At 53.0% G+C, this 272,223-nt stretch overlaps 16 protein-coding genes across 35 annotated transcripts; 8 read left to right on the forward strand and 8 right to left on the reverse strand.

Moving 5' to 3' along the window:
* Positions 1-1,850: 1,850 nt before the first annotated feature.
* On the reverse strand, positions 1,851-5,530 carry CPLX3 (complexin 3). The gene is made up of 3 exons (XM_074917534.1): positions 4,821-5,530; positions 4,389-4,476; positions 1,851-3,037 (listed from the first exon to the last, which is right to left on the reverse strand). Exons 1-3 carry the CDS (start codon positions 4,979-4,981, stop codon positions 2,813-2,815), a joined length of 474 nt encoding a protein of 157 aa, XP_074773635.1. The 5' UTR covers positions 4,982-5,530; the 3' UTR covers positions 1,851-2,812.
* Positions 5,531-13,751: 8,221 nt separating this feature from the next.
* CSK (C-terminal Src kinase) lies at positions 13,752-25,217 on the reverse strand. 5 transcript variants are annotated; one of them, XM_074917482.1, is made up of 14 exons: positions 24,919-25,217; positions 19,033-19,110; positions 18,535-18,648; positions 17,790-17,902; positions 16,913-17,132; positions 16,353-16,446; positions 16,210-16,275; positions 15,971-16,070; positions 15,731-15,821; positions 15,403-15,476; positions 15,189-15,288; positions 15,093-15,146; positions 14,783-14,869; positions 13,752-14,669 (listed from the first exon to the last, which is right to left on the reverse strand). In XM_074917482.1, the coding sequence occupies exons 2-14, from the start codon at positions 19,045-19,047 to the stop codon at positions 14,487-14,489; spliced, it is 1,311 nt and encodes a 436-aa protein (XP_074773583.1). In that variant the 5' UTR covers positions 19,048-19,110; positions 24,919-25,217; the 3' UTR covers positions 13,752-14,486. The 5 variants fall into 5 exon arrangements, with proteins under 5 accessions (XP_074773583.1, XP_074773580.1, XP_074773582.1 ...); XM_074917479.1 differs by adding an exon at positions 20,768-20,974 and having other exon boundaries at positions 15,093-15,288; positions 24,919-25,208; XM_074917481.1 differs by having other exon boundaries at positions 15,093-15,288; positions 16,356-16,446; positions 24,919-25,214.
* Positions 25,218-33,647: 8,430 nt separating this feature from the next.
* On the reverse strand, positions 33,648-37,747 carry LOC141965421 (cytochrome P450 1A5-like). Its single transcript, XM_074916990.1, has 7 exons — positions 37,654-37,747; positions 36,159-37,025; positions 35,613-35,739; positions 34,974-35,063; positions 34,762-34,885; positions 34,292-34,378; positions 33,648-34,063 (listed from the first exon to the last, which is right to left on the reverse strand). The coding sequence occupies exons 2-7, from the start codon at positions 37,014-37,016 to the stop codon at positions 33,757-33,759; spliced, it is 1,593 nt and encodes a 530-aa protein (XP_074773091.1). The 5' UTR covers positions 37,017-37,025; positions 37,654-37,747; the 3' UTR covers positions 33,648-33,756.
* A 4,163-nt stretch (positions 37,748-41,910) lies between these two features.
* On the forward strand, positions 41,911-47,189 carry LOC141965387 (cytochrome P450 1A4-like). The gene is made up of 7 exons (XM_074916907.1): positions 41,911-42,040; positions 42,947-43,812; positions 44,027-44,153; positions 44,424-44,513; positions 44,606-44,729; positions 45,266-45,352; positions 46,568-47,189. Exons 2-7 carry the CDS (start codon positions 42,955-42,957, stop codon positions 46,872-46,874), a joined length of 1,593 nt encoding a protein of 530 aa, XP_074773008.1. The 5' UTR covers positions 41,911-42,040; positions 42,947-42,954; the 3' UTR covers positions 46,875-47,189.
* A 3,041-nt stretch (positions 47,190-50,230) lies between these two features.
* EDC3 (enhancer of mRNA decapping 3) lies at positions 50,231-77,774 on the forward strand. Of its 4 annotated transcripts, none has more exons than XM_074917724.1 (7): positions 50,231-50,272; positions 52,664-52,845; positions 54,313-54,626; positions 61,127-61,462; positions 70,446-70,599; positions 72,778-72,995; positions 74,107-77,774. In XM_074917724.1, exons 2-7 carry the CDS (start codon positions 52,682-52,684, stop codon positions 74,439-74,441), a joined length of 1,521 nt encoding a protein of 506 aa, XP_074773825.1. In that variant the 5' UTR covers positions 50,231-50,272; positions 52,664-52,681; the 3' UTR covers positions 74,442-77,774. The 4 variants fall into 4 exon arrangements, with proteins under 4 accessions (XP_074773825.1, XP_074773823.1, XP_074773824.1 ...); XM_074917722.1 differs by having other exon boundaries at positions 50,232-50,301; positions 74,107-77,773; XM_074917723.1 differs by having other exon boundaries at positions 50,241-50,301; positions 52,646-52,845.
* Positions 77,775-77,871: 97 nt separating this feature from the next.
* Positions 77,872-87,682, reverse strand: CLK3 (CDC like kinase 3). 2 transcript variants are annotated; one of them, XM_074917726.1, is made up of 13 exons: positions 87,574-87,682; positions 87,044-87,192; positions 84,738-84,945; positions 82,487-82,580; positions 82,147-82,213; positions 81,220-81,336; positions 80,572-80,738; positions 80,371-80,465; positions 79,876-80,005; positions 79,458-79,540; positions 79,028-79,107; positions 78,782-78,872; positions 77,872-78,448 (listed from the first exon to the last, which is right to left on the reverse strand). In XM_074917726.1, the coding sequence occupies exons 2-13, from the start codon at positions 87,190-87,192 to the stop codon at positions 78,263-78,265; spliced, it is 1,467 nt and encodes a 488-aa protein (XP_074773827.1). In that variant the 5' UTR covers positions 87,574-87,682; the 3' UTR covers positions 77,872-78,262. The 2 variants fall into 2 exon arrangements, with proteins under 2 accessions (XP_074773827.1, XP_074773828.1); XM_074917727.1 differs by lacking the exons at positions 82,487-82,580; positions 87,044-87,192; positions 87,574-87,682 and having other exon boundaries at positions 84,738-84,852.
* Positions 87,683-94,680: 6,998 nt separating this feature from the next.
* ARID3B (AT-rich interaction domain 3B) lies at positions 94,681-131,351 on the reverse strand. Of its 2 annotated transcripts, none has more exons than XM_074917247.1 (9): positions 131,233-131,351; positions 127,736-128,403; positions 118,350-118,421; positions 116,707-116,779; positions 104,682-104,865; positions 103,243-103,502; positions 102,772-103,029; positions 100,007-100,105; positions 94,681-99,280 (listed from the first exon to the last, which is right to left on the reverse strand). In XM_074917247.1, the coding sequence occupies exons 2-9, from the start codon at positions 128,312-128,314 to the stop codon at positions 99,126-99,128; spliced, it is 1,680 nt and encodes a 559-aa protein (XP_074773348.1). In that variant the 5' UTR covers positions 128,315-128,403; positions 131,233-131,351; the 3' UTR covers positions 94,681-99,125. The 2 variants fall into 2 exon arrangements, with proteins under 2 accessions (XP_074773348.1, XP_074773347.1); XM_074917246.1 differs by having other exon boundaries at positions 100,007-100,108.
* A 174-nt stretch (positions 131,352-131,525) lies between these two features.
* LOC141965508 (actin, cytoplasmic type 5) lies at positions 131,526-133,596 on the forward strand. The gene is made up of 2 exons (XM_074917222.1): positions 131,526-131,613; positions 132,109-133,596. Exon 2 carries the CDS (start codon positions 132,120-132,122, stop codon positions 133,248-133,250), a length of 1,131 nt encoding a protein of 376 aa, XP_074773323.1. The 5' UTR covers positions 131,526-131,613; positions 132,109-132,119; the 3' UTR covers positions 133,251-133,596.
* A 714-nt stretch (positions 133,597-134,310) lies between these two features.
* UBL7 (ubiquitin like 7) lies at positions 134,311-142,700 on the forward strand. Of its 3 annotated transcripts, XM_074916746.1 has the most exons (12): positions 134,356-134,626; positions 134,771-135,004; positions 137,453-137,572; positions 138,238-138,320; positions 138,443-138,527; positions 139,203-139,260; positions 139,785-139,918; positions 140,376-140,425; positions 141,220-141,387; positions 141,606-141,728; positions 142,109-142,272; positions 142,394-142,700. In XM_074916746.1, the coding sequence occupies exons 2-11, from the start codon at positions 134,821-134,823 to the stop codon at positions 142,244-142,246; spliced, it is 1,143 nt and encodes a 380-aa protein (XP_074772847.1). In that variant the 5' UTR covers positions 134,356-134,626; positions 134,771-134,820; the 3' UTR covers positions 142,247-142,272; positions 142,394-142,700. The 3 variants fall into 3 exon arrangements, with proteins under 3 accessions (XP_074772846.1, XP_074772847.1, XP_074772845.1); XM_074916745.1 differs by lacking the exon at positions 134,356-134,626 and adding an exon at positions 134,311-134,342 and having other exon boundaries at positions 142,109-142,700; XM_074916744.1 differs by having other exon boundaries at positions 142,109-142,700.
* A 2,017-nt stretch (positions 142,701-144,717) lies between these two features.
* On the forward strand, positions 144,718-180,847 carry SEMA7A (semaphorin 7A (JohnMiltonHagen blood group)). Of its 3 annotated transcripts, XM_074916743.1 has the most exons (18): positions 144,718-145,875; positions 146,747-146,808; positions 147,872-148,006; positions 148,530-148,606; positions 149,456-149,565; positions 168,967-169,100; positions 170,019-170,069; positions 170,347-170,442; positions 170,818-170,902; positions 171,448-171,558; positions 172,871-173,010; positions 173,379-173,557; positions 173,750-173,858; positions 174,491-174,689; positions 176,364-176,479; positions 177,114-177,265; positions 178,368-178,435; positions 178,830-180,847. In XM_074916743.1, exons 7-18 carry the CDS (start codon positions 170,052-170,054, stop codon positions 179,177-179,179), a joined length of 1,623 nt encoding a protein of 540 aa, XP_074772844.1. In that variant the 5' UTR covers positions 144,718-145,875; positions 146,747-146,808; positions 147,872-148,006; positions 148,530-148,606; positions 149,456-149,565; positions 168,967-169,100; positions 170,019-170,051; the 3' UTR covers positions 179,180-180,847. The 3 variants fall into 3 exon arrangements, with proteins under 3 accessions (XP_074772844.1, XP_074772842.1, XP_074772843.1); XM_074916741.1 differs by lacking the exons at positions 144,718-145,875; positions 146,747-146,808; positions 147,872-148,006; positions 148,530-148,606; positions 149,456-149,565 and adding an exon at positions 154,490-154,653; XM_074916742.1 differs by lacking the exons at positions 144,718-145,875; positions 146,747-146,808; positions 147,872-148,006; positions 148,530-148,606; positions 149,456-149,565 and adding an exon at positions 154,490-154,653 and having other exon boundaries at positions 178,833-180,847.
* Positions 180,848-187,637: 6,790 nt separating this feature from the next.
* On the forward strand, positions 187,638-190,928 carry LOC141965464 (cholesterol side-chain cleavage enzyme, mitochondrial-like). The gene is made up of 7 exons (XM_074917128.1): positions 187,638-188,004; positions 188,540-188,695; positions 188,897-189,096; positions 189,507-189,710; positions 190,232-190,392; positions 190,470-190,636; positions 190,781-190,928. Exons 1-7 carry the CDS (start codon positions 187,760-187,762, stop codon positions 190,917-190,919), a joined length of 1,272 nt encoding a protein of 423 aa, XP_074773229.1. The 5' UTR covers positions 187,638-187,759; the 3' UTR covers positions 190,920-190,928.
* A 20-nt stretch (positions 190,929-190,948) lies between these two features.
* Positions 190,949-191,496, forward strand: LOC141965655 (cholesterol side-chain cleavage enzyme, mitochondrial-like). The gene is made up of 2 exons (XM_074917507.1): positions 190,949-191,266; positions 191,374-191,496. The coding sequence occupies exons 1-2, from the start codon at positions 190,949-190,951 to the stop codon at positions 191,494-191,496; spliced, it is 441 nt and encodes a 146-aa protein (XP_074773608.1).
* Positions 191,497-191,880: 384 nt separating this feature from the next.
* Positions 191,881-235,470, reverse strand: CCDC33 (coiled-coil domain containing 33). The gene is made up of 23 exons (XM_074917508.1): positions 235,161-235,470; positions 234,328-234,788; positions 233,212-233,397; positions 222,607-222,770; positions 217,680-217,804; positions 215,869-215,978; positions 214,998-215,099; positions 214,717-214,808; positions 214,454-214,574; positions 210,324-210,453; positions 210,094-210,215; positions 209,758-209,829; positions 204,744-204,869; positions 195,696-195,802; positions 195,356-195,389; positions 194,130-194,325; positions 193,928-194,016; positions 193,577-193,708; positions 193,317-193,389; positions 192,943-193,064; positions 192,634-192,717; positions 192,417-192,537; positions 191,881-192,059 (listed from the first exon to the last, which is right to left on the reverse strand). The coding sequence occupies exons 1-23, from the start codon at positions 235,468-235,470 to the stop codon at positions 191,881-191,883; spliced, it is 3,258 nt and encodes a 1,085-aa protein (XP_074773609.1).
* Positions 235,471-240,399: 4,929 nt separating this feature from the next.
* Positions 240,400-259,272, forward strand: STRA6 (signaling receptor and transporter of retinol STRA6). Of its 6 annotated transcripts, XM_074917565.1 has the most exons (19): positions 240,400-240,620; positions 243,293-243,375; positions 245,111-245,260; positions 247,678-247,756; positions 248,176-248,261; positions 248,428-248,567; positions 248,735-248,901; positions 249,066-249,191; positions 250,039-250,106; positions 250,250-250,326; positions 251,018-251,079; positions 251,354-251,534; positions 252,432-252,507; positions 252,578-252,711; positions 253,925-254,042; positions 254,245-254,346; positions 255,186-255,349; positions 255,880-256,017; positions 256,356-259,272. In XM_074917565.1, exons 3-19 carry the CDS (start codon positions 245,136-245,138, stop codon positions 256,532-256,534), a joined length of 2,022 nt encoding a protein of 673 aa, XP_074773666.1. In that variant the 5' UTR covers positions 240,400-240,620; positions 243,293-243,375; positions 245,111-245,135; the 3' UTR covers positions 256,535-259,272. The 6 variants fall into 6 exon arrangements, with proteins under 6 accessions (XP_074773666.1, XP_074773664.1, XP_074773662.1 ...); XM_074917563.1 differs by lacking the exon at positions 243,293-243,375 and having other exon boundaries at positions 244,916-245,260; XM_074917561.1 differs by lacking the exon at positions 243,293-243,375 and having other exon boundaries at positions 256,356-259,271.
* An 820-nt stretch (positions 259,273-260,092) lies between these two features.
* LOC141965677 (immunoglobulin superfamily containing leucine-rich repeat protein-like) lies at positions 260,093-264,258 on the reverse strand. 2 transcript variants are annotated; one of them, XM_074917543.1, is made up of 2 exons: positions 264,150-264,258; positions 260,093-262,691 (listed from the first exon to the last, which is right to left on the reverse strand). In XM_074917543.1, the coding sequence occupies exon 2, from the start codon at positions 262,681-262,683 to the stop codon at positions 261,433-261,435; it is 1,251 nt and encodes a 416-aa protein (XP_074773644.1). In that variant the 5' UTR covers positions 262,684-262,691; positions 264,150-264,258; the 3' UTR covers positions 260,093-261,432. The 2 variants fall into 2 exon arrangements, with proteins under 2 accessions (XP_074773644.1, XP_074773643.1); XM_074917542.1 differs by lacking the exon at positions 264,150-264,258 and adding an exon at positions 263,938-264,024.
* Positions 264,259-267,785: 3,527 nt separating this feature from the next.
* ISLR2 (immunoglobulin superfamily containing leucine rich repeat 2) lies at positions 267,786-271,997 on the reverse strand. The gene is made up of 3 exons (XM_074917535.1): positions 271,983-271,997; positions 271,660-271,877; positions 267,786-271,166 (listed from the first exon to the last, which is right to left on the reverse strand). Exon 3 carries the CDS (start codon positions 271,158-271,160, stop codon positions 269,061-269,063), a length of 2,100 nt encoding a protein of 699 aa, XP_074773636.1. The 5' UTR covers positions 271,161-271,166; positions 271,660-271,877; positions 271,983-271,997; the 3' UTR covers positions 267,786-269,060.
* Between the last annotated feature and the right edge of the window lie 226 nt (positions 271,998-272,223).

Raw genomic sequence — 272,223 nt, forward strand, 5'->3', positions numbered from 1 at the left:
CGTGCAGGCAGCCGGGGTGCTCAGCAGCAGGGATGCCCGGGGACCTGGCAGTGGGGAATGCTGGCGAACGGGATGCATGCCTCGATGGGCAGGGGACAGGCAGGAGGAGGGCTGCCTGCCCCTGCTCCCCCCACCCCAAACCCTCCTCCCTGATACGGGCACCAGGCCAGCGACGGGAGCAGGGCTGCAGGCTCGGAGCATCCTCGGAGCTCACGACGCTTTTCCGGGAACGTTTTGCTGAGGCTTAACACATCGTGGATCCAAGCGGGGAGAGCGCGTGCTGCTTGCTTTTCACATGCCTGGGGGTCATGGTGCCTCCTAAAATAAACCCGCCGAGCTTCACGCGGCCTTTGCGTGGTGGCACGTGGGCCGGGAGCGAGCTCGGAGCCGAGCTGAGGGTCCGTGGCTGAGGGAGCGGGTAAAGGGAGCAAAATAAAAGGTGGGGGAGAGGGTCCAGGCTGTGTCCTGGCGGGGTTACACCGGTTATGGGTGGGATGAACCAAAGGGCTGCATCCTCCAGCCCCATCTCCCTCCCTCTGCTGCGGTCAGGGTCCCGCTCTCCCACAGGATGTTTTATTGATCAGGCCTTGCCATCAGCCGGGGATTTAAAAGCCAAGGCATGGTGGAGGGCTTGGCTTGGTCAGCATCTGCTCTCTGCTATCCCTTTCCTGGTGGGGGATTAGATGAGCTTGGCCTGAGCCTCAGGTATGATCTCCTTTCAGAGCTAAAGCCGCTTCTGCCAACGTTCCCTCTCCTTTCTTGCCAGCCTCCAGTGCTGGGGGGGGGCTGGGGCAGGGCTCTGCCTGGGGCAGATCTCCCCGGAGCTGCTGGTGTGTCTCTGCAGGGCTGGAGAGCAGCCTGGTCCCTGGGGCTGGAGGGCTGTGGTGATGGGTGTCCCCGTGGGATGACGTGATGTGTGTCCCCGTGGGCAGAGCATCACACCTGAGCTGCGGCCAGGAGCCGGAGCTGCCTCTGTCTGTCTGTCCTGCAGCCAAAGCAGCAGCTGATTTCCTCTGAGAGGTGAGACAGCCTCTGACTTGGGAGGTTAGGAGGAGTTCCTCAGGACTACCTGGCCCCAGCATGGTATGACTGAGGGCAGGCAGCAATCTCCTGGCTGTACCAGGGAGCATTCGCTCAGCCCAACAGCCTCAGGCATGGCCTGGTCCAGCATCCTTGCTGTAATTAATAATAATAATAATAATAATAATAATAATAATAATAATAATAATAATAATAATAATAATAGTGTCCCAGCACCTTCCCCTGCTTTTTTCTGAATGACCCAACTACCCTGCAAATGCAAATAGTAGTTAATCTGCTCCACTAGGATCTGGAGCAGTAAATTCCCAGCCTGTGCCAAGTTTTTCCAGGAAGCCTCGCTGCAGGAGCCCATCACCCACGGGGATGCCGGCAGGCCGGAGCTGCTCTGGCTTGAAGTCACACCTGTATTTATCACGGTCTCATCCCCACAGAGACATGTCCTTGCTCGGAGCAGTGCCATGGACACCCTGCAGTACCCATGAGACTGAGGCAAGGAGCTGGTGAGTGCTGGTGGTGACTAAAATAGTCAAAAATCTGTGAAATCTGGGGGTTTTATTTGCTTTTAAAGCTGGCTGCCGACAAAGAGCTGCTCATAGCATCCCTTTGGTTCGGAACATGGCAAAACATCCGACCACAACCAGGCATGATGTGTTCTTCCGGATGATGCTGCAAGAGATTCTTCCCTTGAGCTCCTGTCACTGCTCCCCCCTGCCCTGTAGAGGGGATGCGCTTGATCTCTCTACACCCCTTGTACCTTGGGGTACCCCAAAACCTTTATCAGGAAAGTACTGCTCGAGGAGAAAAATAGATGCATAGACATCTCCTGGTATTTATTCCATCAGTTAAACAGTACCATGGCACGGGGACAGCATAGGAGGTGGAGAGACACTCAACTGAGCACAGCACACAACTACAGCACGGCAGAAAAGGAGGAGATTTTCCCTTATTATCACTTTGTTCTCCTGGGAGGAACAAGGACACGAGTGGATCCCACCCCGGGAGAGGGAGGGTGTGCCACTGCGACTCCGGGGAAGGGCTGGCGTGGGTTCAGATGAACACTGAGGAGGGGGTTTATTCCTCTCTGGCATTAATTCAGGTTTTATCCCTCTTGTCCTCAACACCCCCCTTCCTGCTGGGCAAAATGGGATCCTTCCCAGCTGGCTCCTTTGGGGGGGTCCTCAAGGAAAAAGCAGTTGATATTTCTGGCATGGACGAGATGTCATTTTTTGTGTGACGGGTAAGGGATACAGGCTGGGGTGGGGGGTGGGGGGGGGAGGTATTTCACATTGTGCCTCATGCTTGCAAAGCAATTTGGAGCCTCCCTGTCATTTCTAGGAGGCTTGGATGAAGTGTGTAGGCAGAAACACGGTGTATGGCCACAGCGCTGCTGGAAAGCCTTTGCCTTCCCGCACTGATGTGGTTCAGTAACACTCCGAGGTCACTCAGGGCTTTCCTTCCCTACAACCCTCCCAGCTCTCGCTAAAGACACACTGCCACGGGCACAGGAGGAGGCGTTGGGGTATGGAGGGGACATGCTGGCTCTTTGCTCTAACCTCAGACCAGAGAACAAAACAAAAACCACACATCAGGGACATTTGGGTCAGGGACTTGAGGCTCACACGGCTCAGAAGGAGGACCCGACTCACACAAGGCAAGGGTGACAACATCAGTGGGGTCCCCGCTGCAGGCAACAGCCACCGCCAGACCCTTCACTGCAAGCCCTCCCTTCTGCCCCACCGTCATGTTGATGGGGAGGGGGCATTCAGCCGCCTCACATCACGGCGCATTTCTCAGCCGATTGCTTCAGGTCCTCTAGTGTGGCCGAAGCTTTGTCTTTCAAGGAGTCAAGGTCCAGGTTCTGGATGTTGCTGAGCTGGCCAATAACCGAGTTCTTCTCTTCCTCCTCCTCGTTGTCCTGCTCGATCATCTTGGCCAGCTCTTTGGGCAGCTCCACGTCGCCTCCCACCAGCTGGATCTGGTTGTCATCTGTTTCATTCTGAAATGGGCCAGGAGAAAGTCAGGCGGGGGATGTTGCAGTGGGAAGAGAGGCTTCTGGAGGCACTAAAGGCACATGCAAAGATCACAGCAGGGGCTTTGGGCTGTCTTCCCATTTTAAGGTCCACGTGGGTTGGTCCCCGGGGCTCACAGCCATGCTCGTGCTGCGGGTCGGACACTGACCCAGAGGGGACACGGCTCAGTAGAGCCTGGGCACACACCAACAGACACAGCGAGAGCGGAGATGGAACCCCGAGTGTGCTAGCATCAGTATAAATTGCTTTCAGCTCGCATTAGAGTGGTTGGGGAGGTTTAGGCACCCAATTAAGGTATACGTATGCTTAATGACTGCGCCCACCGGAGATCGGGGTCAGCTCTGCGCTGGAGAGCCACGGGGAGACTGCAAGAGGCAGGCAGCTGCCAGGCAGGATCAGTGATGAGCAGAAGGAACTTGTCGAAAAATTAGAAGGGACATCTCAAGCATGAAAGCAACAAAAGGATCGGGGGGCCAGATCTGAACAAATCCCTGTTTCCCCTGGAGAAAAAAAAAAAATCTCCATCTTTTCTTTTTTTGCCTTTTCTAGCTTTTGGCAAGAGAAAAATTAATTCTCCAGCTGTTTATTTCCTGGCAATAAAAGGCGGTGTGAGAAGCAGTGGGGTGTGCATCCAGGCTGGCTGAACAATATCAAACAATCTGAACAATATCACTTGGCTTAGCTGACCTTCCTGAACTAATATTAGCCCAGCTCCAATTTAGAGTATTCACCACTGAGAGACTCTTGCTGAATAAAGGGTGGGCTGGGGGGAGAAGAGCTTGTGGCAGTTCCAAGAATGGCTGAATTATCCCTTGATTAAATTGTTTCTAGTGAATAATTCATCAGGCGGAAATTCCAAAATAGGAGTTTAGGTAGGAAATGTCTGCCAAATAATCTGGGGAAAGGAGCTGGCTAATCCAGCTGGGAAGGTGTAACTCCAGCTCCGCTCCCAGCTACGGCGCTGAGAGTCTGGGGCAAAGGCGGCTTTCCCTCATCCAGCTGGATTTAAGGCCACGAAAGAGAGGAAGAGTGGGATCAAGCAAGGCAGAGGGGGTGTGTCGGGGGTCCTACTGTTTAGGGCTGGTGGCTTGTGGTGCTCAAGGGTGATGGGAAGGGGCCAAGATTTGCGTGGAAGGATGCTTTTTAGGGCAACTGATTTGCACATGGGCTTTGTAACCCAAAACCCTGCCCGGGCAAGAGGGTCCGGTGCCCCTTCCCCTCCCTGCAGAGCAGGGGTGTTGTCTGGCCCCCCGCGACCCCATCGCCAAGCCCCCGCTGAGGGCTCCCTGTGTGCCCCCCTGCCCGGCACGGCCGTACCTTGGGGAGCCTGTACTTGTCTCGGAAGTGGGACCTGAACGTGGCCCTCTCCGCCTTGCGCTGGGCAAACTGGGCGTCTCTCTCCATCCTGTGAACCATGTGGGGCAGTTACCGGCAGCTGGGGCCCCCAGTCCCCGCGTTTGAGCACCTCTCCCCCCACCGCCCCCAGCCTGGGTACCCCCCATCTGCTCTGCAAAGTCCCAGTTCCCTAGATTCCGCCTCCCCCCCAGTGCAGCCCGAAAGAAGAAAACAATCCCATCTCCCGGGCGAGGAAGCGGATTAAGGGATTAGGGGGTTCATTAAACTCCCTCAGGGCCCTGCGGCCCCCAGCGCTGTCTCCCCCCAGCCTCCCGTGTGTGGGACCGGGGGCTGCAGACGGAGCACCCCGTTACCCACCGGGATCCCCCGGTACCCGATGCCGGTTTCACTTACTTCTCCTCCACCAGCTGCCGCTGATATTCCTCGTACTCCTCGCGGGTCATGCCCTGCGCCTCGGCCGGGGACTTCTCGCTCTCGCTCTTCTCCTCGCCCCCCAGACCACCCGTCAGGTTCTTCAGCTGCCCCCCCACCATGCTCTTCACCATGAACGCCATGGCCGCGGTCCCGGGGGAGCCCGGCGGTCGGGGGAGCGGTGGGAACCGGGGCTAACGGGGAGATGGAATTCTGGGGTACGGAGGAGCGGGGGAGCTGGGGGTGCTGAGCTATGGGGGAGCCCGCGGGACCGGGCTGAGTGAACCGGAGCACTTGGTGCCGGGAAGCTGCGGTGCTGCGGGTGCGAGTTCCCGGGGCACCGGAGCACCGGGCTGTCGAGGAGTCGTGGTCAGCGGAGCCGAGTTCGCGGGCTGCCGGGGGTGTCCGGGCTGCCGGGGGTGTCCGGGCTGCGGGGTGCCGTGGAACCGAGCTGCGGGGCTGCCCGAGTACCGGGTTATTGGAGGAGCCGGGGTGCAGCGGAGCCGAGTTCCCGGGGGAACGGGGGTGTCCGGGGCTCAGCGGGGCCGCGCCGCCCCTCCGCCCATGGCGGGGCCGGGCTGGCCGCGGAGAGGGAGGGAGCGGAGCGGCGGGAGCTGCAGCACCGGGACACGGACAGCTCCGGTGTGCGAGCGGCGGCGGCGGCACCGCCTCCCGCCCGGCCCCGCCGCCTCCCGCCCGGCCCCCGCCCGGTCCCGCCCGGTCCCGCCCGGTCCCGGTCCCCGCCCGGCCGAGAGGCGGAGCCGCCGCCCCCCCCCAGCCTCCAACCCACTCCGGGGCCACGGAGAGTCCCGCGACCCCCCGGGGGTAACTTCATCGGGGACGGAGCCCCCGGAGCCGCCAGGACCGCAGGCAGCGGCTCCCGGCGCAGCCCGCACGACCGACCCCGGGGGTGGGTGACGGGACGGTGGGGGCCGCCGTGAGCCCTGCCCGACCCCCCCCACCCCCCCCCGGACACCGTGCCCCCGTCTCCTGCTGTCGGGGACGGCTGGCGATGCTCCAACAGCCTGACTGTTCATCCCATCGAGGGGCTGCGCTGGAGCAAACCCACAGCAACAGCTTTTTTCCTCACTCCGTTCCCCATCCTTTGGGTCTGGCTGGAAGAAAAACCGGATTTCGCACTCTGTAAAAGCCATATGTACCCTACACGAGTCACAACTGTTGTTTGCCGGTAGATCTAAGGGTTGGCGTGCCCAGAAGCTTGTTCCTCTCTTTCCTAGTGGTATTAACGATATTAATTGACATAAAAGCTGCACAAACACTGCCTTGCTGATGTACCAGAGCCACCCCTGGGACCCATGCGTTCATCGGTCACCTAAATCAGAAGGCCGAGGACAGAGCAGGCATTGATTTCGTTGCATAATTCCCTCGGCCCCTCCAGCCCTCCTGCCTCCCCACTCCCACTCCCACTCCCACTCTTGCTATTTCCTTTGACTGCAGCCGTATCGCAGGCCTTGGGGAGGGAGCAATTAATGGCATCAGAAACGTACCTCCCTTCCAGATGGCCAGCCTGGCTTTAACACACATTTCTCCCTTTTTCCTTCTCCGCTCACAGAAAACGAGTGCGGATCCAAACCCCAATCCCAGCTTGCGGGAAATCATTTCATTTCCGAAATTTAAAGACAATCTCCGCAGATTAAAATGATGGAACAGCCATCAGGAAATAAAGTGAAAAAGGGAGGGGGAACTGGCCCATCTTATCTGTTTCACCCTCGCCCAAGGTTGCACCGGGGAAAAATTTGTCTTAAAAAGAAAACTTAAAAAAAAGAATACATTTTCTTGGATAATAATTCAGTCATCAGTTAGGCAGTGGCTGCTGCTCTTAGGGATTGGAGGTCACTTTTGGAAGTGACAAAAGGGGATTTGCCCCAGTGGAGGCTCTCTGGGGCCATGGCCAAATCCTGGCGGAGCAGAGCCCCCTGAATGATGCCAGCAGTTGCCCTGAGTTCATGTGAACGTGCAAATCATCTCTCTACATGGCCACTGGGCTGAGGGAGAACCATCCGAGGCACCGCTGGGCACAAGTCCAGTGTCACCCACATAACCCCCACCCTCCGACTCAGATGGCCCTGTGGCTGCTGCTCCCCCTGAGTCAACACGGAGCTGTCTGCTCATGAGTCCTACCAACTGTTTGTAGCAATGATTATCACTTTTCACACCGAACTGCAGACCCCCTAAGAATTTTCCCACTGAGAGCCCATGGAAAATACATTTTAATCCACAGTAAGCTTTCACAACCTGCTTAGAAATGGGCTGAGAGCCCCAGGCAGACATCCCATTGCCAACAGTGTGATCAAGTTCTGGCTGTCAGTTAGACAAGGACTGGATGAAAAGAGGGACAGAGAGAAGGAAAAACGTCCCTGCTTGTGTCCCAGAGCTGCTTTGCCCTTGGATGCCGGGCAGGTTTGAGCCTTGGGTCAGTTCAGAGCAGACTTATGACGTGACTGGTCCTAGGAGCTTTTCTCAGGCCAGATTTCTATCTAAACATTCACTAACAGTAAGAGACTTGAAGTCAGGACCGATTTTTTCCAGCTGGGTTAGATGGGTCAGCTACCATGTAGCCTCCCTGTCTGAGAAACTAAGAGGATACAGCTCCTGATGCACAGAAATGCTTGGCCAAAGCAGCTGGGTGAAAATTAGCGCATGACTACTGGCAGCGGCTGGGACCCGGTCACTCGTGGCAGGGATGCTCACTCACCATGGACGTGCCCCACGGAGAGGGACCATGAGGTTGACCTTTGCAGCCTCTTGCAGCTCAGAGTGGTTGGGAAACTGGTTTTGTAGGGGTGGAGCTAAAGGCAAAGGAGGTCTCCAGCAAGGTCTTGCAGCTGCTGGCAGCTCTCCTATCCCCTTAGCTCTTTGGCCCCCTCTCTTTCCAGAAAGGCCAGTGTCCCGTCTGGAGATAGAGGAGAGAGGGAAATCAAGGGGTGCAGAGGGCTGGCGATCGAGCCCATGGCGATGCTTCAAGGTGGTTGATTTCCCATTTGCTTTTCTTCGGGCAGCTGAACTGTTCCTTATCCCTGAAATATATTCAAGTAAGAATGACTCATCCTTCCTCCCAGGACTCTAACCTGCAGTAATGAGATGTAAATCCTTGCTTGACCTATTATATTAGCTTATGCTATATCACACATCTCCGTGGATTAGACGGGAGGGAGATGAAACGTCCCCCAGTAGCAGCCAGCCTCAGACAAGCCAGCGGAAGTTAAGAGGATCCTCTCTCAGCATTGACACCTGATTTGAATAGGATGCAAGTAGTTCAGTTTCCTCTGCCCTGGTGAGAAGGATCATTCTAGCTCTTCTTTCCAGGTAACAGGAGAACTGGCTTCAAAGCCACACCTGGAAGTGCTTCCCTCAACCAGAGGGATGCTTCAGAGACCCCCGAAGGGGACCAGAAACGGTGAGGTTTTCCTGGAGTGTCTGATTCTTAGAGTTGTCCTGTAGATTGTACATAGGAGGGGAAGGGTCTGTGACTTTGAGTTGCAATGCAGTAGCCATAAGGACATCAAAGAGCGTGACCTGATCCTTGTCAGCCTGAAATCCAGGGGAACACAAAGGTTTAAACCTTTGAAGGCCCTGAGTAGGTGAGTTAATCCTGGAAAGACGTGTGTGTGTGTGCTGGAGACGTGACAAGGGAGGAAATGAGAGGCGTTTCTAAACAAAGCAGGCAGCGTCTCTGCTGGGATAAGTCAGGCTTACACTTGGCAGTTGATTGTCACTTCTTGTGATGGGGACAGGCACTGCAAACACAGGGACCTCCACACTCAGCCCTGACTCAGAGGAGCAGAGTTACCATTGCTATTCCCACCTGTGGATGGGGATGTCCCAGCGGGATGGGGACAGGGGTACCCTGCTGTGCCTATCGCTGCCACCCAGCCAGGGCAGCCACCTGACCCAGACATGGGGACAAGGCACAGTGACATCCACCCCGTGATGGTGGCTTCTGGAACGGACCCAGATGCTGGGCAGAGCTACGGCCAGTGGTGGCGTGGCTCTTGCCTTGGGGACAGTGGGGGACACCTGCCCTCTTTCTCCGAGGTCTGTGACAGCAAAAAAGCAATAGAGCGACCACCGATTAAACCTCAATACTAATTAATCTCTGCTGAAGCATATTTTTTTTTCCATAGAGCAGCCGCTGAAAGTATGTTGTGCATCCTCACCGGCACAATCAGCTTCTCTGTGTAAACTACTTAGCTGTAAGAAGGTAACTATGGCTCTGTGACAGCTTCTAAGAAGTTATTAAGAAAATGCTGAGGCACTGAAGCACTGGGATCTGTGGGGAGGGAATGCAGAGGGACCTCAGGGGAACAGCCCGGCCAGGGTCCTGACGCTGTTATGGACCACTGCAAGCTTCAGCTGTCAAAAGTTCAGGAGAAAATATCCCAAGGTCTTGAGCATGACGTCCCCTCAAAGGGCAGTGGGTTCTCTTCTGCCCAGCACTCACTGGGGTAAAAGTGCCACCGTGCCATTAACATAGGGAATAAAAAAATTTAGGTTAAGGCTGTGGTAAATTATCAAATAAAATTACTTCCTTTCATGTTACTTGAATGTAATTAAATAAAGCTAAATGTGTCTGGAGTTTGTCTTGGCCAAAGAAGATGAAATGCAACGCAGCAGCCAGCTCTGTATGGAAATGAAATCAAAGCTGCCTTTTCATGACCCGGGGAGGCCATTTCAATGTACTTCCTACTCCTATAGAACCAAGCCTTTAAGTTCTGAAAATCTGTCATCATCACCTAAGGATGAAGAAATCCCAAAGGGGGTGTGTGTTTGTGTCATTACTGTTCTTATTTGATATTAAGCCTTAATTATACTCAGAGCGAGCTATATATCACATAGGCTGTATGTCACTATATATCACATAGGCTGTATGTCACGTGTTGGGTCATGTAATGAATTTTTATTATTTGGAAAAATCTTGTGTTTAATGGCATTCCAAGCTCTCGTGCATCCCTGTGCCTGCAGAGCAGTCCTCAGCGGGGATGTCACTGCCTCTGCTTGTGGCAGGGCAGGCTGAGTGTGAGAGGGGGCACGAAGGAAGAAGTTGCAAGGTCCTTTACAAGGTTGTGCCCATCTATTCTCTTTCCCAGTGTTAACTAAAAAGTTTTATAATGCTAGTATTATTTTGATAGTGAATGCCCTATACTGTTCTGTGCGATATAGTTCCCTTAAATCCCTGTTGTGGGTATGCACACATGTATATACAGACGTGTATGTGCAATACAAATTATTCTGTTCAGATCTCCGCAAGTTGAAGACCATGAGAGCCCTCGCTGCCCAGGGAAGTTTAGTGCCAGCCCACAGAAAGGATCAGGCCCTCCCCATTTATTTCTAGGCAGGAGGAGATGTGGCAGCCAGGTACCCTGACAAACCCAACACCTCTGGCTGGGCGCCCCCTCCTCACCTTGGGGTCACCTGGCAGAGCATCGCCTGAGAGACCCCAGGTGGAACCTGGGAAGGGAAACCAGGAGGGGGATGCTGGTGAGATGTTCCCTCAATTCCCTCTGGACCCCCTCATCTCATCACAGTGGCTGTCTGAGCACGGGGCTGCCCAGATTCAGAATTTCTGAGCAGAGGATTTCGGGGGGGTTGGGATGGGATTGGTCCTGTCAGAGCTGTGTGCAGGGGACATACAACCTCTGCCCCAAGGGATGGGGGGGTCTGGGGGTGTTATCAGAAGAGGAGGGTAACCAGACAGGGGAGCAGGTCACAGCACAGATGGGAGCAGTTGTAATCCCTGCCGGCACATGTACTGGGAGGAGAGATGCTGTTGGGGGGTGAGGAAGAAGAAGGAGGTGGTTGGGGGTGCGGGGGGACTCCCACGGCAGAGTCTGCACCCAAGCGGTGACACAAATATACACGGACAGACACACAGAGCATGTAAACAGGCACATGGGGAGACCATGTGCTGCTTCACTGCCGGTGGTGGAAGGCAAGCCCGGAGCAAAGGCACACGCCAGCCCAAACGCACACACGGTCACACACACGCACAGTTTTCCCACGGGGGATCTTTCCAGCCTTGCCTTCATTTCCTGGAGTGCTCAGAAGGAAAAGCCAGAGAGCGGAGCTGGAGAGGTGAACGACACCCGAACGGTGACGGGAATGGCTTTGTACATCACGCTAAAAATAGTCCTCGTGATAAAGTCAGTCGCGGAGGGGGAGGAGGTGCAGGCAGTGCACAGATGCTGGCGAGGTCTGCCAGGGGTTTGGAAACCTGCACAGCAAGGACGGAGCAGAAGGAGCCTTGTCGGGCCGTAATTAGCACTGGTAACTTGCTCCAAGCAGCACTGAGGGAATTAAGCAGTGAGCAGCTTGGGAGGGGACCTGCCCGGGCACATTACACCCCCTTCTCTTGGGATGGATGCTTTGCAACCCTGAGAAATGGGAAGCAGCGAGCGACTGCTGCAGCTGGAATTGCGCTGAGAACAGATGGGCGCTCTGGTTTCTTTTGAAGTGAGTCTGGGTTTTTTGTTTGTTTAGGGAAGAGGAAGGCTCGCTGCATCTCTGGGGCTCTCAGGATAAGGGGGAGAAGGCAGGCAAGGGCTGGGACAAGGGGAAGGTGCTCAGGAAGAGCCAAAGCCAAAGAGCCGTGATGAAGAAGGGAGAGGTATCTGCAGGGAGCAGAGGGCAGCGGGACAGGGACAGGCTGCACCCAGAGGCAGCAAGCGGCGGCGCTGGAAGAGATGCTCTGGCCCGGGTGACCCCAGGGAGTCCAGCGCGGGGGGAGGGCACATGGAGAAGCCAGCAAGGTGATGGATGGGGAAGGAAAAGCAAAGCCCGTGTGACTTCAGAGATTGTCCTTTCACCTCCTGCAGCTTCTGAGCACAGGTCAGTGCTGGTCTGGCTGGTGCCCGCCAGCAGGTACCCTGAGCCGGCTGGATGCTGAGCTCCCGGCCAAGCTGGGCTCCTGAGCAGAGAGGCATGAGGGCTGCCAGAAGCAGAGGCTGAATTTTCAGGAGCTTTTTAAACCCTGCATCTCTGTTCTCCTTCCACGCCATGTGGCAAAGGTCTAGGGGGACAGGCAAGGTCGGTTTGTGCCGTTGCATGGCCTCTCCAGCGTTCGGCGGCTTTGGCCTCGCAGGCAGCAGGATAACTCCCTGCCTGCTCTTGCCGCTGATGATTCACGCTGCGAACTTGAGGCAGGATGGGAGCTGACACAACTGGGCCCAGTGCCGATCTCCTCATCGCCAATGGGAGGAGGAGGAGGAGGAGGAGAAGGAGGAGGGGGACATGTGAGCCAGCCCCCGAGAGCCACGGTAGCCCCTGGGTGTCACACAGGAGCCAGTAGCCTGTCCCCTCTGCCCACGCTGGCGCAGTGGCTGCTGATGTGTTTGCCAGTGATGAAAACAGCCCCCAAATCCCTGGGGAGAAATCCCCTGGTGGGATACAGGCTGTCCTTGGCTGTGCATCACGGGGCAGCAGCCCAAAGCAGGGAGGGGGAACCCCGAGACAGGAGTCAGGAGCAAACAGCTGTATGGGGGAAACTGAGGCAGGGACACTGGCAGCAGGAGGGGCTTGGCAGTGTTAAGCTCTGCTCTTTGCAGTAAAGAATGGGATTTCTTACAGCTGTCCTCCCTCAGCATCCTTCAGCTACATCCCAGAGGATGCTGAGGATGTCGGTGTGGCATCAAACACCCCCAAAGCCCCACTCCTGCCCATGGGACTGGTCACAGTCCCAGAGATCGGCACCACGGTGCCATTTAGAGGAAAACCAAAGGTCTAAATGAGTTTCAAGTTAGGTTTTCTCCCCTTTTTTTGATGGCTGGCAGGGGTCTGTCAGCCAGCGGTAGCCCAGGGAGAGGGAACCAGTTGGGATGCGAAACCTCCTCCCTGCTCACCGATGTCTACCATCATACGAAGGCGCTGGGTATTTTTTGCCATTTCAAAAGCTATGTTTCTTGCAGGCTTTGCCTGTAAATGACTTTAATCTTCATAAGCCCAAAAAGTAAAGCTGCTTATACGGCTGGGGCATGCCGGAGCACTAGAAGGAATGGGGAGGGGGATGTGGACAAGAGAATGAGGGGTTAGTCCAGGGGAAATGAAATCCTATGGTGGATCAAGCTCCATCACATCCCTGTCCTGGCCCCTCCAGCCACTGGACACCCTGAGGTCTCAGGAGAAGGGGGTTGGAGCATTCAGCTTCTGTAGCTACTGCCACCTCCCCTCCGCGCCGAAGGGCTCTTGAAGGCTGTGTCACTCCATCCTCCATCCCACCTAGAGCTGAGTTGTGCCTGCTCTGTCCCAGAGCCCACCCATTTTTTCCTTCAACCCCCAAGATGAGTCTCGGTCCCAATCCTGGCCTAAAATAGACCCCAAGCTCCCGACTCCAGCTTGCGAACCAGGCAGCTGGTAAAGCCGATGCCCTGCTCATCATTTAACGCTGAATAATTCTCCATGGATGAAGGGAACTATTTTAAACCTGCCAAGCCCTGTGTGCTAGACATCATCTCCACTCAACACTCTTCAACGCAGCGGGAACCCTGTGGGGACACTTGCTTTGGGGTTGGGGGTCCAGGACATGGGGGGGGTCCTGTCTTTAGCCCCTTGGTTGAGTCAAGCAGTGCAAGGAACAAGGTCCACAGCTCAGCCTCTAGCCTTTCCCCTGCCTGGTCCAAGCATCTTCAAGGGTGGAAGATAAAGCCTGACTTAAAGGGAAGCTTTGCCATCACTTGGCAGCTTCATCACTGTCACAACTTCACCAGTTCTTATGGGCAGGATGGAGACAAGTGATGCCCAAGTGATGCTCATCCCAGCCACATGTGGACCACAAGCAGAATTGGGGGCACCGTCCCTACCTTGTACTCCTCCAGGGGATCCCAGGACCCCCAGGGTGCTGTGTTCCCCCCAGGGCTGCATCCCATGGGAGCAGAGACAGAGGGGCGGTGAGGCGGGATGTGCCGCGTCCGTATGGAATGGTTTTTTTATTACAGTTTTAATCTCACAGTCGGTAGCATTACATGAGAATAAAGCACTGGACAGGACTGGAAAAAAAGGCCTCTGGAGACAGCATGCAAACATTGCAACGAGTTTAAAGCAAAACAACCCAAAAAAAAGCGTCTTGCGGGGACGCGGCCGCACTCTCCCGACCAGGCAGCGAGTCCAGCGTCTCCCCTTTAACCATCACTTCTGTCGTTGGGGTTTCCTTTTCGTGTGTCCGTTTCATTGGCTTATTTATTTTATTATTATTCTTCTTTTATTAACCTTCTTCTCTCTCTCTTTTTTTTTTTTTTCTTCTTTTACTTACATTAAAAAATAAGATTCGTACTTTAGTAAAATGCCCAGCGCTTAGCTGGGTCCTGCTTGAAATAATAAAAAACAACAAAAAAACAACAAAATAAACCCCAAAACTGAGAAAACAAAAAAAGAACACCACCCAAAAATCAAAAAAACCCCAAAATAACCTGGGAGACAAAAAAAAAACAAACAACCAAAACCTGAAAAAAAAAAAAAAAAAAAAGACTGATTTGGAAGTTTGGAAGCAACCGGGAGAATTGGGGGGTGGGGGAGAAACACCCCCAGGGCTCCCTCCCAGCCGCTCCCGGTGCGGGGGCCGGGCAGGGGGGCTGCCCACATCCCAGTTCCCCCCCCAGCGTGGGTCCCCTCCGGCTGCCGGGGTGGGCGAGCCCCCCCTCACAGGTAGAGCTCCTTCTCTTTGATATGCACTAGCTGTTCGCGGAGCTGGTGGAAGGACGGCCGGTGCCCGGGGTCCAGGGTCCAGCACTTCTTCATCACCTCGTAGACGACGGCGGGGCAGCCGTCGGGAGCATCCATCTTATAGCCCTTCTCCACGCGGGGTACCACGTCCTTCAGGGGCTGGGGGTACAGGGGAGGGGTTTCAGGATGGGGGTGCGTGGGTTTCCCCCAACAAACAGGGGTTCAGCCCCCCCCAAAGCAGCCCTGAGGGGAGGGGGGTGGTCCTCGCTTACGATTCTCGGATAAGGCACTCGCCCGAAGGAGTAGATTTCCCAGAGGAGGATCCCGAAGCTCCACACATCCGACTTGGTGGAGAATTTCTGGAGAGAGGGGACAGAAGCCCTGTGAGGGGGCTCAGGCAGGGATGGGGGTGGTCAGCAGATATTCCCCACCCTCAGGGCAGACTTTTGGGGGTCAGACAGCAGGAACGAGGACTCAAGCACCAGCTCTGCATGAAAAATTTAGGGCAGCCCAGGATGTGCCCCCTTTTTCCAGCCTCCACCACATCCCCACAGCCCAGGGCCCTCCTCTTTTCTCACCCACCTTTTCTCTAAGTGCTTCTGGTGCCGTCCACTTCACCGGCAGCTTCCCCGTGTCCTGCGTGGAGGAGGCTTCCTTGGTCAGGCCGAAATCGCTGACCTTGGCGATGTTGTCCTCTGAGACCAGGACGTTCCTCGCCGCCAGGTCCCGGTGGACAAAGTTGTTGGCTTCCAGGTACTCCATGGCTTCACAGACATCTCTGGTTGGAGTGGGAGGGAGAAGGGGGTTAGTGATGTGGCCCCAAAACGCAGCTGGGGACAGGTCAGGGTGGTGGGCATGGCCAACCCTGGGTGCCTCTCGCTGCCGTACTTACAAGGAGAATTTCAGCAGGCAGTCTGCACCGAGGACCGACCGCCCGCGTGACCGCAGGTAGTCTACTAAGCTGCCCTGGAGGGATGGAGAGAGATGGTGCCACCGGGGTCAGCACCCCACCTGCTGCCCCCTCCCACGTGGGGCACGACCCAGGGATGACGTCGCTTCCTCAGAGCCAGCGATGCCACCCCCAAACACCATAGTGGCCCCAGGGAGATGTCACCCAAGCTGGGACAACCCAGCTGGGTCTGCTAGGGTGAAGCCCTGGGACCCTGGGGGGTGCTGGGGAGGAGGGCGAAGGGGGAAGGTGCCTGGGGTGAGGGTCTCACCTTGGCCATGTACTCAGTGACGATGTAAAGGCCACTCTTCTCCTCCACGATCACCCCCAGGAGCTGCACCAAGTTGCTGTGTCGGAGCTGCCTGCGCAGTGGGGGAGGGCTCAGGGCAGGGTTTTGGGGAGAAGTGGGGGCTCCTACGGTCCCTGCAGGGCATCAGGGACCACCCGCCTCTGCATCTACGGACAGAGGTGCCCCCTCCCTTGCATCGTCCCCGCCTCTGGTAACACTCACGTCATCACGGACGCCTCTGCCAGAAAGGCTTGCGCTGTGGCATCGTTTTTAATGCACTTCACGGCGACTTTGTTCCCCCGGTAATCCCCCAGCATCACATCTGCGAGCCAGGAGAAATGGGCATGGGAGGCACGGGGAAGCATCCCAGCCTCCTGCGGTCCCACCATCACCGTGGGGGGGTGGCAGAAGAGCCCCCCCAACCGTTAGGGCCACCACAGCGTTGGGGACGCAGGGCTCACCTCCGAATTCCCCTTTGCCAATGATCTGCAGCAACTTGAGGTCCTTCATGTTGAGGGCCCAGCCGCCTGTGTGGGGGAAAAGGGAGAGTGAGGGGGTGCTGGGGGGCGTTCCCAGGAGCCGGGGAAGGGCCATGGTCACTCACTGCGGGAGAACTCGTCCTGTGCTGCCACCGTCCCCTCCATCACCTTGGGTTTGATGAGGCGGGTGCAGAGCCCGTCCGCGTCCGTGGTGTAATGCTGGGGGAAGACGGGGGTGAGAGGCAGACCTGCTGCCGGGCCACCACAGCCACGGGGAACAGGCAGCAGTGTGCGTGACACCCTGGGGTGGGGGGTCCCTGCCAAGGCGATGCCGGGCTCGGGGATCCCACCAGGTGGCAGCACGAGGCCACGGATGGGCCCAGTGGGGGCTCGGGTGGGGGGGGGCGTGTCCCTGTCCCCCCGCCTGATCCCTCTGTCCCCTGTGCATCCTGCCCTGTCCATCTAGCCTCCCCGCATTCCCCCCTCATTGCCCCAGGGGTCTGTTCCCAGCAGCTCTGACCCCTGGGCTCAGCAGAGAAGGTCCCACCATCTCCTGGGCTCCACACCTGCAGCCCCACAAGCTCTGACCCTTACGCGTGTGTCCCAAAGCTCACACCTACAGTCCCCAGGGCTGGCTGAGGGGGACAGGAGCGGTGGCAGCTCCCATCACCAGGTGAGATCTCACCTCCACCAGCTGCATAAGGTTTTCGAAGTAGACCTCCTCGTCGATGCTCAGCTTGCTGGAGGAGTAGATGATGCGGTAGTGCTCCACCTTCCCCTCGCAGCTGACGCACAGGGTGTAGTCCCCGGGGTAGTTGGTGCTCTCCCGCACCAGGAAAAGCCCTGTCTCGGGTGGGTACAGCAGCCGCTCCGCCTGCTCCCGCGTGATCTTCCCGTGAAACCACCTGCAACGGGGCACACAGGGCAGGTCAAGGACCGAGGAGGTGCTGGCCGGACCCCCATGAGGCTGCGTTTGGGGGGGATGGCGATGGGGAGCAGCCTTGAGCCCTGCCTGCACGGGGCCAGCTTGTCCGTGCTCCTCGCTGCCCCCATCCACCCCACAACACAGCTCCTTCCTGCTCCCCAGCCCAGGAATTAGCCCCTCCACACACCCCTGGGGGCTTCCTCCCCATGGCAGCCCCAGCTCCTCCAGACTGGGGGTCACTGGTGGCTCTGGGATGCAGCAGGGACATTAAAACCATCTATCCATCTGTCTGTCTGCCTATCTCCTACACAGACCCCATAGCAACCCCCCTCCTTTCTCCCAGCAGCCTTTACAACCACAACTTTGGGTAAAAGACCCATTTTGAAATGAGATCCAACCACTCATCATCTTCCCAGCATCGCAGGCAGCTCTAAAGGTGCTCAGAGCCTTCCCCAGAGGCAACGGGTCCCAAATCAGCACTGCTGGGAAAGCCCCTGTCCCTTCTGCCCTTCAATGTCGCTAAGCCCCGCAGGTGATGTTGCTTCTGTTGGGACACGGAATCAACAGGGTCCTTGGTCCGACACAGTTGCCAGCTGCCCCCAGATTTGCCTCGGCAGAGTCCCCGGTGGATACTCACGGCATGAGGCTGAGCTTGATCCCAGCTTTCACTCCTTCCCGCTTCTGCACGTAGTTAGCAGGGATGATGCCCTCCCGGCCCACCTTGTTCTTCGCCTTGTACCAATTGGGATCCTGCGGGGACAGCAGAGATGTCACGATGAGCCCGTGGCCCCTGGGGGTGGCAGTGACCCACCAAAGGAGCCCACGTGGGTGTCAGCGCTGCCCCTCCTTCCCCAGGCAGCTGCCTGTGCGTCCCCAAGCACCCCGACACCCCCTGCCTGGCTGCAGGCAGGATGGGGTGGGCAGGAGACAGCCGCAGAGGGCAGGGTTGGTGCTGGGGCCAGCAGACCCCGATGCTGGTGGCCCTGTGGGGGTCACTGTTATCCACCCCCCAGGCTGCCGGGCATCCCGGAGCCCCCTGACCCACGGACCCCTCTTTTTTCCTCCCCCAGCATTAAGCACAGCATCGCTCCCGGACTGTGAGCCTCTCCCCTCCCTCCTCCACCTCCCAGGAGGCACTCGAGAGGCTTACATTTTGGAGAAACCTTAACTAACGAGGCCAGGAATTAATTAACCAAACATGTGGCCCGATTCCTGCCCTGCTGGCTCTGCGGGACTTCCAGTGGGACCAGGGGATCCCACCGGCACGGCAAACCCCACATCCGTGTCACGGGATGCAGGGATGCTCCCGGCATCTCCTGGAAATCCTGGCACGGGGGTGTGTCAGCAGCCGCCGGGGGGCCGTGGGGAGGCGATGGCCTTACCTTGGTGACAGCAACAATGGTAAGGACGTCTCCTTTGCTGAAGGGCAGGTCCTGCTCGGCGGTACCGTGGAAGTTGTACTTGGCGATACATTCTGTACCGGACGGCCAAACGGCCTGGCCGGGGAGAGGGGGAGGGCGTCAGAGCCCAGCTGGGCCCGTCTCCCACCCCCGGCCCCCCTTGACCCACAGGGACCCCCACTACAGGCATGTGGGGCTCCTGTCCCTCTGATGTAAATCCAAACAGGATTCACTTAAACCAGAAGCAGTTCGGGGGATTTTGGGCAGCCAGGGGAGCTCAGATGGTGCTTTTCTGTTGTGATAGGGACGGAGAGGGACACACACACAGAGAAAACCGCAGGTCCCTGCAGTGCTGAGCTTCTGCAGGAGCACCGGGGGACAGAGACAAGTGTCCCCATGTCCCTCCTGAGCCCTGGGGCCGCCTCCGAATGGCTGCAGAGCCTGCTCCATCCCTGCCTCTCCTCCCTGCCCGGCGCTTACCTGCATCCCTGACATCTTCTCAGGAGGTTGGGGGGCGCAAATCTCACAGGGGGGACACGTCACTTGGTACCATGAGACCTGGAAGGGGAAAGGACAACTGAGAAGCAGGCACGGCGGGGAGGGCTGTGTAAGGACAATGCACAGGGAGCAGCTCCCCCACAAAGGAGGCTCCTGGGCCACGCGAGCATCGCTTCTACCACCAAGAAGGGAAGGGGTCCTGTCTGAGGTGCTGCTTCCAAAACGGCCCCAAATCGATGTGAAAGTGGGAGCTCTGGGTTCGCTCAGCCCCCCCTGCAGTCAGGGACCAGGCTGGCACGGAGCTCCTCACCCAGATTATAAGGTATTTGCAAGGATACAGCTTCTTAAGCGCTGAGGTTTTACCTTCTGCACGGCCACCGCAGCATCTGCATCAACAATCCAAGGAAAAAACCAGTACGGTACAGAGGGATGGAGATGCCTGGGGGCGGGAAGGGAGCAGAGAGGACTTCCAGCACCAGCTGAAGCCCATTCCCCAGCCCAGGGCAGTTACTGCACCGTGGTGGCCAGCTGGGAACCAGCAGGGAGAAGCTTCAAACCCCTCTGGCTTTGCAAAATCGCCCCGGCCTCATCCTGCAAAGCCTCTTCCTCCCACCTCTGGGGGCCGCCAGCAAAGCTGATCATGGTCCCTGCAGCACCAAGAAGGGAAACTGAGGCACGGGGCAGCGAGGGGGTCCAGCCAGCGAGGAGCAGTTCCCCCGAGTCCCACGCTCACACCTCGGCAAGCATCCCAGTCCCCTCCCCAGCAGCACTGGGGGCCACGCAGCCGCAGCCCCACTCTCCCACGGTGCCCGGTGACCCACGTGTGGAAACATCCAGCCCTGGGAGCTTCCCAGGCCCGGCCTCCAAAAGAAATAAAATAAATCTATTCCCTGCAGGATAAAACCCATCGGCACTCTGGAACACAGGCGCTCCCACCCGCTCCTAAATCCCAGGGGGACACACTGACACGGGGTGCTGTGCTCCCCCCCGGCAGCGCCCCGAGGCCCCGTGCTGGGTCGCATCCTGCTCTGGTGCGTGGGAGGGGAACAAACCCGGCTTTATTCTCGCCGCTTCGACCCCCGGGAAGAGATGAAGTCACCAGCCCCAGCATCAAACCAGGCTTTCTTGGGCCGGGGCGCTGGGGTCACAGCGGGCTGGGGGCACGGAGTGGGGCGCACAGGATGCAGGCAGGGCACCCCCGCCCGTGCACCCCAAAACCCACCCAGGTATTTGTTAATTCAGTGTAACGATTCAGGGCCATCAGCGGCCACCGCTCCCAGCCCTGCTGTCAGCAGCTTGAAATATTTTGGGAAGGAGGAACTGAAACGAGGGGCAAGGCCAGCAGAGACGGGAGGAGGAAGAAGATAAGGGGCAGAACCATGGGGAGGAAGAGAGTGGGTGCGAACGTGGCCCCGTTTCCACCACAGCCATGTCTGGACCCCTCCGGAAAAGGCGTCACACTGCCACCACCTCCTTCACCTTCCCCCGGAGCAAGGACACATCACAAGTCAATTTATTTTTGGTATCAGAGAGGAGAAATAGAGGCTCAGATGCTCAGCCTAAGGACAGAGTTTGGGGACCCAAAGCTGAGTGCTGGGGTTTCCAACGAAGCCCCTCACCGCAGAGTCTGGGCCTCACGCGTCAGGTTGGTTTTCTTCCCAGCCAGCACTGGGGCTGTTGATGAAGAAAAGCCTCTCGAGATGGCACCCAAACCCACCTTGATGACACTGCCACGGAGGTGGCCAGGACCCAAGGGAGGGCAGTGCTGGGTGACGCTGCACCGGAAGGCATCAGCTGGGAATGCAGCCACCCAAAACGGCCCCAGCTCAAACTCTCTCCGTTTGCAAGCTGATTTTTGGACAAATTCTGAATTTACACCTGGTGTGGAGCAAAAATTTCAGCAAAAGGTCCAGATACCACCAGCCTGAAACACAGACCAAGAAAACAGGGAATAAACTATATCCTTCCATCAATCCATAGAGGGATTTGGCTAAAATCTGGAGGAAGCTGTTTTAAGAAGAAGGTGCCCCTGCTTCCCTGTGGAGGGAATTTCCCATCGCCAGTGTTTTCGGCCCTGTCCCCCATCCGGCACCCTGTGGGGATGACGAGAAAGAGCTGTCCCTGGGTGTTGCTCAAGGAGCAGCTCATCCTCAAAGCGCTGAGTCAGCACTTCCCACCAGCCAGGCACTCCAACGTCACTATTTTAAAATAACGAAAGGACAAAAAGCAGCAGGACGGAGGTTTCATCCTAGATGTGACTCCAGCTGGAAAATTCTGGCTGACGTTTTCCCACTGGAGCCGGGCTGGGATGCCGGGGAGCATCACCTGGATGCCCAAGGGTCCATCCCAGCACCACGGCCCATTTGGAGGCTGGAAAAACCACCTCCCACTCCGTGTAAGAGCTGGATCTTTCCCATCCTGAAGGCCGGTTGTTTGGGCTTTCAGCTCACGAGTGTCACCAGCATTTATATTTTATAAATGCAGAGAGGATACAAAATTTATAGCCTGCCTTCGGGCTTTCAAGCCTTTATAAAGAGTATTTTTTTTCTCTTTTAAAGAGGAAACTGTCCCAGCAAATCCCACCAAGAGGAACATGCTCCAGCTGGTCCCTGCTTTTTTACCTTCCTGGACTGTGGACATTCATGACATCAGACAGTGGCATTGTTATAAATATAGGACAAAAAATTTGCTTATCAGTTTTACAGGGGGAGGCAGTTAACAGCACCGGGAATTGACCTTTGCAGAGCCCCTAATGCCCCCTTCTACATTTTGGTGCAGACCTTCTTCCTTCCGAGTGTGGCTTTTAAGCAGCAGCCTGATTATTTTTTTTTTTTTTTTTAAATCGTTACCTAATTTCTACCTCAAAGCTGAGGCTTTCCGAAGAGGAGGAAACCACACACCCCCAAGAGCACCGAGTGCCAGGGCCGCTGCCAAACGGCCCCCCGAAGGCACCGCTGCCTGCGGTGGCCTCATGTGACAGCCAGCGGTTCCTGCCGAGCGCGTCACCCGCCGTCACCCAGGCCGGCCTCAACCTCGTGCCCGCGTTTGCTTCCGCCATCCTGGCTTATCCCTATGGGATGCTGGGTTGGGAGAAGGATGCAGTGATTCCGGCATGGATCCAGAGCCCAAAGGCAGCATCCCCTGCCCTCCCCGCTGGCAAGCTCCGGGAAAACACCGCTACCAACGCTTCTCTCTTAAAGCAGAGGTGATTCCCCAAGGAGGATGCGTAGCAACACAAGTCAGCTTGAAAAAAATAAATAATAATTTAGAAAAACAGCCAAGGAGCAGCCTGAGCAACTCAGCAGAGCCGAGTGCTAGGTTTGGGTATTTTCAGCCCTGCCAGGCGAGGGTTTCATTCCCCTGGAACCTCCCCATCCCCAAAGAGGGGCTCAGGGAAGCAGCCGGGGTGCACAGGGGAACCCAGCAGCCTTTTCTCCCCGGAAAACCACCTCTCCTTCTTCCCCACTCTCCACCCCAGCATCCTTTGAGCCGCTCTGCACAGGCACCCCAGTGAGGCACCTCAGCCTGACACTGCATCACAAGAAGGGCCGAGGATCGTGCTCATCCCCACTGCCTCCCTCCCAGCCCTGCTCCTGGATTTCCCTCCGGGAAGCCCAGCTTGGCAGGCAAGAGCCCTGGAAGGCAGGCAGGGCAGGTACAGTGAATACCTTTGCCACCCTGATAATCCAAAGAGCACAAGGGAAGCGAGCTGTGGAAATCTTTCCTCTTGTTAATCACCAGTCAAAATTGTGCTGTGCCAAACCTGTAGGCAGGCTGGGACCGGCACCTGGGGGTAACTTGGGACCCCTGGACCAAACACCACCCGAAGAGCACCAGCACCATGAGACGGGTTGGGGGAAAGATGCTACATTTCCATTTCAAACCAAATTAGCCAGAGGGAAACAGGGAGCAGACCCTGTCCAGGACCAGCTAAGGACAACTCTATTTTAAATAAAGTTTAGTTGTAGATGGTAGGAAAGCTTCATTCCCGTCAGAAATAGGCACGTGGGCGCCATCCGCATCCACCCCGCTCCGCTCATCCATCTCACCCTCACCGAAACATCTCCCAACGCTCAGCAACTCGAGTTTCTTTAAACTTCAAAAAAAAAAAACCAACCCAAAACCAGACAACATCCTCACTCTCTCCAAAAGATCTTATCTCCTGTTATTACAAGTAACACCTACGATTACTATAATCGAAAGAAAAATGTTCCTCCTTTATCTCATCAGCGAGCTGGCTGCGTCTGCAGGGAGGGTTTCGCTGCTGCTCCCCCAACCCAGCCTCGAGTGGGTGCCCCACCGGGGGAAAGGGGGGAGTCTTCCTTTTTTTGGGGGGAGTGCTTTTCTTCTTTTGAAAAGAAAAAGAGAAGGTGCTGCTGTTCAGATTACAGAAGGTGCCTGGGGGATAGATGGAGGCAGGTGGAGGCCCAGAGAGATGCTGCTCCTGGCAACCCCATCGTAGAGGGGTTTTCATGGTCCTCCTCTTTCCTACAAAAAATCTCACCAGGGCGATTTTCCGTCCCTTGTTACCCCACAAATTGTCCTGGCATCTCCCTCCTAGGTCCCAGAGGGTTTCAGGGTGTCCCCAGGGACAAGCACATGGTGCAGAGAGGAGCAGCTGCCCGTGACGCTGCCCCGGCGCGGGCTTGGGGCACGCCAGGATGCGGCTGAAAGGTTTTTTTGCAAACACCCACCCAAAACCGAAAAGACAGCGGGGAGAGGCAGTGGTCGCACGGCAGAGCGCACCCCAAAACTCCCTGGGTTCACACGGACAGCATCCCGGGGGGCTTATCCCAGTGTCGCTCCCCATCGTGAGGCTTTGCTTCATCACTATCATCCCACCAGCGCTCAAAGAGGAACGGGAGGATGGGGACCCCCAGGGATGCTCCCGAAACCTCCTGCATCCCTCCGACACATTTCCACGGACCTCTCTGGCCACGCTCCGCCTTGCCAGGGTGGGCTCCTGCGGGGGTCTGGTGGGAACAAACCCTGTGGCAGTGTGGGGGGCGAGATCCCCTCTGTCCTGAGGCGGTGGCAGCCGTCCCCCTCCTCCTGCTCCCTGGCCCTCGCACCTTTGGTTTTAATTATTTTTACTTCTTTTTCCGCACGATGGCACAGCCCCTTTCGCTCTCGATAAACCTACAAGCAACAGCCGCAGCTATAAATAACCCGTCACTGCCTTATTGACCAAAGAAAAAAAAAATAAAAAAATTTGCTGCCAGCCCCTTTTGACGCCCAGACCGCGCTCCCTCCTTCCGCCCCAACCGCTCTCAAAAACCCCGCCAGCAGCTTGGGGCTCGGCCTCACGGTACCAAACCGGCCCCAGCCTTTGTATCGGAAGGGGATGGGGCGGGAGGAAGAGGTGGCAGCCCCCCGGCCGGGCAGTGGGTTTGGGTGCGAGGCGACAGCCCCTCCCGGAGAAGGGGATGCTGCCGGGGTCCCCGGCGCTCTCCATCGCCGGGGCTGGAAGGATGCGGCCCCCGGCTGGGGGGTGATGGGGTCCCTGGGGACAGTGGCCGAGCGGGAGCAGAAGCGGCCTGTGACGGGGTCACCCACCAGGTCAAGCGGCACGGAGGCGGCTGTACCCCGCGCATCCCCTCCGCCCCCCCCGCCTCCCCCGGCCCGCCCCGCAGGCCCCATTGTCTGGGCTCCGCGGCCGCCGCGCTCCCGGCCCCCGGCCCCGCTCCGCCCCCCCCCCCCCCCGCGCCCCGCGGCGGGGGCGCTGCCCCCAAACACGGGGGGATGCGGCGTGGGGGTGGGCGAGCACCCCCCGCGATGCCTCCCCGCCAACACCCCCCCCCACACACACTCCGGTCCGCGGGCTGCTGGGGTCCCCGGTGCGGCGCGGGGCCGGGGAGCGGCACTCACCTCCCTCCGGGCAGGGGGCTCAGCCCGCCGCCGGCTGCTCCATGCGGCGCTGCCGGGGGCCTCCGGGCTCGGCTGGGCCGGCGGGGGGGCGCGGGGGGGCGGAAGGGGCGGAGGAAGCCGGAGCCGCCGGAGCAGCCGCCGCCGCCGCCCGGCGGGGCCGATCCCGGCGCGGCGGGGCCGGGAGGGCGGTGGGGAGGGGGGGTGCGAGGCGGGGGAGCGGCGCGTCCGCCGCCCACCTGGGCCGGGCGAGGGGCGCGGGGTCCGCCCGGGGCGGCGGGGCCTGCTGGAAGGAAGCGGCGCCCGGAATCGGAGCGCCCCGAGCAGCGCGCCTGCGCCGGCACGGCCCGGCCCGGCACCGCACCGCACGGCGCGGCACGGCGGGGCACGGCGCGGGGCCGCCACCTGCCGGGCACCGCCGCCGCCACCCGCGCCGGGACCCCACCGGGACCGGCACCCACAGCGGGACTCGCACCGGGACACGCACCGGCACCCGCACCGGGACCCGCACCCGCACCGGGACCCGCACTGGGTCCGGGGCCCCACCGGGACCCCCACCAGCCCCACTCCGAGCCATGCTGCCCCCCCGCAGCCCCGGCCCCACACCGTCCCCCAGGGCTCCTTCATGGGCCGGGGGTGCCTGTGGGTGGGTGCTCGCATGGGGGCAAAAAAGTACCGAACTAATGTAAAATAATACTAAAATACAACCACTACTAAAGCAACAATAAATAATCATAAAATGCTCAAATAACAAGATATTAAAATAACAATATAATATGTAACATAATACACTAGAACATAATATAACATAACGTAATACAACATAACATAATAAAACACAGCATTATGTAATATAACATACTATAACCTAACCAAACCTAACATCCTGATGGCTTTTAAGGTCCCTTCCAATCCAAACCATTGTATGCTCCTATAATACAATATCAAGAACGATAATTAGACACCTAATGATGGTGATGGTGGTGATGGGCTGGGGGCGGTGGGGTCTGGCCGCAGCGAGGTGGCCCGGGGTTGGGCAACTCCCCGCTGCCTCTCGCTCCCCTGGCCGGTGTCTCGCTGTCTGCGGGAGGCAGCGGGGTGGTGTTGGGGTGGGGGGCCAGCCAGGCCCCTGGACCACCTGCAAGCGTGCCTTCGGTGTTGGGGTCTGTTCCGGCAGGCGAACGGGGTGGAAAGAGGGGTGGGAGAGAGGGAACAGCCTTTGGGCAGCCCAACGCATTTCCCCACCCGCCACCATGCTGGTCCCTTGGGGTGAGCAGGTACCAGCTCCATCCTCGGCGCATCCATCCCCTGGGGAAGGGTGCGTGCTCACGGGTGCTGGGGCAGGGCAGCGTTGCCCAGGCAGCGGGTCTGGCAGGGACAGAGAACCTCCCGCTTTCTGCCAAACTGGCCACGGGCCATGCTAGCCACGGGCCGCCAGAACGAGCAATGGTGCCTCACCGACGCCGAGGTGATTGTCACTTCCTGCCCCGGCGCTGCCACGGCCGTGTACAGCGAAGCAGGAAGCCCGGGCACCGGCCTCCCTACACCTTCTGGTTAGCCCTCGCTTCTCCCCCTGCTTCCGAATCCCCCTGCCGAGGCACAGGTGACCAAAAATCAGCCCAGACATGGGGGACAATGCCCGCGGCTCTGCTGGCCTGGGGAGGCTCTGAAGAATGTCACTGCGTGGGCAGAGATTGCAGCCAACTTCCCTGCTTTGAGCGTGATACCCCCAAATGTGTTGGGGGGTGAGGGGGCAGGAAACTTCCCACCCACCCCCAGCTCTCTCCTGATAGATAAGGGACTCAAAAAACCAAGCCCTGAGACCTGGCCCTGCATGGCTGGGAGGGGAGGATGCTCTCCCTGGGATGAGGGGACCAGGAAGATGTCTGTGAAGGGGACAAAGGGACCACAGGAGGTGGGGAACGTCAGGGGACAGAGCCAGGGAGATCCCAGTGGCCCAGGGAGGAGGTTGCAAAGCCCAGCTTGGTTTTAGGGAGCATATACTTCCTCCTACAGCGTGTGGGAAAGAGCCTGGGACTTGCTGCTGGATTCAGGCACCCTGGGGCCTTCACAGCCCCAAGGGCTGGGTGGAGAGTGGGGAACGGGCTCATCCTCACACAGCCCCCGAGCAGAGCAATCTAAGGAGGAAATGAAACCAACTCGTGCATCTTTTTGCACCAGAAATGCACCCACAGATGCAAGCCCGAAGCCAGCCACGCTCACATCAGTGCACACACCCGGGCTTGCACACGCACCAACACCCCAGTGCGCGCTCACAAGCACAGGTGGGTGTGCAAGCACGTGCGCATGGTGGGGGCGTGCACGTGCCAATGCCCGGCTGCACACCTGGCACGCACAAACCCAGCATCACCGCTCTCTTCTCGGGGTAAAAGACGCAGCCCACTAGGCTGCCTGCAGCCCAGGGCCTGCCTGAGCTCCTGCCTGCCTTCTCTCTCCCTGCTTGCTGTGATACAGCCCCCCTGGCTGTCCCCCCCACTGCTGTCCCCCCACTGCTGCACAGACCCCCACCCGGGTGGGCTGCACCCAGGGGTGACACAGCCACGAGGACCAGAGACCCAGGAGAAAGGAGATGAGTCTCAGGTTTTTCCCTCCAGCTGTTTCCATCAATGGGTGGGAATTTCAAGCGATTTTCTGTCTGACAGTAACTAGAACTCCAGAAATATCCTTCCTCACAGTGCCCCTGGATCTGGGAGTCCCCCCTCCCTGGGGCTGGGTAGCAGCACAGAGCTGGTGGGTCTCAGCTCTTGGATAACGAGACCAGGCATGAACCCAGCCTGGTGGGGAATTGTGCCCGGTCACAGTTTTTCTCAGTCCATCAGACCTAGGAAGAGGGAAATACCCCAATGACTGCATGGTCACGAATGCTCAGAGCTGCTATCAAGGTATTTTTACCCCCCTCCAAAGGTCCATCCCTAAGGCAGCCCATCTTGGGGACAATCAGGGATGGCTGGAAGGGTGACACAGGTGACGGTGGGCAAGGCTGGGCCATGCAGGAGGCCCGGAGGGCATTCCTCACAGCAGTGTCCCATCTGGGATTTCTCCTGGGAAGGGTCTGGCTGGATGGCTGGGAAGGATGGATTTGGCCGGCCGGGATGATGCGTGGGCATCTCCTTGCCTCGCACCAGGAGAGGGGGCCCTTCAGCTGGTGGGGATCGACAGGAAAAGGGAAAATAAATGGAAAAAAAAAACCCAAACCAAACCAACAAAGGAGGAGCTGAGAATAAAATCCCGAGTGGGTGATATTCCTTTGCTTAAGGGAGCAAAGTGTGGACAACCACCCGCCCTGTCGATCTGCCTCTTCTCTACATCCTCTGGCTGGTTTAGTCCCTGTTGGGCAGCAGGTTTGGTGCCTCCGAGGGACTCGGGCAGCACAGGCTGGATGAGAAGTGGTGGGCAGGGAAAGGGGAGGGTTGCTGCCTTGGACATACGAGACAGCAGAGAATCTGCAGTCTGGAAACACTGGAGGAAAGCTGGCATGAAAGCTCCCAGCTCGGTTGACTCTGGAGAATTCACCTTCCAGCTGCAAAAACCCCGAAGGGAACCAGGTTTGGCTGGTTTGGCGGCTCCCAGAGCTGCAGGATGATGGGGGATGTGGGATGTTCTGCAAGGGGGGTCAGTACCCTAAAGATTCCCCTTCCCGAATGTGTCTTCCCTAGAAAACTCCGAGCAGGGGTAGAACCCTTCGTCCGTCCGTGCTGAGCAGCAAAAGGCACTCGTGGAGCTGATGTGACAGATGCCACGTGAGGGCGTTCATGTCCCAAACCCCAGCGAGAAGGAACGAAACCGCTTCGGAAGCACCAAAGTGAATTAGGATCCTGTCCCCACCCCCCAGCACCGGCAGTCGGCCCTGGCTCTCGGGGGGCATCTCCCTCCTGTGCTGGCCCCAAAATCCCTGGGTTGCAGAGAGCAGCCTCATTTCAAAGGCTCTCCTGGGGAACCCTCCTTTCCAGGGTGGTTTTAATTAAAGCAGAAGGGGGGCAGGCTGGGGACACTGCCTCTCGGTGGGTGGCTTTTCACCTCCAGTGTGGGATCAGGCTGGACCCCCCAACCTGCCTGTGTCCCCCCCTGGGGAGGGGACCCCCCTGGGGAGGGGACCGGCACGGCTTTACCCACCCTGATGGGGTTCAGGGAGTTGATTTTAGAGGCGTGAGAGCGGAGTGATCAGCTGTGACCCCTTATTACAGGACCAATTAGTGGCAGAGGCTTTTGGCTCACCCCGACAGTGTGGTGGCAGGACCTGGTGGCTCCTGGGTCCATGGGGATGTGTCTCTGGGGCTGCTCCCCATCTCTCCTGTCTTTTGCTTCCCCCCAGTGGAAAATCATGCCCGTGCCCATGCCAGGCTGGGGGACAGCCACGTTTAAGGCCATCCCCAGGAACCTGGACTTCTTCAGCAGCGCTTTGCATGCAGGGAGCGGTTATCTCTGCATCTCTGTTTTTCCCTTCTTAACCCGGGGACAAATTCCATCCTTACCCTCTTTCATGTTCTTTGATTAACAGGTACCTTGTACTTCTAATGACACGGGGCAATCAATCAGAGGGAAGAGAGGAGGGAGGGATGGGAGAAGGAAGAAGGATTCATACTGATCTGGGAGCCCTCAACATAGGGTCAGAGCCATGAACCAGGTTCAATGTGTCTAGCCCCATTGGTTCAAGCTCTCCTCCATCCACAGGTCCAGCCTAGGTTGAGCAGAGGGCTAGCATCTTCTCCAACCCACTGAAGAAGGAAACTTCACCCAGGGAAGGTCCCAGAAGCTCCAGCACCCCAGAAGCTACTCAGTCTTGGAGGTTGAGCAGAGATTTTCTCCTCCAAAAGGCAGCAACTAGTCATTATACCTGCTGCAAAATGGCTGCTCCTGGGGTTGGAGGCATGACAAAGCATGATTCTGGCCCAGGAGTGGAGATACAAAGAGAAAGATGATGTTTGGGCGTTTCCTTCTCCATGGAAAGGAGTTCCCAAGGCCTGCTGTGCAGCGGGGCAAGCTGGACGCTGTGGTAAAGCCTACCAAGCTTAGAGGATCGGCTGCCACCAGCTCAGAGGGAGGTGTCCCCAAAACCACTGGCAGAAAGATAGCATGCATGGCTCAGAAATAGAGTTTAAGGTGCAATTCAGAGCTTTGTTGTAAGCTCTAGGCCATCAAGGGATTATATTTTTGATGTCAAGGGACTGACACCAGTATTGGGGACAAGCAGTAAAAGAGAGACATCCAAGAGTCAATCCCCATGGGGAGATGATTCCTCACAACAGATCTCACTGGAGAGTAAATAAACAGGCAAAGGAAAGAAGTTGGAAATACAAGAGGTGTTTTTAATGAGGAGGGTCATTAAGCATTGGAGCAACTGCCTTCTTCCTTCTGTCTGGGAGGAAGAGCCACAAGTGGTTCCTCTATCCTGTTTCAGGGCTAGGTATGGGTTTTCCTGGTGAGGAAATGCCACCACCCTGAATGCTGGCACCAGGCAGGTGTCAGCTCCAGAGAGAAGGTGTGTGGCTACCTGGGCCTTTCCCTGTGGGAATGAGGGAGCTGAGAGTGTTCCTGACTTTGGAAGAGGAGCTGGAGCCCAGCTGCCATGGCTGGTCTGCTGACTCATTTTAAAACCGACAATAAAAGCAATTGGCCATGGAGTGATAAAAGCTCCCCTGACTTATCACCGCCCGGTTCCAGTAAGAAAATCACAGCACTTGCAGGCTACCTGGGGAGTAATTGGAGGGCTTAATTGAGGAAGATCATTAGGGGGAAGCAAAGATAGGGGAGCTGGAGTCCCTTACCTACTGTGAGCAATTGGGCCTTTCATGACAAGGGTCAATGGATTTGTTTATCAAGAGGAAACGGGGAAGAGGAGGCGGTAAAGAGCTGAGATCCTGCACCCCCGAAGGGAGCAGGGTGCCCCTGTCCCTTCCTCACAGAGGGCCTGTGGATGGGAGGATTTAGGGGTGCAGTTCTGCTTCAGAGCAAAGAGCAGTGCCCAGCTGGGGTACCTTGTTTGCTGCTCAGCCCATGCTCACTGCTCTCCTCCCTGCATGCTGGGGGCTGCCAAGACACCCGGCAGGGAAAACATCTGGTGAAGGAGCCTGCTCAGCTTTGATCTTCCAACCATGTTGTCCAGGAGTGGGGGCAGGATGCCTGGCCTGGGGTTTGGGGTGGCCTGGACTGAAGGGACACTGACTGCAACATCCCCAGCAAGAAAACTGGGACCTCACCTCGGGTCACCAGCCTGTTGGGCAGGCCAGCATGTCCAAGCAGATGTATGAGTGCAGGGACATCAGAGCAAGCTCTCAGGGGGTCCTCCTGCCTGCAAGCTGCTCAGAAATGCATCCTGCAGCTGCATGGGATGTCTCTGTTGGCATCAAGGGGAGGGAGAGATGCCACAGGAAGATGAGGCTCTATAAGTGGAGCATTTTGCTTCCAACACCATGAAGAGAAGGGCTGCGTAGGGAAGGAAAACAGCCTGGCCACTTCTCTCCCCCTGAGCCTTCTCCCTTCTCCTTCTCCATCCTGACACTGGGATGACTTTTTCTCCCAGGTCTCCGGTCTCCAGGCTGTAACCGATGCAGACTGGCAGCAGTGTCCCCAGGGGAGGCAATCAGCCCTTGATAAATGTTTCTCGGGGAGACCTTCCACGAGCAAGCGGCTGTTTCACCTCAGTAATGTTAATATTAATCTGCTTATCTGCCCTGGGGCAATAAAACACTCATCTCCAAAGGGGAAAAAAAAAATTCCCACTGTTCTTTCTTTATATCTGCGCTTGCTTATTGCGGGCCTTATCAGCAAACACAGCCAGCCTTCAGGGCACGAGAGTCACGCAATGGCTCCAGCAAACGGGGCCTCTGGTCCTATACCAGCATCAGCATCGCGTGTTCCCACTGCAGCTGAAGTCACTGGGCCAAGTCCACGAGAGCCTCCACCCCATGGGGATGGCGTGACACGCTGCTGCTGAGTCCCTGATGGTCCCAGTGCTCTCTTGAATCACCACGTTAGGCACTGAGAGACCCAGATCCACGTCCAGGATGATCCCACCTTCCCTCGCAGTAGATGAATGCCAGCTTTGGGATGTCCCTTGTGGACAGGTGCTTCTTGACTCTATTGCCTTGACCTATGGCCCTTGTCATAGGTAGCAGACATGTTATTTGGCTGATGGACCTCATACGTTGCCCCAAACCATGAACTTTTCCTCCAAGGTCTCTGATAGCCTGCAGCTCAAACCATGGTTTGGAGCTCCCGGTCCTCACCCTTTCTCTTCCTGAAATATCAGGATTATGACGTTAAGCAGTGAAGGCAAGGCCAGTAGGACACAGAGTGAAGCTGCTCAGGCTGGTTCAATGAATTCACATGGGTCTGAGGCTGTACTGTGTCAGTGTTTCACCACAAATTGGTGACCAGGCAAGACCTGGACACAGAGAGACAGAGATACTCCTTTTCATTCAGGCTTGTTTAGCGGGTCTGAACACCTCCCTGCTCTAGCTGGAATCTCCCTGAAGTCTTGGGCAATCAGCTTCCCCATTTTCTTCCCCAACACACTCTTTCGTTTCTCTCTCTTCTTGGAAGTTTTTGTGCAATGTATTATGAGTGATTGGTATTTGGACCTGAAAGGAGCTCTCATTGGTCAGGGTCTGGGGCTCTGGCTGAGCAGATTGCACCCATGGGAACTGATTCAAGAGCAGTGCGTGTTGCACCGGATGGTTTTATTTGTTCCTGTATCATTGCTTGCCAGGTGCTGGGTTGGCTAAGATGGCTTTGCGTGCAAGTTGAAGAAAAGGAGGCATCTGGCTCTACTGGCATGGGTTGACTGGCAGCCAATGTAAACTCTTGGGTTTGAGTTGGAGGAAGTCCTGTTCTCTTTCTCTGCCCTGTTGTGAAAACAACCTTGCTCCAGTCCAGAATACCAGAAGCTTGACTTTCTCAATAGTAAGAGGTAAAGGTGTCCTTCTTCATGTCCTTCAGGGCCAGCAGTTACTGTGGTAAATGAGGCTTAAGTCCTCCAACACACTGGTCCCTCCAGAGAGGCTTTGCTCATTTGAAGGATCCCTCCCATTTTTCTGAAGAAAGTAATCTGAGCAGCAGGAGAACCCCTGGTGCAAGGTTATCTGATAGATTCCTAAAGAGGCACTGAAGTGCTTTGAGCTCCTCTATGGACAAAGACAAGCTCCTTCTGAATGGGATTTTAGAGTGACATGACACATCAGCTAGGCAATTAAAAACATAGTGTAGAAACAAGGGAACAGGCTGTCCTTAGAGGACTTGGAGAAGTATTAGCATTTTCCCAAGATTTCCAATGGGGTTTTGCTGCAGATGCATCTACAGCAAATTTCAACCAGTGAAAATTTGTCCCAATTAGTCCAGAAATAGTGATACTGGCTAGACCTCAATAACACCATCCTCCTCGCCACCCAAGCTTTGGGCAGCAGTTCAGTCAAGATCTTAAACATCGATGGAGGCTGTGGGATTATGGCATGGGTTGGCTGTCCTTCAGCCTTCTAAGAGCAATTCTAAAAGAATACAGCCCAAAGGTATTCAGATAGACTGGTTTGGGGTACATTCCCTTCCCCTCTAGCAAAGGACAGTTGACACACCCTGTAAATGTGCTTTGTGATACTAAGACTAGATGTGATGGGATAGCCAACATTTGATGGAATATCCACCATTAGAAATGCTGGGAAATGAAAAAGGCAAGAAATGCTACAAAACGAACAAGATAAGACAGGAGTTTCAGAGGCTTCAGTTTACTATATCATTCTGTAAAGCTGTACCAGACCCAGCTTTGCTACGAGGACACCCAGGTCTTCACCCCCCCAGCGATGTCTGGGCAACGGATAAGCCCACTGCTCAGTTCATGCTCTTCATGGGGAAGCGCTGCTTGACCTGGAAGTGCTCACATCTTTTGTGCTTCAGGGACAGTCCATAGAGCGGCGTCATGTCCACCTTCTTGCCATCACAGACACTGAACTCCAGCTGCTGTAGCAAGGTGGACAGGAAAAGGAAGACCTGCCACCTGGCAATGGGTTCCCCAATGCACTTCCTTTTCCCCAGGCCAAAAATCAGCACCTTCTCCCCAGCCACTTTGTTCACTTCGGTCCCTTCAGCACTGAGGAAACGCTCTGGGTTGAAGGTTAGAGGATCCTTCCAAAGTTTCCTGGAAGGGAAAACATCAAGTGCTGAGATGGTGTCTCCTGGCCACGAGTGCAGGGGAGATGCTGGAGGGTGGGAGCTGTCAGTAAGAATATCCCTGAATTTAGTAGATACCTCACCTGCTCCCTTTTCTCTTAAAGCGGGTTGCCCCCACTTTTGCCCAGGAAGATAATTCTGCAGGAAGGGTCCTGTATGTCACTGCAGGAGGCTTTCTGCCTCAGAAGGTACTTACTCATCATGATTCACTTGCCACTGATTGACAAACACGCAGCGGTCCTTGGGGATGTAGTAGCCATTCAGCACTGTGTCCCTGGTCGTGCTGAAGAGAGAAAAGACTCTAAGAGGTTGGGAAGAAAAATGTTCTTCTGCATCCTTGCGGACTGTTTGCTCCTGATGCTGATGAAGTAAGGATGCAGCACAAAGAGATGGCTTTATGAGGAGCAGTCGCATTGTCCGTGAGCTGGATTGGGCAACCCCTACCTGAGCTGGGTGGAGTATTTCAGTGAATTGCTCTTTGGGAGCTCCTACAATGCCCTGCACAAGCACTGTGAGCTCCCCATGTCCACAGTTTGCAACCTGTGAAGCATTCTACAAGTCGATAATAATCTCCCTGCCTCTCATCACACTGCTGTCAGCGTGGCTGCAACAAGATGCCTCAAGTCCACCTTGTCCCTCCACCTCCTTTGCAACCTTAGCCCATACCTGTGCGGGATGGTGAAGGGCAGGAAGGAAGAGTGCCTGAACATCTCCAGGATAAAGGCTTCCATGTAGGGCAGTGTGCCCCGGTCCGACAGCCTCGGTCTCCTCTCCCGGCCGATGGTCTGGTCTGTGGGAGGTCAAGAGGAGGGAGCAGGTTGGGGTCAGCCCTGGCCAGGGAGGTTTTGGCTCCAGAGAAAGCAGGTTCATACACTCACCTAGTTCCTCCTGGATCTTCTTCTGGATGTTGGGGTATGTCACAAGATACATGAGGCTCCAGGACAGACCAGTTGTCACAGTGTCAAAGCCTATTCAAGGAGGAAAGCACATAGGTGAGGTCTGTACAACACACGGAGCACGGGCCTTGGCTTGCTGCCTAACCATCACATGGAGCAGTCCTGCATGGCCAAGAAGGCAGAGGACATCCTCAGCACACAGTAAGACTTGGGTTTCTATCCTGTCAGATAAAACTTTGCTAAAATATTCTGCTCTCAATCATCCTGATTTACCCTTGGGTCATGTCAGGTTTGTATAACTTCTCTGGAATCGGGGGGTTTCCACAGAGTGAATCAGTCAGTAGACATCTCCCTCAACCAGGAAAAGGCACCCTGGCTTGTGAAGCTTGGCTGAGCTGTAAGCTGTGCTCTTCGCTTTTCCCTGAAGCCTCTTTCCAGAGCTAATGTCCCATGCTAGTCTCTAGGGCTGTCCCTGAAAGGTCCAGGAAGACCAGTGAACAAGAGAACAAATGCTTAGACCCAAATGGGCTGCCTGGTGTTGGACAAAGATAGGTCAGAGATCTATAACACAAGGAGCCTGAGAAAATCTGCACTAGCTGAGGGACTGGTGGGAAAAGATACCTGCTCCAAAGAGATCATTCACAAGGTTGACGACCTTCTCCTTAGGGATCTGCATGGCAGTATTTGCTTCCACTTTTTTATCCAGGCACTGCTCAATGAGGGAGTCAGTGATGTCTCGGATGTTGTTCTGAGAGGAAGAGAAGACAAGTCATGGCAGCACAACCAGCAGAGGAATGGGTGTCACTGAGCAACAGCCTGATGTGGGCGGAGCCTAGGGTCATACGAGCTCTGAAGAACATCATCTTTCAGCCCCCATGGTCCCTACTGCTTTTGCAACCTATGCAAACAAGGAGATGATTCTGCAGGGAACAACAAGCTGGCCCTATCAAACAAGACCATGGAGGAAAAGGACTGCAGTACTGGACTGCACATGGAGAGACTACAGGTGAGGGAGACTCCAGCTGGACTCGCTACATGCAGCAATACCTGCAAGAACATAGGTGTCCACTGATGCTTGGCTGCAAGAAGAAAAACAACTCGCTACTAGAGAGGGGCAGAGAACAGGGACATACCTCTGGTGCAGGTGAGGGTCCTGCAAGCTCTTACCTCATCAAAGGTTTCGTAGTGCTCTTTGACAATCTTCTGCAGGAAACAGATGAATCGCTTGTTGAACTCTTTAAATAAAGTCATGGCGCGGCTGGGAAGGTACTGGAGCACGGGGATGAAGTCAGCAGGGTTGCCAGAAGCAGCCACGTCACCAAACTGTTCACTTACATTCACTACGTTGAGCAGCTCTTGGTCATTGTGGTCGTAACGCTTGCCAAAGCACATGGCACAGATGACGTTGGCCACAGAGACCACCAGGTACCGGTAAGGGTCGAAGCTCTTCTCCTCATCCATCAGCTGCAGGAACTTGGTGACCAGGTAGCCAGCTTCCTTGGAGACGTGCTCCTCCAGGAGGCAGGTGGAAGAGGAGGTGGGGCTGGGGGCGATGGAGAAGGTCTTCAGGGCGTTCTGGGCCAGCTTTCTGCGGGCTTTCCACACCTCCCCTGAGTCGGGGCTGAAGGTCAGGCTCTGGCCATCTGCAACATGACGGAAGCTGTGGAGGTCTGGGCGCCCCATGAAGTCATCTCCTTGCTTCACCAGGGCTTGCTTGATGGTGTCCAACCCGCTCAGCACCAGCACGGGCCGGGTGCCGATCCTGACCTCCATCACGTCCCCATACTTCTGGCTCAGCCTGGTCAGGGCCAGGTGCGTGTCCTTCCTCAGCTCCAGCACGTTGCCGAGGATGGGGTAGCCTTTGGGTCCTGGGGGGCTCTTCAGCCCCGGGGGCACGTGCTGCCGGAGGGACTGGATGAGCAGGAAGACCAGGCAGAAGACAGCAGCCACGAGGAGGACCTCGGTGGCTGAGACAATGCCTTGGCTTCCCACCAGCGACATCGCAGCCTTCATCGCTGATGGCATGTAGGAACCCTAAAGGAATTAACCACAAGTGTGGTGAAGAGCCAGGATTAGAAAGAGGCTGAGTCCTGCAGGTGTTCCTGATGCTGAGGAAGGGCACCAAGTGCCCTTAAATGGTTCAGGGTGATGGAGCTGCCTGTGCAGCACTTTGGGGTTTTCAAGAGGGAAAAGCTGGAGAACTGTAAAGACCCCAAACCCAGGCATCATTTAAGGGGGACCTCAGCCTTCCAGGCCTGTAATGGCCCCCCTTCCCCTGCAGAAGACCCCAGCACGCACTGGCACAGCCTTGGCTCCTGCCCAGGGGAAACGGTCGGTTTGCAACAAGGCACAGAAAACTGCAGCCAAAAAAAAGTGCAGGGAGGCAGGAGGAGAGGAACAGCAACTCCTCTGTGAAGCTAGCCCCATGTCCACCAGTTCTGTGAGGATCTATAGCCAGGAGGCTGGATCTGCTGGGTGGCCACCAGTGTGTGGGGGCATGGGGACTGGGGATGCCACGGGGCTGCTCTGCAGGAATGCATGGCTCGCTGGGTGGGCAGGGGAGGGAGGGGAGAGCCTAGTGCATGAATTTCTCCTTCAGACCCAAACTGCTTCTATATCCTTGTTCAAAACCACACACACACACACACACACGATCTCCTACCTGCAGGTCCTTGCTCTATACAGGGCTGGTTTTACTGCTTGTGGGTCCCAGCAATGATAGGCAGAGGGTATCTGGCAGCTGCCTGCCCTGTGGAGCAGAGGGGATCCTCTTCTGCCTCCCAGACCTTCTTCTTCTGCCTCCTGGACCTTCTTCTGCCTCCCGGACCTTCTTCTTCTGCCTCCCGGACCTTCTTCTCTGCTACCTGGAAGGCCACAGCTTTATGTGTGCTCCCCTTGCCACATGGTCATGTGCTTATCTCTGGGGGGTCATGGCACGAGAGCCCTGGGGAATAGCTATCCATTAACAAATGGGGCCGAGTCTGGCTGGAGCCAGCCCAAGAAGCCAGGGAAGATATTTCCTCAGCACCAAAGGGGCTCTGGGGGACAAATGGTGATCTGTCCTCCTGCCCAGGGCACATGGCTGCCCTAGAGCTAAGGACAGGCAGGCAGAAGGGGGTCCCTAAGCCCTGCCCTGCAGAGGATGGAGAACACGCTCTCAGAATTGCTGTCCCGTGGGATGTGGGTGCCAGCATTTCCCCCAAAGACCTTTCCTGGGCTGACCACACTGCTGCCAGCACACAGAGAAGGCTGTCACCTCCATGGCCACTCTGGACGTGCTTCCAACAGTAAGGGGATGTGTTTGCAGCGAAGCACCCATGGCCACAGCCCTCTCTGTCCCCGGGGAATCATCTGGCAGGTCCCCGCACCCCAGGACTGGTGGTGGCAGGACCTTCTGGCCCAGCATCAGAGCCAAACTCAGGTTAACGATTGCCCAGGTTCGCGTGAGAAGGCGGCTGGCTCGCTTCCCCTGGCTCCTCCGTGGCAAACAGGCAGCGAGGGAGAGGAGTGGCGGGGCAGAGGGGAGGAGGTGAGCTGGAGAGATAGGAGAGGTGAAAGGGGCAGTGCAGGGCAAGGCTGGGGCAGTTCATCCCTCCGAAAACACAGCGTGGCACCTGGCAGGAGATGTGGGGCTGCTGCTCAAGCTGGAGGAAAACGCCGGACTTTGGGAATTGCAGCTGGGATGAGCTGGAGAAGCAGGAATGAGCCAGAGCTTTGGGGTTTGGCCCTAAGTTTCATTTAGTCTTTGAAAACTACAGTGGGAATTTGGCCCAGGTAAAAGCTGAGCTAATATTTAATAAAGGCTTTCAACATCTGGTCTAATCGGGCTCATTAATAGCTATGACGCCGTTCATTAACGTTTGGCAAGAACAGTTACAAAACCCTGGCTGCTAATACTCATTCTGATAATTGCCAGGCACCTCGCAGACCTACCAGTCCCAGCTTCACCAGACAATGCCTCCCAGCGAGGAAGACATTGGGAATGCTTTTGGGGAGGCAGGCTGGGGTTTAGTAGGAGCAGGGCACTGCCTTGCAGACTGGATTCAGCCAGCCTCTCCCATCCCCATGGACCTACTCGGCTCCACTGCATGGGGTTTGGGGTGGGGGGGCAGACTGACATCCCCCACCCCAGGCAGTGTTTCAGACCTTGGTGGTCTTGCACTGATGGGGAACCTGCGCCAGCCTCTCCTGATCCATCATAACCCAAAGCGCTGGAGAAGCTGGGAAGGGTCCTGGCATCACATGAGGAATTCCAGAGGGGTTCCCCGGGACCCACCTGCCCTTCTTCCACCCTCCACATCCCCTTCCTCCTTGCCGCCCCCCCCCCCCCCCCCCCCCCCCCCCCGGTCCGTGCTCGCTGCCAAGCCCTGCGAGGGCAGGGTGCCTCCTGATGAGAACAGCGTTAAGAGATGCCGCCTTGCGTGCCAGGCAGCCTCACGCCCCAAATACATTGTCACCCAACGCCGGGCACCCACCCCAGCCACCGCCCCTCGCTGAGCCCTCGGCTGCCCAGAGCTGGCCGGGGGGGCAGGCGGCGGGGCGCTGCCGGACCTCTGCCCTTGGCAGGACTCGCACGCTCCTGCCACCGCTCGCGGATGCATCTTGCTTCCCGCCGCGGGTCAGCGCTGCGGGGAAGGATCCCGGCTGCGTGCCCGTGGGTTTGTCAGCGTATCCAGCCGTGCCAGCGTGTGTGTGCAAGGAAATACATAAGCGAGCAAGAGGACGAGGTGCCTGCAGGCGTGTGCACGTGTGGCAGCGCATGTGGCTGTGTGAACGCGTGCAAAGAGCACAATTCTGTTGCGCATTTGTGGGCGAGTTATTTGCGCACAGAGCGTGTCTGTGCACACGAGAGTGTTAAACTACGCACGTGTGTGCGCTACAGCAGAGCGCGGATGCGCATCGGGTCTGTATGGGCAATGGGTGTGTGGAGCCTGTGCGTGCAGCAACACGCCTGCATAGGGGAACCTACGGATGGGGTGATGCCCACCTGCCCCTCCGCCTGCGCGAGCGCAGCGGGACAGGAGGGACGGGGGTCCGCGGGGAGCTGGGGGCGCGGGTGCCCGCACGAGGTGCCATGGTGCGTGCTTGCGTGGAGACACCTTCGCCTGGGCTTGCTGGACACATCGATGTGTCCTGCGTGGTCCGTGTGTCCCGAGCAGTCCCTGTCCCCAGCCGTGGAGAAAGACAAGCGTGGGGGACATTTGCAGAGCGAGTGCCCTGGGGACGGACAGCCCTGCCTGGGACCGTCGGAGCTGCCTGGGGCACCGTTCAGCGTCCTCTGGACCCCAAAGGGGACAATTGCAGTGGCACGACTGACAGTTCCCCCCCCCCGCCCGCCTTTGCACGGTGGGAAACCGCCCTCTCCGCGACTCCCCGTGGCTGGAGAGGGCTGGGATGTCTGTCCTGTCGAGGGGGACACAAGTGGCAGTGGGGGCTGCTGTCGCCTTGCAGGTGGTGGCAGCATCCCGGGGCAGAGGGGATGCAGCCCCGTTACCCCCGATGGTTTACCCGCTGCCGGGGAGCCCCCCCGCCCCCAGCCAGCCGAGGGGGGTTGATGCTGAGCGGCTCCGGCGCCGCCCTGACCCCGGGCCAGGCTCCTGGACGTGGGGCCACCGCCCTGGTCCTTTAAAAGCCATTTCCCCCCCCACCCACCCATAGCGTGACTGCGAGTGACCGGGACAGCCCTCCCGGGTCTGTCCGGAGCCCCTTCGCACGCGATGTCCCCAGTGCCACCTCTGGGACCCCCCGGCGGGGCAGGACCTCCGGCCCCTCTCCCCTCCCGCTGTGGCCTGGCTGGGGACTGGGATGCGAGTGGAGGGGCTGAGATTTAGGGTGCGGGCTGGTCCCCCTTGTCCTCGCTGAAGAGTAGGTCCTGGCTTGTCACCCCACGGGGACCGGGGATGGGGGCCTGGAGCTGTGAACTCTGCCTGAGACCCCCTTTGGTCCCCCGAGCATCCCCCCCCCCCCCCCGTGCCCTCCACCTCGGGCTGCACTCTCTGCCCCATCCCCGCGCCGTCTTGACCCCCGGGTCGCTCTGTGCCCAGGGGACAGGAGGTGACAGAGGGCACGGCCGCTTCTCACGCAAACCTGGACAATCTTTAACCGGGCCGGGGCAGCGAGGGCTGTGACCCCCGGGGCTGCCCCGCCGCCCCCTTCCCCACGGGAAGGCGATCCGGGCTGTGGGCCAGCAGAGCTGCCCCGCAGCGTGGGGCGGGGGGGACACGGGTCCGCTGAACACCCCGGCTCTCCTCCCGCTGCTTTACCGGGGAGCACCGGCGGCGGGACCGGCAAGCCCCCGCCGAGGGAGCGGATCGCTACAGCACCGCGGTGGGGAGGGTGGTCCACGCTCATCCCTGCGTGTTCGGGGAGCCCCGTGGGGGACTGAATCCCCCCTCCTACCCGGCACCGCGCACACCAGGGCTATTTTCCCACGCTTCCGCTCGCCCCGCGACTTCGGACACCGGGGACGTCCCGGGGCTGCGGGCACGGGCGACCGGGGGGCTGGATGGAGCCAGGTGCCCGCAGCGAGAGCTGCGGGGTGTGTGGGGGCCGCAGCGGAGCCGGGGCGCCGCCCGGGGGGGTCGGGGAGGCACCCGGGGCGCGGGACCGGCGCCTTTAAGATCCTGCCGGTAGCGTGACTGGAGTGACCGGGGCGGCCGCGGGTTGCCCAAACATCCCGCCCGCTTCGCACGCGATGCCCCCCCCCGGTCTGGAACCCACGGGCGGCACCGGCACCCCCCGCCCGACCCGTCGGGCCCCCCGCCTCCGCCCGCCGCCTGGCAGCTTCCCCAGCGGGGACACGCAGGGAAGCGGGGCCACGCGCGGGGTGGGGCTGAGCGACCCCTCTCCTGCCACCGCGGGGGGGTGGGGGGGGGGTCCGGGTTAGTTATTGAGGAGTTTGGACTCACGTCAGCTTTGATTAGGCTTCGGTCACGTGACGGGAGGTTGCCCGGCCAATCAGGGCGAGCGGCGATGCATATAAAGCAGGAGCGAAGGGCGAGCGGGGTACCTGCCGCGAGGATCGGGCCCCCAGCCGCCCCGCTCCGGAGGTGAGTACCCGCGGGGTGCCCGCTCCGCGCACGGCTCTGCCCGGAGGATGGAGCGGCACCTCCAGCTCCCCCCGAGGGATGGAAAGCCGGGGGGTGCCCTGCTGCAGGGTGTTCCCCCCTCTCTGGCTCCCCAGATCCCCCGTAGCATCCTTCCTGGAGCTGTCAGAAGGTGATTTCTGGCGTGTCCTGGAGGTAACTCTTGCTCCACGGCCCCTGTCGCCCTGGGGTGGCCACGATCCACAGCCCTGGGCTAGAAGGGGGTCCCAGCTGGGCTGCACCCACGGGTGTGCACGAGTCTCAGTAGCCCCCCAGGCTGCTCACCCCGTGGGACCTGCGTGTCCCGTGGGTGGCTGTAGCACCCTGCCAAACCCAAGGGGAGGTGGCATTTCAGATCCAGCCTCTCCCTACCCCTGACTCGGAGTTTTCTGAGGGATTTCCCATGGAGCTGGGAGCAGGGTGCCCACAGCCTCCCACTTGCATGCTACAGCCACAGTTACCTTTCGTGGCCATTGGTCTTTACGAAGATTCGTGGCAACGCTGTATTTAGTTTGCTGGCAAGTGGAGGCTTGGTGTGGGCAACCAGATGACTCAAATCAGGAGGATTCAGCTCTCCTATAGTCGAAAACTCTGCAGTAGAAAAGAGAGGTCCTGTAGTTAAGAGAGTACATCTTCCCTGGCACACTGAGAAAAAGCTGTGGGACCAATTCCTTTCACTCCTGGTGAGCAAAAAACTGCTTTTAAGTGCAAGCAGTTTCCTAAAGTGCAGAAAACCAATGCAGCGCTGCATCCCAAGTTAAGCCCAGCTTTCCTGCACGCAGTCCTGTGTGGTTGCTACTAAGAACATCTCAAACTAGAGATGTCATGCAGATCTTCCCCTCTTCATAAAGCCTCTTTATTATTATTAAGGTTTCTGCATGCCAGCAGCGATGAAGGCTGCGATGTCGCTGGTGGGAAGCCAAGGCATTGTCTCAGCCACCGAGGTCCTCCTCGTGGCTGCTGTCTTCTGCCTGGTCTTCCTGCTCATCCAGTCCCTCCGGCAGCACGTGCCCCCGGGGCTGAAGAGCCCCCCAGGACCCAAAGGCTACCCCATCCTCGGCAACGTGCTGGAGCTGAGGAAGGACACGCACCTGGCCCTGACCAGGCTGAGCCAGAAGTATGGGGACGTGATGGAGGTCAGGATCGGCACCCGGCCCGTGCTGGTGCTGAGCGGGTTGGACACCATCAAGCAAGCCCTGGTGAAGCAAGGAGATGACTTCATGGGGCGCCCAGATCTCCACAGCTTCCAATACATTTCGAATGGCCAGAGCCTGGCCTTCAGCCCCGACTCAGGGGAGGTGTGGAAAGCCCGCAGAAAGCTGGCCCAGAACGCCCTGAAGACCTTCTCCATCGCCCCCAGCCCCACCTCCTCTTCCACCTGCCTCCTGGAGGAGCACGTCTCCAAGGAAGCTGGCTACCTGGTCACCAAGTTCCTGCAGCTGATGGATGAGGAGAAGAGCTTTGACCTTAACCGGTACCTGGTGGTCTCTGTGGCCAACGTCATCTGTGCCATGTGCTTTGGCAAGCGTTACGACCACAATGACCAAGAGTTGCTCAGGATAGTGAACCTCAGCAATGAATTTGGCGACGTGGCTGCTTCTGGCAACCCCGCTGACTTCATTCCCGTGCTCCAGTATCTTCCCAGCCGCACCATGCAGCTCTTTAAGGACATCAACAGGCGCTTCAGCTTCTTTGTGCAAAAAATTGTCCAGGAGCATTATACCAGCTTTGATAAGGTAAGAGCTTGGATGTGGGTAGAGGTGCCTACAACTGCAGAGGTGCTGCCTGTCTGACCATGGGGGGAAGAAGGTACTCCTTTGTCCCCCCACCTCTGCTCAGGAAAGCTCCTTGAAGCTCTCCAATCTGCAGTTAATTCCCCCCAGGAGCCAGCAGTAGCTGGGGGAGGTTTCCCCTGTCCTGGGTGTCCCTGACCCACTGTCTCTTCCCCAGGAACACATCCGGGACATCACAGACTCGCTGATTGAGCACTGCCAGGAGAAGGGTGTGGGGGCGGATGCCCGTGTCCCGCTCTCCAATGAGAAGATCATCAGCATTGTCAATGACCTCTTTGGGGCAGGTGAGAAAACTTGTGAGGATAAAGCCTTGCTGCTGGGAGGCTGGGTGGGGGAGCTGGAGCTGTTGGGGTGAGATCCTGGCTACTCTTGGGTCTTTGGAGCTGGTGCTGGGCTCTTGAGAGCCCTCCTGAGCAGTGACAAGAGCAGATGGCTTTTCAGTGACAGCTGATGGGGGAACTGCTCCAAGGCAAACAGCTAGAGTGATGGCATCTGTAAATACCCACTTGCCTGTCCTCTTTTGGTAATTAGATGCCTTTTGCATGTCCATCCAGGCTTTGACACTGTGGCAACTGCTTTATCCTGGAGCCTCATGTATGTTGCCTTGTACCCCCATGTCCAGAAGAAGATCCAGGAAGAAATAGGTGGGTGAGTCCATGAACCTACTTCATCCGGGGTCAAAACCTCTCTGGCCAGGGCTGATCCCAACCTGCTCCCTCCTCTTGACCTCCCACAGACCAGACCATCGGCCGGGAGAGGAGACCGAGGCTGTCGGACCGGGGCACGCTGCCCTACATGGAAGCCTTTATCCTGGAGATGTTCAGGCACTCTTCCTTCCTGCCCTTCACCATCCCGCACAGGTATGGGCTGGAGCGGCTGACACATATTTGGGTTTTTTTTGGAGTGGTTTTCTGGGAGGTGCCGTTTAGGCAGATAATTGCCTGGGAATCGATCCCTGCTATGGGGAAATATTCCAGTGCACAGCCTGAATTACTGGTGTTAAAGCTCCCCATGATTTTCATACTCACTGATAGTCTGGTGCCTGTGGCTGCATCTGCTGCCCTCAGTGCCAGCAGCTTACTGACTTGCTGACATCTTGGGATCGAATCCTTTGCTTTGCGGGTAGTTTTAGTCCAAAGCCTTTACTAGTGGGGGGATGGCAAACACCCCTGGGCTTATATTTCACTCTGTCTTTGGAGAAAACGCATCACAACTCATCCAGCTTCTTGAAACTGGAACCTTTCTGCTTGAGGAAGTCTATTTAGTCTCCCAAATACAAACCGGGGTATTTTATAGCCAGTGAAAATAAAACACCCTTAGGAGTTGCCAAGCTTTGTTTTGCCATGAAGCTGCATCTCTCTTAACTTCTCCTTCCCTCCACCTGTATTTCTTTCAGTACGACAAAAGCGACGGCATTGAATGGCTATTACATCCCCAAGGATACCTGCGTGTTTATCAACCAGTGGCAAGTGAATCACGATGAGTGAGTATACCAAATCCCCTGTGCTTATCCGGGATGTGATGGCTTTGCCTGGCATTAAGATCACTCTGATCCTTCAGAGTAACATCCCAAAAGCTGAGTCGGGTGTGAAGGCGGGAGAAGGCAGATTGCAGCAAAGACTGTGTGGGTTTGATGCTGAGTCCAGCCTTGGTTTGCCGGGGCATGGAGGTGCTCTGTGTTGACTTGGTCACTGGTTCAGCAATTTCCCAACACCAAGGCTTACCCAATTTATGTGCAATAACATGGTGATATTCTCAGCGTTCTGGACTTTCCATGTATGTGTGAGGGTTGACAGACTGGGCTGCTGAATAATCAGGAATCGGTAGATCCTCCTGCCAAGCAGCTCTTGTGACTGGGGTTGATGGCTCTGGATGTGCTCAACAGGAATTGCCTGATTCCCTCTTTCAGGGAGAAAAATGTCCTGACGTGACTCTCATTAAACTCAATAGGCTCATGTCGTTATTGATGATAATCAGCTTTGGTGAATGAAAGGGGATCTGGAAACCAAAGCCTCATCTTACCCCTCCACTGCTCTCCAGTAGAGACCTTTCGGGAGGGGGGGAGTAGGTTGACTAAGGCGTGATACAGAGTGTGGTTCCCATATCAGGTATTTTGGATCAAAAACTCAAGATGTTTGTATCCTAATAGCCCAGCAGCACAGAAACATTACAGTATTCCTGCTGCTCCTGCATATGCTGGTGAGCATTGCAGTGGGAACGCTGCCTTTAGGGCCAGAGAAGATTCCCCATATCCAAGCAGAAATTTGCAGCTAAGACACTGGAAAACCCCATCTGACATCTCCCAGCAGCTGAGCTGGGACAGTCTGGGAAGTTTTGCTGGGAGGATTCTAGGTGGGAAAACCCTCAGGTCCCCATCCTTCCTTTTCTGAGAGCTGCTGACTGATTTCTGTGCTCTCTTTTTGGCTGAAACTGCAGGATCTCTAGCTATTGCATGCTGAATTAAATCTGTCTCTGGTATCTGCACAGGCAAACACCATCTGAATTTGAAAGCGGTTTCAACAGACTGAGCTGATGGGGTCTGACATGTAGTTGGCATCAGGGATAGAGGTTGCCAAAGTGTTTGGATGGTGACATGAGAAAGCATTGCAATGCTTCTCTGCAAGGAGTTTTTTTGATTGCTGTCCCTATCACAGTGGGTGAAAATGCTTTCCTCAGGTGTGTCTCCTTTCTGCTCCAGGAAGCTTTGGAAGGACCCCTCAACGTTCAACCCTGAGCGGTTCCTTAATGCCACGGGGACCGAAATAAGCAGGACAGAGAGTGACAAAGTGCTGGCTTTTGGCTTGGGGAAGAGGCGATGCATTGGGGAGTCCATTGGCCGGTGGGAGATCTTTCTCTTCTTGGCCACTATGCTGCAGCAGCTGGAGTTCAGCCTCCGCCCTGGAGAGGAGGTGGACATCACTCCTCAGTACGGACTGACAATGAAATACAAGAAATGCGAGTGCTTCCAGATTAAGAAGCGTTTCCCCATGAAGAGCTCTCCATAAGCTGCAGGAGGAAGCATGGCTTTGCAGAAGAAAGCCAGCCCTCAGAGCCGGACACTCAGCCTGCTTTTTCCTGACGCTTTCTAGAAGCTAGCACAGCCCCTTGCTGTGTTGTTTCACTGGAGGCTTGTTCATCTCATGTAAACGCGAGTGGGGAGGAACAAAGCCAGCTTTGTCAGGCTCCTCGCAGCCCCCCTAGCCAGCTTCATTGCCCTTGCCTGCAGAAAAGCTCATCCCTCTTGGGGAGGTCCAGGGGACCCGCAGCCCTGCAGTGGGGAGGAGGGTGCTTTGGGCTGGGAGAAGTGGTGTGGGATGACAGTAGGGGTGTCCTCGCCCTGCCCAGTGCCACAGGTAGAGCTGGAGCTGCCATGGGCAACTCCCTTCATCCACCAATTAGGAATAAACCTCCAGGTTCCTCCCTGAGAAACCTGGCCAGTGTTTTCCCACAGGATGAAAAACTTTCAAGCTTGTTTGGCAGAGCTGTTTGCAAAGCCTTCATCTCCTTATGCTGATGGGAACAGGCTCTCCCTGATGCTCCAGGTGCCTTCTGAAGGGCTCTCGAGGTGATGCGAAGGCCAGATCTACCCCTGTGCCAGCACCTATCTCGAGTGGACCCGTTCTGGGTGCTCCCTCGCACAGCTAAACTCCCTGAATGTAAATTCATGAAAGGAATCCCCGAGTGTTTCTATCAATCCTTGGTGACAGCCTACTAGGGAAAAAAACAAAAAAATACCTGTAAGTAGTGCTGCTCACAGACTGAGATATTAGCTAAACTCCTAAAAAGAAGCCTCCTGGAAAATATCAAAGGACTGAAAATAAGGGATAAGAAGCAGTAAGAGGCACAGTAGAACACTTCTGGCTTTCAGACTATGTATTTGCTGCTTTTTAACTTTTTTTTTTTTTATTATTATTAAAAAAAACAACCAAGCAATAGATTTCTATATTCGAAATAGTAAAAGAGCAAGGGTTTGAGGACTGCAGGAAATGCACCGCCTTATGTTGCAGTCTGCTTTTAGCCAGCGTGAAGGTGAATTCTCTTGGCAAATGGAGCAGTGATTGCTGCTTGTTTGTACCTCTGTGGAACAGATCCGTATGCTGGGATATAAATTGCACACTATTTCTAACCCAATAAATACTTACATGAAAGTTTCTTGCTGGTCTTATTCCACTGGGAAAAGATTTTTTTTTTTTTTGAAGGGACACACCCCACACCTCTCTATTAACCTTTAAAAGTCTGACTTGGATATGTTGGATCAGGGTTTTTCCTATGGGGACATGAATGGGCTGTTCCTTTACTGTCAGGGCTGTGACACCAGTGGCATTAGGGGGAGTTTTTAGTCCTCGATGGTGATGGTTCTGGTCCTCCCTGTGTGTATAGAGAAGCTAAAGCATCAGCTGGCATTTGCTGAGAGATGATGCCAAGCTCCAGCTCAGTTCAGGATTTCACTAAAGATCAGGACTAACCCTTCTGTCCCTGAAGAAAATTTAAAAAAATCAATGGCTTCAAACTCGCCTTTCACAACTCTCAGGGAGGTGATCCACAGAGTGATGCTTCAGGCCATCGCCTGATCTGTGCTTCCCCGTCTCAGAACATGATTATTTCTGAGGCTTGCATAACTTCTCTTAAAAAAAAAAAGGGCAATAAACATTAAATTGTCATGCAAACAATAAGGGAGTATATGGAAAATTGGGCTCTGTGCATACCTGAATGAGCATCCCTGAAGTGGCATCCCTGCAGGGACCAGCACTCCAGGGTTTCCAGTTTTGTGGGGTAGGAAACTGCTCTTGTCTTACAGACACATTTTCATGAGGCATAAATGTTTAGCCAAGACCTTGAATAGGGATATAATATCAGGAATCTTGGCAAAAGTCACTTTTCTGCTGAAAAGTGTGCTCCTCCCCGATCCCTGCCCTGGGATGCTCTGTGGTGTGAGCTACTCACCCTTCACAGGAATACAATAAAAATAAGTGCAGAAAGGTTAATATTTTACTCCATCCTCCACCGGGACATAATTCAGTGGCTTTTTAAATGGTGCCACCCATTGTACCACAGAGTTATTTTTAATTTTGTGGCTGTGCCACAGAAAGGCTGCTCTTGAGAAGAGGAGCCTTCCTCCCACAGTGACCTTGTTCACATTCACGTTATTGTTACCAACTGCTATCATAATGATTTTGTTTTTAATTAGCGTCCCCGGCACAGCCTGTCGTTTAGCTCGGGAAGGTCAGCTGGCACACGGATCCAGCACCCCACCCACTCCTTCCTCCAAGTAATGAGCAAAACAGCCTCTGGCTTTGGAGGGGAGAAAAGCTGATTTTGATGGTGCTGAGGAGAAAGCAGGAGTTGAATGTGTTCATGTCTCTGCTGGTGAGTTGGAGGGAGGTGATGGACAAGAGGGAATGGCCTCAAGCTGTGCCAGGGCAGGGTCAGGCTGGCTCTTAGGAAGCATTTTTTTGCAGAAGGGGCTGTTGGGCGTTGGAATGGGCTGCCCAGGGCAGGGGGGGAGTCCCCGGGATCCCTGGAGGGGTTGAAGAGTCGGGCTGAGCCAGCGCTGAGGGATCTGGTGGAGTTGGGAACGGTCAGGGGGAGGGTCATGGTTGGACTGGAGGAGCTGCAAGGGCTTTTCCAACCGAGATGATTCTGTGAAGTGATGAAGGTGTGACAGAGGTGATGAAGGTGGTGGAGATGCGGTAGGTATGGTGGAGGTGTGACAGTGATGACAGAGGTGAGATGGAGATCACGGAGGGGATGGATGCAGGTGTGACAGAGGTGATGGAGTATATTTGGCAGCAGTGATGGGAGCGATGGAGACATGACAGAGGACGCGTGGCAGCGGCGATACAGATTTGATGGAGGTGATGATGGTGGGATGGAGGTGACGGATTTGCGATGGAGGACGTGTGACGGCGGTGATGAGGGGGTGAGAGAGGTCACAGAGGTGGTGGAGGTGTGATGGTGGTGGAGGAGACACGATGGAGGCCACGGAGGCGAGGGAGGATGTGTGCCAGCGGTGACGGAGGGGAGATGGAGGTGACGGTGCTGGGGCGGACATAGAACAGTAGTCACGGCGGAGGGGTGGAGATGGCGGACGGGTGGGGGCGATGGCGGAGGTGACGGGGGGTGACAGATACCGCAGGGGACGGCGCTGCCGCGGAGCCACCCGGCCGCCCCTCCCGCGCATGCGCCGGCGACGCGCCGTGGCGGGTTTCCTTCGCGCATGCGTAGAGCGCAGCCGGGGGCTCCCGCCGCGCCGGAGCGCTGCGTGACTGCGCATGCGCCAGGGCCTCAGCTCCGCCGCGCCTCTCTATGGTCGCCCGCCGGTGGCTGGAGCGCCGCTCCTAGGCGGGGCGCGCGGCCGGAAGTGAGCGAAGCGTTGAGCGTCGCTGCGGTGGAGAGGCCGCGGGTGAGGCGGGGATCGAGCGGTGGGTGCAGGTGAGGCGGCCCCCCGCTCCCTTCCCCCCAGGCCCCTCACCCCGAGGGGTCCGGCGGGAGCGGGCCGGGAAGGGACGGGGCTCTCGGTAGGGGCCTGGGCCTCGCCCGGGCCTCCCGTGAAGCGCGGCCGTGGCGCCAGGCCCTCCCTGGCCTGGCCGTCGTGGGGAGGCTGGGGCCGGCGGACGGCTGGGGAGAGGAAGGCCCGTGGAGGAGAAGGCTTGTGGAGGCTGGGCTGAGCGCCTCCCCTCCCCGTGCTCCAAGCCCCAGCAGGCCGCCTCTTGGCGGGGTCCCCGCAGGGGCGGGCTGTGGGGAGCCTGTGTTTATTTGTGGGGCTGCAGGCAGCCCGCCCTGACCCAGTCCGGGGAGGCGAGCCTCGCTGGGAGCAGACACCCCATGCCAGCTTGTCTCTCAGGTGCAGAGTGGGTAGGCTCGGTGGCTGCTTTCCTCATAAATGAGGCCAGCTCAGTGCTAACTCACCTTTCAGCTAGGGAGAATATGCACAGTGGCATCTTCTCAAGCAGCAGTGCCCGGTGTGCAAAGCTATTGACTCATCATGTGCGAAGTTACTGCTTATAAATTGTTTATTCAGGTGTTGCACGTGTGTTTGAGTAAGCGCTGTGGCTTGACTTTCTCTTAAAACTTGCAAGGATCTCAGGCATACCAGTAATACACACTTGAAATAAGTGATGTGGGGGAATATAAGATATGTGAGTTGTATGACAAAAGCCCAGAATATTAGACAGGAGGCTTGACTTCCCAGGTGTATGTAAACAAACAAGTGTGCTCATGTTTCTCATTATGTGATGAAGTAAATCATTCACTGCACATGTAGTTCATTCTCTCTTCTAAATGATTTGCACACAAAGTAGTAGAATGAGATCCTTTGAGCTGAGGAGCTTTCCTTTTTATGTTTGCATGCAAACAAAGATTTAATTTTTTTTCTTGATAAAAGGAGGCTCTTATTTTTGGAAGAATCTCTGTAAGATGGTGATGTGTACTGAACTCTTTCCCTTGTTTTCAAAGAGAGATACAAAAAGCAGGAAAGGGAATGAAATTTTAGTTTTAACGCAGATACTTGAGAATGTGTTACCTGTCTTTTGAAAGTGCTTTTTATCAGCCGTTATCTTGGAATCCAGATGTTGTCATCATGGGTTAATATAAATACACAGAAACAGGAAAGAGAGGAGGCTGGTCCTGACAAATTTATGGCTTAGTGAAAATTTAGTGTTTGCTTCCCTTTGAAGCATCCCCTGTTTTCAATCCCCTGAAAGTTGGGGGAAGTGGTTTTTTTTCTGCTAACATGCATGCCTCCTAGTTATTGCCAGGGTTTTTTTTCCTTGCATCTTTTCCCAAGAAGCTCAGGACAGGAAGGGCTTGAAGAGAAATAAAATGACTCTCACAGAAATGTGGTTTATATATTGATGTTAATCTTCCTGGGTTATCTGCTGTGCTTTCTGTCTTTGTGTTCCTTGCAGTAAATATCAAGTGTTCTCCCTCTTACTGTTGATTACAGCATGACAGGCAAATATATACGGTAGTCATTTTCATTTATGAGCTTGTCAGCTCTTTTGCGCTACCGTGATGCTAGTGAGCCTGTCATCTTCCTGTGTTCTTTGTCTGGAGGAAGAAATCTCTGATCAAAAGATGTGCTTAGCTGCTTCAAAGTGTGTTGATACAAGTTCAGTCAAGCATCAGAATTGAGGGAATTACGTGGGACTGTATAACTAAACCAAGTGATTTTTCCCCCCGTGATCTGGTAGAACTTGAGGCTAGAAAGGAGTGCAACTTTCTTTTTTTCATTTATCTAATTATGGCAGTAATAACATGGCTCTGGAGAGCATGAACATTTTTGTCCTGAACATTAGGTTTTTTCCCCCCTCTGTATCCATCTGTTCCCTTAAAGGTGCTGGTTTTCATTTGAATGTGCAGAGATCAATCTTCTCACTGCTGAGTATTCACGAAAGATGTTCTGCCCCAGTGTTTGTATGCCAAAATTTTAAAAAGGGAAGGGAAAATGTATTCAGTGTTTGAAATTACAGGGAGAATGTCTGCAGACAGGACTAAATATTGCTGCTGGAAGCTGTTAGTCTTGAATTCAGTTAGAAAATTACTCCTTTAATGATGCAAATGGCGATGTGCGTTACAAACAATAGTATAGGCCAAGCCCTATCCAGGGATTTACACGCTCGCTGGGATCGTTGGTGTCTGTAGGGATGTGATTTCCACCCCACAAAGAAGAGAGAAGCTGACAAAGCTGGAGCCTGGGTAGGAGCCAGGGTTCTGGGCTGGGGGATGCAGTTGATGCTGATTCAGGTTGTCACTTTCTGCATCTTGTTACGGCCAGGCCTGTGTCTCTTTACAGCAACTGTGTGCCAGAAATATGGCTACGGACTGGCTCGGGAGCATCGTGTCAATTAATTGTGGAGAAAGCCTGGGAGTCTATCAAGGACGAGTGTCTGCTGTGGATCAGGTCAGCCAGACCATTTCCCTGACGCGGCCTTTCCATAATGGGGTCAAGTGCCTCGTGCCAGAAGTCACCTTCAGGTTAGTGTCTTTTTTCCTCCTGCCTTTCTCCAGGCAAGGTCTGGATCTAGTTTGGGTGTTTTGTTTTGGTTTTCCCCAGAAGTGAGCTCTTTGCCTTAAATCTCCCTACTGCTGCTGAGCATCTTTGGATGAGAAGTACCTCTTGTGTTTCTGTTAGTTTGTGTGCAGGAGATTATTTTCTGGCTCTGTGATTCCTGTGTTAGAAGCGGTGTAGCTCACACTTAGAGGTTATTTGTGGGTGAGGCTGTATGTGTGTGTATACATTGTGTTGTTAGGTTTTTGGGTAGCTGGGAGGGGCTGGCATACTCTCTGAAAGCTTTGCCTTCAGCCTGTGTACTATATGTAATTAAAGTGTGCCAGAAGAGAAAGCAGAGGGGTAGATCAATTAAAATTATTGCCCCAATACAGTTAAATCAAGTGCAGTTATTAAATTCAGCTCCATCCCCTCTGTTTCTTGCCATGTTCTTTCCTCTATGTAGACAGGAGAGAGTTTTGAACCAGAAAGCTGAATTGATGCAGCAGTGTTTTAGCTCTCAGGAGTTCTTTCCCACCAGCTCCTGGTAGCACTGTGCTTAAAAAGAATAAGTAAGAGTCACTCATCACTGGACATTTTGCCCTTACCTGGCATAATAGGATAGTTAAGAGTCTGAGTCACTGATTTTTAAATAAAATGGATTCCCTGAAGTCAATACTCTTTTTTTTTTTTTTTTTTTTTTTTTTTTTTTTTTCCCCCCTTGGATTTTGAAGAGAGTGAGTGGTGAAAGACGACAACCATATTCTTCCAGAAGCGTGGAAGTCTGTAGCAAGCTCTTGCTACTTTTATATCCCATTTGGACAAAAACCTATTAAGTGTAAAGTAGGGGACATTAATTTCTGATTCATTTCTTGCAGTCAGTGCAAATGGAGGTCTTTGTAACCAGCTCTTTCTTTGGTTTTGGCTCATGCCCAGTGCTACATTGGTTTTCTTTATCCCTTTTCTGAGGAAATGGGAAGCACCATCCTTGTCTGAGCGTGAATTGCAGTAATCTAAGGGTAGCTTTCTGCAGAAATGGATTAAAGTAATAGCCTCAAGGCTGAGATTAATTATATTATCTAGAAACTGTTAAATTAATGCAGGTTTCTACAAAGGTCTGTGCTTGTTGCTTCCATTTTCTGTTTGATTCCTGTTTCAGCTAGGAACAGATCCTTTCAAGCAAAATCCAGGTGCGGTATAGTATTTCTATACTATACTCTTGAGTTGTTATTTTGAAGATTCATGTAATTTCAGTTTAATATTTTGATGTCTGTGGAAACATCTGGTGTGTTTGAACATTAAAATCCCTTTTTTTTTTTTCTTGTTTCTACTGATAGTGACGTCAGAAAAAACCCACTGTACAACGTTGCACATTTTTCTTCAGGGGTTATTTTTTGCAAAGGTGCCTCAAATGAGACATTCCTGAATGTCTGTTTTTCTTTTGCTGTTTTTAGGGCAGGTGACATTACTGAGCTGAAAATTCTTGAGATCCCAGGGCCAGGGGACAGCAGACAATGTGGGGATCTGCAACAGACAGAAATGAGCATCCCTGGTGTTGGGTGCCAAGTGGGTCCCAGTCAGAATGGCACTGGGAAAGTGTTAAAGAAGCCTGTTTCCAGCAGTGCCCCGCAGAATATCCCAAGGAGAATGGACATGAAGAATCAGGATATTATCATCTCTCCACAGCAGCAGTGCTCCAAGAGCTACATGGATCGACACATGGAAACACTGACTCAGTCCAAAGGCTTCCGTCGTAGACACAATTCCTGTGAGTAGATACGTTACCCTGCAACTTTCCTTTCTGCCTGCCTGAGTTACCGCTGCAACATCTTCCCTCCTTCAGCAAGAACACTTCAAACGGTGCTGGAAACTTTTTTTTGCTTTTATACTTGTATTGTCACCTGAAGTTCTGGAGAAGAGGAAGTTAAATAATGAGGAGAGTCTTCACAAGCTGTGCCTCAAAGTATTACGAGTATAGGTCTTGCAAATGTCGGGCACTTCCCTTTAAATGGTGATGCAGTCTCACCCATAACCTTGAGTATGCAAAGACCAACATACTGGTGTTTTCTTTACTGCAGCATTTCTGAAAGAAGTGTGGTTGACGCTGATTTACATAAAATCCAAATACTTCTTCAACAATTTATTGGTTAAAGTGAATATTCAAGTTTAATTAGTGGAAATATTCCCTGTTCCACCTTATGTATTATTCTGCTTCACCAGCATCAAATGTTAGAAAACATAGAGCCAAATAATGCTGGTTACAGTGATTTCCTCATTCCTACTATCTTTTCTATTTGAAAATTACCCAATTACCAGCATCCATTTTTCCTCTAAAAGGAACTGGAAACAAATTGCAATATTGTAAAGCTTTTCTATTTAAAGCCTGTATAACCATAACCTATTACAACATCACCCCACAAGTAATTACAAATGTTATGTGCTGTGTTGTTAAAAATACAAATTAACTGGCTCTAATGAGGATGATGTAAAGATACAATCAGCGCATCTCAAAGTCAAGCATCCGTTATTTTTATTTCTGTTCATAAAATCTTCAGCCATCTCTCATGCTGTGCCAAAATTGGGTATGTTCTTTTTTTTTTTTTTCTCAAAGCCCTCTGGGTTGTGCTGCTTTCCAGATCTTCATCATGCAATTATGTAAATGTCAGTGTGTATGCAGCATATTTCCATGACTTAATTGTTGAAACATCAGTATGTATCCTGCGTATTTCTATGACTTCATTTTTTCCCCTTGCTTTTGTGTTTAGAAAAGCAACAAAACCAAGGTGGGTAAGGCCAGTTAAACAGGGAGATGAAAGGCTATATTTTTGTGGAGAAATTTCTGGACCTCCAGAAGACTTTCTCCCCCACCAACAGCTGTGTTATTTTCTGAAAGGGTTGTAACGCTTTTCATTTTCACTTTATTTAAATGATTGCCACATGGCATCCACGGGAGGAGGAAGGCCAGAATAATATGGAGGGGGAGGCGCACACTCCTTGGTGACCTAACCGTCTTCAGGCTGGTCTGGTTTTGAGTGTTGTACCTCTACCTAGGCCTAAACACTCTGTGGTGCTTGTTATAGGAAGAGAATTGTCGTTCCTTTGAGATTTTTTTTTTTTTAATTCAGTAACCCTTTGTAAATTCCAGTTGTTTGAGTATGTTACTTTAACTTTAGTTGTTTTTAGAAAAACTTTTTAAAACTTCAGGGTCAGCTACCTAAATGTCTAAAATAACTTCTGCTTTGCTTTATTCTGGCTGGCTGGAGCGTGTAGGAGGATTACTGGACTTAACACTGTTTTGCCAGTGTCTGGTAGGTCTGGGGTGAGCAGCAACTACTTCAAACCACTTCAGCCCACAAACAGCTTGTGTCAGTTTTGCATAAGCACAACAGCAGGTCAGATTTTCATTTACAGACTTTGAAACAAGTTGAGGAAGGTGCTAGATGTAGATTATTGTTAGCTTGGATTAATTTTAGAATAAATGAGGTAGGGAAGTGAACTCTTACACACATTTTGGAGGGTATTTGGAGAGCAGGGCGAATGATGTGTGAATTTGGGGAGGGGGACAGAAGAGGTTCTGGCCCTGTGGAGATGATGGGTATGGGTGTCTGGGGGAGAATGGGCTGAGATGTCATCTAGAACTTCAGTCATACAGGGTTTAGTACAGCTGAAAGTTGACCTCTTGATGCCCTTTAGCGTGCTAAGTCAGGGACAAAGTTCCCCTTTTGGAGTACTTGTGTGACAGGAATCAATAAACAACAAATACCAACGCAGGTTTCACAACAATGGCTTCTGTGCTGTGCTGGCACCAGGCTCGTTCATGCCAGGGCTGGCAGCAAAAGCTCCCACAGGGATCTCACAGGAAGGCAGCCAGCTCTCTAGAGACTTTACGTTTGCTTGTGTGCTAGACATGAAAGGTTTTTTTCCTCAGAAACAAAAAAAGCCTGGGAAGTATTGTTTATCTTTTGAGGGAGGCGCTTTTCTGTGTAGCGTCAAGCTGCCAACTTGACGTGGAGCCATGTGCTGTTCTCCTTAATAAGCTTCACGCATACACACACAGGGCAGAGGCTCTGGAAGTTGCCATCCAGAAGGAGCTGAACTAGAAGGTCTGGCTTGCTGTAGCCACTTGGATCAGGCCATGGAAGCAAGTGTAGCTGTGAATAGCGGCTTTCAGGCAATGGCTTGGTCTGGTGTGTCACACTAGTGCCCTGGAAGGCAGCGGACACTTCTCCTGTTGGTTTTAAGTCTGTCTGAGTTTTCCCTCCCATCCCCTTGCCCTCTTTTTAGGCTCTTTTCCTCTTTTCCCTGAATGGAATCAGCTGCGGGTCTCCTTGCCTGTCTAGATGGCGATGCTTTAAGAGGAGCACTGCGTAACTTTGCTCAGAGCTCACTGGAGGCTCTGCCCTGTTCTGTGCAACTTCTGTGACAAGGTTGTAACGCGGTCTGTGAAAAGACAGCCAGTTGTGTGGGTCAGCAGTATTTCAGAGTTGGCATCCATCGGTATGGATTAGAGAGCTGCCCACCACAATGCCGGCACGTCTCGTTTTGATGAGGTACGGTCTTGGCTCCCATTCATTGTGTCTGCAGGGGAGCCTGGGGAGCTTTCCAGCCATTGTTCTCACAGCTTTTCTAGTGCAGCTTTTTATTCCCGTCAGCGTTTGTACACTGCTCACATCAGCTGCTTCTGTCCCCTGGATCCACTGCGTGGTGGTGCATCAATCCCCACGTTTTGCTTTTCAGGTCAGCCGAGGGTCGCATGGAGTTGTTTGCAGAAGTACCTGGCAATGAGCATACAAACTCTTGTTGGGTAACGGGAACGGACTGAGTTGCCATAACACTTGATGTTGTCACAAGAAGCAGGCTTGCTTGCCACTGTGTTCAGGGTAGGCTCTAGCTTATTTATCTGAACTCACAGGGTCCCTTGACTATTGCTTCGACCTGGAGTTTAAGAACTTTTGGAGGACTCGGCCTGTTGTGTTGGTCTGGGTTTTCATTTCTTGTGTGGCGGATGGCAGCAGCGTTGGATGTGATCCCCTTGTCAGCAGTGGCAGTTGCTAGCTCCATACCAAGTTGTGTACAACTTTGGAGTGGTTTATATGTCAAATTTGGTTTGGGAATCCTTTACCCAGGGCAGAGAGTGAAAGCTGTGTGTTAGTAAACAGCTCTCCTTTTCTCTCAAAGCTATACATGTAAATGAGTGGTCACAGCTTGCATACTGGAATTCTCTTTGCCAGAAAGCCTTACCCTTTCCTCTTTCCTAAATTGTGTTTTGTCACCAGCAATTCTTGAATTCTGCTATCTGTCCTTCAATGGCTTCTTGGCAAAAGGTGTGTTACACTGTATTTCAGTTCTCACCCGGTTGTTTATAAAAACTCGATGACATCTCCAGTAGCTTGAAAATCACTGTGTCTGAAAATGAATGACCTGCTGTAGTTAGTAGTAATTTCAAATTATTATAAATAGAGACTCTGTAAATAGAGTGTATTGTCAAATTGTGGTAACGCTGACCACTCAAAGCTGTACTGCTAGTTTCAGTTGCTCCAGGATGTGCAGAATAGGTATTTCATACTGGCTGTTGCACTGATACTGCTGTTTTGATGAGGTAAGTGGCTTTGTGCTGTGGTCAGTGATTTTCATGATGCAGTGAGGTTATGGTAAACGCAGTAGTCAGGGTAGCTTTGTTGATGTGAGAGGTTGTGCTACCAGCTGTTGTAATTTTGTAGGTGCCCTTTAAGATACTTTTTAAACATAGTGCTGTAACTGTAATGATACAATGGTGTTGGAGATGAAAAGGGAAAAGCTGACATCTTTCATTAGGCCAGGTGATAAAGCTGAGGAAAATTGATTCTTCCAGTCTCTTCAGTGCTTGCTAGGCATGCTTGAGCAAAACTGTTTTTAAACTGGTATAAGTTGAGCACTCAGACTGTTGCCGTAATCAAAACAAACAAAAAGACCAGAACAACAAACTACTTTCACTACCACTATTATTATTGTGGTTTGGTTTTTTGTTTTTTTAATGTCAAACAATCATGCTTCAAAACCCTGGAGGTTTGGGGTCTTATCTCCTGCTTTTCAAGGTGTGAAATATTGGACTCTGACTTCTTGTGTGCTTTTTTGTTGTTGCTGGACCATAGCATAACTGGAGACTGAAGCTGCAGCAGCTTTTTGAGAGGGAGTATTTTAGGGTGTTCAGGTCTGTTTTGTTTTGCTCAGGTACTTGAGACATGCTCCAGAGAAGGAGCTGCCAAGCATTTCAAAGAACTTCCTTGCTGTGGGGGCTGGGAAAGCTTTCAGGTTAGTCACTGGAACAGTTCTCTAGAAAAACGAAAGTGACGTGCTGCCTAAAATATAGGGAAGAAATAAATGGAGGAAAATCCTTGCTGAAACAATGCATTCCTAATTGAGAATAAACCCAAGTACGTATCCTTAGCAAGTCATTATTCAGCGTGGTGTAAGTCAGACGTGATATTAGGTGAACAAATTTTCCAGAGCTTAAAAAGTCCTTGATAACAGGCAAGCCTGCCTTTAGATATTCTAGGAAAGCATGCTCTGCTCCCGTGTGGTTTTATAGCGTTTTCTATAAAGGCTTCAGGTAGTCATGTGAGTGTTCTGGAGTTAGCAGCAGCATTTTAAGTTACATAATTGAGCTACTGAATAACTTTACTGTAGAGAGATGAGTTCTATTTGTTAACTTGGCTAAAATTGGCCCATTGGTCTTGACTATGCTGGTTTCCATCCTGATCCTGAAATGAATGAAGACTCCTGTAGAAACGTTTGACAAGAGGGGGAGGCCCTTCACTTTCTGGGGGAAGTGCTGCTCCTGTCCATGGAGTGGAGGATTTCACACTTTGGAAATGGGGGAATTCAGAGCTCGAGTTTGTTAGGCAGCTTTCGGCTGTTCCGCCAGTCTGACCCGAGGTTACACATAGGCCTTTCCAGGCAGGGAGAACAAGGGATTTGTCAAGACTAAGCTAGACTTGTCTGCACTTACAAAGCTGACAGGTAACTTTGTGGGAAGCCATGAAGATTGTGCCTGTTGCAAATCCTTTTGAGATGTTTTTTAAGTATCCTTAGATAATTTGAAATTCTCCCTATCTTCTCACTGATTGACAATAATGTGTAACGACAAAAAAATGCTGCTTTTTAATTTATGGAGGAGGTATATAAAGAGCGCACATCATCATGGTAACTTGGTGGCAATTTGTTGCTGTGTTATCAAATGGATTTTGCCAATAAATTAATTTATATGAATTACTCACAAAGGTAATTATCATTATGAGAAATATTTTAGTAGAACAAGCAGTTTTGGTGTGATAACTCTGACTCCATCTGTTGGATGCTGTAGGCAGTATCTGTAATTGCTGGAATTGGCCTGAAATATTTTCCAGTAATTGGAAATTTAACAATGGGTATAACAAACATTAATATTGTCTAGACCTGAGTTTATAGGGGTGACTTGAATACTAATGTAAGAAATAAGCGAGTAAAGGGCTATGTTGACCTGGTAATTGCATATGGTTTTGTAACAGTCCTTGATCTCCAACTATAAACTGGCAATGAAGAGACTTTAATCAGTCTCACTCCAGAGAAATCAGGCTTTCACAATTACCTGTGATTGGAAAGAAGTATACTTAAACGTGCAAGATGATGAATAAGTAGACTAATGAAATAGGAATAAGGAAATGAACTTCATATTGGTACAGAAATGTGTACCTATTGATAGCAAGTGTAAGGAAAAAGAAATGCTTTATATTCAGAGCTTTTAAGTTCTCCCTTAAAGATCATTAACAGGTGGCCAGCCTGAAAAGAAAGAAAACAGCTAGATTAGTTTCTGAAATTTAGGGAAACTCCAAAGAAGGTCTTGGGCCACATGCCTGCATGAACATGAGCTCAGAATAGAAGGAAAACTGTCGCAGAGCACGGCTAGCTTATTACCTTATCACTAATGTGATAATATCTTGTGATAATATCTTGAGTTAGATAAGTGTGGAGAAGCATTTACTTTGCTACTGTGGTCAAGCTTGTTTTTCTAACCTTGCCAGTGGAAAGTCCCTGAAAGTCTCCTGATGCCCTTGTTCTGTTTTCCGTTAGCTTATCTTGGCGTGAGTAATGCCAAAGATGAGGTCCACAGCTTCTTTGGGAAGCGAGTATCCCTTGAGTCTGTGGACTGCAAGCATGAGCTCCCCTCTCCCAAAAGTTTGCAAAGGGTATGAGCAAATGTGGCTTTTTCTATTTATGACACACTTTCAACTTGCTTTTATTTTTGTTTAGGGTCATCCAGTAGCCGTCATCCAAACCAAGTGACTCCAAAGAAGAGTGGCCTGAAAAACGGGCAGATGAAGAGCAAAGATGATGAGTGCTTCGGGGATGACATTGATGAAATCCCAGACACAGATTTTGATTTCGAAGGGAACCTGGCCCTTTTTGACAAGGCAGCTGTGTTTGAAGAGATTGAAACTTATGAGAGGAGGAGTGGCACTCGTTCCCGTGGGACCCCAAATGAGAAACCAGCTCGCTATCGGCACGACGAGAACATCTTGGAATCGGAGCCCATAGTCTATAGAAGGATTGTCGTACCCCAGAACGCTAACAAAGAATTCTGCACGGGTATGCCACGTCCCTTACTGATAAGGATGCAAACTCTGCAGCTTTTCTGGGGCACATGTGGTGGATTGTTTCCCCAAGGGGTGTCTGTCAGCTTAAGTGGTACGAGCAAGGGCATTCATTTACCTAAGATTGGATCAGTGCCTTGTATCAGCATACAGCCTTTATTTGCAATATTTCTGAGATAAAAACTGCTCAGATAGGGCAACGAGGTAAGTGTTTTTGCAGTAGGGAACAAACTGATGGTTGGATAACAAGAATGGGACCTGAATAAGAGCCATTTGAATCCTTGTGTTGATTTCAGTAGCATGATGAACCTGCGTGGACTTGATTGCTGGCTCTTGAGAGGGAGGGATGGTCTCAGGATTCTGGTACACGGTTGCACATCGTCATTCGTACTTTCTTGGTAAAAGGCAGGAGATTTCATGTGCTTCTGATACTCTTTGGGTGATTGTTCTATATTTCTGCATGGTTTTGTGGAACTTTAAATGTCGTTGGTGTAAAAAGAAACAGTTCTGGCTCTTCCATCCGTAATTCCAAACATTCGTTGTACAAAAGGCTTTTTATGTGGGGTCCCCCCCACCTTACTATGCATTGCTGCTGTGTGAAAGATCAAGCCCCAGAAATCTGATGAACGTAGCATTAACATGCATGTAAAGTATGCGTTCTGAGAGCCGGCTGTGTCTTTCTTCCTTTGCTTCACCTTAGTCTTAATTGTAAAAGGAAAGAAAAACTTCCAGGCAGATGCTTGAGTTGAAGTATTCATCAAGTGTATCATTGGGGGAAACTAGTTGAGCTCCCTGGTGCCAGCTGCTGCCCAGATGTTATCCTGCAAGTCTGATTTCTGGTCGTTGCTGCCACTAGGTAGGTGCTTGGATAGAGGTGGAGGCAGCAGGGTGGATCAGCGAGCTGCCTGCCTGCAGGGAGGCTGCGCTCCTAAAATCGAAATGCGGAGAGCAGTTGTTCACGTCCTAATCCATGGCTCTGGGGAAGGCTAGAACTGTTCTCATTTCATGTTCAGTAGTAGTTTTGTGACCAAGCACCAGAGCTGCTTATGTACGTGAATGGATTTTACTATAAGCAGTCTTTTTATTTCTCTACATACACTTGCTATCAAGTATGGCATATGTGCTTTATGCTACATTTAGGGGCAGATTCCCTGTAACTTCAGTTGTGGTGTCCTGCCTTTGGTTTGCATGCTTTCTAACACTTGCAAAATGTAGGAGTGAAGGAACTTTTGCATTCCAGGAACGTTTCTTTTCCACATCAAAATAAAATCAAACTTCAGATCTTTTTATAGAGAGACACTAAATAGGTGATATCCTGGTGGTCTGGCCGCTGAGCAGAAGTGTGATCAGATCCTTGATCTGTCTTTCTGTCCAGAAACCCCATCTGGGGTGTGAAACACTTCAGAGAAGGAAGCTGATTCATTTGTACTGATTTGCTGCTTTTCAGTTTTTAAAGACCATCTTTTTTTTTAATGGTTCTGCTATACAATTATATCATAGTTTTCCATTTGTGTCATCTATCTTCCTATAGATCTGTTCTGGCCTCGAATGAGAGAAAAACATACTGAGTCGTATTAGAACTTGTCCAACTCAGTGTTGTGTTTCCAAGGGTACTTAAGGAAAAGTGAAAGAAAAGAGTAAACATGCAGTGAGACTTTCCTCTGAGTGCTTTGTCTTTCACAATTTTAAGACTTCCTGAAGCAGAAGTGATAGTTCAGTATTAATAGCTTTTGATGGGGCTTTTTTTCTTCTGCTTAATTTAACCTATTGCTTTTTAAATCTGTGCAAGCTTTCAATATCCCTACAGTGTCCTATGGCAAGAAGCTCCACCAATGGCCTGTGTGCTGTGTGAATAAGCACTTCTTCATTTTCGTATGTGATTTACTTTTTTTAAATTTACTACTTGTCAATTCATCTTCCAGCTGGCTTGTCTGAGAGGAGACAGGGCCTCTATGTATGTCTAGTCTGAAACAAAAGCTAACCTACTGTTAGCTGCCAATTTGAGAAGTATGGCTAATATGGTGTTCTAGCAGTACAGGTCCTGGGAGGAAAACTCTGACATGCAATAAACAGCAAGCATCAGTAAGTAAATTCAGGGGATTAAAATGAAATCGTGTTTGCTAAACACCATCGTCCTTTACTATGGAAACTCTTGGCTCCCTGTTTGCAGTGTGCTGAAGGGAGCAGCCCAGTGAAAGCACTGCTGTTTTCTTGTTTTGTTCTTGGCAAGCCTGCACAGGGAGGGTGGTAAATGACTCCCCTCTGTACTTGGAGGGTCTCGCTAGCCTCATTAGCTACTGTTGGGTGATTAGTCTCCCCTATGGAATTCTGGATTTGTTTGAAAGAAAAGCTGTCGTGTCACACAATGGGCAGGGTATTGACAACTACAGTTCCCTGTTGCCTGTGCTGAGCTGGGCACGTTCACAGTCCTGTGAATGATGATAAAAGTGTCCCAGCGCTGTGTCTCTAGATGTTTTTCCCACAGAGGATGACTTCCTTTGTTTCCGCTGAGGAAGTTTACTTTTGCTTAGGAAATGCGAATGGCTATCTAGCAAAAGCTCTTGTAAACAGCTGTAACTTGCCTGCTGTTTCTGGCATTCAATTTAGTGCTTTTTGAGGCGAGTCAGCTCTCCAAGGGACAGAAAGATAATCAGTATGCTTGGAGTAATGATGGACTGTCACTTGAAAAAAAACAATCCTGATTTCTTTGTTTAGCAACTGGAAGGAGGATGCTAAGCTGTAGGCAGCCTGCCTCATAGTGGCTCAAAAAGCAGCAGCTGCTGAAACTAAATGAGTGTGCCAGTAGCCCCGAAAGCCATGATTTTGGATATATCTATGCAGGAATTCTCCTGCTTTTGAATTCTCCCGACAGAGGTTTTTTTTTCTGGACTCCTCAGGGAAGCTCTACTTGCAAAAAGCACTTGCTTGTTAGAGAAAAGAAGTACTTTGTTATTTTTTACCCTAGGCTAATCTTGAAGATGATTGTCTTAAGAGCTCTGGTTGATACAGTGATTATTCTGTCTGCTATAATCGCACAAACAAAGTGGTGCTGGTGATTGACAGTGAGCTAATAACCAGCTCTTGTCACTGTGGGAGAGGAAGAAGTCTGTGAATCCTTGCATGCTCTTTTATGCCATGTTTCCATGGAGCTAGGAAATAACCGGGATTGTGCAGTGGTAAAACCAGCACACTGCTGATGCCAGTTCTCCAAAAGACTAATCTGCAGGGCTTCCAGTCTGTGTTTTTATGACTGACTAAAATAAGTTGTTTTATGTAGGATGTAAGCAAAGCTTGATAAACACTTCAATCCACCAGGATGCTTTCCTGAGATCTAATTTTACAGAGCCAGGCTGCCAAATAGGTGTACTAGCAAGTGAACAGGGAATGAAGATGGGGATCTGTTGCAAACAAATGAAAACCTGAAGCTAATAGAACTTACCAGGTCTTCGATCATGACTGAGCTGAGTCCGTCCCTGGGACTCCACATATGCACTGCTCCCAAATATGTAATTAGCCTTTACTCTTTTGGGGGGGCTGCTATTGATCTATTTACTAGTACATGAGGCTTGAAAGGAGAAGGGCAACTGTTTAACAAAAATGTGCCTCCCTGGAAAGGCTGTATGAGGTGTGAGCTATCTTTTTTTTCTAATTCCAGAGCTGTCCAGCTAGAGAATTTAAGTGTGTGTTAGCATAGGTCTGTCTCTGTTCCTTCTGTTGGCTGTCAGCACTGGAACGATCTATGTTTGAACAGCACTGTTGTTTTGGGATCAGGTCTTTTAGCAGTAACTTCAAAGCCAGCACTCTGCAGGTATGTTGGATCTCAGAGGAGTTTGCATTAGGATGGAGTATCTCGGTTCATCATCTGTGATTATACAATATAAATCTCAAGCATACTAGTTTGTCCAAATGGTTCCTTTTTGCAGTTCATCTCTCCTCTTCACTTGTTCAATCACTGCTAGCACATACCACGTACATACTGTGGGTTGCAGTTCATGATGATTATACTGGATTAAAATCTCCCTCGCCTGGACTGTGGGCATGAAATGGGACTGAAATTCTCATGTGCCACAGCACCTCAACTTTCTGTTTTCCCACACAGTGTAGGGGGTGCAGATGCATGCAGATGCATGCAGCGGGCTTGTACCCAAAGCCTGGCTTTTTGAGCAGTGGTGTCTGCCAGGACGGTGTCTTTATGAGCACACAGATGAGTAAAGAGGAGAGCTGTATGCCACATAGGTCAGGTATGTATTTATTTCCGTGGTGTACTTGTAAGGCTTTGTCCAAAGCAGGTCTCTTCTAGTTAATGCTGTTAGTGTAGAAAATGTGCTGTTTACATCTCTGGTTCATCTGAAAGTAAGTGGGATTTTTCAAACTTGACTGCTGTAGAAATTGTCAAGTGAAAACAGGACTGTGCTCAAAAAATCAGGCAAAGTGTCAATATTTCTCTGTGCTCCCCCTAATCAGAATTCAGGCCCGTCGTTCAAGAAACTTTTTCCCCACAGTAAGCAGATAGTGGAAGAAAACGTGCAGTATATATTTATAAGTAAATCAGTTCAGCAAGGCAGAGCTTATGTGCTGGGGTCAGACTACAAAACTAAGGCTGAGTCTGTTCTATGAGGATGATGCTGACAGTATGGAGCTTTTTTTTGTGTGCCATGTCCTTGACTGACTTTTCTACTCTCTGTAGCTTTTAGCTCTTCAGTCTATGGATGACTGCCTTATAGCAATTGTGTATATTGAATGTGTGAAGTGTTTCTGGGATCTTTGAGTAGAGTGCAAATTAAGTTCATTTTATCCAACCACAGGAGAAAACAAAGTGGTCATGGGGCAAAGTCTCTTTGTCCCTCAGACAGATTTTTGCTCAGCTGGAGTGAATTGTGCACTAATGCTGGGAGAGGCTGACACTGGAAGGTCAGCCAGAACTCTCGCAGAATTTGTCTTAATTAAAAATAATGATGATTTAAAAAAAAAATCTAGCCCTTAAGGTTATGGAGAAAATCATTCATGTTTGTGGGGCAAGTAACTGTTTTGCTGAGTCTGCAGTCAGGTGGCTTCAGCTTTACAACCAGCAAAAGACAGCAAATAATGTCCCTCCTACCTCAACTGGACAAGAGTTAAACCCACTCCATGTAACTGCATCTTACTGAGCTGTGTGACTCTGGAACCTGGAGTTATTTATTGCTAAAGGAAAGAGTTAATGATGCTATACAGCTTTCAGGAGATCCGAAGTCTAGTTCCATTTCATCCGTTCCTGTAGCTTGCCTGTATCTATTTTAGCAGCTAGAGAGCTGCTGAAATAGTCAAGAGAAAAGGTGGGGCTTACACACTGAGCTACTCCAGCAGCAACCCTCTCTTTTTTTTCTTTTCCTGCCACTGTAAGCGTGGGTGGTGCTTGGACTTCTGTCGTCAATGTTGCACTGGGCTTGTTTGGGGAAAAACTTGTATTTTTGTTAACTTCTGGAGAGTTAGCTCAGTACTTCTGCTGGTGTAGGGTGTTTTAATCCAACCAGTGTGTGTGTAAGATTGCATAGTGAAGCTCGAGGAGAGAACTTGTTCACAGTTTAGTGCCCAGGACAGTGTGTCTCATAAACAGAGAATGCTTCATGTTTAATCAGGCTTCAGCAATACTCTGCGTGTCACAAAACTGTTTAGTCTATATCTGCCTTTTTTTTTTCCAGGCAGCTGTAAAATACATTTATTTAATATTAAAAGGCCTGAGCTAATTTATTTTATTACCTTCATTACCAAACAATAAAGATGCACTGTCCAACCCAAACATAATTAAAGTTGGCAGGCGTTCAGTTTTGTTGCAGTAGCGTTCTTGTTTGTGGGTTTACACGTCGCCTCCTTGATTGCTTTCTGCCAGAGTTTGTTTAACTCCATCGGCCTGGTTTTGATAAGCCTGTCTGACTGGTTGGACCTTGCGTGAGTGCGAAGAAGGGAAGTTCTCTTGGCATTTAAGCCTGTTCCTGAGAGGGAGCAATTAGGACAACGTGTAGCACTGGCATGCTAAATACAAGTTCATCTCATGCCTCTGCTGCCTCCCAGTAACCCCCTTTGCGTTAACCCACTGGGCACTGAGTTGCATCTAGTTGATGGTAAATGTGAGTTTACTGAGGCTCGTGGTCTGGGGGAAGCGATTGAGGGAAAGATGTAAATGGCTACAGAGAAGACGTTGGCAACACCCATATTAAATTGGGTAGATACAGATTATAGATCAACTGTTTCACCCAAAAGTTTGGGGAGCTTGTGTAGAATTTAAGCAGGGAATTTGTGCTCCCGCAGTTCAGAAGGAGCAGAAGTGCAGTTTGGGAGCCCCCTGTTTCAGGTTAGCAGAGGATGTGTCCTGTCAAGCTGTTTGAAGATATCCTGACCTCAGGTCACTCATTCCAAGTCCTCCCTCAAGCTTGAAAAACAAGACCTGATGAAGTAGCAAAAATATGAATGGGAAGGAGGCAGAGCTGAGCCTTGCGTGACTCTGGAGGCTAAGAGGGTGTGTGAACGCAGGGCAGGTGCGTGACTGCTGTGATGGGTTTAGGATTATTAGTGGCTTATGACTCCAAATGTTCCATGGCTGCTATCAGGAGTCTGAAATGACTTTGATAATGTGCATGCTTGCATGTGCTGCATGTAATGAAAGACTATTAGCAGAGGTAGCTTAATTAGCGGTTAGCATGCAAGGTCAAGTGTTTGAACACGTTTGGGCCTCTATCTGCAAAGCAGTAGTCGGTGAGTGTGGAAATGAAGGCCAGAAGGATTCAGCAGGATCTGCTCTGCAACACTTTACTGTTACCTTGCAGGAATACCTCCAGTTTAACTCTGGAAACCTCAAGATGTACAAAACCTGCCATTTCCGCCATAGCTTGACTTAGTGGTTTGTGACTGGGGCGCCCTGGGGAAATACGGTGGCACAAATAATTCCTCAGAATTAAGATACATGCTGCTTTTCTCATTTGAATATGGCACTTGCTTGTTACAACCGGTTCTTGCTATGTTTTTTTGGTCTGCAGAAGAGCTGGAGCCCACAAGTAACTGTTAAGTTTCCTCTCTGAGCGGATGTGTACGCTGTGGCTGTTCCCCTTTGAGCCCGTATCACTGCAGACACCGTTTTCACTGGGCCGTGTCATGTTCCCATGACTCTTTCCCATTAGTGCAGGCGGTCTGAACCCCACCGTGCTGGTGCTGCTTGGCCCTGGGCTGTGATGAGCACCCGCCTGACTGCCGTTGCCCCATGTTCGGAGGCAAAGCAGCTGATGGGAGCGCAGGGGTGCTGGCTGCTGAACGCCGCAGAAGCAGAGTGTGCTGATGGAAGGACCGAGTTCACACTTTGGCTTGACATTTGACATTGTGCCTGAGCTGTAGCAGGCATCAGTCTGAGTCCTGGACCTTTTTGACCTGCATGCCTGACTTCTGTGCACCTCATCTGCCTGTCCCAGAGTAGGAACAAACAGTGAATTCACAGAGCTCTTGCTCTGCTGGGCTCTGCTGGGATTGCTTGTTTAGCTCAGAGCAGTGCTTATGAATGATGTGAACAGAAGGAGCTGAGAGCTTTTCTTGCTGGCAGCTGTGCTCCAGCTATGTGGCTGTCCCATATGGGGAGGGAATTAAGCTGGGAGACAGTTAAGGACATTGGGGCCTTGCAGGAGGATGTTTCAAGGGAAGAATAGCGTGTGTTGCTGATTCTGCATAAGTGCAAATCCTCAAACAGAGCGAAGGGGCTTGGGTATCAGAATTATTTCGGAGAAAAGTTAGAATAAAGAAGCAGCTTTCTGTGGCTGAAGGTATTCAGGGATATCTGGCTGGCTGTTGCAGCAGTTTCCTCACCTGTCACGTACATTTTGCACTTCTCTCTCCATATACCATAAGTAATTATTTTCAGTTTCCTTGTACTCCACTATTCAACACACCACTGAAAAATTGCTGTGGCTCCCCTCAGAGCAAGCTGCCTTTTGGTGGCAAGGAATCCTCTATATTTAGTTCCAGGAGATTTTACAGATGTTACTGCAGGGTTTATTTCTGTGAAGTCAGCGCCAGCTTGGCCTGCTTGCAGAAGGAGAGTATGAAGAATCGGCTAGAACAGTTATTCAGGTTTGTGTTTCTCTTACCTGCTGATTCCAGGAAGGCTTTTTGTAGAAGCAAGCGGGGATTGTATTGCTGCCTACTGCAGGCGCTGTTCTCAGCACTTAACAAAACCTCTCTTGTTTGTTTTTCCCTTGATCCACATGCTGGAGCATTTCCTGGCTTGCAGACCAGGCTGTCAAAAACATCTGGGAAGAATTTTTCTACAGGCTTTATTCTTTCAGCTGCCTCGTTCCCCTGCTGCTCCAGTGTGTCACGATTCAGCTGTTGTGTCTGAAGCTGGCCCTTCTGGCATGGCCCAGCTCAGGTGCTGAGGACACCTACCTAGTAAATATGGGATGTCTTGTTTTGCTGTGGTATGTGGATTAGGGGCTGGAAGTTTGGAGCTGGTCGCTACTCATGTCAGGAGGCAGAATGCATCCAGGCTTTTTTGGTGGGAAGTCCAGTTCACAGCTTCTCTTCTGACATTCACCAGGATTGGCAACACTTGTTTGTGTTTGGGCATGGGTTAAAGTGCTGGTGGCCTGAAGACCATTAAGAAAAACTTAATATTCAGTCTGAAAGTCAAAAAGGCCTTTTCGGTCCATGTGTTGCTAAAATTGCCAGCTGCCTGCTGAAATTCCGTGGAAAGCTATTATTTCAAGCCCAGCGGTTGTGTTTAGTTGTCTCTGCTTCACTCAGAGTAAGCTGACTGATGCACTAGTTTGAATTCATTTGCTGGTCTTGGAGGGAACCTGAATTACTGGCTTAAGCAGACCCTTGGTAACAGCTAATAAGCCTTTTCACTGTCATTATTTCTAAGTGCTGTTATATAAAACCTTGCCAGTCTGGAGCATTCTGGAAGAGTTTCTGATTGTACCCATTTCTGATTTCCTCCCTCCCCTCTCTTTGAACCCTAGACTCTGGGCTGGTCGTTCCAAGCGTGTCTTACGAGCTTCACAAAAAGCTGCTCTCGGTTGCTGAGAAACACGGGCTGACTCTGGAGCGGAGGCTGGAGATGACGGGAGTGTGTGCAAGTCAGATGGCCCTGAGCCTCCTGGGGGGACCCAACAGGTAAAGCTGCTCCCTTTCGCACTGCTGTGGGTTTGCCCCCTCTAAGCAGAGCTCAGCTTGTCTTGTTACGCTAAGCGGGGTGAGGTAGAAGAGGCTGAGAGGTTGCCCTTGAGGTCAGTGTGATGTGGACGCCTGCTGCTGCTCATGCTAGTCCCTCAGTGGTCTGCAGCTGGAGGCAGCCATCATCTCTCTGCCTTCCTTGCCTCAGAAAGAAACAACTCATCCCACTGCCCTGCAGACCTGTGGTGTAATTCGTGTATTGGCCTCTTCCTCCATAATGATAAGAACAAGTGCGAGGCTCAGGCTGCTGAGGTAGGAGGAAGGTTTACAGTAGGATTCCATGTTCACGCTGCTTTTTCCCCATCTCTAGTCTCTCTGGGAAAGGGCTGGCTGAACATACCATTTCAGATGAATGACTTACTAAGGGCTTCTTTTTGGCTCCTGTGTCCCAGAAGCAGAACTATTGAATCAAAGGCAAACCAGAGCTTTTTCTCTCCACTTACTGGGAATTTTTTCAGGGAACGTGAGCTTTGCACAGGTGTAGCCCAAGGCAGATTAAACCATTGCAGAGTATCTAGCGAGCCTGTCCTTTTTGTAAGTAAGTAAACCTTTCGCTTCTTTTTACATGTTACAATTTAACAATATCAGTAAAACCAAAAGTCATTTCATGAAAACAAAGTGCTGCTTAGCTTTTTGCAGTGCTAAATTAGCTTTCAGGCATCTATAACCAAACTGAGAATATCCTGCTTTTTTGGAGGGCCCAATTTGCTAGCAGGTTTAGAGTGCACTTACTGCTCTTTGCATAAATATGTGATGACTCTTTTGAAGAGGTCTGCTCTGTGCCTGCACTTAGCATAGTTGTTGATGTGAGCAGACAATTCACAGAATCACAGAATCATCTCAGTTGGAAAAGCCCTTGCAGCTCCTCCAGTCCAACCATGAACCTCCCCCTGACCGTTCCCAACTCCCCCAGATCCCTCAGCGCTGGCTCAGCCCGACTCTTCAACCCCTCCAGGGATCCCGGGGACTCCCCCCTGCCCTGGGCAGCCCATTCCAACGCCCAACAGCCCCTTCTGCACAGAAATCCTTCCTCAGAGCCAGCCTGACCCTGCCCTGGGCAGCTTGAGGCCATTCCCTCGGGGCCTGGCGCTGGGGCCTTGGCTCCAGAGACTCATCCCCCCTCTCTGCCCCCTCCTGGCAGGGAGTTGCAGAGGGCCAGGAGGTCTCCCCTCAGCCTCCTCTTCTCCAGACTAAACCCCCCCAGTTCCCCCAGCCGCTCCCCAGCAGACCTGTGCTCCAGACCCTGCCCCAGCTCCGTTGCCCTTCTCTGGCCACGCTCGAGTCATTCAATGGCCTTTTTGGGGTGAGGGGCCCAAAACTGAACACAGTCATCGAGGGGCGGCCTCACCAGTGCTGAACACAGGGGTAAGATCCCTTCCCTGTCCCTGCTGGCCATGCTATTGCTGATACAAAAAATACAAAATTGCATGTGTATTTTCATGTTGTTGATAGCTGCTCCGAATTACTTGCTCTTGAAATGGAAGGTAAGCCTTGAGTCTCCATCTGTTTATTCTCTAGTACTTTGCCAGGACCTGATCATTTGATTGAGAGCAGTAAGTGATGACATACCAGGCAGCACTGACCCTATCAGCTGAAAATCCTACTATAAGCCACCCTTGATGTCTTGCAGGCCATTTAAAGAAATCAACTTTATTTTGCAGTTGATGAGGTTTAGGGAGTAGAAATGTCTTTTTTTTAACTATGGCTCTGCTGACAGGGTAACTCACCCCGTATTTTTAAGGTTGTTTAGTTACCTTTCTTCAAGAATCAGAGGGACAGAGAAAAAAAGCCTCCTAAAACTGAAATAGCATTGAGCTCAGGCTTACTACATGAGCAGTGAAAATGGCCTGTGCTTTGGAAGTACAAGTTGGCTTCATGATGAACCCCCATAGACTGGGACCTTGTGCTCTCTGCTGCGGGTGCAGAGAAGTCTTGAAGGGAACCTGCAAGCAGATCAGGGCTCTAGCATCAGTGCTATGAAAGGATGTGGGTTCCTTCTTCTGAGGCAACGGAAGATTTGCAAAACACCTGTCAATTTGCATTTTACTATTTTTCTCTTGCAGGAAGAAGGTAAGAGATTCTTGGGTTTATTAACAGTCTTTTCTTGTCTGCGTTTAGGCTGAACCCGAAGAACGTGCACCAGCGGCCCACAGTAGCCCTGCTGTGCGGCCCCCACGTGAAGGGGGCCCAGGGGATCAGCTGCGGACGGCACCTCTCCAACCACGATGTCCACGTCATCCTTTTCTTACCCAACTTTGTCAAGATGCTCGAATCCATCACCAACGAGCTGAACCTTTTCAGCAAGACGCAAGGCCAGCAGGTGTCCAGCGTCAAAGGTGAGGGAGTGGGGAGCAGAGTCGTTCTCCCCGGTGCCTGCCCGGTCCGGTGGCACCATCTAGTGGCACTGTCACAGGCAGGCGGTGGCTGCCGGGAGGCTGGCGGGACAGCGGAGACTCGAGAGGTTCAACAGTGGAGCAGTTGTGCTGATACAGATGTTTCCTGTATGAGCAAATACGGAAGAGCTGCCGTATGGATCTGAGTCAGACCAGCCATTCTCTTAGGAAAAAGGCCTTCCTTGTTCAGCATATTGAAACTGCAAGTCAATGAGCAATCCAACTGCTGCTTCAATCCAAGCAGACAGCTTTGCTGAACTAGTCCTGGCAGCTGTCAAAATTCACATCTCTTAGTATGCCCTAGAATAAACTGCTGCTCTGTCTTCTGTGTGAGAGCTGCCTTCTGTTTGTCTTTTCACCGGCGGTATTTTCAAACCTGGTTCATTTAAACTTCTTGGGAGAAACTAAACCTGGGAATTAGGGCACTGCACAACGTTTTGAGCTTTGGCAGAGTGGGGGGCTGTGCTGGCTGAGCTACTTGCCCGTTGCAAAAGATTACAGAAGATTTTGCACCAAGGACTTTGTGGTCTGTCAGGTAAGGGGAACGCAGCAAATGTGGTACAGAGCAGGTGAGTGCAGTGAGGCCAGTGGAGCTCAGCGAGACAGGCAGCAGTGCAGCACACAAACTGCCTTTCCAGAGAAGCGTTAGTTGATGTGTGCCAGAAAAACAGCCTTTTTCTTAGCTTGTGGAATATAAAATGGTCCTTTTATAATGGAGAGAGCACACCATTGCTTTTCTGTGTGGCCTGGACTGGTGATCCAGCTCAGCAGTGGCATCTGGGGCTGCTCAAGTCCTGACCACTTCATGAGGTTTTGTACCTGAGTCTGTGAACATTCTCCAGAGGGCTGAAGAGCTTTTAAATATTGGTGTTGATGTCTTTTGCAGAAGGACAGTAGTAGCCACAGGTAAAGCCAGACCGTATGCAGTGAGACTATGGGTGCTGGAGGCAAGAATGAAAAAATCTGCTGGCAGTGCAAGGAGGGAAGGCACTGAGCCTTAGTTCATGGTTTGGGGTTGGTCCTCAGCGCTCAACGGTGTTTGTGTTTCTTTCAGATCTTCCAGATACCCCTGTTGACCTAGTGATCAACTGCCTAGATTGTCATGAAAATGCCTTTTTGAGAGATCAGCCTTGGTACAAAGCAGTTGTGGACTGGGCCAACCAGAACCGGGCACCCGTCCTCAGCATAGACCCTCCAATAAACGAGATGGAGCAGGGCATCGATGCCAAGTGGTCGCTGGCCTTGGGCCTGCCCCTGCCCCTGGGCGAGAGGGCAGGGCGCGTGTATCTCTGTGACATTGGCATTCCCCAGAAGGTCTTTCAAGAAGTGGGAATAAACTACCACTCACCCTTCGGCTGCAAATTCGTCATCCCCCTGCATTCCACTTAGAGCCCAGTCAGCCACACGGCTCTGAAGTGAGAGAAGAGAGGAGGAGGAGGTCTGTCAAATAAGCTGTCCAGTGGATCCTGACTAGTAAACTCGTGACGCCTTAAGGATGTGAAGTTCTGGAGAGTTTTCCTTCCAGAAGAAACATTGTGTATTTAAAAAAAAAAAAGGAATAATCATAAAATGAAACAAAAAAAGAAGGAAGCGGATGTTCCTGCAAAGATGTTTTCATTCTCTTGTGCCATTGTATGAAGGAACACGCAGGAAGATGGTGTCTGTCCCCGGCGAAGGTGGCCGCTGCTGCCCAGGCCCAGCCGGGAGGCTGTTTAATGAGGGGGTGTATGTGGAGGTGGTACAGATGACGGGTGGTGTGGAGATTTGAGATGTGTTTCTGTCCTGCTGGGCCGATGGACCAAGCAAGGGCGTCCTGGTGGGAACAGCACCCCTTGATCGTGTAGAAATACCTTCTGTTGCAGTTGTACCGGGAGGGAGGATTTGGTTTTGTTCTTTTTGACTCCCCCTCCCCTTTTTTATGTTCCTGAAGGCAGGTGTAGCTCGCTCTCCCTCTTGGACCCTCCAGCCCCTCAAGGAGAGCATTCCCTCTTTGGAAAGCTTGTGTCAGGAGCCAGAAGCTCTCAGGTCGCACATGCTCTGGGAACACTGATGTCCTCAGCTAGGCCTTACTTGCTTATATACTCTCTTGGCTTTTTGTTTGTTCACTTAGTGGGTGAAGCCCAGGTCTATGGGAGTGAGGCATGTTTTGGAAAAGAACTTTTCCAGCATAGTTGTGCGTTTGTTTTGTTTGTTTTTTTTTTTCTTTTCTGGCACAGTTTGTGGCTGAATCAGGGAAAGCATAGTGAAGCAGGGCAGTGTCACTCAGTTTGTTGCGTGCTGTGTGGTGCAGGTGATATTTGGGTAAGTTCCCCCAGTGCTTCCAGTATCCCTCCCACACTCAGTGTGGTTTGGGAAGTAGGTCATGGATCCATTCGTTCCCTTTGGGCTCAGAGCCTGTGTGTAGGGTGGGCTCGTGTGCGTGCACCCACGTGCTGGGAACCAGCTTGAGGAAGGACTTGGGTCCTCAGCTCCCATGGTCCCATTTGCCTGCAGGAGATGGCGTGGTGAGAGCTGCTGCCCTCCTGGAGGGGTACGGCAGGATGTTCTCCTCTGCATTACCATAGGGGATCTGCCCCGGGTTGCTCTGCTAACTGCTCCTGTGCCGCACGTGCTCCCCATTTTCCTGCTTTCATTTTGTTGGCCCGATGGAGCCTTGGTGCAGTGCCTAGAGCAGGGGCAAGCTGAGAAGCCGTCAGCTGGCTGGCTTTGGGAAGCCATCGTGCTGGCTCTGTGCATGCTTTCTGAAAGCTCAGTGCCCTGTAGCTGAGCTGGGGAAGTGCTGAGCCTGGAGCAGTGCTGGAGGTGCTCTTCTTGCAGAGGGGCTCAGCTCCTTGCTTGCTCCCGATGCTGTGAGTGTGGGCAGTGCTTGAAGCTCTGCTGCTCTTCTGGTACCTTGCCTGTCCCCAGAGCTCCTGCAGGTACCTACACCTTGCACAGACCCTGTTCTGGCATCTGGGAGAGCCTCAGACGGTGCCTTTTCTCCAGGGAAGCTGGATCCCTTCTGAGGCTGAAGCGTAGGGACATGAGCACCTACTTCCGTAGCTGCTCTGTGGCTGGGCTCTGCTAAGCAAGTAGAGTCCTGCTTAGCAAACCTGTTGACCCACTTGTGCTCCGAGGGGTGAGGATTTACAGATCAGGCTCTTGTCCTTCCCTTTCATCTGCTTAGAACAAAGGCCGAGAACAAAGTTTGAGGGAAGAGACTGCCCTGGTTGAAAACCAGTTGAGTAATTAATATTGCCTGAAAGTGTGGAGTGATGGGGGAAGACCCAGCCTAGGCCAGGAGGCTGGTGAGCTCTGGGCTTGCCCCTGCCCGAGTTCTCTTCCCCTGCCAGGCCGCCTGCCCCTTGCTGTATCTACCTCAGCAGGACGAAGGGCTCTGCCCCTCACGGTGTCCGGAACCCCGTTCCCCTGAGCTGCTTTCCCCGCTGAGGTTGGACCACTGAACTGCGTCTGCTGGCTCACGCTGAGCAGCTGGATGACTTGTCAGTGCTGTGATGGGGTGTAGCTCTGCCCTTGAGTGGTTCCTCTCCCGTGGAAAGGGCAAAGCTGAAGCACCTGTTCCTCAGGTGAGCTGTGTTTCAGCTAGAACTGTAGTGGCGTTTCACAAGCTGTGGTTCTGACTTGGCTGCACGGGGAAGGGATGGCAGTGGTGCTAGTTATTTCAAATACAAATGTGAGGCTTCCCTCTGCCTTGTTTCTTCAGCTGTTTCAGCTTCGTCTAATCTTGAGCCAGGCAGAGGAGCAGTGGCTGGCTTAAAAAGGTGGATGGCTGTCCCTTGGTTGTTGCTGTACAGTGTTAGCTTTAGTCCCCTTATTTTCACTTTCTTTGCTCAAGACTCTTTAAGAGAACTTGCTGTTTCAATCTCTGCTTTCCTTGAACCAGGCTGTAGGCTTTTCTTGCTGCCTCTTCTGGGTTTGGCTGTTAAAACTGTAGATTGTATGCACTAAGCAGTAACAGTGTAGAAATACTCAAGGTTTCAGCACAGGGTCCTTTTCTGCCTCTACGCTGCTGTGCCAGTGGCTGGTTATTTGCCCAGAAGGGCACTGAACCCTGTAAAGATGTTTTTACTGAGATCAGATCTGTACTTGCTGCTGCCCAGCCCCAAAACACTGAGGCCCCAGGCATCGCCACCTGTGCAGCACGGGGTTCCCCATATTTAAACAACAAAAAAAATGGAGCCATGTTGCCCAACAGGAGGGTACAAACCCTCACATAAGGAAAGGGATTTCCAATCCCTGCCCATGCAGAGCGTTTAGGCCACAGCAGGCAGCTTTGGGCTGTGTTTGACACAGTTAAACTTTATGGTGTGCTCAATTTTTCTGGAGATGAGAGTAGATTTGAGTATTCGGCTGTGCTTTCCCTCAGATACAAAGGCTTACTTGCGAAAGTACTGGCCTCACCCACAAAATGCATCTTTTGTGCAGGTGTGAGCTCTTCTGGAGAACTCAGAGACCCAGAAAGGGTCTGGGTCACTTCTGCCCCTTCCCCCACATTGCCCAACTTAATTCAAAGAATGGAACACTTTTTTTTAGCTGTGTTTTGAGATTAGATAGTTTCTACCCACAACCTTAACCACCATCGTAGGAACTGCCCACGAGTGCTGCTCTGGTCACTAACATGTGAAGATCACTGCACTGTGTCACTGCTTGATATTCCATTTGTGACCTAATGTTTGTAACAACTAATTCCTGCCGCTACTGGGGGATGCCCTGAAATAAAGTGCAACTATTCATGTGTGCTGTTTGTGTGCAGCTATTTATTTGTCTGCTATCATTCTAGAGCCTGACACCACAGCTGGAACAAGCCTTCCTGCTGCTCTGTGCTGTTTGGAGGAGCAAGGACCAAGGCCAGGGAGAGTTCAGTCCACTCACCCTCACTTTTTGTCCTCCAGTGAAGCAAAGGTTCCTGCTAATTTCTCAGTATCTCCATCTTACTTTGCAGACAAAGCAAACTGGGGAGCAAGAGAACCCTGCACCTGCCTACAAGGGAAGTATCAAACAATAAGAAACACTTTATTTTAACTTTACAACATATAAATAGACAAATCTGTGCTTTCCAATGTAGCTTTTCTTCCCCTCCCCTCCCCAGGGTCCTTGTCACAGTGCCCTAGCCCCTCTGAACTCGGAGAAGAGCGCGAGCGGGGCCGGAGCGCCGCGGCCGGACCGCCGGTGGATGCAGAGAGCCGGCCGCGTCACCCCCTCCCCAGGCGTCATCTGCTCAGGTCCCGGCTGGTGCCTCGCCCGCACAGCAGCCGCTCCTCTGCGGAGAGCCCGGCAAAGAAGGGATGCAGGAGGGCTTCTGAGAACGTGATCCTCCGGGAAGGGTCGAATTCTAACATCCTCCTCATCAAGTCAAAGAGCTGTGCGTGCTCCAGTGAGTCGTGCAACATGTACGTCTGCAAGAGAAGGGTGGGGGGTCAGAGAGAGGGGTGTAGCGCTCTGCTGGGACAGGGACCCAGCCCCAGGCCCCAGTTTTGTGACACAGCGAGGCAACAGCCATTTCCCATCCTGAAGTACAGTCTCCCTCCCCTTCCCTAGCACCTGTCCTGCTTCAGCCAGACCAATAAACTTCTGTTTCTGCAGATGAGATTTTGGGGCTCTCTAGAAGCCAGTTGCCAAGGGCAATTCCCACCCTTAAGCCCCCCACTGCTGATCCAGGGAAGGGAACAGCACAGCGGTTTGGCCTGGCCACGCAGCCCGCCCTGCCCCAGCCACAGCACAGCACCTACCCGCAGTGGCTTGCAGTTCTCCTGGACATATCTCCCGTCGGACGTGTTCTCATCCCAGACCAGGTTCCCATTGTGGAAATATTTCTGCTTCCTGCAAAGGAAAGGTGGTGTTGGGTAAGGCTGCTGGTGGGATGTACCTCGAGCATGTCTCCCCTCGTTCTAGCCGTACAGGTGAGAGCCTGTATCCTGAGCAACCAGCCACAAACAGCGGGCTGGGCTGTCTTGAGTTTAAGAGGAGGTTCTTACCGAGTTTTCTGGATCATGTGAGATGGAATTGGCCCGAGGATTTTTTCCATCATGACAAGATGCTCACGATTCTCATGGGTCTGCACAGGAAAAGAGCAATGGTGCATTCATTCAGAACTTGGGAGCTCTGATGACAAAAATTTGCTATACGAGTACAGGGGAAGAACAAACAAGCCTCCACCTGTCCACCTATGCTTCCTCTCTTGATTTTTCTATTCTTCACAGGCACAGTGAGAAAACCAGAAGCGATCTGAACCTTATCCTTCCAGCAAGGCACAAGTCCTCAAACCGTGAGTTACCCCAGGCTTGTTTTCAAACTCAGCTTCTGATTTTTAGTGCCTGATCTATAATTCCCTTCTCACTTCACCTGTTTGAGCCCTTTTAGACATCACCGATTCTTAGGGTACAACACCTCTTGCAAGAATCGTACCTGGAAGAGCGTGAAGCCACGGTAATACTCAAACAGAATGCAGCCGGTACTCCAGACATCACATGGCTGTGCCCAGCCCAGCTCTGCAAAGAGAATCAATTTAACTTCGTGCTCTCAACAAGTCCCACCAGCTTTCTACTAGTTCTGTGTTAAAACTGCAGGAATTACATGAAGACAGACCTAGAAGTTATCTGTGCACTTTTCTGGTGCTGCACACTGGCAGGAGGACTGTTGGGTCTCCCCCAGTAAGCTGTTTCAGCTTACACTGACTCTATACTCCCCTGGAGCCAGTTTGCTTCCCCGAGAGCTGGAGCGCTCTCAAGCTGGTTTTCCTCTAGACAGCATCATCCTACAGCATCCCTGGGACAACTGTTTTCCTCCCCCTGTCCAAGAGTCCTGAAACCCCCGCAGTACTCACCCAGAATCACTTCTGGGGGACGGTAGTGCCGGGTAGCCACGATAGTGGTGTGATGCTCATGATCGAAGGTGGCGCTTCCAAAGTCTGCCACACGAATGCTCGTGTTCCGAATGGATTTCTCCTCACAGCTCTGCAAGCAAACAAGAAATCCTCGTGCTTCTAATAACTGGTTTGGGATTAACCTAGGCTTTGAGAGGAGCCCTCTGACCCCAGAACTGCTGCGTCTGCACTACTGATCAGAAGGATTATAACTGGATTTCTGAGCTCTTTACACCTCAGATCAGTGTTAAGGAAAGCCGCTGTACACTCTACTTCATGGACTGGAGCCCTTGAAGCAGTCTTAAGGCTTTTAGAAAACATGGGAGAAAGAAGAGGCCTAGCTTCCAGTTTGTTCCCACTAAACAGAGTTTACAGAACAGAGAAGATCTGATTTCTGCAGGGGGGGAAAGGCAGGCTATTCCCGATCTATTCGCTCCTCTTTCACACATAACCCACCTTTTTCTCGTTGTACAGAGTGTCAAAGTCTGAGTTGACAAACAAGATGTTTTCTGGCTTGAGGTCAGTGTGAGTCAGCTGGTTGTCATGTAAAACTGCACAGGTGGTGGTGAAGAAAAAATATATATGTAAGAAGCACACACTGAAGCACCCACACAACTCTGCCTATCAGAGCACCAAGGCTGGCCCCGGGTGACTTACATCGCAAGGCATGGCAGAGCTGGTAGGCCATGTGCCGGATCTGAGGGAGAGGGTATGGCTGGAAGTTATTCTCCTTCAGGAACTCAAAAGTGTTCTTGCCCAGAAGCTCAAAGGCAATGCACATGTGGCCGTGGAAGTTGAACCAGTCTGACATCAGGACACACAGGCTGTGCAGAGACAAAGACGTGAGGATTAACCATCATGCGGGGACTTGACAGAACAGTCATCCTCCCTGGTTTTGGCTACTTTGGAAGTGGCTGGTGAGCAAAAGCTCCAAGCCAGATGACTCAGAAGCACAGTAATCCCCCTGTATACACCAGACACCCTCTCCCCACTTCACTCAACCACCTTTAGACAGAGATCCCCGATTCACATGGGACAGGGCAGCAGGGGGTTGTTAGAAAAGTGTTGTTTAATTTTTCCTCACTATGACCTGGTGTGTCAGTTGTTAAAGTTTTAAATAAGTGTTCAGCAGAACTAGAGACAGACTCTCCCAGAACACAGAAGAATGAGAAAGATTTTCTTCCTGACACAGGAGGCAAGTAGCAGGTATTCCAGTCCTCAGCCCTATGTTTCTTTGGCTATTGCCCAAGCACACTGTCTGTAAGGATGTGGTACTGACTACCCAGGAGTCTTGTAGGAACTTACAATTTGTTCTCCTTGTCCTTCTCTTTGATTTTTTTCAGGACGTTAATTTCCAGCCTGGCAGCTTCTCGGTACTTTCCAACATTTTTTATGATTTTCAGTGCCACTTGAGATTTGCCTCTGTAAGGGAAGAGACAAAAGGATGGAGTCAGAAAAAGCCTACATACTCCTGTCCTCCATCCACAGCGAGAGGGCACACCCCAGTTACTCCAGTCATGTTTTCATCTGTCATTTCTGGGTCCCAACAAAGCTCTTGAGGTCTGCCCAAGATTTACACTGCTTGACTAGTAGTTAATTCGAAGCATAAGGCTACTGCGGGGTAACACTCCAGAGACAGCTGCAGCCAGCTCTGCGAGCATGGCCTTTCCTGACAGGCAGGCTGTAAGGTCACTGGGCCTCCAGCAGCCACCTCCCCTCTCCTACCGTGCCAGAGAGATTTCTGAGGAGGCAGGACAGCCCAGCAGCTCCTAGACAGAGCTGACCCCACAGTTCTAAGCCAGACAAAAGGTCAGGAGGAGACAGGGGTCAAGTGTAATGACAGGAGATGTTGTAAAAAAAAAAAAAAAAGAAAAAAAAAGTACGCTGGCAGCTTAAGAGGTCACTTTTCCCCCAGCTGCCTGGCCCGTAACTCAGCTGGAGCTCACTGCAGTAGAACAACCTGTGCCAAAGCCCTCAGACACTGGAACACTCCCCTGCTTCCCTTAACATACTGGCCTGCAAGCTCAGGGGGCTGAGCTACAAATCCATTTCCTTTCCACTGGCTATTAGAAATAACTTTTACCATAATGACAAGTGGAAGGTGACAGAAGTTTGGTCCAGTGGAGTCCCAGGCCCAGGCAAAACTGACAGCATTAATCCTGCCGTGCTTGTGAGCACCTGGACTTGATGCTCAAGGGACAGGCGCATTATCTGGAAGGGAAAGGTGCCCACCTGGCATGGTCCACACACTCCACCACTTTGCCAAAAGTGCCTTCGCCAAGGCTGCCGACAATTTCATCTAGGAGAGAAAACAGGAGTGGATGTGAACTTCAGAGCCTTGGCGTGAGCTGAGGTCCTGCAATTTCACAGCAATAAAATGACAAAGCAAAAAATGTCTCTCACTGCTACACTCTTTAAAACTCAAGTGTCTATTGTCTGCCTCAGGCAATTTACTGGTCAGTCCATTTATAAGCAATAAAACACTAGAGACCCCTCCAGTACAATACAAGAGATCTCGTCTAACATGGGGATAGAAAGTAGAGAGGTAAAGTTTTACGAAAGGTGGCTGTACATCGCTCTTGAAGCCAATCGCCGATCCTGCACACCAGGTGGCCTTCCTTGTCATCTTCCACGCTCCTGCTGCGCTTACTGCTCTGTTGGCTTCTCTGTACACACCGCCCCCCGAAACGGCATACGACCCAGCGCGCACAGCGGGCAGTTCCGAGCGGCAGGATTGTGGTGTCATTCAAAGGTGGAGGTGATGGTGCGTCGGTGGTTGGATTTTCCAGATCCCAGCATTTCATAAGGCACACAGCATATATAACGATAGGGATATTGCAAGGGACACGTCAAGACACAAACTAACTTCAAAACAGAAAAGTAATCAACAGCTACAGGTATGTAAAGAAAACTCTCATTAGCTACGGCCTCTGGTGCCGCCGCCTGTTAGGCAGGAAAGTGCCCCCCTCTTCTCTGAAGGGAGGCAGCAGCTGGGAAGCTCCAGTGTGAAGGTGGCTTGGCTTGGCACCACCATTCCCCACAGAGGAGCAGCTTCCTCCGCAGCGCCAGGGGACGCTGCCAGAGGCACAAGAAGAAGGAGGGCTATGCCAGAAGAACGTCATTTTCTCCGCTGGCAAACGTGATGAAGGGTACACAAGCTGTCAGTTTGGACAAGCTGTCCAGTAGAAGCCAGAGTAGCAGTTCTCCCTCTGTGTGCTCTTTTGTACCTCGCTTAACAGAGCACCAGCTGCCCAGAGCCGTGTCCTGCCCCGGCTACGGACCGGTCCTTCCCTTCGTGACCGAACCAACTACCACGCCGATCCTAAATCCGTACGCCCGACTGGCTGCACGCAGACCTGGTGTTGCACGTCGGCCTTAGGCTGCAATTTTAAGCCTGGGAGAACTTTAGGAACAGGACAACGAGATTGATCCCCGGGGAGCATTTCACTCCCCTTCAGGCATCCACTAAAGGTCGGACGTCAAGTTCACCCCTGCTACTGCTAGCTTCTACTGGAAAACCAGCCGAACGTTCCTGGAAGGACCCAGGGTCCACGAAGCAAGCTGCCCTAATTCCTGATCTTTTTCTATTCGGCCTTAAATAGAGTTACAACCTCTACAGCCAGAGAAATTAATACAAAACCCTACATTTCCATGCCCGAGCTTCTGTCAGGCTTCTCTTCTGTGCCCCTTGCCCCCCAGCTAGTCCAAAATAATGAGCTACCATCAAACCCCAAAAAGTCAGATGAAACGGAGCAGAAGGTAGAGAGGACAGTTGAGAGAGCTGTGAGACTTCAAAGGATTTAGATCACACCAGCCCAAACCTGCACACCGTTATCATCACTCACACGCACACACGCAAACCGCACTGGGGCGTTTTCATCATAACCCTGGCTCTTTCTAAAACTAAAAAGTCAACTGGAAAAAAAGAAAAGAAGGAAAGCAACAGACCCAGTCATGCAGACATCCACTGTAACTGCAGGGATCAGGACTTGGTCATTTAGTTGTAATAACATTTAAAAGCAACAAATGTGTGAAAGTTGGAAATGTTCCTTACAGAAGCAGTGAAGCAGAGACATCTGGTCTGATACCTCACAACACTTCCAGGGTGTTCCCTGTCCTCCCCAGCAAATACTCCCCGTTAATCCCCACGAGGAATACTACGTTTCAGGGTGGAAAACGGACAAGTCTTCAGTGAAGCTGAAGTCCAAGGCTACTTGGGTGGAAATAGGCAAAGAGGAGAGGTGCATATCCTCTGGAGGTGGAAGCCTTTCTCTAAGTACAGTGGGACAGGGATTAATAACCACGGGGGTAACAACTCGGGAGAACCAGGCTGATGGATCCCAACTGGTCAGGGATCCTGGCACAAAGTCAAATCGAGGTGCCTTCACAGGGGCGCTCCGGACCACCGTGGCATGCCAGAGCCCGCTGGGGAAGCAGCAGTGTGCAGAACCGAAGCCCTGGCTGCGTATAAACCTGAACAATGACCGAGCCCCAGCAGCCAGGCTGGCCTAAGGCCAAGGCTCACCCTTGTTAGCCTATCACATGTGCGCCATTTGAAGCCTTTCCTGATCCCCTCCCCGCCTGTAAAGAATACAGCTTAGTTTCCTCACATATTAAGGCTACAGGGGTTGACTAGTAAAAACCAATAGCTACAAATGCTTCCCGCTTAACAAGACACAGGTTTTGGACTATACATTCCACGTAATGACAACAAACACAAAAAAATGGGATTAGAGGTACTCACCCAGAGTGTTCAGAGCTGAAAGAAGGTAAGAACAGTTAAAACCCTGAGCAATCCTGAACTCGTTCTGGATGCTACTCACCGAGGAAGCACTGCTACAAGACCTGGTCCTGCGTTTCCGGCAGTGATGCTGATGCTTCTTGGGACGGTGCTGCTCTCTGCCTCTGGATCGCCGCCAGTTTCGCGAGCGGGTCGAGTAATAGTCCTCTCCAAAAGACGGGCTTCGGTCTTCAAATCTGTAGGCATCGCTGTCCCGCCTGTATCTCCTGTGATAAGGCATCCTGTCATGGCTGCAGCAAAACAAGAATGCATTTATAAACCTGGAAAAAAGGCAGAGGCTGGCTGAAACAAAGTGCTCTTGCTCCCACTGCCTGGTGGCAGGGAAACAACAGCAAGAGTCTTAGCTTCAAACCAGCCCTCCACTGCAGCTCAGATGGTGACCGCTTCTCAGATAGAAAATGAGAAAGTTTGCAATAGAAAATGGTGTGGCACTCCCACATTTCAAGGAGCTGGGGGGAAACCACCCACTTAGAGCTCCATCTGAGCTGCCTACCTCACTTGAGCCACCTCCACCACCATACACAAGTGTTTTTCTAACATCATTTCTCCTCCCCCGGGAAGGTCTCTCATTACTTCTTAAACAAATGAGAATTGAAGCCAGCAGCAGTGTTCTAGGCATCACCCCAGGGGGGACTGGAGTCCCCTAAACGCCAAACCTTCGGTGTACACACACACACACCGGCTCATCAGATCGTTAGCAAGGAGCCAGAAGGAAAATCTGGTCACCTTTCTTAAACTGAACAGCAAACCGGTAAGACTTAGCAGTGGTCTGCTTCTGCCCCAGAAGCACGACTAGTCTTCTCCATCCCAGCCACTGCAGCTGTTCTAACAGAACAGCTTCCACTAGAAGTCATGCTTCACATGTCATTGAGTGAAAAGCCACGGTTTTTTAGGTAGAAAATGTTGCAACTCAGAAATACAGTGTGTGGGCTTTCCAATGATAAACAGCAGTATTCTGGGCACACACCGGGCCAGGCCGATGCTGTCACCTAGCTGACAGCAAGAGCAACGGCTTCGCCAGCCGAGACCTCGCTACAGCATCTCCTGTCCAGGAACAGGAACTCTTGTTGTCCACACACCTCTGCTTCGGCAAGAATTAGCTCTCTCGCTGACAGCTTAACGGGACGCAGGTATGCGTGTGGGGGAGATGAACCCCCACACGCATTCTTGGATTAAGAATAAAATTTCAAACTGTCTGCCAAGACAGCAGCAGCTCCAGGTCACTGCTGAACTATCCAAAACGCCAAAAAACCCCACAGCTCCACTCCAACACTGATACTCCAGACACACCTTTGTGAAACTTCAGTGCGTACTTTTAAGATTCAGAGGAATCAGAAATAACAACCTGAAGGACTCGCAGAGGAGAGCAGCAAACCTGTGAGAGGCTCAGAGTTTGAGACTAAAGAGGCAAGAAGATTTTCACCTAGCAGAAGCCTGTTTTCATCCAAATCTCTGCTACATAACCCATCAGATGAAAAAATGGAAAAGCCCACTGGGTACATCAGCTGTATTTCACAATCTGCTTCCTTCAAGTAAATAAAAGCCAGGCTTGGAAGAGAAATTAATCTCTAGAACATGTCAGGAAATTAAAGGTGAACTCAGCTCCCTTCTGGCTGCACCTGCCCTGTTTGACTGCTGCCTGAGCCAGTGGAGCCGCCACAGCCCCGGTACCACCGAGGACCACCAGCCTATTGCGGTCGCACCCCGCAGCGTGTCAGCACGCAGCTCCCCATCAGCACTCCCGCCTCTATTCCAGAGCCCTCGCCACAGCTCCCATTATCAATCAGAGGCCTCATCCACCCCGCTTCCAGCGCCTAATTGTCCCTGTGGAAACACTGAACAAAGAGAGGATCAAAGGTACAATCCAGAGCCAGAGCAGGAAAGATCAGTTTTAGCGATGCTCAGGTCCTTTATGACAGCGTAGGTGAGGGGAAAGTATTGTTGCTTTAAATCTGATCTGTAATACTTTCAGAAGGAAACGGGTCATCAGGAGAGAAAGACTTTAACGCCTCCACAGCTTTAGACCTGGGAAAGATGATTCCAGGGCAAGCTGTTCTCCCTTGTTAATATTAAAGATGTTACTTTGGGAAGAACTTTTGGCGAGATGCAGAGGCAGAATTGTGTAAGGGCAGGTGCACGCAGTTAAGCCCCTTAGTTCCATCGCTGGGATTTACAGGTTTAAAGCTGGTCAGCAGTCAGAAAATGAAAGCTGCCACCACTCAGCGCTCAGTCTGAAACACGATCAGAATCGAGGACGAGAGTTTATCCGATAACTGGCCGGCAGCACGGCTGCTGGCCGGCCTCCCTCTGCCCAAACCCCACCTTTACCTTCTCGATCGCGATCTGCGGGCCAGATCCCTCCGGGGTGGGTATCGCAGCCTCCCCTCGTAGTCTCTGCTCCGAGACCTCTTCCTCTTCCACCTGTGGCCCAGGTAGCTCTCCTGCTCCGGGGACCGGTACCTCTTGCAGTGATGCATCTGAGGAGACACCGGGGTTCCGACCCGTCAGCCCCTCGGCGCGTCACCCGCGCCCCCGAGGACGGAGGGTCCGTCCCACCCCCCGCAGGGAGGCGCAGCGTTACCGGTTATTTCAACAACCCGGGGACAAACCACTTCCCCCGGCTCCCGATAACCGTTTGGCCGCGGGGCGTGCCCGCGGGCCCGGAACCGGCGAGCGCAGGGCCGAGGCACCGCCGCCCGGAGCCAGCCTGCCCGCACCGGGACGCGGCTCCGCCGCCCCCCCCGCCGCCTCTCCCGGGGCGCTGAGGCCGGGCCCAGGCCCTGCCCGCCGCCCGCTCCCCGCCCCGCCGAGGGCCGCCAGCCCCGCTCCGCGCCCCCGGGCCGGCCCCGCTGGCTCACCGCCCCTCCGCGGCCCCTCCGCGCCGGACTCCGCGGGTGCGGCCCGGCCCGGCCCGGCCCCCCCGGCCCAGCAGCGCCGCCGCTCCCGCGCCCGCTTCCGCTTCCGGCGCCGCCCGCCCCGCGCGGCCAGAGCGGCTCCGCCCCGGCCGCTCCCGCCGCCTCTCGGTGCCCCGGAGGCCGCCGTTAACCCCTGCCGCGCCGGGCCGCGCCGCTCGGAACGGGCCTGCGCGGGGGGCGGGCAGCTGTGCTCGGCCTCCGCACCCCAGCACGGCTGCGCCACCACAGTCTGCCTCACCCCAGCCTTCCTCACCAGGGTCTGCCTCACCCCAGCCTTCCTCACCACGGTCTGCCTCACTCCAGCCTTCCTCACCACGGTCTGCCTCACCCCAGTCTGCTTCACCATGGTCTGCCTCACCCCAGCCTTCCTCACTCCAGCCTTCCTCACCATGGTCTGCCTCACCCCAGCCTTCCTCACCACGGTCTGCCCCACCACAGGCTTCCTCACTATGGTCTATCTCACTCCAGCCTTCTTCCTCACCACGGTCTGCCTCACCACAGGCTTCCTCACCATGGCTTCCTCACCATGGTCTGCCTCACCATGGCTTCCTCACCATGGTCTGCCTCACCATGGCTTCCTCACCATGGTCTTTCTCACTGTGGCCATCCTTACCGCAGACCTCCTCACCACAGCTTCCCTCACCATGGTCCTCCTCACCATGGCCACCCTTACCTCAGTCTTCCTCACCCTGGCTGTCCTCAGCCTCTCCATGGCCTTCCTCACCACTGGTCTTCCCTCACTACAGCTGTCCTCACCCTGGCCTTCCTCCACAATAACTGTTACCATGCAACCGTGGCCTTCCTCACCATAACATTCCTCACCATGATGGCCCTCGCTGTGCTCTGCACCGCTGCGCCCCATGCACCTTCTCTTCCCACGGGCCCTGCAGACATTCTCCTCCCTCCAAACCGGGCTGAGAGCCACCGTTGTTCCCATGGGGACCTGCCCTTGGGGCTGGAGATGGGTCATGGCCAGAGGGGTGAGAAGCTGGTGGAAGAGGTTGTGTCCAGTTGATCTGCATGGAGAGAGGGCCTCACTCCTCTTTATTTACTAATTAGCACCACACAAGGGTGACACGAGTGTGGCTTTGCTCTCGCCTGCCCTACGAGTAGGTGACCGTCCCCTTCCCACACGGGCCACCACTCCGTAGGACAGTTCTTGCTCCTAAAGATGGACCATGGACGCTGCTGGCCCACGGCCCAGCCAAGTGAAGAGCACCGGGATAGGACAGAGCTTCGATTACTTCACGTGTGCGATCATGCTCAGCCCCTTTATTTATTGACCACTCATTTGGGCCAGCAACTCACTAAAAATGCTGATGAACACCTTCAGCACCGGTGCAGGGAGGGTTGGGGCAATATCAACGAGTCATTGTGGTTCTTCTCGCTGAGGATCAGAGCAGGGTGTGTCCCAGCCTGTGAGGATGGGGACGATGACGGTCTTCACTGCTGTGGGACTGGGTGGAAGGGGTGGGCTGGTGATGGTGGGTTAGGAGGAACCGCAGATACCACCACCATGGTGGCCACGGGGCCAGTGTCACTGTTGGGTGATCTTCCCACTCATCTCCTCCCACAGCCAAGGTTTCAGGCCTCAGGGCTCACTCCAGGTGCAGGCACCAAGCGGGCGTCTGGTGACATAGCAGAGAAAGGTTCCTCTTCTCTCCCTGAGGCTGAAGCCATCTCAGATGGGCTCGTTCCCCGCCAGAGCCGTCCAGAAGGGGGTTGTGCTGCCCACCACCAGTCTCCGATCCTGGAGATGGAGCCCAGACTTCCCCCATGACACTATGCGGGCTGAGACTTCACCTCTCCCAGGCTTGGAGATCCCCCTTGGCGGCTGCGGGCAGGATCAGGGTCTGAGGGCATCGGACTGGAGCCGGTGCCACCGCCCCGACTCCAGCTGTCCCCCTTTGCACATCTCCCTGCAGTGCAGCAGCCTGGCCCCAGGGGCGCAGGGACCCACCCGCACGTGGTCCAGCGGGGAGCTGTGGGGGTAGATGTCAGCCTGTGGTGGGAGAGGGGCAGAAGCAGTGTGGGACATGGCTGATGGCCTTCAAGCAGAGCTAGAAACACCCGTTGCCCTGAGAAGACAAGTCTCAGCCCAGCAACCTCCTGCAGCCAGCAGGAAATAGCTCCTTTGGGCTTGTCTGTAGCCCTCCCACAAGTGGGGGCTGAGAGTCCCCATTGCAGCAGAGGCTCCAGAGCGTTCAGGCCACCTTCTTGGCCATGGTCACCTCTGTCCTGCTCACCTGCATGGTGGTGAACTCCAAGGACAAGTCCTGCTGCTGGATGTCCCCAGCCGGGAGGTTGAAGAGGAAGGACATGTTCCAGACGGGGTTGTAGCCAGTGGTGGCCTTGGTCTCCTTGGTGCTGCTGATATGGCCGTTGTGGTGAAGGTGGATGATGACGTATTGGCCTGGAGATGGAGACAGAGGCTTGGTGAGAGGGGCCTGCTCTGGACACACCAGGGAGGGAGGCTTGGAGGTTCACGAGCCAGATTCCTGCATGGCATGGGCAGCCAAGTCGGGGTGCTAGGGGGGGCTACAAGACCTCTGCGGGGCTCTGTGGAGCTGTGGGGAGAGGACGGAGAGGCGATGTCCATCTTTGTTGCACCTACCCCTCCCTGGTCAGGAGCAAGGACCTCCAAAGCCCTTAGATCACACCTCTGCCCACCTCCCAGGCTTGAGCTCGGGCAGCCAGAGATCACAACAGCCAGCAAGACACAAAGCCATATGCTTTTTTTTTAAAAAAACCCATAAACATTTTAAGCATTTTGGGGCTGTATCGGAGGTATCTAGGTCCTAGCCGCACCATCTGCACTCATTTTGCTTAGAAAAGAGAAGTTCAAGACGAAAGAAGACCATCTGCTGAGCGAAAGGAGGGGAGGCCGTTTTCTGTGCCCACCTGGGCATCTCCTGGCCCCTGTCCACGGCCGGTGTCCTACCTGGCATGGCTGGCACGTGCAAGAGCCAGCCCAGCTGCTCTGCCTTGCAGACCAGCACCTTGATGTGACTGGCCAGAGCTTGGTACTGGAGGACAAGTAAGAGATGGCTGAGGGCTTTGGGTGGGGAGGAGAGGACGCTGCGGGTCGTGTCATGGGCGCTGATGCACTGCAGTGAGATGAGAGAGCAGGAGAGGCCCTGAAACCTCCTCCAACCTCATCCAGCCCCTCCAACTCAGGGACACCTGTCTCCCACCTATGCTACGGGTGGGTCAAGAATGGGAAAAAATGAGTCCAGAAGGTGAATTGAATGCTTACCGCCACTACAAGGGTGGTGCCAGCTTTGCATTTACCCCTTCCACCCTGGCACCCCCATCTTCAGCGAAGCCCTGAAGCAGATGCTGCCAGTTGTTACAGTTGATGAAATTTAATTGTGGGCAGCTCGCGAATCTGCACCACAACAGAGGACACCAGGGGGATGGGGGGCAGCTCCCTCTGTACCTTCTATCCCTTCTGCTGCCTCCCACCGGCTAGGAGGCTCTGGCTCTTGCTGTGGAGTTTTAGGGCTCTGAGACCAACCAGACCTCAGCCAAAACGTGAAGACAACCACCCCCCGTTGGAGACTGCTGCTGTCCTGACCTTCCTGAGCTGGGTTTTGGTGCTCAGCAGCTCCCAGCTGCAGCTGGAAGATGCCCGGGGATCCCAGATGGCCTGAGCGCAGCGGAAGAGGACCTCTCCCACGAAGGAGCCCTTGAGGCTGAGAAACCTGGCATAGATGGCAAAATGCAGGGTGAAGCTCCTCAGCTCCTCCGGGCTGTACCAGCCGAGCCGGCATGGCTCCTGGCGGGCAGGGTGGAGGCTGCTGCACTCAACGCCGTCTGCCGGGACACCAGGAGCCGTGGCAGCAGGTACACCTTGACATAGGAGCCTCGGCTGCCCTGCAGCCCCTTGAGCAGGTGGGAGACGCCGAGGACCATCACAGTGAGCGTGGCCTTGGCCGGTGAGTAGAACAAGTCACAGTGGAGCTGGGGACGCTGCGTGGTGCTGGTGCTGGAGGGCAGCAGGGCAGGGGTTCCCGGGATGGGGTGCACCAGTGGGCTCTCCTCGTTGCAGAGGAGGTTGGCTCTGGAGTTGGTGCACTGGTGCTGCCGTTCTCCTTTGGGGAGGAGGGGAGGCTGGGCAAGGAGGCTCTGCCATGGAGCAACCTCCCGTAGGATGCTGGTGATGCCAGGGGACCCTCCTGCCTCTGGGCATCCAGCACCTCTCCTGCCATCTCCTCGTAGTGCCCCTGGACGGGTACTGGCACCATCCTGGCAGGCACAGCATGTCCCAGCTCCACTGTTACCGCGGGACCTGGGCGCCACCGGTGCTGCCAGGACATGGCACAGCTCAGGAGGATGCTGAGGCAGAGCAGGGCCAGCCCCGCACTGAGGAAGACCTGCAAATGCACTGGAAAGAGATGGGCACTGTTACTGTGGCGGATCTCACCAGGGCTGCACTACCATGGCTCTCCGTGGGTGATGGAGCAACGGCAAAGAGCAAGACCTAGGTGTCTGCCTCCCCTGCCACACCTGTGACCCACCCCCCATCTGCAAACTGGGATTGAACTGGAGCATCCCAGAGCCAGAAGGTGGGAGAGGAGCCGGCGGGGCTAGGGCTGTGCTCGGCCTCTGTGGGCACGGGCAGCCTGACATCGGTCCGGTTCTGACGAGGCTAAAACAAACCCAGCCTCACCCCAGGGATGATAAGGGCTATGGAAGAAGTGGCTTTTATCAGCCCCGCTGCCAGGCTGACACAGATTGGGCAGAGCTGATGATTAGCTGCTTGCTTGGCGGGGGCACGAAATGAGTGGGGAGGCACCGGTGCTGCTGGAGGGTGTCCAAGCTGGATTCAAAGTGGTGGCAGTCCCTGAGGTGTTATGTACCCAAGCCTGGCCCCAAAAGAGGGGGAACCTTCTCCCTGAGCTGTGCCCAGAGGACTGACATCCTTCAGAGCTTGAGCTGGGATTTTTCCCTCCCAGCGAGGAGCCCCATGGGGTTTCGTGCTCCCTGGCAGCTGAGCAGGGTGGCAGCTCTGCACACTGGTCATTTAAGGACCAGGGAGCCAAACTCCTGGGCATCGGGGATTAAGTTTCTTGAGAAACTTGTGTTCCAGAGGTGGGAAACAAGCGCCGATGCAAATGTTGCTGTGCCAGTGCAAAGCCTCCCCATGCCCGGAGCTGGCTTTGCCTCCAGCCCTGCAGTGAGGGATTACAGAGAACAGGGTCTGAACAAAGCTCTGCCAGAGCCTGAGCCGTGTTCGATAAATGGACCTTAATGTTTGAAAGAGAAAAGCAAGCGGTATCTCATGCCGTGGGGCTGGGCTTTCCTACCCAGATGCTTTAATCCGCGCTGGGCTCTCTTTAGCCCTTTGTTATTTGTTAGGAAAGCGAGGTTGCGGCGGGGATGAGTGGAGAATGGTGGCATTTGGGGAGTGCGGGGGGGTGGGGATGGAGGGGGTTGGGATGTGAACTTGCCTGGGGGATTATATTCCAGCCCAAACAACGGCTGCCAATGCCCGTGGCCGTCCAGCCCTGAGAAAGTGAGTTGGGCAGGCTGGAGGGTAGCCATCCCGGCTCTATGGAGCCCACACTGGCCTATGGGCGAGGCGGGGAAGGGGTAACGGATCCCTTGGGGTGCCAGCTTTAGGTGCTGGGGCAGCTGGGCTGGAGGATGCTGCCCAGAGACCTGCTGCACGAAGCAGGTAACGGGGCTGCAGGGGTGTCCCCGGCCTCTGCGGTGAGGTTGGGGTGGCCACCACAGAGCCCGCCCTCGCCTGAGACCACGTCTCTGAGCACCCCTGGAGCTGGGGGGAGACCTCCCTTCAGCCTGGCACCAGGGCCAGCACCTTCCCACCTCCCATTTTAAGGCTGCCAGTGGATAAACCCCACGGCAGAGCACACCAAGGGTTTGCTCCCCTCCCCGTGCCAGAGCCCACCTACCTGCTTCAGGCATCCAGCTTTTAAGGTGAGCAAGGGCAGTCGAGTCCTTGAGCCGTCTCAGATGAGCTCATGTGGGGAAAAGCTGGAGCTGGGAAAAGCCGAACCTGGCCTGGCCCTTCTCCCACAGCGGGGGGTGACATCAGCAGAGACACCCACAGGCAGCTGAACTTTGCAAGCCTGGGTGCTGCATGAGCAGGCGGCTCTTCTGCACCCATCAGCTGGCATCACACTTGGTTTTGTTATTTAGCTCCAAGTCATTAGAAGATCGCTGTTCATGCAAAGACTAGGTAAAGGTACTCTTCGATTACGATGACATCCAAAGAGGACAGCATCTTCTTAATGAACAAAACCAACCCACTCCTGTTTATTAAACAGTAACAGGGAAGAGACAAGAAATAGCAAATTAAGTAGCAGAATCAAAACGGTACGATTTTTATATGCGGAGAGGCAGTGGGGATGCTCAAAGCAGAGCCAGCGTGCTGGTTTCCCAGCACAGCAGGAAGCCCGTGTGTGCCACAGCCCCCTCTGTGGGGTGGGTGTTTGCGGGTCTCCCCAGCACCCAGCCACCACCCAAAACACACACAGACACCTGAGTAGTGGAACGCTGGTACCTAAAGGGCTGGAAAGCAGTTCCTCTTCAACTGCTGAACTGGTTCAATGACTGGAAAAACAACATCAGGTGCTGTGTCAATAGCCAAACCGTCTGGAAGCATTCAAAGTCCTTTTTGTGCAGAGAAGGTGGCGACATGGGAGGGATGTGGGAAAGCGGCTCCTGACCCAGCCTGTCCGTGGGGGAGAGCCAGGGCTGGGTGAGGGACACAGAGCAGGTACAGCCGCAGCTGCAAGCCTTGGGCAGCACCCAGGAAAGGGGCTGCAGCCTAACTCACATCTTCAGTGGCTGTAGAGGTTTCCCAGCCTGATCCTTTCACCCCCCCAGGTACCCGGCTCCATTCCAGCCACCGCTCCAAAACTGCATCACACCAGACCAGGTTTACAGCCCAGCTCTCTCCACAAAGGTTCAAATTGGGAGCAGAAAGACCTCCAGGGACACAGACCTCATCTAGGCTGACCCAGCCTCTGGGAATACTTCCCCCAGGATGAAGAAGGGGCTGGGAAATCTACAAGTCGCCCTTTAGCAAAACAACGCGGCCACAAATCAGGCTTGCAGGGTCACCATGTGAAGAGGTAGAAGTTTATTGGAATATAAACATTCAGATAACGTGTAAGATAGAAAAAACCCAACAACAACATATACAGACACTTGTTGGAAGGAGACGTTGAGGTATTTATCCACCGCCTAGGCTATCACATTTCTTTTTTTTTATTTATTTCTTTTTTTTTTTTTTAAATAGGTAAGAAAACTAGTAGCAAGGCTGCTGCAGCTGTTTGGTGAAAACATCTTCTGATCTGAATCCGTTTGGAGCACACACACACGCAGGCAGCGATCAAAAGGACTTGGTGTGACACGTTCACATTCACTTTGGGAGCCGAGCAGGTGCGCAGCCTCCCCCTCACCTCTTCCCTCTTTCCCAGCTCACAATCTTTGTGCCTTCCCAGCATAAACTGGGATCTGCTGGAAGAGACAAGCAGGTTTGGTTTTTTCTTTTTTTTTTTTCTTTCACCCCAGCTGGGCATCAAACCCAGCTGGCAAATTTCCCCCTGAAACAGGAGCATCAAGGCTGCACAGAAGCAAGCTGGGGACTTTTTTTTTTTCTTTTTTTTTTTCTTTTTTTTTTTTTGGCTGCTCACTGCAAAACCTTCGCTGGTCTGGAGTTGAAAGAGAATTAGCCACACTGCAAAGCGGAGCACTTCACGCAAGAAACAGTCCTACCCGCAGTATCAAAACCCCTGAGTACTATACAATCGAACACGGTCGAGTGAAATGAAGCGGAGCCGGGGAGAGGGGGGGATCCGCCACCCTTGCCCTTGCTCAGCCTTCCCCGGCTCCCGGCTCCTCCGCCCCGTCTCTGCTGCTGGTTTCCATAACCCTGTCGCCAAAGCCTGGCAGCTCAGTAGGAGATCTGGAGTTCAGCGAAACACGCATTAAGCCAACTGCCAGTATCAAAGCCAGGCTTAGGGGAAGGGTTACTCTTCACAGTCTGAATGGCTGGTCCTTGCATTGTGTACTGAGCAAGGACCAGTTTATTGTTGCAGCTTATTTTTACTGAGGTATCTGTTACGCATCCCAACTTGATTCTTTCCCTGAATTGGATACAAAACAATCTGTTAGTCCCTGTCTATTTCCAGTCTAGTTGTGTAAAGCTTATAAACATTAATACTCTAGTAGTGTCAAAGCTGTTTAGCAGTTCAGTGATTCGAGTGCCTTTCTGTGCAAGAAAACACAATGTTAGCATGTGATACATAAGCAAAACCACCCATTACTAACCTCTGCTCCCCAGGACCAGAGAAGAAAGCATAAGGAAAAGCAAAAAGTGCCCCAGTCCCACTTGTAGGAAACAGCCCCCAATCCCACCCCCAAATGGAAAAAAAACCCAAACAACCAAAAAAAGAACAAAAAAGGGAAAAAAAAAACAATCTGAACGAGCCCCAGAGTCTGGAAAATCCTCTTCAAGCCTGCGAGGATGAAATGCTGTGGAGGCCTGCGGGATCTGCCAAGCAAACGCCCTGCAGCCAAAGAGCAGCTCCGCTTCCCCGGCCGGGCGGGCGAGTGGTCACTGCTCCCGCTGGCAGCGGCTGGAGATGGGACCCCTGGGAGCAGCACCCGTCGCAGGACATGTGCATTCTCACCCACCTTCCTCCTCCTCCGCCCACCAAATCCTCACGCTGCCGGGCAGCAGGATAACTCAAATCATCGTGTATAAACTAACCTATAGAGCATAGAGCCTCTTGCAACCGGGAGGTCCCGCCTGTGGCTTACACAAACCTCAGCTCCCAAGGGCAGAGCAGTGGCCCAGCCAAGTAGTGCTGGGGGATTAAAAAGGAGAACCTGACATTTGAGAGTTTAAAGGAAGGATTATTCATTTTGTTTACTACGTATGTTTTTAAGTCCAATCCTCAGGCTGCTGATGAGGCTTTTCCTGTGGTAGTATCTGGCCCGGTGACTTTTAAAGCCATGCTCTTTTCAGTAGTATAAAATAAGCAATTAACTATTCCAGCCATAACCAAGCCACTCTTCTAGGCTAAGCCTGGGCTCAGCAGTGCAGGCAGGCAGGCACAGCCTCTACCAGCCACAGCACCTCAAGCCTCCCATCCTGCAGAGAGCTAAACACTCCCACCAGCTCTGCTCACCTGGGGCAGCACACAAAAGGTGACTCCTCTTACTGCTGTGACACATGGCAACTCACCCAGCACACTCCAGGAAACGGATTTTTAGCAGGCTGAACCTCTGGAGTTACAACACGGTTTTCACTTAGATTGTAATATACCTACTAGCTCAGGTGGTTGTTACACAGGCGCCTACATACAGGTGAAAAACTAGAGCGGCTTCTTATCTTGGCGCCTCTCTCAAAGGCTGCTCAGCATGGCTTCGTCTGATCGCAGACACAATTAGCTGGGTCTGGGATAGCAAAGCCCCAGCACAGCTGAGGAGGGGGTTGGGTGCAGCACCACGAGACCAAGCTGTGCTTCCAGGGGCCAGAAACCACCTTCCTGCGAGAGGCTCGGCCAGTCAGTAGCATAAGCGGTGCCATCACTGCCCCGCGGCACTGAGCAGCCTGGCTAAAGTAAGAACAGATCCTGGAGCTCAGAAAAATAATAGGGACTTCAGAGACACCCTTGTGTCCAACATGAAGGACAGATCTTTTAAGTAAGCAGTCACTCTTGCTCTCTGTTCCTACCTCTACCTGTGTCATGCACATGTCCTGGGACAACGCTGTTCAGCTTGTCTTCTGCTGGCCTAAAGGATGGGGAAGCCACTGCTCCTTTGCTCAGCCTTTTTTTTTTTTTCCTGTCTTTGGTGATACAATTAAAAATAAAAAACAAACAACACAATGTCAGCAAAACCACATATAAAAAACAAGCAATAAGATATGCCAATACTTCCTGAAGAGGTTAAAAAAACCAACCCAAACAAACAAAAAACCCAACAACAAGTACATATCTGAGGTATTTCAACTGCTCAAAAAAACCTGACTTGGGCCTGAAGGATGGGAAGGACGTCACCAGGGCAGGATGGATGGTGCTTGGACCTGATCTCCAAGCTGGGGAAAGCATGTGTGGGAAAGGCCAGAAGAGAGGGGACAGAATGAGGCCACCTGAGCAGGACCTGAGTCCATGGAGTCACTAAGTCAGCTTGGCTGGCTCCAGACACAGGAGAGCCAGGGCCAGCCTTCACTTGCTTTCAGCTGGAGGCTTGAGGGGAAAGGGCAAGGAAAGGCTTGTTTTCCTTTTCTCTGCTTCCACCTAGGAGAGCAGAAGGTCTTACTCAACTGAGATCCACTTTCTTTTCGCTCACGTACAATCTGAAGGGGACTGGGCTTCTGCAGGCTTGTTCAGAGACCAGCGAAAAGACGCACGTGTAACATTAACTGCAATACCTGCACACCCCCATGGCCCCACTTAACGGAGTTAAGATTTCAAATCTCATCTTCTATTTTCTCAGCACACGGATGCGGAGAGCTTCCAGCAGCTACTGAACGACACCTTACACGAAGGAAGTTGCTCCAGGAAGCTGAGCTCAACCTAAATGAGAGCCCTTTCGTGTCAAGGGAGCAGAGGAGCAAAGAAACACCAAGCCACAGTAAATTCAGGCTGCCAGGGTAAATGTCAGAGGGATGAGTTCCTCAAGGACAAGGTTGAGGGGATTTAAAACTTGGCTGAAAGCCTGAAGAAGGCAACAGTCGGGGAGAGGCCAGCACCAGCCAGGAGAACGAAGCAGCTGATTGAGAGGTTTTTAATGTGTCTATGGGTCAAACACAGCGGTGAGAAAGTCCTTCCCCCCTCTCACCAAGACCTCAGAAAGGGGAAAGGATGCTCACGAGCCAAGAGCACGTGTTCTAGGGGAGGACATACAAACACCGGACCACAACAGAGCCTGAAGGGAAGCGAGGAAGCTCGCCTGCTCTGCAGCCACACGGCCTTCTGCAGCACAAGCCACGGGAGGACAGGGGCAAGGCACCCCGCTGGCTCTTAGGATTGTCAATACACTGAGCTGTTTTGTGGGAAGAGTCCTTGTGGCTACTGGTTCGAGGAGAACCAAGTTTCCCTCCCCCGGCTCCAGCTCTTTCCACCTGCCTTGGTGACGTCTCAGCCATCTCTCCACCCGCAGCTCCTAGAGATGATCCCTGATTGAAAAACGCCAGGCATGCCCCCCACCTCCATATCCCACCCCCCAACAGGAACACAGCAAACCCTGGGAGGAGGAGGAAGAAAAAAAAAAGCAAAAGGGAGGAAGAAAGGGGAGAACAAAGAAAAAGGCTGGACAAACAGACGACGAAGAAAAACTCGCTGGCATGGAAAGGTTTCAGCATCATCATCATCTTGCCGTTGGCCAACCACAAAAGCAGGTTCCTTGAGATGAGGTAATCTGTGCGACTCCTTCCCGGCTCGCTCCCTGCCAAGAGCAGAGAGGAAGAGCTGCCGGAGGCCAGTGTGAGAGACAGCAGGCTCGGCCGACCATCAGAGAGACCAGCTGGTGGAGGGCTCTGCGCTGGGGGTTCCCCGGGATGAGGTAGGGCTGGGAGAGCAGTGGGAGCTGCTGCTGCTGCTGCAGGAACTCTGGGTGCTGGAGCCTGCAATGAGATGGACAACTGGCTTCTGGGCGAAGAGCACTCCTGCAAGGCAGAGAGAGGGAACGAAAAGGGTTACTGGGACCACAGGGTGGCAAGGCTGAGAAGGAGAGGGGTACAGAGCAAATGGCAGGCTGTCCAACCCTAGAGACTTCATCCTAACAGATAGGGGCTCAGTGAAAGACTTGGAGGCAGATCAGAGGGTCAGTGGCGATGAGGGTGTAGGAAGGGATCCCCGGGACTTCTTCTGGCAGGTTCTGTCAGGGATGTTGTGCTTACAGAAGATCCCAAACCTTGGGAGGAGAGAAGTAACTGCCACCGCACTGCAGTGCCAAGGCCTCCCACTTGGGCTCTGCCCAAGGGTGCATGTGTGTGTGACCTGCAGAAGTGAAATGGCTTGAGCAGAGTACAGGGGACAACAATTCGTGCTTCCCAGAGGATCGTGAGGAAAAGCCAAGTAAAGCCACTCCTCAGCAGGAGAAGAGGGATAACACTTCCTACTAACACTTCTATAGAAATCTCTTCCCTTAGATTTTAAAAATACGGCCACCACCACCAAAAGGAAAGGGCATTCATCTTGACTATCTAAGACCAAAAAAAAAAAAAAAAAAAAAAAGAAATCTAAGCCATGTTTCTAAGCCTAAGCCAGACAGGTTGCACGTGTTGTGCTTTGGCAAAGACCATCCCCCAGGAGCACACCACCCTCTCCACGTCCTGCTCTGCACCACCAGCCTGGCTCTGTACCCATCCCCAGGAGCAGTTCTTTCTCACCAGCGTAAATTGTGCCGTTAATCTCCACCGACATGTTAATACTCCCGATGCCGTTAGGTGACAAATTCAGTGCTGCTGCTGCTGCCGAGTCTGGTTTATCTTCTTTCAAGAAAGAAGAGATGCAGAGTTAGAGAGGAACTATCCTGTTCCTTGCACTATCCAGAGGTGATCAAAGGTGTACACAGCCTTCCTCCTGCCTCCTCTCTGGGGAGGAAATCCCCACAGTGTCCCCTTCCAGTCCTGCTAAAAGTCTACAAAGGTGTTCAAGTGCTTCAGTGTAAACTGAGGGTAGGCTGGGAACCCACCGGCATTTGCAAATCCCTCTGACACACACTGGAGGGCCAAATTAACATCCTCTCCGAAGAAAAGCTGCCAGCATGCACGACAAGACCATATTTGAACGGGCTGAATTGTGGTGCTGCCTGCAGCAGCCTGGGAGCACATGCACAGTCGCCTACCCCTTCCCTGAGGGTGGCAGGTTTTTGGGGAGCTGGTGTGACTCCCCGTGCAGAGGCCTGACTGCAGCAGCTCCAGTGGCCGCTGGAGGGAGGGGACTACCCACAGCACCAGGGGCTCAAACACAGCAACATTACGTTTGGCGGCCCTACAGTGCCTGTGAAACCCGGGGGGGGGTTTCCCTGTGTCCTCAGCCTGGAGAGTCTTTTCTAAGTCGTAACGGGCAGCTCTGGAAGCATCAGTGCAGAGCAGGGGTTCAATTTGCACCGATGTTTAAGAGGAGCTGAACATCAAACTCCCCTGGAGACCACCCTAAGCACCCTGTAGGGGAGAGCCTGGGCTGCAGGACCGCTGCTCCGCTTACAGTGTGCAGAGCCATATCGTGGCCACCAGCCCACCCCATGTTGGTTTTGGGGCACTGGGCTACTAAAACAGAGAGAGATCACGCAGACAGTCTGCTCAGGCTCTGACATTGCACGCAAAATGTATCTTTGTAGCTCCCTTCAAGTCTGCTGGGACAGCAAGTCCGCTGTCCCTGCAAAGCACGCTAAGGACGTTGGTAACATTTAACCTAAACGTTGCTATCAAGGTACCATAAGCTCACGCGGTGCTTTTCAAAAGCGCCTCTCAGAACACTTTACAAAGCACAATGTTACTCTTATTTTGCAATTGGGAAAATTAGGGCACAAAAGACAGGACTGACTGTCCCACAATCAGCTCACAAAGCTGGAAACAGCATCATTGAATCCTTAGGGCTCAGTCCTCAGCCTGTTACTATTTGTAGAGACCAGAACTGTTCCTACCATTTTGATTTAGGAAGTTCAGGGCAAAGAGAAAAAAAAAATATAAAGTGAGATGAAAGGGAATGAACATTACTTGATAAAATTTGTATTCCCTTTTGCTCACTACTATTGTTTTTGTTTTGTTTTTATGTAAATGCGAAATTCAGGTGGACATGTAGCTGTCAGGAACTGTGATGTTAAGTCCCAATCCCATTTAACTCTGCAGCAAGCTGATACTACTTCAAAGAGGAACCTGCTTTGACCCTTTGCCATATATATTTCTGGCAAAGCATCTCAATTAAGTGTTTACCAGCACAGCTAGTGAAGGCCTCAAGAACAGCTCTTCCCTTTCTTCTAAGCTGTGCCAGACTTGCCTGGCCTTGTGCCTACATTCAAATGTACAATTAATAGGGGGTCTGAGACCTTTAATTTTAATGGATCAAAAGGTTTGGAGGAAGCAGCTGTTGGGACTGAAATTTTCTGAGGCTTTGCCGTCCAGGGAAGTGCAGCCCCGGGACAGGTAAGGGAGCCACAGCACTTAATCAGCTTTTGAAGCCACTGTATAACAGTATTGATTCTGACAATGTGACCTTTACAGGGTGACTCCCCTTTTACAAAGCATTTCAGGAGTGCATTTCCCAGGCCATGAATGCTGCTTATACGTGACCTTCTAACCCAGCCTTGCCAGGAGTTTTCTGCCTGCAGGCTGTCCGTAGAGCAGCAGCAGATGTTGGCAGAAATCACCTGACTCGATAAAAGCCCTGGGATGTGTCAGGCCCCCTGCAGATACACAGGTCTTTGTGGCCTCCTCATCACACCTGACAAAGGATTCCTAAAAGCTGGACATCTCTCTTCCTGCAGACTGCTACCCATAGGGAAAAAAAGCTGGTACTTTCATAATCAATTAAAAGGGTTCCTGTCCAGGAAAGGACAGAAAAATCATTCCCTGCAGCACAGTGCTGGCATGAGGCTCCGATGAAAGCAGGGTGGGGGGAAAGCTGAGCATCTGGCACATGACGGCCTTCCCCTCCAGAAGTCATCCTACTGACTGCAGAATGGCAGAGCTGCCTCTGGCCAGGCTACACCACGCTCTTGGACCTGAAGTGTACCCCAGGTATTAACCGTGAGGGGGTCAGATATGTGGCCCAAAGCAATTTCAGCCAACCCACGTGCTTCCCATGAAGGAAGGGGCATACTTAGAGCATGCAACAGAGCACTGCTGCAAGGGCAACTGAGCTCCCATCAACCGAAACTGGCAGTTCTCCACACTGCACATTCTGTAGAGACGAAACAGCTTGAGTCCTGAAGCAATCCCACTGTGATCAACATAGGTCATACACTCAGAGTAAGGGTCAAGCGGGTTTTATCAGTTTAGATGTGGAGCTTTCTGAACATAGCCAGGGTGCTTCTGAACCGAGGCTGGATTCAGATGATGCTGGATTATGCATCAACAAGCATACCCTAGACTGGGGGCGGTGCCCTCCCTGCTACAGCCTGCAAAGACCTTTGGTGTACCTAGAGGCTTACCCTTGCCATTGATTTTGATCTTCATGGGGATCTGCCGTGCCATGCTGAACAGGTTGCGCTGAAGAGCCTGCTGGACAAGCCGCTGCTCCTCCTCCGTCATCCGCGAGACCTTCTTCTCTGGAGGCTCTCCCGACTCCAGTCTCTCCCTCAGCTGCTCCAGGGTGGCTGTTCTTGCTGCCACAGTTGCCTGCTGGCTAGCCAAGGTCACTGGCACAGCAATACGATTTGGCATAGACACAGTCAAGGGCACACCATCACCTAGAAAAGGAAGGAGTCACTTAGTCCCTCCCACAGCCCTTCCAAATGCAAGCACACAAAGGTTTAAACCACAGGCAGAATATTATGCAAACCCAAGTCCCACTGCTCTCAACTCCAAAGCAGCCTGGGTGGACAAAATAGAAAATATCTGTGTTTCAGTGCCTGCATCTCCTAAGCCCGCCACCCTCTTTGCTGCAAGTAAAAGTAGCTGACCTTTTCTGACCGCAGCTGCTGGAGACACCCGAGGATTGCTGGTCCCACTGCCTGGCGCGACACCGATGATGGGGAAGCGAATCTTTGGGGGAGACAGGAGGGAAGGAGGCCCTGTGGTGGTGGGCGAGTAGCTGAACAAAGAGGAGCTGTAGCTGGGCCGCCTGCCTTCCCGCCTGTTGCCATCAATTGCAGCCTGAAGCTCAGCAGGAGAACTGAGGGATTTCTTCTCACATTCGTAGGCATATAGGTACTTCATGTACCTGGGAGAGAGGTGAGCACAGGGAAACTCAAGTAGGGTTCTCAGTAGAGCATGCAATTATAGGCTACAGCAACAAGCACTGCATTCAGGAAGACTTTCTGAGTTCCTCCACAGATCTGGAGTCTCTCAGCATATTAATTTGGTAACTACTGAGCAGTCTGGGTGTGAAGCACAGCTCTCAAAAACTTTGAATTTACTCGATGTTTACAGGGAAGCACATAGTTACATACTACTACACACACAAGGGCAGAAAAGAAAAATCCAGAATTCCTTCACAATGGAGATAACATCTTAAACGGTAAGATCTTGGACTGTAACACTTAATGCAAGGAAGGAAGTTTGAGGAATTACCCGTGTCCAAGTCATCTGTATTGGCCAGCACCAAGTCTTCATGTTTTTGCTGAATTCTGGCACACACGTTTGCAGGAGACAGCCTGTTTGTACCAAAAGCTGTAGAAATGGGAAGGAGCTTCCCTCCTTGGGATCCGGGGCTCTAACAGCTTCCAAGAAAACCAAGTCTGCTTAAGAGCTGGGTGTGGATTCCCAGAGCCCAGTCTTCCATGCTCAAATCACTAAAGCACAGCCTTGCCCTGTTGCTTGAATTTTACAATAGGTTTTACTTTTGCCATTCTTTTTCCTCTGCTTATTCTGCTTTTTCTTCCTTTTTTTTTGCTTGCCTAATCAATAGGAGGTACTGTAGGTCAGGAAAGCAATCCTCACAGGAAGTAGGCACTGAATGCAAGTTTCCACAACGTAGTGGTGATAACATTAAATGATCAAGTTAATACTCAATGCCTACAAATCAGGAGGCCTCCCTCCCTCCTCACTGTGCCAAGTGCTCTCCAGAGACAGAGCAAGTCCCTCCTTGCCCCGAGGTGTTTAAGCTCTGAAGAGGCAAGGAAGGCACAGGATGGAGGGAGGTGCAGAGCGCAGAGAACAAGGCAATGTGATATTGTGCTGGGATTGTAGAGATGCAAGGGGAACGAGTTCAGGAAGAAAAACAAGAGAAGGAATAGAAAGGAAAAACTGCAAGCCTTGGTTGAGAGGGATGAATAAAGGAATTTATCAGCTCCTCACTGGCCACAGAGTAGAACTTAGTCTTTCCATTTTTCCACCGCGGTGGCACTCCCCAGTCCCCACTCTGCGTTCACATCCATGCTGTTAGACCTTCTGGACTTACTGGGTTCGAAGGGTGAACGCAGCACTGGTGATGGATGTGGGCAGATTAAGGCCTTTGGTGATCTCTCGCCAGATCTTCTTGTTGATGATTTCCACCAGCCCTCCTTTCTCCGTCACCAGCTTATAGAGCATGTAGAGATCCAGGATCTGCTTTGCCATGATGGGGATCCGATTGATGGGAGTTCCTGCAGGGAAACAGCAGGGAATGGAGTCAGAAAGAAAATGAGGCCAAGAAAACCGGCAGGTTGGGGGCTATCGATCTTCTTTCTAATAAGAAATTCAGGCAACTCTATTTGTAGCCTGACTTGAGACCTCTCAATGGGTGAGTAAATAAGCCAGAGAAGTGTAGCTACATGGCACGTCCTTTTCATGAAAAATCCTTTCCTGTAGGCAAAAGCAATTATCAGACAAATAATAACCTGCAGCTAAGAGCAACTTCTAAAATAGAAAGAGGGGAAGTAGGGACTATTCAATCCTAGGGGTGAGAAAGCAGCACAGAGGAATCATTTTTTATGAGCTCCCAGGGCAATCTCAGATAAAAATCTGTATTGCTTGTGCTCAGGAAGGGGCTGAGCAGCCAGGCAACTTGAGCTATGTTGGGATTCAGCTCCCTCACTCCCCAGGATTTGCTACCCTGTATTGCCTGGGAACAGCAACAGAAAAGGGTACATGACTCTTGAGAGCATCACTCTTCCCCCTGTACATTTACCTCTGTCCTCCCTCTCAAGCATGTGTATAACATTTTGCTACAGCTTCTGCTCTGACAAATCATTTTCACCCTCCCACTCCTTCTCCCCAAACACGCTCCCAAATGACACGCTGATGAGGCCACACGTGTACCTTGGTAGCAACTGCAACCCAGCTGCTGGAGCAGTAATGTTGTGAGAAAGCCTCAGAAATTGTGTTGATGGTGGAGGTGAACAAACGAGCAGTGTAACAGAGCATTGGCGTGCCCGATGGCTGACACTGCAAAGCCAGGCATCCTCGTGGCTGCTCTGAGCAGCAGTGGGCATCCAAGCACTTGCTGGAGCCCAGAACAAGGTCCTGCTCTATCCTTGCAAGGATAGAGGGGGCAGACAGGGAAACAGCTCTATCCTTCCTGTTCAGTTTTGTCATCTGGTGGGTTAACAGAGGTAAGAAAATCTGACTTTTAACCTGACAGTGCCCTTTTAGCAGCACCTTAAAGTGATAAAGCGTGCAGGGTTTGAAAAGGTCAAACTAATGAGATTTAGGCAAGGAGAGGAAGAGGGGGAAAAGTGCTGATGTAGCAAACCTTTTATTTTGCGTAGGAAATACTGTCCTGGATCAAAGAGCCGTCCATCTGAGGTCAGTATCCTGCCTACCACAATGGTCAGCACCAGCCTTTACAGGAAAGCCTGCGAAGCGCTCTAATGGACAATTATGGAATACCCAACCCACAGGGGAGACTTCTGCCACTGCTCATCAGCCAGCGATTCGGTTAATGCCCCGAAGCAGAGCAGTTTATGGCCCTTATAAATGGAGTTTATTCTGTTTAGTGAAAAGGACTTCAGCTCAGCTCTGCAGATGTCCTCATTATACATGTAAGTGTAATTTTTTTTTTTCCTCTCTTTTCTTTTTGAAGTCTGTTATGCATTAGCTCATGGTTCCAATTCACACAGGTTAATGAGATGTTGGCTAGAAAAAGTAAACTTTTTAAAAGGGCTGCCTTCAATTTCACCAAGTTACTAACTCTTAAACAGTAAGAAAACATAAAGAGCAACCTGATCAGGCTCGGTTTGCATGCTCTGTCATTTTATATCTATCATATCCTCCTTTCCTTGCCTTGTCTAAACAACCCCTTCCCTGTTCACAACAGAAAAGTCCACAAAGCAGTAATTTCACAAACTGCATCAGATCCTCTTCCTGCACTTCAGAGACAACAGTTCCCTCAGGGAGCAGAGATAGAGACGTTTCCAAACTGTTTAAATGCCCTGTGGCTCCATCCATCCCAGCCCGTCCCCCGAAGCCAGGAGCTGGTCCCTCCCAAAAGGCCAGCCTGTGTAAATGCAATCCTCAGTTTGCTTCGGGTTTTCCTCAGCCACCATTTTGTCTCGGTGTGTTATTGCAAAGATTAAGAGCATACTAACAGCGTCATTTCAGACACACAGAGGGCCGGGAGTGATCATGTTACCAGCCTTAAGTTATCATTCATCAGCTGAGCCACGGTAACCAGAGTCACACCCAGCCCACTCCAGGTGAAAAGCAGGGAAATACTTATCTCAGAGGTTTCTAGGAAGAGCCAGGGGTGGGTTTTTTCCACACCAAAATGCCCCTTCATTAAGAGTTTAGCAGTTCTGCCCCAGCAGCAAGGAAAGATGGGGTTGTCCTAAGTGGCACTGCATTGCCAGCAAAGCCTCAAGACCCTCTCCCTCCACTCCTTTGCTCAAAGCCACCCACTTTTCCCCAATCCAATTTAGGGAATAGCATTAACTTGTCCAGAAGAGACTTTCATCCAGCTCTCTTTGGACAGTGACCAGATGGAGAGCGAAAGGGAACAATCATGAATAAGGCTCCTCAGGCAAACAAGCTGCTAATACAGAAGTATAAGGAAATATCTACTTTTATATTATACTTGTATATATACACACTTATTCTGCATTTATCCTAAGCAGTTTTACTCTTCTCTGATTCTCCTATCTCAGCGTTTGAAAAGTTCCAAGTGTATTTATCCAAATGCTCCTGTGAAAGGGACAAACATTATCTACATCAGTGGGAAATAAAGGCTTAAATCTATTTCCAGAGAGCCTGCTCATAGCTGGAGTCAAAACAGCAATCAGATCTGACCTCCCTGCCTCATATTACTACCCCTTTGACACCTTCCCTTCCTGAAGTTTGCTTTTAAACAAGACCCACAGACCAAAGTGCCCTGAAATTTAATTCGTAGCTTTATAAACTAAGCTAAAAATCTATAGCTTCCCTCCCCCCCCCCCCCCCCCCCCCCAAGATTTCTTTATGTAGGCTGATAAACTTTACAGCAGGCACAAAACTACTTCCCTTCCTCCTACCATTTGACCATGGAGATGCAATTTTCCTCCCATGCTTTCTCATAGTACCACTCCAAGTAATATTCCCCCAGAGTTAGTGAAGAATGATTTAGGGTTTGGACCTGGTAAATTAACTGTACTTTTCAGAGCAAGCCAGGGCTCTGCATGTTTCATAGGATCTGACTGCAAAGGAGCCAAGAAGCTGCTCTCACTGCCCTCTCCTCCCCCAGCCCCTCTCCGAGGAAAGGCAAGGCGATAAAGTCTTTATTGGAAACCCCCAGTGCTCAAACAGGAAAGGCTGAAAAACGAGTATCATGGGACGATTGGATGCTGAAGCCGAGCGGATCCTTTCACAGGCGGCTGCAAGGCTTGTCAGGGGCCATGATGGATTACTGTCATCTGGCAGCATCAGGATTAATGATCCAGAGGTCAGAGGGGAGAATTCCAGAGGGAAAGGTCAGCAGCCGGGGGCACAGCATAAGACTTGTTGCCTTTTGATGGCAAACTCATTTTACTGTACTTTCAAGCCTCTCTATTCTGCCGGCTCTGAGAAATGCTGTACGAACTGTGCTTGCAAAGAGCCGGAAGCCTTGCCCAACTTGAGAGGAGGGCAAGGAAGATGACTGGCTCCTCGCCTCATTTTCTTGGTAAACGACTTTTCTTCCTTAAACTATAACTCCAGCTATGTAAATATGGGCCATTCCTGCAAGGAATCAGCCAAAGGGTGGGACACAAGGAGTCTGTTTCCACTGGAAAAGGGATAATACATAGTTGATGAGCAAGGGAGACCCCAGGAAGACAAACTCTAGGGCAGGCAAACTCTGGAAGGAGAAAGAGGAATCATCCCATAGCCCATGGGCTCCCAGCTTTGTGAAGGGAAAGACAGCTGTAACTACAATTCAGATTTCTGGAATAAAGAGTTTCCCTGGAGGAAACCTGACTGTAGCTATAAACATCTCTGTCCTTCAAGGGAAATAAGCAGCCCCCTCTGCCAAGCTGTTTCACCCTGTTCAAAAGCCTCTTCTGTTTCAGGCAGACATAACAGAAGCCTAAAGGGGTTATATGGATAGGCTTGAATGTCCCCTATGTCCCCTGTGCTGGAGAGGCAAAAGGAGCAACTGTTTGATTTTTGTTCTTTAAGAGCTATTTAAGAAGGGACTGAGGAAGCTGTAAACCCTAGATAATCTTTGAATGACTGTTTTTACATCTCTCGGCAATGAACCAATATCTGGGGAAGGGACATGGGCTGAGCCAGCAGCACACACAGGCTCCACTCCCCTGCAGCAACAGCCACTCAGTGCTGGGGCTCAGCCTTCCCATTTCCTGAAGGAGAACTAAGCTTTGGACCAACACCTCCCTCACCTATCTAAGAATGCTGCCCAAGGTGGTTTTTTTTTCCTGTTCTTTATCCCTAGCCAGATTTCAGAGTTGGATCTAAATCTGAAGATGCAGACTGATGTTAAACTAGAACTGTCCCTGAGACCATTCTTAACCAAATTATAGAAAAGAAGTCCCCTGTCGTTTTGCAGGGGTTTGCTCAGTTTTGTGAGTCCTCCATGATGGAGATCCCCTGCCAAGGGCCACTCTCCTCTCCCTGTGCTGAGCCATGCCTACTGCAGGGAGTTCCCCACCAGCAAGCAGCCTAAGCCACGACTTGTCCTGCATGTAAGAGACAAAGAGCAGTTAATTATACCCAGCCTGGAGCACTACTTTTTCAATCACCTCCCATTTTTTCCTATCCAATTTACTTTCAGAAGTGTCCATTTTTTAGTAAGGAACAAAGAAGGTGAGAATCCCAAATATTTATTCTGCAGAGCAACATTCCAACTACAATAAAGCACACTCTGGAGTGAAAAACAGGCATAAAGGGGGGGCATTTTTAAGCCATGACCTGTACAGGTAAGGAAAGAGCTGCTCCTTCCTCACTTTTCACTCTGTGTTCAAAAGAGAAATATCAGACAGCCAAAACAACAGGTTTTCCTCAGAAGACTGGGGAAGTCCTCAGTGATCTAAAAAAATTTTGAACCAAATCTTGAAGAGATCTTCAGGTTTCTTTGAAGGGAGACAGAGTAATTACTTGGTATGAATGATCTCCCCATCACCCAGGCTAAACAGGGGTAAAATTCAGTTCAACAGCAAATCAGCAGTGTAGCATACAAGTAAAACAACTTGAACCCTGCACTACCTCAGTTCCTGGTTTGCCTGAATTCCTCTCCAAGGACGAACCCTGGCTGGCTTCATGCAAAGCTGCCTGTTCAGCCACCCCAGCCCCTTTGTATAGGTTTTATTTGTTGATTTGGTTTGAGCCTGTCCTGAGCACTCACTCCATGTTAGAATAAAAAGCAAAGGTATGCTGAAGGGAAACCACCTCTCCCTTCTTCCTCCCTGCCCGTGCCACCACTGATCTAATCTCTCCCTACGCATGGCACTTCCACAGCAGGCATTCTCACCTCCCAACAGGAATGTCACCACCTGATCCGCAAGCCTGCAGACCATTAGACACTCCTATCAAAGCAGGAGCCAGGATAGAGGGTAATTAATCATGCTCTATTTGACAGGAGGCCCACTTCTTATCTGCACCCCTTGAAACGCCATCAAGTTTCTGCTTCCCTCCTCAATAAGTGAGGCTGACAGCAGCCCCTTATCAGATTTCGGCTGCTGAACCAGAGGCGGCCTAACTGGCATCCAGTGCCCTGCTTGTATTAGCCCAGGCTCCAACCACATTAACCTTCCCACACAGGGTGTTCCTCCATCCCCAAAACAAGAGATCCCACCAAGATTTGCTCTTTTATACCCAGCTCAACTCCAGCCCAACTGTTTGACTGCTACTGACACAGCTGGGGCCAATATATTTGCTATTTCTTCACCAGATGTTGAACCACCATGCAACTGGTGGTGGGTTTCCATACATATGGCCTCTGAACCAAGTGGACAACCTCCTCTTCTCTAGGCAAATACAGGTACAAATACAGAGGCAATGTGGAGAAACGAGGGCAGCTGGGCAAAACAAAGGTAGGTCAGGCAGGCTGCACAAAGTCAAAAAATCAGAGCATCTTCATGCCAAACAATTCTACGTTCTTTCATCCACCTGCATATCTACAGGGTCATGTCTTCAGTGTGAAGCCACCTCCACTGCTTGAACACAGCACTTGATTAACTATCTGAAAAACATGCTGTTAAAATTTAGGGGGGGCAGGGGGGACGGGAAGGCCAAGAACACCCATAGCAAAGAAGAAGCATCAATATTAGAAAGAACTCAAGACCACCAGGGTTTGAGACACAAACATCTAGTCTTTGAGATGCTGGAGAAACATGACAATTTAACAGTTCAGTTTTCAGGTGAAGTGAGGGAAAAAAGCCCCTTTGACTCCATCACTCAATTCCATATACCCAGGAAGAAGCACCTGGGATTCGGAGATCCTTAGCTGACAATCACTAGAGCAGACTGGTATCAGATGAATAAGCTACAGAAAGGTTCATGCAAAGTAACAACAGCCAATCATTTCAAATTAATTTCTTCTATACCCTTGTCCAGTGCCAACTCACTTCATATCAAAACATTTAAGCTGCTCAAACATTCTTCATGTTGACTATATTTAAAACAAATCTCCTGTAAGCCAGAACCAAGTAAAGTCCTAATACTATTTTCCCATTAATTACAACTACAGCTTCCAATATGATTTTTCTTTGGAGCTAAAGCAATATTCACTCTAAACCACCATTTTTCAGCTGCCTAAAACCAAGGGATATTAATTATTTGTACTGTATGGGGTATTTTCCCAGAAAAGATTTATTTAGAACTTTCCAAAGGGAAACTTTCAGACTTTTTTCTAATTAGAAAAGAATTCTCATGTCTGTCTGCAATGAATGTTTTGATGTATGAAAAACAGAAGGGGAGAAAGTTTGGTTTTTATGGGAAGGGCCTGTTGATAACTACTTCTAAGTTACTGTGATATGCAAAATTTGCAAATCTGCCTGAGTAAACTCCTCCAAAATATCTATTTATGTATCTGGTGGAGACTTTTAGTCACCTGGCACCTAAGGCTGATGGACAAAACATTCCCTGTGAGTGTTCTGGATGCTACAGAGAACGCTACCTCAGGTACAGGCAGGACTTTGCATCCCCAGAGGAGCTGGATTCAAGTTGTTCGAAGATCCCAAGCACTTGGCTTTGCACCTGTTTTTATCCTAGCATTTACTTCAAAGTGTTTAAGTACATGCAGTAGTACCTTCTCTGTTCCCTGTTCTGAAAGGTTCAAACTACTTAAAGAATATAGAGGAATGTAAACCAGAATGCCAGTTCTCCCTACAACTTAAGAAGTCATTCTTTTCATCTTTCTAACAATGTAACAGTAAAAACCTAAAGTATTTCACTGATCCCCACTGCTTACCATTTGCACAAGACACCAGTCACCATTTTTCCTGAGTCTAAGTTGGGACAGTTGCCCAAAGAAGAGGTTCTTCAAAGGAGGTACAGGAGGCAGAGATGTAGCTGCGCACAAATCCAAGGGTCTAACGGGGCAGACGCCTTTGCCTGATTAATTTGGACCATCCAGAAGAGACCTCTGCAGTGCCTCAGGTGAGAATTTTCCACTGCAGAACATCATCTGCTATTTAGGGAAGCATTTGCTGTGGCTCAGCATTAACCAGGTAGCATGAGCAAAGGATGCTGAGAATTTATGTCTATCGATGTGTCATTTAGAGAACTACATTGCTTAATTCAGATTCAAAAATATCTCCAGAGGACCAAAAGAAACCTGCAAAATTGAATCAGTAGAGGAATAAAGTGTATTCCCTGAACAAACATTTCATAAACACCACTTGGCCTACAGATAAAAGAATACATCAGTAAATGCTTTTGTCAATACCCTGGATTTGTTGTATTTCCACATCTAAAATGTGCAGACAGCATACAACAGCAGGAAAACATTAAAACCACACGGTCAGACTTACAAAGCCCCTTCTATGTATATACACATAAAAAACCAGAATGGTCAAGCCATCTGGGAAAACCAAGGTCACACAGAAACCTTGAACAAAATTAGTAGAGCTGTACAATTGAAGTCATTTTATGAGGTCTTCACAAAGGCAGTACTTAAAATGAACAAAACAGCCTCCCTTGAAAGGGAGCCTTTCCTAATACACCATAGCATGCAGTTAGATCTCTTCCCCATCAAACCTTTTCAAGAGGAATGTCTTGCACGAGCACTGCTGATCCTTCCAGGGGATCAAACAGTCCCACTACTCCAACTCTCTCCTGACCAGCACTAGTGGAATAGTCACCTCAATTACCGGTGGCTGCCTGAGTGGCTGGAAGAATCACGCCACTAACACTGCTTCACTACCTGGGGACAAAAAGCAGTTGAGCTATGCTACCTAGTACACGCTACAGGGCTAACACCTATGTTTTTCTACTACTCATCATACCTATAGCTTTTATCACGCACACACAAAAAATGGAGGCAAAATTCAGCTTCAGGGTATGCTCACAGGGTGAGAAAGACCTGAAAAGAAGTGAAGATGTCATCATCCCTAAGACCGAGTCTGACCTGAGTAAATGAACTTGTCCATCTGGCTACATGCATTTCTGTAATACAATTGGTTTCGGTGATACCAAAGATGGGGGAACACAACATTACCCTGCGTTACTGTAGTGGACACAGCTCTAGCCTGGGCACTTAGAAAGCTGCTCCCGCCTGCAGTGTCCTCAGTGGCAGGCAGAACAATTCTCACCTCTGTGCCTGCAATGCAACCCCCTCCACAGTGCACTAGCAGAGAAGCCTCAGCCCGTGCCTGTAAAAATGCCCTGAACTACAAACATGCCCATAAGGTGGCTCCTCATGCAGCAGGAGGTTAAAAATACAGTTTCTGAGAAACCAGATCTTAAGACATCAAGGCTGAACTTGTCACAAGACACCAGATCAACAATGGAGATGGAGGGAAACCACTGGTGAAGCTGCTTATCCCTGTTCAGTCTGAGGAAAGACAACCTTTGGTTTTAGACTGCAGAGGAGCTGAGAAAAGAGAAGGTGGAAGTGGTAACACAGCAAACTAGCAAGTCCCTGCTGAGCTGCGCCACGTCACTCCTGTTGTAGGCCTGGTTCGAAGCTAGTCCTGCACACTAATTGCTCTCATCGGCTGGTCTCCCCTCCTCTCCCCATCTGCCCCTTCAATCACAGCCATGGTGGGACCCATTCAACTAAACACATACAAGGAATAAAACATCCAACAAAGGAAGAGTTACAGCTTTCCTCTCATCTCCCTCTTCCATCATTATTGCCACTGAAGGGCCATTTTATCACTTGCAGCTGTGGTCATTCAGCGACAACCTGCTGTGCTCAGAGGCAGATGAGACCTGCACATTTGATCTGCATTAAGCCTGTTTCATGGCTTCACATTTCTAGGTACATTCCTAACAGCAGCACCAACAACCAAATCTTTTCATCCCTCCAACTACTCAGTAGCTCCTGTGAAATCTGTCGTTTATCTTTCACATCAGGCTTTTTTTGCTTCAGCATCAGCTAGCAATCTGTGCCCCAAATCCATCAGCCCTAAACAAGGGCCAGCACTTCTCCAGCTCCTTCTGGACAACAGCAAAATCCCCCATCTTTACACCAGCAATGTTTATTAGCAGAGCTGCTTTCCATTCCCTTCAGACACAAGGTGCAAATTAACCAGCTCTTCACACATACTAGCTAAGAAACACAGCACTTTGCTCTCAGGTGCAATGAGGCCTGGGTTGCATCCATCTTTGGGGGACCCTTTCAGAACAAGGCAGCTGTTCAGCCTTGTTTGGTTTCAGATGCTTGTTTGGCACGTAAAGAAAGGGGAGGAGAAATGAAAACCTGAATGGTATCCTATAACTTTGCTGTAGAAGCTCACAGATTTTTGAAGATCCCACATTAGGACAGAGTGGGCAAGTTGATCTTGAAGAAAACCAAAGCTCTGCTGTAGATAATGCTGGGGAGAGCAAGCATGGGGAAAGTGGACAATACAGCTTCCGAAAAACTATGCCAAGTCAAAAGATTTCCTTTACAGTAAGACACAGCAGGTCAGATTAATGACAGAAGAGAAGCTGCCTCCTATAGCTCAACATATGCTGTTCAGTTCTCCTCTCAACCTAAAGCAGCTTAGCTCCCCAGAGTCCTTCTGCCTATTTCTTTTGGGGGTGCCAAAACATAAAGCAAGCCTCATAGCACTGCCTCACACCCTGCCATCTAGCCAGCTCCCCAGAGCAGGGCCAAACACTTCCAGCCTCTCTGGCAGAGGGCTGTCAGTTCATGGCATCTCCCCCCATGGGTGCTGGGCTCTTGTATTTCATTTTCAGCCTTCTAGCAACCAAGAAAACAAGGGAGTCTCCAGAAACAAATACACTTGGAAATGCCCAGATGATTAAAAGCTAAACTCCTACAGCAACCAGCTGGTGACCAGCTCAGCCCCTGCGCCGGGAACGTGTCAATTATAAATAATTAAAAGGTAATAGGAAGGAGACATTGAAGTATTAAGCAGATTTCTCTCTAGGTATCTGGAGGTTTCTATTGCTGCCAATCACACACTTCAGATTATTGTCTTCTCTGTCAGTCATCCCAGCCCTTACATTAACATGCGAGCTCAGGTTAACATTTGCAAGTAAACTAATTAAGCTTGGTTATGCCTCTGCACACAAAAGCCAAAAATATCAGCAAAACCTGGGTCTAATTTTTAATTGACTTGGAAGCATAACCTCAAAACTGCTGGAGAGTGAAAATTCACACAGGTCAGCTGTCAGCTCTAGCCATGCCAGGAAAAATGGACATGGATATGGAAAGCAATTGCAATAGCTGCAGTTTGGATAACCTTTCCTCTGCTTGTGATCTAGTCATCTGCAGAGGGGGATGCATCTGAAGATGCAGGGTTCAAAAGACAACTGGAAATAAGACTCTAGCTCCAACCCAACAAATGGGTCATTTTCAAACAGATGAGACTGAGATGTTGCATCTTTATGCTTTATTAGACTCTGAGGGCAAAATATTGCTTGTGACACTAAGGCAGCCCCTTATAAATAAGTAAGCCTGACTTGTTTGGTCCAGCAGGCTCAGAGGCCATTATGCCATGAGGGAGCAAAGGGTCCCTTTTATGTCTGCTCTTCACACCTACCTTCAGCAGACTTTTTGGAAACAATGAAAAGGTCTATAGAGCAATTTAACACTTTTTGTCAGAAGCACCTTTGCTGGAAGAGTCTGCCTGGCCTGGCATGCTTGGAGGGGTAAAGGAAGAAAGCACCACAAAGGATTTACCACATATGTTCAATTATGTTTTATACGATACCACATATACATACATTTTTATTATGAATAGTTTGCAATGAGGGAACAGAACTTTGATAACTAGGGGACAGAAAGAGACTTTTATGACATCCCAGCTGAGCTACTTCACACATGCATCACGGCTCCTGTAGCAAGGAGAGATGCAAGTTGCTGACACCACAGGGAGGAATGTGAGAAACTGTGTGCTTCCGCACTCAGTTACACAAAATTACTAAACGGAAAGCTGACACATTGTGAATCTACAGGAAAATGTGGCTTGGTGTCTATTTTCCCAGTCCCCAGATTGTATGCCACTACTCTGTGCAGACTGTGAAGGCATTCACACTCAGTTTCCACATGCCATCAAAATCAAACATGACAAGATGTGTGATCGTGCCACCTGAAGGGGAGACCAGAAAATCCCCAGTGGTACTCAGCCTTGTTTCAGATATCCTTTGGGAATCAGGCTTCTTGGGCTCTTCAGTGCAAGGACAACATCAGTATTAAGTAGGAAGGTAAAGAAATAGTGTCTGTGAAAATAAGCCACAGGATAGTTTTCCTAGTGCGCTCATCTCCCGAAGCAAATATCCCAAGTCTTACCACCGCTCTTCCACCTGATCTGCAAGTTTAAGGTCTGGATTTGATCTTTCAAACTCAGGAGGGAAGAATAAAAACAAGCATCAGCACCCCTCTGCCCCATTTTATCCTATCGATATTCAAACAAATGCTCGCTCACCTCTCTTCTGCATAAAGATGAAGAGGTCATCCAGGAACTCTTTCCGTTCAGGGTCACTATCCAGTTCATAGAGCTGGGGGAAAAATAAAAATGAAGGCACAATTCACAGTAAGACAGAAAATAAAGTAATAATACTAGCTTCTTGCAGCGAGTGACCTGGTGTTTGTACTGGAGGGGTAAAAAGACCACAGGCAAAGAGGCAGAACAAGGAAGGATTCCTGAGCAATTCGGTGGCCAAGGCTGCAGCGATAGTTTGAGGCCCCTCATTACAGCTTGCCTTGCTCAGCCCCCCAGTAACTCATCCAGGCACAGCAGAGACTGGCACCTGGAAGGGAGCGGGATTCAACTCAGTTAACAGCACTGCTACAGAGCAGGGGTTGAAACTACCTGAAAGCAAAGGGAAGAGAAACTATTAAGACAAGCTGGAAAGAAAGATGAGAACCAAAAGAAAGGTGACAGTGGGTCAGGGCAGATTAGTGGTCCACACCTTTGAGGCACCAGGGAAGTAAACTTCTCCGCAGCTTCTCCTAGCCCCATGATTCTCTCCTTCAAGGATTGTCAAGTAAGTGACAAACTCCAAGTCCCTTGAAGGAGAAGATGAAAGGATAAAGCTTTCCTCTAACTACTAATGCCTGGCAGGAAAGGCTCCTCTTAAATAAGCCAAAAAAGCCTTCAAAAATATCAGAAACCAGCCTGGAACCGATTTGCTTCAGAAATCATTTTACAAAAGGCTTAAAACCCCAAGCATTTAAATGCAAGTTCCACTGGCAGCTTATTCCAAAGGGGAGGCACTGTATGCTAACATTATCCACTGATTTTCAGAAGGGTCAGGCATGAGTGTCATCTTACAACTAACTCAAACAGAAGAATCTAATTTTCACCTATCAAGAATCCTGTGAGGCCACAAAGTGACAGGCTGAAAGGGCTGAAGTCAATCTCTCACTGAGATGCAAGAGGATATAAAATAAGACAGAAGACAACGCTGTACATGAAGAATTTGATTCCTCCTCTCGTTTGCATTGAGGGAGAATCCTGCATCACTCCAGGGAATTTTTTGCCTGTTGTAGCTATGCTTGTGAAGCAGCAAAACAGAAAAGCAAAGATTCATCGGGAAATACGTATTTTGGCCTCTCCGTAGGTGCTGCTAGCTGCTTGGTATTCATCTAGTCGAGCAGAAGGACTTTCTAGGCTCGTCTCCTGTGAACCTCTGTGCTTTCTCACACATTGAGCTCTGGGAAGAAAATGCACCAGTATTTGCAAAGCAATTAGCTGCACCCTTTCAGAAAGGGCCAGCTTAGTCTAAAATGAATTCCTCTGGCTGATGTGACACACAGCTGCCACATTCAAATCCATGATCACAAGGCTAATCAGGTTCAAGAAACAAAATACTCCCAGCTGGAGAAAGTACTGACTAAGAATTTAAATGTCAAAAGTGTGGTTATTAAGTCTTAGTTCAATCTATATTCCAGTGACCAAAGGCAACAGAATCGCAGGTTGTGGGCAGAAGTCTGCAGGACAAAGCAGTTTTCTTACAAATTCAAAACAGAGGGATAGTGAGGACTTTGTAGTCCCCCTCTGTGACAGATCAGGGGAAGGATTTCCCAAAGTTACCCCTTCCCAAAGATCCCCATGATCAGACTGACCTTGGCAAAGTCTCTTGAAATTTCTCTTCCTCTGCATCCATCACCTTCATCACTCCAGGTCACGTTGCCATTCTAGGGAGAGAAACACGAAACTGTGAAAGGACCGCCAGGGAAAGGCTTTGTGGACAGTTCCAGAAAGCTTGCAAATGTGTATTTTTGGGCACAAGCATGTGCCAAAGCATCTGCTGGCTTAGACCAAGATGATTAGGAAGATGGGGGACATTTGTGCATTTGTCACAGAACACTTTCCTGGAATCTCTGACACTCAGCCCAAAATGGGAAGTGCCATTTCACCTTCCAGGCAACTACTGAAGGTAGGGGAAGTTTTTCAGCTCTAAGATTTTTTTTCCCCCACAGAAACACATCTCAAAAAAGTTGTCTTGGTACCAAGGAAAACCATTCTAAAGTCCTCAACACCATCAACAGCTCCCTGTCTTCATCTGCTAAACAGAAGTACCCTAACCCCCCTGGAGCAGGTGATTTGCTGTAAAATAAGGTCCAACACCTAAACAGAGAGGTGCTGCTTTTGCTCTCCATGTCCATCATTTTACCAATGCACATCCTAGAGCGCCTAGTGAAAGGTGTAGGTGTTACCCAGACATCCTGCCTTCCTGCTCACCAGGTGACACCAAACACACTTGGAAATGCCCTTCTGTCCTCCTCCCACTCACCTACAAAACCAAAACCGGAGTATGCTGAAGAATGAGGGAAATAAACCCACCAGAAAGCTTCTCGCCAACCCAGGACCCTTAATTCTGGAAGCTCCTGGATCTGGATTTTCCCCACAGAAATGGAAAGCTCAGCTTTGCCGGATTAAGGTTCCTTCTTCTTTGGCATTAAAAGGATTACTCTAGTTAGGCCTATTCTACTTGGTAAGTCATCATCCTTGAAATGATCACCGGGGCTGGAAACCAGCAGGGGCAGACTCTGGCTGTACAGCAGGACCAACACCAGAAGAATGATTCTGAAAAACCATTCAAGCATCTTTAAACCATAAATTTCATAAAGGTCTAGTATAGCAAGTGCTCCAGAGCCACTCCAGGAAAGAGAACAGCCAAATCCACCCAAGCAAGGTAGCTTGGACTATCCTTGTTCTGATAATCACAGAGCATCCTAATGCAGATAGAAAAGCACTGAAGATATCAAGAGGTTTCAACACAAAAAAAACCCATGCGAATTAGAGAGGTGGCCTAATATCTGAAATCTCGGAGTCATCTGGTCGTGACACATACATTGAATTAGAAAGATGAATAGCTCTTGTCAAGGCCAGGCAAAGCTACATTTCCCCCTTTAAAAAACACTGCAGTGAGCTGCCCTAATGCCTGCTGATTTAGTTTGAGCCAGTAATTCCTGCTGGAAAGTCAATTATCCACTGAGTCCCATCAACTGAAAGATATTTAATGGGGGATTATTGCCACTTCTGTTATGTCAGCTGTTTATTACAGCAGATCAATTCCCAGCCCTCTCTAGGAAGAGATCTGACGACCGGTTTTGTTCACAGGAGGATTCATCTGGGTGTCCTTTGCTAGCAGAGATTAAAAACACAGTTTTTTGGCTAATTATGGTAACATCCAGCTGCTCCTAAAACCCCACTGATTGTGAACTCAGACCAACAAACCTATGTAAACAGTCAGAGACAGTCTTGTCAGAAGCTATTTCCCACCCTCAACTTTCCACACTCTAAGGCAAAGTGATTTGGTGGAGGGCTGAGCTGCTTTCTTCCCAAGTTTGTATTTGCTTATAAATCCAGAGGGCGAAACTGCTCGTGGTGTTAAACTGGGTGCTCCAAGAAGCAAAACACTCGCTATCATAGGGAATTTTGGTCATGCTGAGAGCTTATTCCGATACATTTGAAGACAGGGACAGGAAAGAGAAGAAGGCTTAAAGGAGATAATTCTCTACTGCCAGTGGGTTTGAACTTGGTAAAATTTCCAGGAACAAAACTTTCCATGGGATTAAAGACTCTTTAGATGTTATTTTACTTGTTCTATTTGAAGAAAAAGGGTAATTAGAAAAAAATCATAAGATTAAGGTTTAATATAAAGATTAAGCAGAATATATGCACCCTACTTCCCATACCTACATCCTGAGATGCTTGAGAGAACAGAAGTAATGCTCCCCTACACCTTGCTACTGAAAAGGAGCTTAAAGCTAGCTGAAGCCATCAGTGTTTTGCCATATGTCCAGAAAATTGGCAGAGATGGACATCACCTGGCATGACACGGAGCAATCCGAGGTGAGAGACAGTGGACAGCATTAGCATTTCCCCCTGCAATAGCTGGGAAGGTTTAAAGCCAGTTACCACTCCCCATGTCAAGCTATCAGAAGAGATAAAGAGAGTGCTTCTCATCCACCTTGGTGCAAGCCGCCGTGGTGTAAATCAGCAAGGGTGCACTGAAACAACACATGGGCTGTGGAGACATGAGGACAGAGCACAGGTTTGTTTTGGGTGGCAGAGTTAGCAAAGTCTCAGGCTAGCATGAAATGTCTGCTCAGCAGCCGGGGAATAAAGCCTTATTTATTCAGAGAACAGAGTACAAGCACCGACAGGCACTTTCCCAGGCCTCAGCTTTGATCTTGAGGGACTATTCCGCTCACCAAAACCTCTGGGTCCGTGCCAAGGCTACAACCAAAGATACCAAATATTGGCAGCAGTCAGAACACCAACTGGAGCACAATTGGAACGGGTAAATCAGTAAAGAGCCCCAGGAAGCTACAGAAGCAAGAGGTGCTCCATACGCAGAATAAACTACACTTTGCACAGCAAGAGAGCTCAGCAGGAGCTTTGGTATCAAGCTTCCTTTCCATTCCTCCTAGGAAAACAAAGTTACCCTATGCTGAGAAGCCCTCCTCCGTATGAACAGCAGGAACCTGAGAAATCAATATATCCTCACAAGTCATTAAAAGACCTTTGTGTAAGTCAGGCAATAGTTGCAGGAAGGAAAAAACACTGTTCAGAGAGGCAGGTCATTCTCTGGGGAGAGTCCTGCCTCTCCCTCCACCCCTCTGTATCAAGGGAATTTGCTGATGTTTGACAAACAGCTCTTGCGTTACCACGGGCAAGAATTTATCTGGTTTCTTGCAGAAAAGCAGCACTGGCTGTGCTTTAGCCCCCGATGCCAAGCAGGAGGGGGAAGGCAGAGGCGTTGTGAAGGGCTGGCCACCTTCACGGGCTGTGGGCAGAGCCAGGGAGCCTTCCCCACGCTACAGACACACCTCAAGAGGCCATCAGAGCCCCCCAGACTGCCCCCTCCCCGAGAGGCTGCAGGCCTGGCTTCAGAAGCAATTATATCTGGAGCTATTTTAGGATTACTCCCTAACCACCTGGAATATCTTATTAGAGGGAAGCTCAGATGTCCAGAGCAATTTTGGTTTCCAATCCCACATTCAAAAGCCAGAGTTAACCCTGAGTTGCCAAGCAGACAGAAAAGGAGATGACAAATGCTTTCTGCTTCATGCAGACCATTCTTTAAAGGACAAAAACCTTAAAAACAAGCAGCCTAAACCCCTCTCTGCAGGACACCTACCTCTCAAGTATGACCACCTCACACATCTGTCCCTCAGAGACTAAAGAATCAAAACTGTGCTCAATGAAGTGAAGCATTAAAGCAAACAGAACAGCAGCTCATCATCTCCTTCTCCAGTTGTGCCTGCACAACTGCACTCAGTGTGCAAACAGGGACACTGATGAGGATTTCGAAATGATCCTGTGTCAGACCATTCCCTTCTCCCTCACCTCAGTTTCATACAGGTGTTTGAGAGGGGCTCAGCTAAAGTCCTGGGTACAAAGTTGTATTCAAATGGCAAACTCTGAACTGGAGAACACCCAATAAAGCTTTAACATGTAAAAGTGGAAAAAAACTTCTGGCATGAAATGCTCTACTGCATCATTCCCCACCTCCTTACTGCAGACCTCCAGTTTTGAGAGGTTTTAGGGCAGAAATCTGCTGAAATACCCACTTAGGGACTAGGCTAAATGCTGCAGTGAAAAAGAAAGCCCCTCCCCTACCCCATGGGTTAACTGAAAGCACTGAGTCAATGAAAAGGTACAGGGGCAGCAATTTCAGGATTATCAGAGAATCCACAGAAATTCCTTTTGTGGGTAGAGTTAAGCCTTAGGAAGTGAAACAGATGCTATTATAAAGAAAACTGTTGTACTACAAAACACTGATAAGATCAGGACTACTGCCTTGAGCTGCAAGTTCTCAAGCATGGAGAACCAAGTTATAATTATGTGTGCACAAGCTGCCTGGTAAAGCTCTGCTGAAATTGGAATAAACCCTTCCCAGTCTTACTAATAACAGAGCTCAATTCAATAACTATAAGCTTCAAAGACAGGTTTTGAAAACATTTTAGTGATTTCAGGAATGGCAGGGAGGATGGGGAAGGAAACAAAAAGAACAGACTGAAGTTAACAGATTAATTACTTTTTTTATTACGTTTCTTTATATGCTCCCATGACCTAGTGACTGCAGCATCAACACAATTCTTTGCAAAATAGGAATTTGCTTCCTTATCCTTAAGGAAAAGTTTGACTCTCTGTGAATGACTCCTATTCACAAATACTCAGAGGAATTAACTAAAATGTGACAAGATTTGTTCAGTGCTGTATGGCTGTGGGAAGAGAAATTCTCACTGCCACATGAGTCTCAGATTTACTCTGAAGTGAGAAAAACAGAAGTGCAAGAATACAACACATTTGAGCTCTTTCCACCTACCATTCTCCAGTGTTAGCTAGAATTTCTATAAATTGGCACTGAAGGAGACAAGCTGCAACTATTCCTAAAGATAAATTTAACACTCAAACCAATCCTAAAATGGGCCGTATCTTCCCCAGGATATAAATGAGTTCCTCGCTCTGCTCCAGATATAGCACAGTTGCTGCAATATAACATAGCCTTGATGAAGCCTCTGGAACTGCCTCCTGAGATGAAGATTGGAGGGAATTCTCTGATGTCTAACACAAGTTGTTTGCAGGCTGCTGCCTACAGACATTATCACAAGCAGTTACTTGGTTCTCCTCTCTCATACATTATTCGGTGTACTAAACAAAAATCAGTTGCTCCAACCACTGATGCTGCAATTTAAGTTACATATGAGTATGAATACCAAGTTAAGTGCTATGGCAGAAGCAGGGATGAAGATTTCATCAAAACAAACCTAAACCATGAATCTCAAGAGAAGCAGCAACTGGCAATTTAAGAATTAGAATCTGTTCTTACAGAAAACAGCTTCCAGTAAAAGAAAAAACAAGTATCTAACACAGCTATTAATGAAGCATTCTCCTCCCACTACATCATAAAAAGAAAGATACCCAATGATCCATATAAGGAGTTAAAACTCCAACCCTTGAATTGGGCCCTGGATATCTGAAATAACTAGGAGGCAAAAAAATGCACCGTGTGAAATGCAACTTCTTTATTCCTGGGACCTTCACCCCCTCTGGATTAATGAGTATCTCCTGAGCAATACCTCAATACACACACCACTTGAGGCACATACTTAAGGTTATGGAATCTCAGCCACTCATTCCTAGACCCTAGAGCAAAACCGAAGTAATTATTTTAAGCTGACTTATCTTAATAAACACCATGACCTTTGTAAAAGTTTAGGTCAGGATTTTCAGGAGTGACTGGTGATTTCTGAGAATCGAACATGAGACATCCCCAAAAACCAGACCACAAGCCACTCTCTAAAAGTCAGACAGCTGCTTTATGGAGACTTACCTTGCTGTATTTAAGAAGGCATTAAGTATCAGCTGATGCCTGAAAACCTTGGCCTTATTTTTACATTCCACGAAGGAATGCACGTACTAATGTGTGCGCTGCGGTAAGAGCCTGACAAAACTGCTCATACTAGGGCTGCACACCAGCCTCGGGTGGAAGAGGAGCAAGCAGCACCAGCATGACGGCGGCTGTGGTCCTGCCGTTCCTGCACGGCTCTCCCAGGTAACCAGAGACATCGCCAAGCAATGCGAGAACCCGCGGGACGAGGACCCACACCCAACCATCTGCTAAAAGCAACATTTTCACCCGCGGAATTAAAAACTCATTTTTCTTCAAAGACAGGCAGCCCACAACGCCCTTTTTGAGGACGGCTGCTGGAGCCTTTGGCTGTCGGAGCCGTGATGGATTTGCAAGGGATTTGAGCAAGTCCGAGGAGCGAACAAGCTGAGCGCAACCCCCCCCCGGCTCTTCTTTCGGGACTGCAACTCCCTGACAAGCAACTCCACTCCCTTGTTGTTTTGTGCTGACAGGATTCCCACCGCCCCTGTGTCATAAGCTGAGCCAGCTCTTTTGTCTGCCGGCTTGTTCTACAATTATTTACTTGGCTGTCCGGGACTGAACAGAATGGGGCTTGATCTTGCTGGTAGTTTCTATCTTTCTGCCATCTTCATACCACAAGCCTTCCAGGCAATCCTAGCCTTACATTTTCAAGATACATTTTTGTCCAAAGGCATCACTTTCAGAAGAACAATCCACACTTGAAAAGAAATAGAAGTGACTTTTTCTCCCTCTTTCACAAGCAACAGTCATAATGCATACCACAAATACTCGCAGAGCAGAGCTAGCTGGAAGCAGTGTACACTAACTGGTTATTAGCCACCATCTCAACAGAAGCTAAAAACCAGACAAGTTCAGGAATCATTCTGAAAACAACCTGGAGAATACAGGCACTTTTGCATTTGATTCTGTTTTTTCTGCCTAACGCAACCACTTTAGACCAAGAAAAAGCCCGGTATTTTTAAAGTAAGCCTTGAAATGAAAAATTTCAAGCAAGGTCTGCACTGGGGCAGCATGCTACCATTTAGCATACAGAGTTACATGGACAGCCCACCGCTGCACACACATTTCTCCCCCTTTGCTGCTACCCCAGCTAGCAGTTCTTGTCTGGCTCCCTGGTTTATTCCTACCTCCACGCAGTTCCCAGCTCACCAGCTCTGAACTGGTATACCGCAGTTAAATTTTTACTCCCTGGTATGCAGACTCCACTGGTGAATGCAAACAAGTTGATCTGCAATATTTACCCTACTCAAGGTGAATATACTGCACCAGCATCACTAATATTGGGCACTTCACTATGGGCTGTTGAGCACACCATAGCACCTTCGTAACAGCGATCACCAGCACGACTCTGGATGTAAGCCAGGCCTTGCCAGGCCAGCACACCATCTAGCCCAGTACTCCACCTTCAGTGACGCTACCAGGAAACAGTATTTCGGGACAACTTTCTGCCATACCTTCCCACCACCCACAACGGTTGTAGCACAGCACGTACCTGACAGTCCTTTATAGTTTATTCCCTAACTTGATGTCCATGGAAGTCGCTAACTCCTTTCTTTACCGCTGTACTTTCTGTCTTCCCAGCAGTGAAACACACTTTAACACAGCAGCAACATGTTTTTCTTTTTTTTTTTAAGTTTTGCTTCCTGGTGAAGTTTTGTGCACTTTGGCTTCCAGAGTAAGTGGGTCTAAACTCAGACTAAGCTGCAATCTACTACCAATATACCTGATTACTGCTGAAATGGCTCAGTGTAACTGGATCAGTATTAGTGCACAGTATGCCAACTGTAAAAAAGTAGTTTGTTTTGGATTATTTTTGCTATTCCACATCAACTAAGACCAGATCTGGCATGCTTATAGCCATTTGTCTTCCCAGAACAGGGCAAATGACCTAGGAATCAAGCCTATTAGTTCAGTAAGATTCACAAGACTCTCAAGATAACCAAGTATTGGAAAGAAGCACAATGACATACTTGTTAGCTCCGGCCTAGCCAGAAATAAAGACTAATGCTAAATTTATTGGTTTTTTGGTGTTTTTTTTTTTTTTTAAGAGAAAGCGATCCTTCTAACACCAGAGTCCTGCCTACTATTCTCCACCCAGAGACCCGAAAGAGGAAGTTTTTGCCAGTCACTCCAATCCAGTAAATTCTGAAGCAATTTCTCCAGCAACCATCCCCTGTCCGCCATACCCACCTCACTTCCCTACAACAACTTGAGTAACTCTCTTTTTCAACCCAACCCCTCTTGAGGAGCAAGCACAGAGAAAAGACAACAGCAATGGGTTGCCTGCTGCATCCCATGCACCAAGGCTGCTTTGCCAGCATGCTTTATAGCACCAGTAGCACAAATGCCATTCACCCAGCAACTCAGAGGAATTCCTGCCACAGGTCTTGGTGTAGAAACACCAAACTGGTACAGTTTTGCAGGAACAGCTGGGCAGGGGCCTACAGGCCACACTAAATGGAAGGGGAGAAGAAATAAAGCTTGCTGGGCTTTGGCAGTTCCTCCTCAAACTACTCCATGTGACAGCATAAAACAAATCATCTTGTGCACACAACCAGCAGCTAAGGGGAGAGCCTGCTCTGAGCACACACAGCAAACTTTCCAATACCTACGGTTCACCAGCCACAAGGCATCTCCAGCTTTTTTCCTTCATAGAGTTTGCAGGAGGGAAGGAAAACAGCGCTGTGTTTGTCAATACAAGGTTTCTTAGCTCAGAGAATTACCTAAAGCAAAATCTAACCCTGTTCACACTCATGCTAACATCTGCAGAAAATGACAATTAAATCCAACTTTTTTTTCTTCTTTATTTGCACTGTGCAGTCCTTTGGCTCAATTTCAATACACAAATGCTGTAAAAGTCTTTGAAACTGTACTCAAGTTAGCTGTGTAACAAAACAGCACACAAGTACTACATTAACTGAAATACCTATTCACAACAAAGAAAAGAATTCTTGTTCCTCTAGCGTTTATCTACAAGGAGTACTAATTCTTCAAACACAGAATTAACCTCCTACCAAACCCAAGCAGTAGCAAGTGAGCTCCTTCCTTCCCACACATGAAATATGAAGTGGCTCTGCTTACTCGCAGGATCAGTGGTAGGACACACTCTTCCCTGCCTGCCCACACCACCAACCAGAAATCCAAAGTCATTGCATCCTGAGGGTCTTACAAAGGGGTTATAGATGTCGTATGTGAAATAACTTGAAGGAGACATTAGCAGGCAAGTGTCTGCACCAAAAATAAATATAACACTAGCCTGTTCCATTCTGAATGGCACAGCAGCGTTGAGGTAGAAAATAAACATGCCAAAGATCAAGCCTTCACCTCCCTACAAAGGCTCTGACAGATTGGGGTTTCTATATCATTAGCTGGAAACCTGAATCTGTAAAGCAAATCAAGTTTCTACAAAATCTCTTTCTAAAATAATAAACCTGCAAGCGTACACCAGAGGAGCATCGCTCTGCACGTGCCTGGTTCTTGTACTCTCTCCAACACCCTTGCTAACAGCCAGTGCTTGTAACAGGACACTGGGCTAAAGAAATCCTCAGTCTGACTGACCATGGTCATTCTTATTCAGAAGGAAGTAACGTTGACACTGACCTGTTTGAGCTGCTCGTCCAACCGCCAGTTCTGGCGTCCAGACGGGGAACCGCAATACGGTTGCTTAGTAGTGTCTTTACCCTGTTCTTCTTTGCCCTGCTGTCCCCGCTGGTGCCCTGAAGCTGGAAGAGGATTAGAGGTAGAGGCCACTCTTTGGTTGTGATGGGCAACTTTGGGAGCATGAAAATATTTCAGAGCAGAGCAGCTTTGTTTTCCAGTCACATCAGCACCATCCTCAAGATCGACACCTTCCAAAGCCCCTTCTTCCTCCTCCTCCTCTTCATCCTCCTCTTCATCCTCCTCCTCCTCTTCTGGCTCCGAATTCATGCTGCTCTGATCAAAAGCCCGCGTAGCTCCGGCTGCAGACGGGCCTCTGGCCAAGGGACCAACAGCAGAGCCACCCGAAGCCCTGCCAGATGTGGCTGCTAGGACAGCCTGCTGCACGGCCAGCTGCTGGGTGTAGAGCAGCTGGGCTTCTCTCATCTGCCTCTGCTGTCTCTCCCTGGAATCCATCTGCAGAGGTGTTTGCTGCTTCTGCTGCTGCTTCTGCAGCTGCTCGACCACAGCTTCCAGCTTCATCCCGCAGTTTGCATGGCTGGGAAAAGAGGGGGGCGTTTTTGACTTTATCTGGCAGGGTTCAAGCCCCGACCTTGGGAGATTGGCAGAATCTGAAAGATAGACAAATATTTGTCTGTATGAATATAAAATGCTTTCATCTTTTCCCCAGGAAGAGGATAAATAGAGTGCAAAGCCAATACTCTTTCCTGTGCAGGAGACCGTGAAACAATCAGCTTCATGTTTAACAGCCTCAGGCTCAAACTTGCATTCAATTTTCAGACTGTTTAATTGTATTTTCAAGCTGAACACATTCGCTATAACCTCAGTTTCATATACCCCAAAGACAGCATCTGAAATGCCTTTGTCCACGGTCCCAGCAGTTCAGTTTTTTGTCATGCTTCCTAAATAATTCCTTTTGAAATGTTAGGTTTAACATCTAGAGTTTGGTGCTTCTGAAAATACTACCTTAAAAGGAGATAGCTGGGATGGTAAGTTCGACCATATTCCCATTAAAAAATGGGCAGGAATTTATCGCACACCAGTTATCTCTAAATTTTTTTATGCTTTCATTACGTTACTAAATTCTTTACATTTTATATGTCTGTCTTAAAAAAACCCTATATTTGGCCAATTATTTTTCCCCATTAGGGTGAGACAAGAGTAAAGCAAAGATCACTGTAGCCTGGAGCAGACTGCTGAGCACCAAGTTAACTCCTGCTCCTGGTTCCCGCAGTTGCCAGTGTATCTCAAGCCCCAGGCACGGCCTCCCTTCGATTTTCCCCAGCTGAAGGACCTGGGAGCTTTCCTAGCTCTCCATTTTGACCTGCAGCAAGCCCATGCTGAGCCAGCACTAGCCTCCTCTTGAGCAAAGGCCAACAGAACAGACCACAGTCAGAAACACAGCTCTGATCTACAGTAAATCCTAGAAAGACAACTACACCTTTAATCCCCAACTATTAAAATCAGCATGTGTATTTTGGACTTTGTGTCACAAACTGGAACTGCTGACAAAGATGGTCCTTCTCTGCTTTTTTTTTTTAATGTAAAAAGATGCTTAAACATCTCACTTGATGCCCTTCAAGGTTCATTGATATCAAAATACAGTCAGCCTAGAGAAACAAAGGAAAGGCCAACTACAGACAAGCTACAGTCTCCTGGCCACCTCCCACCACCCTGTTTACAACCAGCACTGTCCTATTCAAGCCACATACTTGAAAAAAGACTGTTTTGCTAACACACATTTTCAAAACAGACACAGTTCTGTTCTAAAACAACAAATAACCTACCAGATACCAGTTTTAAAAGTGAAAGACAACTTCCAGCACCCCTAGCACAACTCCAGGTCTTCCTTTAAGGTGGTCAGACCACGACTCTTGTACAAAGCGCCTGCAAGCTACGATGCCCAACTCATTTTTCCTCTGCAAACTCTTTCCCGTGCTAAATAACAGCCCATCACCAAAATGAAAAGCCTGGCTGGTGCATTTGCATTTTTATCTAGCAGGCAGCGGCATAGCTTTAGCTTGCAAATGAAACAATATAAAGTGGATTAGTGGTTTGAATGTCAGGAGCAATAATGCATTACCTGGCAGCTGAAAAGAGTCTTAGACTCGTTCAGAAGGCACAATACACCATCTGGCCTAGCTCCACACACACACTCCTCCAGTAAAGCAACAATGAACTGGTGCGGGTGTCGCAACAGCAACAATAAACCAGGCTAGAGCACCTACAGCCCACACCTTGCTGTATATTGTTGCACCTGAGGCCGGTGAGGTGTCACCTCTCCTGCCTGGGGGATATTCAGCAGGGCGTGCAGTTAATACACACCTCGGGTACGTTAACGATAATAAATGACCTGATACTCGGCTAACGTGTCGAGCAAACACACCTCAGGTGCAGCAACACCCTGGTATGCGGCGCCCGCGTATTTCCCGGAGTTCAGGTACAATACCGTGTGACAGGTTAGTGCAGGATTTATGCGCGGCTGCCGAGGGTTTTCATCAGCACAAACCTCGACAGCCTCTAAAAAGACGGAATTTGGATAGGGCAAACCTGCCCTCAGCGAGTATCGATGTTAATGGGGAGAAGCAGCCAACGTTACAGTGAGTTTTAAGTCAACAAGGAGATGCACTGCTCATAGCAAATAATTAAGTCACAATATCAGGACAGAGTTTTAAGATAACCACAACTAGACTAATAACATTAAACCATTCCAGGTTTTAACATCCATTTTGCCCCTCAGCTTACTTCTGGTGCCTCTCCCACCCAAGGCAGTGAAAGGATTCAGTTAAACCTTCAAGTCCTCACGCACCAGCCTTTGTGCGGTTTTTAATCCCTGGGAGAGCACTTTAATTAAAAAGCCCCTTGATTTGAATTTTTAACTAGCTCAATTTCCAGCGTAATTGGGAAAACGCCTGCCTCCGTGCCAACAACGCTGGGAAAGAGGTTTTCCAAGTGGAAACCACCTGAAAGAGTTAAAGCGTGAGATAAGCAGCCGAGGCCAGCCTGCCTCCCAGCCCCGAGGAGGGGAGAGGTCTCCCGGGGTAGTAAACAACTCCACCAACGCCTTCCCCCCGCCGCCGCCCGGTTTTACCGGAGACCCCTGCCCCGTAACCACCACGAAACCACTAAACACCCCCCACACACGCCCAAGGGGACCTACTCGGGGAAGGGTGGCTGTACCCGGCGACCAGCCCCGCTCCCCCGGCCCCACCCGTCTAAGCAGCCGGTGAGCTCCAGCCCACCCCCCCTCCCGCTTCGGTACCAGCCCCCGGTGCAGGCCTGGCCCCAGCACCCTCCCCCCGCCCCCCCCACTCCCCTGGTAGCGCCCCCTCCCTCCTCAGCTACCCCGGCACCACCCGCTCCCCGCCCCCCCCTCCTCCCCGGTAGCCGCCCCAAACTCCCCGCCGTCCCCTCCCCATCGGGGCGAACGGGGCCGTTACCTCCCGCGGGCCCCGGGAGCGGGTCGCTGCCGGCCCGTGCGCGGCCGCCTCGGCTCCGCCCGCAACACAACCTCTTTCCTTCCCCCCCCACACCCGCGCCACCCCTCCTCAGCCCAGCCGGAAACGGGGCGGCGGAGGCAGTGCCCATCAACGGAAGCGCCCGCCCCACTTCCGGGTACGGCCTCAGCAACGGAAGAACGAGGGCAACCGCCCCGCACCCGGAAGCGGCGAAGGGAAAGGGGCGGGGCCACGAGTCATAGACAACCAATTAACTAGCGAGGCAAGGGGCGGCTTCCGGTTCCGGGAGGATAAAAGGGCGCGCGCGGGGCTGGGCCTTGCAGTCGGTGAGGCGGCGACAAGGGGCGGAGGGGCCGCGCGCAGGTGAGGGCTGAGGCGGCAGCTTTATTCCCTCTCCGTCCCTTCGCGTCTTCAGGGTGGGGGTAGTGGTCTCTGCTGTCCGCTCAGGCTGGGGAGGGGGGGAGGTTTATATTGGGGCTGCTCTTTGTTTCCTCGGGTCTGTGGTAATGGTGTATGTGGAGGTTTGTGTTGGGGTGTCCCTACTAGTCTGCTCAGGCCCCGAGGGAGGGAGGGGAAAGAGTCTGTGCTTCTGTTCTTATGGGCTGCATATATATATATGTGTGCTTTGGGAAAATAAATAGGTATTGTGCTTCCCTGGGGGTTCTGTGAGGCAAACTCCTAAGATTCCTTTATGTCTTCTCTGAGCTTAGACCCCTCAGTGCCGCTCTTGGGGCTCCCTAGTGTATTAAATCCTTTCAGGCTTATAGCACATGGGGTAAATGTTAGGGCTCCCTGATGTTCCTGTTCTGTTCCCTCTGAGGAGGGACTCTGACACCTCCATGTCCCTACTCATCTCAGGCTTGGTCAGCATGGCGGATGAGGAGATTGCTGCGCTTGTGGTGGACAATGGCTCTGGTATGTGCAAGGCAGGCTTTGCAGGTGATGATGCCCCCCGTGCTGTGTTTCCCTCCATTGTGGGCCGTCCACGGCACCAGGGTGTCATGGTGGGCATGGGGCAGAAGGACAGTTATGTGGGGGATGAAGCCCAGAGCAAGAGGGGCATCCTCACTCTGAAGTACCCCATTGAGCATGGCATTGTCACCAACTGGGATGACATGGAAAAGATCTGGCACCACACCTTCTACAATGAGCTGCGTGTTGCCCCAGAGGAGCACCCTGTCCTGCTCACTGAGGCCCCCCTGAACCCCAAGGCCAATCGGGAGAAGATGACCCAGATCATGTTTGAGACCTTCAACACCCCAGCCATGTATGTAGCCATCCAGGCTGTGCTGTCCCTCTATGCCTCTGGCCGCACCACCGGCATCGTCATGGACTCAGGGGATGGTGTCACCCACACGGTGCCCATCTACGAAGGCTATGCGCTGCCCCACGCCATCCTGCGTCTAGACTTGGCTGGCCGTGACCTAACCGATTACCTCATGAAGATCCTCACGGAGCGGGGCTACAGCTTCACCACCACGGCCGAGAGAGAGATTGTGCGGGACATCAAGGAGAAGCTCTGCTATGTTGCTCTGGACTTTGAGCAGGAGATGGCCACAGCTGCATCGTCCTCCTCCCTGGAGAAGAGCTATGAGCTGCCTGATGGGCAGGTGATCACCATAGGGAATGAGCGTTTCCGATGCCCTGAGGCCATATTCCAGCCCTCCTTCCTGGGCATGGAGTCCTGTGGCATCCACGAGACCACCTTCAACTCCATTATGAAGTGTGACGTGGACATCCGGAAGGACCTGTATGCCAACACCGTGCTGTCTGGGGGTACCACCATGTACCCTGGCATCGCTGACAGGATGCAGAAGGAGATCACAGCCTTGGCACCCAGCACCATGAAGATCAAGATTATTGCCCCACCGGAGCGTAAATACTCCGTCTGGATCGGCGGCTCCATCCTGGCGTCTCTCTCCACCTTCCAGCAGATGTGGATCAGCAAGCAGGAGTATGATGAGTCTGGCCCCTCCATTGTCCATCGCAAGTGCTTCTAGAGGGACTGCTGGCAGTCACCTGAGGGCCGTCCTTGCTGGGATATGTGCTGGGGCAACCTCCTCCCCTGCTGGACCAGAATTGTTCGACTGTTACTTATTTTAACTAATTTGTTGAGGTACCAAGTAGTGACATGTACAGTTTAATGGCCTGTTAGGCTGTAGTTTTCCTGTGGCTGGCTAGCTGCTCCTCCTCCTCCTTGTGGCTCTTGGGCCTGGGAGTAGCTGGAGGATTGTTCACTTTTCCTATATAACACTGATAGGATGACACTAAAGTTAGATTTGTCACATTTAGGTTTGTCACAACTGACTCCTTTGTAGGAAAATAAACTTCAGCTTAAAAACTGTAAGATGTTACATTGCTTTCTTTCAGGGTGGGCTGTCCATCTCCTTGCTGCAAAGTATTATTGTGCAATACATGATTTTGGTCTCAAACTAGGTCTGTAGCTGCCTGCTTAAAACTTGGGTAAATGCTCTACAGATCATGTAATGGCACCTTGTAAATCTGCCTTGCGCTGTTCAGACCATTTTAAGAACTGTTAGGGAGGAAAGCTTGACTGGTATGTGGCTCTTGCAGCCCTTCTGGACTTTCATGGTAACTTGGCTTTTTTTAGAACCCAAGCAGTGCTTCCTGTCAGAAAATCTTGGCGCCTTGGCGCAGGTTTTGGTGGTGGGAGGGGTGGTGGCTTCTCCTTTTTTGGGAGAGGGTGACAAGATGAAGTGGTGGATGGGACTCGGCTTGGGAAAGCTGCTCCCTCCTGCCCTGGGGGGTTGTTTCCAGGACGCCCCTTCCATGGGGAAGGCTGGCAACCGCCTAATTGCGTGTCACTAATTACAAGGCAGCTCGCGGGCACAGACCCGCCGGTGCCGGCCTGCGCCGCGCCCTGGCCCCCCCGCCGCGCCCCTGCCTTTAAACCCTCAACCGGCTGCCGATTGGGTCGTTCCGCCTCGTCACGGTAGCACCAGCCAATCAGCAGCTTCCCCACCCCGGAGCTGCCCAGCGTTGCGCACCGCCCCCTACGGCGGACTCCGTCTCCCGGCGTGCACCGCGCAGCTGCGCAGCACTTCCGCTTCCGGTGCGCCCCGCCGCCTGAGGTAGAGTGGAGCTGCAGGGGTGCGCCGGGGCAGGGGCTGCGCGGCGGGGACGCGGGCGCTGCCACTGCTGGGATCCCTCGCTGAGCGGCCGCGGGCGCCTTGCTCCGCTGTCTCTGTGCCGGGAAACGGGGCTGCCGGGGGCTGGAGAATGGCCTGTGGGGGGTGCCTGCCGGGAGAACCGGGCCGGGCCTTGCTCTTGGCTTCCCTTCTTCCTCGGTTGAGTGTTGAGGCTAGCGGGGGTGTTTCTGCCTTCCCTGTAGCTTCAGAAATGCCTTAAGAGTGAGGTAGGAACCTAAAAAGCATAACTGCGTGCTGGTCAGGTCTCCTGTTAGTTTCCTCTGTGCTTCCCAGCAAGGATGAGGCCTGTGAATTTATAAGGTGTTTGTCTGGTTAGCGCAGAGTCTCACTTTGTTTTCCTCCCTTTCCAGAGCTTTGTGGGTCTTAGCTCGGCTTGGCTCTGTTCAGGGAGAAGGCTGGAATGTCCCTGCCGGAGTGGCACATCGCGGTGAAGCTGGCGGATCAGCCGCTGGCTCCCAAATCCATCTTACATCTGCCGGAGACGGAGCTGGGAGAATGCCCGCTCGGTGGGTGCAGCATCTCGTACCTCAAGCAGCTCATCACCGGCAAACTGCAGGAGTCCGTCCCAGACCCTGAGCTCATCGGTAGGTGCCTGCGTGGGTCGTGTCAAAGTCCTACCACTTGGGGACACCCTCTTCCTCTGCTCGCCGCGGCTGGGACACAAACATACTTCTGTTAGTGGTGTTGGGTTGGTGGGAAGCCTTGGCACAACCAGACAGCGTGGTGTAGGGGCTCGAAGCATGCTCCAGAGACTGCTATGCCGCAGTGGACTTGGTACCTTGTCGTTTGAATAGCCTGTGCCGTGTTTGCTTGGATCACAGTACTCCTGCAGTGGCGGCACCCATAGTAAGAAATCATATAACTTGCTAACACCATTGTGGCCTTGGGAGATCGTAGAGTCACAAGATGGTTTGGGTGGAAAGGGACCTTGAAGATCACCTAGTTCCACCCTCCCACCATGGGCAGGGACACCTTCCACTAGCCCAGGTTGCTCAAAGCCCCGTCCAACCTGGCCTTGAACACTGGAGGGGGCAGCTACAGCTCCTCTGGGCAGCCAGTGCCTCATCACCCTCACAGGGAAGAATTTCTTTCTTACATTTGGTCTAAATCTCCCCTCTTTCAGTTTAAAACCTTTACCGCTCATACTATCCCTACCCCCCTGATCAGGAGTCCCTCCCCAGCTTTCTTGTACTGGAAGGCCACTAGAAGGTCTCCGTGGAGCCTTCTCTTCTCCAGCTGAACACCTCCAACTCTCTCAGCCTGTCCCCATAAGGGAGGTGCTCCAGCCCCTTGATCACCTTCATGGCCTCCTCTGGACCCACTCAAGCAGGTCCGTGTCCTTCTGATGTTGGTGTCCGCAGAACTGCGGGGGGGGTCTCACAAGAGTGGATCAGAGGAGGAGAATCCCCGCCCTGTACCTGCTGCCCACACTGCTCTGGGTGCAGCCCAGGGTACCGTTGGCTTTCTGGGCTGTGAGTGCATGTTGCTGACTCACAGTCAGTTTTCCATCCACTAATCCCCCAAGTCCTTCTCCTTGGGGCTGCTCTCAATCCACTCATGGCCCAGCCTGGATTTGTGCTTGGGATTGCCCCGACCCATGGGCAGGACCTTGCACTTGGCCTTGCTGAACTCCATGAGGTTTGCACGTCCCACCTCTCCAGCCTGCCCAGGTCCCTCTGGATGGATCCCTTCCCTCCAGCGTGTCACCCCACCACACAGCTCGGTGTGATCGTTGAACTTGCTGAGGGTGCACTCGACCCCCTGTCCATGTCACCAGAAAGATGTTAAACAGCGCTGATCCCAACCCTGACCCCTGAGGACGCCACTTGTCACTGCTCTCCACTTGGTTATCGAGCCACTGACCACAACTCTTTGAGTGTGACCATCCAGCCAGTTCCTTACCCACTAGATGGTCCATCTATCAAATCCACGTCTCTCCAATTTAGAGACAAGGGTGTCATGTGGGACAGTGTCAAAGACTTTGCACAAGTCCAGGTAGATGGTGTCTCTTCCCTTGTCCACCAACACTGTAACCCCGTTGTAGAAGGCCACCAAACTTGTCAGGCAGGATTTGTTCTTGGTGAAGCCATGTTAGCTGTCACCAGTCACCTCCTTGTTTTCCATGTGCCCCAACATATTTTCCAGGAGGATCCATGCCATGATCTCGCTGGGCACAGAGGTGACACTAGCTGTAGTTCCCTGGTCTTCTTTTTTTCCCTTTTTAAAAATAGGGGTTATGTTTCCCCTTTTCCAATCAGGAGGAACTCACTGTACTGCCACGACTTCTCCAATATGATGGTAAGTGGCTGAGCCACTTCATCTACCAGTTCCCTCAGGACCCATAGATGCATCTCATCGGGTCCCATGGACTTTGTGCACCCTCAGGTTCCTTGGATGGTCTTGAATCCACTCTTTTTCTACAGTGGATGGTTCTTCATTCTCCCAGTCCCTGCCTTTGCCTTCTGCAACCGGGGTGGTGTGGCTGGAGCCCTCGCTGGTGATGACTGAGGCAACGAAGTCATTGAGTACCTCAGCCTTTTCCATATCCCAGGTCACTCAAGTCTCCCTTTTCCTTCCAGAGAGGGCCTACATTTTCCCTAGTCTTCCATTTATCACTGACATATCTGCAAAAGCTTTTTTTGTTACCCTTGATGTCTCTGGCCAGATTTAATTCTGTCAGTGCTTTGGCCCTCCTAAGCTGATCCCTGGCTACGCAGATTGTTTCTCTGTATTCCTCCGTGTTCTTGCTTCCACCCTCTGTAGGATCTCTTATGAGGACTGTGAGAGAGGTTGGCTTTTCTAAAGGAGGTGGCAATGTTGCCGATTACAATGTCATGTTCTGTGAATCTCAGCTCCATGATTTCCTCCCTGAATCTCCATAACTTCCCTGCGTTATGAAGTCCCTGTGCTGCTAACCAGCTGAAGCAGCTACACGTGTGGACGAATAACCCCCAGGCAGTCCTGCCTTACAGACCCTGGGCCCTTTCTGAGCGTGCCATAGATGTTTATATTTAGGTGTTTCTCTCTCCTAGATCTGATCTACTGTGGCCGTAAGCTGAGGGATGACCAGACACTTGATTTTTATGGCATCCAGTCTGGCTCCACTGTTCATGTCCTGCGCAAATCCTGGCCTGAACCTGATCAGAAGCCAGGTGAGGAGGAGACAGCGTGAGTTACTGCTTAGATCTCCTCGGGATGTGCTTGGTGTGGGTCCCTTGTGACTGAGGAGCGGCTGCTCTTGTGATTTGTTTCTGGGAGGCTGGTGTGAGGTTTGCAGGAGGAATTGATTGATATGTTTGTGTGGGAACTCTCCACCCCTAACAGCAGCAAATGGGTGTTAGGTTTTCTTGCTGATGGGAGAGTTAAGGAATGAGCTATGTAATGTGGAGAGTGAATATTCCTTAACTGACTAATCAATTTTAGGGTGTTGCCAGAGAATCAGGAACAAAGCGACTGGTTACCCAACTCGAGGGATGAGCAGGCTTGTGTGTGTTCCTAGTCTGCCTGACTGTAGAATAAGATGGGTTAGTTTAGAGTTGTCACTTTAATACAGCTCCTTTTGTACGTGTAGGAGAATATCTGTATATTTTTATATGTCTGGAAGGTGTGAGTGCAGTTACTTGTTACACTGTGATAACTGTACTGAGACATTCACAGTCATTAGTCTGTGCCCTTCCTCTCTGGTTTAGCTGAATCCAGGGACATTAAAGAATCACGACTGCTTTTGCAGCGTGGAAGTCCCAGTGGCATATAAAATGGCTAGTAACACTGTCAGGGGGAGCAATGTGTTTTGTTCTGTTGTTTTTTCTCCCTACAGAGCCTGTGGATAAGGTGGCAGCAGTACGGGAGTTCCGGGTCCTTCACACTGCCCTGCACAGCAGTCCTGCCTACAGAGATGCAGTGAGTGGGGCTTCATAGTGTGCTGTCTGGATGTCTTTTTGTCTGTCCCCACTTTGTGAAGAGAGTCTCATGGTGGAGCCTCATTGTGCAACACCACTGATCAGCTCTGATTTCTCTGGCAGGTCTTCAAAATGCTGGGGAACAAGGAGTCACTGGATCAGATCATCGTAGCTACTCCCGGCCTCAGCAGTGACCCTGTTGCTTTGGGTGAGTCCAGATGTGACCCAGAGGCTCTGAGGAAAGCCAGATAAAGATAGTCTGTGTTTTAATACCTGGCATGGGGAAGGGAGATTTTGCCTTCTCAAAGTGCCTTTTGGTTCCTTTGTGGAGCATAAGAGTAAGTGTCTGCTCAGGTATCAGAGCTGTACTCCCTTGGTGATGTTGGGGACGGAGGCTGGCTTCAAAAGGATTAGGCAACATGGAACCCAAAGGAGAGCAGTGGGGATGGCTGCTTTCTCCCTGCTGCAAAGTGTTACAAAAATGTTAATTCAATCTAGTTTGCTTGTTCTGGCCTGGGGTGTTACTACCCTTTTTGGCACATTGCTGTGAGGCAGGTGGAATATGGGATGCAGTCACAACTGGGCTGGAGTGACCTGTGTGCCAGATTTGATCCTGCCCTTAAGGTGAAGCTGTCTGTGCTAGAGTGCAGCCCCTGGGATCTGCTGGGAAAGCCCCATCCCTTGGGTGTGTGGCTATGGTTGAGAGTCTCTCCAGGAAGATGCAAGAGGTTTCAGGGAGAAAAATAATAGGGTATTTATGGTGTCTGCTAGTGACTCAGTTCCTGAAAAACAATTATTTTGTTTTTTCCCATGCCTTTTGTTTGATTGACTCCTGTTTCTTGTATCCTGTCTCCTACTCATTATGTTTCCTGGTCCCTCCCAGGAGTCCTACAGGACAAGGATCTCTTTTCAGTATTTGCAGACCCCAGCATGCTAGACACGTAAGTTTACGTAAGCTAGTGCAGTGACTATGCAATGCCTTTGTTGCTCTGTTGTATAGACTGCTGCTTGACAACTTCTCTGGGTGGGAGAGAGTTTTGCTCCTGCCTGCCAGTACAGATACACCAGGCCAGAGATTCAGGGTAGGACACTTCTTCAGCAGCAGGAAGGAGGGAGCTGATACTTCGATACACATCCCCCTCCACTGTTGGATTGAACCAAAGGATAGTGGGAGACAGGACCATCATCCCCTCCAGATTATGGGTTCAAATCTGGATGTGGTTGCTCACAGCAGGGTTGTTCCCATGAGAGCACACGGGAGGGTCAGCGTGGGGTCCAGAAGGAGCCCCAGCTCCTTCAGCTGTGTGGAACAATGTGGGGAGGTGTTTGTTGCTGGACAGCCAAAAGCAGTGGTGGTGGTGCAGCCACTGGGAATGGCTATGCCTTAAGATCTTTGCCATTAACAAGCTGCTGATTTCTTAATTTCTCTGAGTACTCGATTCATTCTTTCACCCTTTCTCTCTAGGCTGATCCCAGCTCACCCTGCACTTGTGAATGCCATTGTCCTTGTCCTGCACTCAGTGGCTGGCAGCACCCCGCTCCCAGCCCCAGAGACATCCTCCCGAGGCATGTCCTCTGGCTCCTACCGGGACATGCCAGGTACGATCAGCCACGTGGGTGACTGGGGAACCTGAAGAAATGCCACGCTGCAGGGTTTGCAGACAAATTTGTGCTCTACTGACACAGTGATCCCCAGGCTGTAAGGAAGAGAGGTTTGGGTTCCTGAACTAGAAACACGCTGTGGTTTATAGATTTTGCACTTTGTGAGATTCATGTGGGACACTTTGGCCTCAGAGCCTCTCCCAACCAAGTGTGTGTAATGGCTGTTGGTAGCAGAGTGCTGTGGCCTCTGTTCTGTGCAAATGCTGGGCCTGACCTGTCTTCCACTGACCAGCTGCACGTGAACTTGTCGGTGCCAAGGTCTCTGTCCTAACCAGCGCGTTAGCTGGGGCTAAGCCTGGCTGCATGGCCAAGGACTCCACAGGATTCTTATCTGGTGCCTAATTCCTGCCAGTGCCTAGTTTTCTGCATCTGTCGATTCTTGTTTCTGTTGCAGGTGGCTTTCTGTTTGAAGGTCTCTCTGATGATGAAGATGACTTCCACCAGGTAAGCGGCCAGATTAGGTGGAACGCCTCTTTTGGGATTGCAATATGGCTTTAACTTGTAGCCCTTAAAGTCTTGAAAGGTTGTCTCTCTGTCTCATGAACGGCACGAGCTGCTCTGGCTCCTAGGGGTATTGTGGAAACAAACATATTGATTGAGCCATGCTTGGATGCTGTTCATGGTAGGATTTCCTTCAGTGCTGAGCTAGGGTCACAACAGAAGACTGCAGAAGCACAACTTGGAACAGCACTTGTCCTCAGAGTAAACACCTTCATAGCCAGATTCACAGAATCACAGAATCATCAAGGTTGGAAAAGACCTTGAAGATCATCTGGCCCAACCATTAACCTCACACTGACCGTTCTCAGAGATAGCTGTGCACAGATGAGCATGGCTGAGAAACGTGGGAGGGTTAGTCCCTGCCCTTCTTCTGCAATGTAGGGAGGTTCTCCTCTCCGAAGGACAAAGTATTTTATAAGAGAAATTGCATATTTAGGCTGAAAATGTGCCAGTCAGCAGCCAATTGTTTTATTACAGGCTAATAACACTTTGTTTGCAAGCTGATGGATGATGTATTAAAAGGTTTACTGCCAGTTTCTGTATCTTTGTAATAGCTGAGTTTGTGGAAAAAGCCCATCCTGTTCTGTCATGTTTATTTTTTAAAAGTTTCACACTTCTGAGTTTCAAATACTGTAGGAAAGGGATCCCTGGAATGACGACATGAGCCAGATTTTACTGGGATGTGGACACCAACATCAGAGGTGTGGGTTGTTTTTTTTTTTTCTTCCTCCATGCAGAGCACAAGATCTACACCATCCAGCAGCACTTCTGGTTCCCGCCCAGCTTCCCTTGGCTACGCCGGGGCTGCTGGACCCCGACCGATCACCCAGAGCGAGCTGGCGACTGCACTGGCACTGGCAAGCACCCCAGAGAGCAGCTCCCACACACCCACCCCTGGCACCCAGGTACAATAGCAGCACAGTAGCTAGGAAGATCCTCTTGGGCCATAAAACCAGCACTTGACCGAGCGCGAGCCCTGCTCAGGTCTGGGAGCCCTCGCTGCTTTATTTTCTTACGGCTGAGTTCTCTTCTACAGGGGCTCGAGGAGGCCTGATGGTGGGGTGCAGCTCTGGTTCCTGTGACAAATGTTCTCCTGATCCATGTGCAACTTATTTCCTCCTAGGGTCACTCCTCTGGGACCTCCCCGATGTCATCCAGTGTCCAGTCAGGAACACCCATCACCAACGACCTCTTCAGCCAGGCCTTGCAGCATGCCCTGCAGGCCTCAGGGCAGCCCAGCCTGCAGGTCAGTGCCACAGCCTCTGCCTTCAGGAGCCTGTGAAAGCCCCATATCACATCCAGTGTTGCAGGGTGGAGGCGGTTTTTCCACCTGCCTCATGTAGCAGAACATTTAAGCTGAAAGGGGCATCACTGAAGAAGTGCTTCTTGCAGGAGATGTGATAGACTGATGCAAAAGTACTGGGTGGAAGTGGGATGGTGGATTTGGGGAGTTTGCAGCAAGACTTTGAGCTTTCAAGATCTGTTTGCACACTTAGCGTTGCGCTTGCGAGCTAGAGAGAGGTGGGAGAATGCAGCATGGAAGAGCGGGCTGTGGAGAAGGCTGTTTTGTTTCCACTTGGACTCTTGCACCTACCCTTAGCTTCTTTTTTTTTTCCCTGTCTATAGAGCCAGTGGCAACCACAGCTTCAGCAGCTGCGAGACATGGGCATACATGATGATGAGTTAAGTCTCCGAGCCCTGCAGGCCACTGGAGGGGACATCCAGGCTGCCCTGGAGCTCATCTTTGCTGGTGGGGCTCCCTAGCTTTTTGGGCAGAAGAGGCTGGACTGGTGAGTTGCACTGAGGCAGCTGTGGCGTTCCTTGGTCTGGGACTTGGCACTGAAACTTCTCTGCACTGGGGTTCCTCTCTCCAGCATGAAGTAGTTGGGGTGGCTGCTCCTTTCCTTGCAGGTGGGCACTGTGCTCCTGTTTGAGAGCACTGTCTGTGCTGAGGGCAGCTCCTCCAGCTCCAGAGACCTCTCTCCACCTCCTTCTTCTGGCCACCAGAGATGAGACCTCAGAACTTTGTCCAGCACTGAGAAAGAGGTGGCTCTGTGTGTTGGAGAGATGTGGCACCTCCAGTTCCGCAGTCTTAGATCTGATTACACGTTCTCCTGCCCATTGTTTCATTCCTGCCCTCCTGACATGCCTCAGTCTATCTTGTTTTGCTGTTGTGGCTCCTCTGTGTTTAACTGTATTAAATGGACTGTATTCACTTGCCTGTTGTTTGGGTTGTGGTCTGTCCGGGGTTGTGTTCCAGATCTGCGAGGCGATGTGCTCATTGCGGGAAGGAAACTGGAGAAGATGCTTTGCCTGTTGTAGGGCTGTTGTTCCTCGGCAGAGGGCACTCCTCTTACTGAGCAAAGCTGCGTCTGGTAAGGGAGCAGTGTTTGTGGTGTAGCTGACCTGCACAGCCATCCTGCCATGAGTTAGGTCAATACAAAAGAGCTATTTGTGTTACAAGTACTCTCCAAGAGGGTGCTGCAGAGAAGCAGCATGTCTCCTTTTTAGCTGAAACCTGTTTGTTCTTAGTTGTGCGGGCTGAGGCTGGTAGAATCCTGCAAGCTGACAGGAACAAGGGCACAGGTGCAGGAGTTCATAGCCATCACAAGGTGACAGTAAAAAAAAAAAAAAAAGACAATTAGAAGGGTTGATGCAGTTGCCAGAGAGTGTGAGATGCTGCCAAATGTCTTGGAAGAAATGCCTTGTCTCTGACACAGGTTAGTCTGGCTGCAGCCTGTCTTTTCCAAAGTGTCTTCTCATCCTGGGGGGCCACATTGGAGGTGCCTGGGACCTGAGCTGCAAAGACAATCAAAGTCATTTGCCTGTAATTGCAGTCAGTGGGAACTGAGTGGAGCCAGAATCAGAGCTGGGCCTGGCTTCACTCTGATTGTACCATTGAGATTAACAAGGCATGAAAATGAGAACTGGTTTGCCTGAAATGCCACCATGCGTTACTAGGGAAGCTAAAAGTAGAAAATGCTTTCCTACCTTCAGGCTGCCTGTGCTCCCCTCTTAATTCCTCTCCAAGCGCTACAATCCCTTGCTGATACGATCTCCACTATCACCCAGCAAATACTGGATTGTTCTCTGCAGGGTAGCCCATTGACTGATAGCCTTTAATCCTGTCTAGAGGATTAAGTCTCTTGGGGAAGGACTGTTTTTATTTTTCAGTATGTTGGAGATAAGATGTGATAGACATAACCAGCTTTCCTGACTTGATACACCCTTCCGGGTTACTGCCCTCATTACACACTTTGGAAACCCACTCCAGATGATGGCTATGATTTTACGTGTATGAAAACTGATTAATTTGTTCCCATCCCCGGCACCTTCACCTATTGCTTTGCTGGGGGAGTGGACAGCATATGCACAGCATCCTCCCTTCCTTCCCCTGCTGTCAGCCCTCAATCCTCCCAGGCTGGCTGAGGATTAGCTGTATCGCAGATGCTGCTGCCCAAAGCTGGAAAGCATTTGCAGGCTCTCCCAGACCTGCTCAGGGCTAGCAGGACTTGCTCTGTGACAAGGGTGACTAGTTTGCGTTGCTGTACCATGTCAATTCTTAGTTTAGGCCAGCTTGGGGTTATTGGTGTCCCAAATGGTATTTCTTTCCTGTCCTGATTTAAAGGGTCACTTTATTGACCCACGTTTTGTATTAAGTAGCTTCTTCTGTCATAATGGCTATTTCTGCTTCTCCCTGTATGCCCAGGTAATTGAGAATTGGTTGGATGTTTTGTATGGAAAGAACTTTTTTCCAAGTTTTCTCACAAATTGTGTTACTTGGCTTGGAGTACCACATCAGACACATTCTCTGTCTGAACTGGCTATAGCAGAGAAGAACTTGGCACCGATGTTGTTCACGATGCGACTGATGCGTGCGCTTCGCTTCCCTCATCTCGCCCGCCTTTGGCTGCCTAGAATAGACGTGCTCAGCAACCAGGCAAATTTAGAGATGCAGGGATGGGAAGAGAGTCTCTGCCTGGCACCTGCAGGGTTGGTAATGGAAGAGGAGGAGGAAGGGAAACTTTGATGCAGGAGCTCCTGTAGGAGAGTGGAAGCTCAGAAATCCTCAGAACTGGCTCTGCAGCAGCCAGGTGAGCGCTGCCCTCCCCCCTGCTCTAACGGCCGCGTGCCTCCTGCCTCCCAGCTTTGAGATGAAAGTGATGCTGGCAGCCACCTCCACACACAGAGAGAGCTCAGCCAGCACATCCTCTGCCAAGGGGGAGAAACCAGCCGGGGGGAGGCTGCGGGAGGCACCCGCTCGTTTGGAGAGACCCTGTGCCTGGGGTTAGCAGCCTAAATGTGGCTTATGGACATGGAGCATGACATCTCTTGTCCGAGCCACTTGTCCTGACTTCTGCAGTCATTGGAGGAGCCTGTATCCCAAGAGAGGTATTGAACAAAGCTGGAACGACTCTGGGAGATGCCGGTATCCGTTGTTTGCTGAGAAAGCAGCTAAGTCTAGACACTAATTTGTCAGTGGCTGAACAGAACAGATTCTGCTCTTTATGAGCAAATTGCAGTGCACTACCTCCCGCCTGCCTGTTCCTTGTGGTCCCTCCCTGGTGCCACTGCCCTGACACCTTCCCCTCCTCGTGCACCAGCTTTGGTTGCCCCTTCCATGTTTGGGTTCGAGGTGTGTCCGTTCTTGTTGGGTCTGGGCTTGTCAGTCTCCTGCCTGTGTATCCAACCTCCACCGCGCTCTGTTCGCCAGCCAAGCATCTGTGGCCTGACCGCCTCACCGGCACTGCGGCGGGAGCAGGCTGGGAGGGGCTTGGCTGACCCTTTGGAAGCGGTGGAGGTCAGACCACGGTTCCCCAACGTAAGCGCTTTCAGTAGGGACTTTCTGGTTCTGACATCAAAGATAAATTTTTGGTTCACTTACTTCCTTTGCCTGTAGTGAAGCTGACAAGGGAAGCAGTAACAGCGGGTGTTTTCAGGAGTAATGCTAGCAGCTGTTTGTACTGTGTTTTCAGTAATCTTGTTATTTGTTCTGGAGCTTGACCGTCAATGCTGGTGCATTGTGGACACCTGCAGGGGTTGGCGGTTTGGCTGGCATCTAAGCCCTTCACTGTATGTCCTCTGCTTTTCTACTTTGGCCACCTTGATGGCTTTTTCACCATTTCTGCCTTGTCTCTTTCTGCCTAAGAAGTTCTGAGCTGACTGTTTCCACAAGAAGCAAAGTGGTGTTTGTGTGGGGGTGATTTTCCAGCAAAAGGGTGACATGGAGATGGAGCAGAATCTCCCAGGCTTCACGTCCCTGATGGCTTTTGCAGTATCTCAGCCTGTGTGACTGCCCACCTGCATCCTCCTCTGCTTTTACAACGATGATGGAGCCTTCCTATGTGAAGTGAACACAACCAGCAAGATCTATCCCAGGAGCAGACGTTGAGGTATTAATTGTTTATGTGCAGACACAGTCTCTCTGGTGTGGGCACGCTTGGGTGGTTTGTTGGATCAGATCCTAAACTGTCAAAGTTTCAAGCTCTTCAGCCTTGATTTCTGACTTCAAATGACTAGTGTTGGAGAGATTTCCCCTCATCCTCCCACATGCCTCCAGTGTTTCAAGATAAACGTTGCTTTCTTGCTCCCTTAGTCAAACAGAGGCTCTGAGTGTCCCCTGCTTGCAGGACCCTGGCACAGGAACCAGTGCCCTGTCTGGGCAAGGCAGCAGAGCACCTTAAACCAGTGGTGCTGTTTTGCCCAACTCCATCCACAAACAAATGTGCAGGGGCCAGAGGACTGACCATCACAGTGCCCCCGGTCATCACAGATGTCTGTACATTGTTCTCCCCAGCACAGTGCAGGACTACACACCTGGGCACCCCAGCTCCTCTCTGGCACATTAATTCAGAAGATCGATGAAGGTGACTTTCTCCAGTGCTCCAGCACGCAGCGTCTCAGCGTCTCACTCAGGATTTGCTAGGCCAGGAGTAACCTTGGGCAGCCCGGCAGGATACATCCATGTGAACAGCAGCAGGGAACTTGCCTGGCAGAGCCCTTGCCCACCAGCTTGCTTTCTCTGCAAAGGACTCTGTGGTTTCCTGGCTGCTTTCAGCTTTGTCCTTGTGGAGGATGCCAAAGTGCCAGGAAACACATAATTTATTTTTTTTTCTTCTTAAGAGTTAGCTTTGTGCTGGTTGAGTGAGCTGAACACTTTGGCCGAAGGGGACAAGCGAGAGCCAGGGCAAAAGGAAGAGGGGGCAGTGGGACCTGGTGGGGTTTCCTTGGCAATAACGAAATCTTGGTCTTGCTCTTTCTCAGGCAAGCTTTCAAGGAAGGAGGAAAGAATTTTCCTGATGCTGGGACAACTGATCAGGATTAAGGTGAGAGTCTGCAGATCAGGGCAGGTGTTACAGTGCAGCTTTCTGTGGGACTCAGTCCCTTTCCTGGCATGAATCGACATTTTTCTTTGACGAAAGGGGAGCTCTGTGACTTTAGTTATCAAAGCATCCTTTTACAGAACTGTGTTTTGCACAACTAAGAGTCATGGATGCTAACTGAAGAACAGCACAATAAATCAGTGTGGTTTTAAGGCAACTGACTCTATTTTAACTTGGTGAAAGCAGAAATGTACTGAAAATGTCACACCATGAAAATACTTCTATTTCTTATTAGTTTCTTTTATATTTATAGTATTCTAATATTTATATATGACAGTGTTTATAAATAATCCTTTGATTTATAGTGGTACATGTAGTTCTAGTTTTGTCTTACATGGATGCTTGAGCTTAAGAATATGGTAAGCAAAAGGAAGGTTAATAGGGAGGAAAATAAAGATCCCCTGATATATCCTTTGAAGTCAAGACAATGGCTGAGCCACTGACTTCAAACATGAAGCTTCCTGACTTCCCTTCCTCTTGAACTGAGCCTGGAAACTTAAAACAAAAAAACCCTCAAAGCTCTTAAGGTGAGGCTGGGGATTTCGTGAGCATTTCTGACCACACAGTCTCTCTAGCTGACTTCTGGGTGTTCCAGGCTTCCAGCACTCAGAATGGTTGTCCTCAAATCACTTTTTTTTTTTTTTCCCTCCTACTACTACTCAACTAAATACCTTGCTGATTTAAGAGCATGGTCCACTTGTTTAGCGAGGTGCATTAGTTTAGATATTGAGTTTGAGAGAGAAGATGGAGAGCTATGGAGTTCTACTCCAGGGGTGATAAAAACATCGAATCAGTTATGCAGGGTCAGAGCCAGCATCCCTTGTCTTCCTGCTATGGCCAATAACAGATGTTGCAGAAAAACTTTAGAACAGGGTGAGCAGAGAAAGATCCATCTCTAATAGATTTTTTTCCAGCATCCAGTCACCTGGGGTTTAGGGACTTTTAGAGCTGAATATGGAGTGCTAATAGTTAACAGACCCCACACAACTTTTTTCTTTAAACACAGATAAACTTGTAGCTTCCGTGCCAGCTCACAGGAAGGAGTTCTGTGGTTTAGTCACAGGTTCACAGCCCGTGATGCACAAGAGTGTTCAGCAGCTGGAAGGAAGAGATGACATGCAGCTGTGAGACTGTGGCACAGGTAACTTCTGGGATGTCACACTCTAAAGGGGTGGCAGTGGTCCCAGTAAAGCTCTGGAGTTTAATGTTTGGGTGCCTGCGACTGCTGTGGCCACTGAAGCAGAAAGAAGTGACAAAGATAGCTAGGGCAGTTGGGCAGTCAGGAGTAAATTGTCACTTAATCTTGCTAAAGCAGAAAGGGTTGTTACTGACAGCAGAGCTCTGTAATCCCCCAGAAATGCTCAGCGTGCTGCCCTGGCATCCTGCAGAGCAGACTCCAAACTGTTTACCTTTGTGTTAATTGGTTTGTTTGCATAAGGCCCTGTTCCAGGGAAGGGAGGGAGTGCTGACCATCCTGTCTCAGGATTCATTTCTGAGCCGTCGTTCCCTGGCATTAAATGCTTTGATCCCAAAGGATCCTCAGTTACGCATAATTTAATCATCCCATGGATCCTGCCAGCTGGTGTCTGGTCATGCAAGTTCATGTCCATTTATTTTTCCTCCGCCTCATTTTTTTTATTCTTCTTTTCCTCCCCTCCAAAAAGTCTGTGACCTGGTTGCTGATGGTTTCCTGCAGTTGCTTTCCTGAATGAGCTGTATGGGTATGTAAACCAGGAAGCAGGTGAGAGGCATGAAGCCCTGCACAAGGAAGGGTGGATAGGAGGCAGGAAGAAAGATTTGCCCTTCCCTGCCCAGGGCAGTGTCCCTTTCAAGAATTTGAGAAGTCACAGGGAAAAATAAGTCAAACAGGTCCAGCACACGGTGAGATCCTGAGCTGATTCCACTCTCCTGCTGGAAGACATGGAGGGCTTCCTGTGTCTGATGGAAAGAGAAACCAGTGCATCTGGGGTGCTGAGCCTTTGTGTAACCAGGCAGGCTCTCAGTTTAGAGCCAAGGACAGTGCAGAACTGCAGACACTTATCTTCTGCGTCATTTGGCCCAGGGTTGGCTCTCAGAGGCCAAAATAGGAGGGAGGAGAAGGAGATAGACCACTTCTTAGATGTCTCTCCCTTCCTGGCGAGACAGATATCGCTGCTGGAAGTACTTGAACACTACAAGGTCAACTTAATACCTTTAAAATAGTTTACTTTCCTGAGCAGCCTCCACTTAATCTTATGTGCCTGGCCAGATTGTAAGAGGTTCTGTTGGCATTTTTCCCAGCAGCAACTTGAAATGGCTTCTTGGGAACCAGGTGACTTGCTTTGATTCCTTAGAGAACAGTGTGGACTTAAATTCCTACCCATATTATGGCAGGGGATGGGAGAGCAGGTTGCAGAGAGTGAACTTTAACTTGTGTGTTACCAGGAGGACTTTGTGGATTTAATGGAGCTGGTCAAGGGAGCTTATAAGCTTGTTTATGGAATGGTGGGTGCTGCGCCCTTAGGGCCATTCAGAGCAGCTGGCAGATGTAGGAATCATTATTGCTGAAGAGGCTGCTTTGCCCACTGCTGAAGCATAGCCATTCCTGCAGGAGAGCGTGGTAGCAGCTCTGCACCACATGATGATGCTGCCCTGAAATCCAGGCCCTGCCAGGAAGGAGAGGAGCACAGCAGTCAAGAAAAGAAATACCAAGAGTTTCAGGTAAGCAAAACGCAGTCTGGCCTGCTGGGCCCTTGTAGGATGACAGAGCTGACACGCTGTGCAGCATTAATGTATCAATATGCAGCTCTTGTGGTGGGAGTGCAGTAGATCAATCTCAACAAAGCAACTTATTTCTGTTCTTTTTTTGTTTTAACTTTCTCTTAATTGGGTAGGACTCCACGCTGGATTTGATTTACGCTCACTAAAGCTTTTGGCACCCCTGTCTGAGTCTGTGTCATCGACGTGCATCTGTTTTACCTCCTTTCCTGCTCCATGAGTTTTCACTGAATTACTGTTGACAGTGCTGCTTGTTAATGTGACAAGCATCTAGGTGAAATGTGTTTGCCAACCAAATGGCTGTTTGTGATAAAGGTTGAGGTGTGGTTTGGAGTCATCTAGATGATGCAAGTTTGTGGCTAGTCCTCAGGCAGGACCTCTGCGAGCTGCTGTGACCAGTGAATAGCGTGGTGAAGCTCTGGTCTGGGAGGTCCTGCCTGGGGTGAACCCCAGGGGTTTCCTCAGCTGCAGAGGGGAAAGCACTGAAGAAGGGGAGTCCCACATAGGGGTTTTGTGCTGCTCTTTGGGGAGTTGAGTGTGAGGTGGCTCTGCCACAGGTTTCCTTTGGCAAGTCAGTGGGGTTGATCTACTGGAAAAAGATGTGCTGGGGCACCTGGTTCCTTTACCCCTTCTCTGACTCACTTTTAAAGCCCTGTGGGTGGCATTTAGCACATTAAGTGACACTTCTTGGGGCAGTAGATTTACTGTGCTGTCCTTCAGCATCGTGGCAGCACTGAGAGGACAAGGTGTACCAACTGATGAGCTTCCCCAGACTCATTCTGGCAGACACAGCTGATGGAGATGAACTTGTGTGAAAACAGCATGCCGGGAGAGGCTGAAGGGTTAACGGCCATTGCCGGGCTGGGGTTTTGGGAGGGGATGGTTGAGATTGTGGTAGCTGTCTGCAAAGAATGTGAGTTGGGGGACAGGATTTGTGTGTTGACAGCAGAATGCATCAGCTTGCTGATAAATGTTCCACTTTGCTTCCTTCCCACCTCACTTTGTCATCTGAGGACTGACAGACCTGTTGGTCAGTGCCAAAAGAAACAGTGAGTGGAATTTCACTTTTTTCGTCTCAAAGTTCATGTTTTTAAGTCATCTTGTTTCCAAAGGCAAAATGCAAGGGGTAAGAAATACAAGCTCTGATTTTCCATCCTACAGTCCCTCCTACAGCAGGGTCCCCGCACAGGCAGGGTTTGACAGAGGATTTCCCATGCTCTGTGTCAAAACATGCAGTCTGACTGTCTCATCTAGGGAGGGACTTTGGAAACACCTGCACACATGTGGCATGACGGACCTGGTGAACATCCTAAGCCCTTTGTGCCATGTTCAAAAAGGTCCCTCTGTGTTGAAAAAGGTTGCTTTTTGTACTGTTCTGAAACTGCCATGGCTGATAATAGCCAGAGATTGAGATGTGCCTCTCAGGTTTCTGCAAGAGATGTCACAACAGAGACAAGAGCTTGCCTGGCTTTCACAGGGATAAGAATGTTTGTGGTGTTGACATTTTTTTTTTCCGTGGAAGACTTGTCTGTGTCCAAACTCATTACGCCTATTGGCTGTTTCCCAGGGTCACATTCCTGACCTTAGCAGAAGGTAATTGATATGTTTGTTTGAATGACGTTCTAACATACCTGCTCTTCTCTTGCGAAAAGATGACAACTAAAATGGGAGATTTCATAATAGACTGCCTGGGCCACAAACATTCAAGCAGTCTGTCTCCTCTGCAGTGATGATAAAACTGTTCCTCTTAAGGAAAATCTGTGCTTTATGATTTTTACAAGATCCTTGGAGGAAGCTGCCTCCTGATCTGTGTTGGAACGGAGTAGCACGACCTGGAAAAAACTGCACATAATCTGCACTGTGGAATTTTTGATACTTGAGTGAAGCAGACGGAAACCTCTTCAGGAGGGGGCCGAGCGGGGAGTTCGTGCCTGGAATGTGATCACTTGTGTACGCATTCCTTGTCGGGTAGTGGGGGACATGGCATGTGGCTGAGCAGGTCCTGAGCAGACTCTTTCTCAGAAGTGTTTGCCTGCTTTGGGACGGGGGTGTGTGTACTTAATGCACAGCGGGTTTCTGGCTGTCTTCAGGGCACCGTTCTGTCTTCAGCACCTCCTGCAAACTGGTACAGGGTTGGAGCAACCTTGAAATCAGCTCTACCCTTCTCCCAAGCGTTCAAGCTGTGCTGCTTCCTGATCAAATGTGTGCAGCATTGCACTGTGCTGCTTTGTATGTCTGTGGAACGGCCCTGCCCATGGGGGAGCTTGGGATGGGGTTATTTTCCTAATGTGTTACACAGTGTGTGTCCCATCGTTCCCTTGACCCTCTAGATGTTGTCTGCTTGTTGAAGTTATTTTCCCAATATTGTCCTATGCAATGAACCAGTGTTTCTGTGTTTGTGGGTGTCAGGCTCACCCTAGATGATCAGTCACCCTAGATGATCAGTCACTTTGCTGCCCTGAAGGAGCTTGTGGTGAGAGAAAAGGATGCTAAGGGGAGCTGTAGCTTCTGGAGGCAGCAAAGGCGTTTGGGTAAAAGCTCAGTTTTTATGAAGACCATTCATTTGAAGAGCTGTAACCAGCATTGTGGGTGTGATGCTCCTGTATACTTGCGTGTTCCAACACTGTCACTTTTTTTTCTCCCTTGCAGCGGGCTCCTTTGCTGGTGAGCTGCATGCAGAGATCTCGCACAGCTTTGTATTTACTTGATACAAACCAAGCTGTCTGAGTCTCTTGCTTAGCAAAAACAAGAGGTGCTACAGCATCATTCTGATTCCAGAACTACAATACACTCATGTTCATGGAATATCTTGGCTTCTGGTCTAGGAGATGGAGTGGTATCACGTGTTGAAACAGAAAGAGCCCAGAGCTGAGCACTTCCAAAGTTTTGGGGGAATTTGAAGCTGAATTTTATACACAGGAGCTGTATTTAGCTGTAGGTGGAAAAAAAAACCCGAAAAGCTAACCATGCAGGGACCCCAGCTGTGTGTGTTAGGGGCAAGGAAAGGGAAAAGCAAAGGATTTACTGTTCTAATAAGACAGAAACCCTCCTCTGATCAGAACCCTTCTGTGTTTCCAGTTGGCAACTTTGTCAAGAGTGGGAGTTGAAAGCCAGTTACCCAGCCCACCAGCTGCATCGCATCATAAAAGGCAAAGCAGATAATAATGCGCTTAAGTCTCATAGTGTAGCCCAAATTTGGGGTGCACAACACGAAGTCCCCATATTTATTAAGGAACCAGTATGATTTGTGTAGCTTAGGCTGTTGATTTACAAATGACGTTTCTTTTTCACTCTTGACTGTGTGAAAGAGTCTTAGTGAATTAAATGTTTTTCAGGAAGCCTGTTGTGCAAGAAAACAAATGATAACAGGGTTTAGCACCTCTGGGAGCAAGGGGACAGGTAGGGAAATACAGGCACCTCTGGGGGAAAATGGGCAGTTGTTTCGAGGTGAGCAGGAATGCAAAATAGTTCAAGGCTGGGAATCACCATGTTCAGAAGTGAAAAACCAGAATGATCTCTATGTTATCACACTGTAATTACCCAAGCAGATATTTGGTTAAAGAGAAAGATGAAACCTCATATACTTAGAGTTGGTGGGAAATTCCTGTGGGTCTTTAAAATTCACTATTAGCCAGCTCATTAATTTTTTGCTTCCTCCAAAATGCCCCCCTTGCCTTACCACTTCATCTCCTTCAGGAGCAGAGCAGTCCTGGGTCTAGCTTCAATACCAACTTTAAAGAGCACAGCTGCGTCTCTCATCCTTGTGAGTTCCCCGTGGGGCTCTCCTATTCTGGTCACGTTCCACCTCTCTTTCCTTGCACGTAATGCCCTGCTCTTCTCATTAACAAACCTCACAGCGCTTTACAAAGACCATCAGCCCTTCCTGGCCTCCCAATGGGGAATCGGGAGGATGGGGAGGTTTGGCAAAGCAAAGTGACTTTCCGAAGGTTGTGCCACAGCCCTGTGGCTGGCCAGCCCTGTGAGTGTGGTGTGCTCATCCCGTCTTTTGGGAGAACATTAGCATCATAAAAATAAGGGCAGGATCTTAGGGAAGGAAGTATTTCTTCACCCCACCTCCAAGTGGATTTCCCACATGGACTCTGGGATGTCATTTGCTCCCACACTTGCACCAACTTGCTCATAAGCACGGTGATGCGAGTTCGACTGGTTTGGTGAAGGGATGTGTAACACAAGGGACACAGCTGGGTTGTCATGTCTCTGGTATTTGGCTTGGAGTCTTTTCCTGACTTGTGGTGACGAATTAATTTTTGGGCAGTATTTTGTTTCACTAGGAGGTTATTGTAGTGCTAGTGGAAAGAAGGCTGGCACATGAGATGTGCTGCAGCCTTGCTGCATCCTCCTGATGGTAGAGCAGGGTCTTCTGTTAGCAAGCTGTTCCTGCTGCCTTGATATCCAAGCACGGCTCTCTGGCCTCGACACATCCTTCTGTTTAAGCAACTTGAGAGCAGCAGTCCTTTGTTATCCGTCTCGGTGCCCTTGGTCTGCTGTTGCTTCTTGTGCATTCTTAAACACATGTATTTTCATTTTTATTTCATTTGTATCAACCTTAATATTATTCTTTCAAGTCTCTGTAATAAGTTGATTGCAAGCCTTGGGCCAGCTGCAGCTTTTTCTGAAGGGCAAAGCCATCAGACTCCCACCTTCCCTTTACAGAAGGAGGGAGAAAAAGAACAACCAAAAACCCCAGCAAAGCCTGCAGGTACGAACTGCTGAAGATCAGGTGCTAAATGCAAAGAGGCACTCTGGGGTTTTTTATGAGGTTTGCTTTTGAGACTTCATTTAGTCCCACCCTCTCTCAGTCATTGGCTGTCCTGATGCTGCCCACTCTTTTGTATAAGACAAGCAATGCAGCTGTCAGCCTCACAAGCTCATGATCTCTGCCTGCTGAATAAGTAGAAATGGACAGGAGGTCGCCCATTGCCCTCTTCATGGCCCTGTGTGCCAGCCAGCTGGGCGTGTTGGCAGTGGGGCACTCCAAGGTGAACCCCAGGATCATCACAGCTCCACAAGGTAAGTGTCCCGGGCTGCGGTCGGCTGCAACCTTGAGATGAAGCAGCAGCAGTGTCTGCAGCTGACACCTATTCCCTGTGCTGTGTATTTTCTACTTACATTTTGTCTTTTGAGAAGAGTTGGTCTTTTTTTCTTTCTTTTTTCTCTTTGGGGAGACTTTTGGTTCTCATTAAAATGAGCTAAAATTCCTGTGATCTCAGGAGGGGGCTTCTGGTTTCCTTGATTGCTTTTGGTTGCATTTTTAGATCCCTGTTCTTGCCAAATCCTTTCCTTTTCATAGTCTAAAAACATTTTCCTACAGGCTGGGTGTATGAAAGGCTGTCGAAAAGCCCTGAAACACAGTAACCATTTCCCCTAACTTGCAGGGAGAAATGGAGAAGTATGTTTGCATAATACAGTTAATTTTCTTATTCATCTGATGTACTTACCCTGTTAGCTGCAAATGAGTTCTGTGAGTAAATATTTGCAGAAGATCTCCATTCTCTGAGAAAATATATCTTTCTGAAATGGCACGCAAGGACTTATAATCAGATCTGATCTTAGCAGAAACTGAACAAAGAAATGTTTTCAAGGAGCAAGCTTAGAGTACAGCACAAGCTTCATGTGTTGAAAAGAGCAGACTAACGTTTACTGGTTTTATCATGTGTCTTCCAAGCTTTTTGATTAATACCCTCCAGGGAGGCTTTAACAAAAGACCCCGTCTTGTCCCTGGCGGTTCTGGTGTTTGGCTAAGCCAAGCGGGTTCAGCTGAGCTGTGGATCTCATGCTGCTCTGCAGTACAACAGCTCCTCTGTGTTTCTTATTCGCCGACAACTTCAGAGGACACGAATTTCCCGTGGTTTATTCTGCGCCATCTGTTATTCTTCTGCCGTTATTTATAAAGCCCTTCTTCTTCAGGCCCATCGCTGCCTGCGGAGGAAGGGCCAGGAGCAGAGAGAAGGGCGGTGGGTGCGTGGCTCGGAGGTGGCCTCTGCCTGCCACGTCCGTCGCACAAAGGGGAGAGACACTGGCAGGGAGGGCAGTGAAAGGTTGCTCCTAGTATTGAATCATTTGTTTTATCTGCTGGTAGATGAAGTGGCTCAGAAAAGGGGATGCAAGCAGGAGAGAGGGCACAGAGCCTGACACTGAACAGAGGATGGGGGTCGTGCGTTTCTCCACAGATGCTTCCCCTGCCCTGCTTAGGGGAGTGGGAGGCGGGGGGGAAAAGTTAAATTGCTGGGGTCTGGTGTGGTTGGAAATGCCTGTCCTGGAGTGAAACTGTGCCGTAGGGGGAAGAGAGAGCTCTCGCAGTTGATTTCCACCTGTCTCCGTGGGCTGTGCTTGGCATGCACATGCAGTACGGTCATTTGGCCCTTCTCTGCATCTGTGTCAGAGGGTGGCTTTCCCGGCATTGAACACGGTGACGATCTGTCACTGAGAAACGCCGAAGCCTATTAGTATTAGGACACTTCCCTACAAGGGGATCCATGTGTGCTGATCTCTGTTTCTGTCTCTCCTTTTTTTTTTTTTTTTTTTTTTTCAGAGCTTAGTTGGGACATAGGCCAGGAGGGATTTCAGTTAGGGAGGTATAAGAGGTAGCTGTGTGGCACACTCATTAAGAGTCAATCCTGTGTCCTATTTAACAGATTGCAATTTGCTTAGCGTAACCTCTACCCTTTACGAAGTAGGTCTGTAGGTGAGGAGGAGGATGGAGAGGAGGCTCTGGGGAAGGGTGAAGAAATGGGACAGGGGCAAAGGGGATATGGTAGGTGGCAAGGAGCCCTCTTTCACTTCCCCAGTTCTGCAGACACAGTGAAAGGCAAGCGCAGCATCTGTAGTAAAACCTGCAGGTCAGCACACTGCTGCTGTTTGCATCCATATATAGAGGCTTATCCCTTGTCACGGGGGTGGTGGTATTGCAGGGCTCGGTTTGCAGCTCGAGCCCTGCCCCTGGAGGCTGGGAGCTGGATGGAGAAGGGCAGAAGTCCAGGACGTTTGCCGGGACTGGGCCTGGCATGCTGCATTTGCAGTGGTGCAGCGCTGGCCTCGGCCCTGGGCTCTGCGAGAGCTGGCAGCTCTTCACATAATTAAATTTTTTACATGCCACATCCCATCACTAGCACCAGGTATGGCAGCCTCAGCAAAGACACCTTGAGACGTTACAGCCCTGCGGATGAAGGGAGAGATTCCTGGTGCTGGCCAGAGCCCAGCTCACTCCAGAAGGAAAGAGTACGTGTGTGGGATCCATTCCCGGGCTGCGGCACTGGGGAAGAGGAGGAAATTGATGCTGGGCAAAGCTGCAGCTACCCTTCTATCTCTCAGCCTTGCTCCCTTTGCCATCACCCCACCAGACCCAGGGAGAGAGCCCTGGCCTCACTGCAGGCGGCCTGAACCACTCCGCTGTTTTGCCTCGCGGTCCCTTGTTTTTCGGTTTTTGTAGCAAGAAATAGGTGAGGGGACATTGCGAGCTGGGGAAAAAATGTAGCTGGGCTTAGGTGGCACAATTCTGAACCCAGATCTGAAGACAGAGAAGCAGAGTCAGCTGTCTCAGTGCCTGGAGCTGCTGGATTTAAGTAATTTCTCAGTCCTGGGGACTTGGGCTTGTGGCGTCAGGCCAGAGCGGTGGGTGGCTGGAGCACTGTGTTCTGCAAATCTGCCTTTCTGTGAATGCAGTGCATATAAACCAGCCCTGAGGCCTCGGCCACCGTTTTGCCTTTATTTTGCCTCCCTGATGGTGCAGCACAGTACAGAAGGAGGTGAGGAAGGGGGCAGGCTTTCCCCAAAGGTCAGCCCAGTCTCCACACATGCTCGGGAGCGTTTGCCACCAATGGCAAACCCCTGGAGTCCTCCCAGCAGCTGGCACAGGTGGCTGGCTGGGCAAGCAGTTATTTGTCTGACTCTGCAGGATTTCTTCCTCTTCGGGGAAGGAGACTCAAAGCAAAGGGCTGAGGTCATCTCCAGACCACTGGTCATATCTAAAGTCCTTAAGATCCTTTTTACTGACAAGTGCTTTACTCCCTTTCCCCTGTACAGCTGACCCAGCACACAGATGGGTCGGGGTGTCTTCTGGCTATTGCCTTCCCCAGTGTCCTAACGAAGGAAGATTATAAGTGGCAGGTTCCCTATCTGTCGAGATTTGCAGTGTGGGAGTGAGTTCAGCCTTAGCAGCCTGGGCTGGCGCAGAAGCAAGTGCCTCACCCTTTAACGCTGTGTTCTCGCTTATCTTCCCTTTTATTATTTCCATCCTCCCCCTGCCTCCATGTATTTTTCTAACTAAATGCTGACCAGCTGGGCTTTGCTTTGAAAAAGGTGTATTTGCATCCCACAGTGGGCTTTTGCTGGTCAGCAGAGATACAGCATTTACTTTTCTCATCCATCTGCAGAAACAGAGACCACTGTGTCCTGGGGCTGGGCAGAGCTCTCCGGGTGACAAAGCGGGCAGATATGGCCCCTCTGTACAGAACAGAGGGTGGGATCCCAGGCTGTCTCATGAACAGAAAGTCACCGAGCATCGGGAGAGCAGAGGAGAGCAGTGAGGACAGCAAGGAGCCTGAGGGCTGGGTCAGGCTGCTATAGCCTGGGGCCTTTGGTGCAGCATAAGAACTATTTTTAGCTACTGCCATGCTTAAGATTGTCTTGTCCCTGTTTACTCACAAGTGTGTAAATCCAAGAGAAACTCACAGCCCCTCTCTGGTTGACTCCCGCATTTACACCTTGGGGTAGGACAGGTTCTGATAGTTTAATTGTTCCCCTTTTTCTCAACAGATGAGGCTGAAGGCTGGAGGGGGTGGCTTCTGAGCTGGTGCATAGCTCACAGGAGATAAGCAAATCCCGTGGGGGAAAAGAAAGATTATACACTTGACTCTTGGCTACCTCGACTGGGTAAACTGGCTCAAGCCTGCCCAGGGTCATAGGGGGTGTCAGAATGGTAGTTCCTGGAAATTGCCCACACTGCCCGTAGTAGCTCCTGGGCTTTGCCAAGCTCAGCCCCTTCTCCTTGCCCTGGGAGAACTGTGCCAGCAAGTGTCTCTGAGTGCTGTAGGAGCTTTTCTAGGAGCTCTTCGTGCTCACCGGTGCAGTGGTGATGCGTTCAGCTAGCAAAGGAAGAAGAGAGCTGATCAGAGACGAGGCAAAACTTGTACTGATGGGGAGCGGTGGTAAAATGAGAGATTGTGGCAGCACTAGTTCCAGCTTTTACTCCTCAGTGACAGTGGCACTGTTTTCTCAGGAGCCATGGTCCCACGGGTGTGAAACATCTTTGTAGGACAGTTTCACATGAAGCACTCAGAGCATCGACATTTTCAGGAGAAAGCTTCTCACTTTCCCAGCAATGCTATTTTCTGCAGACGGCTCATTTTCACAGGGTGGGTGATGCTGGTATCATAAAATGTTGGTTGAAAATATTTTTTGCTCTGCGCAGATTGAAAAAGAAAAACAAACCAAACAAACCAAGCGAGTGAATCACAACCACCTCCTGTTACACGAGCGTGACACAAAAACAACAGGCATGGGCAAACTAATAGAAGTTGTGGCTGCTGCACTGAAATGCTCAGGGCTGGGAAAGAGAGCCAGATGCAAATTGTTGACCTGCTCTCCAGCTCCGTGCCAGCCCTCAGACTGATTCAGGGTCAGAATTGCAGAAAATTGGCCTGGGAGGGTATTCTGTAGTTGATATAGTCAGGGTCGGTGCCTTAAAGCAGGACAAACTAAATCTAAGCCTGAGTAGTTGAGTACAAGCTAAATCTAAGTACTGAGTACAGGATGCTTTTTAAAGAAGCTTATATCCAGAAAAAGGGCCGGAAGGTGATTTAAAAGGAAAAAATTACTTGTTTTGCAGCCTGTGCTCCCCTGTTGAGCTACAACCTATGATGTGCAGCTATTCCTGGTTGCTCCAAGAATAGGACTTGTTCCTCCTGTTGGGCAATCTTTTCTTTTCAATCCTGGCTCCACCCGGTGTAGTAGGCTGTGTCTAACTGTGTCTGGTGTGACAGAGAAATGCTGTAGGAGTGCCACAGGAGTTGGATGCTGAAGCATTTCCTACCATGTCTACTAGTTTCAGAACAGCTTAAGTCTGCTTTGAATAATAAACCTAATATTGCCCTTATTGACAGTTCTGGTTCTCTAGTCCCCAGTTTGAACCCTGTTGCCTGGTGTCAGCATCCTCCTGCAGCAGTGACTCCACCTCTTATTACTCTCTTGGGTTAAATTATTCTGCTTTATCAGGCACACCAGTAGTGGGAGGGAGGGGGTGTTTCGAGTTTAAGGAGCTGCAGATTTCTTGGGGAATGCATGGACATTCCCAGCCAGACACCTGCCCTCAGGCTGCTCACAACAACCATGACCATGGGTTTGCTTGTGTCTTGGATAACGCAAGTTTTGGAAAGTCTGATCTGAGTGTCTGATTTGAAATGACTGACTGTAACGTGGTGGTTTGGCTTTCCAAGTCTGACTAATGCGGCACTGTAGCCAAAGATGGATGTGGGAAGAATGGATGTTGTGTGTTCGTGCTGGTGGGGGTCGGGCAGGCAGAAAGGGGGAGCTAAGAAGGTCTGCATGGCCTTCCTCAGCACTAACGCAGGAGGCTGCAGGGCTGAGACCTAACTGATATTCGTTACAGGGGTGGGAAGCCCACAGCAGCAGGGCTCCAAAGAGCATGCCAGGACCCTTCCTAGTCTAGCGAGGAAGTCCCTTTACTGCATGCATAATGTTATCTCTTTTCTATAGGGAACTGAAACTTCACCCTCACTCTGGAGCCACGGATCGATCCTCCCATCTTTAAACCTCTGCTGAGGCTGGTGGCTCCACGGGGGCCTGCACAGGTCCCCTTTCCCTGCATTCACCTCCTGGCTAGCCTCCCCTGGGCTGGGAGAAGAGGGCAGGTGCCTGAGAAGGGTTTCTCGGCTGCCCTGCCCTAATAACCAGCAGCAGGGAGGTGGGAGATGGCTGCCAATTAAGCTAAAAGGTGAAGCGGCTGTTATGCTGGTGGATGCTCATAGAGGTGCTTGGGGCAATTTTTATCCTGGAAGACTTTTTATGATAAATCAGTCTCTGGAAACTGATCTTCCTAGTGGGAGGGGCAGCCATGCTCTCCAGATAGCAGCCCCCCTGCTAAAACCATCCTTTTGTTGTTCTGCCATTGTTCTGGTGACCGTATAATAAAATACTATAATCACAGGCCAAAGTTCCCCAGCTTCCAGCAGGAACATGGCACAGCTCGGGACTGTCATTACAGAGGATGGCTTTTGGAAAGTAACAAAACCTGCCTCTAAATTTAGCATCTGCAATCCGTAGGGTGCAGCAAGCAGCTTGGCTTCGGGGCTGGTAGGGAAAAATGTACCTGCTAGATGACAGGCTGTAGCCGTGAAATCAAAGGCTCTGGACTCATCTTGCAGTGATACAGGCTTCAGTGCTGCATAATATGGGGGGGTGAGCTTGTGGGGTGGGGGGGCAGGGGATATTGGTAAAGTGTTGGCATGCATAGAAAATGCTGCCATGCCTGTCATGTAGTCATTCTGTGTTTAGAAAGGAGAAACCCATCTTTCCTGGAGCACGAAGCACTCTAGTTCGAGCCTTCAGAGGATAAGTGGAGCCTTGCAGCACTGCCCATGTTCAGGAAGCCGTGCCTGATGGCAGAGGCTTTGAATTCAAGGCTTGTTCCTTCCCGGCTGCAGGTTAGGGGTCTCTTTTGTTGCTTGCTGAGTGGGCGTTCAGGACCGCTGCCGGCTCTGGCTCCAGCTTGGAGGCCCCTCGCGAAGGGGATAGAGGCTGCTTAGCTCTCCGAAGAGCTTTTGAGCAGGCATGCCCATGCTCAGCAGCTGGCTTACCAAAAGGTTTTTTCCTCTTTTTTCCTGCCCTAGCTCACCCCTGTGCAGCATACTGCTGCCTGCTGCCAAGACGCTCTGGAGCTTACCAGAAATAGAGTGGAAATCGTTAATGCGCCAGAATATTTCCCTTCTGTAGTGTAACTCTAAAAAAAAAAGAGTATTCGTCTAGTTAGAATGTACTCTGCAAGCTCAAACCTTTCCACTGCACTAGTGTGGCCCTCCTGGGCATTTGGATTGCACACAGGCTGAGAGCTTTTGTAGGATCTATCCCTGATAATGCGGGCTGAATTGTTTCCTCTGCTCCGGAGCATTTTGCTATTGATGGCAGAGATCTCTCGAGGGCAGCAGAAAACAGCCGCATGAGCCACCTCGTGGTTGAAGGGTCTTCAGGAGTGGTTGGAGAAGGAGCCAGAGAAAAGGCAAGCAGTGTCTTATGGTGGCAGGCGGAATGTAGCTTGGCTGAGGGTGGAAGAGTCCTGCTGCAGAGAGGATGTAGATGTTACTGATATATCCGTGGCCTTGCTCTTTCCTTTGGAGGGGCGCTTAGAGAGAGTCAGAAGCAGTTTGGGAGGGGTGTGAGAAAAGATAGCATGAGGTTTCTTGGCAGATGATTAAATGCTGCTTGTCTCCAAACTGTCTTGGGGGAGAGACAGGATGAGAAATACCAAACAGATTAAAACCGTCGCTCTGACTTGCTGTGAACTTAAAATAAGAAAGAGGAGTGAAATGTGTAAGGCAGTCAGGTCTAGGTTTGAGTAATGTGGGCTTCCCAGCTGCATGTCTCCCCTCTGTGCTTTCACACCTCTTCTGGGTTTCCCACAAGTGCATGGATGCCTGTGCAAGGGCTTGGGGCTTACACATACCCCAGATGCTCTCCAGCCTCCTGCAAGTTGCCTGCGCTACCCAGTGCTGGGCTCACTGGTTCTCTGCGTGAAGGACAACAGTCACGGATGGAAAATGAAAAGGAAAGCAGCACACAGCCCAGGCCCTCGCTCTTGGATGTGCTGCTTTTGGGAACCGAACCACAGTGTTTCCTACAGAATGGAGGGCATGGGAAAATTACTGTCAAGGCTTTTACCCACCCCGGGCTGATGAGAAAGCACTTTGCCTTTGCTGGGAAACCATTTTATTTACTCTTTCCTTTCTGGGCACACACATATTCTCGGCATGCATCTCGGGAATCTGGGATAGAAATCTGTCGCTGATGGGGCTGTGTTGGTTCTGCTCTTTTTATTTTGCTTTCTTTGAGGAATGACTGATGTTGGAGCATAGTTTGAACTGAAAAGGTGTGGGGCTGTCCTGCACTGGGAGCGATGTTCCATGAGGGATGATCCTTCAGCCTTTTTGTACCTCTGCTTCCCCAACACTGAGAGGTGGCTGTAAGGATCCTGGCTCCCAGGGGTGCAGCTAAATCCCCAGCTGGTGACATAAGCTGGGAAGAAGAGGGAACAATGGGCCAGGTTTTTTTGTGAGCAATGCAAAGGAAGTGGTTAGGTTGCCTTTCCGCCCCTTTCTCGGAAAGCTCTCCTGCAAAAGCATATCGTTTTCCATGAGGCATGTTGGCTGGTGGCAACTCACAGCCCTTCAATCACTCTCTAGCAGGTCAGAGCAAACCCCCTAGAGTGTCCCTCTTGGGTTGTTTCCTCTAGAGACAAATTGTTCCTATAAAAAACCCTGTCGCTGCAGGGTCTGCTGAGGCCCAGGAGCCTGTCAGAGCGCTCGAGGCGTCCATCCCCTGGGAAGGGGATGGCTAACGGGTGAGCAGGGCTCTGGGGAGCATCTCCCTGGCCAGCCTGACTGTGGTTTCCTTGTGTCACGTTGCTCCCTTCAGGCAAAGTCATGGGGGAAGGAAAACCTCAGTGAGCACAGCAGCTCCCTGGAGGCATACTTCCTCCTTCTGAAATGTCTCAACTTGGGAATTTATAGATTGTCTAAAAAAAAAAAAAAAAAAAAATTCCCAGCTTGGCTTCTTGCTGGCATCCATGGCAGAGCCAGGGAGACAGACGGCGTGTGGCTCTTGGATGGAGAGCAGTGTGGTGCAGTCCAGTCCTCCTTCCAGGGAGGGAGGGGACCCACGGGGTGTGGGGTGTCTCCATCCCTCTGGGGTGGGCGCTGTGACTTCCTGTGCTCCCCTTAGAGGAGACAAGCTGCTAGGGGGGCTCCCAGGGCTGGTACCTGGCCAAGCAGGTAGGAAGTCTGGGGATCATCCTGGGGCAATAGTGAAACCAGGAACCGGGCTGCAGAGTGGTGTCAGAGCTGGGACCAGGAGTCCTGACCCCAAAGTGGGTGACTAAGGCAGTGAGCCTGAATCACATTCCCAGCCCTTAAAGGAAGGTAGTTGATCCGCCCGTGCTGGGTTGTTTGTCATGCATCCTGCGTGCGCTGGGGAAGCGGGAGCGGAAGAGGGATCGATGTCATTGAGTTGAGCTGCGCTCTCGTGTTCCCAAAAGCAGGGAGATGTGCAGGAGCCTGAAGCACACAGTCAGCCCTGATTCACGGCTGGGCCCGCGTTGCTGGGAGATGAGGTCTCCTTGCACAGGTGTAGGGGATGAGCCCCGGGGGACCCCCCCGCATTGCCAGTCCTTGAGTCAGCGTTGAGAAAGCAGCTTTTCCCTCTGCCGTCAGAGCCAATCCCCGTCGTATTGCAGCAGAGATGTGCTGCTATCAAGGTCATAATCTGTTCAGTCAATTCAAAAAGGAAGGAAAAAAATAAGTAATTGTTTGGAGAAGGAGGGAAGGAGAAAGGATATGACCAGTGCTGTGATTCAGGCAGGAGCGTGCTCACTGTCAGACCTACAGGCAGCAGAGCAGGTGGCAGTGTCAGCGGCGCTGTGCCGGGGAGGGTAGGCTGCGTGACGGTGATGACTGACAGTGTTAAAATGTGTTATGGCGAGAAGAGTTTCCAGGGCTGCCAGGTGGATTGCCTGGGTGCTGGGGAGCACGGTGGTGCTGGTGACTTGGCTGCATTCACCACGGTGGCGAGCTTTGGTGCTACAGTAATTTAAACCCTGTTTTGTCATTTGGTGAGTGGCCCAGCCCTGTGTCCCCATCATATGGCAGCAGCACAAGAGTTTGGAAGAACACAGGCAGCTTAGCTAAAGGGACTTCCCCCATTCAGGGCAGCACAGGTCCCATGGTGTGGAGTGGGTAATTCCAGGGAGCAGGTAAACCCCACACCCTGCCTTGTTTCCCCTCTTCATGTTCCAAGGGGGGTCCCACTTAACAAGGGTTTTATGAGCAGCAAGTGAAGGATCTGCATTGGTGCTGCTCCCAAGAAGCAGCGCGTTCTTATCTCGTCCTCCTTCCCTTTTTATTTTTTCCAAGCTTTATTTCAGTTCCTTATTATAAAATGTTGGCACCAGAGCAGATTTGAACCATCATCTCCATTTCAGGGAGATGTAGTCCTCCCCCAGCATCAGTGAATTGTAGACCCGTAAAGACTTGCCCACTACTGGTGCTGGGAGCCGTGCGAGCCAGTGACTAAGCCAAGTGTCTGGGATGCCGGCGCCAGCTGCCAGACCGGGGAATGGTGGAGTGTGGAAGGGAGAAGGACCACCATAGCTGAGTCAGCCCTCCAGCCGGGATGAGAGCTGGCTTCCTGAGTTTGCCTGCAATAAGGCTGCACGCCCACACTGCTTCTCTAGTTGGACATCTGTTCTGGAGGTGGGGGACATGCTCCCCCCCCGCACTGAGCTCTGGGATGCTCTGGGAGCCCACCCTTACTGTGGTGCTAGGGAGGGCCAGGCTCTGTCCAGGCTCTTGGTGCCTTTCTGAAGGGGCTCCTAGACCCAAAAGCAACCAGAGAGCCCTTCAGGGTCTCATTAAAGCTGGATTTGCCCAAGCCATTCTAGGGAGCTGGGCCTGTTTCACCCTGTCAGATGGGAAGCTCTGTTTATCTGCATTGCTCTGTGTGTTTAGTATGGGCCTCCCTGCCCTCGTCTTACCCAGAGCATCTCCCTCTTCATTTCTCTCCTTCTCCGTTACCTCACCCCGCAGGCATCCTTCCGAGATGCACCGGGCTCCTTCCTTCTCCCTCATTTAATATTGTTCTTCTTCAATCTGGTGTGGTACTCTCCATCTTGCCTGAAAAGCACAAAGCTGCTCTTTCTCCCATTCATTCCTCCGGACCAGGGTTAGCATTTCAATTGACAATTGTGCCATTGATTTGCACGCTGACGGTGGGGTTTTCAGTAAATGCCAGGCAAAGGGACTCGTCGGGGTTAGCAAGGCTCTGGAAATGACCCCTGTGTCTTCTGAAGTTCCGGACTCAATTTCGGAGGGAGGGTGATGGCAGGGTCATGCCTTCCCCCTTCCAGGGGGGTTGTCTTTTCTTTGCAGTGTCAAAATCAGACTTGGACTTGCTAGGAGAGTCATGTCCCCTCTTTGGGAACATAGTGTGCGTCATTAGATGCCCTCTGCCTCCTCATCCTCAGCTCATGAGGCCATTTATACCCCCAGGGTCCCCAGACCGAGGGGGCAGGGTTGCTCCCCCTGATCCTGCCAGATGGGAAGCAGAGGCGAAGGGGATCAAACTACTCGCCTAAGCCGAGTTGTTTAAGGTAGAGCACAGGCTGAAGGCCAGCTTTGCAGGTCAGCCAGAGGGCTGATGCAGAGGCAGAGAGACCCCAGCACCCGCTCACGGAAACACCTTTAAAAGGCTCCCTTCCAGATTGAGTTAAATCAGCGCTGAAACCACAAACACGCTTCTAGGCCCTGGCTAGCAGAGCTGTTTACTCTCAGCTTAGTGATTCAGTGCAGTCCCCGGGGAGCAGTAGGATAAATAATACGTTGGCGCCAACCAAATTATTGTTTTGGCCTTGTTTGCTTCTGGCTGTTTGGAGAAGTGTGTCCTTGCAGGTTGGCACGGCTCTCAGAGCTGAGCTTAAGAAAGAGGCGGTGTTGTAAAAACCCAAAATGAAACCAAAGGTAATAGGATCATGCGGGGCTGAAACGTGCAAAAGGCTGAGGTAGAGGAGTGGGGAGTGCCTGCAGGTGTATGTCTTCTTGAATTTGCAGCAAGTTTAGGGGCTAGGCTGGAGGTTTGAAAACAAGAGCAAAGTTTGCTGAAGTCTGGCCAGACCTGCTTGCGGCGTGTTGGCGATGGGTTGTGCTGGCAGTGGCAGCGGGATGGGGGAGAAGGGCTTTAGGGGCTCCCGTGTGCCTGGGCTGTTGCCTGCTGCTCCTCAGGTTGGGCCAAGAGGGGGATTTAGAGAACTGCTGGGAAGGGAGCTGCTGAAAAGGGGATTAGTCCTCTCCTTCCTGGCAAGCAAAAACTGAGTCTGTGGCTGGTGCGGTGCCCAGGCTAGCTGGCATGCCCAGCTGGCTTCCCGCTTGTAGGGCCACTTAGGCAAATGAGTTGCACAGTCACTCTGAAAAGACTCGATGCCAGCTTCTCCAGCAGGCAAAGCACATGTTCAGGAGTTTCTCTGACTCCTTGGACAGAGGAGGGATGGTAGCGCTGAGGAGGGGACAGAGAGCAAGCAGGGGCCGTTGTCCATCCAGGCTTTCCGAGCTGCAGGGTCCCAACTGCCGAATGCCCCCTCCGGCCACGCAGCCCCATGGCCTCCGTCCCGCGGCGCAGGGGAAGGGCAGCCTGGCAGGGCTGCGTTAGCGAGAAGCTGTGGGCTGGAAGGCAGAGATGGTTTCTGTACCATGGCACGCCTCCATCCTCTTTCTTTGCGGCTGAGGTGCCCTTGCAAAACTGCATCCTGTGGGTCTGGCAGAGTTTCCCATCACACGGTGGTGGCTGGCAGCATCCTCCGTTAGCCAAGCTGGTGATGGGAATACCTTGCTGGCCTGGGTGCTGTTTAGCTCCGCAAGGGTTAGAGACCCCAAGGAGGAGCCCAGCGTAGTGAAGTGGAGAAAAAGGCTGCAAATCAAGAAGCATTCAGTAGCCCCAGTGACCTCTAATAAGTCTTTTTTACTTTCAGCTCTGCGGAGCCTTGGCAGGGCCCCTGCGCAGCATGCTACGGGCAGAGGGGAAGTGCTGGACTGTGCAAAGATTGTCCTTTGCCTGTCCTGCCAAGTGCCCCTATAAATAGAGAGGGACACGTGCCACTGATTAATTGCCTGTCTGTGCAGGCAGCCAGCTCCCGAGGCAGACGCAGCCTTTGTCTGCTGGGAGCAACAGCATTTGCCAGGAGAGAGGCCCCCTCTTCTTTGGAAAAGCAAAAAGAGGGAGAGATGAAAACAGAGTGCCCTGTCACACTAAGCAGAGGTCAGTCCTGATCAGACAGTTTTCACCCGGGTGGAGCAATCCCTCTCATGTCATTGCTGCGAATTTCATTAGGAGACGGGGTAGCCTACGGCAGCACACATGTGCCAGGGCGGTTGCACCCTGCTGCAGAGATGGGCCCTGGCACGGCTGCTCAAAGCTGCCCAGACATGGCTGCAGTGTCCTGGAGAGGGATGCGGGACCAGTGACCCCCATCAAGGGACAGCAAAAGCCCCAAGACAGGAGGCTCACAACTGCTGCAGGGCAGAGCCAGCCTCCCACACCTGAGCTGGCAACGCAGAGGGGAAGGGAGGATGCTTTTAGGAAAGAGGCGCTGGAAAAGTCAGAAGGTGAAAGAGGAAGGAAGGAGGAGAGAACAGGCAGTTTTTCTTCCCAGCTGGGCCTGGAAAGCTCCCCATCTACAGCAATCCGTTGTGATATGGGTCCTGGGTCTTGCAGTTCACTTCTTGTTCATGGCTGGGGCATGGAGCCCATGAGTTGTGGCTTTACGGGCACCCTTCCCCTGTGACATGAGGGCTCCAAACCTTGTTGGTCCCTCCTGTCCCTTGGAGGAAGGATGCTGGCCCTGCAGCTGGAGACTGGCAGGGAGAGGTGTGATGCTGGGCTGTGGCTCGTAGATGATCTACCCTGTGGGCATGGGGAGACTGACCCCCGCTGCTGCAAGGCAGTGCAGCAGCTCCTCTCCCATTCAGCCGGATAAGAATTCACAGCTCCAATTGAGCATGTGCAAGGTCCCAAAGCAGGGCACAAAAAGCTGCAGGCATGTCAAATGCAAGAGGGTGCAGGAGCCAAACTACAAGGCAGTTGCCTGGAGCAGCTGTGGGAGGATGGCCAGAGAGGGGGAGGGAACCCTTCATCTCAAAGCTGGGAGGCAGAAGGCACTTGCCATTAGAGCAGGCAGGAAGGCAGCGCTCACCTGGCTGCTGCAGAGCCAGTTCTAAGTCACTTTGAGCTTTTGTTCTACAAGAGCTCCTGCAGCAAAGTTTCCCTTCCTCCTCTTCCTCCATCACCAGCCCTGCAGGGGCCAGGTGGGGCAGCTCCATTGTGCAGGGGCCAAGGGGACAAAAGCTCAGCTTCCAGCCTGGGAGCTGCCTTTCCCTGCTTGCCTGGCACTGGGCCAGCCATCCCAGAGGGCCCCCAGCCCCGTGTCCTTGTTTTTCTCCTCACTTGCACCGAGGACACAGAAAGTGAGTTGATCAGCCTGAGCTGTCTGCGAGTGCTCTCCGCAGTGAGCTGCAGTTCCCCTGACAAGTGTCTCCTCTGTGCTGTCTGTAGGTGCAAAGGAGTATGTATTTCCCAGGAGTGAGAAGTACCCGGTCTTCTACCATAAAGAAAACAGCTCAGCCATCTACATCGGGGGAGAGGGAAAGCTTTATTACTATGACTTTGCAACCTATGAGAACTACACGGTAAGGATGCCCTGCTAACAAGTTTGGCCCTGGAGCTCTATAAGAAAGTGTCCAGCATCCCTCACAGCCCAAACGCTAGATACCTTGCTTGATGTCTTTGCCAGCAGCAAAGTCAGGCCTGGAAGGGTCTAGTTTCTGCCCAGCCTGCCCCATCCATCCCACAAGCTGCAGCACCACAATAGTGAACGGCTGCAGCAAGGGAGAAGTCTCCTACAGTAGCTGTGGGTGGGTTCTTCCCAGGCAGTGCTCCTCCTGAGGTCTTTGCTGCCCCAGAGGGAGGATTTTTCCAGTGAGGGACCTTTTCTTTAGCGTGAGAAGGGATGTTCAGACTCATGTCGCTGGGAAAAAGCTGTATTCCTCTCTTTTTCCTTTGTTGGAACCCAAGCTGCTTTTCCTTGAAAGCAGGAAGTTCTGGATCAGCTGGGCACTGAGTTAATACAGCAGGAAAACCTCCCAGTTGGCTTTCTCATGGCTTCTTCTTGTCCTTCTCAAAGAAGTTGGTTGCTGAATGCTGGGCACAGATGCTTCCCTTCTTGTTCCCAGAAACAGTGTTGTTCATGTGTCCCAACCCTTGGACACCACCACCCAGAACTGAACACCCCTTCTCCACAATGACTGCTCCCAAAATCCTTTGGAGAGCAGCCCAGGCTGGCTGCCAGTCATGCCTGCCACTTTGGCCCTGCATCTCCAGTCCTCCCCATCACCTCGAGGGCCGGAGAGATCCAGCCCAGCCTCCTCAAGGTTTTCAAATGCTTAAGTGGGGAGAAGGGCCACGTTGCAGTGTTGAATGACCTTCTCACCATCATGATTGTCTTGCTTCTGGTGAAGAGTGACGCATGTAGTGCATGGGGCTGAGCCCACATCAGTTGGCTTTTAAAGGGAAGGAATTAAAGCATATCTCTTTCTCCTTTACCCTAGGAAGACTTCCCAGTGAAAAATGAAGGACAGTGCATGATGTCTGGGAGTTTGGTAGGTCCTACCTTTGGTGGGAACAGTTGGATGGGTGAGGGTTGGAGAACTTGGGTTCAAGGACTGCTGTGTAGGAACTGTGTATGCTTCTCACATTCTCTGTCTGGGTGAAGACCTCCAGTGCCTGTGGAGCAGGAGATGAGATGATACTAGTTTCCTCCTCTGGTTTTAAGACCCATGAAAAACCTAGGAAGCCATACAGCACTGTGCTTGGTAGTGCTGTGGGGCTATGCTCTGCCATTCACAGCCACTCATGCTCCTCTTCTTTCTCTTGCAGGAGGACAATAAAAATTACCTCACGTTAGTGGAGAAGTATGGAGATGGGATGTTAGTGTGTGGGACCGGCGCCTGCGCTCCCACCTGCTGGAACTTGGTATGCTGTGGCCACCTGTGATGGGACCAAAGCAAAGCACTTGCTGTTTTGTTTTGTGCTGTCTCCATCTGTAAAATGGTGCTCTGATCCCCCTCTCCTTCACAGAGTGCTCTGAAATGCCCAAATGCCAGCTCCCTCGAGGAGCTTATCATGACAGCATGGGACAGCCTGCATGAGCAGAGGTCTACACGTGCCACCTCTGTGCTCACTTGTTGTAGCCCCCCTCTCCTCACCTCCTGCCACAGCAGGGGCTCTGCCTGGCCCATCCTCCCCTAGTTTGGGCTGCTTTTCTGCCCTAGGAGTGGATGTGGGTGCCGTTCTCCCCTGCCTTCCCTGAACTGGTCACACTTAGGGAAAATTTCTGTCCTTACCCAGACGCAGAGAAAGGAGAGCACTTCGTGGGATGGGAGAGGTATTGCTCCTTTCACGCCTGACTCGAATACCCTCGTCGTTGTTGATGGTAGGTCTCACTGCTCACGTAATTCAGTCATAGTGCTGTGCAGAAAGGCTGAGCTCTTAAAAAAAGGGACATCTTGAGGCTGCTCCAGGGGCTTTATCCCTCTGCTCTAGTAGGTGATCGGCCCTAGCACTTCTTGCTTTTGCCTCATTGAAATGCAGAACCTTCCAGGACAGAGCATGGCACAAGGTTGTTCATTCCTGTCCAGAACATGGGGGTTGAGTCTTTGTGCAGGAGGTTAGAGGGCAATAGAAGCAGTGGGGAAACTGCAGGAATTCGACTGCTCTGGACCTGGCAGAGGGACAGATGAGGATCCTTCCCAGATATACAGCAAGAATCTGGCCCTGCCACTCTTTAAGGAAAAGGACTGGGGGAGTCCTGCCAGGCCTGCTCAGTCCTAGGCAGTCAGGACTGGGTTTCTTGACCTGTATCGACAATCCCCATGAGTCCGTGTGCCCACAGAGTTCTTGGTTCTTTGTTTTCTTTTCACAAACCCATCTGCTCCATCCGGAAACAGCCCTCTGCAAATGAGCCTTCCTATCCCATAGGTCATGACATCTACTCCACCATCAAGAAGAGCCAGCAGAACGGCAAGATACCCCGTTTCCGTCGAGTGAGAGGGGGTGGAGAGCTCTACACCAGTGACACAGTGATGCAGAGTAAGTACAGAGGGGGGATCCTGAAGATGTGGGACTTGCTGCTTTGCCTAGTCGGACAGATAAGGTGGACTCTTTGTCAGTCCACAACTGTGGGCCATAAGTACCCAGCACAGCTTGGAGGGGTACATCCTCTCTGCCCAGCTGGGGTGTAGCTGCAGAGCTTCTTGTTTGGGTTGGGTTACCCCTAAAGCTGCGGGGAGGGCTGATTGGGTCACTGTCTGTGATGCCAGTGAGGAGGGACCACGGCCACAGGACTCTCTTGCTGCCAGCTGGGGAAATTTCATCTCTTTGCTTCTGGGACAAAACAAATGACATGTGAGTTCCTTTGCTCAGGGTGAGGAGATGGGGAAATGGCGAGAAATGGGTGGCAAGTTCCCTGTCAGATGCTGGAAGGAAATATGATTGTGTAAAGGTGCCCATCAGCTGCTGTGCAGTGGCAGAAACAAGAACAACAACTTCCACTCCAGGCAGTGACTCTTTCCAAATCCCCACCCAGACCGTGAGGCAGGTGTATGTTGGGCTGTGCATGGGATAGGGTGGGGAATAGAGAGAAAGGACCCTCCTCGATTCCCATTAGCTTATTACATTGCCTTCCCCCAAGCCTCCCCAGTGACACTTGGGAACAGGAGATTATTGAACCCCTGCCCAAAGAAAAAATCAAATCAAAGTGACACCAGGGTAAAGCAGGACTTGTTCAAGCAGGGCAGTGGAGAGGGGTTAATCAAGGCACCGGCAAACAAACCTGATAGAGCCACAAGGCCAATCCCACACTTACACAGAACTCCCTGCCATGGGGACACCAGCTAACAATGCTCAGAGGGACCCTGCTGCTGCTGGGGATGCCCTTGCTGGCAGTGGTGTATTAATAGGAAGAGCATCACTGGGTTTTCCACAGCAAACACAAACAACAGTGCAGCTTGCTCCCACCGAGGCAGCCTTCCTCTGCAATAACAGCTCTGTTGCACAAGGAGGGAGAAGGGGTTTGCTTTGCTGCCAAGCAGCTGAGGCTGCACTGGGCTCTGCAGACTTGGCCTTCAAGGGAACGGCTGCGTGGAGCTGGGCAGGAGGGCGAGGAAGGGGAACCCATTGGGCACGTGAAGAGCAGTTGTCAGTGTGATGCACTGGTCGGGTGTAGAGGATAGGCTTGGTCCTGTCCTTTGCCTGGAGCACAGACAGTGTTTGCCTTTTCTCATCTTGTCTGAGGGTGAATGGTTAGCTGCAGAGCACACTGCTTTGGTCCCCACTGTTGGCTTTTCAGATGAAACGTGTGCATTCAGGCCAAGGTTTTCTGATGGCTCACTTCCCTTTTCAGACCCTCAGTTTGTCAAAGCCACCACATTAAGGCATGAAGAGCCTCACCAGGACAAGATTTACTACTTCTTTCGTGAAGACAACCCAGATAAGAGTCCCGAGGCCCCTAGAAACATCTCCCGAGTGGCCCAGCTGTGTAAGGTACCATGGGAACAGTCTATGGTGGGAGGCAAGACTGTTACAGGAGTGGCAAATGGACACACCAGCTCACCTGGTGTTATTGGTACATGATTTCGCCCCTCTGGCTCAAATCTCTCCTTTGCCACAGAGTTTGTGTGGGGTACGGCCATGTCCTTTGGCCTTCTTATCCTCTGGGTCCCATCTTGCATCTAGGGGAGAGGAAGCCCTATTCTGTTTCATTGAGGTATTGTGCAGCATGATTGTTGAAGTGACAAGCACCAGATATACCTCTGGAGCATCCCTCAGTTATCCACCCAAGATGCTGGACAGGGAGGGTCTTTGTGTGCTTCTCTGCCAAGCCCTGACTCCCTGCTTTGCTTCTCCCTCAGGAAGATAAAGGGGGAACCAGTTCGCTTTCTGCTTCCAAGTGGACCACCTTCCTGAAGGCCAGCTTGATTTGTGTCGACCCAGTAACCAAGGGCAACTTCAACTGGTTGCAAGATGTCTTCTTTGTCCCTGCGAGTGACTGGCGGCACTCCAAAGTCTACGGGCTCTTCACAAACACCTGGTGAGGGTCTTTGGAAAACGGGGGGCACGTCGTCTCCCATGGGCAAAATCTTTTCTTTTAGCCCTTTAGTCTTTCTGGCAGGCACGTGGATGGGAAGCAGCCAGAGTGGACACAGTGGGCAAAGGTGTGATGCCATGCCCCAGCCATAGGGCTGATGGCTCCCTGACCCTCTCTTTGTCTCACTGCTTGCAGGGGAAGCTCTGCTGTTTGTGTCTATTCCTTTGGGGACATTGACAATGTGTTTCGGACATCCAAACTCAAAGGCTATAATGGACCCAACCCAGAGATCAAGCCTGGGCAGGTGAGTGAGTGGTAAATGTGAAGTGGAGAGACCTCCCGAGACTGGGAGAGCTGGTCCCTGCTCTGCCACTGCAGTGGGCAGAGGGGAAGGTCCCACCGCTGAGATGAGGCCATGAGGAGGATTGTAAGCACTGTGGGAAGGAACTGAACTTTGTTGATGGAAACAAAAGGAGGCTGGATAAGGCCCAATGCCTTCATAGAAAGCAAAGGGAAACAGTCTCTTACGTGCCTAGGCAAACAGGTCTGTGAGCTCTCCTGTGTGCAGCTGGAGGACAATGTCTTGCCTTGTGTTTATGAACCCTGTGGGTTTCACTGAGCCAGGCTGCAGCCCAGCCCTGCGGTTGCAGGTGCACCACTGACTTGGCAGCAAACAGCAGCATGGGGGGAGGCTCCCCTGAGCCTCTGGGGGCGTGACAGGGTGTGAGTCTACTGAAATGTGACTTCTGCAGGGCACATTGCTGGTAGGACCTGTCATGAGCACAATCACAGCAGCCGCAGGGCTCGTGTGCTGTGCCTGGGCATCCTGTGGGCTGAGGGACCCGTGCTGTGCCTTGCCTTGCTCTCCTGCCCTCGAGCCTCAGCCTCAGGGACCCGTCTGACTCTGACTGTGGCTTTTGTCCCCTCTTGCCGCAGTGCGTTTCCTCTGGACAACACACCCCGAGCGAGACCTTCAAGATTGCCGACAGCCACCCAGAGGTGGAGGACCGGGTGGAGCCCCTCTCCCCTACCAAGAGCCCCTTATTCCACAACAAACACCGCTACCAGAAGATCGGGGTGCACGAGGTCTCTGCGGGGGACGGACGCCACTACAATGTGCTTTATCTGGCAACAGGTAAAGCCCTTTGGAGTTCCCCGGAGTTTGCTTTCCCCTTGAGGGCAGGGAACCCAAGGGAAGCAGACGAGGCCCCCAGTGCAGAGCAAAGCAAGGGGCTGTTTTCCCAGCTTGGCATATGTTTGTCAAGCAGAAAAGAGCTGCCAAGTCCCAGTACAGATAAATACATCCAATTTGGCTGCCTAGCCAAAGACACACTGAAAGCAGAATCCCAGCACATGGGATTTACCCGGTTGGACTGCTTCAGCCTGTGGTAGGTCTCAGGCCAAGTGCTTTTAGGGCAAGGAAGGGGTAGCACAGCTCTCCCCAGGTGCAGCTTTACCCTGTCAAGCGGAAATCCTTTGCAAAGGGACCCACTCTGTCATCTCCTGTCCCTGCTTGCTCTAGTGCAGCAGGCGCAGACTTCCTGCGAGGCCAGCACCTCTGGCTGGAGACACGGTCCTGGGGCAGCACAGATGCTGTGGAGCTGGGCCAGGGCAATTCAGCTGCAGGTGAACAGGATGGAGAGCAAAAGGTTGGCCAGTTCACTCCGGCAGCTGCTTGGGTTCCCATACAGTGCAGCTTTCTGCTGCCCAGAAGGTGCAAAGGTTCCTAACCCAGCACTTCCCTCTCTTGCCTGTCTGCCTCCCTGGGCTTGCTCCCTACAGCTGTGCTCATCCCTCTTCCTGCACTGTGCTGGGATTTGTTCACTGACACTTGTGGAGGGACTCTCTGGGGCTTTTGTTTCCTAATCTGTGATTAAAAGAATGCAGACGGCTCTCAGTAGGTGGCCTGGGTTGGATTAGGGCCCACGAATACTCAGATTGTTCCGGTCTTGCCGAAAGCCTTAGCCCAAATGCACCTAACACCTTGTAGAGACCTGCCAGGGAGCTTGTTCCAGGATTCAGGGCTTGGCAAGGCAGGTGCCCACCCTCACTGGGGCAGGTGTGGAGCCAAAGGCCAGCACCTGGGGGGTCCTAATCCCTGCCTGACCTGGGGTCACGTCTGTCACCTCCCCATGGTTGATGGTGGAGAAGGGAGCAACCGTTTGGGAAGGGGAGACTGTGCAAGTACGAAGAGGGTAAACAATGAGGATTCCTGAGCCCTGTTCCCTCAGGATCTTCCTTTCCACCCCTCCACCAAACTGACTCATTTTCTTAAATCACCACTTGGGAGTCGTTTAACTGGGGAGGGGAGTCAGTTTAATTAGAAAAACAGAAGGGCACAACCCAAGTTTCAGCCTCAGGCGAGCGGTGAGATGAGGCTCATGCAAAAACAGGCCACTGATCAAAGCAGAGCAGAGCTCTGGAGTGGTTGTTTTTTCTTGCTGAGTCTGTTATAGTGCTGCTGATCAAAGCAGGCACAGCCAGGCCCGAAGGGCAATGGGAAATGAGTTCCTCGTGGCTCTTGGCTGCGAGGCTGACAAGGCTCTGCTGTGGGGAACACTGCTGTCTGGGGGACAATTTCCTAGCAGAGCAAGCAGGCTCCTTCTGAGAAAGGTCCCATCCTCTCTGAGTGGCTGGTTTCAGGAATCTAGTTAAGCCTGGCTCTGCAAAGCAGGTAGTGTCTGCCACAGCAAGGGCTGGAGGCAGAGCTGGCCCTCTGCCTGGCTTCCCCAGCCCTGCCTGCAGTCCCTCTGCCTTGCCTTTCTGCTCTCAGCATTCTTCATCAAGGCTCTCCCCTCTTTCATTCTAGACAAGGGATCCATCCACAAGATCATGGAGCTGCCGGATGGGGTGCAGAACATCATGGAGCTCCAGGTCTTCCCAAAGAAGGACCCAATCCAGTCCATGATCCTGGACCACAAGAGGGTGGGTGTCTGCCTGCTCCACGGAAAGGAAAATAGCAGGTTGGGCTGTAGCTTTAAAAGTAGGCAGCGGGGGAGGCAGGGACAGCTGGTTTAATGACATCCCCTGGATCTTGAAGTAACCTCAGGATGGGTTTGTGGGGGGCCTCGCAGTGTGCTTTGCTAAATTCTGCCAACTGGGCTGATGTCCCCAGTTCTGGGTAACTCTCTGTGTGGTCAGTGGATGATAGAGCTTTTTGGATGCCCCCTCTCCTCTGGAGGCGAGGGAAGAACGCGGCTGTTTACTCCCTGGGCCAAATCCCAGCACACTGTTCCCCTCCCCCTGCAGTTTCCCTCTCCTTGTCCAGCCTCGCTGGCAGATGAGCTGTCAGACAGCGCTGGTGCTCCATCCCGGAGCTGACAACACTGCTGTCACTGAAGGAGCAAAACTATTTATGCACAGGGATAGTGGGGGGAAGGATGGTCGCTTCCCCTGCCATGGTGGGGGGATATGACTGTATTGCCTAGAGACCTACCAGCCCCGCTGGTGAAAACTACCCCAGTATCAGAGTGAAGCTGCAGGAGAAGGGTTGGACACTGGTAAGGTGGCACTGGGACACAGTGTTGAGATGATCGACCCTTCTGCTTCCCTCCTGCAGGCGATGCTCTACGTCGGCTCAACAAATAAAGTCGTAGAGATACCCATGGACATGTGCGGGGTGTATCGCAATAACTGCCACAGCTGCTTGCTGGCGAGGGATCCGTACTGTGGGTGGTTCAATGGCACTTGTCAGTCGGTTTATCTAAACCGGTACGTGGCTGGTTTTTGTGCTAAGAAATACCCAGAGCCTCAGTACTCCCCTTCCTGGCCAGGGCTGCCTGTGGTTTTGAGGCCATCTTCCCATCACAGAGAGAGATGAGCCCATCATATCCAGGCAGTAACAGCTCAGACATCTGCGCTGTCCCCAAAAACTCTGTCTTTGCAGGGATCTGTCCCTCCTGCAGCACCCCTCACACAAAATCACAGAATCATCTTGGTTGGAAAAGCCCTTGCAGCTCCTCCAGTCCAACCATGAACCTCACCCTGACCGTTCCCAACTCCCCCAGATCCCTCAGCGCTGGGTCAGTCCGACTCTTCAACCCCTCCAGGGATGGGGACTCCCCCCCTGCCCTGGGCAGCCCATTCCAATGCCCAACAGCCCCTTCTGCAAAGAAATCCTTCCTCAGAGCCAGCCTGACCCTGCCCTGGTGCAGCTTGAGGCCATTGTCTCTTGTCCTGTTGCTGGTTCCTTGGCTCCAGAGACTCATCCCCCCTCTCTGCACCCTCCTGGCAGGGAGTTGCAGAGGGCCAGGAGGTCTCCCCTCAGCCTCCTCTTCTCCAGACTAAACCCCCCCAGTTGCCTCAGCCACTCCCCAGCAGACCTGTGCTCCAGATCGGCTCCGTTGCCCTTCTCTGGACACACTCCAGTCATTCAATGGCCTTTTTATAGTGAGGGACCCAAAACTGAACCCAGTAATTGAGGTGCAGCCTCACCAGTGCTGAGCACAGGGGTAAGATCCCTTCCCTGTCCCTGCTGGCCACATTATTGCTGATACAAGCCAGGATACCACTGGCCTTGGCCACCTGGGCACCCTTGCTCTGGAGAGAGAGAGGTCAATGGATTTTGAGCACTTGGCCCCTTTTTGGTGTTAGAAGTGTGTATAGCTCTGCTGGTTGTGATGCTGTTTAAAAACAGTTGATTGTGGTGAGCTGGGTCTCACATCTGTCATCCACCAGCCTCTGAAGACGTATCTGTCCAGGTAATCACAGCTGTTTAAACTGTCTTCCTTCTCCGATCCACTGTATTTCATATGGGCGATTCCTTTCCTAGCTTGACGTTAATACTTTCTTAATGCTTATTCCCCTCTGCTAGAGAGGTGCGTCAGAACCTGAACCTGGACCCGTGGAGAGGAACGTGCCAAAAGGGAGATATTAAGGAAGGTATGTAAAGGTTTTGAGCTGTAGGCCATGTATCCAGGGAGTGTTTGGGGCAGGGTGGCTGATTCTTAGGTCTTTTTATGGGTTGTGCAACTCATTGCTGGGAAACTGGGAATAACCGTGCGGAAACGAAGACATCAAGCAAGTCTCAGCGTGGAGTTCATCACTAGATAATGTGTTTCTGAGCTGGGTGAGAGGTCTTAAACTCTATGTTTGCTGACGTCCTGGCAGGAGAGTCCCACAGACTTCACCAGGCATGGGTCAGGCGCTGTCGTTGTCATTACATGGCTGTGTAACATGTCCCCATTGACCCAACTGTTCTTTCTCCCGGACTTGTGGGGGGATCTGTGGTTCCTGGACACGCCTGTCTCATCCCTCCCTTCTCAATCTCTTCCAGTAGATGACTATCAGAACATCACAGTCGTCCCTTTCTCCCGCTACTACCTCAACTGTCCCATTGAGTCCCACTATGCCACCTACAACTGGTACCACAACAACAGCCTCATCAAGACCTGCAACACCACCCACCCCCAGCAGGACTGCTTCCACTTCATCCAGAACGTGAGCCACGTTCACTACGGCCACTACGTCTGCATCTCGGAGGAGGACGGCTTCAAGCAGGCTCTGGTGAAGGAGCGCCTGGTCAACCAGCTCAGGTTCATGTCCCAGAAGGGCCAGGCCACCATGACATTTGGCTCTTGGCTGCAGCTGCTCCTGATGGTGCTGTTGGTGAAGCTCTTCCACTGAACATGACGGGACTGTGTTCCCACTATCCTGGCTGCTGCCGTTCTTCCTGCACTTGCTGTCCATTCCTGAGGCGAGATCCCCACTCTCTTAGTCGCTCCTCGGACATTAATCTTTGACTGTCCCAAAAGGGGTCCAGGGCAGCAGCCCCTCCATCTTTGGCCTTGGTGGAAGAGTCAGGGCAAGGAAGATGCGACGGCCAGATGGAGCAGGGTTTGGGGACAGGGAGGGAAGGGGTACCCAAGTGTGTGGGGGGACATTCACAGTACCCAGCAGCGTGAAGGGAGCGGCGTCAGCCTCTCCTCAAGCCCATAGTGGTAGCTCTGTACTGGTGATTGTCCTGAGCCTACCCTGGGTGCGGACGTTCAGGGGACTTCTGCCGATGTGCATGCACTGATCCTCAGGGCACGATGACTCCTCTCTTTGGGAACGTGCATGTGATGAAGAGGAGGAGCCAGCCCTTTCTAACTGGTTGATCTGTGCTTCGCTCCGAGCGGGGACTGATGCCTCCAAGTTTTTAGTGGCTAATGTCTGTCTAGGTTGGCAAGTAGCTGGAATGCTCCCAGTGCCACACGTGAGTCCCCTTCTGGTCTGGAGAATTGGGCTCTGGAAGGGTTTTACAGTTTGGCTTGTTTTACGTTTTTTTGCAGCTGGCTTTGAAGTGGGAGGGAGATCAGGAAGTAGCACTGGAAACCTGCAAGGCAAGGGCAGGCATGAGGTTAGCATTTTGCATGGAAAAGCCTCAGAAGATGACTAGATTTGGGGTGTGGGGAAGGACAGACCGAAGGGGACAGGAAGAGAAGGTGGAAGCAGAGCCCAAACCAAACCTGAGAGGCCCTGGGAAGAAGTTTTAAACGCACAAATCCTCTGCAGGCAGCTAAGGGCATTTATCTGTGGGCAGCAGGCAGCCCCTGCTCCCAGCACCTCTCCTCCGGGAGAGGGACCGGGCTTCCTCAGGGAAAGAGGCGGCAGGCTGCTGATCTCAGGGCGATGCCGACGGGCCGGGGGGGCTACGACTGCCCCCACCGCCCGGAGCAGATCCGCCCCTCTCCTCGCAGTGAGGGGACAGGGGAGGAGCAGGGTTTGCTTCCCTTGGGCTTTGAGGTCTTTAAGCAAGACTAAACTGTGAAAAACAGGGATGCTCTCCCTGCGCCTGTGGGCCAGGGGCGATCCCGCACCTTGTCCAAACCTTTCCCAGCCCTCTCGATGGCCGGACTGCCCCAGCCTCAGGCCATGTAACGGAGGGGGCATCCTATCTCATGCTTCCAATAACCTGTCACAGCAGCACGGCTCCTGCTTCGTGCCTGCTCAGAGACACTCAGGAGTGCCCGAGGGGTCTTTCTGGCAAGGGGGGCAAGATGCCCAGTGCCTCTCGTGACCGCAGACTATGGACAACGGGCTAGAGCTTCCTACTGCACTACATTTCCAAGTTACCCCCCCCTGAATCTAGGATAGAGCTTCTTACATCCCTTCTCAAAGCACTTTAACTTTGTGAACTAACAAATACCTATTTATTATCAACTGATGATTACTGTACTTGTATAATTTTATAATATTATAGAAAGTGGGTTCAAATTAGAGAAGAGAAAAAACAAACACCACGACAGCTACCAAAAAAACCTTTCAGAGCTGTGACCAAAGTGAGAATGTGATCGTTGAAATAAAAGAATGGAAAAGAGCAGGCACATGCCGTGTTTCTCAGCAGGAGCCGAGGGATGCTGCTGGGACGATGGCTGGGCTCTCCCCTGTCCCTCTTCCCCCATGACCAAGGGGTCCCCCCACCCTTTTCCGTGTCTCGCCTGTCGCTCCTCCCCAGCAGCAGCCCCAGCCCAGCGCCAGCCTACCCCTCGTGCCCTGGGCTTGCCGCTCCCACTTCAGGCTGGCCCCGTCAGAAGTGAGAAGCTGGGCAAATTTCTGCTGGAAAAACCCACGGGAGGGGGTGTGTTAGCAGCAGCCCGCTCCTCGCCGCCCACCACCTGCCCAGAGCCGGGGATAGAAATAGCAGCGGCGGGTCCTCGTGGGTCCCGGCACCTTCTGCCTGTGCCTCTGCAGCTCGCCGGGAGCTGGGCAGGAGTCACGATGCTCCCGCGCACCCTTGGCTCTGACGTCGGGAATGGTTTTTAGGAATGAAGGCAGGGGCTGCCTGGCTGGCAGCCCGTGAAACAGAGCAGTGCTGAACTTGCAGCTCTCTTTTTGCTGGTTTTGGGGAAAAATGAGCTGATGGTTGACAGCCGGGGGTGGTGGTGGGGGGAAAGGCCGGGTTTGGGATGGAGGGAAGCAGGGAATAGCAATTCAAGCTTTTAAAACGTGCCAACAAAAGCAGGAGAGAACAATACCTCCCTCTCTCTTTCAAACCCTCCATCAAAGCACCTCGGCACAATGGCAGAACCGGTTGCAGAGCCCAGCAGACCCGGCGCAGCGCTCGGCCCCCCTTTGCAGGGCTTTCAAAGGGTCGCGGCTTCATTTAAACCCGTGCCCAGCTGCCTTTCTGTGTGCTATTCTTAGCGCTGGCTGCAGGGCCTGTTCCTGCAGGTACCGTCAGAAAATATTTAGGCCTTGGCAGTTAGGTAGGAGCCCCCGTGAGCTCCAGCCCTGGTTTGCAGCAATGCACTGATGAGCTCCTTTTGCAAAGCATTGAAGGTGATGGGGGACCAGCTGGGACACAGGGATGCAGTGACGGGCACCTCTGTCCCCTGGGACCTGTGCCAGAGGTCCCAATGCAGGATTTTCCAGAGAGTTTTGCAGGTCCCTGATCTTCGGGAGGGGGGGTTGGCAGCTGAAAGCGAAAGCGTTCCCTGCCTTGTTTCTTTCTTAGCACTGGGTTTGGCAGAAAACTTCCCGCTGGTGCCGGCAGCATATGTGGCTGTGGCATCTTGACGTAAAGAAGGAGAAATGAGCCTGAAAGGCAAGCGAGTTTCAGCAGAGCTAAAACAAGAAGTGTGATTCTGGCAGTCCCCCCTTGCAGCGAGAGGAGGTGGGGAGCTCACTCAGGACTGGGAGAGAAACCCAGCGCCCAGGTGTTACCACTCGGGTGCTGTATGCGGACGCCGAGGTGTTTGAGTTTCCAGCTCTTTTGCTGCCAAGCGTTGGATCATCAAATCTCTAAAACCCCTCACTATAACCCTGGACACCGGAGTGTTTCACAGTGTCCTGGGAAGAGGCGAGTGGAGGGCTGGGTGTGGTGAGCCAAGGCGATGCTGAGTCCCAGGGAGCGGGTTGGAAATGATGGGCTGGGGCTGTGCAGGGTGCAGGGCGCAGGGCTGTGATAACATCATTTCGGCTGCCTGGGCTCAGTTTTCTTGCCCAAGAAGAAGGCTGAGAGCACGGGACCAAGTGCCACGGGGAGATCCCTGTGTCCCTGGGTAATGCAGAGACCCCACGGACCTGCAGAGGGACTGCAGCAATGTCTCTTCCCCAGCCCAGCCTTTGCAAACGGGTCCCTGTCTCCACTCCTTGAGGACACACAGGACAAAAGACAGAGCTTTTTGCTAAATTTCCTGAGAAAAGCAACAAAGACTGAACATTTCAGGCTGTGGTTTATTCTGGGCCACATTTCCCGTGGCCGGGGGCTGTTTCCTATAAATACAATAACCCAAAGGCCATGGGCAAACACATGCACCGGGGTTTGTTAAGGGCTTCAGGGCTGCTGGAGGGGAAAGCCGAGGCTTCACCACCCTCACCCAGACTATGGCCACATTGTTTGAGTGAGTTATTTTGGGAGCCTTGTTTCGATGGGGGCGGGCACGCACAGGAAGGTCAGGTATTGCAGCAGTTTCTGCAGGCTTCCTCTGGCACAGGCGGAGCGGGAACAGCCACATGGCTGAAACAAAAGCCTCGAGAGCATTTTATTTATTCCCAGCACTGTATTGGAGGGCTATTTCTGCCTCCAGCTTTACTGGTGGCCTTGGGGGCTGCTCTGGGAGGAGGGTTTGCTGGGCAGGACAATGGACCCAGGAAGTCCTGTATCTGCCTGAATCGAATGCAAGAGCTGGTGAGAAAATCCCACAGTAGCTGCCTGTTTGTGCCATGCAAGGCACCCGGGTACGCATGGGCTGCAGGCTCATCTGAGGTGCTGTCTCCAGCCATAACACCCCCCTGGGCAGCTTTTCCTCGTGGGGTGGAAGTACAGAGCAACCCCAGCAGGAGCCGGGAATCAGGATGCCCCAATGGCCATCCCTGGTTTCATCCCAGGGATGGAGAGATGCTGCTGCAACATGACAGCATCTTCCACCCTCCCTGTCCTCTGGAGAAGACCAGCCCGAGCCCTCACCTGGAGTTTTCCTTATCTTTTGTCTTATCTTGGGCTCAGCCTGTCCAGCACACGCTGCCCTCCCCAGCCATGTCTGAGCCACAGTTAGAGCTGGAGCTGGCCCAGCAGCACTCCCACATGCTGTCACCTCTGAACCAGTTCTGCTGCGGGTGTCACCACCCCCTTCCCCGGGACAGGCTGGTGAAAGGGAGCAATAGTCTGAGTTTATGTGTCTGGGTGACATGCCCGAAACCATGCCACCCACCCGGCCTCCGCCTGCCTTCGCCCTTTGCTTCTCCATCTGACCTGTTTTTCCTGTCAGTGATGTGGCAGCTCTACTTGCATGGGGTGTTTGCTGCCCTGTGGCTGTTTCCCCCTTTTCCCTGAGGAACTCAGGGGTTTAAGCAGCCTTGTACAGGTGTCTGTCTGTCTGCTCTGGGCTCCTTCTGCCTGTGGTCCACGCTGGGGCATGAGGGATGTGGTGTGGGTGATGCTACGTCACCAAGGCAGGTTGGGGCTGTCTGTGGTGAGTGATGTGAGTGGGAAATCCAGCCACTTACTGGAAAGGAGATGAGACCCAGGAGGTGCTGGGGGAAGTTAAACATGGGAGAAACTACTGTGTCTTCCTCCTGTGTGGCTGTGCTCCTCTTCCCTGCAGCTGTACATGCAAATGCTTTTCCACCTCCAGACATGAGTTTCCAACCTGAGATCCTTGAGGGCCGATCACAACCAAAGGACATGTCCCATCAGGGTGAGATACCCCATCCCAGCTCGAGGAAGACCCCCAAAACCAGGCATCAGCCTGGCAATTTTTAGGTCCGGGACTGAATGCAATAAATTAGTAAGAGGATATTCAGTTTAGTGGAGCAGGACAACAAAAACGAGTTAGAATTGCCCGTGTTTCAGATTAAAGCTTGTCCTGGCTGAGTCCATCCTCCTGATGAGTTGCACTGGGTGCCCCTGGCAGCTCCTCAAGCATCATGCGCTCAGCCCCGAGTGCCTCAGGGATGCTGCACAACACGTGCTGGGTCATCCCCTTTGCTCTGTTCCTGGGGGAAACCCTCCGGCAAGAACTGCTTGATCACGGCTACGGTCTGTTTGCGGCTGTAAGTTTTTTCTTTTTCAATGCAGTATTATGAAAATGAGTTTTTTCTCCTCCCCTCCAGATCCAAACTGAATCACAGGGGGTTTCTGTGCAGGAGTTTTACTACTGAAGTTTTCCCAACCACCTGCTCGTAGGCAGGAGCTGAAAGCTTGCAATGAATGGATTTGATTCGCTCATGTGCGAAGCAGGGAAGACCCCAGTATGAAATCACTGCAGAAAAGAAAAGAGCTGCTTGGAAAATACATGAATAACACTGTCTTTCCTAAAGGATGGGTTCAAGGAGAAGGGAGCTGAGCCACATGGATGCATGTATGGATGTGGGCTGTATTTTTAAGGTAAGAAAACAATGCCGTCAGCTCCATGCCCATTTTCCAGGCACCGATTTCACACCTGCTCTGCTCTGCTTTCCATCCCAGAGATGTGATGCAGTCCTTTTATTCTCCTCCACCCTAAAGAGATCCACTTCCAGCATCATCCTGGCTGAAGTCAGCCCCATCCTGGCCAGCTCATATCAGCTCTGGAGGACAGAGATGCAGAAAGGATGAGCTGCTCTGCCCAAACACCTTCCCTCTGCTAAATCACTGCAGTCTTCACATTCCCGGCCCTGGTGCCTGAGGGATGAGGTCGAGGAGGGACATTTTCCAGGGAGGTTGGGGTTTTGCTGAGGCTGGGGCTGCAGCGCTGGCTCAGCGACATTTCCTGCCACAGAGCAGAAAGCTGGGGGGTTTCTCAGCAGCCTCTTGGAGGTGTGATTTCTGGCGGGGAGGGGGGGAGAAAGGTGTGAAGGGGCTGGATGGTTAGTCATCCTGCTAGCCAACCTGCTACTGGAGGTGATATCACACCAGGAAAGCCCCGTGGATGAAAAGTGAGAGCTCGATGCCCATGGGTGCCACCTCTCAGCAGGAGGAAACCCCACTGGAAGGATCCTCCTTGTCCCCAGCAAGCGCTTTCTGTCTCGGGTCATCCCAAAATAGCAGGGCATACGTCGGAGTCATGCGGCCTTTGTGGGCGAGCTGCTGCCTGCAGAGGCGGGGGAAGTGCCGGCTCCCACCGCCATACCACCGCTTTGCTCCTCACGGCCAGGCCATCAGCAAAAGCAGTCAGAGCCCCGTCCCCGCTGTGACTTCTGCTGGCTGGGGGAAGAGTGACGCTGTGGGTTTCTGAGCACCTCTCCGACCCGTTTCCTGCACCCCCGCCCCCCAAAAACCTTTCCATCGGCGCCCCCCAACAACCTTTCCATCGGCGCCCCCCCAGCCAGCGGGTTCCTGCGCCCACCGCAGCAGCCGGTGGTTTCCTCTGTGGGCAGCGTGCTCGGGGGCTGTCAGAGGTGACACAAACCAACACGTTCCCTTCATGCTGCAGGGGTGGCAATGCTGTTGGGGAGGTTCCCCAAAAATTTGGAGACCTCCTGGGGTGGGGGGCACAGAGGGAGGAGGTCAGGGCCCCCACAGAGGATGTGTGTGGGACCCCGTGGAGATGCAGGGGACAGACACAGGGTGATGGAGCCCGTGAGCTGGCTCCGCTTTGGAGAGATGGCAGAAAGAGGGAGGGCAGAGGTGACACTGGGTGTGACGGGTGGCTGTCCCCTCCTGGAGCTAGAGCTGGCGGCCAACAGGGCCACCCAGCCCTGCACAAAGGCAGAGCCATGGCCGTGTGTCTCTCCATGTCCCTTGGGCCCACACCTGTGTTTTCACAAGCACTAAGGTGGCCAAACTGGTCCAGACTGACCCCGTTCCTGTGACACAGCAGGTCCCACCCAGGACAGTGACAGCACCAGGGGTGAAGGACAGTGGGCTGACACTGTGCCACCGTGTCCGCGGGGTATGGGGCTGCTCTGGGGTGGTCACCGAGCTGGGGGGTGACACCACCCAGGGCGGGTGTCTTTGCGCTGATAGTGGCAGCTGGGATGAGTGATGGGTGGCTGCGACAGGAGGGGATAGAGCCCTGCCCTGGGAGGGGACAGGGAGCATGGGGAGGAGGGGACGGAGCCCTGCCCTGGGAGGGGACACAGCCCGTTCCGGGAGGGGGCCGGGCCTGTGGCTGTCCCCGGCGCCGGTGGCAGCGCACGGGGCAGACGCGCCCCCCGGTGCCCGTCGCCGTCCTCGCAGCCGCCGCAGAGCCCGGCCCCGCATCCTCAGCCGCAGGCATCCTCCACCCTCCTTCCTCCTCCCGGTTCTCGGGAAAATAAAAACAAGAAAGGTTTAAAACCCGAATAATCCCAACAGAGCCCTCCTTCAGCTCCTCCTCCTTCTCCTCCAGGCCTTCAAGGCCGTGAGAGGTCGTCTGCCAGGGACCCCCAGGTCACCCCAAGGAAAGTCCAGGGACACCAGGGACCTGCCTGGAATCCTGACACTCCAGGGACACCCCAGGGACACCCCAGGGATCCTCAAGACCAACTCCAGGGACACCCCAAAGGGATGCTCCAGAAAGGCCCGTGGACTTCCCCCAGCACCCTCCTCCCCATTAACTCTCACACACCCCATTGATAACCAGTCCTGAGTGGGTGTTACTGGGCCTGAGGACAAGGGAAGCCGTCTGCCACCACACTCGGGGGTGGGAGCCTTTGTCCCCAGCTCCGCGGGGTCCATGACACCCCAAAAAGACGCTCCCTCCTGGCAAGGGGGGCGTGTTTGGGGTTCATGCAGCTGATGCTTGGGAGCAGGAGAGCCGGAGAAGGGGGGACCTGTGACCCCCAGGACCCTCTGCCCTGGGGAGGGTGGAGGTGAGACACCCCTGGCGATGGCCAGGCAGTCCCCACGGCTGTTCCCCCCCCTGCAGTGACCCATCAGGACTGAGCTTTATTAAGTCTAACCCACACTACTTTGTCCCCTAGATCATTTTTATCTTTTATTTTTCAGATGAAACATTTCTCCCCCTGGCAGCTGGCTTTTCATTTTGAGTGCTTGCAACAGCACCCACTTGTATTGGGATGGCACGGGCCACCTGCCAGCGTCATCCCTTGTCACGCTTTGCTGCTCAGGACCTGTGCATCACTTGGCAAACCCTGCTACAGAAAGGCTGGGAGGAGCTGATGCTCTGCAAACCCCTTTTGGCTGCCCCATGCCCCAATATCTGGTTTTTTGCTGGGACGAAACGCCCTGCGCCTGTCCCCGTCCCTGGGGCAGCCGTGACTCATCGGGAGGCGGGCGAGAGCCTCTCGCCTTGAGCGAGGCCAGCTGGGGGATAAGAGCGAGGCCACCCTCACCTCCCTCTCCCACTGCCTGCTCCCATGCTCGCCCGGGCTGCATCCAAGCCAGGCGCTTTGCGGGGATGTCCCCCTGCCCGAGCTGGGGCATGTCGCTGGGCTGGGGGGGCTGCCACCCCCATCCCACCAACTCCTCGACCCTTCAACCAGCTGCCCGGTGACTGGCGAGCCGGCTGGCTCAACCTCTACCGCTTCTGGCAGGAGGGTGGCTTGCACAATGTCCATCACATCATGGCTCGCAAGTTCCAGCAGTTCGGGCCCATTTACAGGTGAGGCAGCGTCTGGCCCCAGCATCCCCCCCCCTGCTCCCCAGCTCTGGAAGCCTTTCCAGTCTGGGATGCTGTTGCTATTCCCAATCCTGCTCCAGGTGAGAGGCGGGTGGCTGAGCTGCTGGAGCAGCCTGGCTTGCTGTGCACTGGCCAGGCTTGATGCCACGGTGAGGGGCAAGAGGGAAGACCTACTCATGCCTTGCAGATGTGGCTTGTCAGGAGTGGGGGGAATGGAGAGGGGCTCTGCTCCCCTCAATCTCCACGGGGTCTGGAGCTGAAATCCCCAGGCAGAGGGGGAAGCAGGAGGGGTTCAGATCCAGCACTCCCTGCTGTGCCTGCCTGAGCCCTGGGGGCCTGATCCTGGTGCTGAGCCACTGCATCCCCCAGGATGGGACCTGCAGATAGCATTTTAAGGGGTGCGAGGGGGACAGTGGTTGATTTGGGGGTCCTGGGGAAGGTGGTTGATCTGGGGAGGTGAAGGGCTGTGGGAATGGGGGTCAGGGTGTGGGGCTGACCCCACTGTGTGCCCCGGCAGGGAGAAGCTGGGTGTCTATGAGAGCGTGAACATCATCAGCCCCCAGGATGCTGCTACCCTTTTCCAGGCGGAGGGGACACTGCCGGAGCGCTTCAGCGTGCCCCCCTGGGTGGCTTACCGCGACTACCGCAACAAGCCCTACGGTGTGCTCCTCAAGTGAGTCGGGGGGCTGTGGAGTCCCCCCAAAATGGGGCTGCCAGGTCCTACCGCGATAGACCCGACACATGGGGTGGTGAGAAGCTGGAGCGTCAGGAGGGTGATGGGGACATTGGCTGGTCCCGTACTTTGGGGTGTGGCATCATCCAGGGGGGTGGATGGGGGAGATGCCTCTGATCCCCCCCACTTGGTGTCCCGCAGGAAGGGGGAGGCCTGGCGCTCCGACCGCCTGATGCTGAACAAGGAGGTGCTGTCGCCGCAGGTGGTGGAGGGTTTCGTGCCTCTGCTGAGCGAAGTGGGCGAGGACTTTGTCCGGCGGGCACAAGCCCAGGTGGGGAAGAGCGGCCGGGAGCACTGGACAGCCGACTTCACCCATGAGCTCTTCCGCTTCGCCCTGGAGTGTGAGTGTCGGGGCAGGAGTCTCTGTAAGACGTGTCCCCCACACTGAACATGCTTTTGCAGGGTGCCTGAGATGGGTAAGACGCTGCATTTCCCAGAGCTTCATCTGCAGAGATGGGCAAACAAGCTTCTCCCCCAGAGCTGTAGGTTCTAGAGGGATGTCCTCTCCTCAGACAAGTAGAGAACAACTCATCACTGTTGATAAAACAGTTTTATCACCTACCAATCATCAACTGGTAGCCAACCCTACCCAGTAAGAGATGCCTTCATGGTCCCCTGATGCGCAGAGGGAGCAGGAGGCCAAGCCAGGTCCTCAAAGCCATGGGAAGGCTGGAGTTGACCATGGGAGGGTGGAGGGGATGGGAACAGGGTCCCCCCTAGACAGGGCCCCTCACGGGTGCTGTGCTCACAGCTGTGTGCCACGTGCTGTATGGGGAGCGGCTGGGGCTGCTGCAGGACTTCGTGGACCCTGAGTCTCAGCGCTTCATCGACGCCGTGACCCTGATGTTCCACACCACCTCGCCCATGCTCTACGTGCCACCCGCCCTCCTCCGCCACCTCAACGCCAAGATGTGGCGGGACCATGTCCAGGCCTGGGATGCCATCTTCTCCCAGGGTGAGTGCTCCTCCTGCCTGCACTTCCCTGTGCCACCCAAGGACCTTCTGAGGACCTGGCTCCATAGTGCAGCCTCGTCTCACCAGCGTAGAGATCTTTTCCTGGGTCCAACCACCCAGAACAGAGTCACCAAGGCCCGGAAGACTTTTCACACCTGGAGCTTGTGGGATGGAGCAGTGGGGAACCATCCCGGAGCAATGAAGGGCAGATGATGGGTATCACATTGAGGGGATCAGCTCTCCCAGAGGAGCTTGTGGCTTCAGATAGCTTTTGGCGCCTGGGACAACACTCCTGCAGGGTGTCCCCCTGTGGGGCATCCTCACCCCCCATCCTCTGTGCCCACCCAGCCACTGCTGGGTCCCGCAGCAGGGACTGCAGTCCCAAGCCACAGCAGGGGCAACTCCTATGGAAAAACCACCAGCCTGGGGCAGCAACGTCCTAAGGTGCCACATCTGGTGTCTTCCTCCTCCACCATGGCCCTGGGGGAGGAAGGCCACACTGTGGTCTCCATGTCTCCTCAGCGGACAAATGCATACAAAATGTCTACCGGGACCTGCGGCTGCAACGCAAGAGCACCAAGGAGTACATGGGCATCCTCTGCAGCCTCATCATGCAGGACAAGCTGCCCTTGGATGACATCAAGGCCAGCGTCACCGAGATGATGGCGGGTGGGGTGGACACGGTAAGGAGCGGGCAGGGTTGCTGGGCAGGGAGAAAGTCCTGGCTGGTGTTGAGCCTTGCTCCCCTGCTCCGCTCCAGACCTCCATGACACTGCAGTGGGCCATGTTCGAGCTGGCACGGTCCCCGGGGATCCAGGAGCAGCTGCGGGCAGAGGTCCTGGCTGCCAAGCAGGAGGCAGCGGGGGACAGGGTGAAGATGCTGAAAACCATCCGGCTGCTCAAAGCTGCCATCAAAGAGACACTCAGGTGAGGAGGAGCCCCCACTGAAACCCTTTCCCCTCCCCAGCTCCTTCCCTCCCCAGATCGCTGGCACATTCGTTGTGCGTCAAGGTGGGATGTGGGTGGGCCAGGCTGTCCCCAAAATCAGGTGTGTGTGACCTGTCCTCCCAGGCTGCACCCCGTGGCGGTGACCTTGCAGAGGTACACCACGCAAGAGCTCATTCTCCAGGACTACCGCATCCCCCCCAAGGTGAGCATGGCCACCGGGTCCCTCCTCACCCCAACCTGCTTTGCATGGGGCTCTGAGTGAAGGTGGGTCCTGGAGCATGGGTGGGTGACATGGGGGGGAGCAGCTGTGGGGCTCATCTGGGTCTGGATCCCATCCCTGCACCCCCTTCCTGCACCCTGAACGCTGGCAAAGCCACGTGGGGAGCCCAGCCCCACAGGGCCCATCCTTCCCCACAGACACTGGTGCAGGTCGGTCTCTACGCCATGGGCCGGGATCCTGAGGTCTTCCCCAAGCCGGAGCAGTTCAGCCCCCAGCGCTGGCTGGCAGCCGGCCCCAAGCCCTTCAAGGGGCTGGGGTTTGGTTTCGGACCCCGGCAGTGCCTGGGCCGCCGGATCGCTGAGCTGGAGATGCAGCTCTTCCTCATGCAGGTGAGCATCCCGCTGCCGGGGACCCCAGGGACTTGGTGCTGGCAGGGACCAGGGAGGTTGATGTTGGAAAGAACATTTCCCATCTGCTCTTTTCTCCTTCATCCCAGATCCTGGAGAACTTTAAAATTGAAACTATGAGAGCGGTGGAAGTCGGGACCAAGTTCGACCTCATCCTGATCCCAGACAAACCCATCTACTTGACTTTACGGCCGCTCGAGTCCCGGGTGTGAAGATCCCGACCCTGGGTGACACCCAGCCGGTCCCGGTTTGGGGGCCACCCCCAACAGCCCTGCAGGCGCTTTCGGCTCCTTACAGCCAGACTCCAGCCTGGGGATGAGATTTGGGGGACGGCTGGGACGCTTTCACGGTCACAGCCTTGGCTCGCACATCCCTGCCTTCGCTCCAGCCTGCTCAAGGCTGTGCTTACGCCACGGGGGAGATAAACTGGAGCAATCCCAGCCCCGCCGCCACCCCCATAACCCCTGGAGGAATGCGGGGGGGGGGGTGGGGGGGGGGTGGGGGTGGGGGTGCTGCTGCACCCCTCCAGCTGCTCAGGGGGTCCCCAGGGACCACCCTGGGGACTGTGGCCATGCTCTTCCAACACCCTCAAATATTTAGCTTTGCTTCTGATTTTTCTGTAATTTTTCTATAATTTCATCAGGAAAAAAAAAAAAAAAAAAGGCTCCTTTTGTCAGCTTTTCGTTTCTCCATCTCTCTTGCTGGGTGTGGGCTAGGGCAGTGGGCCCAGGGGCTGCAATCTTCTCGGGGGGGCTGCGGAGATCACCGGCAGGTTCTGGTGAAGAATGGGAAAGGTTTTGGGGAGCTGTAAATCTCTCTCCCCCCTCTCTAGGTGGGATCAGGTGTGGATGAGAGGGCTGCATTAAGGGGGTCTGGGGTTGGTTGGGGGGTATCCTGGGATGCTAGGGGGGCTCCTGAGGCCCTAGAGACCACCCTCCCCCCTCCCTCTTGCTGAGGTCCTGAGGCAAATCCCCCCTGATGTGGGGGTGGGCATGGATACCCCCAGCTATCTCCCATACCCCAGCGGCCTGGGTGCAGAGGGTGGCCCTGAGCCCAACTCCTTCCCCCTGACAGCAAACACCAGCTGCCAACCCCCATGTGGGGTGGCCCCAGTCCCCCCCCGTGTGCTCACCGAGGTGGAGGTGTGGGGGAAGCCATGCTCCTGCTCCAGCAGACGAGTGCGGAGCTCCTGCTTCTCCCGTCCCCACCTCCTTGTCGCCTCCTCCAGCTGGGACAGACCCAAACCAGGCTGGCTTTCTCCAAGGTGTGGGGGCCAGAGGTGCCCCCCCACTCCAGCCCAACACCCCAAGCTCCCCACCATCAAGTGGGGTGCGGAGGGTGATGCCCACCTGCCTCTCCAGCACCCGCCTGCGGGCTTGTGCCTCCTCCAGCCTGGCCAGCAGAGAGAGCTTCTCCACACCCCCGAAAACACTCTGCAAGCCGTGAGATGAATAGGAGTGGAGAAAGGCAATGCCACATTAATTCGCCCTTCCCACCCCCTGTTAATGGGGGCAGGAAGCTACGGGGGTGGTAATCACCCCACAGAGCCAGAGGTACCACCTAGGTAATGCTCCCAGCATGCCCAGTTACCCTCAGTGGTGGGGGTGCCATGGCTCTGCCCCCACATCCCAGCCCTGTGCCCCCCTCCCTGGTCTCACCGGCAAGGCTGGGGGACGTGGGGTGATGGGGGGCAAGGAGAGGGGGGACCTCGCCAGCTGTTCCCGCAGCCTGCAGTTCTCAGCCAGCAGTGCAGTGTACACCTCCCTGGAGAGGGCTTCACCTGTGGGATGGGGTGGGGAGGCCAGTGGGATGTGTCCTACACCCGCCCCATGCAGGGATGGGGGCTAGGAGCAAGCCCTTGCCTCCCCCATGGCCAGGGATGGGTGCTGGAGGGCTCAGAACCAGCTCTGCTCTCCCACTGCAGACCATCCTCCGGTGCAACCCGTCAGAAGGGAACAGCCACCAGATGGGCTCCCAGCAGCTGTATATGGGTGTCCCCTTCTCGAGGGTCCCCATCTCCACTTGCACCCACCTGATGTCTTCTCAGTGCTCCTGCCCGCACCGGTGAGCTTCTCCTGCAGCACCCGCTCCATCGTCTCGATCACCTGCAGGAGAGAGCAGAGCTGGCCCCATGTCACCAGCTCAGGGCAAGGCTGTGTGACCACCCCCTCTCCCCAGACACTGAGGTCCTGGCACAAGGTGGCACTCATGGAGGGTGGGATGGGCAGAGGGTCCCGTCTCTTCCACTGAGCCTCTGTCCCCCTCACCTGAACCTCATGCCCCTCAACTCACCTTCTCCTGCTGCCTCACCATCTCCTCCAAGCCCTTTGTCTTGGCCACCTTCTCCTGGCACTTCCTCAGCGTGGCTTGCTGCTGCCAGTGAGCTCGCTGGAGCAGCATCAGGTCCTTCTCCCGGTCATTTTTCTGGGGGCAGAGAAAGGGGAAAAGCCCCAAAAGACCTCTGTGCTGAGCCTCAACCCTCAGGGAATCACTTGTAGGGCCGGGAGAGCCTCGTGGTGGGTGTCCTGGGGCTCTCAGGCACTTTCTTGGCTATGGGGATGCCGTGATGCTCTCCCTGCTGCTCCCGCGCTCCTCCATCCCCACTCCGTGCCCCAGGCAGCCCGCTCCTGCCAGTGTCCTTACCCGGATCAGCTCATTCTGCAGCTGCTGGACACGGTTCTTCAGCCTTCTCATCTCTGCCGTGCTGGCCACCAGCTTGCGCTTGAGGGTGGCTGCAACAGCCCGTGCCATGTCCTCACCAGCTGACCAGGGGACGGCACCGTCCCCTTCACTGTGCCAGGGAGAGGGGTCCCCCAATTTCCACCACCCCTTCCTCATCACACACCGAGCCTGTCCAGCAGCTCCTCCTGGGTCATGACGTCCAGGTCCACGTTGGTGAGCAGAGCGTGGCCCAGCTCCTCCTGCGAGGCCAGGCTGCACCGCAGGTGCCTGTTCTCCACCTCCAGGCTGGTGACATGCTGGCGCAGGGACAGGAGGTCCCCCGCCATCCGCTTCATTGCCTGGCGGTAGCTGCTCACCTCCTGTCAGCCCAGAGCAGAGCTGCTGGCACCACGCTGCCAGCCAGGGCTCTCCCCAGCAGCAAGAGTTCAGCTGAGGATATTTGTCTTGAGGGTCAGACCCACCATGGAGGAGCTAAGAAACATCCAGTTCTTCCCCTCAACTATCCATCCTTCTCTTCCTATTCCCCATCCATCCATCCATCCATCCACACTTCAACCACCCATCCTTCTCTCTTGTTGCTCCAAACCTTCTCCTTTCCACCCACTCACCTGTTCATCCACCCAACAGACACCCCCCCCCCCCCCCTCCCCTTTCCCCATCTCTTCCTACCACCCCCTTGGGGAAAAAGCAATTCTTCCAAGGACATGGAACGGAGCACTGTTGGAACTGGGGGTCAGCCTCAAGCTCTGAGCCTTATGGGGCTTTGCAGGTCTTTAAAAGAAGGGAGGTGGTGAAGAATAATTGAAGGGTGAATTTTATACAGACGAGCCTGGGCGATTTTTAGCACCCGTGTGGCTGGGGAACACCTTACCAGGTGATGCTGAGGGGAGGTAATTCCCCAAGGGTTTGCATGTTCTCAGGCTGATCCTCCTGAATTCCTCCCTGCCACTCCAGGCTGGGGAAAGGATCCCAGCAGCGGGGACCTTGGCCAGAGGGAGCCACGTGCCTCCAGTTTCCCTGGCCCCCTGCTCCCAGCCTTGGGCATGGCCTTGGCCAGCGGCCCGTGGCAGGGACTGGGGCATGGGGAGGGTGTGCAGCAGCATCACACAGCCTTGGGGAAGCGGGGGGCAGGTGCAGCCAGAGGCTCAGCTCCTTTCTCCCCATCTGCCTGAGAGCTGTTTTATCCAGGGCTTGGTTCATGCCCAAGATAAATCCCCCTCCAGCCAAACTCAAGGGCTGTTCTACCCCCAGACCTTCACTCACTGGCAGCATAGAGCTGCCAGAAACTTGGCTTCAGCCCCCACGGGAGCCAGGACCCACCTCAGGGGAACTGCTGTCCCCCCCCATGCCCCCACTGCCTCCCGCTCCTCCTGTCTTCCTGGCACTCACCATCTCCTGGTTGTCCCCGATGATCTCCTGGGACCTGGGGAGCACAAAGTGGGGGACATGCTTGGCCAGCTGCTCCCAGCGGAGTGAAACACCAGCGAAGCCTTGACTGGGGAACCCTCCGTAGGAGACAAGAGCCTGTTTGGGGTGCTGGGGTAAGGCAAGTGCTGGTGGGGATGGGGGTGCAGGAAGGTGGAGGAGACGAGGAGGAAGATCAGCAGCAATGGGGCAGGAGAAGCTGCGGGGTGAAATATGGGGAGAATGGAGGAAGGAGGAAACCACCACAAGGAGGATGAGAAGAAGGGGCCAAGAGAGGGCTGAAAAACTGGTGTGGCCCCTGTACCTCCTCTCCTCTGATGGTGCTTCTGTCCCACGTAGGAACGGCTGCTTTCTGGGCAGGATGCTGGCCACGGCATCAGCTGCTGGGAGAGACACATCGTCGTGGTGGAGCTGGCAGGAAACATCAGAGCAGAGGGTGAGGCTGAGGAGCAGACTGGGGAAAGCCCGCTGAGATGAGCGGCAAGCTCCTTCAGCCCCTTCCCCACAGCTGAGAGCAGCTCTCTTGGCTTTCACCTGGAGCAAAACACCTTTGCCATCGTTGCTTTGGAATCAGGATCCAGTCCTGCCCCAAAAACCTCCGGCATTGCTGGGTGTGGTGCTTCAAGCATCCCCCTTCGGGACTTGGGTACAACATGGTGTGACTAGAGGGCTGGAAGACCTTCTACTGAGCATGGAGACACTTAGAAAAGCCTGGCTTTGAGCACCATCTCATGGCTGGACTGTTGAGCCATGCACCCCTGGGAGGAAATTTGGCTTTGACCAAAATCAGACCCAAGTGGGTGCTGTCCCTCTAACAGGGACCTCTGGGTCCTCGGCTCCCATTGGTGACACCAGTGACAGGGTGATGTCCCCATCCCCACCCACTGCCCCACGGCACTCACAGTGGAGGAGAAAGGTCTGTAGTAGAGCATCAACCCGGTTCCTGGGGTGCCCCAATCCCCCCGGCACCCTGCTCCCAGTAGCTGGCCCTGCCTGTCGGTGGGTTGCCAGGCTCCACCTGCCCCAAACAAACTCGCCAGCGGCTCTGCCACCCCTGAGCAAACATCCCGTCCCCACGCCACCACCCAAGCTGCTGGCCAGTGGACTTACAGTGGTGCCAGGGGGTTGTAGCATGAGGAAAACTGTTTTTCCCAGGCCGTTTCTGCTGGCAAAGGGATTTAGGTGGCGCAGGGGCTCCTGGCAGCATGGCACGCCAGCGGCTGTTGCTACAACACAACTCTCCTCTTAGCAACTCCTCCCTGCAGCAGCTCAGTGCCTAAAATCACCTGGCTGCACTCAGATGGGTGCATTCTGGCAGCTGGCTTCTCTGCTCCTTGCCCCAGGCACCCACATCTCTTCCCCTTTATCATTCCTTCAACCATGGCACATCCCACTGCTGCTTCTAAAGCCATCGGGGCCAGCAGGCAGCTCCTGCCGGCAGTGCTGCCTGCCTGCAAGCACAGCCTCTGAGACGCCAGACCCTGGCTGCCCCCAGCCCTGCCACCCGTCCCCAGCCTGGTTTTGCCTGCTGTTGTCTTATCTCCTGCTCCCAGCAGTGCACACAGGAGAAGGTGACTCGGTAGCAGCCACTGCGTGGTCCCAGCACAGCTGGGTGGCTCTGGCGGTGACAGGACCTCATTTCCATGCCTTGGATGCGAGCATGGAAAATCTCTCCCCTCCCAGCACGCTCCTTTGATGTTTCAAATGCTCAATTAACTTCTGAGGACCCACGTCTTGGAGATGTTGGGTGGCATCAGCCTTCAGCTCTGCCTTGGGGTTTGGCCTGATCCCAAGCAGAGAATAATTCCCTGAATCCACTGATCAAACCCCACTTTCATCCTGAGATTGAATTTACAGCATTTTAAGGCAATAGGGTGCTCTATTCCAGCGGTTCCCCACTCCCCCTTTCAGGGTACCCACAGAGGCTCCTGTGTCTCCCACACACTGCGACACCCTGCATCCACCTCTCCTTCGGTGTTTGTTAAGAAACAAAGGGGCCGGTGTAAGTCGATGATGCCCCTCTCTACCTCGTCCCGTGCCATCAATTTTTCATCAAAGAGCCGGTGGGAAACGTGCAATTATCTGCTCCATCAATAATGCACAGGACTGCACTTGGCTCGCCTGGGCTAGGCAGCTGCTTTCCCTGCCTGTGCTGGAGGGTGCTGGGTTCAGCCACGGCTTTTCTAGGTTCAGACAACACCTGCAGAGGCTGGAAAACCATCCCCAGCCTTTAGTCCCAGCTCAACACTGCTCAGACACCCACCATCCCATATTTCTGCCTGCGTTCCCGCTCCCAGCAGGCAGCAACACCCCAGTGCTGCCTCTGGGGCTGGGGGCAGAGTTAAGGGTATTTGACACATTTTCCCCTACACGTCCTATCTCAAATCCATCCGGAGATCGCTGTGTCTCTCCTTCCCGCAGGGGTCCGGGATGAAAGGCTGGGAATCTGCATCTGAAATGATGGAAGCTTTGAAACTCCTGGCACTCACTATTTATTTTATATTTTTTCCTCCCATCCTTTCCAAGCCTCTGAAGCTTCCCCTGCCTTTAGAGCCTTTCATCCACCCCTACGAGCCACCCCCCTCCTTCCCGTATTTGCTTAGGCCAAGTTTTTTTTCTTATTTACTTAACAAATTGCTCTGAGATGCTTTGATGTACCCGATTAGCTTCAACTGCTGGAATCAATTCATCTGTAGATGGAGCAGCATGGAGCAAAGCGAGGAGGGGGGGCTAGCAATAAATCTCCATGGGAGACAGGAAGGTCCAAAAGTGGCCAAAATTAGAGTGTGCCAGAGGATTCTGCATCTGCATGGCATGGCCTGACCCCATCTCTGGCTGGGGAGGGGACAGCAATGTACCCCGGAGAGAGGCTGAGGACAGGCCAACTCATTTTACTTGTGAACAGAGAGGCAATTGAGCCCCTGGCAGCGCACCAGCCTGTTCTGCAACACAATCTCTCTCCAGCTCAACAAATAACATGTCCCTGGATGAGTATTAAGCCCAATTCCTTAATTGTTATGAAGATGGGATAAGCTCAGATTTACATATCTGAGAAAATTGCTGCAGCAGCTTAGGAAGATCAGAGGGGAAAAAATCCCATTTTCTCCTCTTTTCTGTAACAAAAGCTCATGAAACCATCAGGAGATAGTGACGCTTTCATTTGCTTCGCTGGATGTCCCCATCAACCTTCGCCTTGGGACACGGGCACTGGATGGGGCTGGGGCAGGACATCAGGTCCCCAGTGCCTCCCACCCCTCCCTGGGGACACATCGTTACCCAAAACCATCCTCAGGACAACATCTGAGTGGACACATGGGGTGGTTTTTTTTTTTCCCCCTCTACTTCCAAAATGAGTGTGTTTCCCTGGGGAGCCCTGACACGCAGGGGGTTTGCAGGTCCCCCAGGGGAAATACAGAGATTTTTACCCCGGTCGCTCCCCACACACCTTGGCAGGATGCACCAGCCAGAGAAAGGCAGCAAATAAGCAAGGTTTTATCTGATTAAACCAAGGTTGAACTCTCTTCCCATGCGTCAGGGCTAGGGGAGGGGGCTGTGCTGGGAGGGGTATATTAGCCAAAGCATTACAATTCAATTTAAGAGTTAATTGGATTGCATTGAAAAGCGCTTAATCTGAGCCGAGTTCAATTTAATAGAGACACCACATCTTGTGCTCCCTTCCTAACCAGGATGATGATTTTAGGGCGGGCGATTACCATCGCTATCCAGCTCCAGGCCCAGCTGCCGGCTGCTGATATCGTGTCGTACAAGGAAATAAAAGCCTCTGGATTACACTGGGTAACATGAGGAGGCAAGATGCTTGGTGTAGAGATGACTGCTCCTCCAGCTCCCACCCGCCTGCCTGCTTCTTCAAGATAAGGCTCCAGAAAGCAGTCGTGCCACCAGCAGGGACTGTGATTCCTCTGCGAGTCGCTGCTGGTTTATTTTGCTCAAAGAAAAAGGGAAAAAAAAAAAAAAAAAAAAAAGAAAAAAAGAAAATCGGCAACTAGGAAAAGGTGGGATGACTTCTGAGAGCAAACTTGGGCTGAGTCAGTTCTTGGTCCCTGAAAAAAAAATCTCTCCCCACCCCACTGCACGGGGCTGCTTGTGGGAGGGATGGGGACAGCTGGAGTGATGTCCCCAAGTGATGTTCTGCTGCTGACCAGGGGGAAAGGGAGGAAGGGGAGGTCAGCAGAGCCTCCCAGGCTGGGTCTCTCCTCCCAGCACAGGTTGAAGCATCCCCCAGTGCTGCTGCTCACCCATGACTACAAACTGGGGCCAGAACTAAAAAAAATCCCCTCCTGAGATCAAAAAATGAGGGAAACAGGTTACAACTGTTACCCTGGGTTCCTGCTGGGTCTCTGAGTTTTTTCTTCCTTCTAGGAAAACATCCTCATCTGTGTTTTAAGATAAACACGTTTCCAGCAGCTGGAGATGTGAAGAAGTAGAGAAATATCACCAAAAAAAACCCCAGTACTGGTGGGAAACTTGGCAGCACTTGGCAGCTCCCCGAAGAGTCTGGTTTCCAAGCGTACCTTTTAAAATCTGTGCATGGGACCTGAGTTAAATACCCTCCCCTAGCCCCACACTGTTTCTGTTCTCTCAAAGCATAGGGGATCTAGCTTTGAAAAATAAGCGGCTGAAGAGGGCTAAACCCCAAGCATCCCCACCACCCCTGGTGGCAAGCGCTGCCGTGACTTGCCCTTGGCCTGGCAGGCGGTTTATTGCCAGCGCTGTGGCCATCCATTTTCATGTTTGCTTATGTATCGACTCGATTTGCTGATAAAACTCCCCTTGCATTTCAGCAGCAAGCATAAATCCGTCAACACCCCAAGCCACTGCGCCGAGAGCACCCAGTGCTGTGCAGCACCAGCTGCCCTGAGCACCCACCACCCTGAGCATGTCCCCCCCAGCCATTGGGCCCTATCCTTCATTAATTAGCACCGGGAAAGGCTGAGAATTCGTTAAATGAGGATGGATGAGCCCTTCTGTGCTGTGTTCACCGGGGGTGGAGTAGTGCTGCAGGGACTGGGTTGGAGCAGGACACACAAGGGTGTGAGCGTGCCAATGCTTGCACCCCCCAACACACAAAAAATGGTATTTTGGAGCCAGTTTTCTCTTTTAGCCCTGCTCTGGCTCACTGCTGGGGTCCCTGGCCCATCTCCCTCACAGTCACACCCATGGCCACCCAGACCCAAGCAGGAGAAGCACATGCAAAGCCCACCAAGCCTGACCTATTTCCCACCCCTGCTCAGAGCCTGGATCACACCCCCACCCCCACCCCAGCCCCCCGCAACGTAGCTGCAGCACTCAGACCATTTGCAAAGCCCCCAACCCCCTCCCAGCCTCCCCCCACCCCTCCACCATTGGGTCCTGGCCCCTCCAGCACCCTCCACTGTCCTGCAAAAGCTATGTCCCTCTGTCTCCCTCCTCATCTCTCTGTCCCCCTCCTTGTCTCTCTGTCCCCCTCCTCGTCCCTCTGTCCCTCTCCTTGTCCCTCCATCCCCCTCCTCACGCCTCTGTCCCCCTCCTCATCCCCCTGTCCCTCTTCCCGCCATCCCACCTCACTCTATCTTGTCCCCAAGGAAACAGCATTTCCAGCTGCTTTTACTCTCTCCCAGTCCAGCTTGGACCGGGGATGTTGCAGCAGGATTTGGGGTTGCTGGGAGGTTTCTGCCATACTCTAAATCCCATCAAGATCTTCTCCCCTCCTTGTGACTGCTGGATGCGGGTCACCCCATCCACGCCCTGGCATCACACAGCGGGGACACCGGGGGACCCGCTCCCAGCACGGCATCCTTGTGCACCGGGTTCATCATCACCAGGGCGAAAAGCTAATTAAATAAAGGGTAAGAAAATTCCTGAATGATCTCCTTGAGAAGTAAAACCGGCATAAATATTATCTGGGGTCACGTTAGGTGATTTATGGGCCTCTGTGATTAATTGGCCCAGCGCTGGGGCAACCCCCCCTGCCCGCGCAGCCCGGCCGGCGCTGAGCCTCCTGCCTGTGGGTGCTCGGGCACCCCCGGGTGTGGCGCCCAGCGGCAAAGCCCCGGTGTGCGCCGGGCCGGGCGCCGCGGGGCCGGCGGGGCGGGTGGCGGCCGCTAGGTGGGGCTGCGGACACGCGTGGGGCCGCCACGGCGGGGGAGCGCGGCCGCGGCCCCCGGCCCCCGCAGCACCCGCACCCCCGCTCCCACTGTCCTCTTACTGCACCCTTTTCCCCTTCGGAGCCCTCATCCTCCTCATGCCCCTCTGCCCTCACAGCACCCTCTCCCTTTAAAGCACCTTCGTACCTTGCAGCATCTTCACCAACTGCATCACTTTCTCCCCATGTGCCATCCCTTCCCCTTGCAGCACCCTCAGTCTTCACATCCCTCTCTCCCCTCACAGCACCCTCGGCCCTTGCAGCATCTTCACCCCTTGCATCACCTTCTCCCAATGCACCATCCTTTTCCCTTGCAGCATCTTCCTCTTTTGCATCACCCTCTCCCCTCACAGAACCCTTAGTCCTTGAAGCATCGTCACCCTTTGCAGCACCTTCTCCCTGCGCACCATCCTTTTCCCTTGCAGCAACCTCTCTCTCTATTGCAGCACCCTCTCCCCTCGCAGCATCCTTTTCTCTTGCAGCATCCTCATCCTCTGCATCCCCCTCTCCCCTCACAGCATCCTTTGGCTCTTGCAGCACCCTCACCCCTTGCAGGATCTTCACCCCTTGCAACACCCTCTCCTCATGCACCATCATTTTCCCCTGCAGCACCCTCACATCCCCCTCGCCCCTTGCAGCACCCTCAGCCTTTGCACACTCCTCTCCCCGTGTGTCCCCTCTTCCCTTTGCCAGTGAGCCACCATTGCGGGCACCAGCCCCACGGAGCTGCTGGGCTCACCAGTGCCACACTGTGCTGGGGGTCCCTTCCCAGCCCGCCCAAGCAGAAGACCCCACTCAGCGGATGCAGGAGCCCCCGTCTCCCTTGGACATCACCCAGTAGCTGGAAATGGGTGCAGCAAAGGTGTCCCAAAGCTGCCGGCAAGCAAGAAATCCTGTTCCCCCCCACTGCTCCCTGTTCTACCACACCACAATGTGTTTTTGGGGGACAATCTGCACATCTGGACTGTCATCTTACGTGATGGAGCTGATGGCACACGTGCAGTGCTGGGAGCAAAATGTCAGTAAAGAGAAAATGAAAAAAAACAAGACATTTACTTCCAGCCCCACAAGAGGCCCTTTGGCTTTTAAGACCCCTGGCGTTGACAGGTCAGGGAAACATGGGTGATTGGAGTGGGGAAAGAAAAGCTTGAAGAAGAAGCAAATGTTTGAAGAGGTTGGAGAAAACGCCCCCCTAATCGTTAAGTGCTGCTCGTAAATTATTCATCGACTGGTAAGAGAGGCGCAAATCTATTCAGCGAGAGGGCAGAAGGGTAGGAAAACACGGTTAGGCTGAGCCCAGCGCAAACCTCAGCCTAAGGTCAGGAGAAAGCTCGTCCAGGAGAAATCGGCCTCAATCCTTGGTAAGCCCAAGGACGGGGTGTAATGTCCCAGCACAAACCTGCACAGAGGGTTTTCTGCCCCCGTGGGAGCAGGGCAGGGAAGGGTTACCCCATCTCCGATAATATTCCTCATTGCTTTGTTTCCCCTGCCCCCCTCCCCTTTTTAATGAAGGCGTTAATGAGCAGATCCGGAGCAGGACCTCAAAAGCCGCAGGGTAGGGATGGGGATCCGGGTTTGATCAGCCGGAGTGAAGTGGGAAGAAGTGACAGGGCTGTGATCAGCCGAGTGCTCCCCCCCAAACCCCCCCAGACCCCGCTGCCGGGGGGGCTGTCATGTCCCGTCTCCCTCCCGCACACACGCTCCATTAGTAGGGTGTCAGCCCCGATTCCCAGGGCTGACAGGAGATGGGCTTTCCAGGCCTTCGCAGGCAAATCCCCCACGCTGCCACGCAAGTAGAGTGAGAATAATTTGTGCTTTAGGGGGAAGAAAAAAGCAAAAGGAAGAAAACGACTGTCAGAGGTTGCGGGGGGGGAATAATAATCACACTGGCAATGCTTTCTAGTATTTTTATGCAGAAAAAGAAAAGGTGCTCAGATGGGGCAGGGATGGCCAGGGCTTGTGCAAACCTTTTCTGGGTCCCACTCAGAATTTAAAATTGGTTGCTGGAAGCATCCTTGAGACCAATTCTCACCTTCCCTTGCTTTATTGACCCAAGGATGCTCTTGCGAGGCTACAGCGAGCTGGACTTGAGGCTGCTTGGGGCATCTGTGCAGGCAAAGAGCAAAGCCAGGGGTGAAAACGCATCGCACAGACCATGTAGTGATGCCAGGGCTGGATCTGGTGCAGATCTGAAGGGTGTTGGGGATTGTCTGGAGCCCTGGGGCAATTTGGTCCATCAAATTTGGACCTCGCATCCTGATCACATTTAAGCTGTGCTGTGGTATCTGCCTCCGCACGCCCCATTATGGGTTTCTATTAGGCTGGGCATAAAGCAGCTGCTGCGGCCATGGAAAAGGAAGCAATAAAGCTCAGTGGATTGGAGGAATTAAAACAGCTGGAGGAAAAAAAAATAGCTTTTCTGTATTTTTATGGTTGTGTTTTTATTGCTAATTTTCTTCCTGCTTTGCAGCCTGAATCGCAGGGAGAGGGATGGGGTTGAAGGAGGGGTTTGGGCAGCTGCTGATGGGGAAATAACTGGGCTTTTGGGCAGCACAGGGCCCCTTCACTCCTTCCCTCACAGCTATTTAATAAGCAGAATTGGGGTTTAACGACCTGTTATTTTTAAAGCCAGATGGCTTAAAGTACAGGAAGATATTAGGACCATGAAGGCTGGGTTTGAATTCATGCAAGGGCTCCATTTATCAGTACAAAGGGTTGGAGGAGGAGAACAGCCGCTTTTTTTTTTTTTTTTTTTTTTTCCGGAGCCGAAAGGTATGAGCTGGAGGTGCCTGGGGTCTCCAGCATAATGCAGTGGTAATAGGAGGGAATTTACTAAATGGATTTGGGATTGAGCAATTAGATCGAAGATGGTGCATCCAGGCAGCTCCGAGCGTTGCCCCCAGCAAGGTGACAGGATGCTGTCCCCCCTCCAGCCCTCGTGCCACCCCAAAACAGTGGGCACCAGGGGTGTGGGCACTGATGGAAGGACTCCTCCATGGACACAACACAAGAAATTTTTGGTACAACGAGGCTATGGATAAAACCTGACACTCCCAGCAATGCATACATTGGAAGAGAGATTAAAACCGGGGATTTTTGCCAGTTTTTCACCGTTACAAGGCAGGGTGCCTGCCTTTGTGGAGGCTGCCAGGGTGGTGCGGCAGGCAGGGAGCTGATGTGGCATCACCAGCTACTCTCATTTGTTCTTACCTGGCAATAAAATGGGTGCAAGGGAGCTGCCTCTAGCTCTTCACCCCTCTCGAGTATGTCGGTGGCAGCAGGGTGCAGGCTGGGGAGGGCATCGCTGCCCGATGGGGTCAGGAAGGCCTCCGGTCTCTGGGGAGGGAGAGGCAATAGTCTTAGGATGGATGGATGCGGTGACAGGGGCAAGGAGGGGGCACCTGGACTGAGCCGCCCCACTGCATGTCCCCTGTCCCACCATCCCCAATATGCCACCAGGACTGGCGTGATGGGAAAGAGCTGTGGGATGGCCACACTCATCCCATCTTTGGAAGGCTCAAGGGAAGCTTTGGGCAGAGAGAGGGTCCCTGGGGCGAGCCAGTGCTGGACCAACAAGGTGAGGAAGAAGAGGAGGCAGTCCTTCGCACTGAATCCTGTGGTGATGGAAATAGCAGGTCTGTGCCCATCTCAGCCCATGTCTCCCCTTCTCTGGGCAGGCAGGAGGTGGGTACCCGGGTCCTGTGGGCACAAAGGGATGCTGAAAGCCCCTGTGCCACCGGGCGCTGCTCCTGGCTTTGGTGCCTGCCAGGTAACACGCCTCCTGCACACCGGCAGCCCCTGCCAGATCCCCTGCCAGATGCTGCCGGCAGCAGTAATGTGATTTCCCTGCCCCTCATTTCCCGCGCCCGGCTCTGTGCGCCCTGCTCTCCTCCCGCCAGCCTGGCTTTTATAGACTCCCCTCTAATCCAGTTAGAGGGGCAAGTCGGATCTAATGGAATAAACGATGGAGTCGGTGCACTCCTCTCTGCCGCTTGCGATGGCAAGGTCACAGACGGGGACCTTCGTCCTGTCCTGGCCATCCCTGCTCCCAGTATGGGGGGAGGGTTGGGTGATGGGGCCCTGCCTTGACACTGGGATCCTTACTTCAAGGCATGGCACCCTGGCACCCACCTATTTCACCACCTGAGAGCAGGCGGCTGTGACCTGGCAAACCCTGGGCTCCCTGTCCCCTCCCCACCTCGCAGATGCTCTCTTGGCTTCGCCAGCTGAGCAGTCAGGCTGGGCGCCCTCTCCAAATTGGCTGCAGGCATGGGCAGCGGCGAAGTGGCCCTTTCTGGGTATTACTCCGTGCCTGCGCCCAGCCTCGCCTCATTAGTGCAGCTAACAAGGGCAGTGAGCGTCCCCCCCCCTCCACAGCAGGGGGATGAAGAGGCATCCAGAGGAGTCCCCGTGCCCTTCCCCATCGCTGCCTCATTAACACCATCAGCATCATTGTCCCCTGTGCCGCCACATTTCATTACGCCGCCGGCCCCGACCTCAACCGAGCTCCTCCAGCATCAAAGCCAGGGTGAAGATGCCCCCACCCCACCACTCTCCCCCTCCCTGCGGAATAGCGTCATGCAAAATGCAACAGTTTAGGCTCTGCCTGCAATTACCGAGGCCGGTGTACAGCTGCTGCACGCTGTGCTGCGGCGATGGCCAGCCTGGCCCCGCCACCGTTGCCCATTGGAGAGCTGCTCGCCGGAGCGCACGTGCTCTTAATTCAATTAGCGCAGCCCTGAACACTCCCCCGGGACTGGCGGGCGGAAACCAACAAATTCTCCTTAACAAAGACATTCCCCGTTGGTTTGGGTTTTTTTGGTTCCTTGCTGGCTTGGCTCTCCCCAGTTAACAATGCTCCTGGCTGGCAGCGATGCCGTAACGCCTCTTGTAATCCGTCATGCAATAAGAGGAATGGGTGATGTGCTTGATTGGCAGGTGTCAATCAAGGGCTGGCAAGCAGGAGCTCAGCTGCCAGCAGTTCAGCTGTGCCAAAAGCCCTCGGAGGGTTTTCCGGCTCACTGAGAGAGGATGCTCAGCAGAGAAGGGCGATGCTTCCCTAAAACAAATCTTTCCCCAGCTTCCACATCCCCTGCAATGTCGTTTGGGGATAAAACCCCAATTTCAGTGCTTGTGGAGGACAAACCTGGCCAGACAGGCTGAAATAACGGGAAACACATGGCGATTCCACACTCCCCAACCAATTGTAAATTCACTTTTTTGCCAGCTCAAAAGGGGTTTGATTGCCGGGCTGGCACAGTGACAATTTACACCCCGGCACTGTGACAATTTACGCCAGGCACTGATCTGCTTCTGGTTTTAAATGGCAGCAATTACATAAATTAAGGCTGTTTAAGCAATGATATAGCCAGCCTGTTGATTTTTTTTTTTTTCTTTGCCTGGAAAAAAACAGCACTAGCTTTTCCCTTTTTTCAGAGGCTGTCACTACGTGCCAGCACATCCCCAGACCCATCTCAGGTGACGTGACCGAAGGTGCTCAGCAAAGCGGGTGGCAGAGGCTTGAGGTGACTTGGAAGGTCCCAAGTGCTGAGTTAGTGGGCTGAGCGAGGTGGTGTCGTGCCGAAAAGAAATGTAAAACAGGGTTGGTTAATGAACCCGGGGTGATGAATAAATCCTTTAGGAATAAACATTCCTCCGGTGTGTATTTTCCAGCCCTCTGGTGGGGCTTAGCATCCCCCTGGCACATCGGGGACACATCCTGCTGACCCTGCACGTGCATTTGCCACTGGCTACTGCATGGTCAAACTCATCTTGGCAAGACACCAAATTTGGAGTGGAAAAAGAAGAATGAAGAGGAAACAGGAGCCCTGCCTTGAGCCACAAGCCAGTACGGAGGTGGATGAAGTCAGCTGCAGGTTTTCCCCCTGCAACAGTTTTCAAGCGACAGCCGACAGCCGTTAATTTGCTAAAACGCCAGCGTTTTGCTGAAGTCTTTGATTTCTTTGTCTCCCTGAGATGATCAAAGTCTTTTGTTCCTGTTTGGGCTCCAGAGAGAGCGCAGGGGGATGAAGGCACAAGGGAAACGAGCTGGGTGGGGGCAAATCTGGGGGTCTGGGTGTCTTTACCGGGGTGGGGGGGAGGGCTGCAACCCAGCACTGCCCTTTCCCTGGAATAACACGACTCCTGTTTGCTCATCCCTGGTGTCGGGGCTCTGGGCTTTTAATAAAGCAGCTGCTCCAAACCCTTTCCCTGTGGCTATTACAAATGTAGCAGGGTTTTGAGACCCTGCAGAAATGCTGGGGCATGAGTCCTGCTTATGGGGAGCCCCTTATCGCTAGAAAACCCTGGTGCTGTGGACATTTTCCCAGCACGGAGGGTCGACATGAGCATCCAAAGCCAAGCTCAGGAGCATCCAGACCCCTGGTAGGAGTCGGTGAAATCCCTGCAGAGGCCACGAAGCAGCTGGGATTTACGCCCAGCTCTGAGTGCGCTGGGGAGTACAGATGGCCCAGGGTTTATTTAGCTGTTGTTTGTTATAAAAAGACCAGCCAATCTAGGTTACGCATTTTCAGCTCTCTACATTAAAATTAAAAAAAAAAAAAATATATATATGTATATATAAGAAAAGAAACGAGATGAGCTCGGTGAGTGTTCTCCTTTGCCATCTGGCTGAGGAGAACTATGGTGTAAAGGAGCATGGGGAAGGATGGGCAGGGATGAGGGGGGCTCCTTGCGCCCCGGGGACAGGCAGAGATGCTGCGGCTCTTCACACCCCAAGGATGGGCAGGGATGCTGGGGCTCCTTGCACCCCAAAGACAACCCTGATATGAAGGCTGCCCCACTGCCTCACTGGGTCTGTTCAGGTCCTGTATTAACTGTCTTTGACTCCTGGCCCCTGTTTGGCTCCTTCTTGTGTCCTGAAGCTGAGCTCAGCACTAATCCCTGAGCTGAGGACTTTGAAATCCAAACTTCAAGCATCCCTTGAAGCCTGGGGCTGCCTGAAGGGGGAGAGGAAAGGCTCTTCCCCTGCAACCGCGGCAATATCTCCCCTGCCCGCAGGGCTGCGGTTTTGGGGTGCTGGGGATCACAGCCAGCCAGCTGGGGCATCTTCCTCAGAAAACCCTGACCTCCAGGCAAGAAACAAGGGCTTGGCAAAGCCGAGAGAGCCGAACATGCCCTCACCCTGCTCGGCACAGCTCACTCATTGATTTGCATCGCTCCGGGTCCGTCTGCCTGGGCTGCTGCCGGATGAATTAACCAGACAAGGAGCCCAAGGCTGTCTCTGGCTCTCCTGTTTTTTGTTTCTACTCCCAGCTCTTACATATATTAAGGAAGGCAGGGCTGGAGTGGGGGAAAGAGAGAGGTTGGGGAAGAGGAGAAAGAAAATACAGCTCCCAGATCAAAACAATAATCAGCTAAATGAATTCCGCAGCATTTTCCCGCATGACTGCGAGTGATAATTTAGTGCAGCAGCCAGCTGGAAGCAAAAGGATTAATTCTGCACTTAGTGACACCCATGTGAATAATTCATCACACGCAGACCCCTTTTCGCTGACCCCCCTGGGCAATCTCTCCAAAGCCCCCCACCAGCCGGCCCCGGCTCACCGCAGCTCCCGGGGGATAGGGGGGATGCAGTCGCCAGTGCAGCATCCAGACCTGTCCCAAATTCACTTTTGGGGTAGGAGGTTTTTTTGAAGATGGGAGCAGAGGCTGGCGGCTGCAGTAATTACATCGATCAGGCTCACGGCCGCATCCTAACCTGCTCAAGGGTTGGTCCTGGAGCCAAGGACAAGCAGGGTTCCCTCCTCCCCCAGAAAAGCAACCAAATTCCCTCCCTGCTGTGACATCCCTGGGGACAACAAGCGCTGAAGGATGAAGACAGCTGGACATTTGTCACCGTGGTTAACCAGCCTGGCTCTTCTCTGCACGGAGACAGTGAACAGCTTCTCCAAAATACCCTGCCTGTGCCCTGCCTGCCCCCCTGCCTCCAGCCGGGATTTCCCGGGAATATGAGCACGTGCCAAAAGCCCTGGGAAAGCGACGGATGCACGAGGGCAAGAACAACGCTGCTTTTTCCAGCTGCTCAGGGGCATGATCCAGAGCCCCGAGACAACAGGCACAAAGGATAAAACCCGGATCCAGCCCAGCTAATCCCCATCTGAGAGGTTTGGAGAGGGGGGTGGCAGCTCTAAAGAGCCGTCTCCTGCCCTGTCCCCATCCCCATCTCTCCTTGCCTTGGGGTTCACGATCCCCAGCATCTCACCTCCAATCGAAGGAGCTGCAGGCAGAGCCCCACGGTCGGGATGGCCCCAGACGTGGTTTTGAGGTCCGTGCCCTGGGGAGGCAGAGGAAGGGTCACTGCCCGCACTGGCCTCTGGGATTCTACCAGGGCTCTGGTGGTCTTGGCTTTGACCAGATGCCATCCAGAGGTCCAGGGCTGCGGTTCATCTTCCCATGAGATGCTCGGGAGCTCTGCAACAGGCTGCTCACCCAGATGTGGAGATCCCTCCCACCATGCCAACAGCTATAGGTACCATCACCTATAGGTACCAACACTGTGCCACCCTGCCCAATGTCACCCCCTCGGCCCCTGGCTCACCTGCACAGCAAGGCCATCCACGCGCATCCCACCGCTCTGCGCTGCCAGCTCCCGGAAAACACAGCTGGTGAGGGGCAGCACCGAGTATCCCACTGGAACAAGGGTTCCTGGAGCATCCCACACTGGGGAAGGGGTGAGAGCAACAGGCTGGGGGCATGGCAGCCCAGGACCTGCCCCTGGCCAAACCCGAGGATGAGGGAGAGCATCCTCAGTGGGGTCCCCAGACTCACTAGCTTTGTATGGATAATATTCGATTGCCAGGGCGGTGTCTTCAGAGAAGATGGTAGCCATGTCTTGGCCTTGGAAAAGGAAGGATGTGTCCCAGGTCGGCTGCTCTGGGGGCCCAGCTGGTTGGGACATCTTAGGAGATAAGAAAATTATCCTGCAGATACCTTCCCTCTCTGATGATAAATAAGCAAACAGGTAGGAGGGAGAGGAGAGGTAGGGGTAAAGAAAAGCACAACCTGTGCAGATGTATCCCATCTCTGCTTCAAAAGCAACCCCAAATCCCAGCTGCTTGAACTGGTTTTCATGGTCTTCGAGCTTGGCTGCTTCTTTCTGGCTAATCCCTGAGAGCATCTTCCCCCTTGCAGAGCCAGAGGAAGAAAACAGCACATGGCTCAACTATCCCATGCTAAAAAACATGATGGGAAGATCCTGGAGGATGAGCTGTGCTGGCTCCAGGGTGAGCCTTTTGATATCTATCAATCAGGTGACCCAGTGCTCACGCTTGGGAAAGGGTTTTGAAATAATATAAGGACCCCGAAACCTTGCAAGCAGGTTTTTGGGGTCCGTACATCACGCAAAACCCTTTCCCAAGCATGAGCACCAGGTCACCTGATTGATATCGAACAGTGGGCAACATGTTTATCCCCAGAGCTGTGATCTGTCGCTGGAAATGGCATCGGTCCATCCTCGTCTGCAGCTGCTCCCCTTCGCCTTCAGAGAGCCCCACCAGCTCTCCAAAGGTCAGCCTTAACACTGGCTACCCAGCGCCAAGAAATTATTGACAGCAGCTCCTTTTTAATGCTGTTACTCCATCCCCTCGGCCAGCATCACCCAGAGGGGATGAGATGCCGATCAGCTTTTCTGCATCAGCACATTTCTGCTTCGTTGGGGAGGGTGGGAGGAAGAGCGGGGGGGGGTGTGGGGGTGGGGTGTGTGTCTCCCTCTGCTCCTGTTTGGGGATGCTAATGGGCATTATGCACCTCAGAGACCCTCAGTGGTGCATTACCCAGCCCTGTGGGCTGTTAGCAAGGGGAGTGTGGGGCTGGGATGCTTCAGAGCCCCAAAACACCTCCACCATGGGCTGCACTGGGCAGCCCTGTTAGTGCTGGCTCAGCACCAGGCTGGGTCTCAGATGGGAATTTGTCAGGGTGTCCCTAGCGTCAACTGGGATTTTTAGCTGGGATGCAGCTTGCTTTGACTGCAGGGAACCCAGTCTGTGCCTGTAAGTCGTTAGGGAAAACCCACACGGACTGGAGCAGCTCTCATCAGCTCAGCACCCTCCAGCCGCTCCTCTGCTTTCCCAGCCTGCATCCCAGCCCACAGGGCTGTTTCATCAGCCTCAGAAAGCCCAATTTGGGGGGAAAAGCTCCTAAAAACCACCAAATGCCGCCTCCAGTTACTTTTCCTGGCATCGACCTGTACAAGGCACTGTGAGATCGTGCCGGTTTAGACTCAGCAGGGAAGGGAAAAGTCAAATGTGGGAGCATATTGTTAATTTGACCCCAATTGTAGGAGGTCCCGAGCCCACATGGCTCCTCTCACAGGGACAGGGATAGAAGATGACCTTCCCAGTTTCCCCCCCTGATTTTGGGGACTGAGTGGGGGGCAGGAGCGCTTGCCAGGGTTGGGCTGTCTCCCACCGGCTCGGCGGGACAGATGGATGCTCTGCGCCATGGTGTCAGAGCCGATGCACTGATCTGGGCAGACGTCTTGGCACAACAACTGCCTCTGCCCAGGGCCACCTGGAGAAGCACAACAAAGGGGACAGGGAGGAGGAGGAGGAAGACTCCTTCATCCTCCTCAGCTACCCCAGCTCATCTTCCATACAAAGGCAGCAACTGTAGTGTGAGCAGTGGTAGAGGTGGCCAAGCCCATAGCATCTCTCCTGCCTTCCCAAGGGATGGGGTCATCCCCCGGTCCTCGCGGCTGTCTGTCTGGGCAGTGCAGACTCTAGAAGAGAGCAAGAAGCTCCAGATAAGTGGGTTAAGCTGGAGGGTCCCCAAGGGAAAGAGCCAAAAAGAAGATTTTTCCTAGAGGGGACCAATATCACAAAGGCTGGAGCTTGGTGCTGGGAGGACAGACGCAGCGTGGCTTTCCGTAGGAGGCACAGCCCAGTGCCCATCAACCTCATGGATTTGTCATTGCCACCAATGTGTCCAAACCCATCCCTTTTGGTGAGAGAAGGCTGTTGGCCCAAGGAGAGCGCCCAAGGAGAGCACCCAGTGCTCTTGCGGGAAGCTCTGTGCAGGCCTTAGCTAACTCCTGGCCAGGAAGACCACGTGTCCAGGACTCCTGGCCAGACAGGGAAGGGTTAACAACTGAGGAACCCAGAAACCCCCTAAGTAAGAGGGGTGCCCTGCTGAAGGTGAACCCAAGCACTGTTGTCTGCAGACGCTGATGGGAACCGACAGGCGAGAGGACATGCTGGGCTGGCAGAATTATCGAATCCGATTAGCCTGCCCAGCAGTTTGCTCAGGGAAAGCCATTAACCTCTGGAACTGGAGCAGCCGCACTCTCTCCTCCTCCTCCTCCCAGCCTTTCCCTAACCTTTCCTTCCAGGCATTAGGAGTTCATCCTCCCCAGGAAGGAACCATGTGGAGAGGTGGGGAAACTGAGGTAGGAGATGAGGGAGAGAGCGGATGGGGGTTACTCAGCACCCCGGAGCAACCTGTTCGTGCATCCCTGGGGAAGCATCCTCAGCGACATGCAAAGACAGACAGAGACATGTGGGCACGGAGGGGAGGAGGAGGAGGAGGTGAAGGAGGCAGCAGCACACATGCAGGCCAGATGGCCGGGTTTAATCACTCATCCTCCCGCGTTGGGCTCCCACGGCTCTGTGCTGGCACTGCCGCCTGTGCCGGGGCTGTGGGGCTTGGCTTGGTCTCGCCCAGTGCCTGGGTACCACACCTTCACCAGGGTTTGTGTGTATTTATCCCTATAAATCCAAAGGAAATGCATTTTGGCTGCATTTAGAGGAGAGAAATATTCCTGCTCTGTCTGGGAAACCTCAGCCTCAGGGTGCTGCGTTCTGGAGCAAACTGATGGGGGAAATAAAAGAACTTGAGGGCAAGTGCACGGGGATTTCTTTCCTAATATCTGCTCTGGAGTCAGTGTGGGCAGCCTGGACCAACCCTAAACCCATTGCCATGGTGGGGCTGGGGGTGCTGCTTCCAGGGGAACCCAAAGCAGGTGCAGACCCAAAGCAGAGGGTCCCCGGCACTCCCCTCGCCTCTCACCTGCAAAGAGCAACTGAGGAAGGGGAGGGGTGGGGGAATAAAACAGCAATTATTGTAATGAATGAAATGCACCAGCAATTTTTATGATAATTCACCGCCTCGTGGGCGACTTGGCATTTGGCCGGCCTTCTCTAAGTAATATTTTATTTATGGGCTCCCCAAACATGTTGATACAGGGTGTTTTGCTCCAAGACAATCAAAATTCAACACATGGGGGAGAAGGACTGAGATGGAGAAACACGCACTCTGCCGGCGTTTGGGACCAGCTGGATCCATCTTTTTGGGGCAGCTGGACATCCGCCCTCACCACGCTTTTGGCTGGCACTTTTCAAAGGTGAAGGGATGGAGCTGCTCTGGTTTTGAGGGGTGCCAGCTTCATGCTGGCTTCTGGCTCGGCTGCTCCATCATACCTCCTCCCTGCCCCACCACCCCTCCAGTGCCCTGCCTCTCCCTCCCTGCCAATTTTTGGCAGGGCTCAGGAACAAAAGCGGGCCCTCCTCCTGCTTGCCGATGATGCCGCGTGCCGAAAGCATATGTTTCCCTGGCAACAGCTATTTTGAAGATGTGCGTCGCTAGCTTGCCCGGCGGTACTTGAGGCCCTGGGAGGAGAAGGTCTCTGCCTTCGAGAGGCAGCACTCGAGCTGTAGGCGTGAGCGGAGCAGGGGAAAAAGATGAAGGACAAAGGCACAGCTGAGAAGCTGCCTGTGGGTTTCTGCAGGCAGGGTAAGGTGGATGTGGGGACCGTGTCTTTATGCTCAAAGCATTGCTTTGACCCTAAAGCTTTTCCCTGCATGGGGTGCTCAGCTCCCCTGCCGAGGGAGGGATGCTGGTCAGTACCCAGCTGGGATGGATGCTGCCGGACCCATGCGTTCCTGCAGGTGTGCTCGGCCTCGTACCTGCGGGTAGCCGTGATTGGCAGCTCGGGCAATGCTGAAGGCTGCTGCCGGAGGGTCTGGGGATGTGATGGTGGTGGGGCTGATGCCAGGACAGGAGATGGGATGTTTCTCCATGCGGCGCCTGAGAAGTGATGAAAAGGAGGCGAGTCAGCACGTGTGGGGCCACATCCAAGCCAAGCACTGCAATGGCACCAGGGACGCTCAGGTTGTCCGAAGCCCAGCGACCCCCACCCATGTCACCAGCAGCCCATGGCCTCACTCACTTGTACTCCTGAACATTGGTCACAACTCTGGCCACAGCAACAAGGGCACCAGTGGGGGTAGCCAGTGGGGCGGACAGCCCCTGCAGCAGCACCTGGGAGGTGGGGGTGTCCAAGGTGAGCGGTCAGCAAATGTGGGGGCAAAAAACAACTGCCCTAAATCAGCATCAACAGCTGCCAGAGCAGGAGACAAGGTGCAGCAGCATCCTCCCTGGGTTGACTCTGGCCCATCCAGGACCCTTCAAATCCCCCTGTCACCTCCTGTCCCCAGGGCTGCCTCTCACCTCCAAGGCCACGTAGCTCAATCCATCGCAGCGAGGGATGAAGCTTCTTTTGCGGATGATGGTGACGTGCAGGACTGTCCCCGCAGGGTCCTGTGTCCTTGGCTGTTTGCAAAGGAGAGCAAACCGTGGGAAGAGGAAGGGTCAAGGCCACCGAACACTGGCGCTGGGTGTGCAGACAGCCCATCACTGACAATAAAGCACCAACTAATAATTAAAGCTCACTGTCCCCTGGGGCCTTCCCAGAAAAGATCAATATAATAAATCCTTCTGAATTTAAATATTTAATCACTCCCAGTCTCTGTGCAGGGAAGAGGAAACACATTTCTGCCAGTCAGAGCATAGGGGAGGCCGATTTGGGAGAAGTATTGAGAGAGTTTGCCAGGTCTCATCTGTACAGGGAGCTATCAGCCAAGTCCCTGGGACTGTCAACAGGTTGGGACAGAGGATTCCCCACCAAGGGCCTTGGGAAGCAGCTTCTCTACGGCTGGGTACCTGCCTGCCGTAATTAATGAATTGTGGTCCCTGTTTAACAAACACTCTGATGTATGGCCTGGCCCCGCATCTCCTTCCCCAGGATATTGAGGGCAAAAGCTTGCAATTTCATTGCTTTTCCTCCACATTTTCTTAACGGAGATTTAAAAAGCCCAGCACAACGCCTGCCTTGTTCCCACCTCGCAGGAAGCCCGGGCAGCTCTTTGCTCACAAGCCTCTTTGAGCACCTTCTCAAGGTTGCCAAATTCAGGTTTCCCACGGGGACTACGACGTTACACAAGGGTCCCTTTTCCCACAACCCCCAACTACAGCTGAGCTGAAAATTAGAGTTTATGTGCAGGAATAAACAGCAGAAACGAGGGGCAGGAGCTATACCTACCAGCACCAGCCTGCAATGGTAGGGCTGGAAGGGCTGGAGGTGCCGCACCGGCAGCTGGAAGGTCCCCAGTGCCTCCTTGGTGGCTTTGTCTGCCACGGTGAGAGTCAGGGCTGGAAGGGATGAGAGCAGACAAAGAGATGGGGAGAGGTTTGGGGAAGGTCTGGCTGAAAAAGGGACAGGGGTGATGGGGGGATTGATGCATTTTCAGCAACCCTTTCCCCTCGCAGGCCATGGTGGGATGGACAGGTGCAGGATTCACACCCTCCTGGGTTTATATGCACACACACACGTGCATCCCAAGGAGCCATCGAGAGCAGGTCCTAGGCATCCCCAAGAAAACGAAGCCTGTGAACAACTGGCACCAACACTGTTCAGATTCCCATTCAAGAAGTCAGGATTTCCCACTGACCCGCCTAATCCACCTCCCTGGCTCCAGCCCACCCTGCTCAGCTGTCAAGGTGTGATCCTGCCCTGAGCCGTCCCTGTCCCAGGGTTAGCCCACAGCCCACAGGTGGGTTTTGCAGACACTTGCCACCGTGGCATCAGCCCTCTTGGGGACGTCTGGTTACCATCTGTCCCCCCAGCATGGCAGCATCACCCCCACGGGTGCTGGCAGCCCCAGCTCTTCCCTTAGTTTAAAGCAAAGCTGCAATTTAGTTGACAAGCGCGAGCAGGAGCCTTTTATCAAAAAAAAAAAAAAAAGAGCTGATGGAAAGGAAAACCGCCCTCTCTTTATGCTGCCATCAAGACTCGGGCTTCCCTTCCCCCAGCTTAATGACTGTGCCGAGGCACCCGTCTTAACTCCTGCTTGGCCGACCTGGTGATGCCACAGGTTGTGCATGTCCCCAGAATGAAGACGATGGACCAGGAAAGTACATGGACCATGCTTTCCTGAGCTTGTGCTTTTCAGCAATTGCTCAATTTCTAAGGAGATTTTCTTTTTCTTCCAGCCCCTTGTGGAAATAGCTCAAGAGAAAACGTTGTGGGGTCGAGCAAGAGACAAGTGTCTTTTCTGCTAGTTATCACTGGTGATAGATCATGCTCGGCAGCCCTGCTGATGGAAACTGTATTGCTGGGTGAGAAAAGGATGTAAACTGTATTTCTGGGCAAGAAAAAGTGCGAGCTCCACCTGGAAAGGACAGCTCTGGTCTGAACATCAGGGGGATGAACACTTCTGAACATCTGGGGGATGCTGGGAGGCGGATGAGCGGGGCTGGAGGTCTCCTCACATCTCTGCCAGTACCACACGGGGCAGGTTCAGACTACATCAAAAACTCCTGAAATTCATTTAGGTCAGGCCCTAATGGGATTAGGCATGATGTGAAGATTAGCTCCCACAGTTTGTTTTGCAAGGGTTTGATTGTAATCAAATCCCAGACCCTAATACCGTGAGTTTTATTACAATAACAGACTTAGCAGCCCTGCACGGGGAGTAACAGCACCATGATGTGGGTCCAACTGATTGATACAAAGTGTTAGTGTCAGGATGGCAGCAGGGAAAGATGTGCGGTGCTCTCCCCCGATGCCAGTTTGCATGGGATGCTTTGGAGGACTCCTGGAGCTCGGCACCGTCACTTCCTCCACCCTGCAGCACTTATCTGGCGGCATGTCCCTCCTGGTCCTGCCCTGAAGCCACCACAGCCACACAGGGCTCAGGGCACGGCTTGTCCGTGGCCACCCTCTGCCTGGGTGCTGTGTGGGGTCCTTTGGAGCACAGGTTCTGTAATATCCCAAAATTAACCCCGCGATGAGGTGAGACCTGTGTCCCAGTCCCCGGCATCCCTGTCCCCACAGTCCCCTGGTGCTCTCACCTGCCCAGGCCGCATCTTCAGCATCCATTTCCACTGTCACCTCTTCCTCCCAGGTGGGTGTGTGGGTGGGCACTGAGGATGCATGGGTTGCCTCCAGCTTCTGCTCAGCCCCTCTGCTGGTCTTACTGGGAGGAAAAGAGAGGCAAAACAGGCTGGTTACTGGGTGACAGAGAGGAATGTGTCAGCAGGGAGCTGGGCCTGGGAGGGGGATGAGCACCGTACCTGCTCAGTGCAGCTAACAGTGACCAGCCCACCCTCCCACCACCCTTAACTACCCTACCCCTGCTCTGAGGGGCCTGCGCTGGGGGTCCAGGGATGGTTTTACTCCAGGCCATAAGATTCTACTGAGCCCCCAGTGATGGGGTTTGCAGATCCTTTTATCCAAAAGGCTGTTTCAGACCCCAGAGGCTAATTAGCCAGTTGTATTGATGAAGGAACAGGGAGGAGGTTGCTGGGAAATGAGAGAGAAGATTGAATGTTAACGACCACCATCATTAAACTCAGCACATAACAGGGCTGAGCAATAATTACAGTGGCGTTAGTGACTATGGGCCCAGGATAATTCTTCATCTGCACTGGTGCAGGGCCATCACCATCAGTGCTGTTTTGGGATTGTTCCTCCCACTTTTATCTATTGATCATCAATTACTCATGAGCTTGGCTAATTATAATAATGCCCCCCTTATTAGGGAGTCTGGCAGATCTTTTACGGGGTCTCCACTGGCCAGCAAGACATTTGGTGTTATCCTGGGAATCCCAAGACCACAGCAGAGTCCCACCACCTGGTGACATGGTGACCTCAAGTCTTCTCCATCCCTGACTATGGGGTGAAGGGGGACAATGACGTGGCGCCAGGCCAGCATGACACACATGCACCAGCCCTGTCAACAGGTTGTTCTGGATATTAAGATGATAAAATGTCCAGTGCTGGCTCCTCCAGGAAAGCTTTTGCTGGAGCAGAGCCAACACGGCTCTTAGGGAGAGCTTACATCAGTCACTGTGGTGACTGAGAGCAGATGGTGGCACTTTGCCACACCCTGGGAGCTGGAGACCTCCACTCTGGGGGAAAGGAGATGATAAAGGTCCTTCCAGCTGTAGGGTGAGCTCCAGGTGGGACCAAGGAAGTTCATCTCAGACAGATGGGAGGATGCTCTATGCTTGCAAAACCTCCATCCCCTCTTGTTGCTGAAGACACAGGTCTAACAGACCCTCAGTCACGCTGCATCCACGTCCCATGCTCCTCTCCCATCTCCCACGTGTCCCCTTCCCCAACAGAGAAGCCCACCTGCATCCCACTGGAATGAAGCTGAGCCGGCCAGCTCTGCCAGGTGGGAATTTGCATTGGGCTGGCACCGTTGTGGAGGGGCTGGAAGAAAATCGGCTCTCCAGTAATGAGCTCTGTGGGGGATTGCTCTACCAGCAACGTGCTTGGAGTCCGAATGAAGCCAGACCTGGGCTGGGGGGGTGGGAGGAGGAGGAGGGTGAGAACAGGCTGCTCTGGGCCCCCTTCATTATAGACTTGCCTAAGGATGAGAGAGCATTCAAAAAGAGCTGTGAAGTGGGGAGGGAGGGGGGGGAGGAAACAACCCACAACAGTACAACACATGGGGATGTGCTTCAAAATCAAATGAACAGGCCGGGGGCAGCAGGAACGGTGGAGAGCAGAGATGGTTTGATGTCTCCTCCTCACCCCAGCCAGCTCCAGACCTGCTGGTGGGGCAGGAGATGGGGTCTCCAGAAAGCAGACAGACAGCTGCCCTGGGGATCGCATGCCTTGGGGCAGGACATGGCTGGGATGGACCAAGAGATGCTCCTCTGGTGCTCTGCATCCCTCCCTGCCTGCTCCAGGGCAAGCGCTTCGCTCTGCTGTGTGGGGATGCACCAGCCACCCACTGCTGTGATAAAAGATAAAGATAAAAGATAAAGACGGCCACCCCCGGGGAGTTATTATACATCAGCGTCTCAGCTACAGTGCTTGGGGACAGGATCTTGCAGCCTCCTCACTGCGTGTGACTCCCAGGTGCCCAGCAAAGGGCTTGGCAGGGCTGTGCCCAGCCCTCGTAAATATTTATTTATCCAGCATTATAAGTTATTATCTCTACAGGGTGAGTTATTTCTCAGGGCTGACATCCCCACAGAGGCAATGTAGTGGTGTAGGTACATAGTTCTGAGTGAATAAAAACCCTGTGCAGCACAGCCACAGTTTGCAGGACCGACATCAAGGGTGTTACCTATGTGGCGGTTGCAGGATCCGGCCCTGGGGAAGGCGATGCTGCCCCCCCATCACACAGCCCCACTGTGCTCAGTGCTCATCTTGGGGGTCTCAGGTGCCGTTTGGGTAAATAAATATAGATAAATAAATCAGAGAGGTATAAGAGCAATTTCTGAAAAGATTTAGAATGAGAGGAAGAATTATAATTTCCCCTCTCCTTTGAGAAACCCGATTTTTACATTGCTCCTGACCCTCTAACTCTGGGATAGTCCACCTTCATCCCACCATGACCTAATCCAGGTGCTGGGGTGAGGAGGGGATCCCCAAAGACCCCACTTGGTCCCCCTTCCCACACATCCTTGCTCTGGGCTTATCAGCTGAGCCCCTCGGTTTATAATTGGGCACATTGCAGAGCCAAAAGGCTTTGCTCGCAGGAACACCCTAACCCCTTCCCAGGTGGAGCACCCCCATTGTACCACAACCAGGACTGCTGCCTGCGCAGGCAGACTTGCAGGCAGGGGGACATTGGAGTCCCCATCCCCCAGGCTGAGAGCAGATGGTGCATTCAGCAGCGACCTTGAGTTTCTTCTCTCAGTGCTAAAGAGCAGAAAGGAAGAAGCAAGGAGGCACTTGCGCCTGCCCACGGTACTCAATGGAGAGGAGAAGCTGGCCCGAGCCAGGCGCTTTGTGCTGTTAATTGCAAACACACCTGGCTCCAGCACGCCAAGGTCATCCCTGCATCACGTCGGTCCAGGGGCGATTTATCTGTGCGCATGAGGGAGTGAAAGGAAGATGCAGAGCAAACCAACGGGTGCCCCTGAAAGCAGGGAGGGGAGATTTGCTCAACATTCAGAGGATGGGGAGCAGAGCCAAGCTGCTGCCAGGTCCCCAAAGCATCCCTGGAGGAGAAGACCCATCCTATCCAGAGCAGGGATCAACCAAAGCCCATCGGGATGCCTGTGCAGGCTCTCCTGCTGCTTGACATCTTTCAGATCCACTCTGCTAAGCCTTTCCCTCCCCAGTCCTCTGCACCGAGAGCTGGAAATGATGCACACAACTATGGAGTGCTGTGGGACCCTGAGTCTGGGCACGAGCCGCCGGGACAGCCTCGAAGGACTGGTGTGAGTGGTACTGCTCCCCTCCTCCCATCCCACTCCTGATTTTGGGGGATGATGCTCTGGGTGCCGTCAGTATGAGCTTGGGCTGGCTCCGCTGGTGGTACCCAGCTGCTTTGGGGGATCGACAGCCACCAGGTCCCCACCGGCACATCCATCGACTGCTTCTCCTTCCCGTCCATAAAACCCCACCTTTTAACTGCAACATGCTACTCTCCTTCAAAAGCAAGTGCCCTGAAAAACAATAACTGATTCCCTTCTGCCTTGGCTCCCTCACTATGGTTACTAAAAGGCCCCTCATGTGTCCTGCATCCCTAATATCACCCTCCCCTCCCCTCTATCACTCCCCCGTTACCATGGCAATGCGGTGATGGAGCAGCACCAGAATGTAAAGAGAGATGCAACAATCACACGCCACCCTCGTGCTATCATTTAGGATATTGATGTTTAAATCTCCTGAGATTATCTGTGTATAATTGGTTTATGGAAATAGAGACAACTCCTGCAGTGGAGTTACTCAGGCTGTTGGGGCAGAGAGCGGGTCCTTGGCACAGGGTGGGTGGGGAAGAGGGGAAGGGGTGATGGATGGGCAGACATTTGGGCTGCCAGCCGGTTCCCACCAGGCTGCAGGTGCCAGCCAGCCCCAGATGCTGAAAGCCCAATGATGGAGAGCCACATCCCTCCTGCCCAGGGAGCCTCCGGGATGTCCGACACGGCTGGGAGCAGGCACCATGGAGAAGAGGCGTGCTGTGCCACACACAGACCTTGGGACCGCCTTCACCACGGAGCTCAGGGTTTCTACATTGGAAAATGCCCAGCAAGCAACAGTTTGCTCTACACATTTGCAGAGAAGATGTTTCCAGGCTTTCACAGTCCCAGCTGCTGACTGTCCCTAGTGTGATGAGCCCCAGCCCTTCTTCCCTGTCCCCTGGCACTGATGCACCCACTCGGGTACCAGCCTACCCTGCACCGCCCCAGGGAGATGTCCCGGAGAAACCAAACTCCACAGCCAGGAGATGCTCCGAAGTCACCAACAGCCGCTTTCTCTCCCCTTTTCCAGGGAAGCGATGCCAAAGCCTCCCTGTCTCCTGGAAGAGCTCTTTGGGATCGCAGGTTCACCCCGCAGCAGTGCCGAGCAGAGCAGCCTCCCTCTTAACACAGACCAAAGCATGACCGGCTAATTGAGTCCCCTGGCACATGAATAATGCATGAGGAGCCACGTTCTCCTTACCCAAGCATCCTTTTTATTTATTAAAACACTCTTTTATTTATTGTGATATCTTCTCGAAACCCAGGCAGCATTACCCTGTGGATTCTTTGACATAATTTTATACTTTCAATATTAGGAATGCTTTCTTCCTGATGCCCCAGCGAGTCAAAGCACCCCATCCCCTGCCTTCCTCCATCTCAGTCAGGAGTCCGGGCCCCTCTCCCTGTACTGAGCATCCCACTGACATGGTGTTTGTGCATGTCACTGCAGAAGAGGTTTCCACCCTCCCCAGGCCATGCAAAGAGTTAATAACAGTGTGACAGCTCCTAGACCCTTTCATTGTGTCCCCATGATCTCTGTTGTCCCCCTTTGCAGACGCTGGGTACTCACATGACAACATATGGCCACGGCACCTGGCCGTCCCGTGTGGCCGGCAGGTTGTTGGCACCATGGAGTGTGACAGAGATGGCTTCCTTTCCCACACGGGCCATGTGTCCCCCACCAGCCACTGGTGCATGCCTGGGCTCCTCTTTCCCAGCAGGGGACTTGGATACCTGCTAGCAACAAGTAAGAGAGACGTTAAGGTGAGGAGTGGCTGGTTGCTCCTGCAAAGCTGCGGGCATGTCACCATCACCCAACCTCGGTCCCATGGCCCCAGCTCAATGCTGGAGATGGTGTCCCCAGCACATCCCCATGACCTAAACTTATCCCCACAACCCCTGTTTAATGCTGAAAGCCTGGATGGAGGAAAGCAAGCTGGGGAGGTGGTGTCCCTGGTGCACCATGGATGTCACCATCCCACAGTAGGGTCATAATGGGTGCCAGGCTCTCTGGGAGGCCAGCCAGCAGCATGAGAGCACCCCACATGGGTTGAAACCAGCCCAGCGTGGTCCTATGGGGACAAGCTACACCATAATCCAACTAAAGACCCCACGCCAGATCACCAAAACAGGGATTAACCATCTGAAGAACCTCCATTTTCTCCATGGCCCTCAGACCTGCCAACACGCACCCCCCTGCCCCCACCATCCCCCTGCTCCTCCTTCTTGTCAGCCCAGGCATTTCTGCAATTTACAGGGACTCTGCAGGATTTGGGATCTCAGCCCAGTCCAGGGGGAAAAGCTCATTAATTCCCACCAGCTGATGCGATAAGGAGTCACAGAGCCACAAGCTGCCACTCCTCACCCGCGGGGGGGGGACCATCCCCGTGCCCATCACACCCCATCCAAGTGAGAGACAGCACCGTCCCCCACCGGCTTCAGCCTTGCCGTGCCACCGTCTTGGGCAGCATGCAGAATTAATGCATCTAATATTGCATAGTGCTGTGGCTACAAGGGGTTAAAACCCACCCTGCACCGCTTCAGACCCTGCAAAGCAAACCCTTCGTGCATCCTTCCCACCTCCTGGGGTTGAAGCAAGAGTTCCAGCCCAGCAACTACCCCGCGGGCTTCTCAAAGTCACTGCCTGCAAATCCCCTCCGACACGTGGCTTCACCTCCAAACTCTGTAATGAGGGGCTGGTTCATCCTAAGCCCTCTCCCTCATCTCTCCCGAGGCCACCCGGCTGCAGTGGTGATGGGCTTTTCAGCAGGGAAGTGACCTGCCACCCTGGGGGATTACCAATCCAAACCTGAGGATCACTTGTGGGATGGAAACCTGGATGCTCTGACCACCAGCAGCCTGGAAAAACATTTAAATCTGCCCCCCCCCCCTCCTTGTTTTGTTGCTGTCAGCTCAGAAGCCAGCTGGAGCTTGGGGCTGGGTGCTGGGGACAGACTCGGCATCTGTGACAGCCAGAAAGAGGCACTGAAGGAACAGAAACACAAAGTGGGGGAGGATTCCTTGACCTGCAGAGTGGATGGCAGGGAAGGATTTCAATCCCACCCCAGGCTCCATCTCTGTGACAATTATCCCCCCTGCTCAGCGATGCTGATGGAGAGGGGAAATTACAGGCTTTCTTGGCCTGATGTCAGATGTCACTCTGCACAGACACAGGGTCTCCCTGCTGGTGGCCAGAGCTGCTCCACACCCTGCCCGAGCACCTCAGCTCTCCCTGCACCCCCAAAATCACAGCACGGCAAGTCGTGACACCTTCCCAAAGCTTTTCCAGAGGAAGGAAGAAGGGATGGATGTGGAAGAGAATAAACACTATTCTAAAAATATTAGCATGTTTTTGCCCCATCCAGCATTGACAAAGAGGGCAGGAAAACTGTGGGATGACCTGGGGAAAGGAGGAGGAAAGCGCAGACGATTTAAGAGCCCTGGGCTATATCGACACAAGTTACATCACCGAGGAAGGGCAAGGATGGCTGGGGGCTTCAAAGAGGCAGGGGACCAGGTTTGCAGGCAGGACGCACAAATGAGTGTGCAGGGCAGGCAGGGATGCTCTTCCTGGAGATTCCTCTCTCCTTTCAAGAAAGCATCTTTTCAGGCTCCAGCTCTGGAGTTTTAGAGAACATTTCCACCCCAAATACTCACTAAAAACCCCATCCAGAGGAATTCCAGCTGGTAGATCTGGGAAACAACCTTGTTTTGAAATGCACGGACACCTCCGAGCTTGCTGATGGAGTCCTGCTCTGGGGGACCCCAGGACCTAAGCTGTGATGCTGGATCGGTGTCCCACACTACACCCTTATTTACAGCTCCAGATCATTATTTTGGGACGTTTTCCTATGTTTTCCCTATTTTATTTCACATTCGAGGTAACAGAAGCAGGTTTCTTAGCACACATCTTCGTACCCACCACTTATATTTATATCTCCCTAAAAAGCCAAGTAGGTTTTACTGCCAACAATGGTTACAGCATGATAATTAGCAAGGGGTTTTAATAGAAAATTCACAAGCCGTTAAGCTAAGTAAAACTCAGCAAGAGAACAAAACGTTTTAAAAATAGCAGGCACGAACAATGCCAGGCTTTACAGGCAACTGGTACCCAAAACCCTCAGCAAGGCTGTGATTAACTACTGAATAAAACCCCAGTCACTATTCAAAGCCAGAAGGGAACTCAGTATTTCTTCCAGAAAGGAGGGTGCCTGCAGTTCCAGGTAGAGCCCACGCTTGTTTTTCAGCTCTCTTACTCAGTGGGAAGAAAAACTTCCCCATCCCTGCCAAGCCAAGTGCTCTCGCCCAGGAGTTTGAAACCTGTAACATGTAAGAGGCAGAGAAAAAATGAAGTTCCCATGTCCCCAAGGGTCTCAGCTGGGGACACATGTTTAAAATATTTTGAGGTCACTTGTAGCATCACTGACTCTTGCAGAGCAACTCGAGCATCTCATACAATCCTCTGCCCTGATCCCATGCAGCACCTTAACCCCAAGCCACCCTTAAAGCATCCTTAACGATTATTATTAATTATTCACACTGCAGTGTTGTGGGGAGGTTGATTAACGGTGCCTGAGTTGCCATGATCATAATTTGTTTTTCTATCAACTCTTTATCATCTCGAAAGAAGCATCGGGGCCCAGGCAGCTCCTCTACAGCAGCTCTCAGCCAAGATTAAATTGCTTCTGGCTGCGAGCTGACAAGACATAAATAGCCTCAAGAGCCCAGCGTTTAGTTCGGGGAGGACAGCCCGGGCTGGGAGCCAGCAGGGACCTCCAGGCATGGCACTGCAGCGGGACAGGGACTCCTCCATCCTGGCTTGGCCTCTGCCCACAGCTGGAGACCACAGCTGCATTTTCCCCTGGCAGAAGGTCGGTGCTTGCAGAATGCTCCTTCAGGTTTGATTTCACCGGTGCATTGGACAGCACAAGACCAGATGTGAGCGTCTGGGGCTGTACATCTGCAGTGTTCACCTCCTCAACCCCAGACACAGCCCTGCCAGTGCTCCTTGGGATGATGCACTGCTGCTCTGGAGAAGAAGACACCAGCCCCTACCGTGGAAGGATTAGGACCCTCCTGATCCTTCGTAGTAAGTCCCACGAGCTCTCCAGCACTGACTAAAGCCAGGAGCGATGCTGCCACGGGAGCGGGGATCCGCTCCTCTACGGCGGGAACATTCGCAGCCCTGAGCTCCTCCCTACCCCTGCAATTTATGAGCGGCTGTTGGGAATGTGTCAGCTTTATCCTCCTCCTGAGACTTCATAAAATAATAGTAGGTTCCATGAACGAAGATGGACTGGGGCTGGTGTGAGTTTTCCTATGTGATGTCTCCCCAGGCTCCTTTCAAGCTTCCTTATGGCAGCTAAACACCAGCAAGCCGCTTCCCCTCCCCTGGCAGCGGAGAGGCTGGGAAATAAAGTGCCAATTGGCTTTAAACAAGCAGCAGGATCAGGCCACAGGTTACACCTCCAGTGCTGTGTCACGGGGGGTCTGAATGCATGGTAGGGCTGGAGCATGGCCAGGACATCCCAGAGCCAGGACAGGACATCCTGGATCCAGGGGAATGGGTCCCCAGGTGTTCCTTGGGACATCCTAGCAGGTCTCAGGGCTGGACCTCAGGGCTCTGGGATGTAAGAGCACACCAAGAGCCCCCGGGATGCCACAGAGCATCTCCCCATAACATGGGCAAACAGCCAGCTAAAAGCCGATGGTCTCCATCACAGCGGTGAGCAAGCACTCACCTCCGGGCACAGGCATGGGGAGGGGGATTTTACTCATCATCAGGCAGTAAAAATGGGTGAAATATGGGCTTACAGCAAGGACTCGGTGGCTGATGGGTGAGTGGCTGCAGCTGCTTCACCCAGGCCAGACTTCTCCAAACGTGCTGCATGAGGGACAATGTAGCACCTGAATTCATGGTTTTCAGGGGGTGGGAGATGTGTTGCATCCCAGCTGCCCTGTGCCCTGCTGTTCCCATATCGCCAGGCTCTGTGTCAGTCCCTGTGAGCCCGGGGTGTTAGGGTACATCTTGACAGCCCACATCCGTACGGTTCTGCACCCCCCACAAGCATCACGGCTCCTCGTCTGTCTGCCCTGCTTTCCAAAGCAACCGGAGCCTCGGCGTTAATCAGATTTGAGGCTGTGAAATCTCATTTGAGGCTCTATTAATGCATAGCTGGCATGACACAGGCCCCGGCCTGTCTCCAATGAGCAAAACAAGGAAAGCAATCTAGCCGGGAAAAATGCATCTCCCGGAACAAGCTCGGGGGAGCCAGCCAAACGCAATTACAGTTAAAAGGAAGATTAAAACAGTATCAGCACTCTTCTTCCTCCGACCCCTGCTCCCACCCGTGGGAGAGGAGCACTGAGCTGCACCGATGGACGTCCCCAGCACCGCGGTCCTTCAAGCAGGGATGCAGCTGTAGCGGGATGCTGCCCCTTCAAAGCAAAGTGCTTTTGTACGATGCCACAACCTCCCTGCACTGGTGGAAGGCATGTGGGCTCATCCACGGTTTGCTGATGCAGCACAGGAAGGTGTTACCCTGCTGGGTCCAGCCATGGATGGTTTCTCCCTCTTTGCTCAGACACTGCTAAGGTTTTGCTCTGTGATGCCTTGGAGGTGCTTGGGATGGGAGGAGAACACAGCCCCCCTGTAATGACACCTGCAATTAGCATCTGGCAGAGAAGACCTCACCCTTGAAAAATAACCTCTACGATGACACAGAGATGGGTGTGCAAGGCAAGGAACAGTCATCAGCTTCCCAAATGAAAGGAGGTGCGTGCATGGTTTCCATTTCTAGGAGCTAGCAAGGGTATCCTCCCCCCTGCAAAGGCTCTAGACTCTGGCAAGCACAGCTCAAAACACAGCCCTAAGATAAACAGCCATATGGTTGGAGAACTTCAGCTCCACCAACGGCCTGAGGCAGCCCTAGCTTGTTTTTTGAAGCGAACCCAATTGTATTACAGGGGGTATTTCCCAACACCTTCATGCAGCGGGTTCAAACCACCCTCCAAGGAAAAACACCCAAGCGGTTAAAGCCCTTTAGTAGATCCTCAGCAACACAAAAGCGAGAGGAAGAAAAGCGATGCAGGAAAGCAAACACTGTTTTATTCATCGTTTCATCCTGCCAGCCCCAGCCCTCCCCACTGCTCCAGTAACCCCCATTGCTGCGCGCAGACGCTGCTGCTCTGCTCCTATTTCCCAGTCAGCAGCAGGGACGGAGGGATTTTTCTCTTGGATTTGGGCTGAGCTTGATTTATTCTTCTTGTTATTATTTTTAAGCAAGATGTTTCCTCGAGGGGACCCTGCGGGAGCTCATTAAAGATCACAGGACGGTTTTGGGGTGACAGGAGGGAGGATGCTCTCCCCCCTCGGCACACAGGAATGCTGACTCCGAGCCGATTTCCCTGAGGAGCCCCCTTGCCGCAGGCCGGGAATCCCTTTGGGCTAAAAATTGCCAAATTCATTTTCCTTCCATTTATGTAGAAAACTCCCAATTCACCTGTCAAATAATTAAATGGGCCGGCAGCCCAGTATCACCTCGTCTGCTCCATTAGGAGAGTTTTACAGTTGCTATATTTATCAGTGGCATCAGTGCAATTTCCTCCCCCCACCTCTTAAAACGGAGCAATTTTCTCTTTTTAACCCCATTTGCTTTTCTTATCAAGGCAGTTATTTGACACTTAAAGGGACATGATGACTTAAATTGCAGGAATTAGAGCAAGCAGCCGCTCCCCTGCCTGCCTTTCCTCTGAGCAGCCAAAGAGTTTGTGCTTCACAGACAAGCAAATCAAGAAGCAGCTTGGAAAACCTCTTGAGGATCCATCTTCTCCATCTGAGAAGATTTTTCTCCATTTTAGCTAAGAAAATGTGAATTGCCACTCTGCTGGTCTATTTCCATGCCAGATCTCCACCTGGGCAGGGAGAAACATGCAGAGAACAGGGCTTTTGGACCAGGCTGGGCAGCCTCAGCTCCCCAACATTTTGATAGGGGATATAATTTATTTGCAATACATCACCGAGAACATACATTTCACACTCAAAAAAAAAAAAATCTTTCAGTAAATTGAAGCTATGCAAGCAGCAGCCCAAACCCATTTGCCTCAGGTCCCCTTTTGCTCCCGACTCCCTCCGGCACAGAGTGGGGTTGATCAAGGGATGCTGAGAGCCGGGGCACTGCCGGAGGAAGGCGAAGTCCCCGATGAACCCGTCAAGGCGTGCTCCTCCCTGGGCTGACAGCTTTTCAAAGCCCTACAAATTGCTCGCCGAGCGGCGTTATTCATCTCGCCCGCATCCCGGGGCGAGCCCTGCCAGTAAAGTTTGTTTTTCAGCCTCATTGGGCTTTCAGAGAGTGGAGGCAGCTCCAGCCCCTCACCCTGCCGTCGGGGCTGCAGGCTGAGGAGGAGGGCTGGACCTCTGCCACCCTCACTGTGATGGCCGCTGTCATCGGGATGAGTGATGGATGAGCCGTCAGGGGGACAGACGGGAGACACACGCCATCCATCACCCGCTAACAGAGACCTCTGCCCCAGCCCTGCCGCTCCAGTGATGAGAAGGCAGAAGCTTTTATTCACCATCATCGCTCGGTGAGATGGGGCATATTGCAAGGGCATCTGCATCCCAGCACAAGCACCCTTGCCCTGCCCCTGCAGCCCTGCTCCCCCTACCACTGCAGACAAACAGAAATTCAATGTCTCAGCCCAAAACCAGCCCCTAAGCCCCTCAGTACAGGTTGAGCCAGGCTTGCAATCAGGTCTGGGTTTGATTTAAAGCATTCAGGAGAGGCCAGACCTGGGCTTAGCTTGCTAGATGTGCTGCTTTTTGCTGGGGAACAAATCCAGCTCACAGCCTGTCATCCACATCTGACCAGGGGGAAGGGACTCCTGAGATACCACCCACATGCCTTAAGGAAGCCCCAGCCAGAACTCCCCCAAAAAGGGGCCAAAATGAATCCAGCTGTGGCTCAGACTCCCCCAGGTCCCTGTGCCTGAAACACACTCGATGCTTAAGGAGTCACTGCTTTACTTTCTGTATCTTCCTTAAAAAATAAAGGTGATCTTTATTCCTGGGGAATGTTTTTGTTCATCCTTGTGATTTATGTTACCCCAAGTCACTCTGTACCCGTGCATGCTTTACGAGGGAAGCTGTTTAGCTCCATGGGGAATCCGAAGGGGTAAAGCACAGCATAAGCAGAGCCAGGAGCGGGTTCTGTCCCATTTTTCAGACCTGTTGAAACTCCACAAGTCACAGCTGGCATTGCACGGTGCGGATGGGGTGTGCTTAACATGGGAAGCACCAGCTGTGTCTCACCCAGCTGCCTGATACTCCTGCGCTCTTGCAGCCTGGTAAACAAGCAAGACCGAGCAGGAACACAAGCTGTGTGCAAACCCATTTGCCTGCTGCAGAAAGGCTGCGATTCTTTGTACCCTGACAGCAACAGATTGCTGTTTTGGGATGGGCGCCTCGCTGCCAGCTGGTCCAGGGAGACTGGAAACAAACCATCTTCTGTGGGCTTGCAACCAAGTCCAACTGCCAAGGAGATCTCCAAAAGCTGGCTCCTTCCCCCTAGCACCACATAGACCCGCTGGAAGTGAAATGGGAATAGTTCCTAGAGGAAGGGACTGACTTATTCTGACCTGGGTGCTGACTGCCCATAACTGAGCCCTGCATTCTGCTGCAAAGTTCCCAAAGGTTCTGGTGAGCCCAGTCCCCTCTCCTCCGTCCCTGCCAGGCTGGGGGAGGATGTATCCCTGGGGCTGAGAGCTCCAAGGCTCAGCCTCAGCCATCCCAGCCACTGAGAGATCATCCACGGCATGTTATCGATCTGCTTGGTGACGTGCCCAGGTCCTGGGACAATTAGGCAGCCGTCTGGCTCTGCAACACGCGCGAGGCATTTGAACAGCCAGCAGAGCCTCCTGCTTCATGCCTAGGAATACATTATCTGCAGGCTGTGGTGAGATGAGAAAAATCATTATCCTTGTGCCTTGGCCTTTTGGGGAGAGCTCAGCACCCATCCATCACCCTCACTGTCCTGCAGAAGAGATGCTCATCACAGAGGCTGTGTCAAGGAGCTGGTCACCCACTGGGATGCGCCTGCATGTCTGCCATTTGGAAGAGGAAAACAGACAGATGCAATAGCCCAGCATCCAGATTTCTTAGCCCTCCGCCCTAAGCAGCAGCCTGCAATGGGACACCTCACCCCTCTGAAGTTGCCCCTCTCCATGGTCCAGCATTACCAACTCCCCAAACTGTTGATCACCCAAGTTCTGCCTGAATTTAGGAAGATCTTTAGGCTCTCAAACTTCAGTTTAGGGTTTACCTTCACCATGCACTGGCAGGATCCACATGTGATGGTCTGAGATCCTCAGGTTTGGACCACTGAGAGCCAAAACAGCTCCAGACTAACAAACAGCTCCCATAGCTTCAGCTTGCCAGATCCAGGCTGCAGCATCCCAGCAGTGCTTTTGGAGATTAAAACTCTTATCTCCACCTGGTCCATCCCCCCTCCCCATAACCCAGCACAGTTCAGCCACTCTCCAACATATTTTCCATCACTCCAGCCCTCCCGGGAGGGCAGGGAGCCAACATCCACCCGCCTCTCAGCTTTTAATTTTTAAATAAAAACCACCCTGGCAAATACTTGCCCAGTGACATCAGCAGCAGGTGATTTATTGCATTCTCTCTGGGGGCCCAGGAGCAAAATTGCATTTGCTAATGCCTCGCCTTACACCCTGGCCCGGCTCCGCATCCCGCTCCGCATCCCAGCTGATTGCTATCGATTTCCACAGCTCGAAAGAGTTTCCGTCTAGACATTTGCTGAGCAAACTCAATCAGGCCTCGCTAATAAGCGTTTCTGGCCAGTATATTTTCAGCTGATCAGGGAAGGGATAGCACATCCACTTGAAAATCAGGAGAGACAAAGTGCTGTGAAGGGAGAGGAGTTGCTCCAGGATCCTGAGGGTTTGCAATGCTCAGCATCCTGCCTGCAGCACAAGGAGCAGTCAGCTGCCCTGGAGAGGGGCTGAGCCACTCAGCGGGGCTCAAGCACCCCGTAACTCCTGTGAAATACACGGACCAAGTGTCCCAGAGCCAACAGCAACACATTTATCCTGTACAAGGGAAAGAGCCAAGGCACAAAGGTGTCCTGCAGCACTGCAGCAGCAGGTAGCTCCCTGCACAGCACACCGCGGGGGAGAGGGATGCCAACCCAATTTTTACCCTACAGCCACACCAAGATAGTCACCAGGACCCAGAAGCACATGTCCAGGCACTCAGGCATCCTTGTGACCACATGTCAGACACAAACCACCACCTGTGGAGTCCCTTTCACCTCTCCACCACAGGAGCCCTTAGCTGGGGGGCTGAGTGAGGGTGCCAGCCCCATCCCCAAGCCAGCAGCCTTTGCTGGTGGCCCCGATGCTGCAGAAGACTTTGCCGTCAAACCCGCCATCCCCAGCTCTCGCACCAGCCCAGCTGGAGGACATGGGGGGCCCCCTGGAAGGAGAAGAGAGCCCAGAGGATGCCTGGGGAAGGTTCATGAGATCAGTCCCATCTCCAGTGCTGTAATCCAGCTTTCTCAAGCAATGTTTTCACAGGTGTATAAGACACCTCTGAGAGCAGCATAGACAACATCTTCATCCACAGACATGTTATTCTTACAGTGAGGTGCAGGAAATGGAGCCCCTGGGGTAAAGGTTGTCTTTTTTATTTATTTAGACAGCTTTCAACATAACTAAGAAAAAAGAAATGCAGCCTCTTGTACTATGGTAGCCCTGCCCTACGGTTCCTGCAGTTTTTAGAAGTCTAGATTTGAGCTGCAAGATGAAACATTTAAGATGTGTCAGCCCCAGATGACTGCAGTCAGCATTTTAAGATCTAGGTGACACCATCCACTGTTGGGATGGCCAGCTTACAGGGCTGCCTTTTGGTAGTAGAAATGCAGAGTTTGGTGTCTCATTCCCCCATCCCCACGACCAGGCTGGGAACACGACGGCCTGAGAGCAGGAGCAGTCCTGGAACCAAGCTGAGACAGGGACAGGGTGAAGGGGTGCAAGGGGTCCCCTTGCATCCCTCCATCTCCTCTCCAGCACCTCAAAGCTCTAAGGGGAAGTCACTATGAATAATAGCATTTTGGTATTAATTTAGGATGGTGCCTTCTCCACCGTTTGCACTCACCTGTGCTGGTGAAGACGCCAGATCCAGGCTGTAGTCCGATGAGGAGAGGTGAAAACTGCTGCAGCTCAGTGGTCGCCTTGGGGCAGGAACAGAGGAAGAGGAGGAGGAGGAGGAGGAAAGATGCTCGTCTGCTGAGTCACCCGGGAGCTCCAGGGAGGAGCTGAGCACAGGGTCAGCCCGCAGCCTCTGGTAGTAAGAGAAGGGGTTTGAAAGCCCAGATTTAAGTTCCAACAACCCTTTCCTAGTCTGCCCCCCCATATCCCATCTGCCTCCACATTCTCTAATACCTGGGCTCAGGACCTCACCCTTCAAGGGCAGAAGTTTTGCAAGAAATAAAAAACCCAAACCAAAAACCTAAACCAGACATAGCCACCTCAACATTTAGTTTAGACTTAAGAGACTCCCCATGCATCTCTAGAGATTGCTCCTCCACAGCCCCAACTGCCTCAACAAAGGAAAAAAAAAAAGTGTGTTTCTGGGAAGTGTCACCCTCCCTGGGGGTCTCTGCTGGAGGGGCTGCCCTGCACCAGCCAGGGAGGTGAGGGGGGTTTGGGTGGGTTAAGCAGATGAGTTGGAGGCTCTGGTCCTGTTGCAGGTGCCATGGGTGAGTTCTGGGGCAAGCTGAAGGTCTGGTGCTTGGTAGGGGAGGATTAGCATGGAGTTGGACCATGCTGGGGCAGGCAGAGCCAGGTGAATACCCCACAGAGGATCTTTTCCTGAAGTTCTGTGCATGGTTTGACTGTAAGACCCTCTTTACTGGCTTTGCTTGGGTGGTGGCTGTCTCACCAAGACCCTGCCTGCATCTTGAGCTTGTCTCAGCTTGCTCATGTCCTGGACAAAGAGGGTCCCTGACTTTGGTGGCAGGCAAGGGACAGACACCAGGCTCCTACCCAGCAATGTAGAGGAATGAGGGAGGGGAAACTGAGGCAGGGATCTGCTGTTTAACAAAGACACCCCCTAAAAGCCATAGATACCTTTCTTCTTTGCCTCTATTCCACCTGGTGCTTATGTAGGGCCATCTAGTTACCGTAGGGCCAAATCCTGTCCTAAGCAGACTGGTCTGCTCTAGTTTTGCTGGAGCAAGGATCTCTGACCCCCAAATTTTGTCTCTCCTACCTCGGGGGAGCAGGCACGGCCCTTGGTGGGCAGCGAGTGGTAAGCAGACTCGGGTGTATGGAGAGAGCGGCTGGGGACAGCGATGTCCAGGGGGGCTGGTGCAGGGGCTGTGCCTGCCGCTTGCTGGTCCTCCTCCTGGGTGCCGGGGGGGGGCGGTGGGGCCAAAGCCAACGTGGTGGGAGGCCGGTGCTCGTGCAGGGATGCGGTGAAGGCCAGCCGGCCACAGTGCATTGCCGGCTGCTCGCTGCCCACCCGCAGCAAAGCCATCACGGAGCTGTAGCGGTACCAGTCCTCATCCCTCCCAGCAGAGAGCTTCATCCGGGGCTGGTTGGTGCGGGGGTAGATGGCGAAGAAGGCTTCACCCACCTGCCTGCTCATCCTCATCCTCTCTGCCCTCCCAGGGAAGTGCAGGGCCTCAATGCGGAGCCGCACATCGTGGTTCCTGTCATTCTTGCAGAAACCTGCTGGGAACAGCAGCGGGTTGAAGTCTTGCTTAGAGGGGCTGGTGGTCTCAGGAGCATCTTCTGGGCTCACCCACCAGCAGCCCTGCTTAACACTGTGAACACTAGCAAATGGTTTATCCAGTCTGGATATATCTAGATTTTGGTGTTTGCATCGGTGGTGGTTGTGGCCCCACTCTCCAAGCTAGACCTTTTCCATCCACCCCACTAAGCTCAGACAGCTTAGACTCCAGCTCAGGGTTTTGCTGCAGGCATGAAGGTGTGAGCATGGTACAAGGGTCTGCAAGCCTGAGACAGGCTGTGCTTGCTGCAGAGCCATGCTTCTGGGTCACCTCCCCTGTCAGCCCATCCCCATGGCATCCAGCCTCTTACCTCTGGGCAGAGTGAAGGTGAATCTCCTCCTCTGGAAGGTGTAGATCTGGTTGAGGTCCCTCTGCTCGATGGTGTCAGTGGTGCCAGTGCTGCTCTGGATGATGTCCCCACTGTCGATGCGGAGCCGGACACCAGCACCGGAGCCCTGCAGCAGCGGGTTCTCCACAGTGAGCTGCAGGGCGTAACGGCCCCGACGGTTAAACTGGGCACTGACCACCTCAAACTCAAAATCCAGGGTCTTCTCCTCAGCCTTCAGCCGGGAGCGCTGCAGGGTCAGGGGGATGTGAGGCTCCCCTGCCTTGACTGCCATGGGGACAGAGATGGGATCTGGAGACAAACAGTCCTTGGTAGCAGGGACCTGGCAGGTCTCTGCCCTGGAGCAAGCCCTCCCCTCAGCTTGAGACAGGTTTTTGAGCCCAACTGGCTATACTGCTTTTTGAGCCAAACTGGGTCTCCTCTTCTCTTGTCCAGCCGGGAAAGTGCCTGGCTGTGTCCCTGTGTACATGTTTGCTTCACATCTCTGTGAGCAGCTTTCAAAGGAAGCAAAAAAGGAAAAGAAAACTCAGTCCCTGGAAAAGCATCCTTCAGTGCTGTGGGGAGATGCTGAGAGATTTCCCTGCCCCTGTGCAATGACAGGGACAGGGGATTTGAACTCCAGTTTGTTTGCTGGGAAACCAGGTAACTAGATGCGAAGCAGTGGCCGCCTTCCAGCAAACAGCCTGGGATATCCAGGGTGATGTTAAGCAACGCAAAACAGACGGGTGTGTGCATACAGGGTGTGCTGGGGGAGTGTGCATCCCTGCAGCAGGGAATTGATGGCTCCTTGAGCCCTTTTTCTTGAGAAATTCACCACAAAGGGGTTTGTTGGATGTTTGCAGAGCCTCCAGGAGATGCTGTTGAGGATGGTGCAAGCCATGCCAGTTGCTCCCATGTGTTGCTAACCCCCATGGGGCAATCCCGCTTCTCCTGCACCCATGGGCTGTTTGCTGGATCTCTTGCTGATGGGACTGAGCACACAAGCCTGCAGCCGTGTGTTGGTTTGTCTCTAAGGCAAGTTTGTAGCTGGGTTTGCTGGTGTCATGGGGTCAGGCAAGCCAAGGGAGAGGAATGGGATGAGCCTGGGAAGCAGTGCTAGGCTGATAGAGGGATAGGGGACATTCACCCACCTAATCCTAATACCTGGTAACTTTGGAGACAAGCCCAAGGCAGAAACTGCCCCATGACTTAAAGTGTCTCTACAAAACAAGCAGCTGAAATGGTTCTTTGCATGCAGGGCTGAGAGATGTGTATTCGCAGCCTGCCCGGGAACTTGCTGGGCTTTGGGCACCAAGGGATTGACTCAGAGCTGGGATCTTGCTGCTACAGTGAGAGCTGGGGGTGTCCTGAGAGTCACAGTTTGGCTGCAGAAGGGAAACTGGGGCTGGTGGGGTGCCTCCATACAGGTTAGGCGCCTTTCAGGGGTCATGTCCTGAGTTAAAGCTGGCTGCTAAAGGGATTTGGTCCAGGTTTGCTTTCGTCCAGCTCAGCGTTACATGCGCTGCTCTTCCCGGCACAGGAGTGCGTGTTTCTGGCTGGTGCAACTGGAGCTGAGCTCCCTGCCTGCTAAACCTGCTGCTGAGCCAGCTGAGCATTCGGAGGTTAGTCCCACCATGGTTATTTCAGGACTGACATCACGACAGTTGATGGTCTGGGGTGGGCAGGAGCTGGAACAGCACAGTCTGATGCTCACCAGGAGCCCCCTGCCCCGTCATATCTCATTCCCCCACTGCCACTGAGAATAGCACATTCTCACAGCTTTCGGGATGTTTCCAGTGAAATATGAGCTGGAGCTGGGCTAGCAGATGGCCCTTCTCTAAGACAGCTCCACACTCCATATAAAAAGCCACATTCCAGTCTCTTCACGCTGGTGCAAGCTTGAAACAACAAGATTATCCTTGGGGGGGAATGGGTTGGGGGATAAAACAGCATCTGAGAATGTAGGGAATACGACTTTTGCTTTTTTCTATTATGGGAGCAGCCCAGGGACCTGTGATGCATTCAAACAAGACCTGTACCAAAATCACTGCCTCCGAGAATCCCTTTGGCAGGGTATGTGGGCCATGGATGGATTCACTAAAAACAAATGCTGGTCTCCCACACCTTCCTGATACTTCCAGGGAGGCTGGTTGTACCTCCTGGTCCTTCCTTGGTTTCTGTTTGGGAAAGAAAAATTCAGGTTGAAATCTCGTCTTGAGGTACTGATCCTGAAGGCAACCTTGGCTGATGCATTTAACCTCCTGCCTTGGTGAGGATGCTGCAGAGGTGAGGATGAGGATGAGAGGGGAATGGGTCAAAATTCAGGAAGCTTTGGGCACTGAGCTGGGTTGAAAGCAGAAAAAGGCGCTCTGCATTGTGCTAAGTTTGAGCTGGCCAAACGGGGACTCTGTGTGTGTGATTCCCCTGACAGTCAAGCCTGTCTGGAAGAGTGGTAATGTCTCCAGGGTGCTCCCATGCGCTGACGGCTGGATTACTTCCTTGAGAGGGCTGAGAGCATAAATGCTTTTAATGCTGTTGGAGGAACTGTGGGTTTTTCCCCCCGATGGCTGGAGACCACTCAATGCTCTCCCAAAGCAGAGCTGCTTTGGAGCAAGGTGATTTCTCCCAGCCAAGAGCCCAATCATGGCTTGAATTGAGTGCGTGATGCTGCTCTGAGTTGTTTCACCTATGAAATTGTGGCAACCTGGGCCACTAGTCTCACCTAGGATGTCACTGTCATGCTTATGTGCAGCTGGGACTCTCTCCAGCCCCCCCTTGCATGTCCACACCATGGTAGGGACTCCCTGCTACTGAGCTGGACCCTACTTGCCTGGGGCACAGCAGCAGGAGCAGTCATAGTGATCAAATTGGTGTCTATGTGAAGGATCACACCCTGGTCTTCAACTCCCAAATGCTTCTGAAAGTTTCCTCTGCCTCAATTAAAACCCTGCCAAGCTCAAATGTGGGCAAATGGGAGCTATTTCATCCTTAACTAGCCTGCTTAATTTCCTCCCGCCCCTGTGCAAGCACATTACAGAGCCACTGCTAATGACAGCATCATCAAAGACTAATTTTCCCATAATCTAATCTAAGGCACGGTTCATTCATGCAGCATTTTCGCAGCTGTACCAGAGGGGCACATGCAGCAGGTCTGGAGGTGCCACCTCCATTGTGTGAACGTGATACCAGGCACGGTGAAACCTGGGGCTGAGACCCTTCCTTGCACCCTCCCCCCCAAACTAAATACCAATTTCCATGGCTCTATTGGGAATGAGGTTGATTCATAGGATGGTGTGAGATCTATTTATTTTGGCAGCCTGGGGATTTTTGTTCTGTAAAATGAAAGGTGGCCTTTGATAGCTGGAGCCCTGCCTGTGTAATGAGCCCAAGGTTTGGTTCTGGAAAGCTGTGTGATAATGATGAGAGCTGGATGTCTTGGCTAAAGGTGGGTTCCTGCTGTTCTTAGCTCTGTTCCTGCCTGTAAAAGTCTTTTCCCTTAGGGAAAGGTCCTCATGGGCACAGTGAGAGGCAGAGATTTGCTTGGGACTGCTGGGTTGTACCTCAATGCTCCAGCACCTTATCCGGTGTTACAAGATAAAGCAGGATCAGGACACCAATGCATACAAGGAGAGAACCCTTCTCCAGGGGCAGAAAGGGTATTTGGGACAGACCTTCTGTGGGGCAGAGGCCCATGTAGTGATGGGCCCATGGTGTCAGAGGGTCTCTGCACCGGGCAGCTGCTGCTCAGGACTGGAAGAGGTGTAAGGAGCAGGTAAACCATCCCATCTCCTTCCTTATCCAGCACAAGCAGCAGCAGCATCTGGGGATGCCAAGCTCGTGGTTCACCTGCACCTTGCAGGGCTCTTCCCAGCTTGGTCCCTGCTGCCTGCACCGCTGTAGGCTGAGCAGAGGGCAGCACACCTTGGCAAGGTGCATGCACTGTCAGAGCCCGGGTGGGAACTGCACGTCCAAGCCTTGTGGCTGGGTTCCCAACAGCCGTTTTTGAGTCCAAAATGCCAGACTGCTGGAATACCAACTTTCTGCAGGACATTAGAGTGCCTTGACATGTTTTGGTTAGGAACAAAGCCCTTTCAAGGCTGGTGTGCATCTATATAATCATCACTTTGCTAAGATCAGGATGGACATTGCCAGAATATTTTTGTCAAAGGGGGTAAAAGACCAAACACTGTGACTCTGAATTTCAGCCTCTTCCCTCTACGTTATCCCTTTTCCCAGTGCCTCAACTTTCTGAGGAAGCACCTTTGGGATCCAACAGCAACATTTCTCCTTTAAAAACAATCCCAAGGAAGAGAGATAAAAACCTGCAGGTCATTTTGTTCAGCATTGCTACAAGGTTTTGGCTAAAAATTAATCTAAATCTTCAACCTTGATTAATTTTCCTTTGCTCCACTTGCTATCACATGTGAACTGTGTGTGTATTTGCCTAGATCATTTTCTTTTTTTGTAAGCTGCTGTTTCCTGGACTCTGTGTAGCTGGTGGGAAGGACACGCTGACCAAGGAGCGGATGGATAAGGGCAGTGTGGCAAAGCTGCCTGTTCCTCCCAGCTGCCTGCACCCCCAGGGGCTGGTTAATCCTGCCCTTATGCCTGGGGCAAAGCATCCCCAGTTCACAGCCCAAGATGTTTTGAATCCTTTTCCCACCCCCTTTAGGCTGTTTCCTACTGCTGTGGGACTGTCACTCTGCACCCGTGGCACTTGCTGGGTGATCCCTGGGCAGGATCCGGCCATCTCGGAGGTGCTGAAGGGAGGATGCTCTTGTGGTGGTGTCCCCAAACTGAGGACACTTGTCCCCAAGCTTGCACCAAACCAAAACTTTCCTTCCCTGTTCGTACCCCTCCCAAGTTGCACAGAGTGGGATCAAAACCAAATAAATCCGCAAGATTTGGGCAAAGGATTGGGCTCAACTGATTTATGCCAGTAAGGAGCTGGCCCTTTGATTTACCCCAGGAGGGAGCAGAGATATTTGCATCCTGCTGGGAGGACACAACAGCATCTTGGTTCCTGGGCTTCCCCCTAAATCTCGGCAGGGAGTGGGGGTGGAGGGAGCAGCTAAAACCCAGCTGAGCCGGCGGAGAGCTGGGGAAGAAGGGGGCTGGGTCGAGCTGCCTCCTCTCCCGAAAAGCTCTGCTTAATCAAAGGGAGAGCGGAGCACGGGGTTGGTTGTTTTTAATTTTCTAAACCCCAGGGTGGCCCCCAGCCAAGGCCTCCTGGCGATGGAGGGGATAAAGTTCCCTGAGCCACCGCAAGCCTCCGCTCGCTTGCCGGTGCTCTGAACTTTGCCTTTAAGCTTGCATGGCTGCATCCGCGCCAAGCTCCCGCGAGCAGATGCTTTAGACCCCACATAGCAAGGCCACACTTCTCCTGAGACCCCCATCAAGCTGGGTCTCTGGGTGCCTTGCAAGGAAGTCACTGGTTGGACAAAGGTAACTCTTTTTTGTTTTCTTTCCTCCTCCCCCCCCCCACTTTTTTGTTGTTGCTTCTTGCAAACCTTGGTGTCATGGGGGAAGCTGGGCTTAATGAACCTGCAGAGTTGATCCAGGTTGTAAAAACAAGCTTCAATCTGCAGCTTGCTTGCTTATGGTGGGACAAATCCTGCTCTGGGGATGCAGGAGCCCCCCAGAATCCCAGCTCTGCCCTTAAGCAGTAATTTCATCTCCTCCTTGAGAAGCAGTCCCAGAGGGGGCTTTTCATGGGAGATGCTCACTCCCCGCTCCCAGCATCTTGGGAGCAGAGGTTATAGGGTGCTTTGCCCTGAACCCCTCAGTGCTGCTTTCCACACCCGCAGATGACTTCGTCAGCAGGTTTTGGTGTGATCCTGCAAACTCCTGACTTTTCCTCTTCCCTGGCTTGTGGGGGGACTTCGTGTGCAGCAGGTGCTGCTGCCTGTGCTTCGGAACGAAGAGGGGGAGGTCAGGAGCCTAAAAATAACCTTAAACCGCCTCCTTGGCTTGAATGTTAAAGCTGCCTTTGCTTTAAAACCAAAAGGGGCTTCTTCGGCTTTCTGGTGAGTGTGTTTATGATCTTTGTGATGGATTTATTATCTGCAGGCTCCAGCTCTGCAGAGGAAAGGGTTTGTGAAGAGCTGGAGCAGCTCCGCAGCTCTCCCCGAGGTGGTGGAGGTCGGGGTGCAGGAGGGGCTTGGGGGAGAGTGGGGGTTGGATCGGATGAGTAGCGGCCTCGCCATGTCTGGGCTGGGAGGAGGAAGGAAAAGGCTGTCAGAAAGAGATGGCTGAGCGGGATGAAAATCTTCCTCCGGACTTTTCCCTGCCCGGGCAGGGGCTTTCCCGAGAGGATGAGGAGACTGGTGAGTTGTGAGTTCACCAGCCACGAGGCTTCCCGCATCAGTGCAATGAGTTCAGCATGCTCAGTCCCCAGGGGCTGAGCCTGTCCCAGGGGAAGGGTGAGCAGTGACTTCCCAGAGGTCCCAGCCGCTGTCTGGGTGGTCCAGGGTGTGTGTGGGCTCCTCAGCACTTGTGTTTGGGGAACTTGGGGACAGCTCTGCTTTTCCAGAAAGCTGTTTGAAGTTTTCAAAAAGCTCTGGGCAAGGGCTGCCCAGGGCGTCTTTGGTGCTTGGAGGGCTCTGAGGTGACAGGTGAAGGAAAGGGATGGGACTAGCTGAGCACAAGTGGCTGCAAACCAACATTTTTCATCTCATTTTAGGGCTGGGACACTGAGTTTGGTGGACTTTGGGGCTGAAGTTGGCTGGCTCAGCTTGTGCTGAGGTGAGACCTCTCTGAGCATCAGCTGAAGCTGCTAAATCCACATTTGGGAAGGTCATCCTTTCTTTGATGTCCTCCAAAGCCATCTCTGTGCCACCTGGCTTTGCAGAGACCAGCCCAGCAGCCACCAGTGAGGCTTGCAAATGGCAATTGAATTAGAGGAGATCTCACTTAAACAACTCTTCCCCCCCTACCCCCCCAGCCCAGGGGCTCCCTGAACAATTGTGAAATGAGATCTTTATCATTTTTATTAAAAGCTGTACACAAGGCATCACCATTAGGCTGGATGGGAGGAGGGGAGGGGGGTTTAATTCCCTTATGGTTCCCCTCTTCTTCCTCCCTGCCCACCCCCCCCAAGTTTAATTCATAGTCGTGGGATGCAAAAGCTCCCCAGAGAGTGATGGATAGTGGGAAATGAAGAATATGAAGGAGCTTTATTGAACCCATCAATCTCAGGCGAGGCTGCTGCGATCAAAGGCCCAGCCTGTTCCGGCAGAGGTTATGCGGAGAGCAAAGAGATCAGGTTTCGGGGAAACCCAGGGCACTGAGGGGCTGCAAAGACAGCGAGCTCCTGGCTTGGCCCCAGCCAGAGGAGCCAGCGCCCGCCGAGCAGGGTGGAGAGCGCTGGCCTGGCCCTGGCTGGGGATGCAGATCCTGCTGAGGTTTTGGCACACCTGCCTCTCCTCCTCCTCCTCTTCCGGGACACTGGGATTTGCAGCCTGCACAGGAATAGGGGGGTTAACTCTTCCCTGTGTCGCTGTGAGGCTGAAGACCCTCATCGCACTCTTCGCCCTTGCTGAAATGCCCATCCCCAGCGGGATCTCTCCTCCAGCACAGCACCAGCCCTGTTGGCCAGGGCGATGAGACCCACTGGGTGCAGGTTTGGGTGTCCCCATGTCACACCATCACTCATTCAGCCTTGTGCTGCCCAGCACATGGGTTGGAAGCTCTGAAGCACCTGATTTCTCCAGACCGTTCATGAATGGTGACCAAGATGTTGCCACCCTGCTTGGTGGACCACAAGAGGAGACCTTCCCCTGGAGTGGGACAGCATCCATCTCATGAGGATGAGCAGGCTGGGCTGGAGGACTTGAAGATGACCTAGTGCTGGGACAGTGTTAACTCACCTTGGTCCCATACCCAGCCAGAGACAGGGTCCAGGTGTGCATGATCTTCCAAGCAAGGATGTGCTGGAAGGGAGCTGACACACCACCCAGGGAGCTTGTCAGCTTGGTCTTGCAATGCTGCTGCCCAGAACAGATTCAGGCTGTGGCTTGCCCGGTGGAGTTACCTGACGTCTTTGTGAACCGTGCCTCTCACTGAGCATTTCTCTCCTTTCCTTCCTGCTTTTCTGTGGCTGCCGTGTCCCCGAGCAGCTGCAAATCAGGGCATTGGCAAGGTGGCATCTGCTGGCTCGTTCAGAGGTGGATCATAAAATGCTGCCTGGCTGAGCTGGTGGGTAGGTAGATCTTGCTTTCTGCCGGTTGCCCTTCTTTGGGTGGTTCCCAGGGAGGTGAGGGCGGCACAGGAAATCCCACAGAGGCTTTTGGAGCAGGTCCTTCATCCAAATGCTGCTTTCTGGGGGAAAGAGCATCCCCAGAAGTATGCTGCCCCATGCCAAGGCTGATGTGGCTCGCTCTACCTGCCCAAACTCCAGCCCCAACTTTCAAGCCCTCCCAGCCTTCAGTGACCCCATTGGAGGGGAAACGGGCTTGCAGATGTGTGTGCACTGCCATGAACTTTACAGGCTCCTTCTACCTTTTTACGGAGTGCTACATTCCTGGGAGGTGAGGTCAGAGCAGCTTCCCCTCACAGGCGAAACCAAGGGATGGCTGGAGAGTCGATGCCTTGAGGCTGGGTTGCACTGGGTGGGTTGAGGATGGGGTCTGGGGTCTGTCTGAGTTAGATGCTTGCCTGGGGTTGGTGGGCTCTATCCTTCCTCTGCTGCAGCCTGTGCTGCTGTGGAGCAGGATGGTGGTGGCACCCTGATGTGGACCAAATGCTGGGGTGGAGGGGAACCTGCTTTCTAGTTGTGTTTTGGTCCTCTGGAAAGGGAGATGAAGGTCCCAGGCCTCATGTCCTGATCTACAGGGAGTCTCTGGAGGAGATCCAAACCCTGGCTGGGAAGGCGATACCCAGTGGAGCATGAGGCCATGGGGCAATGTGGCCATGGTGGCAAGTTCCACTTGTCTGTCCAGAGATGGGGCTGCCTGCAGGGCCATAGCCCTGATTTGGGGAATCTCTTTGAAGCTGATGTGCTATATCCATCATGGTCCCAGCTGTACAAACAGCAGCCTGGAGCAAAACTGCTGACTCAGTTACCCATCTCCTACCCATCCCCTCTGAGCCACCGAGCAGCTCTGGGGGGTTTGGTGACATCCCCGAGCTGTGGGATGAAGTGTCCCCGGGTTCTTGGCTGGTTCCTGAGTCTTGGAGGCTGAACATTGCTGCCTGGTATCTGGGGACGTCTTTGGGCACTCCCTTTCTGATAGTGATTGTAGATGAAGCACTTGTGCGATGTAGTTCTGGGACAGCAGCAGAGGGTGTGGGGCCGTCTGGGCCAAAGTCATCAAAAAATAATGGGGAGAAGGAGAAACAAGAACTTGTTGGGTCTGGCACCACAGCAAATCCCTCTTCCTTTTTATTGCTACAAAGGGAGAGGGGCTGTGGTTTCCTCACGGGGCTGGGGGAGGTGGATGCTGTGTGGGGCATCTGGTAGCACAGAGGAACATCAGGGACACGGGTCATGGACTCCCCAGCCACAGTGCGATCTCATCCCTGCTTTGCCAGCCAGCCCGTGTGTCAAGCCCAAAACTTGACCCTTGCACTGGTTTTTGAGTCATTGGCGTAAAAGCTGTTAAACAACCCAAACAAAGGCTCCGCGTCTATCAGCATCCCGCAGCGGGCAGGGAGCGGCTGGGGGATGATTAGGTGTGCCCTGAGCACTCGGGCTGTGAGACAAGGGGGGTTTCTTCCCTTCTCCCTCCCTCCCTGTCCAGATAAAAGCTGGATCCTTGGAGGCACAGCTGGATTTTGAAAGCATCTGGTCCCCACCGGCTGCTGGGGTGACCTGAGAAGATAAAGCCTCTCAGCTCAACACCTCCATCCCTGCATTTCCAAGAACCTGGGAAGACTCATATTGTGAAAATCCAATTGCTTTCTGCCTCCAGCTGCCTCTTGCCATCTCTCTCCAGCTGACAGAGGGAAGAAGGATCAGCCATGGCAGCCAACAGCTCTGGTGGGATGCATGATGCTCCGCTGGACAACGGCTTTGGTGGCACTGATGACCTTGTTTCTGACTGGTACATCTATGAAACCATGGAACCAGACATGCCGCAGGATGAGTAAGTGTCCAGCCCTGCTAGTGGATGCCACGTGTCCCCCTGTCCCTGCTGGGCTCACCCTGGGCAGCTGCCAGACTCCTGTCTGGCTGCTCTATCCCCTTTCTGTAGAGCAACATCCCCTGAGCAGCAGAGCCAGTATTTATTTCTGGGTGAATGGGAGGTGATTAAAAAGCATTGTTTTGGCCCCCTAAAAATGCTACATTTCTTTAGGGTGCTTCTGGCAAGAGCTGGGGTAAATCCTGCAGCGGGCATCTCTGCTAGTTACGCTCCCTTTTGCTCTTTTCCCCAAGTGCAAGGTCAAGTGCACGGTGTTAACCTTCTGCCCTGACCCCTCTGAAGCTCTCAGAGCCTTTGCTGGCTCCATGTTTCTGGGTTTGAAGATATCCTCACGACACAGCCTCGCAAATCAGTCTGCTGCCTTAATCCCACCCCAGCTCTACACAAGCAGCTATGCAGATTTTGGCTAGGGGTGGAGAGAGTTATCAGCACACCCCGATCTACTGGCAGGGAGGCAGGGCAAGGATGCTTGGCTGGGTCCCTGCATGGCATGGCCACTCTGAACAGGTTTTCTACCTGCAAAATAGGGCTGGTTTTGCATGGATGTCTTCCTCCACTCCCCTGCACACCCCCATTGGTGTATCAGTGGGTCTGGTAAAGCCTATCCCTCTCCATCCATGATGATCTGCTCTTTAACCGAACGTACTCCCAAGACCAGTGCTGTGTTTGCCCTGGAGATGGGGTCCCAGGGCCCAACCTTGCAGGAAGGACCCAGCACTTCATGCCCTCCTAGCTGAGTGCCCTTCCCAAGGACAAGAGAAGTGCTATAGGGAGGGGAAACTGAGGCATGGAGCAGCAGGGCAATTTATCCAAGGTGTCCCACAAAGCATGAAGTTGGGCATCCCAAGGCCCACCTATCAGCATCTATAGTCCTTCTGTTGACTCTGCAAGTGGGTTTTACACCACTCAGTTGACTGATACCTGATCCTGAAGGCAAGCCAGAGGAGATCCCAGAGGTGAGCAGCCCAAAGAGTTCCTCCTTGTCCTTAATCTTCTGCATTGTGAAACAGCCTTTGAAATCTCCTTGCCCAGTCCCTGTTTCCCCAGGCAAAACCCCATCTGCGTGACCCACACCTCTGATAGAAACCCTTGGGGTATTTTCTGGGTGTCTTCCTTTGCAGCAAGCAATGGTCAGTGAATGGATGGAGGCAGCACTGGGGCGGGGGCGGGGTTGCCTATCCGACAGCTGGTGGATGCTCAAGATTTAGATGCTGAACACTGGTTGATACCAAAATGGGTTTTGGTATCCCTGTGCTCCCAATCTTGCAGGTGGGTGCCCTGGATCTCCAGAGCCTGGATATCTGTGGACAGCAGGAATTTTCTGGTCTACCCAAGGCCAGCTGCTGGCAGAGAATGAAAGGCAAAAATCAGAGCTTTGCTAATGGCAGCTGGTCCTCTAAAACCTTTTCTGGCAGGCTGGTGACAGCCTTGGACATATGATGTCCGAGAAATCCTAATTTCATTATCAGACCTTTCTCTGCAGCCTTGCTCATGGGAGTTCTGCAGTTGGTCTCCTGTCTCTGCCCACCCCACTGGCACTGCAGGGTTTAGGAGGGCATGAGGGCTTGTGTGGGGTCCCCCTCCATGAGTTACGGCGCTCAGGGGGCTCCCCCTCTCTGAGTTATGAGGCTCAGGGTGCTCAGCTCCCCAGCGCAGGGATTTGCTGCCCATTGTTGGGTAAAGGTGGCTGGGCACAATTATGCCTGACCTTGGGGAGAGGAGGAGGACTGCGGCAAAGCAGAGATTAGGGGATGCAATGGAGGCCAGAGAGTGAATAAATAAAGCAAATCCTGGCATGCCTGCTCGGCTGGCCTTGTCTTGTGGGGGGTGCAGCTCTGGGACCCTGGGCAGCCATCACCTCTGCCCCCCAGCTCTGGGTCTGGGGCCTTCACGGGGGCATGGGAAAGGTGTTGAAACACCCTACAAGGGGTCTTCAGCCTCCCAGGTGGCATTTAATAAGTGAGTGCCTTAAGCAGCAAGGAGAACTGCTGCTTTGCAGGCTGCCTCCCTTGAAAAGAGAGCCAAAACAGATACGGGTGTAAAAGAGCTAAAGGGGGGCCTCATCCTTCCTTGCTGATCTCCTGTTCGGCTTTGGCATCCCTGTACATGCAGGGAGGTTGCCCAGACCCTGCAGGGATCAGCTCAGGGCCACTCCTGGCTCTTATGTCTCTTGCTTGATCATAAAGTCCTCTCATGAGGGTGACTTCATCCCTGGTTATTGACAGTTGTGTAACCCAGCTCTTCAGGGGCTTGACCCTTCTCAGCATCAGACCAAAACCTTCATGTACGTGGCATCTTTGCTTTGCCTTTTTGTGACTGAATACCACCATGCATGATTTCTTTTCCCCCTCTCTTTCTAGCGTGTTTTCCAGCGTAATCCCAGACTGTGACCCCACCATTTCTCCCAGACTGTATCACGTCTGCATGGCACCCGTCTCTGTAAGTATCTACCAAGTCCCATGGGGTAGGTTATCTGTCCCAATGTTGTATTTGCTGTCCCAAGCTTGAGTCCAGCCCGTCTACTCCCATATAGCAGGTCTGGGTTCTTGGTTTGATCTGGGATGCTCTAACAAGGGACTTGCACATTTCCAGACTTTGTTTCATGTCTGTAGTTAATGGAAGGCATTGATTTATTTATTTTTTTTTTCCAGCATGGTCACTCTAAGGTGTTTAGAGCTCATAACTCATCCGAGCAGGCTGAGAATTGCCTGTCCCTGCTTCAGCCATGGCTGGATTTAGGTTGTTGGGTGGAGATAGTGTCTCCATCGAGGGTCCCAGCACATAGCAGTATGTCCGAGGCCCCCTCCCCAGGCCTCCCTGCCATGTATTTATTGCTCCCTTGATTGGGTTTCTGGCAGCTGGCGGTGCTTGTGGGCTTGTCCTTGCTGGTGAAACGCAGGCGTCTCCACCGGAGCTGCTGGAACGGTGTCCCAGGACTGCTCAGGTACCCTGGCGCTGCACCCTGGTCACCAGGGTCCCTGTCACCCTGCAGCCAAGTGGGTGGAGGGATGCTGATGTGCAGCATGGGATAAACCAGCTCTGGGGCAGAGGATGATGGGGACAGAGTGCCCATGATCTGGTATCAGGCTCATTCCTTTCTTGGCTTGCAGCCCAGCCAACTTTCTGGAGGAGGAAGGCAACCAAGGGCTGGTGGCTGCGGTGTTCGGCATCCTGTTCTCCTCCCTGTGCGTGCTGATCTTGGACAAGGACCCTCTGCCACTCGTTGCCCACTCCTCCCAGAGCACCCGGGGTAAGACCAGCACCCTCCTGGCCTGTGGGCACCACACTCTGCCCCACCCAGGAGGCGTGCAGCTTTGGTGGCGCCCTGAGCATCCTGTTCACCCTGGTCCATACTGAGAGTGCTGCCTTCTCTTGCCTGTTTTGCTCTCCCTTTGTTCTTCCCATCATCCCACTCAGAGTACTGGAAAATCCTGGCTTTGCTCTACTACCCTGCCTTCTACTATCCCTTGCTTGCCTGTGCCACTGTGGGGCACAGGATCAGCTACCTCGTGGGCTGCCTGCTCTCCTGGTGCCACTGCGTGGTCCACATCTGGCAGAAGGTGGATTGTCCCCAGTCTCCAAAGGTATGTGTCCCACTATCTGGGGAAGGAGCAGGGAGGCTGGTGTGGCCCAGGGTTGGAGGTGGCTTTCTCATCACCCCCCCAAAGTGACATTAAGGTGTCAGCCACCCAGGACTAGGCCCCCAGGCTGGGATGGTGTGGCGTGTGACATCTCTGCTTCTCCCCAGATATACAGGTACTACTCCATGCTCTCTTACATCCCCATCATCCTCTGCCTTGTGCTCTTAAGCCTTTGGTATCCAGCCCTGCTCATCAGGAGCTTCACCGGGCAGGAGGAGACTTTGAGTAAGGAGGTAATGAAAATCCACAGAGTGACTCGTGGTGGGGGTAGTGGGTAGCATGGGAGAACCCCTTGATGGACCTGCATGGCTTTGGGAGCTCTTGTGCCCCACAGCCCATCTATCTGCCTTGGGGAACAGGAAAACTGGGGTGCTCCCAGGGCGTGTGTTCCCCACTTTGCTCCAACACCAGGAACTGCCTCCCCTCTGTTCCTCTGATGGCACGGGACGCAGCTCTGTTTATCTCGCTGGATTTGAAGAGGGAGTGAAAAATCCATCTTTAGAGTAAACTCCTTAGTACAAGAGGCTTAAGGCATCAATGCATCTCGTTCAGGCCAGGACTGGGGTTGCCTTGTTTTCCTCCCAGGCTGGATAATCCTTGGCCTTTTGGGAAATGCCAAGGCTTTGTTGGGAAGAGAGGAAAAACCTACTTCAAAAAAAAAGCAGTCAGCCCAGGCATGGACTGAAGTGACCCCCAGGCGCTTGCTGGGAGCTGGCTGATGGGAATGAGGGTTCTCAGCTGTCCTACCAGTGTGACTGGTTTTGGGCTGTTTTCTTGATGGGAACAAGGCATATTTATTTCCACCTTTGTAGTGGCTGATGATTTGCTGCCAACATCACTGTAACACATTTGTTATCCAAACAAGGGCTGGGAACACGTCACCTTCATCCGGAATGGAGGGTTCTGCGGGGCATTGTACTGGTGATGGTGGGTGGCCAGGGAGGGGCAGCAGAGAAAGGAGATGGCTGCCGGGTGGGCTGCAGGTGCTCTTGCCCCCACCAAAAGGCAGAGTCACCTCTCCTGAGTGCCTGAGAGTGTCCCTGTGCACAAATCAGGCAACTTAATGTTGTTTTCCTTAAGGTTACAGGGAGAGGTTATTACGAGAAGTACCTAAAGGCTATCCTGTCCAAACGCCCTCGGAAGGGGAGGTAAGGCCAACATTTTCCCGTGGCTCTGCCTGGTCAGCAGGCACCTGAGCCAGCCCTCTCTGGCTTTCCGCTGCCTGCAACAGGGGCAGAGAGCATCCCTGCTCCTGAGGGACATGCTTTTCACCTTCTCCTTCCTCCTCCAGCTCCACGAAGATAGAAGAGAGCCTCCTATCAAGGGTCCAGATGTATTTACGCTCCTACATCTACGCTCCTGAGGAAGGTGGGCTGCGGCCGTGCGCAGGCTGTGCTCTTGGCCGCAGCAGCAGCTTGGCAAACACGCTGCCTCCCCCTCCCCGGAGAGAGCAAATGCCTTTCTTGGCTCCTTCCCCAAAGCATCTGTGCTGCAGCAGCTGCCGTCCGCCGCACGTGTGATGCCTTGGCTTTGCACAAACTGTTGTGGTTTGGGGTGGGGAGCTGACCCCCCCCCACCATGGGGGCATGGGTGGGCTGAGGCAGCGAGGTTCAGGCATGGGTTGTTTTAGTATTATAGCCTGATGCTTGATAGGGCTACGATAAGGGACTAAAAGCCCTAACAGCTCAGGAATGGGGAACTACCCTCCCCCCAGCCCCTGGAAGAACCAGGGGCTGTCCTGGGAGGCGGCACCCCAAGGGATGGGGCTCCCCACACAGCAGGCACCTGGCTGCTGGGCTTAGTGCTGCGGGCACAGGCCTGCAGGAAAGGAGGATCAACAGGAAGAAAACCCCTCCAGGCAAAGCACAGAGAAACTGCTCTCAGCTATACATCCTTGCAGGATTTCCCTGTGGAAATCCTGGTCAATATTTGACTGCACTGTTCCAGTGCTTTCCCCAGAGTGTTTGCTTTAGCTGCTGGGTTGAGCCTGCTCCTCTCTTCCTGTGTGATCCCACATCCCAGCTCCTCTCCAATACACCCCTCTGGTTCTGCCTTACAGGTTTCCAGATCCCACTGAAGCTCGTCCTGTCCATAACCATGGCTGTGATTGCTGTCTACCAGGTGATGCTGATGGTGAAATGCCAAGCAGAGCTCCCTTCCTGCCTCCTTGGCCATGTCCTCGCAAGGCAGAGGAGCCCAGAGGTCATTGCCATGCCACAATTTTGGCTATGGGGATGGTATTAGCGTGCCTCAAGGTATTACCACCCCTTGGCTGAGCAGCGGCAACTGGCCATGTGCTACCAGGGCTCAGCTAGCCTTAAGTCTTTAAGCTAAGACGATGGCTCAGCAGTGGGGTGCCGTGACCTGGGGCTCACATGGCACCACTCCCTCTCAGGTTGCCTTGCTGCTCCTGGTAGCCGTCGTCCCCACCATCCAGATCGTGAGGGCGGGAATGACAAAGGACGTTGTGGTGTTGTTGGTCCAGTTTGGCTTGGTGCCCTCGGAGAGCCCGGCTGTCCCGGGTGACATGGAGAAGGAGCTCAACACTGTTAAGTACTACCTGTGGTCACTGGAAGGTGGGTTCCCACCCAGGTCATGCATCTATAGGTGATTTTTGGAGGTTTTCAGAACTTATCAGAGGGATTTCTAACCAAGAGGATGGTCCAGAAAACTGGTTGGTGATGGGGCAGCTTCCAGGGGGATTTAAAAAACAGCTTCCAAAGCCGCAGCCGTGCAGACATGAAAGGCGGCTGCGTAAGCCTGGTGCTGTGCCAAGCATCTCCGAGCAGCCACCACGTGCCAAGACAGTGAGACAGGGAGAGCCGGCAGTGCTGCGCTGCAGATGCTGCCCTTCGGCTGTGGGCTTTCATATGTGCTGGAATCAAGCAGATGGCCCCCGGCCCCCTGGATAATTGAAAGCTGTGGATGGGAGGGGTGCAGGGATAGAAGGGGTGCCCCCCTCCCTCCACGGCACTACCTTGGGGCACCACCAACCCCGGGGGTGGGGTTTATGGTTTTTCCCGAGTGACTGAGACCCTCTCATCCTCTTTGTTTTCCTGACATCTCCATCCCTTATATGAGACCTCCTTCCCTCCTTTTGCTTTCACTCCCCAGCATCCCCTTTTCTGACATCATCTTCCTAGGCTCTCTCCATCGCACTGCCTGCTTATCACAGCTTGCTCAGTGATTTTTCCAGTGCTGAGCTAGCCTAACTGCTTGTAGTTTTCCCTGGCTGCTTGTCTTTCCCCTTCCCTCTCACTGTCTCATCAGTTCATGCCTGCCTGGGAGGTGGAGATCCCTATGTCACAAAGGGGGTAGGGATGGAAACTGAGGCACGGTGCCCTGTTGGGGAGGTGCATCCATGCAGCCCCATAACTCAGCCCCAATGGTCCCAAGATACATTTTACAATAAAATCTCATTGCTGAGCCTGACCGCAGCCCTGACCCAGCCATCTCCCCCTGCCCCTCCGCAGTCTGCTACATCTGCTCGCTGGTGCTGTGCTGCCTGCTGACCTGCGCCATGCTCCTAAGGACACTGGTGATGCACAGGTATGGTGTCCTCGTTCCTCTGGCCTTGACCTTGACACCTAGCTGGGATGCAGCAGATCTCTTTCCACAGGAACAACCTGAAAGCGCTCTACCAAGGAGCTGTGCTGGATGTTTTCTACAAAGCCCATATCCTCCGCCCATCCCGACAAGCCATCGTCTGCTGGATGAGCTTTGCTGCCTTCCAGACGGCTTTTGCCTGCCTGGGTAAAGGGTGTTGGGGGGTGGGACAGGGAGGATGGGTGGTGGAACCCCACCTTGCAGAGCTTACTGCAGGTTTAAGTATCTCTTTCTCCTTTCTTGCCCTATTTTGCAAAGGGACAGATGCGAGGCTTTTGTTCCTCTTTCCCCAAACACAATCTGTCCTACTGTGGGAAGGACCATGCTGAACACCAAATGGTCGGGAAGAAAAAAAAAAGGGGGGGGGGGGGGGAATGATGACTGGTTTTGGCTCAAGCTCAAATATTTTGATTTGAGAAGCTGCCACAGCATCTCGTGCAATGGACTGTCTGTCTCCTTCAGTCCTGGTCTTCACATCTCGGGTGCTCCTCACTTCGTGTCTTCCCCAGCACAGCCTGGGTCTCCCTGACTGGGAGGGCTGCCCACCCCATGGGTGGATGGAGGTAGAAATCTTCACCCCACCATGGTTTGGAGACATTTTAAGGCCTCTCTGCCTCACGTGAAGTGACTCTGGGCAGTGTTTGTGGTGATGTATGTGCAGCATCCAACCATATGGGCATGCCAAGGCTACACAGAAGAGTCAAGCTGAGGGCCCAGGGGTGTGATGGAAGGACAGGGGGACCACCAGGTCTGTTAGTGACCATCCCTCAGGAAAGCGGACCCATTTTGCAGGCAGATTGAAGAGATTAGTGTGGTGGTAGGAGCTGGGGAGCACCCCAGGAGCTCCTTGCACAACTTTGTCAGCAAGGAGGAGCTTTCCTTTGGCCACTCGGTGCTTGGTGCACCCCTAACAGAGCTGGCTGCATCCCACTGTCCCGCCGTGAATCTACCTCCTGCTTTCAAATCTTGGTTTTCAAGTCATTAAAACAAAGCAGCAGATGTGAAACACAAGCTCAAGCACAAGGAAACACAGCCACTGACAATCTCAGTGTGATTTATGATTAGAAATCAGGACTCAGGCTGATTTTTATGAGGCATCATAGTTGCAGTCTCGAGTGATGGCTCTTCTCAGTGGGGATAATGTGGGGAGTGATAAGAAAGGCTGAACTTGTAATTAAATCCCATGCAGAGCATCGTGTTTGGAATGGAGGAGGCAGGTAAGGATCTCACAGGATTTTTATGAGATTAAAATGAAAGATATGTTCAGCAACAAGCACGGGTTTGGGGAATAAGAGAAAGAACAAGAATCACTTCTCCCTCTTCTCCTGCCATGGTTTCTCACCCTGTGTTTCCCTCACAGGTCTCCTCATCCAGCAAGTGATATTCTTCATCTGCTCGGTGGGATTTACCTTCTTTGTTGTCATCCCACTCCAGTCCGGCACAAACACGTATCTCTTCAAAATCATTCAGAACATGTGGTGAGTGCTTGCATCCCTCAGGGAGGGATGGAAGAACCAAGTGGGTGCCGTGACCATGTCCATGGTGTGTTTTGGGGTACTCTGCCAAGGGGAGGCTCTATCCTGGGCTCTCTCAGCTTCACTGGGCGTTTCTGCTTCCTTGGATGGTGTCTGATGCTTGGGACCCTCCTGGTGTCCAACCTGTCTCTTGCCTCCCACCCAGGCCCTTCTGGCTGACCCTGGTTGTTGCCGTCATAGTGCAAAATGTGGCAGCTCACTACCAGTTCCTGGAGCAGCATTCCCTCCGGAAGGAGCTCACCAACAGGTGTGGGGACACTGGGGGACTCTGGGGCAGACCTGTCCCTCCTGAGGTCCAGGATGCTGGGACAGCGTTGGGTTTACACATGCCCCTGATGCCGTGGCATCCTCTGTGCTGTAAGCTCAAGAGGGAAAGCCTGGGTGGGTTTGAGGGGTTTAAATGGCTCTATGCTCCCAGAGAGGATTTTTTAGAGGGCCATGGTCCATTTGCAGCCTTGCTTTCAGTGGGGTGAGGCTGGTGAGGTCTGTGCCCAGCTCCACCACCCCCATTTGCAAGCCTCAAAGGAAACCCAGATCCCTCAGGATCAGCTGGGCCGGTTCAGACACTGCCAGTGGATGTGGTCCCTCACTCACACATGGTGTCACTGCCTAAGCTGTCTCCTTATGCTGCAGACCAGGGTGACAGATGGATCTAGGTGTCCTGCTCTGTCCAGCCAAGGCACTTCCACCACGTCCATCATTCCACCTCCCTGCCATCACCTAGCATTATGGGGAGGCTGCTGTAGGCTCTTCTGGCCTCCACAGGAGCTGGTGTCCTCCATCTCAAGCCACCAGACTCATGCTTTGGCTGGTTTCTAAGTCTTCAAGGAGAAAAAGAGAGCCTATGTGTGCTGGAGGCCAAGCTATGAAGTCCTAATGGCATACCAGACTGTCTCCTCTCCAAGAGCCCTGACGGGTGTTTGCTTCTCTCCATGGGATGGAGACACCTCAAACAGGGACTGTATCTGCTGAGAAGGGAGGGAAGGGTGGGAGGCTTATTTTGGCATGAGATTTCTCTGGCAGGCAAGGGCCATGCTTCCCATCCCATGGTATTTGTGTTCCTTACTCCTCCTTCTCCACCCGCAGGCGAGCTCTCTACATAGTCACCTACTTGCTCTTCCCCATCAATGTCCTGGTGGGTGTCCTGGCTGGAGTGTGGAGGATGGTCATTTCTGGCCTTTATAACGCTGTCCACTTCTGCCAGCTGGACATCAGCCTGCTTAACCGCGGTGTGGAGACCTTTGACCCGGGTATGGCACTGGGGAGGTCCCTCTGAGCACCTCCATGAGCATGGGCACCCTCCTCCCACCATGCAGCTCCCAGGGGACATGGCCAGGGGCTTCTGCATCTCTGAAGCTGTCTGGTCCAAGGTTGGCTTCAGGTCCTCACGTTCTGTGTTCAGAAATGGGCAGGTGGGACAATGGGGATAAGTGGCTCCTGATGCCCCCTTAGTCCTGCTCTTCCATCCATTCCCAAGGGCAGGTGATGTCTTGATGGGGTCCCTTGGGCTTCACCAGTGGCCAGACCCCATCCCCACAGGCAGCGGACCCTCATCTCTCCTGTGCTAAAGGCAGGAGGGAGGAGAGCTCAGCCTTTCCTCTGATTTTCCTGCTGAGATCTTGGGAGCAGAGCTCATGCCCAGCTCTGGAGGCAGAGCTGCTCTGTCAGGGCAGAGATGGAGCCCAGAAAATAACCTTCCCCTTTGCTCCAGGGCAGGGGGGAGTGGGGAACCATGAAGTCTGACCCCACCACGTGTTTACTGTGGGTTGTGTTTCCCCAGGCTACCACGCTTACTGCCACTATCTGAAAATCGAGGTCAGCCAGTCCCACCCGGTGATGAAAGCTTTTTGCTTGATGCTTCTCCAGCTTACCAGGCCAGAGGGGCCACCAGGGCTCCAGGCCAGCAATGTGGAAGAAGGTGAGACCTTCCCACTGCCAACTGGGGGAATGCATGGCCATGGCCGTGGAGGGGCATCAGGGTCTGCGCTGTGGGTTTGCTGCTCCTCTAGGGATGCTGGTGGTGCCTTGCGGTAAAGGGACCATTGACAGTTGTGGCTCTGATGCTCTTTCCACTTTTATGCCATCTCTGCTTGGTATGCGATCATCTCCATCCCAGGAGCTTCTCTCATTCCTCTGCCCATGCATGGTCAGGATGGGGCTCCTCTGCTTTTGCCCCAGTGTGTAGATGGCGTCTGGGCAGCTCCAGCGAGGAGAAGATGGGGCTGAAGTTGTTCCCCCCTTCTCATCTCCTTTCAGGCATCCAGCTGATGCAGCCTAAGAAGGTGCCTCTGAGCAGAGCCAGGTTCAAGCAGAGCCGGGCCCGCTGGTGGCTGGCCTACACGCTCCTCAACAACCCCTCTCTGACTGCCTGCCGGAAAACTGCCCTCTCCGACCCCACAGCCAACGGCACCCAGCTCAGCGCCTGCAAGCCCTGACCTCCAGAGAAGACCCCCACCTCTCTCTGCCTCCCACACACTCTTGTCCTACCCCATCCCTGTCTCCCATTGACTCTCCTCCTGCACTGGCAGGAATTTTGGGCACCTCTTGCCCCTCTCCAGCCTCTGGTCCCTCTCCAGGATTGACGGGGGCTGGATTTTAGCTCTACATCCATGCTGAGCCACTACCAAGGTCCAGAGATGAAGACAAATGGGCCACCTCCAAGCCTGACCCGGACAGAAAGGGGTTGATGAGCCAAGCTGAACCCTTCAGGCATTTCAGAAACACCTTAGGAGGCACTCCTGCAATGATCACACCAGTTCTCAACAGTTGCCTATCTGACATGTGGCAAGGCAGGCCCAAGTGCCCAGCACCAGGGCAGTAAGGAAAGAGGGAGGAGATGTGTGTCTGTGTGTGTAGAGGGATCCTCAACCAGATTGAGCACGAGGAACTACCTGCATCTCAGCATGGTCTCCCTGTGGAGAAGGTCCCCACTTCCAACCCCATCTGCAGCTTCTCTCTTTGAGGTCTAATCCTGGGTTCCTTTGGGCACCATACCCAACTGTGGAACTTTTTTCCCCCCAGTTTTGTGAAGGCTAAAATCTCCATCTGCTCCTGCTCTGGGCTGTGAGGTTGTGGATCTATTTGTTTTCTGCTCACTGCAACTTTCATCCCCCTGGTACCTCTTGCTGCCACTTCTTGTTTTGTTTAAAGCCAGCAGTTCCCCAGGGCTGGTGACCCTTCAAGTGGGCTGAGCTTGAATTCATAGAAAGCAGTTTTCCACCTCACTTGGACATGCCGAGTAGAGGAAGGTTAATAAATAACATACCTCATTCCTATGCTCAGGGTGTGCTTGGTCTCTTGGCCATTCCCAAAGAAGTTAAACCTGTCAGGAGGGACATGAGGACTGTCGTATCTCTGGGTGATGGTTGGGACAGACCTTGCTCTGACCATGTGGAGCAGAGGCTTTGCCATAGATCTGCTTGACCTGGATGTGATGGGACTGAATCTGTGATCCCCCTGCCTCACCTTAAGGAAATTTTAACACAAAGCTCATCAGTTTGCATTAGCTTTCCCATCAAAAAGTTTGGCCCCTAAACCAGAGCCTCTGTGAAGGATGGGAATTGAAATGGGACATTTTATGGCTAAAGCACCACAGGTAGTTGTCCAAGGTGTTTCTGGATCACCTCTTCCCATGGTGCATCCCTTGAAAATCCTGCCTTTTGTGGCTGGAAGGATGCCTGGCTTCAGCCCTGCGATTGCAGGCAGGGCTCTTGGTAAGTTGTACCAGTGGCCCCTTACTCTTCTTGACACAATCTCAAACATCCCAGCCCTGCTAAAGTTGGCACTTTTGAGACTTAGCAGCCCCTCCTGCACAGAGCAGGGCTGCTGCTTTGTCCCTACTGCTCCATGGTGTTTGAGCCCCTTGCTCCAGGGATCTCCTTGGGGGGGCAGACCTGCTCTTTGCAGGCTTTCAAGGACCCCGTGACATCTTGCTGGGTTGCTTGCAGCACCATTGGTGTGGTTTGGGAGTGAGTGAGGCTGAGCTCTGTGCTTTGGGGTTTGTCTGGAATGTCCTGGCACCTCCTCACAACATTGAGGCTCCCTGGGTGGGAGCCATCCCTTTCCCCAGGAGCCTGACCCCCTCCCTTTCTATGCCAGTGAGGAGAGGGGGGTCCCTGCTTCATCTGCTGCCTGCAGGTGCTGCCCCAACAGCCACCCAGCACGCTTGGATGCTCAAAACCCTGTCGCATCCACTGCCCACTAATCAAATACGATTAAACCAACACTGGTTTAATCGTATTTGATTACTGTCTGGCACATAGTACAATGTCACCAAGCTGAGTGACAGCAGAGGCAGGTCTGAGTTGTTCTCTTTTTAAGACAGCAGGAGCCCAGGGTGCAATTCCTGCTGTTTTCGCAGCTTGGCTGTGTGGTGTGCATGCTTGGGTTTGCACGACTCAGCACGGGAGAGATGCAATGCCGGTGAGTGCTGGGTGCCCTGTGTGTATCGGGTGAAGTGATACCCTAAAGCAAAGGCTGCGCTTTTCCTTTGCAGCCCATCCCAACCCATCTCCAGCCACCAAGGCACTGGGGATTTGAAGGCAGCCTTGGTAATCCCTCAAATCTTCGGCCACTCTGGGCCATGGGTGGAGTTGGATTTCGGCATCTGTTTACACAGCCCTGCCCGAGGCTTCCTGGAGATATCTTGGCAGGCAGCGTGCTGGGGCCGAGATGAGAGATGACAGACCTGAGAGGAAGGCAGGAGGTGGCTTCATTGATTTGCTTGTTTTCTTTCCTTTCTTTGACACAAACAGGGTGCCCTGGGGGTGAACCAAGCTCTTCATGGTGGCTTCTCACCTCTCCTCTAAACCCTGACCATGGGTAAGGCCATGGGATAGCTCTGGCCCTGTGCATCCGCAGTCCTCTCCACCAGCTGATGGTGAGGTAGTTCAGAATGCTAATCCATCTGAAAACAGCCCTTAATGCAAAACTGCCCATGTGGGGAATGGAAATTCAGATCTGGGTCATGCTGTGGCTTTGCAAATGTGAGGGGATGGGTGGGGGTTGTGGCATCCAGGACTTGCACTGGCTGGTGGCCATGGTGGGTCACGATGGTGATGCCAAGTGCGATACCACCTGCAGCATCCAACCCAGGAGCCACGTGGCAGGGTGCCCTGTTTGTTATAAATGAGTGATGCTTAATATTGCTAATAATTTGCCATAAAAGCTGTGAGTAAACTTGGCTAACACAGAGGAATTTACCTTTCTGGTGACAAAACAGCCACGCACCAGCAAAGCTGGGGGGAGCGGCAGCTCTGTAAGGTGGGCAGAGACTTAGGGCTGCTGAGACCCTAAATCTTATTTTTTATCCTTATGTCAGACTCCAAACCTTGTTCCCAGCTGAGATTGCAGGAATAGGGTCCTGTACCCCACTATTCCCAGGCAGGCAGGGAAAAGAGGACCCCAGCTGGGATAAAAAGTTGCATCCTACGAAATGAAACCGAAACTCTCATTGGGGCCGTGATGTTTTTCATCCATTCTGCCTGTAATGGAAAAAATATGCGCCTGCTTGTTAGCATCAAAGGCTGTTCGTGCGAGGAGCTGCTGACTGCTTCTGCCTCGGGAACCCCACAAAGATCTTGGCACCGTACCCGGACAGTGTTGGCATATGGCAGCTCCTCGGCTGACCCTTTCCTTACTCTGCAAATTAGCTGGACACTGAACCGTGGGGTCGGAGAGCTTGTTGGACCTGAGGCTCCGGGGCAGCTGTTTTCAGCTGATTTTGCCACTGCTGCTTCCCTTTATCTGCTGTCGGCAGTGGGGGGAGGGGGGGGATTTTTGAGTACCCTATAAATGCATCCTCCCTCCAGGGTCATCATGGGGGAATGTTACAGCACAGGGAGGGCTTTGGGGGAGCTGAGGGGAAAGGGGGTGCCTCCTGAGCAAAGAGGGTTGGTGATGAGCTGTGGTGCCCTAGATGATGTTGGGACTGGGGGATTTGGGGGTGCACAGAGGCAGCATGGCACCAGATTGTTTAAAAAAAAAATGGTATTTATTGCTGTCTGTACAGCTTTGGTTATAAGGCAAGGGTGGCTGCAGGGGTCTGTCCAGATCCAGCAGGCAAGCACTGGCAGAAGACATGAGAGCTGGACCGCCCATGCCTTGGGGTGGGGGAGATCCTCAGCCCCCCGCCATGAGACAAGGGGTTCCCAGCACCCTGGGGCAGCCAGGAATGGTATATATGTCCCGCATAGGAATGCTAAAGCACTTAAAGGAGGGTGTCTATGGCTTATAGGTCAGTTCAGCTTCTCTCTGTCGTCTGGGTTTTTACAATCTTTCTTCCTCCGGCTCCATCAGGCAGCCCCTGCTCAGTTTCCCGTCAGAGAGGAGAGCTGGGAAATTATTTTGGTCTCTTTGGGCTCAATCCCTCCCCATCAGGGTCAGAGCCGGAGCAGTGCAGCTTGGTGGGTCCAGCCCAGCCAAGCGTTTTGGACCGCAGGCTTCCATGGTGAAAGGGAAGGAGGGAAAAAAATGAGCTGTGTTACATATGAGATAGGTACTGAGGGTGGCAGGGCCTGATCCTGCAACATGCAGGGAAGGTGCAGGCACCCTGGGAGCTCCCAGCACCCAGCCAGTGGAAGCCCTTTGTGCTCCTGCAGGGATGAAGCCTGTGAGAAAGCTTCTCCTGCTCCACAGAATGGCCCGATCCAAGCCCCTGGCCCCATCCAACACATCCAACTGTACCCACCCTGCTTACAGAGCACCGTTATATCTCTGTCTCACAGAGCCACATGCACTGGGACACCAGGACCCCATGCCCAGGCTATTCCCCTACTCTCAGACTGATCCTTCTGCTCCTAGTGCTTCACATGAGGTTGGTGGTAGGAAGGATGCACCTGGCCAGCCAAGGGCCTGGGCGCTGGTCACAGCGGGGATGTCATCTTTAGTGCCGCTGGACCGATGGGATCCTCTCTGCAAAAGATCCGCTCCCTGGTCACAGCTCGCTGCTGGGGGTGGAGGAGGGCTCATGGTGGTGGGCTATGGGGATGGGTGATGGTCACCCTGTTGAGGGTGGACTTATCCTGCAGCTGCACTTTGGTCTCAGATGGGAAATAAATCAGGAGGTGGCAGAATTGGGTGCCTGGAAAGTGGCAGCACAGTGAGGATCAGCTCTACATCCCCCGAGCTTGTTTGAAGCTCTCAACTAACGGAGCCCAGCGCAGACCCCCATCTCGGGAGGGATTGAACTACCAGCCCTGGGCTTGAGTCTTGGCCCCCTTTAACTCCTGACCGCCCGCAGTTCCCAGAAGCTCAGCAAAGGCATGGCACTACGTGAAGATAAATGCTACAGAAAGAGGGGGAACCCCTGAGGCACCGTTTCCTTCTCCCCCCTTTAACAGCAGAGCATGAGGCCCAAAGACAGCAGGAGGGTCCCCAGGTGGACCTGGGGCACCGATCCTCCAGCCCTGCTCTTCGACTCCCTTGGCATGTGATAAACGATCACCAGCTTTTCTCCAGCACCAGAGGGATCCATTTCATCCCCCTTGTAGCAGCTCCGCCCCCCGAGGTGACTGGCTTGGGGGTCATCTCGGAGCAGATCTTCAGCTGGATTCTCCGACCCAGCCAAGGCCACATTGACCGAGACATCCCGCGTGCCCACGTCATTGACAGCGAGGCAGGTGTAGATGCCTTCATCCTCCTTGCTGAAGTTGGGGATGGCCATGGTGCCGTTCTTGAAGACCAAGAAGCGCTCTTGACTCTGCTTGACGTTTCCATCCCGTGCCACATTGGGCCCATTGATCTCAACACGGCGGCTGGAGGTCTGGATCTTCCACCTGATCTCTGGTGGAGGGCTGCCCGCCACACTGCAGTGCAGAGTCAGGGTGAGGCCATCGTACATGACGGTGTTGTCCAAGTTGGAGAGGTAGGTGAGCTGCACGGAGGGTGCAACGCAGTGGTGGTCGGGGATGTCTGTCACTGCCCTGCCCTTCAGCCTGCCAGGAGCCACACACAGGGTAGACCCCCCCTTGGTGATGGAGACAGAGGTGTTCTCAGTCCACTTCTTCAGCCAGAAGACCTTGCAGGAGCAGTTGAAGGGGTTGTTGAAGATCTGTAGCTGGGACAGGGAGGGCAGGTTGTCAAAGGTGCCCTCGGCCAAGGTGGTCAACTCATTGTCGTTGAGCCAGAGCGAGCGCAGGTCCTTCAAGGAGCGGAAAGCATCCCAGGGCAGCCCAGCCAGGCGGTTGTTGTTCATCTTCAGGATCTGCAGACCACTGAGGTTACGGAGGTCCTGCCAGGGGAAATCCGCAATCTTGTTGTGACTCAGGTCCAGGTTCTTCAGGTGCACCAACAAGGCAAAAGTCCCTGGTTCCACCACCCCGATCTGGTTGTAGCCCAGCCACAGCGACTGCACTTCGGGAACCTCGGCAAAGGAGCCCTGTCCCAACCAGCTGATCCTGTTGGCCGACAAGGTGAGGATGGTCACGTTGGAGGACAACCCCTTGGGTACCTCCTGCAGATCCTTGTAGGCGCACTCGGCCAACAGCCGCCCGTTCTTCTTGGTGGAGCAGGAGCAGGCGCTGGGACAGGCCAGGCAGGGCCCCAGGAGCGTGGCCAGCCCCAGGCAGCAGAGCAGGGGCCTCATCCTTCCTCCTGGGAACAGAGATGGGGGCAATGAACGGGACAGGTCCAGCCGAGATGGGGATCTGCTTTTCTTGCCAAATATGAAGAGGAAGTAGCAGAAGAGCGAAGTATCCATGTGACTACCCCCAGCACTTAAGCTGGAAAAGGCTGTTTGAAATATTTCCTAATCTGAAGAAGGCATTTCCTTGCCAAGAGCCTTTGATTACCTATGTGAGTGGGGAACTTCCCCCTAAACCCTCTCCTTCCCCCACTAGAAAATGCCTCTCTTTGATCTTTGATGAAATATCATACCCCAGGATGCTGTTTCCCCAGGTTTTGGGATGAAAAGTGGGAGCTGGGGATTCAGAGTTCACCCTGCTGAGGCTGGAACTAGGAGAAACAGAGTAACCACAGCTCTTTCACAACCAGCCTTCCCCTAAAACCATCAAGTTGTTCAGATTTTCAGCACGCTTTCAGACCTCAAACCAACCCCCCATCTCCATATTTTTCCATGTCATGGAAAAAAACAGCTTCTCAAGTGTGTTTTTTTCAGCAAGAGAGTGTGGGGTCCCTGGCTGCTGCAAGTCTTTAGACCGAAATATTTCCGAGCTAACTCCTTACTCCCCTTCTTCTTGCCTTGCAAAGGGGACTGTGCACGCTCGCTTCCCGGCGTCTGGAAGCTGTGTCCCACCAGGGAAGAGGTTAACTGCGGCTCTGCGAGGAGCTGGCAGCGAGACCCCTTTGTCTCTGCCTTGTAGGCAAGTTTTGCAGCTCCTGCCAGTCCCCAACCCTGTCATTTAGAGCAGGAGGGGGGAGATAGTTTATTGGTAAAGGAGAGGCTGAGTAAGACCTGCACAATAATTGGGGGGGCCGCAAAATGGGACACAAAGGGTCCTGTCCTGCAGGGATAGACCACCCCAAGTCTGGGTTTCAAGGGGTGTGAAGGAGTCCCGAGGCTCTGAGGGTGATGGAGGGGTGAGATTTCATCAGTCCGGGGGGGGGGGGGGGGAGTTGGGATGTCCCTTTGGTGGGTGCATTTAAAGCCCCTGGCTGGTGTAATTTAGGGGGGCCCTGTAGCAGTCTCAGCCCAAGCTGGGCACAGCGAGGGGCTGATCCCCATCACCCGACCAACGCGCTGCGGGATGCGGGGAGGGGGAGCAGGGCTAGGGGCGCACACCCAGGGCAGCGCCGGGTGGGGGTTCCCCGACCCGCTTGAGTTCCCGAGCACCCCTCCACGCCTGCTCCCTCCCATCCCACCCCTCCGGGGCGCAGTTACCTCTCCCCGCGGCCGGGGGGGGCCGAGGCGGCCCGGGGGCCGTGTGAGCAGGGCCGGCACGCCGCATACCAGAGCCGTGAATAACCAGCCAGCCCTCCCTGCCTCCTTCCCTCCCTCCCCGGCCCGGCCAGCCCGCTCCCCCCTGGCCCCGACGCTCCCCGCCGGCCCCCGGCCCTCCCCGCTCCCCTCCCCGGCCCCTCCTGCCCCTTCACCGGCAGCTTCGGCGGGGCTGGAGCCCGATGGCCCTCGCTCCTCTGGACTGGGGGAAAACGGGACCGCCAGTTCCCTCGGCCCTCGTCGGGCTTCTCCTCCCCTCCCCGTCCCCCGGGCCCTTTTGTTTTCCATGGCACCGACCCACTCCCGCTGTCGGAAAACGGCTGCGGGGGCCCGTTCCCCGCCCGCCCGCCTCCCCCTGGAGCCGCTGCCGGAGCCCAGCCGCGCCCGCCCCCCCCCTGCCCCCGGAGCCGGGGCAGCAGCCAAACCTCTGCCCCCCCGGCCTCGCGTCTCGGGGTCCATCCCGTGCCACCCCTTGCAGGGGACTTCTGGGGGACAGGGCAGAGGGAGAGCGTTTTCTGGAGGACGTGGGGAGGCTGCTGGAGGGTGAGTTGCCTCTGAGAAGGGGAGAAAGATTTCGGCGTCTCTGGGGGGGGCGGCAGGATTGCCCCCGCTGCACGGCTGTGTGGGGCCGGGGCAGGGTGGGGAGGAGAGTAAGTGGGTGCCCAGAGGCTGCATCAGGGTGGCAGGAGGAAAGAGGGTGAGCCGTCAAGGCACAGGGAGGTCACCCAGCGGCATCTCCCCTGCCCTGCAATAAATCGCTGATAAAAACCTTTTAAAAGTAGATCGTGGGGCATTTATCCTGCAGCCACCATCCTCCAGCCCAGCTCAGGCAGAGGTGGGCATCCAGGACTGGGATGCTGAGCTTGCTCCCTCCCCTCCCATACCCAGCCACAGGCTAAACTGGGGTGTCTCTGGTAGGAAACTGGCCTGCTGAGGGGCTGGGGTCGGAGCACTGTGGTATGGTACGAATCGCCCTCAGCATGGAAGCACCGAGGCGCCTGCAGAGGTGCAGGGACTCCATCCCGGAGCAAGGCAGACCCTCTTTGGAAAAGGCCCTGAGCAAGATGAAGGTGGAGCAGGGAGGGAGCTGGACCCCTCTACCAGGAGAGCTTTGAGTCCGTGTGTCCCAGCTGCAGCTCCCTGTCTTCACACTTGTGCTGACGCAGCCATCGCTGAGGCCAGGCTGTGAACAGGCTTGGGGTTAAAAATAGTGCCACGCAAGGGAGAAAGGGATTATTCTGAATCTAGAGCAGTTCACTAAGCGGGCTCGCAGCATGGCTGCTGCGGGACACGTGCTGGTGTGCCGGGTGAGCTGGGGATTTTCTCCACGGGAGTCAGGACCTGCTTTGCAAGGCATTCGTGGGGGCTGTCACTGCCCCTCTCGGGTGCGATGCTCTCACAGACAGGGTCAGCATGGGGGTTGATCCCTGAGCCCTCACTGTGTTGATATGGGTGGTGCTCGTCACCCTGGAGCAGGGCAGGCTGACGTCCAGCCTCAGGCAGGTGGTCTTTCAGCCCCCCAAGCTGTGAAACCCACCCTGAACCTCTGCAGTGCCCACCCGGAGAGGTTCGGGGGCTCTGAACCAGCAGAGGACGCAGAGCAGGGGTGACTGCAGAGCACCAAGCCTAATTCTGCCCACTTGCACCTATGAAGCAGATGAAAGATGCTGCTCTGGCCGTTTCTACGGGGACCCCAAACCCCACCGGTGACCCCACTGAGTCACAACCCCTTCAGTGATCGAGGGCTGCAGTGCTGCCAGTGACCGTACCGCCTGGCATGTGGCAATGCGCTTCCCTTGACTTTTTGATCTGGGATAAGAGATAATTTGGGGATGGGGGGAATGGAAGCTTCTTTATTCTGGGGCTGTCCTGGGCAAAGGGTGTCAGACTCCTTCCCACAGTTTAGGTGACACCACAAGTGTGTGACAGCCCGGGCTGCGTGGGTGCGAGCTTGTCACCACCACGTGTGGGCACATCCCACTCAGCGCCCGGGCTAGCGGCAGGCTCTGCAGAAGGGTTAATGACTTGGAGGGGCTGAACCATCCTGCCAGGAGGTTTTAACCCTTTCCAGGAGAAACTCTCTCCAGGGCCCCCTGGTCATGGAGGGGGTGGGAGGATGCCGAGCTCCATCCCTGACCCCTCCTTGTGCCTTTGGGCAACGGGTGCTAATTAGTGCCCTCCTGAAAAGGAGCAAATCTCAGCATCCATAGGTAGCTCATCACAGCAAGATTCCCTGTAGATATGTTAGGCGGGGAAATCTATTACTCTCTAATTAAATGGAGACAGAAATGATTGTTCTTTTTCTATTCCTTGTATGTTTCTAAGCGTGAAACTCAATTATAAGTGTATCCGCAGGAGGGGATTTGTCTACAAGGGGGAATCTCTGCTTGGCACGGAATTTTAAAAGCTGGAGCAAACACCTGGGCTGCTGTGGAGCACCCTCAGATTCCCAGGATTTGGGGGATTTGGGTGGGCACCCCTCTGCCCGCTGCCTCTTTGCTTGCCAACCCGCTTTGTCTGTCTCCCCCACACTCCTGCCGCAGGAGGAAGATGCAGAGGCTGGACTTAAAATAGAAAGCCATCCTCTGGATGACGGAGAAATGAGTGTTTGCTTGAGAGGGGCTCTGCTGGGATGCGGAGGCTGAGTTTGGGGAGGCTGAGGGGCTTCAGTGGGGCCTCAGGGGCCACCTGTGGGTGCTGGCAAGTGGGTGACCGTCCCTACACAACGGCGGGATGCCGCCTCTCAAGCAGGGACACCAGGAGGGCATGTGGCTTTGGAGCTCCAGATAAGAAAAGCAATCAAAGGCAGCCTTAAATCTTCACTGTGTAATTGTGGGCTTAAATCATCAGTGGGACGAGAGGAGAGTGTTCCTGGCCGAGTGGGGAGGGGACGTAAATCCACCAGGCACCTTCTTAGCACCCCCAGTCTTGGGGCTGAGAGCACCTGGGGACTGGGGTGACACTAACCCTGGCATGGCTCTGTGGGGCAGCATGGTGCCGGGAGTAGAGTCATGTATGTGCATACATACAGGGCGTGACAGCGCTGGGTGTATGCGTGCACGGAGAAAGAACATGTGTATACGTGGGTGGTGTGGGTATTCAGCGGGTATTTGTCCATATATTGAGCATACACATTGTGTGTGCAGAGATACGGAGAACTTATATAAATTCTATGTGTATATATATGTATGCGTTCTGACTGCGTGTGTATATGGGGTGTGAGTATTGGTATGTGTGTAGAGAGAGCGTGTATGTGCTGGGGGAAAATATCGCTTGTATTTTTCTATATAGTGAATTTATAGAGAGTGTGTCTGCAGAGTATATAATACATTTGGTTTATTATATTTTCACACATATGCTGTATTTACGTATATTTATAGTGTGTGTATAGGCTGAGTACACACGCAACGTGTGTGCAGATAATTATTTGTGCATGTACATAGTGTGTATAAATAAAACGAGTGTGTGCAACATGGATATATATAATGTGTATCTATATATATAGTATGTGTGTGAATTATATGTAATATGCACATGCATAAATACAGAAATATAACATATATACTGTATGCGTGCATGGTGTATGGGTAGAAATATATATAGATGTATATTTTTAGTGTGTGCGTGCGTGCTTTGCCTGTGGCTGCGGCGATGTGTCTCTGCGCCGTCGCCCACCTCCTGGGGGTCCCCTCGGCCGTGCCGGGCTGTACCGGGCTGTACCGGGCAGAGCTCGGGGCCGCGGGGAGGGGGGGGACGGGCACAACCTCGCCCCCATCAAACACAGACCCGGCTCCACTTTCAATCCCTTTTATTGACTCTTTCACAGACAGAAGCTCGTAGAAAGGCGCCCGCGGTTCTCGCCGGCCCCGGGGCTCCCGGGGACCGGAGTTGGGGGGGCGGCGGCGGCGACCCCTCGCCTCCCGGGGCCGGGCCCCCCCCGCCCGCCCGCCCGCCAGCAGCACGGGCGCGTCTACGGCACAGACACTTGGCTACAAGGCTACTCTACCCAACACACATCGAGGGGCCCCGCCGGGCCGGGGGGGTCTGGGGGCCGGAGGGGGGGGTCGGGCCGCCCCGGCCACCCCGGGGAGGGGGCGGGGGGCGCGGAGCTGTCCAGCCCCCGCCGGGTGCTGAACGGCCCCGCGGGGACCGGGGGGGGGAGCGCACCGGGGAGCCCCGGCACCCACCGGGCAGCAGCAGGACTCGCACCCGGCACCCACCGGGCAGCGGGAGGAGGAGGGAAGGGCGCGGGGGATCTCAGCGAGGAGCCTTGGCACCCCTAAGGGAATGGAGTGCACCGCCGGGGAGCGGCAGGGACAGGGGAGCCCCGGCAGCCACCGGGGAAAATCGGGATGCACCGGAGCGCTATGGGCACCCACCGGGGAGCGGCGGGGACCGGACCGAGGCGCGGCGGGGACCCAGAGGGAAGCGGCGCGGAGCGGGAAAGCGGGGAGCAGGGAGGATAACGCCGAGGAGCGGCGGGGACAGCACCGGGCTGCTCTGGGGTTCGCACCAGGCTGCGGCGGGGTCGAACGGGGGAGCGGCAGGACCGGACCGGGGAGCGGAGGGGACTCACCGGGAACCGGACCGAGGAGCGGCAGGGACCCGTCGGGGACTGAACCGTTTCCAGAAAAAAGAAGGGTTTAGGATATCGGGCTTTTTTCTTTTACCTTTTTTTTTTCCTCTCTTTTTTTTTTTTTTCGTTTTTTTCCTTTATTGGGAAAGAAAATACCGGGAGAGCGGAAGGCAGAGGCGGGTGGGGGACCGGGAATCGTTGTGTTGTTGTCGCCGAGCCGGGAGTGAGGACCGCCGGTACCCAAAACGGAAACGAAATCGAGGGAGAAAAGTCCCGTCCGCATCGAGCATCCCCGGGGCGAGGTCCCTTCCCGGGGACCCCCTGCCTGAGGGAGGAGGAAGAGGAGGAGGAGGAAGGACAGGTGGGCGTCGCTGAGGATGCTTCCGTCTTTCCTCGGAGTAAAAGCAGCTGCGGTGCCCCGGGGGGGGGGGGGAGGGGGGGCCAGGGGGAGGTGGGGACCGAAGGGGTGGCGGAGGGGGTCCGGGGGGGCTCAGCGGGGGCGCTGCCGGTAGTTGCCGTTGATCTCCTGGGAGATGGTGACGGCCTCGGCGCCCAGCGGCAGCTTGTCGCTGTACTCGGAGCGGACCTCGAACTCCTCGCCGTTGGCTTTGGACTGCGACTCCACCATGGAGCTGGCCGCCACGCTCTCCTCCCGCTCCAACTCCGGAGCCCCTTCGGCTTCTCTCCTCCTCCTCCGCCTGCCTCCTTCCTCCTCCTCCTCCTCCTCCTCATCTTCTTCCTCCACGTCTGCTTCCCCTACCTCGCTAGGATTGTAGTTCTTCTCAGACTCCAGGTAGGAGGCGCGGGGGTCGAAGTCGGCAGCCATGTGCTTCTCCATCTGGTCCGGGTTCTGGGCCTTCATGATGAGCTTGTAGGTCTTCCCTTGGTACTTGGAGAGGAGGTGACACCACGTGGCCCCCATCAGGGGTAAGGTGGCCAGCACCAGCAAGAAGATGCTCACAACTACGATGATGATGAGAGAGGGGATCTCTTTTTTGGTGGTGAAGACCACTTGGACCTGGCAGTCCTCCCCCAGGTAGGTGAGACACACGGAGTAGTTGGTGCCGGGGTTCAAGCCCTGGAACCAGTATGAGTTCACCCCTTCCTCAATCTTGGACCACTGGACCAAGGCGTGGCCCTGGCTGCTCTCCTGGCACAGATAGAGCATCCTGAGGTGGACCTTCTCAGGCTGCATATAGGTGGGTGTGAGCTGCACCCGGGCATCACGCTCCGACACATCTAAGGCGATCACCCCCAGATCGAATGTGTGCTGCTTGAAGTCACCGCTCTGGTTGAAGGCGTGGTTGGAAATGTACTTGCTGGTTTGTGTGGAGCCACACTTCTTCTCAAAGGGTGGAAGCTGGAAAGGGACTTGCCCATCTCCTGTGGACTCTGTCCCAGCTGCCAAGGATGGTTGGCTCTGTCGGGTGGGACTGAAGGGTTTGTTCCTTTCATCGGGCATGAGCACACTGTTCTTTGCTCCCTTGGCCCCAGGTTTCTTGTCACCTGGTTGTGCTTTACCCCCCAGTGGGTCCCTCCCGGGGTGCAGCGGGTATTTCTGGGTGCCTGCCACAGCCACATTGACCGAGGTCTGGTTGCTCCCCATTTCGTTGGTGGCCAGGCAGGTGTAGGTGCCTTCTTCCCGCTTGCTCAGGTGGGGAATCACCAACGTGCCATTCTTGAAGACCAAGAAGCGCTCGGGATCCTGTTTGGGGAGGTCCTTCCCAGCACTCTCCTTTGGGTTCCCGTTGAGCTCCAGGGTTTGGCTGGAGGTGCGGATCTTCCAGCTCACTTCGGGAGGCGGGGTGCCCGTCACGGCACAGTGCAGCGTCAGGGTGAAGCCATCAAAGAGCTCCGTGGTGTCCAGGTTAGGGTAATAGGTGAGCTGCACGGTAGGCGAGGTGCACTGCACGTCCGGGATCTTCCCCACTGGCACTCCTCGGAGCTGTTCCGGGAGGGCACAAGTGATGGAGTCCTTCTCGGGGATGGAGATGAGTGTGCTGTCCATCCACTTCTTCAGCCACTGGAGCTTGCAGGAGCACTCAAAGGGGTTGTTGTAGATCTGCAGGTGGGAGAGGGAACTAAGCGAGTCGAAGATACCCTCTGCAAGAGCAGTGAACTTGTTGTTATTGATGCGTAGGGACCGGAGGTCCTTCAGGGTGTGGAAAGCCCCCTGAGGCACCAGAGCCATGTGGTTATTGTTCATCTTGAGCAGCTGGAGAGCGCTGAGGTTGTAGAGGTCCTGCCAGGGGAAGTCCACGATCTGGTTGTGGCTGATGTCGAGGTTTTTCAGCTGCACCAGGATGGCAAAGGTGCCGGGCTCGATGGAGCGGATCTCGTTGTGCGCCAACCAGAGGGAGGTGACCTGGGTCACCTCCACGAAGGAACGCCGCTGCAGTGAGGTGATCTTGTTGGCCGAGAGGCTGAGGGTGGTCACGTTGGAGGGCAACCCCGTGGGCACCAGTTGAAGATCCTTGTAGGCGCAGTCGGCGAACTGGTGGGCGTACTTGTCCACGCAAGCGCAGGGCTCGGGGCATGCCCGGGCCAGGCCGACCAGGGCCACCAGCCACAGGGGCAGCAGCGGGGCCATCTCCCCCTGCCGAGGGACACAGGGGGCTCTCAGGGCTCCCGCCCCCTCTCCCCGCCCCGCTCCCGGCCCCGGTCCCCGCCCGGCGAGAGGCGGCGGCGGGGCCGCGCCCCATTGTCTGTGCCCGGCTGCCCCCGGCTGCCTCCCCCTCGCCCCTTGCTCCTTCTCATCCCCTCTGCTCCCTTCCTTTCCTCTTCCCCGTTTCCCTCCCTTTCCCCTCCGCTCTTCCCTTCTCACTCTTTTTCTTGTCTTGTTCGTGCTTTTCCTCCCCCCCCCCCCAATATCTCGTTTTCTTTCTTCTCTGCTTTAATTTCTCCTTCTTCTATTATTTCTTTCGCTTTTCTTTTTTCTGTCCTTCTCCTTCCTGCCTTTTCTCTCTTCCTCTCCCCACTTTTCTCCCTCCCTTTTCCATCTCTCCCTAGTTTTCTGCTTCCCTAATTTCCTCTCGCCCCTGTGCCCCCCTGCCCCGCCTCGCCGCACCGGGGGTCACCCCACGCCTTACCCGCTCCTAAGTGGCGTTAAGCAACACGCAGCCCTTCTCCTCGCCGTTACCGGTCCTCCGCATCCTCCTCCCGATCCCCGTCCTTGTGTCACGGAGGAGCCTCCGCCAGGCCGGCCACGACGGTGAGGGGCGCGGTGAGGAGGTGGGAGACCCCACCCGGACCCCCGCACCTCTCCGGGCTGAGCTGCGAGCCGGAGCGGGGCCGTACGGGCACTGGGCTGCCGAGGAGAGAGCGAAGGGAGGAATTAGCATTTCTGCCAGCCTCCCCCTCCGCACGGCCGCCCCCTCCCTCCTCGCCACCCCTTTCCCATCCCACCACCCACCCACTGCCGCCGCTCGCCAGCCTCCGGCGGGGACGGACCCGGCTGCTTCCCGGGGCGGGCACGGCACTCCCCCCCCTCCCCAAAAAATTAAAATAACCGTAATAAACGCCCTCCCCGCAGAGCAACGAGTACAACTCGCACGCACTTGGCAGCAGCCATAATCCATCCCCCCCCTTCCCCGTGCTCCCCGTTTTCCCTCCCGGTCGCCTCCTCCGGTCCCCCCCCTCCCCGGAGGGACCGG

The sequence above is a fragment of the Athene noctua genome, chromosome 13, assembly GCF_965140245.1.
Source record: "Athene noctua chromosome 13, bAthNoc1.hap1.1, whole genome shotgun sequence".
In the NCBI taxonomy this organism is placed as follows: domain Eukaryota; kingdom Metazoa; phylum Chordata; class Aves; order Strigiformes; family Strigidae; genus Athene; species Athene noctua.

What these genes read in the sequence shown, in the direction of transcription:
- ISLR2 (XM_074917535.1), bottom strand. Translation starts at nt 271,160, where the DNA reads ATGGCCCCGCTGCTGCCCCTGTGGCTGGTGGCCCTGGTCGGCCTGGCC.
- LOC141965421 (XM_074916990.1), bottom strand. Translation starts at nt 37,016, where the DNA reads ATGCCATCAGCGATGAAGGCTGCGATGTCGCTGGTGGGAAGCCAAGGC. An exon ending in ACTACGAAACCTTTGATGAG is followed by an intron (nt 35,740 to 36,158) that starts GTAAGAGCTTGC and finishes TCTTCCTCTCAG; the next exon opens with AACAACATCCGAGACATCAC. An exon ending in GAAGATCCAGGAGGAACTAG is followed by an intron (nt 34,886 to 34,973) that starts GTGAGTGTATGA and finishes GACCTCCCACAG; the next exon opens with ACCAGACCATCGGCCGGGAG.
- SEMA7A (XM_074916741.1), top strand. Translation starts at nt 154,542, where the DNA reads ATGGACAGGAGGTCGCCCATTGCCCTCTTCATGGCCCTGTGTGCCAGC. An exon ending in TACCCTCGTCGTTGTTGATG is followed by an intron (nt 170,903 to 171,447) that starts GTAGGTCTCACT and finishes CCTATCCCATAG; the next exon opens with GTCATGACATCTACTCCACC. An exon ending in AAAGGGAGATATTAAGGAAG is followed by an intron (nt 178,436 to 178,829) that starts GTATGTAAAGGT and finishes AATCTCTTCCAG; the next exon opens with TAGATGACTATCAGAACATC.
- CPLX3 (XM_074917534.1), bottom strand. Translation starts at nt 4,981, where the DNA reads ATGGCGTTCATGGTGAAGAGCATGGTGGGGGGGCAGCTGAAGAACCTG. An exon ending in CGGCAGCTGGTGGAGGAGAA is followed by an intron (nt 4,477 to 4,820) that starts GTAAGTGAAACC and finishes CATGGTTCACAG; the next exon opens with GATGGAGAGAGACGCCCAGT. An exon ending in ACAAGTACAGGCTCCCCAAG is followed by an intron (nt 3,038 to 4,388) that starts GTACGGCCGTGC and finishes GGCCCATTTCAG; the next exon opens with AATGAAACAGATGACAACCA.
- LOC141965677 (XM_074917542.1), bottom strand. Translation starts at nt 264,004, where the DNA reads ATGCGGCGTGCCGGCCCTGCTCACACGGCCCCCGGGCCGCCTCGGCCC. An exon ending in CCCCCCGGCCGCGGGGAGAG is followed by an intron (nt 262,692 to 263,937) that starts GTAACTGCGCCC and finishes CTCTGTTCCCAG; the next exon opens with GAGGAAGGATGAGGCCCCTG.
- LOC141965655 (XM_074917507.1), top strand. Translation starts at nt 190,949, where the DNA reads ATGGGGGGGAGCAGCTGTGGGGCTCATCTGGGTCTGGATCCCATCCCT. An exon ending in TGCAGCTCTTCCTCATGCAG is followed by an intron (nt 191,267 to 191,373) that starts GTGAGCATCCCG and finishes CCTTCATCCCAG; the next exon opens with ATCCTGGAGAACTTTAAAAT.
- CSK (XM_074917478.1), bottom strand. An exon ending in TCACTGAGTACATGGCCAAG is followed by an intron (nt 15,477 to 15,730) that starts GTGAGACCCTCA and finishes CCATCCCTCCAG; the next exon opens with GGCAGCTTAGTAGACTACCT. An exon ending in CAGAAGCACTTAGAGAAAAG is followed by an intron (nt 14,870 to 15,092) that starts GTGGGTGAGAAA and finishes CCCTCTCTCCAG; the next exon opens with AAATTCTCCACCAAGTCGGA.
- ARID3B (XM_074917246.1), bottom strand. Translation starts at nt 128,314, where the DNA reads ATGAAGCTGGAAGCTGTGGTCGAGCAGCTGCAGAAGCAGCAGCAGAAG. An exon ending in TTTCAAGAGACTTTGCCAAG is followed by an intron (nt 116,780 to 118,349) that starts GTCAGTCTGATC and finishes TTTTTCCCCCAG; the next exon opens with CTCTATGAACTGGATAGTGA. An exon ending in AGCAGCTGCGGTCAGAAAAG is followed by an intron (nt 103,030 to 103,242) that starts GTCAGCTACTTT and finishes TTCCTTTTCTAG; the next exon opens with GTGATGGTGTGCCCTTGACT.
- LOC141965508 (XM_074917222.1), top strand. Translation starts at nt 132,120, where the DNA reads ATGGCGGATGAGGAGATTGCTGCGCTTGTGGTGGACAATGGCTCTGGT.
- UBL7 (XM_074916745.1), top strand. Translation starts at nt 134,821, where the DNA reads ATGTCCCTGCCGGAGTGGCACATCGCGGTGAAGCTGGCGGATCAGCCG. An exon ending in GTCCTGCCTACAGAGATGCA is followed by an intron (nt 138,321 to 138,442) that starts GTGAGTGGGGCT and finishes TTTCTCTGGCAG; the next exon opens with GTCTTCAAAATGCTGGGGAA. An exon ending in CAGTGACCCTGTTGCTTTGG is followed by an intron (nt 138,528 to 139,202) that starts GTGAGTCCAGAT and finishes GGTCCCTCCCAG; the next exon opens with GAGTCCTACAGGACAAGGAT.
- CLK3 (XM_074917726.1), bottom strand. Translation starts at nt 87,192, where the DNA reads ATGCATCACTGCAAGAGGTACCGGTCCCCGGAGCAGGAGAGCTACCTG. An exon ending in CGCAGATCGCGATCGAGAAG is followed by an intron (nt 84,946 to 87,043) that starts GTAAAGGTGGGG and finishes GTTTTGCTGCAG; the next exon opens with CCATGACAGGATGCCTTATC. An exon ending in GAGTGTGTGGACCATGCCAG is followed by an intron (nt 81,337 to 82,146) that starts GTGGGCACCTTT and finishes CTTCCCTTACAG; the next exon opens with AGGCAAATCTCAAGTGGCAC.
- STRA6 (XM_074917565.1), top strand. Translation starts at nt 245,136, where the DNA reads ATGGCAGCCAACAGCTCTGGTGGGATGCATGATGCTCCGCTGGACAAC. An exon ending in GGTGTCCCAGGACTGCTCAG is followed by an intron (nt 248,262 to 248,427) that starts GTACCCTGGCGC and finishes CTTGGCTTGCAG; the next exon opens with CCCAGCCAACTTTCTGGAGG. An exon ending in AAAATCATTCAGAACATGTG is followed by an intron (nt 254,043 to 254,244) that starts GTGAGTGCTTGC and finishes CCTCCCACCCAG; the next exon opens with GCCCTTCTGGCTGACCCTGG.
- EDC3 (XM_074917724.1), top strand. Translation starts at nt 52,682, where the DNA reads ATGGCTACGGACTGGCTCGGGAGCATCGTGTCAATTAATTGTGGAGAA. An exon ending in TAACAAAGAATTCTGCACGG is followed by an intron (nt 61,463 to 70,445) that starts GTATGCCACGTC and finishes TTTGAACCCTAG; the next exon opens with ACTCTGGGCTGGTCGTTCCA. An exon ending in CTCCTGGGGGGACCCAACAG is followed by an intron (nt 70,600 to 72,777) that starts GTAAAGCTGCTC and finishes GTCTGCGTTTAG; the next exon opens with GCTGAACCCGAAGAACGTGC.
- CCDC33 (XM_074917508.1), bottom strand. Translation starts at nt 235,470, where the DNA reads ATGGCAGTCAAGGCAGGGGAGCCTCACATCCCCCTGACCCTGCAGCGC. An exon ending in TGAGCTACGTGGCCTTGGAG is followed by an intron (nt 214,809 to 214,997) that starts GTGAGAGGCAGC and finishes CCCACCTCCCAG; the next exon opens with GTGCTGCTGCAGGGGCTGTC. An exon ending in CCAATCACGGCTACCCGCAG is followed by an intron (nt 210,454 to 214,453) that starts GTACGAGGCCGA and finishes TTATCTCCTAAG; the next exon opens with ATGTCCCAACCAGCTGGGCC.
- LOC141965387 (XM_074916907.1), top strand. Translation starts at nt 42,955, where the DNA reads ATGCCAGCAGCGATGAAGGCTGCGATGTCGCTGGTGGGAAGCCAAGGC. An exon ending in ATTATACCAGCTTTGATAAG is followed by an intron (nt 43,813 to 44,026) that starts GTAAGAGCTTGG and finishes TCTCTTCCCCAG; the next exon opens with GAACACATCCGGGACATCAC. An exon ending in TGGCAAGTGAATCACGATGA is followed by an intron (nt 45,353 to 46,567) that starts GTGAGTATACCA and finishes TTTCTGCTCCAG; the next exon opens with GAAGCTTTGGAAGGACCCCT.
- LOC141965464 (XM_074917128.1), top strand. Translation starts at nt 187,760, where the DNA reads ATGCTCGCCCGGGCTGCATCCAAGCCAGGCGCTTTGCGGGGATGTCCC. An exon ending in TGGCGGGTGGGGTGGACACG is followed by an intron (nt 190,393 to 190,469) that starts GTAAGGAGCGGG and finishes GCTCCGCTCCAG; the next exon opens with ACCTCCATGACACTGCAGTG. An exon ending in GCCATCAAAGAGACACTCAG is followed by an intron (nt 190,637 to 190,780) that starts GTGAGGAGGAGC and finishes CTGTCCTCCCAG; the next exon opens with GCTGCACCCCGTGGCGGTGA.